Source organism: Scleropages formosus, chromosome 3 (genome assembly GCF_900964775.1).
Source record: "Scleropages formosus chromosome 3, fSclFor1.1, whole genome shotgun sequence".
Taxonomy (NCBI): Eukaryota; Metazoa; Chordata; class Actinopteri; order Osteoglossiformes; family Osteoglossidae; genus Scleropages; species Scleropages formosus.
The window spans coordinates 17,186,132-17,474,489 of record NC_041808.1 but is presented as its reverse complement, the minus strand read 5'-3'; the positions used below and the strand labels follow the sequence as shown (position 1 = coordinate 17,474,489).

At 41.6% G+C, this 288,358-nt stretch overlaps 14 protein-coding genes across 20 annotated transcripts in view; 9 read left to right on the top strand and 5 right to left on the bottom strand.

Moving 5' to 3' along the window:
* rgs5b (regulator of G protein signaling 5b) overlaps nt 1-187 on the top strand; it is a 2,330-nt gene extending 2,143 nt beyond the window's left edge. The window contains exon 5 of the mRNA XM_029250501.1: nt 1-187. This exon is cut by the window's left edge and continues 303 nt beyond it. The gene's annotated coding sequence lies outside the window, so the exon portion shown is untranslated.
* A 12,613-nt stretch (nt 188-12,800) lies between these two features.
* Nucleotides 12,801-20,033, top strand: LOC108935023 (regulator of G-protein signaling 5-like). Its single transcript, XM_018753273.2, has 5 exons — nt 12,801-12,912; nt 15,088-15,201; nt 17,411-17,472; nt 18,832-18,998; nt 19,613-20,033. Exons 1-5 carry the CDS (start codon nt 12,869-12,871, stop codon nt 19,772-19,774), a joined length of 549 nt encoding a protein of 182 aa, XP_018608789.2. The 5' UTR covers nt 12,801-12,868; the 3' UTR covers nt 19,775-20,033.
* A 6,289-nt stretch (nt 20,034-26,322) lies between these two features.
* Nucleotides 26,323-30,705, bottom strand: LOC108935063 (regulator of G-protein signaling 4-like). The gene is made up of 5 exons (XM_018753334.1): nt 30,583-30,705; nt 29,406-29,513; nt 29,086-29,147; nt 27,619-27,785; nt 26,323-27,316 (listed from the first exon to the last, which is right to left on the bottom strand). Exons 1-5 carry the CDS (start codon nt 30,624-30,626, stop codon nt 27,071-27,073), a joined length of 627 nt encoding a protein of 208 aa, XP_018608850.1. The 5' UTR covers nt 30,627-30,705; the 3' UTR covers nt 26,323-27,070.
* An 18,302-nt stretch (nt 30,706-49,007) lies between these two features.
* LOC108935049 (carboxyl-terminal PDZ ligand of neuronal nitric oxide synthase protein-like) lies at nt 49,008-105,113 on the top strand. Of its 3 annotated transcripts, XM_029250038.1 has the most exons (12): nt 49,008-49,419; nt 49,793-49,864; nt 65,407-65,499; nt 71,269-71,327; nt 78,685-78,793; nt 82,880-83,021; nt 83,981-84,138; nt 94,161-94,319; nt 97,108-97,273; nt 97,602-97,751; nt 103,563-103,872; nt 104,492-105,113. In XM_029250038.1, exons 1-12 carry the CDS (start codon nt 49,315-49,317, stop codon nt 105,078-105,080), a joined length of 2,112 nt encoding a protein of 703 aa, XP_029105871.1. In that variant the 5' UTR covers nt 49,008-49,314; the 3' UTR covers nt 105,081-105,113. The 3 variants fall into 3 exon arrangements, with proteins under 3 accessions (XP_029105871.1, XP_029105872.1, XP_029105873.1); XM_029250039.1 differs by lacking the exon at nt 104,492-105,113 and having other exon boundaries at nt 103,563-104,066; XM_029250040.1 differs by lacking the exons at nt 103,563-103,872; nt 104,492-105,113 and having other exon boundaries at nt 97,602-98,409.
* Nucleotides 105,114-114,858: 9,745 nt separating this feature from the next.
* LOC108934952 (UDP-N-acetylhexosamine pyrophosphorylase-like) lies at nt 114,859-125,135 on the top strand. The gene is made up of 10 exons (XM_018753188.2): nt 114,859-114,925; nt 115,804-116,099; nt 117,838-118,042; nt 119,094-119,269; nt 119,383-119,555; nt 122,082-122,275; nt 122,517-122,657; nt 123,717-123,905; nt 124,007-124,073; nt 124,179-125,135. The coding sequence occupies exons 2-10, from the start codon at nt 115,823-115,825 to the stop codon at nt 124,269-124,271; spliced, it is 1,515 nt and encodes a 504-aa protein (XP_018608704.1). The 5' UTR covers nt 114,859-114,925; nt 115,804-115,822; the 3' UTR covers nt 124,272-125,135.
* A 2,165-nt stretch (nt 125,136-127,300) lies between these two features.
* On the top strand, nt 127,301-157,210 carry LOC108934925 (discoidin domain-containing receptor 2-like). 2 transcript variants are annotated; one of them, XM_018753144.2, is made up of 18 exons: nt 127,433-127,445; nt 127,607-127,752; nt 134,297-134,404; nt 142,341-142,443; nt 142,942-143,173; nt 143,681-143,828; nt 144,086-144,188; nt 144,868-145,057; nt 145,382-145,622; nt 146,709-146,774; nt 146,877-147,013; nt 147,374-147,587; nt 148,089-148,312; nt 148,457-148,584; nt 148,984-149,181; nt 150,459-150,693; nt 150,849-150,998; nt 156,598-157,210. In XM_018753144.2, exons 3-18 carry the CDS (start codon nt 134,305-134,307, stop codon nt 156,727-156,729), a joined length of 2,601 nt encoding a protein of 866 aa, XP_018608660.2. In that variant the 5' UTR covers nt 127,433-127,445; nt 127,607-127,752; nt 134,297-134,304; the 3' UTR covers nt 156,730-157,210. The 2 variants fall into 2 exon arrangements, with proteins under 2 accessions (XP_018608661.2, XP_018608660.2); XM_018753145.2 differs by lacking the exon at nt 127,607-127,752 and having other exon boundaries at nt 127,301-127,445.
* Nucleotides 157,211-166,079: 8,869 nt separating this feature from the next.
* Nucleotides 166,080-172,863, top strand: hsd17b7 (hydroxysteroid (17-beta) dehydrogenase 7). Its single transcript, XM_018753560.2, has 9 exons — nt 166,080-166,224; nt 166,858-167,061; nt 167,170-167,262; nt 167,405-167,519; nt 168,166-168,360; nt 169,301-169,405; nt 169,796-169,852; nt 170,102-170,200; nt 171,766-172,863. The coding sequence occupies exons 1-9, from the start codon at nt 166,190-166,192 to the stop codon at nt 171,922-171,924; spliced, it is 1,062 nt and encodes a 353-aa protein (XP_018609076.2). The 5' UTR covers nt 166,080-166,189; the 3' UTR covers nt 171,925-172,863.
* Nucleotides 172,864-173,797: 934 nt separating this feature from the next.
* On the top strand, nt 173,798-181,361 carry LOC108935176 (plasminogen activator inhibitor 1 RNA-binding protein-like). Of its 2 annotated transcripts, none has more exons than XM_018753559.2 (8): nt 173,798-174,161; nt 175,537-175,726; nt 176,295-176,432; nt 176,521-176,589; nt 177,146-177,220; nt 177,622-177,799; nt 179,064-179,243; nt 179,881-181,361. In XM_018753559.2, the coding sequence occupies exons 1-8, from the start codon at nt 173,906-173,908 to the stop codon at nt 179,938-179,940; spliced, it is 1,146 nt and encodes a 381-aa protein (XP_018609075.1). In that variant the 5' UTR covers nt 173,798-173,905; the 3' UTR covers nt 179,941-181,361. The 2 variants fall into 2 exon arrangements, with proteins under 2 accessions (XP_018609075.1, XP_018609074.1); XM_018753558.2 differs by having other exon boundaries at nt 176,518-176,589.
* Nucleotides 181,362-182,077: 716 nt separating this feature from the next.
* Nucleotides 182,078-195,436, bottom strand: LOC108935175 (interleukin-12 receptor subunit beta-2-like). The gene is made up of 15 exons (XM_018753557.2): nt 195,050-195,436; nt 194,617-194,895; nt 193,659-193,773; nt 193,398-193,579; nt 192,633-192,775; nt 191,326-191,464; nt 187,724-187,800; nt 186,593-186,797; nt 185,806-185,994; nt 185,627-185,725; nt 185,395-185,544; nt 184,578-184,715; nt 184,245-184,341; nt 183,849-183,933; nt 182,078-183,657 (listed from the first exon to the last, which is right to left on the bottom strand). The coding sequence occupies exons 1-15, from the start codon at nt 195,126-195,128 to the stop codon at nt 183,154-183,156; spliced, it is 2,481 nt and encodes an 826-aa protein (XP_018609073.2). The 5' UTR covers nt 195,129-195,436; the 3' UTR covers nt 182,078-183,153.
* An 8,433-nt stretch (nt 195,437-203,869) lies between these two features.
* On the top strand, nt 203,870-214,745 carry slc35d1a (solute carrier family 35 member D1a). The gene is made up of 12 exons (XM_018753114.2): nt 203,870-204,067; nt 204,877-204,910; nt 205,018-205,104; nt 205,673-205,740; nt 206,601-206,672; nt 206,792-206,860; nt 208,045-208,147; nt 209,261-209,353; nt 211,483-211,550; nt 212,203-212,281; nt 212,723-212,805; nt 213,617-214,745. Exons 1-12 carry the CDS (start codon nt 203,871-203,873, stop codon nt 213,723-213,725), a joined length of 1,062 nt encoding a protein of 353 aa, XP_018608630.2. The 5' UTR covers nt 203,870; the 3' UTR covers nt 213,726-214,745.
* A 735-nt stretch (nt 214,746-215,480) lies between these two features.
* LOC108934906 (mesoderm induction early response protein 1-like) lies at nt 215,481-223,356 on the bottom strand. Of its 2 annotated transcripts, none has more exons than XM_018753117.1 (13): nt 223,318-223,356; nt 222,559-222,583; nt 221,825-221,970; nt 221,289-221,462; nt 221,010-221,139; nt 220,708-220,772; nt 220,550-220,622; nt 220,272-220,423; nt 219,167-219,248; nt 218,186-218,280; nt 217,698-217,744; nt 217,298-217,425; nt 215,481-216,951 (listed from the first exon to the last, which is right to left on the bottom strand). In XM_018753117.1, exons 1-13 carry the CDS (start codon nt 223,324-223,326, stop codon nt 216,686-216,688), a joined length of 1,392 nt encoding a protein of 463 aa, XP_018608633.1. In that variant the 5' UTR covers nt 223,327-223,356; the 3' UTR covers nt 215,481-216,685. The 2 variants fall into 2 exon arrangements, with proteins under 2 accessions (XP_018608633.1, XP_018608632.1); XM_018753116.2 differs by having other exon boundaries at nt 215,482-216,951; nt 217,698-217,825.
* A 3,255-nt stretch (nt 223,357-226,611) lies between these two features.
* Nucleotides 226,612-227,647, top strand: LOC108934992 (relaxin-3-like). The gene is made up of 3 exons (XM_018753241.2): nt 226,612-226,648; nt 226,921-227,115; nt 227,502-227,647. Exons 1-3 carry the CDS (start codon nt 226,612-226,614, stop codon nt 227,645-227,647), a joined length of 378 nt encoding a protein of 125 aa, XP_018608757.2.
* A 692-nt stretch (nt 227,648-228,339) lies between these two features.
* dynlt5 (dynein light chain Tctex-type family member 5) lies at nt 228,340-231,628 on the bottom strand. Of its 2 annotated transcripts, XM_018753387.2 has the most exons (5): nt 231,590-231,628; nt 230,905-231,025; nt 230,049-230,140; nt 229,779-229,903; nt 228,340-229,238 (listed from the first exon to the last, which is right to left on the bottom strand). In XM_018753387.2, exons 2-5 carry the CDS (start codon nt 231,015-231,017, stop codon nt 229,032-229,034), a joined length of 537 nt encoding a protein of 178 aa, XP_018608903.1. In that variant the 5' UTR covers nt 231,018-231,025; nt 231,590-231,628; the 3' UTR covers nt 228,340-229,031. The 2 variants fall into 2 exon arrangements, with proteins under 2 accessions (XP_018608903.1, XP_018608904.1); XM_018753388.2 differs by lacking the exons at nt 230,905-231,025; nt 231,590-231,628 and adding an exon at nt 230,369-230,486.
* Nucleotides 231,629-235,282: 3,654 nt separating this feature from the next.
* Nucleotides 235,283-278,447, bottom strand: LOC108935292 (SH3-containing GRB2-like protein 3-interacting protein 1). Its single transcript, XM_018753798.2, has 24 exons — nt 278,194-278,447; nt 261,246-261,309; nt 260,409-260,433; nt 260,056-260,118; nt 259,748-259,805; nt 258,787-258,965; nt 255,264-255,275; nt 252,986-252,997; nt 252,089-252,113; nt 251,760-251,832; nt 251,445-251,524; nt 250,419-250,502; nt 248,398-248,472; nt 247,699-248,274; nt 247,473-247,597; nt 244,833-244,986; nt 242,178-242,237; nt 240,174-240,285; nt 239,444-239,599; nt 238,657-238,789; nt 238,120-238,322; nt 237,805-237,869; nt 236,949-237,113; nt 235,283-236,655 (listed from the first exon to the last, which is right to left on the bottom strand). Exons 1-24 carry the CDS (start codon nt 278,201-278,203, stop codon nt 236,633-236,635), a joined length of 2,532 nt encoding a protein of 843 aa, XP_018609314.1. The 5' UTR covers nt 278,204-278,447; the 3' UTR covers nt 235,283-236,632.
* Between the last annotated feature and the right edge of the window lie 9,911 nt (nt 278,448-288,358).

Below are 288,358 nucleotides of genomic sequence, written 5' to 3'. Positions count from 1 at the left end.
CAAGATCAAGTGACTGATCACAGAATGGGCAGCACGGAAGAAGTTATCAATAAAACAGACCGATGGATTCACACTATGCTTGAAGTTGTGCTGAACGGAACTATGCTGGAGAAAATGACTGTTGCACAAATGAAATCAAAACATTGTTTTTGTTTTGAATGTTTTACACTGAATTACAATATTTTCTACTGGCTATTTATTTATTTATGTATTTATTTATTTTTCCTTGTTAAATTATTTAATTGTTATTACAAATGTTTTGAAAAAGAATGTAAGTATGATTAAATATGATTGTTTACGTTTTTGTGAATTTTATATGAAAATGTGACTGAAATTTCAATTAAAAAAAGTAAAATAAGATGTAACTTTGTTGTTGGTTTGTAGGAAGAAATCATGCCGTTATTTTCACTTAAAGGACATGTATGCCCAGGCTATCAAATCAATGAAGGAAATGAACTAACTTGTCTTTGCAAATGCTGTGTCATTAGATATTGGTTGAGCAACAGCTCATTACTTGGCCATAAAAGGAAATATCCGGGTATAGATTACCCATAGTTGAATAAATGATTAGCTATATTATACACAAGAGCACAGGGAGGGTCTGAGTACCTCAGCCCCCTTTATAGCTGGCAGATGTAATTTATTATCTGTCATTGCCTTACGTCATTATACACACAAGATGTGTACATGTGTGCAATTTAATCCACACCTGTTCCTCCTTTTGGCCTTTCCTTAAGTACACAGTACACGTGTTCGAACGGATGCCAAACTCCAGCAAAGCAAATACTGAACATTAAATTCGAAGGATTGATATGATCCATCTGTGTAACCTAAGAATTTCCATTTCTGAAAGCTGGAGCTATTCATGGAGGTGGGGGATGTTACGTGAATGTCGGATGCTCAGCTGATCAGGTGTGTTCCTGGAAAGTGACGGCCTGGTCACTATGGGGACAGTTACGTGCTTTGTCATGTCTGGACTGCACTCTACACACCAAAGCAGTTAGCGACCATAAAGGCTGACTAGACTATCTATGCTTGAGAGATACATGAGGCAAAGCAAGCCATGTTAAGCATTTGACTTTGGCACCATTCTTCACAACCTGCCTAGAACTGCTGTTGTTCCAATAATAAGGCGAACACAACCAAACCATACAGAATGTCATCTAAATTGGGATGCGTAACAACGTGGTAAAAAACAGAGTTTAAAAAAGTACCTCACAGGATGTTTTCTCATCATCCTAGCATTTCTTATGCTGTGCAAAGTGCAATATGCTTCCGGCACTGCTTTAATTATTATTGTAAAGGAGATGGAGTGTATTCACAGCTCACTAGAAGTTGAGGAAAGCCAGTTCAGAAGGTTTCTGTTTACTTTTCTCAGGACCAGCAGTGCAGAGATAAGGCTTTTATTGTATCCTTTTCTCCTTTCTCAAAGTCGGATGTCCACTGGAGCATAAACTCAAAATTAGTATGGGAGCCTATAAATTATTATACAATTATCCCATGTATATGCACAGCAGTCTGCTGTGGTGGTTAAGGTGCTGAGTTAATGCTTTCCAGTCTGTACACATATGAGAGCATTTTATGTTTATGTTGCAAGAACCCAGCGATAAGGGCATGATGGACAGCTGTGTAATGTAAATGGTCTGTCCTTGCACTGCCATCTGGTGTGACTCACACGATAAGACACAGTCCGAGCTTGGGCCGCCAGGGTTATGATTGGAATATGATGCAGAGCAACGGCACGTCTGTGTTACGAGGTTAGAACCCAAAATCCCACATCACAGCAGAGCCAGAATTATCTCAGAAACCCCACAGTTGGCCACCGAAAATATTGAATTCCCTTACCAAAAAGAATATTTAGAGCAACAGGTTAAAGGTCTGATAACACGTTCTATAAGGCTATACTTACAACTGTCGTTACATTTACATAATACCACATGACAGCTCACATTAATTTTTACTGTAGAAGATAATGTAGAAGATAAACTTTTCCAGGGACAATACAAATATGAAAGGTACATTTCTAATGAGGATGAAAAAAACTACTAGGAATTATATATTGCTTTTTTTCTACAAAACAGATTGTGACAGTACCAGAAAAAAACTATAAACACATTTTTTCCTGCTGTACTGCAAGTTTCATCTATCTAGGGTGCATACATAATATCATATTTAATGTCATTCTCTGTGAATGAAACCTGGTCAATGTTATGCTAGCTGGCATAGACATCCATTAGCATTAATAACAGTTTATGTCAGTTGTCATATAGAGGCTTTGCATGTGGAAGTGTCAGCCAGTCAAATCCAAATCTTGACAATCGCTGATGCGGTTTTCTAGGCAAGGGGGGGATCAGAAATATTTTGGCAGTCCTCCTGCCATGTACATCTGCGGGGTGCGACTAGCGGGAGAATCATGCACATCCTATACACCCTGAGATGGACTCAGACCTTCAGCCACACTCATCAAACAGCTCAGCAGCATCTATCCAGGCAACCACTTACCTAGGCTTAAGGTGCATCCTTGCCAAAATGATCTTACCAAGCATTTTCCGTGGAATTGCGTTGCCAGTGTACAGAATAAAAACTATGAAATTATCTATCTACTTACTAGTAGACTAGTAAATTAAACTATCGACAAATGTAGTATCAGATGATGTGATGATAATATAAAATCACTGTCATGGTAGACAATCTTTTATGTTTAACTTTTAGGGTGTTTAGAAAAGGTATTTCATAGTGAAAGGATGGGTTAAATGGGGATTTCTGGAGTGAAAAGTGTAGCTGCACATCCTGGACAGCAGAGAGCAAACTAGATCTCTCTTTTGCCAAAAACGAGAACATTGCTGCCCTTCAAAGTCCAGAGGGCTGAGAACCTACAGGCCTGACTTTCAAATCAAACCTTTGGGTCACTATATTTCTTCACACCCTCATCCTTGACTGGCAGTTGAACCCAGGTGAGACAAACACCAGTGTCCACTTAAGACAGACTGACCCTATATGTCCGTGTTCTCTTTGGCGGGTTTACAGGTTTGAGTGTGTTTTCTCCAGAAGAGGCTTTTCCTTTAATGCTGAATTGGATGTGTTTGGTTTGTTCTTGTTTTCAGTAGACATTTCTTTTTAGTATTTTCCAAAAGGGAGCAATGTGGGGACTGCAGGTGGTGTATCGGTTAGCGGTGCCTCCTTTGTTTTGAATGTCCCAGATTCAAATCCCACCTCCTGCTGTAGTACCCTTAAGCAGGTACTTATTCTGAATTGATACAGTAAAGTTACCCTGCTGTATGATTGGGTAAATTACTGTGAGAAGTTTAACACTGTAAGCGACATTGAAGAAAGGTATCAGCTGAATGAATAAATGAAAATGTAGAGAAAAGGAAAGCAAGTTGGCCATGGCTGCCTAGTCACTCCCAAAGCCACACGTACCACAGTGCGTCATACCCTGCAATTGTCCCACCTGAAGTTATTGTTATCTTTATGTTTGAATTTCATAACAAGTGCCAGGTACAGTTTCATTTACCATCAGTGTGTTTGTCCTTGCATCATGATTTACAGGTGTTGGTCTTACCTCAGATGTTTCCCGACCTCAAATTTCCGAGATAAGAGAGGTGGAGTGACCAGGCATATAATCTCTAATAAATCCTTCTGAATCACCAGGGAAGGCTTTTGAGCGAAGCCTGCTGACACCTTTTATACAGTGGTGCAAGGCCTGACAATGAAGATTGTAAATGCTTTGGAATCATTTTTCTTTGAGCTTTCCCAGACTCAGGAGCATTGTGGGACTAATTTTATTGTGTGATGTGAAAAAATTATTCTTGTTTCGTTCAGTGAAACCAGATTGGCTCAAAAATCAGTGCTCAGCACAAATATCTTTTGACTCTGCTTAAAAAAGACCTGTGGTTTTCGCTCTCTCAGCTTTCCGTCAATCTCAGACAAAAATGAACAAGTCAGAAAGATAATTTTATCCCATGTAATGCACACTGCATTTCTGTGCCATATTGTTAATTTACTGCTAAAAGGGTCAATGTAAGGCAAGTAACTTTGTAAACATTCACAACATGCTTCTTACTGGTATCTTGTGATGGATGGAGCTGTTGCCTTGCATTTGAAGGACCCAGGTCTGAATCCCACCTTGTGTCCTAGTACGCCTGAGCAAGGTACTTACCTTGAGCTGATGAAGTAAAAATTAGCTAGTTGTTAAAATCTGTAAGTCACTGTAAATACCTTAACATTGTAGGTTGCTTTGTATAAACAGCTAAATGAATAAATCTGAAACCTATATTTTTTTTAATACATACAGTAGGATTTTATCAAAATGGATTTCCATTATCATTTAGTTCAATCAAAAAAGAAAAAACCATCCATTTGTACACGTGTCAGTCACAGAACTATATTCCAAGAACATGATGTTTATGGCAAACTAATATTCCCTTGGTGTCCATTATCAGGGACTTTGAGACTTACGCTCCCGGACGTTCTGCGACACAAATTGGATATCATCATTTCCGATGACATATCTCACCATGCAGTTTCGAAGACTCTCCCATTTCCACTTCTTCTCAAATATTTTCCATGAGCATTCACTATAAGACATTGGTGGTATGTTATCACAACAACTCTGGACATCCTAGAGGGGGGGTTGGGGTTCCTTGTGTCCTGACAACGTCTAAGCAGTCATATCGGTTTGGCCTGCTCATCAACAACAGTAGAATGAAAAGGCCATCCAACAGGAAAAGCGTGGGAAACATCTCGGTGTTTGGCCTCTGAGGAAGAGGAAATCTGCAAATGGCCCTTGTCCATTATAAACTCGATTCAATGCTTTGCTTTTGTCAACCACTTCTTTTAAAGCCTTTTCTAGGTTTCAGACTCTCTTCAGATACGTTACCACAGATAATTTTTTGTTTTAACATACATTTGATGTTTTTGAAGTAGTGTCATAGGTATTTATGGTATTCGATGGTAGTGTCATATATATTCATCACTATGTGAATAGTGTAGTTTCAAGGTCTATTCTTGTATTTTTATGCTTGCATTGTAATTTTTGTATACACTCAATACATTATCAAGACATTGAATCATAGTAGCATTACACTACAACTTAAAAAGTGACGTTGTCAAACTTTTATATTGGAAAATCTCTTTTACTAAAAATAAAGCATTTAGAAATACGACTGGTGGAAGCTCTGCTCCCAGCTGCTGAGATATGCAGACATTTTCTATATATTATGGAAGAGTTTATGAGAAGCAAAGGTGAATCTTCGTAAATATTCAAATATTTAAGAAGTGTCAGCTACCAGTATTTGTCATATTTTCAAACTTTTTCTATTTGCAAACATCAACATCAACTGTCAACTCGGCCACCACTTTAATGTGTAGTGTAGGCTCAGCTTCTGAACCAGCTGAACTGAGACAAGGGAAACATCTGGAAACCCACAGCCCATCCCTGTCCCTTTCAACCCCCAGGACCTTGTGTAAAACCCCTCAAATGCTTTTAGACAGGGTCATTACACTCTGTATTCCAAGGAGAACACTTTCTACATCACATAAGCCTCTGGGAAAACAATGCTGCGCTCTTTTTGTTTGGATACTTTATGTTGTGTGTCTAAGTGTATGTGTGTATGTGTGCTATGGAGCATTTATTTTTCCTCTGAACATGTAAACACAGTCCAGTTGCTAACACAAACATTTTCTGACATGAGCCAATAGAATCATGACCCATAGTGTAAATGGCCCTATATGTCTGCGCTGTACTTAATTCCATATGTATGTTCCGAGGCCTGCGAGTGACTCCATTCGTGAAAGCATATGTTCTGGCTAAATAGGTGGAATAGTGGATGACAGCAGACAATAAGGCACAATGGAGCATGGTTAAGCTAGTACAAAAATGAAATACACGAGCTATCAGAGAATTAAGTTAGCAGTAATTTCTGTGGAAATTAACACGTATGACGTATGAAAATTACTCTGAATTGTGTTACATTTTAGCTCTACCGCACCTTTATTTTGTGAATGCTTGATCTTATTCTACTAAAATCCAACTTGGGCACTGTGGGGGGGTCCTGAAAAGGTATGACAGAGCTATGCTGACAAACAAACGACACTAATGTGCGATAAGACAGGTTCCGCCTCATTTGCTTGCCTTCAGATATGTCTCATTTTCCACTAATTCCCTTAATGTAAGGTTGTTACCCCCTAGTTTGCAGCTCTTCAATTGTTAATAATTCCTCTAGAAACAGAAAGTGTTGCATTCACGTCACTGTTCCAAGCTAATTGTTTTCTGGGGTTTTTTTTTCTATTTTCATATGTAAAACATAACATAAATTTTAAATGTTTTTAATTTTCAGCACAATTGTAAGAATGGTAATTAAGATGGTAATTAAGATGATTGAGGTCATTCTAATTCTACCTCATTGATTTCGTGGGCCAGTGGTTCATTGTCTTAAGTGTTGTGATAATGAAGCTCAAACAAGCCATCTAAGATGATTTCACATTCATTTGGCTGACAAGTTATTGCATGTTTCTTTTAAACAAATAGATGCTTAATAAAATAAGAGCTTAAAAACAACCAGAAATATTGAATATTTTTTTAACAATAACATGGTGTAATGAAAATTTTACTGTCAATTTTTTTTTGCATTTTCCATTGTAAGATTAAGCATACTTTTGGGGTTAGTTTGTCCTATTTTCAGTTTAGAATAATATTCAAAATTCTTGAAATTGGCAAATTTTGGCACCAAGTTCCCAACATCAAATACTGCAGTACATTTTAGGATCTGAAGCTGATCTGGAATGTCTTGGTACTTTCTAGAATGTTCTGGTTCTATAAACTTCTAATGGTTATGAAGTACCAAACTAAAACTGACATGCTAGAAGAACAAGTGTCATGTTTGTAATCAGTAAACTTTAACTAATCATAATCAATGCAAAAACAGACATAACTAAGAACTAGGAAAATTTTTCGTTGCATTGTGTACTCGCTTTAAAATAGGATACATTGAATGTGGTTGATGTAACATTTCTCCTTAGTTTCCAACATTTGACCTGAACAAGTTGTGGAAAAACTTTCAAAAATAGTTTTTTAGTAAATTGTTCCATTTCCAGACACAGAAACACAGCAAATTTGCAAATCTGAAAATAGTTATGTGTTCCAATTTTGTAAATTTTATGCAAAATCACTAATTATCTAGATGTTGCTCCTTACCTACTATTTACATAAATATGCGTGACCAAAAGCTAACAGACACTAGTTTTGCTGTTGGCCTTTCATATCTTTATATCAGATAATAATAATGTCCAGGGCCAGGCTACTCAACCTAATTTCTACTTCTAACCTTTCCCTGCAACAGCAAGATGGCTGTTAAGAGTAACGTTAACTATGTGTAATAAAGTGTTCCCCCATCCTACAGGAAAATAATCCTGCAATCAAGCTCTGTGTATATGTCTGTAATCAACATGGCCTGTTTCTTATTTTCCACATTCTTCCTTCCTGATTAGAGAGGTATGTTGTGGCTTTTCTTGGAATTATTGCCTTGTGTGGATCATTATCAAAAAATCATCCTTTCATGTTTTCATTATGTGTACCAGAACATAATGTACATCGATGACTTGTGAATATACTGTTCTACCTCGACGTAGGTAGGTAGCTCACAAGGTGCTGCAGGTGGTTCCAAGATTTTACAAAACACTTTTCTCAATCTAAAATGTGCTGCCACCTGATATGTACTGTGCGTTTAGTTGTTACACGTGCTCAGTGAAGATTGTATAAATGTAGTATTAGCCAGCTTGCACAAAATCTGAGCAAAAAGGGGAACAGTTTGTGCAAATACCAGAAAAAGAACCAACAGAAAGACAAACAGTATAAGAAAAATTAGAGTTAAAGTCACATAATCGTGTGTACTGAGCCATACAAAAATTTGTTCTCAAGTGTTCTCTGCAAGTAATACAAAGTGATCATGAATAACAAATAAGAGGAGAAATTCCTCTATGACCACTTACCATTCTGCACAACTGTCTGCCTGCCCATCTACCTGTCTGTCTATCTGAGAGGTGATGCTTCATCAGCAACCAGAACATGTCCAGTCCCTGTGTTTGGAGCCAGCTGCACTACTTCTGGCTAACCACAGGTGCTGAAGGCCAGCAGCCTGTCAATAATAAGGGCTGTAATTCTTATGTCTCTTCCGTGTACAGAACCTACCCTCTTGAGATCATCAATTTGTGAGCTTTTGCATTCCAGTGTCCAAGGTTTGGTCAACTATCCAGTCAAAAAAAGTACAAACTGATGATGAGTTATGACCTGAAGAAAACATTTTGTGTTACATTGCTGAAGCCTCCTTATGCGAACCTTGCCTTGGACTGAGGATTAGGTTGGGAGAGTACTAAGGTCCTTAAAGGGGACAAATCATTTAGATTTCCCACACTGAACCTCTCATCTTTCTGAGATCTCTAAGAGAACTGTTAAGCTCAGGAAAAAGATTTTCCATAATAGCTGTGTGTGTCAAGCTTAGTTTGGCAAGTTTTTACCAAGCTACTTAAGGGCTTCCGTTATGTGCTTAAGTTTATCACACCCCCCAAGAAAACTAAACAAAAACGATGAATATCTCCTTTAAATTAACCTGCTGAGTTAATGCCAAGTCCATATGCTTTCCTTTTTTGGTTAAAATCTCAAAATATTAAAAAAACATCCTATGGTCCAAAGAAAATATACGATTTTTCTCTGCTTTATAACAATAACATAGGGCTATAAAGAGTTATTTTTTATACATCATGCATTTTAGGTGTGTGTCCTTAAAAAACCTCACACACACACACACACACACACACACACACACACACACACACACAATGTCTACAAACGCTTGTCCCAAGCAGGGTCACAGTGAACCGGAGCCTAACCCAGTAACACAGGGCGCAAGGCTGGAGGTAGAGGGGACACACCCCGGGCAGGACTTGAACCCCAGACCTGCTTAAAACACTTTAGTGATATCTTAATTTCCAGCGTACTTTTTAGAAGAAAACAAAACTATCTAATAAAAGGAAAGTACAAATGAAATTTTTATTCAATATACTGTGTAGTATGTAGTGTTAATTTACAACCCATCTATAAATGAACAATCTATTAGGGCCCCTTTCCTCTTGCTCAAGCCTGCAACAGGACGGTGTCTAGAGAAATTCATTTACAGTTTTCTGTTTGTGAAGCAAGGGGTGCGGTGGCGCAGTGGGTTGGACCGCAGTCCTGCTCTTCGGTGGGTCTGGGGTTCGAGTCCCGCTTGGGGTGCCTTGTGACGGACTGGCGTCCCGTCCTGGGTGTGTCCCCTGCCCCTCCGGCCTTACGCCCTCTGTTACCGGGTAGGCTCCGGTTCCCCCGTGACCCCGTATGGGATGAGTGGTTCTGAAGGTGTGTGTGTGTGTGTGTGTGTGTGTGTGTGTGTGTGTGTGTGTGTGTGTGTGTGTGTGTGTGTGTGTGTGTGTGTGTGTGTGTGTGTGTGTGTGTGTGTGTGTGTGTGTGTGTTTGTGAAGCAATCAGTTCTTTCTAGATTTGGCCTGTGGTAGCTAGTAGGTACAAGGCAGGGATGGGGGAATGTAGGGACACTGTAGATGCAACAGAAGGTCATTGAGAGTAAACACAAACACAATCCTAGGGAAAACACACTGTCTAAGCAGATGTGGGAGGTATGACATGGTGACCTCACATACACAGACACTCAGATGAGAAGCAGGGATCAAACCTTCTCTAGTGCACCAGTTCTCTGTGAAGGATTTCCTGCCTTGAATGTCTTCAGTTTTTTTTTTTAAATTCCCTAGTATTAAACCCACAGGACAGCAGGTTGAGGATGGAGACTTGAAATTCAAAGCAGGGCTCTGCTGTTGTATCCTTGAGAAAGATACTTAATTGAATTGTTCCAGTAAAATATCAACCTCTGTAAAAGGAAGAGAAAAAAAATCAAGTTGTGTTTTGATAAAGATACAAAATGGTTAAACCCCAAAATCTATAAATTGCATTAATGGATTGAGCAAACATTTTCTGGCTGCAAAAATATGTCTTAATGGCAATATTTTGGGCAAAAAAACCCTAATAGTTGCAGGTTTCTCAAATATTTTGTTATATATGAACACGCTAACTTGTTCCAGCAGTGGCTGTTGGTATCCTGATACTCTCATTATTTGTCCTTTTTTGTAAGAAAATCAACAGTTACATAATGAAGTGGAATTTTAATTAAAGCAAACAACTTCCTGCTAGTATTGCATTCTTCCACTGTTAATGAAGATTATCTAGAAGACCCTGATAAATAAACAGATTTATATAAGCAATTTAAGGCACTGTGGGAAAGTAAAAATTAATTTCCTTTTGGCTCCTACATCCCTTCTCTCATTCTCATGTTCACAGCGTTCAGATTATCTCATTACAGTGCATTTTACCTTGGTTTGAGTAGGTGAAGATGAACAACTCTCATTTAATTTTCTGGATCAGGTTATTGAACTAACAGCAATGCTGGTTAGAGAGAGTGAAAACTGTGAAACCCAACTATGCACGTAGTTCATATGACAGTTTATTCCCCAAACCTACAGGATTAAACATTCATCAGAGAGAACCATGTGTCCCTTTGACTTGCTGCGCTTCTGGTTTCTTTCCGTTGGCATGGCCTTGCCTTCATTGACTGATTTTTTTGTCTTTCTGGCAGTCTCCAATATGACCTAGTTTTATAAATCATTCCATTACAATATCTTCTGTTTTTGCAAACAAAAGGATGGAAGTGTAACAGTTGTTGATTATACTGTCATGTGGTGCCAATAATGATTTTTGTGTGGTTTTGCTTCCCCCCAATTAAAATAATTAAGTAATCTGGGATGATTAATTTATCGGTTTTCAAAGTACTTATTTTTTTGTTTAATTAAACATTTATGTTGAATAAATATGTACTCCTTAAGCTCTAGGGTAACATGAGTATGACAACAGAACTGCAGGGCTATTTCCTTGGGTTCAAATACTTTGTTCCAAATATGTATACAGACACCAGGCAATTGATGGTTCTTTGACTTTCATTTAAATGTCATTTTGAAGTGGAACGATCTTCCAGCCAAGGTCCAGCTTTAATTTTCTCTCTGTTTATTGCAGAAACCACAGTTTAAAATAGTTCTTCTTCTGTGCCTTACCAGTTGCTGCAATGATGGAAATTATGTTTGATGGAGATATAAGGTATTCAAGGCAAAAACTTATGAAGTAATGACTCCTCTGTTTTAATGTAATGACAACAAAAAAAAACTTGTCAGCAAAATTTCAGTTGGAATAATCACGTAAATATTAAATCATTTTGAGCGGCAAACTGCAATGGAACTGTGTAAAAAAAAACACTCACGATACAGCCTATTCAACTGCCTCAAAGTGATATGAATTTAGATATCTGAAAAAAATTTGTTGCAACACATTGTCCAACTCATGTGACAGTTCAGATTGATCATTAAAATGTCCTAACAGTCCTAATCAACAACACTCATCTGCATTCGTGTTGCAGTATGATTATGTTTGTTAAAGTGCTTTATGAGGAAAGCAATAGCAGCTGTAAAATCCACATCACTACCCCGACATTGAGTGTTTCTTCCTCTGTTTCTGATGTGGGAGCCAGTCTCTGATGGTAGCCTTAATGCTTTTCCACTGAGTGTATACAGAGTTTCATTCAAGAGGTACTGCACACAAGAAATAATGAGACGCAATTACCACACAAATTTAATACAGCAGGGATGTGCCCAAAGATGTACACAGAAAATCCAAATCCATTTGTGATTTTGCCACAATCAGTTAAATGTAAGGGAAACCAGTTCACCACATAAAAACCTTTACTTCAAATGGTGTAGACAAAAAAACACAACCTTGAACTTTTTGTGTGTGTGTGTGCGTGTGTGCGTGCGTGTGTGTGGAATTTCAAATGAAATGAGCTTTTCATTTTCCATTACCACACCCAAGGATTCTCAGGGATGTCTAGTTCCTTCCTTGAAATGTTTGTATACTGGTGGTGGCGGCCGGCTTTGCCTTATGGGAACTGTTTGTGTAATAAAAGAGCTTTCAGTGAAAAGGAAGCTGAACTGTGTCTCATGACATGAGCATGAGGAACATGGCAAGGGATTGAATTTAAATTGACTTTTCTCCTCATTGAATGCAAAAAAGGTGACTCACATATTTGTCTGAATAGTCATCATAATTTCAGTGAAATTTGGATCCAAAGTATCTGATTTCTTGGAACTTTATATGAGAAAAAAGTAATTTATAACAAGTTCTCTACCTAGAAAGTAATGCATTACTGTATATGTATATATTCTCTTTTAACACTGCCTGTACAAGCTACATGTTCAGATCACTAATTTGACTATTTATTAGTTTATTGGTTCTTTGATTTGTTCTTTACAGATCCCAAAAAGTTTTTTCCGGGTACCCTACACGGTACAATCCTAATGTAGATTAACACATCTCAATTAATATTTCATGAAAGCATTTAAGCGCATGAATAAAGAATGTATAAAACAAAGGCATGTTTTGACACTTAAGAAGATAAACTGCACGTTGTGATGTGTTTTGCAACGGTAAACACTGTGGACTTACAGTAAGTGTCTGTGGGCTGCTGTGAAGTCTAGAGACAAATTTGCAGTGATCTCAGTGTTTGGAGGGCTCACCACGCACCACCTCTCTCTTCAAGCATGTAAACGTTTCACCGCCAGTTATTACTTGCTCCTTCCCCATTGGCCAGGGCTGTGGCACCGCTCCAACAGTTTGTCTCTATATATAAAAGGAAAGTGCCGCAAGACCAACACTAAAACATTCAATCAGAACAGACTTCTCCGGTGGTGGACAGACGAAGAACATTAGAGGAGAAAGTTACGGAAAATGTGTAAAGGATTAGCTGCCTTGCCCCAAACATGTCTGGAGAGGTGAGAAATCATCTTTTGCCTTTATCTAAACTCTGGTCTGACCTAAAACCTTTAAGACAAGTTTCAGATATTGACTTACTCAAGAACTCAACTATCTGCCTTCCATCTTATTTATCTGACACGAAGTATAATCTTATCTGTCACTGCATTATTGAATTTATCTGTTGTGGCATGAGTTTAACTGTCCTTCAGCATGATTATTAGACAGCTACTGGATATATAAATATGATTCTTGCAACTTTAGAACTACGGGCTAAAAAAATTAAACTTTTTTTTATTATTATTATTTTTCTTTTGCCCATTTGAGTTGTAGCAGGGTATCATTATATAACAAATCCAGAAGTAACAGTGTACAAAGAGTGTTATGCTCTGACTCTTTACTTCCTTTATTGTTTTTCCTGAACTAAAGTGAGTGAAAACACAAATTTACTTTGTACATTTACATTTATTCATTTATCAGACGCTTTTCTCCAAAGTGACGTACATCTTATAGAAAAAATGTGTGCATTACCTTACCGGAAAGAGACATAGCTGCGGATGTGTGATTTTTAAGTGCAGTTTGTTTGTAAGTCTTTGTTGGTCACTTTGCTGTTGTGTTTACACGTTTATCATGTGAAAGTCTCATTGTAAAAACGTGCTGTGAGAAGAACAGGACTATGGACGTTCTAGGGTCTCAAAGCTGGAAGGCTGGAGCGCATGTCTGTGGAAGGTGTTAGTGAAGTAGGAAGGCTGATGCTGAGGAAGGCATCAGTGAAATGGTGCTTTTTCAGACAAAGATTAGAGCAGCTCAGCAAACAGCCCTTTCACTTGTCTGTCAAGTGTGTAAACGCACGGCAAGAACCACCTGGACCTCAGTCACTGCACAGTCTCCTCTATCATCCACATCTCTGCAGTTCCTAGAAACCAGGCTGCTGGCTCTGTTTGTGGAATTCCCTACGCCTTCGAGTTTGACATGATTTCGACAAGTAAGACTAGATAACCCCTGGCTTGGACTTACTAACACACTGCAAGTCTTTGCTATTGCCAAGAGTTACATCCTGCCAAATGATATTATTAATGACCTTCAGTTTTGTTGTAATCTTTGGTTCCATCTGTAATATTTTGTTAAAATGTGTCTGACATCATGGACAACATGTCATAATTCAAGAGGGCTTTTTTAAACCGAGGACTAAGGTCTTCGACATTTAATTGACGTGGTCTTACATTGATATTTTAGTTATTTACATTTATTTCTTTAGCAGATACTTTTCTGCAAAACAACATTCAACTCAAATTAAACGAAAGTACATTTCCCACAGCTCATGGATACAGACACATTGTGGAGTAGATGCATAAGATGTATAAGATCAAATCATTAAGACAGATTGTGAAGAACATGTACAGTAGTTTCACTGGCCATTTTTTCATTACATATGCATTCGGTACCAGTGGCAATTGATTACATTACTACGTTGCAGAAAAACTGTTTTCAAAGAGTTTTAAAAGAATCTTTTTTTATAACATTACATAAAGAACAGCTCCTGCTATTCTGCAGATTAGATACAAAAGAGATCTTGCATGATTTGGAGTGTGGATATAATTTTTTTAGAAAAAGAAAACTTTGGCAAAAGTCATATAGAAGCTTTTTTTTTTCATTTTCATTTTCAGTGTCTGATCCAAGAATATTAGAAATGAAGGTTTCCGATAACTTTTGGCTCTACACAATCAGACAATCAGTTTAAATCACTTTTATCTAGGCTGCTATTATTTATCCTTATTCAGACTGTTTCTGTTTGTCATTATCCAAATAGTTTTTCATATATTGTTCTCTAGTCAATCTGTGATACTATTTCTGGTAGCAGACTTAACTGTCTGCAAATTTTGAGTATATAGACATTAATTTGCCTGATTCGACTTCTCTTGAAATTTAGTATGTAATACTGCAGTTTTATGTCTATTTCCTTTTTTCTTTGTGTCATGACCATGCTCTTTGAAGTGATGAGCTGCATAACTGCAAAATCTGAAATCTGCTGTATATATTGGAAATTTTAGAAAACAGAGTCACAGAAAAGAAGCAAATGTCCTATTTCACTTTTCATTCATGGACACTGTGACATTTATGATGCAATGAAATGTAATATCTGCAGCTCAGGCTCAGTAAATTATAACACCTGCGTCCTTATTTTCCTTTTAAAGGGCTAAGGAGATCAAGACTAAATTGGGCACTCTGCTTCAAAAGCCAGAAAATGCTATCGATCTCATCATCCCCTACCCCGAGAAGCCAGAGAAGAAGCCAGAGAAGCTTCAAAAGTAAGTCCTTGGAATGCCACCTTCTGTGGACTTATATCCATCTCTAATATTTTTTAAATTAGTTGTTCTTATTACCAAAGCTTCTCACTGAAAATATATTTATACTCTTGTTATATTTTGTTTTAGAGTCTCTGGGGAGCCCTACTGGGGTTATTTTTAAAAAAATATTAATTCAGGTGAATGACAGTGAGAATGAACCCAGCCAAGTTCAGGTGTATGCATTAAATACTGAAAAATGACAAAAGAGGGATACAGTTGTGTTTATTTGTAATTTTGTTACATTTTTATACTCTAAATGTTACTGAAAATGTATTAAACATGCAGCATCTCTAATGACTGTAGATGTGGGCACTGTGGTTGCAGACACGGAACAGGTATCAGTGAGGACATGAATTAATGTGAATATTGTTTATACGCACAAAAATGACAACTAACTTGGTATCAAACCAAAACTTGCATTTGTGTTTTTTTCCTAAATTTCCTCATGTAAAACACTATTATGGCAGCTTGGATCACAGCTGGTTGCAATAAAACAAGAAAGCAAATATTACACTCACACGGCCTGGGTTGCATTCAGAGACACTTAACTGACTTTAAAACTCCTACATGTATACTGTGGCAGAACAGTACCATGTGGTATCAGAGAGACAGTGCAACAGGACACATTTCATTCCCCTGTAAAATTTGCAGCAAATCAGTCTAATGTGGAAAAGAAAAAATAAAAATCAACTAAAAGTATTTGGTGGACATTTCTAATTAAAGAAGTAAGCTCTTATTTAATTAACAAGATATGTTAATTTAATCTTTATTTAATATTTAAAGGCAGCCCAATTTATATAATGGTATGGTCAATTCGCAGTCCAAACACAGGATATACTGACAATGTAATGAACATTATGAGACTTTGGAAAATTTCTGTGGCAGCCTACCAAGACAATGCACCTTTGGTTTAATAGATAAGTTAAGTTAAGGTGCAGGCCTGTTCTATGAATGCTGTTTGAGCTCTGTTGTAACTTCTATGCAGGTATAGCTCGAAGCTTTCTTGCATGCAAAAAGATGCTTTATTTTCTTCTGAACAATCAACAGAAGCAGCCAGCTGGTCAGCTTTGTCTTTCTTTTTCTTGTAATGGAGCTAATTTACCTTGTAGGGCTCTCCCTATTCAAAGAAAATTTAGAATTTAAGATGATGAGGGAAGAAAACACATTGAGTCTTCAGCTTATGATCACAAGAAGTCTGTTACCAATTCAGTTTGGTAATAACTCCAAAGGTATCTTTACCACTAAGTCATAATTAATAAAAGCTGAATAATGCATCCATCCCTCCATTGATTCACATTAGGGTTAGGCAAAATTACCAATCACCAGCACTCAGGGACACCAAAAATGAGCTGTAGACAGAATGTTGAATTAAGGTGGTGCTCTACTTCTTGAGTGCGCTATACTGCCAACTAATAGCTGCACTTGGAAATGCAGGTCAGTTCGCTTCTCAAAAAAAAAAGTAGCACCAATCTAATGTTCTGTTCTAATTAACATAAGAGCACCAAGATTTCATCTGCACATATTAAACGAAATAATAAAACATGATAGTAGTTTTTTCAGATGGTTTCTTCTCATTAAAATCGAACGACAAGGAGACATGGTAAACATGTAACTCACTTTACAAAATACACACACACACACACACACACACACACACACACACACACACACACACACACACACACACACACACACATCTTCAGAACCGCTTGTCCCATACGGGGTCACGGGGAACCAGAGCCTACCCGGTAACACAGGGCGTAAGGCCAGAGGGGGAGGGAACACACCCAGGACGGGACGCCAGTCCATCACAAGGCACCCCAAGCGGGACTCGAACCCCAGACCCACTGGAGAGCAGGACTGTGGCCCAACCCACTGCGCCACCGCACCCCCACTTTACAAAATATTTTTAAATAATATCTTGTGTATGACTTTTCAAGGGCCTTGTTATGTTGTGTTTAGTTGAACTATCAAATAACATTACTAGAACAAGAGGTCAAAGTCAAGGTTATAATGCTTTTAAAACCTGTTCACATCGTTATCCTTTATGCCCCATTCCTGTTCATGTCCTCTTCCTGTGGTGATGGCAATGCTGTCATACATAATCTTATAAAGCTTAGCCTTGTGGACCTTTCTAACAGGTTATACCTGTGTTTGTTGTGTTTTAAAGACCAACCTCCGAGGAGGCTCTTCAGTGGCGTGAATCCCTGGACAGAGTCCTCATGAACAACTGTGAGTGAGGTTCATCTGTGCTCAAACCATGTAGACTTAATCAAACTGTGGTGATTGCAAGGAGTAATAAGAAAATGACTATGATTATGATGATAACAATTATTACTGTTGCTGTTACTCAGTAAACACCATCATATACTTCTCTCAAAGATACAACAGTAGGGCTCCTTCTAAAACCAGAATCTGCACCTTCTATGTTTAATTCTTAAATACTGTATTTCTATCTTTAGGTGATGCCTGTATGCTTCTCTGCAAATAATTTGTGCCACGTTTCTGGCCCATATATTTCATGATTTTTCATGCAGCTTTCTACTTATACATTGTTTAATGACAATTCAGACACATGTACAGTAGATGAGGCTTGAGTGAAGACATTTCCATCATCCCTTTGCATATTTGAACACTCCTAGAGAAGCAGTTAAAGTTAAGCACATGACTACATATGTTGTTCATGTTTAGAAGTCTTAAGTGCGCAACTAGTCCATTTCTGAGCACTTCTGAAACCGCTGAGCACTGAACACAGTTACACTCATTCAAAGAAACCATTTTCACCTGCTGAGAAGCCAGTGCTTTTGTAATATTTTGGAGAACATGACCAAAAACCTTATATGAAAGCTTTCTGTTATAAAACTAGCCCTTTTTATAATACAATTATGAAGCATTATAAACAAATCAGGACTTGTTAGAATTGAAACATGTTTGAACTTTCTAGCTGATGGCTGAACAAAAGTCTTGAAAAGAATCTTTTAATTATTCACTTGCAAGAATTAATTAATTGTGTGTGAGAGTGAAAGACTTAACTAAACCGTGTTTTCTAACCATTTAAAGTATATTGCCATTCTTTTGTATTTTCTTGGGTGTTATCAGTATTTTCTGATTTGAACAAAATTGTCTGTGGACAAGTTACATACTCAAAGAGAAATATGGTTTTGCATATTATACTGCTTCCATATGTTGGAGCATGTCCATGTATTTCCAACTAGCTTAAAACACCTAGTAATTACACTGCTGATTACTACAGCTGAAAGTACTAATAACTACTGATTATGACTAAAACCAAACTGTTTCTATCAGTGCTTCAGCCAGTCCAGTCTTACTGCTACTCCTGTAGATACCACTGGCACGGTGACTACTACCACCACAGAAGCTGTGCCTCTATTTTTCAAACCAAGCAAAAGTTGAAAGACTTACTCTTTCTTACTCAATAGCAAGCACAAAACTGAAATCCCCCTGTTGGACATTTCAGTATTTCAAGGCGATTAGATCATTGCCTTCTGTGCATGCAAGGACTAATGAGCTCTCACTGATTTCTGCGTGATAGATATCTGGAATGCATTTTCCATATGGTCTCCCTCGCAGATGGCCTGACCACTTTCAGAAGCTTCCTGAGGTCCGAGTTCAGCGACGAGAACATTGAGTTCTGGGTGGCTTGCGAGGACTTTAAGAAGATCAAATCCCCAGTGAAGATGGCTGCCAAAGCTAAGAAGATCTATGAGGAGTTTATTCAGACTGAGGCTCCCAGAGAGGTTGGAATAATGCACAAGAATAATTTTCTCAAATCAAATTATTTTTATGGTGTGCTGCTTGCTTAGTACTATTCAGCTGGTATCTAATATGGAATTTCCGTATCTTACTAAAATATTTTAGGGGTCGTTACTATAACCAACAGTAGAGCACTGTAAATTGGCATCTCTAGAAACATAGATTCAGGTTTAGCTGTGATACAGTTGGCACTCTTGAAATTCTTCTGGAAGAAAAAGGGAAATAAAAGAGAAAAGTGTTATTCTGATTTTAAATGAGCTCTTTATTAGTAAAGTGATCTTTTTGAAAAATAGGTAAGTGCGTTCTCTTCAGCCATACAGTAAGGTTATATAAAAGACATCATATAAAAGTGATTTCAAATACATAGTTTAATTGTTTGTAGTCACCATAGCAGCTTACATATGGATTATTTCCATGTTGTCAAGGTGCCCTAATATGGAAATAATACACTTATGTAATAATTTTGCAGTAGCAGAACAAGCACAGCTTTTCAAAAACAACAATTCCAGAAAGCAACAGAGAAGTCAATGACCCATGTGCTTTGCTATTCCAGTTTGTTTAGTCAACAAGTTGCTCACACACAACACATTTTGCCCAGGTGAACATTGACCACTTCACCAAGGATGTGACCTTGAGGAACCTTGTGGAGCTGTCTCCTTCCACCTTTGACCTGGCTCAGAAGCGCATCTACGCCCTGATGGAGAAGGATTCCTTTGGCCGCTTTCTGAGATCTGATCAGTACCAAGAGCTGATCAAGTAGGGGTGAGGAATACATAAGTGGGAGAAGGTATCACAACTGAGAGCATGATGGCATCCTTCTGCCAAAGATCTCCTGAATCTATTTTGGAAAAAATTGCTAAAATTAAATCGTCTAATTCATTTTTGTAAAAACTCCTCTGTGGTTAAAATTAAATCACCGTTAATTAATAAAATGTCAAAACATAAGAAGGACTCTTCTTGGGTATTGTTGAACCATAGCTAAAATTTTCTACAAAATTTTTTCAGATAAAAAAAGTGAGCACAACAAAAACAGATTTCATGAAATGTATTGGGTGTTTTCATTCACCCATTAAAGCAATTGACTAACAATATTGTCAGCTCCATATTTTTCAATAATTCTAAATGTCATGTTTTATTTTAAATGATAATAGATAATGATAATGAATATAATCATATAATGTAGCAGTTTGACTCACTTTAAATGCAGGCTTTCACAGCATTGTTACTCATGCTTACACTGTCAAGTACATTTTCATTATTTTTTTAAATCTAAAGCAAATTTTAAGAGTTAAAGACATTGTACTGACAATCAGATTTTTTCCAGATTTTTTTTCTCATTTTTGAAAGCAAAACACTTTGTTGCACTTTTTTTTTAAAATGCAAGCATTTCAAATTCAGCTTAAAATTTTTTCTTAATGTTTGCTTAAGGAGAAAATTTGTGAGTTTTTCAATGGAAAATATGGCCTTTGGATTTCACAGGACCAAATGGTAAACAAAAAACTCCAGTCAGCTTTCTTGGATTCAGTAGTTCACAGGAAATGTAAACTGGTTTGTAAATTCATGGGAACAGTAGGGTATTACACTAATGTTTGTTTAGTGGTAACCACTTCAGAGTAAGTTGCTATGCTGGAAATAACAAGGAGGGGAATTTAAAAGAGGTGAAAAAGAGTTTCAGAGAGAAAAGTTTGTACCCTTGCAAGAGGTTTCATTACAATGCTGTTGCAACACTATCTTTACACACATTTATTGTTAGTCTCTTGCACAAAGCAGCAATACAAATGGGCTAACTTTCACAACAGAATGATATTACCACAAATTTTAATTACATTACCCTTATTATGTATTACTGTAGAGTCTGTCACATTTATTGTTTTCATTTCGAATATATTGCACTTTCTTTTTTTCATCATGCTGTATGCATATGGTAGCTATGCGTGAACTGAGAAGATGCTTAAGTACTGTCGCATGATATTCTTTCATTTTATGACATACGTATTATATGCTCTCATATATTTAGCTCTGTTCTAAGTCCTTATTACCTTACCCAATGAAAATTGGCAAGCACTGCTGGTCAGAAAAAGAGTGATGCTGCTATAACTGTTCAAAACTATTGTTTAGAAGAGTTATGAGCGTCACAGTTTGAAAAGAACATTTAAATGATAGTAAGTTTGGTCCCCAAGCAAGATGCACAAGGAATATTTGCAGGGAAAGAAGTGTTTGACAAAATATATATTTAAATAAATGCACAAAAAAATTTCGGGTAACAAATTGGTAGATTTGAAACAATTAAGTTTTAAATTAAAGTTAAAAGGTCAATCCTTATAAGGACTTAGTCAGTGCTAAAAATAAATATATTTTGATTATATCTCCATGTATTTCATGTAGCCAATTATATAAAGATGAATTAATACATGAAAATCTTCAAGATGTATTTATTTTTTACATGTAAATATGTTTGGTTTTCAAGTTTTCGCAATTAACTTATTTTACGGTTCACTACTGAGTTTAGTACTGTTCCCAGAATACAGGGATGAAAATATATATCTATACCTTAATGTCATAAAACATAATCATTTCACCTTTATTTGTCATTTTATTTCATTCTCAGTCATGCCATTGTCCTGTAAGTGATTATTACATTTCCCTAGAAATTTTCTAAAAACAAAAACAATGTCAGGATGAACTCAGAGACATCTGTTGAAAAATGAGAAATTGGACCCATTCTAAAAAAGGGGCACTATACACTTTACAGTTGTGTTGTTATTTGATTTCTAATAGACCCTAATTGTTTATGGTGATTAATAAGTATTTTCTTATGGTCAGACATTGTATTTTTGAATAATTTTCATTTCTTGGATATTTAGGTGATTTTTAAATGGTCTGTTTTGTTGCAGCAGGAAGTTATATTGCAATTGTACATTTTGCTATTTGAAGTTTTACCCATTAATGCAAAACAAAGTAAATATATTCTCACCTTCTTGAGTCCAACATCCTTCTGAACTTTATGAGAAGCCCTTGCAAGAGATACAAAACATAAATCCACTGATTTCTTAATTTTTTGCTCCATAAATTATGTCTCACTGAAATCATGTGTGATGAGGTACATTTCTGAATCTGTTTCTACATCTGAAGACAAAACGGACGGAAAAAAACTTGAGGCCACATTTCAGAGAGAAACATAAGAACAGGATAGTTTGTTTCATTTCTATTGCGTCAAACACAAAGGTCATTTCTTACTTGGCTCTGCACAAAGGTCATTTTTGTTAGGGGTTTTTATCCACAAAACATCTTATATTTTCATGAGTTCATATCAAAAAAATGCCATGCTTTCAAAGCATTCCCAGCATGCACCCTTTACAGAACACCAAGCGATGTCATCAGAACCTCTGTTCAGGAGTGACAGCAAGGCAAGCCATCAGCTGGTGGGGCGGAAAAGGAAGATGAACCTTAATGATTAATGTGCGACTTACCAGCAATATGGAGACAATAAGGGAACTGCCACACACTCCGCAGGCCACTGACAGCGAAACAACAGGCAGCCGCATGCGCATCCTCTCCCGACTCAGAGCAACGGACCGTGTATGATTTACGAGCTTCTGCACAGCCAGCAACATGTAATGTCAGAACCCAGGGCTGTTCACTGTCACGCTTTCAATGAAGATACATCAATTAAGAACCCATAAGAAACAGAGTACTGCTCTTCTTAGAGAGCTTTTTTCCTCTAGGCTCTAACCTTATTTCCTCAAGTTGTAAATCTCAGCAAAAGCATCTGCGGTCATCTTAGAACATTCCCTTAGATGGATCTAATGAGCACTATAATAAGTTAGCTGTCACATATGAATTAATTGGCCACATTGGTGGCCACATTTGAGGTCACACATCTCTTTTTGTCTTGTCATTAATGCTGTTTCAGAGACAAATGTCACCGCCTTCAACACACTATCTCATCATACTGCAAATATATATTGTAAATCATGAGAATAACATGGTAATTGCATTGGCATATGCAAATGTAATTGTCGGTTATGTCGTTGTAGTCACTGTAGCCCCCCAGGACAAAAAAGCTGCAGGTTATTATTAAACAAAAGGCAAGAGGCAGGACTTAAATCTGAGACCAAGTGCAACCATAGTTGTAGATGTTCATCTGGATGTGAAAATATAAAGCATCTAGGAAAGTGCGAGGCATAATGTAATAATCAAAGTGCATATGGCTGATCTGGAAATAAAGGAGATGGTCTTCAGCAAAAGTTTAACAAACAGTTGGTTATGATTTTTTATAAAAGGCCTTAGAAATTCCATCCATAACCAGTTGATGAAACCAACTGCTTGAGAGGCCTTTTAACTTGTTTCTAAATATAGTCAGTTGTTTGTCTCTGCAGCTGTTGCTCATGGTTTTGTATAGAGATGGTATCTTACCCACACAAAACATGCGTTCCCTCCGTATCTCTAGCCTTTGTGTGCACAAAAATACCACCTCTCTCAATAAACGCTGCAATGAATGGAATAAATAAGGTGAGACTGAACAATCCATTCCTCCACGTATTTGTTTCCATCAACTTCTGTCTGGTATACAGTGTACATCATTAATTGCTTGTACCACACAACAAAATAATGATTACATAATAATCATTTTGTGTTATAATTGTTCATTCAGCCCCCCAACTTTTTTACCCACAGTTACTCTTTAAAGTACTTAACCCTGAATCTTTTAACTTTCATACCCATTTGAACCTGGGAACTGGTGGTTTACATGCTTAATCACAATATAGGACAGTAATTACTTTGTATTTATTTACTCTTGTTTATTATTTCTCCTTCCTGCCTCCCCCACATGGCACTCCAGTCCAGAATCCAAAATACTTCCAGCACAGACAGTGAGATCAATTCATGTTCTGCAAATGTTTGTCTCAGTCAAATAAAATGGACATGAGAAAGACCACAAAGCTTGTAAGATTTAAGAAATGTATTGGACCAATAATGTATTGGACATAATACCAATTCAGAAGAGTTGAAGCAAATGTTATTGGTATTATGAATCAAGGGCAACAGTTCAAGCCAAGTATTACAATGAATTCCATATTATAAAAAAACACATAATTTAAAACGATTCAAGCAAACTTTAGATCAAGGGTGGACAATTTATATCTGAAACCAGACTGTGTAAATTACTTTGTCTTAATAATTTCTTCCAAGAGTAAACATATCTGTCTCTTCAAAGTTTACTGGAATTTTTTGCCACTAACAATGAGATAAACAATTATCACTGAAAATGGTGCATAGCTAATTAAAAGCACATGTTTATTTAATGACGAAAAAGGCCTTATTTGAGCCGTTGAATTCACAAAAATTAAAGCATAGCCACATCTTGATCACGTGTAGTATTACATGTAGTAAAGTCAGATGTGACTTAGAATGATTTTGCTTCTTTGAGGTTTTTCATAATGTGTTATTTATTACGTGTAATATAAGTAGCAATACACTGTTTCTTCACAGCTTCTGGGCTGTGGTTTGGAATCTGTCCTCAGCTCAGCTTAAGCACATTTTCCTTGTTATTGCATTTATGTACATATTGTCTACAGACTCTCACAATTTCTAGACTTTTTATTAATCTGGGGTCACTGAAATGGCTCTGGCATAAATTTGTATATGTGTGAATTGCAGATGTACCACCAACTGATGCTTCCTGGAACTGGCTCTGGGTCACTGCGACCCTAATTTTGACAAGCTCTCACTCGGGGTGGATGGATGAATTCATACAAGCAGATGTTTAGCATCTTAGGTCAACTGAGTGTTTTGGCTAAGTCGTGTGAATGTGCAATATCTGATGACAAGTCGTAAGAAGCACAGTCCTTGCTGTTAAGAGCCCAAGTATCTACAGTGAATCAAACCTTAAGGAAAACATCGAGTAGGCACAAGTAGGCCAGCATAACATGATCACGTTTATTTAGCTCTGGATCTTTGTCTTTTATACTTTTTAAATTTCTTTCTCTTTTGCATTTCTGCCTGCTTTCTTTTTCTCTTTTTATAGTCTCACACAATTTCTCTGTCTGTCGTTAGGGACTGGGCTTCTGACTGTTTTGATTTTGACTTTATTATAATAAGGCTATGTTGCTACATTGTACAGTTTAATAAAACTAAATCATAGAACCGACTTGTATTCAGAAATGTTGCAGTGCACAATTTTATCACTGCAGATTGTGAAATAAACACATTGATCAACAGACACAGATGGGTCCATTTCTACTTCGGAAACTTCTATTTCTTGAGATTTCTGGGATGAACTTTTGGAGCATTCTTTGTGGTTTTAGATTAAAATACAGATATTTATATTTACACACACACACACACATTTTCCAAACCGCTTGTCCCATACGGGGTCGCGGGGAACCGGAGCCTACCAGGCAACACAGGGAGTAAGGCCGGAGGGGGGCGGGACACACTCAGGACGGGACGCCAGTCCGTCGCAAGGCACCCCAAGCGGGACTCGAACTCCAGACCCACTGGAGAGCAGGACCCGGTCCAACCCACTGCGCCACTGCGCCACCGCGCCCCCATATTTATATTTACATTTACATTTATTTATTCAGCAGACGCTTCTCTCCAAAGCAACTTCCAATGGATACTGTGTAGTGTTATCAATATTTATAAATATCAATTAATGTTTCCATTAAGAATTCTGAAAGCTTAGGTAAAAAATACAAAAAATATATGAATTACATTACGTACTTTCATTTTAATTTCTTTTACTGTTTCCCAGGGGGTGCAGTGGTGCAGTGGGTTGGACCGGGTCCTGCTTGCCGGGGGGTCTGGGGTTTGTGTCCTGCTTGAGATGCCTTGCAACGGACTGGTGTCCCATTCTGGGTATGTCCCGTCCCCCTCCAGCCTTTTGCCCTGTGTTGCTGGGTTAGGTTCCAGCTCCCCATGACCCCGTATGGGACAAGCAGTTTCAGATGATATGTGTGTGTGTGTGTATGTACTATTTCCCATTTGAAAGAAGATGTGGAGCAGGTATAATGTGCTCTTCTTTTTAAGGCTTCTGATTCTAGATTAATGGCTTCAGAAAGAAATGCAGAGTGAAATGTGAAATGGATTGAAATAATTTCTCAATAGAGCATTGAATTTCATTGGACAAACCTGTTTATTCAAGCATATGGGGACAGTTGGTAGTGTAGTGGTTACAGCTACTGCCTTTGGATTCACAGGTCTGGTCCCCACCTCCAGTTGTAGAACACTTCAGCAGTGTACTTACCCTAAATTACCCAGCTGTATAAATGGGTAGGTAATCGTAACCTTAACATCGTAAGTCACTTTAGAGAATAGTGTCAGGTATGTATAAATTACATCACAAAGCAACAAAATTACTTATATGGCATGCATTTATTTGCTCTGGACCAAACTTCGAAACAAAAGTCATTGGTACAGCTGATGAAGATTGAATTAAAATCTACAGGAACAAAGGACAAGCAATGTTATATAAAGACAAGGTCAGGTTCATTTTTAGTATGTGAATAATAGAAAATAATAGAGCCAATACGCTAAATAACATTAAGTGAAAGTTAAGGTAAGGAAGATTAACAGTACTTTGCCAGAATTGTGGTAGGAGATTGTCTGCCAAAATAAAACGAGGCAAAACAGACTTTTTACATTAAAGGCCCTTTCATCTAAAAGTCTCAAAACACATGGAGAAGTAGAACAGTCCGTCTTGTCAAAGGCCTCTTCCTTATTAGACTTCGGGTCTTTTTATTTACTTGAGTGAAATCCAGATTGCTTATGTTGTGGCAGCATTGTTGACTCTGCTTTGAGATTATTTTATTTGACCAAAGGAAATATCCACTTTCTAGCTGAATATTGTAACAATATAACCATACTGGTCCTAGATGACCATGCTGGGACACAATATTCCGTCTGTATATGTTCCTCTCATCCCTGACATGAACATTCTCTTCTACTGAATATTTCTCAAAACGTTTCTCTTTCCAACTATGATACATACTTATAAGACTAAACTATCCCCATGGCTTTGAAAGCAGAAGAGACATGAAGGGTTCAACAAGTTTTACACTCGCTGAGGCATGTATATAAAGTTGGGCATGTTTTTCCATCCTCTTCTCTTGGCATCACTAGGTTTCCTCTTTTCAGGTTGCTGTAAGAGATCCAAGAACAGGTTGGATTTTATAAAACGTCTATAGGAGTCCTTCTCCATCAGCAAGAAGATCTTCTTCTGTGCTTCATCGAAGCTTGAAGGACCAACATCCTTCAGATTCCTCTTGGTGTCTTCCCTGGTCACTGCATCCAAGTTTACCTGGAAGTTTTACATTGTAAGTCACTTTGGAGAAAACCATAAACGAAATGAAGAAATGTAAATGTAAAAGACTTAACAATTAATCGTAATTTAAATGATTAATGTATAGGTACTGTCACAATAATTAATAATTACAGTATTTATTTATTTAATTGCCTGAGACAAATAAAAATTGTGAGATGCTGAGATCATAATCATACTCTTGTGTGGTGATAGCGCCGCGTTAGATTTTTTTCTGCACTGGGTATGGCCTTGGTGGTCATAAGGATAAAAATATATTGTGAATGTGCTGCGACATGTACCTCTTTTGGCGATTTCACATCCATGTATGTATAATATATCTCCCAGGCTTTAGAGGTCAGCGTTTCCTTGGATGTGATTCTCCTGTACTCTTCACAGGCCATCCAGAACTCAATATTCTCCTGACTGAATTCCGTCTTAAGGAAAGTCTTGAAAATTGACAAACCACCTGAAAATTGCAAAGGAACAAACAAGGTTACTTGTCCTATTGCACAGAATATTAATTATTTCAGCAAGAAGCTCATTTCCGATTGTCTGTTATGCTGCAGACACAAGAGATTCCCAAACAAGACATTAAATTAAAAGTAAGAGGGAAGTGTCTCAGAACCAGGTCACATTATTTGACAAATGAGTAATAACTGGTAACCAGCCAAGAAATTCTGAATCAGTGTAAATATGCTTCTAAAATTAATTATTTTGACACTTTGGGAGAGGAAGACTGAAAATTACAAGGTATTGAAGGTGAAAAGACCCTTCACTGCTATAGGTGTTGTGGCAAACTCTAGATCCATCAGTTCAGTCTGGGACAGGCCGGCACTTTTTTTTTTTTTTTTTTGCAGGGGGGGGTGGGGTGGCTTGTAGCCACGGAATTCGTGAGGGTGGTGGGATTCTCAGGAGGTCATCGAACCCAAGCAGCATCCCCACATGGCCAGCCATTTGAGCAGCTGCCAGAGTAAACCGGGGGGACATGGAGGGTGCTCCACCCAGGGGGGTCGCTTAGGGCCGCGTGCGGACACGTAGCACACGTCTGGGGGCATGAGAATGCGGCGTGCTTGGGGACCCATGATAAAAATAAAACAATTAAAACAACAAAACTCTGAGTCTTACAAACTGAAGACCCATGGCAAGCGACTGGGTAAATGGGAGGAGCCGGGGTCCTGCCGCTGCTGATGTGGGAGCGCTCTTGACATCGATGCCTGTGCTGGGCTCACCAAGGGGCAAGCTTACTGTAAGACCATGGCTTTCCGGTTAACCGGTCCAATGAGTCCCGCATGTCTCATTACTGTATACCAATGCAGAGTAAAACCACTGCTTTTGTGGAAGCAGTATTGCCTTAGTGTTTACTCCATTTCCCGAGCACTGACTGGCTAAATATGTTTATTAGATTTTGGCTAACTGTTCTGTAGTTCTTATACCAAGTGTACAGGAAGAAGGAAGAGGATAGAAATAATGAGCACTTACGTATCTGTGGGGTGGGAAGTAATGTATTCCTTAAAGTCACAGTCATATCACCCCTCCCCCCCTTAAATACCAATGACATGTAGTATGATAAATATCCCCAATAGAACAGGACTAACTGGAACTATATTGTAATTAAAGTACAGTGTTATTGTATTGGGTTTTTTTTTCATTTTTAATTGAATGCAGATACATTATTTGCTGTGTTGACCCTTAAGTGTATATGTCTTTTCCAGTGGAAATTAACTAAAGAATAGTATCTTTACATTTGCAGTATTTTTATTACTCACCTTCATTACTGACAAGGTTGTGCAGGGATTCTGCCCACTTTTTAACTTCTGCTGGATCAGTTCTACTCAAAAAACAATATGTGGATTTTTATTGATTTTTGCAATTTTTATTCATCTTTCAGTATAAATGGACTTGTAAAGAATTAATGTGTTTTTTATAGACCGAATACATACAAATATATAAGTGTCTTAAAAGATTCTACTTAGAATGAGATAAGTGATCAGAATTTCTGGAATTCATTTAGGAATATGAACATAATATGTAATCATTTTAACTAAATTGGTCATTATTATTTGATTGAATTGGCTAACTGATCTACCTCTGTATTTCAGTGGCTTTTTCCTCCTTGCTGTTGTCTGCACTCGGATGTTGCTGAATCTCTGGTTTCTGAAGTAAAAATCCAATTTTATGCTTGATATCTTTTGCACTGAAACAGAAAATGTCAGATTAATGAATGTAACACAATTCACTCTCTTTACTTGTAAATTGTGGAAATTGGTTTTGAGGTAACACGCTAAAAGCAGCAATACACACACACACACACACACACACACACACACACTTTCTGAACCGCTTGTCCCATACAGGGTCGCGGGGAGCCGGAGCCTACCCGGCAACACAGGGCGTAAGGGGATGCCAATCCGTCGCAAGGCACCCCAAGCGGGACTCGAACCCCAGACCCACTGGAGAGCAGGACCCGGTCCAACCCACTGCACCACTGCGCCCCCAAAAGCAGCAATAATGTATTGATATATTTTAGCAAATTTTGTCCAGTTTAAATGTGAACGCAGTTATGTCAAGGCCCGTAGGGGTATTATCCCTGTGGGTCATGAACTGTCATGCATCACTTTTTATAAAATGTAATAATATGCTGGCCTATTTAAAATTCTAGACTCATTAACCGGTAACTGCATTAAACTATGTAAATCGAGAAATGTGTATCAGTAATGTAATAGTGACAGACAGTTCTGAACTGCATTATGCAGGAATACACACACACACACACACACACACACACACACACACACACAGTGGCTGAAGCTGCTTGTCCCAAGCGAGGTCGAGGCGAGCCAGAGCCTAATCCGGCAACAACAGGGCGCAAGGCTAGAGGGGGAGGAGACACACCCAGGAGAGGACGTCAGTCCACTGCAAAGCACCCCAAGCAGAACTCGAACCCCAGACCCGCGAGAGAGCAGGACCTGACCAAACCTGCTGCACCACCTCACCCCCCCTTGTGGGAATATTTAATACTTGAACAAAATGGCTAATAATATTTGACATAGTTGCTTTATTTGATCACACTGAACTGCTTTATGCCATCTTTCACATTTCAAACCACCATCAAAAAATTCAACAAACTGCAGCGTCATGTGAAAAGTCATTGTTAGTTTTTTTAATTCTAAACCATTTCATTATGAAGTTGTCTCTTGTCTATCTCATTTATGTCTCTGTCACTGATAATGATGTAAGCGAAGTGAATGAAACAGACTTCATACCTCTTCAAGCATGTTGCCGGCAACGCCGCGAACCCCTTACACATGTTGCCTGTTTGGATGGCTGCTCCAGGACAGGAAGTGGTTTAGAAGGCAATCCGCTCCGCTCTGCCGACGAGTCGCTGGTGGCCGGGTGCGTCATTGCCGCTCCTTCCCTGCCGGGGGGTTTTATTACACTAGGGTGACCAGGACAAGTCGACTAGCCAATCAGAGATGCTGAACGGCTGCAAGGTCTCTCAGCAACAGGAGCAGGATGCGGTGGACAATCACTCCACATTGCTGTTACTTTCACTTTGCACCATCCATATGATGAGGCTTTTTTGAATTCTACAGTAAGAAATGTACAGAATAATATACTGCAAAATAAAGCTACATAAAAGAACAGAAACTAACATGTGCAAGCACTAAGTAACTGCAAATGTGATTATTCCTTTGGCAAATAAGCAATCAGACAGATTGTTCTTGAGCACGGGGCAGCTGGTGATGGGACGCTGATATGACGAAATGTCGCAAGGGCTATGAAATGTTCATGAAAGGATCTATGCTAAGACCAGCAAATGCAAAAGATATGAGGAACCAGAGGGCTTCTTCCAACTAACCGCTATTCAAGTCTGATTACTCAAGGTGACTCAGTAGAATAATATGCAATACCAGCAAGGCAAGATGACACCCACCTGTTAATAATCTGATTCCAGATGTAATGAAAACAAGGATAGGGGCTATGTTAACTTTTACAGAAGATCTCTAAGATCTGTGGTTGTTTGCTGGTACAGTGTTTATCCCATCTATACTTGGCTTTATTGATGTATGTATATGGATATCTATAAATCAGTGTATTCATGGGTAGCTGTAACACATAAGAGGTTAAATAACACAATGTAATAAAAATTCTACCTTTTAGATATTTTTTGCATTTTTCATTCTGTTTTGTTAGATTAAGTGCATTTTGGTGTTAGTTTGAACAATATACCAGTTTTTAGAGAAATATTCCACATTCTTGAAATTAGCAAATTTTGCCCCCCACCAAATATTCCAGTGCCTTTTAGGATAAGAAGCTTTCTACACTGTTTTTGTACTTTCTAGAATGTTCTGGTGCATTATATAATTTTCCAGCGCTTGTAAAGTATTACACTAAAACATGCTAGAAAAACTAGTGGTATTTTTGTAAACGTTAATTAATCATAATGAATGCAAAAAAAATCGACTTACCTAAAATCTTTGGATTTTGTTGCATTGTGTAATGATAGAAAGGGAAACACCGCACTTTCAGATTTTCTCAAACAAGAGTAGAGGATAGAAAATAAGAGAGGAGAGCAACAAGAGAACCCTCAGCTGTTGCATGTACAGCCAGAACAAGAATATATGTTAATTATGCAAGGTTCTGGATCAGTCCTGGGATCACCTGGAGCTACTGTAGTGCAAAAACCTCTAGGAATTCAAAAACATGTAACTAAACGTGGAAGTACTTGACAAGATTTTTATTTTTATAGACCGCTTGTAGGGGGTGCGGTGGCGCAGTGGGTTGGACCGCAGTCCTACTCTCCGGTGGGTCTGGGGTTCGAGTCCCGCTTGGGGTGCCTTGTGACGGACTGGCGTCCCGTCCTGGGTGCGTCCTCTTCCCCCTCCGGCCTTACGCCCTGTGTTGCCGGGTAGGCTCCGGTTCCCCGTGACCCCGTAAGGGACAAGCGGTTCTGAAAATGTGTGTGTGTGTGTGTGTAGACCGCTTGTCAAGGTGTCCCCCCGGCGCGGATGCATCGGACCCAAGTGCGGAGCACAGGAAGTGAAGTCAAGGGGCAATCCAGTAGACACGGTCAGGAAAACGGGCAAAATGGTCACCGATCTGTGAAGAGAATCCGAGGGTCAAATCCGAGAGTCGTTGTCCGGTAAACAGGCGAGAAGTCATGGGTGAGGAGCAGAACGAGGAGCAGGAACTGGGAAACAGGGAGGCCAGGAGATCTAAGGCGAGAATGAGAAGCGCAGGCAAGTAGTGAGACGGAACAAGGTTCCGCAACTTCCTGCAGTCCGGGCTGTCGTTTCACGTGCCCGGACCCTGATCAGCTGCAGGTATTGCTCATTACTGAGGTGGAGGGCATGACAGTGCTCTTCTCACACAGTGACACAAAGTGTGTTAACATGGGCATAAGGCAAGAAAAACAAATACACCAGATAGAGAAACAAAGAAGACAGCTAACTACAGACTATTGTGATATAATGCTTTTATAGAGCTATAAGTATGCCTACTGGCCATGGAGGAAAGGAACAAAAACTCCCAACTGAAAATCGAAGGAGAGGAAAAAACCTCTGGAGGTCCAAGGGCCAGTGGTTGCCCACCCCTCCTGGGCATTCTAGATTAAATCACAATTCTAAGCCAACTTACAAGTAATAATGATATTGTTGCTATTTGGGATCTTGAATCCCCAGCTCAGCATGGTACGTTTCATCCATCATGGCAGTTGGTCATCATCTTCAGTCAGCATGGGATGCGTCTGTGACCACTGGCTGGCCTCCTCAAGTCTTATGTAGGGAGACAATGCTCAAGAATAAGAAAGGACAGAGTTAGTAATTTGTTAATAATTTGTAACTTAAACAAATCAGTTTCATATGCATTGGTATAAAGGTGGTAAAAACAAACACAGGCGGGTGGAATTGTGGTTCCAGATGACATACCTCCCCAACAAGGGAGAAATGCAGTTTATGTATGTCACTGCATCTGTAACAATGTGGTTATTAGGTGGACCTACAGGCTGTGAGGAAAATACCCCAGACCACAAATGCCATTATGAGCTCACCAGAACCTTCAGTGTTTGGAACCATGCACTTGAGGCTACAGAGGTCCTTAGACAGTCATCATTTTGGATGTACTTGTCATAAATCTTGCAACACAGAACGAGTCAGACTATTTCAGTCACCACCATGGCACAAATATTCATTATCTATGTGCCACATGAACCATTAAGCTTTGTGTAACCAGAATGGAGATTCTTTTTAGGTTATATCACCCAGTGCAGTGAGATTGCATTCAAGATCTTCTGCCAGCCTCCCATGTCATCTTGTCCCCTTTGAGACAGCTCCTAGTGACACGCTCTGTCACCAAAGCACCTGCCAGAGAGCCACTGGCAATTACACCTCTTTCAAGGTCACTTAGATCTCTTCTCACAGCCAGCTGGCTTATAATACCACTGAGAGAATAACCCACTTGAACACGTACTGTATAATGACACGACTGGGTGATGGCGACAGACATGGATTTGTAACCTGAAGACTGATGGATGAAGTCCTACTGACAAGACTGATGTAGCATCTGAGAAACACAGTATTTAGCTGAAATGTTTCCAGAAAAATGTCCAGCTGTATAAATAGATAAAGTGGTAAGTAATTTCAGACAAAAGCAGCAGCTCAGGAAAATATACTAATAGCAGCTAATAATAGTAACTATGAATTGGAAGTAGCCTGTGTGGTGTGTTATACACATTAGATGCATATTTCTTCATCCTGCAGGTACCCCAATTGTAATTACTTGAACCAACAAAGTCGTGTGAGCAGAAAAGGTTTGTGGTGCGCAGCTCAATGGATAGAGATTATGAATCTATTGAAATAGTATGATTGTAAACCAATTGCACATTGCCATCTGCAGCTCCTTTTAAAGAAGACTCAGCTGGATGCACCCATAGCCCAGAGTGTACTACACCTACACAGGTAACTTTTACATGCTCCTTGAGGAAAAAAATCACCATAACACTTAAAGAGAGGCTATATTACCTAAAAGGCCCTTCACTTACTAGGATCCAATACTGAAGGAGGGCTGGAGCCCTATGTTGTAACATGTGATGTAAAAATTTTGCAAACTCACGTAGTGTGATGCAGTATGAAAAGGTCTTTTTCATTACCAAATATTAATAACCATGAGACGAGCTAAACAGTACATGTACTTGTGTCTGCCAAAAAGGCGCTCAAGGAATAATAATTTGTTAATGCCCATGACAATACAGTTGCTGTTGTCAGAGACACTCTGCCCCTTGGACATACATTTCATGAGTTGCTTGGCATTTTTAAAGGTCAGAGGAAAATCTTCTCCCAGTTTCTCAACCCTGCCCAAGTGGAATTACAGAAACTGATGCATGTTGACATAATAGTAGGGCCCCTTGGGGGCATGCCACTGTCACCTGTGCCCAGGGTTGGCACTGGAGATGGCAGCATGGAGGAAGATCAGTGTCATTGTATGTCCTAAGGGTGGATCTAGGCTGTGATAAACAGGTTAGGAGCAATCAGCTGCCACGGTCTGGCCTGTGTGCTGGCGTGAGTGCAGCCAGATGTCATTTTAGGATCATTGGGTTCATCATGTGTACACGTGCTCTGCTACACATCATGCGTTCATCCATGATAGAGCTCTCTGCAAACAAAAAACAAGAAGAAAAAAACAAGAGCAGAGTATAAAGAGCAGCTACTGCCATGATTCTTAACGTCTGTAGTTTTACAGATTATCTGCCTTTACTGATTATGTATAACACACAACTTATTACATTTTATTATTACGTTATACAGTATGTATTGATTAAATAATGTTTATGAAAGTGTAGGGGTAGTACATTTTATCATAAGTATAGCCATTCCTCACACAATGGGGTGAATTTGTCCCATGCAGTAATGATGTTAGGTAAATTCTCAGTGTGAGAAGACTGCGCCGGCATTTTTTCTTAGGGGAAAAATAATTGGTTCCCAGATAAAAAATATGTGACTCAAAACTAAAACACTTAATTAAAAGGTATTTTAAAGTATAACATTGATGAAAACTAGCGTATTTTATAATACTTGTGGAAAAATCTATTCCTAGCTTTTCTTTATTGTTATATTTACATTCATTCAGGGTTGCAATGATCCAGAGCCCATTCAGGAAGCATAGGGTGTATGGCACGGTACACCTTTGACGGAGACTTTTATTTTTCTTCACATTTTTATGCTATTTTAACCATGGTTTACATTTATTTATTCAGCAGACGCTTTTCTCCAAAGCGACTTCCAATGAACTCTATGTAGTGTTACCAGCCTGCACACCTGATTCACCGCGGTGACTTACAATGCTAGATACACTCCTTACACTGGGTCACTCATCCACACGTCAGTGGAACACAATCTCTCTCTGTGTCACTCACACACTATGGGGGAAGCTGATCAACATGTCTTTGAACTGTGGGAGGAAACCAGAGCACCCAAAGGAAACCCACAGAGACATGGGGAGAGCACAACACAAAGTGAGCAGGAATGGAACCCATGTCCTCTCGTACCACCCAGGTTCTCTGAGACTGCACCACTACTCGCTGTCCAACTGCACCAGTTTTAACACTATTTGAAGAAGCAGCTATGACTACTTCTGTCCTTCAATGTTCACACCAGAGGAAAGTGGTGTCTTTTAAGGGACTCTTTTATTATCATTTTATTTTGTTTTTAAGAAAGCTGTTTTTACTTAATCCTGGACTTCTTGTGTTTCAATCTGTGTTTTTCTCTTTGTGGAAAGGTGCTTCCCTGTTTTGCTCTTCCCTCCATTTTGCTGATAAAGAGGCTCCTTTTCTGCAGCAGGTGTGGAGCATAGTATGCGTGTCTGTTATTCAAAACTCCACTTTAATCGCTTTAAAAATTTTCAGGCTTGGGCGACCCCACTGCAGCAGCCATGTGAGGTGAAGGCAGCGTTTGCGAACAGCGCTGCAAACACACTCATCTGGGGAAACACACGGAAGCACTGGAAAGAAAGCGTCTTAGCGGTTTTTCAAGATTGTACTTTTAATGTAAACCTCATCGTTTTTATTGAACTGTCCTCATATCAGTCTACGCAACTGCCTGAAAGCTCTGTATCAGCTGCGCTGCCTGTAGAGTAACTTAGTTCCTCTAAAATAGACTGGCTGAAATAGTACAATACAGGCAACTGCCGTTCTCTCCTTAACCTTTTTTGCCCACTTTTCTATGACTGTCTCCCTCATCAAACTGTTTTGTACCGGTGTAAAGTGTGTACCACAGTAAATGTGCTGTTTTGGTACTGAAGTTCTCCTTTTGACATTCTGCCACAGGTTGAAATAACATGACAGCAAAGGTGATTGATGTTCTTATGTCAACTCTTCTGGCACCCGCTGTGGAAGACCATGCAGCAGGCAAAAACGCCCCTGCAATGAATAATAAGAGAACTGTACGAAAAAAAAATGCACTCATGACAGGTGTGTGAAGGGGGTGCAGTGGTGCAGTGGGTTTGAGTCTGGGGTTCGAGTCCCGCTTGGGGTGCCCTGTGATGGACTGGCGTCCCGTCCCGGGTGCGTCCCCTCCCCCTCCCGGCCTTGCGCCCTGTGTCGCCGGGTTAGGCTCCGGCTCCCCGCGACCCCGTATGGGACAAGCGGTTTCAGATGATGTGTTTGTGACGGGTGAGTGTACAGATAGATATTCTAGCTGCAGTAAATATCTTCGGTGTTGTTTTTGAACCTTTTACCAGCGCAGTGTGTGGAGATGTGCACTGCACACTAAAATGTTATAAAGCAATTACACTTCAGTTTGCTTTTTTAACACAATTAATTTAACTTTTCCATTTGTCCATCAGTCTCTGATTAATGGCGTGTTGCCTTAGCACTGTGCACCTGATTAACGGCTCAAGGTTATACTTGAAGGCAAACAGGGGAGGTGGAGAGGTGTTGCCGAAGGGGCACAAGCTGTGCCCTGCGCTCCGGTGGGGTGGAGGCTGAGCTGGGGGATGAGCTACGTGACCAGACCCTCGTCTGGGGAAGGAGGAAAGGGGTCTGCCTGACTGGTTGAGATGGCAGCAAGTCAAGCGCTCCACCGTTCACCTCCAGCGAAACAGGCTGAGCGTAGAGGCTGGGCCCCCCGAAGTTAGGTGCCTTTCAACGTTCTCTTTGAACCGCGTCCCAAAACAAACACACACACAGGCGAGCAACTCCTTCAGCAACTTCAGCCCAAAAGCGGGGCTACTTCAAAAGCTGGGAGTCAACCACGCGTGCCTTGCATATGCAGGGCACCCAAATTTGCCCGAACGCTTTCCAAATTCTCTCTCACGACGGCGTCTACTGTTGCAGTCGCTCGGAAAGCGCAGGGCCTCCGTGTCCGAAGAGCAGCAGTCAAGAGAAAGCCGGTCCAGCAAAAGTAAGCTGCGGAGGCTTTCCTGCTCAGGAAAGGTTGAGGTGGATTCGTCGAAAATTCGGACACTCAGCACTAATTGTTTTTGCATTATCCACAAAACAAGCCTTTTTATGTTTGTCAGTGGAAGCTTTCAACCCGTTTATTACCAATAAAACACTCATAAACATCCATTCACTGGAAAGTTTTTGCAATGTACATAAATAATCTTGTTAAACAGCCCTCTGAATACACCAGAGACCATCTGCAGCCATCATTATAAAGATGCTCTATATAAATAAAAATATGCTGTCAGCATATAGGTTGCATTTAATCTTAAAGGGTTGCTTTTGAAAATAGTGGAGCAGATGTGTTTACGTGGGTTTTTAGTTCAGCAGCATAGCACAGATTTCAGCTGTCCCATTTTGGTTACAGTTGTCATGTGAAATTTAGACTAAAATTGTAAATCAAAGGGTTTAGAGCCATTTTGCCTCTTACAGAGGATAAAGAAAGGCACCCAGTTCAGGTCTCCATATTACTTACGGGTGTAAGAATAATATACATATTTTGTTAGACTAAACAGAGAAGAAGATCAATAAGAGAACTTGCTTCATCCTGCTGGAAATGAAATATTGATTTGAAGACTGCAATAACTTTTCGAAGGCTGTTTCTTGACCACATTTACATTGAGAAAGCATTAAAGAGAAATTGTCAGCTGAAAGTCAAGCTCCATATGTAACAGAATATTCTGGCCCCTAAAATAACATATTTAAGCAATGCGGTGTGCAAATTAGAAGAGAAAGTGGCTGTAACAGAGAAGGGTTTCTGGTTGAAACATAAGGCCACCCTAAGGCGTTGAGTTATGGTATGTATCATTGACTCTTATCCGTATATTTAAACTTGCCATGTTATGAGCTAAATGTTTACGTCATGAATAAAACAAGGTCAGGGAGCATTTGCTGTCATTCAAAAGTAAACACATCACACATCATCTGAAACCGCTTGTCCCATGCTGGGTCGCAGGGATCCGGAGCCTATGAAAAGTAAAAGCAATTAATTATTTCAATTATACAACTATTTATGTTGAAGAACGCTACCTGTTGTCTCCAAATTTCCATTTCTCTTGTTTTTATGCTGACCATTCAAAAACTGCACGGGCTCTACTTTACAAACGTGGAACATCGCATGGCTCTTCATTCAAAACACAGATGTCCGGCACAGAACATAAACTGCTGGAAGTACTTTTCCCGGTAATGATAATGCTTCAGTTTCAAAGTAAGCAATGCTCCATGTTCGAAACCTGCGCCACAGCAGGGCGCTCCTGGAGCAAACGTGACTGAACTCGGCAGTAACGCAGACGGCATGGCGTTTGTCATTTTCGCATGGCACCAAATTCAAAATGACTCCTTTGTATGGTTTGCGCTCCATCTTGAATTACCTCCTCTAGGCCTGTTGAAGAGGAGTTTATTTACAGTATATTTTTTGCAGCACGGTTATGAAATGAAGAGCTTTAGCCTGTTTCTCATCGCGAGCAGGGTGTTGAACGCGAGCGTGAGCGGGTACAGCAGGTACCAAAGGAAGAGGAGGCTACGTGCCGCTTTGCATGGCGGGGTGCGGCATCTTGCCTCCCATCGCATGCTGAGCGATGCTCGTTCATTAGGGGTATGGCAATGGTCAGTGCTTTCGTACACTGGGAACCCAAACAAAAACATGGAAAAAAATTAAATCTCCCCTTTGATGGCCCCCATACCAATTGCAACCTCCTCTCGCTCCCCTCCAGATTTTCCTCCTTTTTTTCTTCTATACTACTGCTAAAGTTACAAATCAAGAAATGTTTGGCTCTTCCAGACACGGCATCAGTAAGGCTTTCCAAAGCATCAATAAGCAAAATGAAAGCAAGTACAAGCTCAGTTAAATAGATTTTTTTAGCGAATGAACAGTACTACTCATGTTACCGGTTTATAATTTATATGTAACACTAAATAAAAAATCCGTAAAACAGCCGTATCAGCTCTGTATGAAAATATTTGTATTACTTTGCTGGATTCAAATCTAAGTCTAAACCCACAGCCCAAGAGTTGTGAGGCACTAGTGCTACCAGCTGCACCAATGTGCTTCTCCTTCTATCCCAACCTAGTTTTCTTCAGATCGGTCTCAAAAAAGAGTTTTTACGTTCAAAACTCTTTTGAACAAAGTATGTTCTGTTCTACAAACTCCATTGATGAGGAGCACCTTAAGCTCTTGGGAGGTACGCAGGAGGTGCTAACACAACAGAGGAATCCAAAAGGTCCTGAGGGTCTTACTGTAAATCCTCTCCTGGGACAAAGTTGTGCCAATTTGTTTCCTGGCCGGCAGAATCCTCAGCCTCAGACAGCAGTAACGGAGCTCAGAATCCAAATTGCTGTGTAAGGCACACGGATTTCCTCTACCGGCTGAGCCACTGGGGAGCCCCACTTAAGTAAACATTCTTCAAATCTGGGATCAGGCCTGACATGATAAATAATAAACGACAAGAAACAGGGCATCCAAGGCCACCCTCCCTAGTAGAGTCCCTAGGGGAAACAGTGTGCCTTTCCACCATTTTTCACTTGTGAAGCGGGGCTTCGCCCTGAAATCAATGCGTCTGACTGAAATGTTCCCGAATATGAATTTTGAAATGTGAACATCTTTCACAAGGGAAATTAACATTTCTGCTTCAGTGGTTCCTGTTTCCAACTCACACTAGCCACTATGGGAAAAAAAAGTTAGCTGACTTTCTTCTTTGGTTTTCTTCCTCACAGGAGTTAATCTCATAGCAGGCATGCTGCACTTGTTTGTGCAGAGAGAAAAACAAGGGTCATCGTATTGTTCTGACGAAGCATTGATTTTAATCCCTGCCATTTTGTTTTTAAAAAATTCTCAGCCAAATATTCACAACTGAAATATATAGCAATAATTTGTATTGTTTCTAATTATATGCAGTAATCTTGTTGTTATTATTCTTGCAGTAATAGTGTCTTCGGCTGGCCAAAAACAGCCCCTAGAAGATCCAGCTATCCTACCACCTGTCCTGATCAGGGTTGCGGTAATCCAGAGCCTATCCCAGAAGCACTGAGTGCAAAGCTGAGGGGGTGTGCATGCAGTCTGTTGCAGGGCTTCCACACACAGTCACTCACCTCATCACACACTAAGGGCATTGTAGAGTCACCACTTCGCCTGAACTGCATGTCTTTGAACTGTGGGAGGAAACCAGAGCACCTGGAGAAAACCCACACATATATGACTCCGTACAGACTGAGCAGGGATCTAACCCATGTTCTCTCACACCACCTAGGTGCTGTGAGGCTGCAGCGTTATTCGCTGTACCCCTGTGCCTCCCACCCCCAGAAGATATAAAGTGATATTTGTGTTGAGCCTGAATAGAAAAACCAAAGGAGCAAAGTAATATTGTAATTTCACTGACTGCATGTTTTGACAACGGTTAAGTGTTATTTTAAGCTTTTAAGCAACCTGACTTTAATATATATATAAATATACTGTATAAGAGTAAATACTGTGTATAGAAGAGTAAGAGTGTACACACACACACACACACACACACACACACATTTTCAGAACCGCTTGTCCCACACGGGGAACCGGAGCCTACCCGGCAACACAGGGCATAAGGCTGGAGAGAGGGAGGGGACACACCCAGGACGGGACGCCAGTCCGTCGCAAGGCACCCCAAGCGGGACTTGAACCCCAGACCCACCGGAGAACAGGGCTGCGGTCCAACCCACTGCGCCACTGCGCCACCGCACCCCTCTGAGTAAGAGTGTATATATGAGTATATATATAAAAGTAAGAGTAAATACACACACACATTTTCAGAATCGCTTGTCCCATATGGGGTCGCGGGGAACCGGAGCCTTACCCAGCAACTGAGGGCGTAAGGCCGGAGGGGGAGGGGACATACCCAGGACAGGACGCCAGTCTGGCGCTAGGCATCCGAAGCGGGACTCGAACCCCAGACCCACCCAAGAGCAGGACTGTGGTCCAACCCACCGTGCCACCGTGCCACCACACCCCCCTAAGAGTAAATATGTATGAGTAAATATATTATATACATATAAGTAAAGAGTAATAAGTAATTTACTGTAGAAAGCTGGACCTGATTTTGATAAAAATTCACCTAATGTGCACCTGCTATCACATTAATGCCTGTCAAGATGGAAGAAGGGATCTTGCCAACTAGGTCATTCCCAGGTCATCTCATCTGTATCTCATCAGACCCCTCCTCAGACACAAACACACACACACACACACACACACACACACACACACAAATCAGCTGAAGAAAGAAAGAACTCCTCTTGTCTGCTTACCCAAATTGGCCGTAAAACACAGAGAGCAAATCATTAGTTAACTGAGGAATGTAATTACTCAGCATGATATATTGTGACAAGATAAGCTGCCACTGACTCCGTTGGCCTGGTGATCATTCCCTACGCACCATTCTCCTCCTTAGATTAATGCCTTCCATTGCCATCGGTCATGCCATGGAAGATGTATACCCTGTTGGGATAGCAGAGGTTGCAGAAACCTAAACACAAACCATATCAGTGTGGTATCAAATAATAAACAATATATTAAGAAAATAGTGCGGTGGCGCAGTGGGTTGGACCACAGTCCTGCTGTCCGGTGGGTCTGGGGTTCGAGTCCCGCTTGGGGTACCTTGCGACGGACTGGCGTCCCGTCCTGGGTGTGTCCCCTCCCCCTCCGGCCTTACGCCCTGTGTTGCCGGGTAGGCTCCGGTTCCCTGTGACCCCATATGGGACAAGCGGCTCTGGAGATGTGTGTGTGTACTTATTCAATCTCTGCAGGGAAATTCAGTTGTCAGTCAATTAAATTTGAGCTCAAGTATTTATTTATGAGGGGGGTGCAGTGGGTTTGACCGGGTCCTGCTCTCCAGTGGGTCTGGGGTTCGAGTTCCACTTGGGGTGCCCTGTGACAGACTGGCGTCCCATCCTGGGTGTGTCCCCTCCCCCTCCAGCTTAGGCTGCGGTTCACCACGACCCTGCTCGGGACAAGCGGTTTCAGTCAATGTGTGTGTGTGTGTGTGTGTGTGTATTTATGTATTCAGCTTCTCAAATTCCCAGCTGCCTGAGAGATGTGCAAACATCCATGTAGCTCAGCAGATGTCAGTCTTGGGTTCAACAGGTGGAAGAGTTTTGGGTGGTTAGCCCCACTAAGCCCAGTCACTCTCAGAAACCACTTACACGCAGACACCACTTCAGATGGTTCCCTGGAAAGAATGCATGAGTAACATGCTTTTTTTTCTCAAGGAATCCAAATGCTTGTGTAGTGAATCACTTGTTCTTTCTTCATTCTCAATGATTACTTATGCAAAGTGGTTCAAGAGTTTAGCAAGGAAGCACAGTGTCTGGCAGGGTACACCTGGACGGGACGCCAGTCAGAGATCAATCACTCACACATACACACACTACAGGCCGTTTAGATGCATCAGTCCACAAACATGTGTATTTGGACCGTGGGAGGAAACCAGATCACCTGCGGGAAACCCACAGAAATACCAAGAGAAAATGCAAACTACACGAACTGAGCTGGATTCACACCTTCATCCAAAGGCACAACACAGGCCGTGTGAGACATCAGCACTACCTGCTACGCCACTATGCTGCTCTCTACTATGTTTCGCAAATAATTTTTAAGCAAACAGCAGCACATGCAAAGTACAGCAGCAAAATATGGTACAACAGGAGGTTGAGATGCATCTTATCAGTGGAGGAACTCAAAGGATGAACTCAAAGGAAAAGCCACGCAATCCAGCCATCCTCTGTTTGCATGCAATTCAACCTTTTGCACTCAACCCACTCAACTGAGGTTTTTCTGTGGGGTGATTTACGTATGACAAATTAGTACACAGTTAATTACAAAAGTTTATGTTACTCCAAACAGGCAGCAAGCGGTGTATAAAAGCCTTCTTGAGACTGTTTTGATGCTTCTATATCAACAGTTTCTATTCTTGTCAACCAGTGTTATTTAGCACCTAATAGTACAGTATGAACGTCATTGAGGCAGCAGACTAAGTATCCAAAGTGTTATTGTCAGTTCTGAATTCTAAGCCTTAACCATTTTTGGTAAAGTTGTTCAATGCCATTGTATTTTCTGGCCATGTGAGCACCACAATTGAAACAGTCTATACTCTTAAGCCTCTTTATAACACCCTAAGCAAGTGAAATCTGTACCTTAAATTCAGTTTCCCAGCTACTTCCCACAGTTATGAGAAATGTATCATGGGCAAGAAACTATACCTGAAAAGTCATGCAATTTTCTCCAGAATTCTAGCAATATCAGAGGCACACACGTGAAACACTTCTTCATAGAGCGGAGGAATACACCGAGTCCACAATGAACATAAGCGTCATTGTCAAGTGTCACTTTGTGAGTGACCACATAGACGTAAGTAAGCCTTAGCCGAGAGAGGTTTTTCTTGAATGCTTTCCTTTATTTTTTTTCTTAATTTTAACGATACTCTTCAGCATATCAAAGCTATCTTTGTAGGGATTGACATTGTTTTCTCACAAATAATACTTTGACAAAGGCAGATCCTGAGCATTAGAGAAGTACAAAGAGAACTTTCTTATTGAAGTATGTTATAATAACCAGCACAAAGTACTGAAATAAGTTTGAGCTTTATATGATTAGGTATAGCATATTGGGTGAAAAACTTGTGCTTCATTGGACTCAGTGCAGATTATTGTTTTTCCCACTTAAATGATCATTTGAATGGGAAAACACCGCTAGATTTATGAGAAGTACCCTGTATTCGACTGACAAACAATACTCTGCGGGGTATTAGGCTCATAAATCAGAGTGTTTCCTCCTTGTTTTGGGGAAGCAAGACTAGAGTGTGTGACTACAGCAAGTGCGAATAGACCTTGACTGACATCTTGTGGCTCCTATGAAATGTGACGCATTAGCCAGAAAAATGAGAGTGCTGTACTGTACTGTACTGCATGGGCAATAATTCCCTCTTCCTATCACACTGACAGTCTCAGCTAATCGCAAGCAGCAGTTAAAGTTAACCTAGATTACAATGAAATATAAGGTACAATAGTATTATTAATTCATTTAGCAGATTTTTTTCTACAAAGCGTTTGACAATTTTAAGCTACTTTATTAACTGATTATCTACCCATTTATACACCCTGGTAAAAATTAGTGTGTCGATTTAGGGTAAGTATTTTGGTTAAGAGCACTACAGCAGGAGCACAATTTGGACCTTTGTCCTGTGAGTATAAGACGGCAACTCTAACCACTACACCACCCAGTATCCTGGGTATTTCACAAATGTACATAAATGAATTCATTTGCATTTATTCATTTATCTGATGCTTTTTCCAAAGCAACTTACAGTGTCAGGTTACCTACAGCTGTTCACCCAACGAAGATGGGTAATTTTTACGAGAGCAATTTAGAACAAGTACCTTCCACAAGGGTTGCACAGCTGGAAGTGCGATTCAGACCTGCAATATATGGGTCCAACGGCAGCTCCTTTGAGCATTATGCTGCCGACTACATTTAGTGCTCTCGTGTAGGATGAATGAGGGTTAACCTTTTATTTTACACTGTAGCACAGTAATTCTTTTAGAGTAAGGCATGCCTGTAATAGCACCCAGTATCTGCACTGTTGAGATGGTCTGACTCAGAGAATTCACAATAGCTGAATCATTAGTTTTTATACACAGCTGAGCACACTAAGCGGCCCTTGACGGCTGAGTGTGTCATGGGGGCCCGAGGAACTGGAGAACTAGTCACGGGCCCTCATGACTGCGCTCATGGCCAGTGGGCGAGATCCTGGGATTCAGAGGTCTCTCGGAAGTCTTCTCCTCCGAGGGAAGGGGCGGCATGGTGAAAGGGTTGTGCTTACCATCAGTGGGAAACGCAGAATGATGTCACAGGGAGGTGTCGCTGAGCTAAGTCAGTGAAAAGTTCCATTGTATCTCGTTTAGATGAAAAGGCTTGCGGTAACAACGCGGCACAACTCTGGAACTGAGTGTTTACACTTAGCAATACGTAGTGCAAGCATCTCCTAAACACCCTTTAGGAGAAACAACTTTGTAACAAGTAATTCTGAGTTCTTGAGAACAAATACCAGCTGTGTGCGTACTTATTTCACAGAAACGCTTGTAAACTTGTCATAGCTATTTTTACCATCCCAAATAAACTCAGTGTGCTAGAATTAAACAGAACATTCATTATTGTCTCAGCTCTTTTTAGCCTCAGTTTTGCAATCACTTCAAAAACATTTTTAATACCATTCCTGACTGAGTATATTAGTTTAAATATTAAATTATATTAAATATTAGTATATTTAAAAAATACCAGACTAAAATATTAAATATTATTATATTTTAAAAATGCCAGACTAAAATCATAATCTACAGATAGATAGGGTGGAACATCTCTGGTTCCTCACAGCTCCAAAGTTGTTGGTTTGGATGTGGAGTTGAACCCAGCTCAGTCTCTGTGCAGTTTGCATGTTCTCCCTGTGTTCATATGGATTTCTTCTCACAATCCAAAGACAGGTGCTTTAGGCAATTTGTTGACTGTACATTGATCATAGTGTGTGTACGTGTGAGTAATAGAGTGTGTTTGTAGCTGCTCTGTGATGGACTGGTTTCCCAGTCAGGGTTCACCCCACCTTATACCCTATTCTTCCAAGGTAGAATCCGGACAGAAGTGACCCTCCATCCTGACCGCCGTCACGTAATGAATGAATGAATGTATTTAGATGATTATATACAGTACAGCAGGGTGGTTGATAACATAGTGGGTTGAGCTGTTGCCTTTGGAGCGAGAGCTTCAAATCTGACTTCCAGCTGTAGTACCCTTGAGCAATGTACTTACTTTAAATTACTCCAGTAAAATTACTCAGTTGTATAAATGAGCAAATATTATACGTAGTTGAATATTGTAAGATGCATTGGAGAAAAGTGTGCTGATCATTGTTCCATCCTTTAATCGAAGAAATATCTGTATTGGCCTTCCATTCTCTCTGTTATTCTCACCCTTTAAAAATCAATAATCCAGGTTTCTTTGTTGCTAGGAAACATATTTCTCTCTTCTCAGTGTGACATGGTTCAATGAAAAAAATTTCTTAAAGCGTAAAAAATGAAGAATAAAGTAATTTCCAAATAGAGGTTTTAATTTTTTGCTGGAGGGAACATCTATTCTATTAATAATTCCTGAAAAATTAAATAAACATTTAAAAATATATTTTCTGAAATTATGTGAAGTATTAAATTAAAATGTTTATCATAATACTACAAATAAGAAATTTTGAAGATTTTACTTTAAAATTTAGGGAAAGTGTTTCAAAGTAATGCAAATGGATGTATAATCAAAAAAAAAAAACAACTTTTTTATATTTTTTCAAAGTGTAGTTTATAAAGACAGAGAGTGGTATTGCATAAAGACTGTCATCTATTTTTGTCAAAATTTCTGTGATACACATAATTATTTGTACTTGCTTGACAAGTCCTTTTAAGATGAGAATCATTTTTTTAATTTCAGAACGTTTTTTTGAAATTACTTTATATTTTATCCATGGTACTTGAAGTATGCTGCAGATAACAAGTAAATGAGAAGTGTGCATAATAGTACGTGTCTGGCATTTTGGTAAAAATTTTCAGCGTAGTAAAAGGACAATGATGCGTAAGTTAAAGAAACTGATTTGATCCCTTCACACAGTTCAGAATTTTACTGAAGGTATTCAGGGAAACGACCTTGAACAAAGATATTAGAGCAGCAGAAGGGAGTGGGGCTTAAACCGGCAACCTTAGGGTTATGTGGGTATGATCTCAATTACTGCACCACCAGCAGTCTGCACTGAAAAACAACAGAGATATTAACTTTACTACTTGCAGCCTGGTGGGTGTCGGCAAACAATGAAACAGGATACGTTTTTTAAATAAACACAAAAGGAACACAGCTTTATTGAGAAAAAAGGCTTTACTGAGCTCATTACAGGTGGGACACAACTTGATCGAGTGCATGTGGCTTCTTATGCAAATCGCAGCTCAGTTTAATTACCTTTCAGGGAAAAACGTATGACTTATTTCAGTCCCTGTTTAGGAAACGTAGATTCAAATTCAGCAGGAACTGCTCTTCTTTCATTATCTCATCATCTGCCACGCCAATTCCAACACCTGCAGGAGGAGGAGGAGGAGGAAGCGTCAGCGGTCAGTATATTTCCTCTCAGCACACAGTTTAAGCATAATGCCCCAACGCAAGCACAAATACCAAGCATTAGCACTTTACTTAGATTTGCACAATCTGTACGCAGAACCTTACTGTAAAATACTTCGGGTGCACAAGTGTGTTGGTTTGATTTAAAAAAAATAAATTTGACTTTGAAATGACATAGCAGTATAATATGACCTTTGTGAGAACAGATCCGTGTGCCTGTTTGCGCCTTGTTTGACATCTTTGAACTGATCTTGGTAAACATCCAATATGGGAGGAAAAAAGAATAAGTACAAGAAGACTGTGGAGTTATCCATTTTATTGAACAGTATGTAACAGAACAAAATGGGACAGCTTTTGCTATAATGACTCTTTATTTAAATGACTTTGTCCAGAATTACTTAAAATGATTTATTAACAGGTACTCTTTTGAATCAGGGTTAAGTACGTTGATCAAGAGAACTACAGCAGGAACAGGATTCAGACTAACAATCTTCATTTTGCAAAGCAATGACTCTGATCATCCTGCTACCCACTGCACAGCTGTTACCTTAAATTTATATTGCATTTATTCAGTTAGCTGATGCTTTTCTCCAAAGTGACTTACAATGTTACAATTTTTTACACATTTGTACAGCTGGATGACTTTTAATGTATACATTCAGGGTAGGTGGTAGGTACCTTCCCATGGGTATTGCAGCAGAAGGTGGGATTTGATCCTGAGTCCTCTGAGTGCAAAACAACAACTCTTACTACTACACCATGTGCTGCCCCTTGTTACTAAATTCACCAATCAGTAACATCTGGAGGGGAATACAAATGTTTTTTCTTCTTCTTCTTCCTCTTCTTCTTATTATTATAATTATTATTATACCACTAGGTGCCACATGAAGCTTTGTTAATCTCAGATTCACATCTATGGGGAAAGGCCGAGAGAGAGAGATAGAGAGAGAGAGAGAGAGAGAGAGAGAGCGAGAGAATGACCGTCCCGCCCGCAAATCAATGATGTAAGTATAGTCCAATGAAATGAAGCGCGGTTAACCGTATCGACCAATCAGATGCCGCTTCGGCTCATCCCTTTCCTCAGAGAGCGTGTCTCCGAGCCATGGCGCTACCGTGTAATACAAGGTACAAACAAGACGGACAGCCGCCCAGGTGTACAGTATCCTGTACTGTACGGTTTTGTCCTGCTACGATATGGCGAGTCAGCAGAACGGCGCGCTCTGCTTTGTTTCTTCGGACTGGGGGAAGAAGTGAAACGTGACCCGTGTCAGTTCTCAAAACCCTGAATTAAGTTCTCCACCACCACCAGCAGCACCGCGCACCACCACCAGCCAGCCGCGTGAGCTGACTTTCGCGGGGGCGCGCTCCTCGGACTGACCTCTCCCGTCCACCATGCCGGGGAAGACCAAGTATAACCTGGTGGACGACGGGCACGACCTGCGGATCCCCATGCACAACGAGGAAGCCTTCCAGCACGGCGTCAACTTCGAGGCCAAGGTGCGCTGCTCCACCCGCAACTTTTCAGTCCCCGGCCGGCGCCGCGCCGAGCGGGGAAAACGATGATTCAGTCATTGAGTCAGTGCTGGCGTCACTTAGACAAGTTTACATTCGTCACACCGCGCCAGTCACGCTCTTTGCTAACTTTTCTTTAAACCTGACATTCCCTCCACACTTGTTTGCTACCGTTTCTGTTTGTTATGTAAGTATAAGTGTCCCGGTGTGTGCCCGCGAGCAGCTAGCGCGCATGACGTGTGTGTATCCTATCCTCGCAGCGCCGTCTCTGCTCTGGACACGCGCTGCACAAGTAAGTGGCGCGCGGGGGGAAACGGCTGCTGGGCTCGTGCTTAACGGACTGTGTGTGTTCTTTCAGTACATCGGCAGCCTGGATGTGGCGCGACCGAGCAGCCGAGTGGAGATTGTGGCGGCCATGCGGAGAATCCGGGTGGGTCTCTCTCTCTCTCTCTCTCTCTCTCTCTCTCTCTCTCTCTCTCTCACACACACACGAGTGCCATAGTCTTCATTCCCATCTTCACCCGCCCTCTTACTTAACGCGAAGAAATTAAAACGACTAAGTTGTGTACACAGTATTTTCCCCCTGGTTCGCGACGTGTGTCACACGAACGACCTGAAGACCGAAATTCGATGGTGTCCCAGTCCCAGCTCACCTTACATTTTACATTTATAATTAATTTCTCCCAAGACCTCTGAGTGTGGGAAATGTACAAAACACGAAAGTAACGAACATGCATTTGATTTGGTTTGTCCCCCTCTCTATTCCACACCTAAGCCTAAAGCTACCCTGATAAACACTTTTGACTCAAATGATACCAAAATGAGGACATTTCTCAGTATCAAAGTTACCACTTGACTGGTACTGTAAGCTTTGTGAATTGTCGAGCATCTCTGTCTCCTTTTTGGATCTCCTAGAAAGACTGATTCTCTCTCTGTGTTCTGGCCCAGTTTTGTTTTGAAGTAAATAAAAATGATGGTAAGAAAGAAAAAAAAGAAATGTAAACGGGATTTGGCAGGTGAAAGGATTTGCTTTTCTGTGTTTGCCACTTGATGCTGTGGTCATGTAGTCCCAAGAGAAGTTTTTGGATGGTCCCACGTGACCTGTGCGGGAAATTTTATAGCCCATAATCATAATATTATCATTATGTCTGTTAGTTGCAGTCTTGTTTTCTGCTGAAGTCTACTGTTTCCTGTCTTTGTTTTGTGTTGGAAAGAAAACTTTTAACGTGTTGAATTCAACTGCTGAACGGTGATTGTGGTGAAATTTCCAAAGTCCGACTGCTGCTAAATGTGAGATTTTTTTTTATGTAAGTGTAAATCCTTCTTATTGTTGTTGCTGTAAAGGGTCTTTAAACTGACACTTCCTGTTGAGCTTCAACATCTACCTTCGCTTTCGGGTTCTAACCCTGTCCAGCTCGTTCCTTCTCCATAAAAATGATAATCAAATATTTGAACTGCCGTCAATGTACTTAAAGTACACACTGGAATCTAACACCATGAATTAGGCAGTTATCTCATAAAGACACTGGCATTTGAGCATTTGTTTAATTTTGCTTGGAACGAACTTGTTGCGTTATGTTGTAAAATAGCTTATTAAAAGTGTATCTCGAGTCCTGTATGTTAAATTACATTTTTTTGACATACAGTTTGCACAGGCTGTTCTTCTGAAATTATTATTAACCTTTCCTTAGGTAACATCTTTTTCCAGGATGATATAAAATGTTAATCAGCTTTACAGTGGTTTTTTTCCCCATTTATACAGTGAAGACAAGAGCCTCACCACCTCACTACCAGCTCTCATTGCTCCTCTGGAACTATAAATTACAGACCTGTTAGTAATCTTATGTAGTAATTCAGTTCTGTGAAATGGCTAATTAAAGATGGCTTTTAACTTCTCTGTCTGGATAAATGAGTGATAAAACCCTGTACTACTTTTGTTGAAGGCTACTTCATGTCATTCACATAGTAGTTAGTTAATGTACATGTCAATGGCCTTCGTACTATAGATCTCATCTCCTCAACACATCTGCCCCTTAAACTTCAAAATAGCTCAGTGATCTTGTCTTCCGTTGCCTTCTTGATTTTTACTTAAGCTATATATTAGTTTGCTTGTGCCGTCCTTTTAATTTTAGTGTGATTTAAGATCATAACTGTCAAATCCGCTTGCAAAGGCATGGTAATTTCTCCTTTTATTTGGAATGGGGAATATGAAAAGTCAGGAAGATGTCTTTGCCTTAGATAATACATGAGCTTTGTGTCACCACAGAATCATGAAACTGCAACAGTCTGGTAGAACAAAGAAAATATGTGCCATTTTTTTTTAGTTTGAGTGTTATGTTTTGTTTCCCAAGTTTAATAAGCCAGTTAGGTTTGGTCTTTTTCTGTATAATTGCTGAGGTTTTGAAATTGCTGGATGTTTCATTAACAAGGAATTTAATAGTTTTGTTTGTGTTTTGTTTTTATCTTGCAGTTCAGTTATTAGGGAAGAATCACTTCAGTGCAGCTTTAAGGAGTTTTCTGTTCTGGTGCATGTGTGTTCTGGATCAGAACAATAATTTCTCCTGGTTTAGTTTATTTCAGAATTATTGTGGAAGTAAATTTAAGTAATTTTTTCCCATTCTCTGGCAAAGAGTAATTAAGTATATCAAACAAGGGGCTCTTGCGCTTCTACCTGTTTTCCAAATGACTGTGTGATGGAGAACTCAAAATAAAATACTATGCATGTGTTTTATTCCGTTTCAGAGGTGCCAGTGAATGATGTTCTCAGTCTGCAAATAAAGTGCAGGAGTTTTGGTTGTTTTAATGAATATATACTGGGTTTATGTTTCCAGTGAAAGCAAACAGCTGAGTGAGCGACCTTAACGCTACTAAGGAACTTGTCAGAAACTACAGTTTATACATTTGTGCTTTCTACCAACTGAATACACTGTATATAACTTGTTTACATGTTGTAGGCACCATTGTTTAGGTCATACTGTCTTTTGTTCTGCATTATCCGGTGCTGCTTTACCACATCATGTACATGGGGAATTAGTCTTGCCAAGTCCTTCCGTTTGCCCTTTGAGTATGGACTCCTTGACAATGGCCTCTTGCATTTAGCACAGAAACCATCTTTGTGCTCTTGTGACTGCTGATGTGAAAGAGCTGCTAGTTCAGGCCATTCTCAGAAAATCCAGTTTTCATCCCCACTTCTAATAAATGATGCTAATTCACCAATTTTACCTTCCTTTTAATCATGTCGAAACATGAATTATTTCTAACTTCCCATCTTGTGTTATATGCAGCAGAGACAAATTATTAGTTTTTTCATCCAGATTTTTCACTTTTAATTGCAACATTGTCTGATTGTATTTCTGGGATTATCACTGAAGCAGAATATTTGTATGATGATGTTTTTTAAAAAAAAAAAAAAAAAAAAAAAACAAATGCCCAACCCACAAAGCAGAAAATTAAGGGTCATTATGCTGGTTTTAATGATTGGTTTTATCTGATATTTGTTTTGTCTTTGTACAGGGTGTAACATTTTTGATTCAGTATTAGTGTCTTCTGCATCTTTTAAAGAGATTACTGTAACCGGTGTGACCTGTTCAGCTAGTAGTTGTACCATTTTTGCCAGGACCAGATGCGTGATAGGTGTAGTTCTGGCAGCTTTTGCCACCTTTTTAAGGCATGCAGTTTCAGTAAATGGTGACTAATTTTACAGGCTTTTTGTGGAATTGGGAGACTGAATAATTTGATGGCTTCAAAAATACTAGTCCTAATAGGCTTTGTAAATAGGTAGCGTTCCTGAAAAAGTTTATATGTCACAATGTAAATGTGAACTATAATTCTGCTGTATTGCACAGCAGTACAATGACAAAGTCTTCAATTCAGTGGTCATTTAAGGATATTTCAGTGGCAGTGTCTGAAAATGATTAATTCCCTAATAGGAGATGTCAAATATAACTTTGATTCTTTTTCATTAACGTCGTTTTTTTTTCTTTCCCTTATACAGTGGGTTACGGGTTTGTGTTTCTTCTTCAGTAACTACAATCCCATTTAGTATTCCACACGGCATTGCGTAACATGGACATACGTGACCTACAGGAGTGGTCATGAAAAGGTACCACCTTGCTGAGGATAAGAACTAATAAAAATACCAAATACCGTAAAGTCCCTAATTAATGCCCCCACCCATTTTTGAAAATACCCGGTATATGTTTCTTCGAGTAATCAGAAAAGAATGGAAAAAAACTTACCGGTACCAAGTTTTAAATCCCATTCTCTTCTCTAGTCCGTAACATGAAACAATCCACAAACACATTAATAACTATGTGACCACGTCAGACTTCCGTGGAAAAACACTGACATTGACAACTGTTAAACTGTATTAACACATTTACACACTGTAAACAAAAGAATCCACAGGTTTATTAATGTCCGGGACTATCATAATCCGACGCCTCCCGACGTCTGTCATATGCGAGTGGTCAGATTCAGAGTCCGAAATTTCACACCCAGCAAGGCCAGTACTACCCCGACAACATTTTCAAGCACACTTTCACTCAGGATGCTAGGGGGTAATAGCCGATGTACTTGTGGCATTTACATAAACTTTTAGGGAGAGAAATGATCAATTTCACTATCATATGACCTCTAATAAATGCCCCCATTTTGGAAAATGTAACACCCCCGGGGGCGTTAAATGGGGATTTTACGGTAATTACAATCTGGGACAATTTTACATGTACGCTACACCATAAAAAATGCAAGAGGTAGAAGAGGATTTTCACAGAAAACAGTACAGTACCTATCCTGGTAATCCATATGTCAACAAGTATGCTGACAGATTTTCTCTAAATTCATTTTATTGCTGTGAAACTCAGCCATTGATTTAAACTACTCACTGTGCTCTAAACCTGTTGTGTATATTTTTGTACATTTTTGAGATTAACATTAAATAATATTTGAACTGATTTGCATATGGATACAGTTACAGAATTTGAATAATTCTAAACAGTAAACTACGGAGGTGGTATGTGCATAGGCTGTTTTCATAGGTGAAAATAGACATAGGTTCCAGTCTAACTCTGTGTGTTTTCTCTGTGGGTTTGTTCTGGGTACTCAGGTTTCCCCCTACAATTCACAGACTTGTGTTTCAGGTGAATTGGGCAGTCTGAATTTTCCATTTTGTCTCTGTCTGTGTGGGACCACCCTGTGATGGCCTGGGGTCCTGTCCAAAGTGTACGCTCCCTGGCCTCGCACCCAGTGGTTCTAGAATAGGCTCTGGACTGTCGCGACCCTGACAAGGAAAAGAGCAAGCAAGCGAGTGAGTAAACCTATAGAATGGGTTGCCTACATAGAAGAGCCATCGCAAGAGGTAAACTCAGCACCTTATTTTGTCTGTTTGACCTGGTGCGGTTTTGTGCCATGTTATTTCAGTGTTTTTATCCCATTAAAGTGAGCAATCTGGATATCAAAATGCATATACACTAATTGCTGTGTGAATTTAAATGCAGTCATACTTATTAAGATGGCAAACTGCAGTGTGCTACCCTTGCTAAGCAGGTTACTTGGTGTAGTCGTTGACTCTCCTTTCCTGACTTTGACCTCAACTCGCCTTAGATTGCTGTGGAACTGCTGAAATTTCCTTCAGCCAGTGCTCAGTGGCACTGCACTCTTTGCTGAAACTCAAGCTGGAGGGAATCATTATCAAGCTGATGGGGTTCTGCGGCTTCAATCATTTGCCATCAGATAAGCAGGTCGCATGACAGTCGCTGGAGAATAGATTCCAGCTGCACACAGGCAGCGCTTTAATTGATCTTTTGTCAGGGAGTCAAGGTGATATCCCTCATCACTGCTGCTGGGACAGAAGTCATTACTGTTGATTAGTCTATCAGCTAATGGGCCCTGTGGTTTTAATTACATATACAGTAATATGTAATTTTTAAAGGAAATTCTTATTATTTCAAATAATGGATGTTAACTGCTATTTAGTTTAGTGATTGATGGTTCAAAATGCAAACTCTTACCATATGCTTTCTTACCCTTTTCTGAGATATTATATTAATTGTACATTGCTCTTTAGTTTTTGTAACATACTGTTCCAGATCAAAATTCCAACCTAGTTTTCACATTATTAAAGCAATTAAAAATTTTGTGCATTATATGTTAGTGCCTTTTCTTGTTTTTGTGTACATTTAAACACTGGATAATCTTTCTACTGGCTGTGTCTCCTTTACTAGTATATAGAGGATAGTTTGTGATGTTCTAGGATAAAGGTTAAAAACCCTAGTGTGTCAGTGGTATCTGAAAATTATAAGTAAATATCAGTAATTTTGTATGTTGTTTCCATTATTGTAGTTACATATAGTAATTGGCTATAGTAATGGTAATGTCAGCACACGGGCACAGCATTGTTTCTCTTACCATAATTGCCATAATGGGGGGGAACTTGACAACCTTACAGCAATTAGAGCATTTCACATTAGACATTGTTTGTTTTTAATTACTGTAAAAGTTCATCAAAGACAGCATATATATTTCATTACAGTACACGCATGAAAGGAAACCTTTGCTTCAGGCAGTGATTGAGGAATGCCATGCCAAAAGGTTGTTCAAGACTGCCTAGTGTTTTGGTGTGAGAAATAGGATTCATTGGGGTAGAAGTAGAATGCTTTGTTGTTGCTGTTGCTGTTGTTGTTGTTGTTGTTGTTGTTGAACTCACATTTGGGATCCTCTCTTCTTGATGTTTTTATTTACAGATGTGGATTTCTGTAGATATTACTTGAAAATCATACAAATATAATGCACAGTGAAGTATTTTTCAATGCTGAAAGTCAGCAGATCAAGGGTTATATTCTTGTACTGGGTTGCTAGGGCTAAGCAAAAACCTTTACAGTAAACTTGATCCTGGATATTTCAGCAGAACAGCAGTATGCTATCTGAATATAGTGGCCTGTTGCATAGAAAAATAACTTCCCAATATAATGTGCTCTTGGTGATATTAAAATTGGAAGATGACACACTTGCCATTTCTAGCTTTCATATGAAGTTTTCGGACATGTTCACTGCAAGAAGCTGCAGACTTGCAGGATGTGCAATATAAACAGCAGAACAGAACTAAGCCCAGTATCCGCCCATGACAACAGGGAGGCAAAGGGGGGTTTGCCCCAGGAAAGACAAGCAAACTATGGAAATGAGAGGGCAATTTCACAAGCAGGGAACAGCATGGTATATGTCCTACACATTGGATCAAAATGATTTGCACTGAAAAGGCATCACATAGAGCTGAAAATAAAGTTTAGTCAGTATATAAAAGCTTTAAAGATCAATATCTGTATCTTCTGTTTTTCAATGTGATGCCACTTTATCGCATCAGCTTTTACCACTGAAATTTATGACATCATGTGCATGTTGTGAAAAGTCTCTGATAATGGAAAATGTGGTAGCGTTATAAACATTAGCAGTTTAAGCATTACCTCATATGCTGAATTGGTTAATTATTGTAAAGACATTGACATTACTGCAGTGAAAAATGTGTTGTTTGTAAGTGGGCTTTCAAGGAGATGCATTTTGTGCTGAGTATGGACGTGCTTTTGAAGATGTTTCAGAAACAGTGAATATTCATTCATTCGGTATTCTTCAGGTTTAATCCATCTCATGAGCACCAACATAATTAAATGAGAAAAATGTTATTTAAAAAATTACAGATGGAAAAGAATTCTGCTCAAAGTAATGGAATGGGTGCCAAAAATCACGGTCGTACAGACAATATTTTTAAGTTAGCCAGCAGTCCCTCCTGTAAGAATTTCCATAGGGGGAAACAACACTATTCTCCTCCTCCATAACAGGAAAAGGCCGACGAGCTTTATTGAACAACCGCAGGAAAAATCATACTGTGACCCCAGCTAACAGAACTTTTTTAGTAATTTTTTTTTTTTCCTTTTTTCCATACAAAAACATGTGTCCTCTGCTGGAGTTTGAGTGGGCAGTCATTTTGTTCACAGATCTTCTTCTTTAATGTCAAAGCTTTCATAAGGAGCAGCAGGTGGTATAGTGATAAGCAGTGGTTTGGGTCCTACCTCCTGCTGTAGTACCCTTGAGCAAGGTGCTTACCCTGAATAGATGTATTAAAAATTTCCCAGCTTCATGAATGGGTAAATCACTGTAAGTAGCTTAACCCTCTCAGGGCCAAATTTATCCTAGTAGTAGGAAAAAATCTCTACTAGCTAATGCTAATTTGCAAACGTCTGCCTGGAGAGGGTTAACTTGAAAAATCATCAGCTAAATAAAGAAATGTAAATTAGCCTTAAAATGAATCCTTCTGACTGATATGCATTTAATGCAGAAGTGGACGTGCTGAATTTCAACAGTATGCAAGATTGCCTCTCTCTCTCTCTGAGATTGGTGTAGAAATATCAGGTTTCAGCCCTGCATGTCCTGAGATATGAGGTCCTCATCAGACATGCACTGACTGCTCACCAACTGAATGACCCAACACTCATGGACAGCACTGTAATTCTCCCATAATATTTGCTCCTCCCTAAGGAGTAATGCCTTGATCTTCTATTATGATAGTGTGCTTTCTGTTCACATTCATGACTAATCATTCACTACTTCCATACGTGCAGTAAACTAAAAGGCTCTAATGAAGGGAGGACAAAAATATTACTTATGTTTTCACAAAATGACTCCATTTGTAATCATTATAGAATATTACTGATGTGCCTTCCATTACGTGTAAAGGTAACAATTAGGTGGTTCAATAAACAAATGCAAAAGTTTTAAGATGCTTTAATTAGTTTTTCAGAACACACAGTTAAAATCATGCGTTTCCGCCACTGACTCGACAGTTGCCATTAGGGGTGATATGTTCTGGATGCCTTATGAAAATGTGAGACTCATTTTAGGTGGCTTTTAAAAAAATTTAATCCGCACAACTGTCAGTCAGTTCTGGATCAATTTCTGTTATGTCTGCTAAACAAAATAAGCATGTCAGGAAATATAGTTTTGCTTGATAAAACCAATACTTAAACCAAATTATATTCACAAATGCAGTTTTTTTTTTGTTTACACTTTGTTTTTAATATTATTTGATTAAATTTTAACTTTTGCGTAATATGGCTGGTTGACGCCTGCAGCTGACACCTTGTTCTCAGAGTAGTGCGAGTCCACTGAGAACGAAATCTGTTTCACTAGGTGATCAGGTATTTAATGTTAGTTAACGAAACATCAAAAGATCATCACTGGATGTTGCTCCTAGGTGAGTGATTTCAGTCCGTCTAGACAAGACAGTGATCTGGTGTTAGTCAGTCCAGCACAGACGTCTGGTAAGAGATTAGCTTTAAGTGTTATCTACTGTAAGGCTGTCTCATTGTTTCGCCCTTACCTCCGTTCGGAGAATTGTTTACACACTATTGTCAGAACTGATTTATTCAGGGTTTTTTTTTCCTTTTCAATTAATTCATTTTTTTTAAGCCTAAGGCATAAATGTGTCAGACTGGAAATAAGACACACAAATAGCCTGTAGTTTTAAGGCACTTTATCATATCTTTGAAGGCTTTTGAGGTCAGATTAATGAAACACTTTTTAGCTGTGGAGGAACATATGTACCCCCCAGGGCTTCTCCGCTTTTTAGATGAGTTTAACACACTCTGTGCTCTCTAGGTTTGTAACCTTACTTCTATGCGGTCCTCCCATTTCGCTCAAGTGGAGGATATTTATTTGAAAACGCATGACACTTGTCACAGCATTTTGTCAGTGATTTATACAGTTTATGCCAATCTCTGCTGTGTTCAAAATTATTTTCTGGATATATAGATGAGTTCTGACCCCATTTTGTGTTTCTATTAGACATGGAGATGTAAGCGCTGAACCACATGAAAAGCGTCAATGTTCTCTGGAGGAATTCCAGAAAAGATAAAATCCTGGCCCCACCAGATACTCCTTGTGTCTTGAAAACATGGTTTGGTTGCCTCTTCCAGAAACATTCCTCAGCTGATAAGTGGCGTCTCGTTCTGATCCAGGCTGGATTTTCTTGGCAGACAGGAGAGTTTAGTGCGACCTGTCAACAATAAAGCGTAACGCAGGAACTTTTTTCTTTTTTTCCTTTTTTTTTTTTTTTTTTGCTGGATATGCTGCAGTATGAGCTTACTGTGAAATCCACATTGGCCTGTTCCTTTCCATGAAAAGATAACTTTGAAGATTTGTGTTTTGCACTATAGTTTACATTTGGGGTTTGGTTGAGGAATTCCCTTTATCTTTCTGCATTTACAGTACTTTTCTTGAGCTCATATTGGACTCAGGAAACACTTTAATTCCCAGGCAGTATTCTTTATGGGGAAAAAAAAAAAAAAAAAAACAATTGCCCCGTAATAATTGTTCCTCCAGCTTTGTGTAACTGCTGTAACACTCTTTTCTGTCATATTCCTTTTTACCACAAAAATTTCGAACACAAGATAATAAATCTCTGTACAGCCGTACCCCACAAAATGCCTATTTGGTCTACAAGCGATTGCCTTTTGGAGTAATTTAATTCAATACTCCTTCTTCAGCTTGCAAGACTTTAACATTTTTGAGGACCAAATATGGATTTTTCTCAACAGTCTGAGGCCTGAGCCACAATCCAGTTTTCTTAAGTTATAGTTTGGCTAGTGCTGCGATAAGTTCTCAGCCTCTATTAACTCTCATTTGCTAGTTAAAATCATTTCCCTCTTAAAATCTCTGTAATTATGGTCCGCGTTGGGAGTATCCGGATGATGTCAACTTGTTCGCAGAGTAAAAATTCATTTGTATTGTCTTTATTGATTTGTCTTCATGGTTTTTTTTTTTGCACTAGAGATTGAATTAATGCATAAACATTAAGTATCATTTTAATGTTTAGTTTGCGAGCATTTATCTGTACGACCTTGAAAACCCTTTCAGGAGAGGAAATACCTCTTACAATAAGAAAATCTTGACTTGTAGTACAGTAACACTCAAATGGTGGTTAAAATGAACACTTGTCAAAGTTTGTCTGAAAGAGTGGAAGCAAAGACTTTTTGTAAGCAGATAAATTAGACAATCTCTTGACAATTAAGCAAATAGGTCAAAAATAATGAATTGGCTGCTTGCTGGTATAGGAGCTGACTCATACCATGGTTCTTCAGGACCAGGGTATTAAATCTTAGATATTATCTATTTTTCATGATTGTTTTATGAACATGTATAATGGGCCACCCATTTTTGGGAGGGAATATCAAATACAGAAATTAAGTTCAACTTTTTGTATGGCGCACTCTTCTCACCCAGTGACACAGCGCTGAACAAAGAATCAGACATAATACAAACAAAGTTTTGGCTATATGTTAAATGACTGCAATAACTATATTAATTAAAGCTGTAAGTAAGCCAACTGGCTGCAGAGGAAAGGAACAAAAAATGATTTCTCAAATACAACCCAAGGTTTAAAGAATTTCCTACAGACCAAATATTAGTGCTTGATAACCATAAGATCATCATCAGTCAGGTGGGTATACACTGATGATGTTTTCAGTAAAGTGTTCCACAGTTTCCTTGTTTTGCCATGTGTTTCTTCTGTAGTTTACTGCTTGCTGAGGATTTAAAGGCAACCTATGTATTTTTGTGAAGATGTGATGAAATTGTGTTTTGCCAGAAGTTCTAGCTGAAATGTTCTCAGATTTGTTGTGAATCTGACTCGGACACAGAGGCTCTAGAGCCTTTTCAGAAAGAATTCTGGTGCCACATTTTAATCTGATTTTGTGCAGCAGCTTCTAAATCCTTTAAGCAGGAGGTGTTGTATTTCTGAGAGAAAAAGCAGCAGAATTTTTTTCAGTTACATTTGCGCCTCATTATTTTCCAGTTAGAGTGGAAGTGGCTTATATAATCCATTCCCCAGATAGTTCCTATTTCCACCATAGCCGATACTTGTATATCCTTTTTGATCATTTTATATTTTTCATTTATTCTTGTTACCTTCAGTTAAATTTTCTTATTATTCTTTGTCCATTCCTAAAGGGAAGCTGTGTTTTTTTTAAATGTGTAAAAATCAAGATTGGTATGGTACAAAACAATTAAAATTCAAAACAATAATGATGTGTTTTAATCAATGTAGTATTTTGGCAATGTATTTATAATTAGATTTTTGTCCAAGATTGCTATGGAAACCCTTCTGTATTCTTTCTTTTCAGTTGATAGTGGAAGAATTGACTCATGATGTGCAACACCTAGTGTAGGATTATTTCTTTGTAGAACAGCCTTGGATAAAGTGTGTGCATGTTTGTCACGTGTGTCTTTTAAGTATAACTCAAGGCACACGCAGTGATAAAGACACACACACACACGCACACAGAGTCTGAAACCGCTTGTCCCAAGTGGGGTTGTGGCGAACCAGAACCTAACCCTGCAACACAGGGCGCAAGTCTGGAGGGGGAGGGGACACACCCAGGACAGGATGCCAGTCCATCACAAGGCACCCCAAGCAGGACTCGAACCCCAGAGCCACCAGAGAGTAGGACCCGGGCAAGCCTGCTGCACCACCACGCCACCCACTAGTGCTAAATTAATCGTCCTTATTTTGAAAACTTTTTTTATGGCAAATTTGAGTGAAGTATAGTAATAAAGCAGTTATTTATTAATACAAAAAGGAGTTATAAGAATGGGTGGTAAAGAAGAAATGCATGTTTTCCCACACTGCATAACAGACTGTAATAAAATCTGACAGCATCTGTACCTGCACTCTGCTCTCTCACAAGGTATGTTCTCAGCTGCAGTGTTCTGTGAGACTTCTTACTGTGATTTATCTATTTGTACAGCTCAGTAATTTTTACTGTAAGAATTCAGGGTATTTAACTTGCACAAAGGTACTACAGCACAAGGTGGGATTCAAACCTGGGTCCTTTGAGATCAAGGTAGCAACTCTCACCCTATGCTGCCTGCTGCTAGTTGTGATATGTGCGCTTTTGGTGGCAGCACGTGTCCCTTACGTAGGTGGAGCTGTCAGTGATCTCGGTGAGGCTCTAACGTCCATGTCTAATGGGGTTTGTGCTGTGTATGCATATGTTCAGATTCAGTTACTAAATTTAAACTGTCTAGAAGGAGCTAGAAGGACAACAATAACCATTCATTTTGTGATGGGGTTTAAAAACTCTTGCTCCTGAACATCTTGTCTAATAGCAGTGAAAGACTTTACACTTAGAGTGGGCAGACATTACATAGTAGCCACAGCCATAACTTGTTATTACTATGTCCACAGCATGCAATTAGCAGCATAGGAAGGGATGGGTCACCATTATTTTTCATTGCTTTTTTTTTAATGTGTTTGGGTTTCCAGCACTCTTTCCTTGTCATAAACTTACAACATTATAATTTTCAGTGGAATGTGTTCCAAAGTTTCTGACATATATCATGTCAGTTCCCCTCCCCCCCCCCCCCCCGCCAAAGCATTATGAAAATGTTGCCTTTTATTCCAGCTGCTCATGCCTTTAAAGAAGTTAACAACAGAACTAATAAGTAAAGTATAATACCAGAATGGCACAAATGACAGCCTAGCTGTGTTTTACACATAATACAAATCAGGTTAAGGAACTGTAGGAATTATTTTTAGTTTCTGTAAAATTAATTAGGTGCTGTTGCTAATATCCAGTGTCTTGCTCAAAACAACAAATCTTACATTTCCCCTATTTGTTAGAATTCAAGTTGTTTATGTGATACGGGCATACTTTAAGAACAATTGAATAAGCATCTTGTTTACACAGTTGCACTCCTGCGGCGAAAGGGTAGCAGTTTTCCCTCCTCTGGTTGATACCAGAATAGTTCAGAGCTCTTTATGATGGATTACAAAAGAGGTGTCGTCAGACAGCTTGAGTATTTTTAGCGGAACAAGAGGCATATCAAGTATACAAAAAGTGTTACACATTCATAACTGTTAGTCATAACTCCAATTTGAATATGTAACAGATCAAATAACTTTGCTAAAATCAGTCTACCAACTGACTGGCTTTTACAGCATTTTGCCAGTCTTTAGGCTCTCGTCTTGAGTTAAATGTTCAAATGATGTGATTATCCAAAATAACTTGTTTCTTTTTTAAGTTGTTTGGAATTCAATGCAGTTGACTTGTCAGCTTTCACTGCTAGTTTGCACTGAGGGTTGATGCCTTTAGTGAGCATTTAAAAGTTCTTCATGAGAGAAAACAATGAAGAACAACACTAATAAGAGTACAGTTTAAAATGTAAATATGTATGCAGTCAAATGGAGTTCTTCAGTTCCTGCGTGTATCGTACCTTTACCAGAAAATGCATTTTCATTCAAGTCAAATACTTACATTTTGTACTAAGTGCTTTTTGTTTAAAGTTGTGGCAAGAATGTTGGAGAAGATGACTGAAATCTTTCTAAAAGTTTGATTGTGTCCCAAGATTTTGTTGTTGTTTACAATGGCTTTTAATTCCGTTCAAGTTCCTGTGGTCGCAGGGGAACCAAGTGAAGTGATGAAATCTTCTCAGCAGCCTGTAAAAGAGCACACTTTCATTCTTTGAAGAATTCTTCAGAGAGAAAAGAGTTTTAAAATGCAGTATTTTTTTTAGCCTTGCTTATTCTCAGAAAGGCCTCATTTGGGAGGGAATCCCCCATAATGCCTTGAAAATAGCTGCTTTCTCTCTTTAGGACACATGTTTCGGTGAATTGTTAAAGGTTTCTCGTGATAGACTTGCATTTCATTAAGGGTTTACCCTGTCTCGCACCCTGTTCTTGCAGTATAGGCTCTGCATCCCAGCAACCGTACCTTAAGTTAAGCAGTTATCAAGAGCGAGTCAGTATTTATAGTGATAATTATAGCTAGTAGGTCATCACGACTTATAATTCACTCACACACACATTGAGTGAAACTGCTTGTCCCGAGGGGGGTCACGGCGAGCCGGAGCCTAACCCGGCAACACAGGGCACAAGGCTGGAGTGGGAGGGGACACACCCAGGACGGGACGCCAGTTCGTCGCAAGGCACCCCAAGCAGGACTCGAGCCCCAGACCCACCAGAGAGCAGGCACAGGCCAAATCAGCTGCACCACCATGCCCCCTAGACTTATAATTAAGAATTATTATTTTTATAGACTCAAATAGCATCAGAAAAATGTTTATTTTCCTTTTAGAAAATTTTTTTTTTTTTTTTTTTTTTTTTTTTTTTTTGAAAAATTCGTGACAAAGCTTGTGTGTCCCAAAGGCAGGGACACAGAGTGGCAAAGTATGCTTCCAAAGGAGCCCAATTAGGCCCAGCCCAAACAGGAAGTAATTATCATCTGCAGAAGTAGAAGGGAGCAGTAGCTCCGTAATGGCATCGCCTCAAAGGCACGTATTCAAAGCACCACAAACTCAAGCATGCAGCTAAAAGTTGCCTCATGAATTAAACATTTGATCCTTCATGGGGGGGAATGTTTATTTTAGATTGATGTTTGTTTATCTGTGCTGGATATTGGAGCTTTTAGTTTCCCTCTGCTGTACGTACTTAATATAAAAATGATGTCCGTGAGTGCCGGGGACAAAACGCGGAGGGCAGGAGGGTCATAAATGTCAATTTAAAATTGGGATGAAAGGGCAAGAGCAGCAATCATCCTTCACCATTCAGCCAGTGGTTGAGGGTCCTGTGGTTGCTTTGCTGTAAGAGACTTTGCTCATTTCCAGACAGTCCCTCTGGCCCTTGATACTCTTGTATTTCTGTTTATTTTTGCTTTGATTCTCCTTCACAGCTGCCTCTGCCTGGCAGTCATTTCACAGAAGCAGACATTTCTGAAATGCTTTTCATGTGGCTCTCCTTTTAACCCCTGCTGCAAGTGTAATCTCCATGCAGAATAACTGAAGCATTTGAATCAAAACAAATTAGGAAGGAAACACTATTTGTTTCAAAGTTTATATGCGATTACATGGTGATATTTTTTGTTTATAAGGCTTACTGATGCGGATTTATGGCTGTGTGGTGAAATGTTTTTTTTTTTCCCCCTGCAGTATGAATTTAAAGTGAAGAACATCAAGAAGAAAAAAGTCAACCTGATTGTGTCAGTCGATGGAGTCAAGGTGGTTCTACGCAAGAAGAAAAAGGTGGGTTGAAATATAGTCATCACAAGCATTATGCATGGTTTTGTCCATTTAGTACTAATAAGTATTCCATACAATAGGTGTTGAAATAGTTCTCTGCTCAAAGACACAACAGAAAACTTAGACTGAGAATTAAACCTACAGCCAGTTCTCCAAATACAGAGCTGTGAAAAGTTATTGCAAATTTTCCAGTTTGCTCTATCTTTGCAGCCTTTTGACATTAACTTTGATCAGATTCTTGTGTCATTTAGTACTTTGTGAATAGAGCATGAGAGAGAAAAAGTGACAACGGTTTTATTTTTATGTGATTACTTTGGTGTGGAAGGTAATGAAATGTGTAGTCTTAGTGGAAAGAGTAATTGCATCTTCACACTCAGTAACTGGTTGCACCACCTTTAGTGGCTGCAACTAATGCTTCCTGGAACTGTAAGCCAGGGTTTCAAATCACTCTGGAGGAATTTTGGCCCACTCTTTTATGCATAATTGCCCCCTTTCTGAAGCATTCCCAAGTTTATGAGCACAACTGTTTATGTACAACTCCATGCTGTCTGTGACTTTGAGGTCCTTGCCTTTTTGTAAAATTATTTTAAATTACTTTGTTATGGTTTTCTTAAGTGGCACAGCAGTACAGCTGGTAACGCTGGTGCCTAACAGTGCGTGAGCTGAATTTTGTGAAAGTGTTGGTTTCAGTCTTTCTCTGAGTGTGTGAAGTTTGGGATGCGAACACAGGGAAAACAGTGTAACGTGTGGAAATATGGTAATGGTAAACAACTTCTGTGCCCTCCATTACCAAGAAAATAGGATTGGACTCCATGGAACTTACCATGTATGTGACTGTGTTACTAATCCTGTAGCATTCCTGGATCCCACCAGCTCCTGTGTTGGATAAAGGGAGCTATGTATGTGAAGTTAGATGAGTGTATGGCAGAAGGCTCACATTTGGCTGAGCTGAGGTTGCGCTGTTCGCCCCATGGCATGAAGGCGTGCTCCAGTCCTCGATCCTGATGTGTCACCTAATGACCATGTCCTGATTCATCCTCTTCCAGTGTCTGTGGGAGTGGCAGCAGACTCCTCCACCCTGGTAGAGTTGTCGTAAGACAGATGAGTGATGACGACCCACAGTGAGCATATCGCAACCGAAAGCCCACACACAGAGTCTTTCCTCAAAATACCTTTGAAGTTCTTTGTTATTTCATCTTATTTCCTTCCGAGCACAAATACAAAGCAACCTGAAAGTCTCATACTTTCTTTTTGGTTAGGAAATCAATTTGACTTCAGTGTTAGAAAATGTTTGCAGCCCCTTTGTTATGAAAAATGCATCTTGATCGATGCCTCAGATGCTGATTTTGGCTTGTGCGTCATGAAAATAGCTTCCCTGCGGAAATAAATTTATAGATTGGCTTTTGCATAATCCTCTTTATCTAGTGTGGGGCTAGTTAATCTGCTAAATGCATTATCTGATCAAATAGAGAATTGCTGTAAGCATCATGGTATATTAAGATTTGAAATGAGAAAGTACTCAGTCAGGTTCCAGGGATGTTCATTATGACATGCTTAACAGTAAACTAAAATAGATTTGATCTGTTTAGCATTAAACTGTAATAAAATTTCTTTAAAACAGCATAGAAAGAAAACGGCAGATTTCCAGTTTGTAACGGTGCCAGTCAGTACCACTTCCCAGACAGTTATTGTCGCCACATGTAGTACTGTGGTCACATTGCACTCTGTGGACAACCTTTGGGCGATGCAGAGCAGTGCATGAAAACCCACTGCTCTGTCACAGCAGTAAAGCCAGAGAGTACTGGTCAGATACCACAGAACTGGGGTACTTTCAGGTACAGGGTAAAATTTTTGCAAGTGTGCATGGTGATGCATTGAGTGTGATGACTGCAGAATGACTCTGTGAGCGGGAAGAGCTGCGCTGTTTTGCACATTGACCAGTGCTAGTAGTTTGGTATCTTTCCTGCACGGTAAACACTTGGGGGGGGCTTGGCACGTTCTGTTTTTTTATCTTCCAGTATAACTGTGAGTATTATAAAGTAAAGCATTGCAGATGCCTCAGCTTTTTTTTTGTAAATTTGGTTCTGTTTAATACCTTTGTTGTTATGAACAACTTAATAGAGTTAGAGTTAATTCTGTTCCTGTCTTCCAGGATTTTTTTTGCTACTTACACAGAATTATTTGTGCCAGCTGCAAGTTAATCATTTACTTTTAAAAAATTCTTTTTAGTCATTTGTTAATGCACATACACACACACACACTGTCTGAAACCGCTTGTCCCAAGTGGGGTCGTGATGAACCGGAGCCAAACTCGGCAACACAGGGCGCAAGGCTGGAGCGGTAGGGGACACCCAGGACGAGACGCCAGTCTGTCGCAAGGCATCCCAAACAGGACTCGAACCCCAGACCCACTTGTTACGTGCATTGCATATATTTTTCGGTAGCTCTGCAACTGGCCTCATATTTTACATTTACATGTGTTGATTTAACAGATGCTTTTTTTCTCCAAAGCGACGTATATCAGAGAAAAATCCAATGAGTGCATTACATCAACAGAGGAAGAGACTTTTCACTTCAGCTAATTCATTATTGTGAAGTATGGCTATAAAGAAACTAGCTGAAGAGATATTTGTAAACATATCTGCATAAAAATCTAGATTCTCATTAAATGGGGTGCACTTTAATATTGAAACAAAGATAAGCTACACCGAAGAGAGACATCCATTTGGTTCCAGAGTCTCCTGGAAACCAGGAAGAAAAGATCTGAGAAAATAACACATTTTATTTAACACATAACATTTCTTGTCATTATTTGGTGTGAAATATGCTGGATCATCTATAAAAACTGACACAGTACTGTTAACAGCTGTATATGTGCTCTCATGGCCATTAAAAATGGAATTTTTTGTTTCACGTTTGTGTGTATATATCTATATAAAATATACATGGTCCATAGCATTTAACTTTATCCTCCCGCTCAAGGGTACAAGTTTTGTGCTCATCACCTGAGAACTTACATTTTTGTTTATTAGCATTGGGCTTAAGTGGATTCTGTATGGTAGGTCTACTGTGAATATCATTTGTTTGAAGGTCAAAACACACCATTTTATGGCAGTTGTATCACAAAGTTATTGATTCAGTTTTAAGTTAGTTACTCAGACTTTTTTGGTTTACAGCAGCTATTCTCTTTACCTGTTACTGTCAGATTGCTTCAACTTACTTAACGTTTTTATTCTGGCTCACATTTTCCCGGTTTGTCATATGCTACCATGAATTTTTTTAAAAATATCATAGGTTTTTTTTGACTGATGCAGTTGCATTTCTTGAGGTGATCTATTATTACTTTAAGAATGCATGTTAAAGAGCTGTTTTTCAACAGTTTTTTTTTTTTTTTAAACTGTACTTGACACACATCAGTAATCCTTGTTCAGCTTAATGTAACCAGTTGCTATTATTTTGTCTGCTGTATCTACACAGAAGTACCAGAGATACTTGACTCCCGAGAGTATTAGTTCTGCAAGGCTTACTACAGCGCCTTAGTTGGGAAATTCAGTTAAATTTCTCTCGATACTTAGTAATGAATTGCTGTATGATGATGTTTTTGTTTCGTTTTTGTTTTCTGGTAATTTAGTTATAATTATAGCACTAAGAATTTGTCATTATACTAATTGCTATTATAACAGTAAACAAGTGCAGTTGAAACAAAATCTTAGCTATCCAAGCACATTGAATAGCAGAATAGACTGTTCTAGTGATAATCGATATGTTTATTACATTACATCACAGATGACTGCAATGATGAAGAAACTACAGCTCCATCATCATCATTAAAATAAGGACATTATAGTAAAAATGGTAAAATATTAAAAATTCTAACAGTTAAACAGGGTGTTACTGTTTGAAGAAGGCAAATAAAAAGGTGGTGAGATGACAGAAGACCACACACAGCTCCTACTTTGTTTTGCTTATGTTCTCAGTACCATGTGGTGACCCAGCAGCCACTGCTAGCATAAAGTGTTCGTTTTTGCCTAATGGTTGTGACACCAGCATTTTTGTATAACAAGCACAGGTAATTGCATGCCATGGTGGCAAAGATGAGCATTCTTGCACCTGGAAATAATATAAACAGCTCTATAGTTCTGCTTCTATTAGTTGTTGCTCCTGTCACTCTTTTTTAATTGAGAATGCATAGCTAGGGTGGGCAGCCACTGGTATTTGGACCCCCAGAGGTTTATTATCTACACCTTCTCCCTCAGCCCAGTCATAGCCTCCCATGGATTCAAATACCACTGCTATGCTGATGATACCCAGCTCTTCCTCTCCGTTCCACCTGGAGCATCAGACATTTCTGCACGCATCACTGCCTGTCAGACTTCTCTGCATGGATCTCTGAGCACCACTTACAACTCAACCTCTCCAAAACAGAGATTCTTCACCTCCCAGCTGGCCTGTCCTCCTGTCACAATCTATCGATCAAACTGGACAACTCACTCATTTTGCCTACCTCCTCGCCTAAGAGTCTGGGAGTGACGATTGACTCAAGTCTATCTTTCTCTCAGCACATCGAAGCCACAACCCGGTCCTGCAGATACATCCTGCATAATATTCGTAGGATCCGTCCCTCCCTCCCTCACAATTGACTCTGCCCAACTACTTGTCCAGGCCATGGTGACATGTCTTCTGAACTACTGCAACTCTCTCTCGTGTGGCCTTCCCGCTACTGCCATCAGACTTCTACAGATGATACAGAACGCTGCTGCACAAGTTTTGTTTAACTTGCCAAAGTGATCCCATGTATCTCCTCTACTCGTTTCTCTGCACTGGCTTCCTATAGCTGCCTGGATCAAATTTAAGACCCTGGTTATTGCCTACAAATGCATCAATAGAATTGCTCCTAGCTATTTACAAGACTTGATCAACCGCTACACCCCAACCAAACCGCTTCGCTAATCTACTTCTGCCCACTTGGTGTTCCCACGCACGAAAGGTAAAGCATGGAGGTCCTCGGTTCTGGCTCCGCCATGGTGGAATGACCTCCCCCTCTCACTCAGAACTGCTGAAACTTTGTCTACATTCAGGAAGGGTCTGATAACTCACCTTTTCCAGACTCACTTCACCCATGATCTCTCCAGCTCATGTACGCTGTAAATGTTCATGCACCGTAACTTTATGATCATGCCTAAGTAAGCCTTTACACAGCTGCTACTTCTGTATTGTATGCAAATGTTAGCTTGCTTTTAAAATTTTACTAGCTCTCATTGTCCTTAGCATCATCATTAAATGTATAGCCAGCCTTTTATCTGTCGTGCTGCTATGTGTCTTCATCTTTTGTTCTTTGTTCTCTGTTGCTGGGAAGAGTATTCTTTAAATAAAAAATTTATTGAAATGAACTGAATTCTTTTTCTTTTTTCTTTCTACACCAGTTCCCAAATCTTGTTTTACTACATGTGTTGTTTCATTGCAGTGCTGTTAACTTATTTATTCATTTAGTTGGTGATTTTGAGCAGAATCACTTAGTCTTAAACTACTCAGAATGATTTGACGATTTATACAACTGCATCGTGGCACCTCTAATCGCTGTATCTGCAGCCCAGTTTCTTTTTTTATTATTGGTATAAATTTACTAAGCCTCTTCTGATTAAAAAAAAAAAAAAAAATGCCTGTTACATGGGAGATCTGTGTGTATCCGTGTGTCCGCGTGCATGCGTGCTTTTAATAAAAACTAGTTTTTATGCAAACAGATTAATGTTGATGTTCAATTTGTTTTGGCAGAAGAAAGAATGGACTTGGGATGAAAGCAAGATGATGGTGATGCAAGACCCCATTTACAGGTAAGAAATTAAATCCCACAGGGTATAGGTCCATCACTACCTTTTTTTAAAAAAAAAATAATAATAATAATTGTCATATATACGACGACAGCAACTATTTGATTCAAGCTGAAGTTTGTACTGTGCTTATCGGTTGCACTTGGGACAGTTAGTAAAGACAGCGCAGTCAGTCCCTGCTTTATGAAGGTAATTTGTTCCTGAAAACCCCTTGGTAAGGTGAATTCTTGTGAATCAGACATAATTTACAATAATTAAATTAATTATAATAACCAATTAGTTCCAGTGCTAACAATTTTTATGTGTTCCTAAGCCCCAAATTGAAACTTATTTGTGCTTAAACACCACCAAATCCCATTAAGAGACGAGCTTACTTCAGTAGTTAACAGTAGTTATCGTAACACGGCATAAGAAGACAGTTTCCATTTGTTAATTATTCTTTAATACTGTATAGCCGTCTGCCTGCGCTCATCCAGTGGAGGGAGTATGGGAGGACGATGCCAGTGGCAGAACATACAGACTCTTTTTTGCTGGGATGTGTCTTGAGGCCAAAAGGTTGACTTTTGAAAGGGCCCTGGCATCACAAATTCTGTAAGAAGTACCAAAGATACTTTGCTTCCAAGAGCATACTTACAAATCATAAGCAAACCTGTGCCGGCAGTTAGCATTGGAATCTGTGTAGGCTACAAGTACAAAGCAGCAGCTCTAAACATGACGCCACCTGCCGCCCCCTGGGATTCTTAGTAAATTCAAAGTTTGGAAAATGTGTTACTGAAAGTAAAGGATATCATACTAGAAGCCACATTTACCATCTTTAAGGTAGTGTAAAATGTACATCTACTTTTTCTTGAGGGGAAAACACTCACTGTTTAGAAGTGGCACCAAAGTTAATAATGGAGCTGTGTTGTCAAGAAGGGGCAGCATGGAGCATTGAATCCCACCTCCTGCTGTAGTACCCTTAAGCAAGGAACTTACTGTGAATTGATACAGAAAAAAATACACTGCTGTGTAAATGAGGGGAAAAAGTTTTTAGCTTAATATTGTAAGCGCTTTCGGGAAAAGCATCAGGTAAATGAAATTTAAATGTAAATCTATTCAGCTAAAAGGTTTTATACATGACATTTTTCCTGTTTTCCATGTACACAGTTGATTCTAACTCTTTTAAAAATGTCTGATAGTTTGATGTAACTTGTGACAGTCCATCTTATTCCAGCTGCATTGTGATTTTTCTGTAAACTGCTCAGCTGCTTTCAGTCCACAATGGCCTGCCAATAACTATATGAGCTCCATCAACTATATGAGCTCCATCAGTAAGTGAAATTTTTAATCTCAGAGTTGATTCTGGCTGCTTTTTTGTTATTGAAAGTATTGGGTAAACCTCTGATTTTTGGATGAGAAAAGGGGTGGGGGTGTTGCAGTAGGGTATGTTATGTAGATTAAATCCCCAAGCAATGCATCACATGTATTCAGTGCTTATATATCCTGAAGTTATTACTGGAATCGGTAAGAGATGCTGTTTGGATGCTCAGACTTTTTTGCATATTTAAATCCTTCTTTGTGAATTTCACATCTCATTGGTATTCCCATAAGCCACACTGGTCTTAAACAGTCAGCAGGCTGCAATTGCAGAGGTTTAATTGAAGTTTCCTCATGGCACATTAAGGCCCATAACTTGGCAGGTGGAAAGTCACATGCTTTAGTGTTTCAATATTACAGCAGTGCACTGGAAGTACCCCCTTCAAAGTGGTTAAATATATTCTGCCTTTGTGCCTTTTTGAGGACCATATGAATAAACCAGTATGGCAGTGAAAAATTAGAGCTGGTCTAGAATTGACACATACAGCTCGTACATGTTTAATACTCTGCTCTCAAAAAAACATTGCTGTAGGACTGTCTGTGCTTTTGCAAACCTGTTATTAAAGCAGAATTTCTATGTTTTTGTGCTGAAAATCTTGAAATGTCAGAACTTGTCACGTGTGTTGACCCCCCACGCGATGATGCTCAGTGGTCTGTTTGAATTGTGACTCATCTTCTTGCTAAATCCAGAGCATCGAAGCAGTCTCTAATCCCTTTTCAGCTCTGCTGTGTTTACATGAATCTACACAACAATATCAGGGTGCTGCCTTTCTGCTTCTAATATTCCTTGGCTGTATAATGCTCTTTTTATTTAGCTCCTTTCACAAGCAACAGTTAGGTGCCTGAGAAATATGTGCCGAGACAAAATACCGCAATGGTAAAAATTTAAGTAGAATATTCATTTAAAAACTGTCCAAAAAAACACAGTATTGTATGACTACCCCTGATAAATATTGTAATCTTTCTTTTATTTGTGTTATGTGCCTGTATTCATTTGTATTTTCTTAGTATATTGCTTCTGTCTCTATTATGATCCAGTTATGCTTGGTTATTAAGCAAATAAAAAATATGGTAAAAATGCAGTGCTATTGGTTGAGACAGTGGAATTGAAACAGTAGAAAACTATTTTGTCAATTCTGTCACAGAATCAGGCCAGTTCAGCGGGGTTAGAAACGGACCATTGAGCACCTGTGATACACTTAGTGTTTTACTGACAGATCATAACACTTTTCTCTGTGGGTCTAAGCTCAGCATTAGAAAAGACTTGAAGGTGTTTAAGTTGTGATTTGATCATATTATTATAACAGCCTGATGTTAGAGAACGGTACTAATTCTGTATTCTAGATACATCTGTTCCATGTTGTTCTCTCCAGATTTTGCATGTTTGTTTGGGTCTGTTCTTTTTGTCCTCAGAATTTGAAATCATCCTTATGTCCCAGTAAATCAAATTTTCTTTTGCTCATTTCACCATGGTTACCAGCAAGAGGATCTCTCAACCAAGTGCAGTCATTTTGAGGAGTAACTGTTTTGTCCAGGACATGGTGGTGCAGTGATTTTACTGAGTCTGCTGTTACAAAATGCAAAAACTTTAATGGGCAGCACTTTCTGGAGATGTGATGAATTTGAACAGGCAAATTTTATGTGTGCAAATAGCATACTTGGAAGTCATACGCATTTATCTGTGCCAAATCGGTGTAATTAAAGGGACATTTAAGTGGTTTTGGTCTAAGGGGATTATGTCCCACTGGTCACATTTAAATCGAGTAACCAGCTCTAAAAAGCATGTGGCATTCATCAAGGCCAATGGATTGTACAGCTTTGCTCAGAGGAGAGACGTGCCCGCATCTCCTCTCTAATCAGGTTTGGGGTTTCATTGTCGTTTTGTGCTTAGAGATGACGCTGTCTACACTGCATGTGAGAGTTGCCAAATTGCCACATTTGCCTGTGTTGCACACCAGTTTAGCAGCCCAGCAGTGACTTAGTTCAACAGTGTAAATAGAGAATTGTTGTATTTTAATTACCCATAGCTCAGAGGTCAGGAACAACATGATACAGCCGGTGAACAAGCAAGATAAGGTCCGAGAAGGACTTGGCACTACGTGTGTGATCTGTGGTGTGTTTTTGGTGAATCCATAGGGGCCATGAGAAGCCTCGCCAATTAGAGAACTTTGTGCTCACTCTTAATGTAATGCATAAATTGTGCTTTTGCTGAGATGTATGTCGCTTTGGACAAAAGCGTCTGCTAAATGAATAAATGTAAATGTAGAACTAAACACTTCAAGTCTACTATTTCATCATTATTGTATTACTATCATTATTAGTACTGCTAGTACTTCTGCAACTTTATTTAGCAGATGTTTTTCTCAGAAAAAGGGTGCGCGGTAGTGCAGGGGGGTTTGGCCTGTGCCCGCTTTCCATGAATCTGAGTTGATGAGTTTTTTTCTTGGCAGGACCCAAAAGTGTCCATACTGTCCTCATAAAAGCAGCTTTTAAAGGATGTTTTTAACAGAATTACAAGTGCTGCCTTGTAATGATTTGCAATCACCATTCACCATGTTCAGCAATACAAGTAATGTATTATTCATGGGAGGATCTGTAGAGGAAACACAGATCGTTTTGTGGGAGAAATGGCACATTTATACTGCTCTTGTGTTAAAAACATTTTACATGGGTTATTCAGCAAAAATATAGTCAGGAAATAATCTTTCTCTCTGCAACGCTCAATGGACTTCAGGTATCCTGCGATCCTCCCTCATAAGTGGTTGTTGTCAAAGGGTGCCATCTGCAAAAACATTCATGGCTGGCTAGCCATATCTTCCCCCAGAAAAGAATGCTAAGACACCTCAAACCCAAATCTCTTGTTCCTCTCGTGTTTCTGGACCAGAATGTGAAATGGTGCCATTATCCATTGTAGCCCTCAAGACGTATCTCTGAAAACAGGAAGGGAAGGCAAACAGGAGATGGAAGTTTGGTATAAGAGACAACAGAGAGGGTGAAATTAGGCCATTTTTGCTGTCAGCAAACACAAGGAGTGGAGATTAATTAGAGGCTTCTGTCTGCCACTTGGAACCGTGTTGGAAAAGGATTGATTAGTCTTGTCAGTCTCATCGGCCCATATCCACACACTGTGACCGTTCCTTATTAACGAAAGAAAAACAAGGACATTACCACACAGACATGTCTCTTAGCGCTTACTTGATAGGCTATGAAAGCTGACATTGGCGTTAATTTTTATTCCCCCACCCCCCCTTTTTTTTTTTTGTCGTTGTTGCTAATAGGGAAGACCAGAAGACCATGTCACTCAGCAAGTAGATCTGAGGTGTCACACTCTGGTTCTGGGTCAGGCTGACATGACTGCAGGCCAAGTCTGACAGTACATAAACAGCGTTGTTTACAGCATATTGCTAAAATGCGGCATGTTTTCCAACACAACACCAGAGAAACTGTTACTCGTACTCAGTCAATTATACCGTGTTTGGATTTTATATGTTTCTGCACTATTTTGGAAATGCCCTCAAAATTTAAAGTCGGTTTCATATCATTATGCCGCTCTTTCCATCCTTCCATCATTAATATATTTATGATTGGAGAATTAAATTTTCAAATTTTGAAATGGGCAGCAGTAAAGAGATTTGTATATATTAGTGCACATAGTGTTAAGTTTGTGCCTGCTTGGGGCTGTGCGACGCACCTTTTTACATACGTACGTGGAGCTTTTTGTTGCGTTATTAATGGAATGAGTAATACTGCAGCTGTTGGTCAGCTATTTTCTACCTCATTGTACAGTGATAGAGAAGCATTTCCATAACTTCCTACAAGGTGGTCAAAGGTTCGCAGCTTAATACCTCCAGGACCTGATCATTTCCTTACACCCCAGCAAAAGCGTTATGGTCTTCCATTTCCTTCTGCTTCGTGGTTTCACTCACTATTCATCCACATATGAAAGCCTGTAAGGTTGGTTCTGATTTGGTATAACGATTTCTCTGTGTCCCTCAGAACTGCTGAATCCTTTTGATGAATGGTTTCAATATACATCTTAGAAGCCTCTTCTCTGGTGATCTTCTAGTAGCTACATAAATATATGTCAGGACCCCTTTTGTGTTTCCTATTATGTAATTCTATAAGCAGTTACTCATATAAAGTATGCAGGTTAAATGGTGGCATCAGACAAGCTGACTGTACATGGCTATCACTTGTCTGCATCTATAGACTCTTAGCCTGTGGTGTACTTCTGTTTAATCTGAGTTGTAAGTCACTTTGGAGAATGCATCTGCTAAATGAGTAAAAGTAGAGGGAAGTTGGGAGACATACCCAAAGCCCCATAAAAAGGATAAAAGTACCCTGCTGAGTGCCATGGCAACTATGCTGGACAGAAAGGTAGCTAGTGTCAGTATTGTGAAATTTGGTCTCTCCATCCTTTCTCACACTGTAAATACACTCATGCTTTAAAGGGAAAGCAGTTTCAGTCGCCACCTCTTGTTTTGATTCTGTGCTGGCATCCTACTGGTGGGCTGGGCCTGCGTGTTGGTCAGGAATGTGCTAACACACATGCGTTTACCCTCCACATACTTGTCACCCTTCTGGAAATTCCATAACAGCCACTTTGACAGCATGTTTGATTAATTGCTGCAACTTGCATAAAAAGCATTTTGAAATGTCCACAATTTTCAATTTATTTAATTTTTTTTACAAAAGTCGTTTGAAGATGGGTGGCTTAATTGAGATTGTGGTGTATCAGTGGGAAGGGAATTTGCTGAGGGGTTGGCATTTTCAGACCCGCGTTTTTTCACGCAAGGTGTGGTAACAGCTAGAGAGAACATCAGCAGCAATTTTAAAAGTGAATGAGATTCTCTGGGTTTTGTCCTGCAAAAGTCAATTAAAATGTGTAGAAAATGACAGCAGTTTTTAATTATTAGATTTTTTTTTTTTTCCCCCCCCCTCCACATAAGCACCATAGCAATATTAGCACCTTGAATGGTGTAACAGCAGAGCTGCTCTGGGAACTGGGTCCAATAACCTCTCGGCCAAAGCTTGGTTTAATTTTTACCCTCAGTGTGACATGCATACATAAGTGTGGGACACAGTAGGTACAGAGGTTTTCATGACCCGCACTGTTGATACCAGAGTTAAATTGCCTGGCAATATGAATGAACTGCAATTTCCAGCATTATGATTTGCCTTTTTATTGGCAACCCTGTGTTTTTTCATTCCTAAAAATGGGAAGTGAGCTTGTCAGCAAAACACATTACCGTAGCAACATTAAAATGCATGTTTTTCAGGCTTGAGGTGGAAATTTATTAAACTGAAAAAATGTGGGGCACTTTCAGAATCACAGATGCTTTCTTTAAGTAGACTTTACCTGAAAGCAGTTATTAATTTACAGTTATGATGTAGTAACTCATTGAAACAACATTGTATATTCATTTATTTAGCTCCGGTGGGTGCTTTTCAAAGGCATGCCATATGTATCTTGCTTCAATTTATTCAGCTTCCTTACAGAATTTTGTTGTTCGTAGCCGTTACATACTGTACATTTTACAAATGCTCACAAACGATACATGCTTATGACACTCAATGTTTATATATTAATTCAGCCTTTAATGCAAAAAACAGAGCAGTATAAATGAATTCTCACTCATCAAACAAGTGGAGATCATTTCCGAACAGGGGTTATGATTACTGAGATTATAACCAACGAAAGTAACAAACAGGGAGTAGTGGAAATTGGAAACTTAACACAGCACAAGCCAATCTGAAAATTACTGAAAAGGAGGCTGAGTGACAGCTCAGGTCAGGAGCTGTCAAATTTAGACCTCATAGATACAAAGAAATCTTTTAGAAACTAAATGAAACTATTTGTAACCTCAAGTTCTCTCACTCCATGAGAGTGTATCTTGGGGTTAATGACTGTATTAACAGTTCTCTACTAGAACACTGGCTTCCTCCTGTGTCTTAAACAATTCCAATTTGTCATAAACTTTCAGCAACTTTTTGTTATTTTCAGGATATTCTACGTTTCCCACGACTCCCAAGACCTGAAGATCTTCAGTTATATTGCCAGAGATGGCCAGAGCAATGTGTTCCGCTGCAACGTCTTCAAATCTAAAAAGAAGGTAAGACCTTTAAGGAGATATGTCCCATATTGCTGCATTTAGCTAACGGTTTTGGCGAAATTGCCTTCTTCCGGGTCATTTTGGTTCCATGCTCATGTCACATTACCTGCGGGTGGTTTGTGTGTTACCACAGTGAGAGAGAGGGTAGCCTACAGGTCAGCTTGTTCTTCCCTTACTGTGCATCACTACTTGGTGAGAAGAGTCTTTGCTTGTGGACGAACCAACAAATGTGTGCAGAGCTTGCGAAAGAGGGTCATCAGGTTAATAAATGCAGTCTGAGTAAACACACTGAAAACACAAACTTGTACCTTCTGTTTACGAAAAGTCCTGGGATTCTTTTTTGTTTTTTTAATTTAGTTGCTTAGTTGAATGAAATTGTTCTCAACAGAAAGTTTTTGTTAGTCTGTCATTCAGTCAGTGTCTGTGGTGGTAGCAAGCGGAGAAGGCAGTCCCAAACCTTCCGTTCCCCGGCCACGGTCTCCAGCTCCCCTTGGGGGATCCTGAGGTGTCCCCAGAGCAGTCATAACATGTAATGTCTCCATTGTGTACTGGGTTTGCCCCGGGGCCTCCTCCCAGTGGGACGTGCCTGGTATAAGTCCAGCGGGAGTCGACCAGGTGGCAATTTTCTGACATGCACAAACCACCTCAGTTGATTCTTTTCGGTCCAGAGGACCAGCAAGTGTATTCCAAGGCTCTCCTGGATCACTGAATTCCTTAATCTGCCATGGAGAGCGAGCCCAGTGATTCTGCAAGAAATCTAATTCGGACACTTGAATCCCTGTCTTTCGGTTATTACCAAAAGTTCACAGTCATAGGTGTGGGAGGGGACATGAAACTTTCTGTATTAAGCTCAGTGGTCAATGGAACCAAGACATATTGTACATTGTTTCTGTTTACACAAAGAAAGAAGGCTTTATTGTCCATAAAATTTAAGTGAAATGGAAATTTGTCTTCAGGGTCCTGGCTTTGAGATGAACAAATATGCAACATAAAAAAGATATTGCACAACACATTGTAGCCTGACAAATTTGAGGATTAACTCTAGACTTCCTACTGCTTTCTAAAGACAGGTACTGTCATTTATATGAATCCCGTATGGTTTTGTCATGTATTGCATGGAAAAAAATCTTTCAACTTGGAAGAAATGGTAAGTGAGGTAATGTTTCTGCGTTTCAGTGCCCCTTTCCATTTAAACATTTGAGTCGATCATCATGAGAATCCACTAAGCCTCTCATTACAAGCACTACAAAATTGTGAGAAGAGATTCATCTTGGTAATTGTCAGTTTCCAGAGTGTGGATGTTACTTGAAATTGGCATCTGACCTAGATAATTTCCAGACTAAGTCTAGTTTTTAAGCTGAGGTTTGGCATTTATCATCAACACTTGAGAGGATCTGTGCTGCAACTGATAGTATGGCATGAGCATTGATATATTCACAGCATCAGTAAAATTAAAACCAATCCTGCACTCTGCTGTCATCTGAAACTGAGGGAGCTCCTGTGCAGATCGCACCACTGGCTGGAGGGCTGCTGCTCATTTACAGTACTGGGAATGTGCATGTGTGAGTGTATGAGCATGTGCAATTGCCCTGTGATTGACTTGCATCATGTCCAGGGTGCGTCTGGGGTAGGCTTTGGATGTCTGCAGTCCTACACCGTACGAGTGGTTTCCAATCATGGATGAATGGATGAAGTTTGCATCATTCATATATTAAGATACAAGGTGGGGGCAGTAAATATCATCATAGCATCATGATCATTGTGAGCTGGCTTGCCGTGAACAGTTAGTGCAGAGGTTACAGGTATTTGAATGTTTGATCAACCAGTACACGCCAGCCAGGCCCCTTCGCTCATCTACTTCTGCTCGCTTGGTGGTCCCGCGCACGAAAGGCAAGGCTCGGAGGTTCTCGGTTCTGGGTCCGTTGTGGTGGAATGACCTTCCCCTGTCACTCAGAACTGCGGAAACTCTATCTGTTTTCAAGAAGGGTCTGAAAACCCACCTTTTCCAGATCCACTTCGCCCAAGATCTCTTCAGATCATCTATGGTGTAACTGTTTACGCGTCGTAATTCCAGAAGCATCCCCAGATACAACCTTTATTCAGCCATTACTCTGCTATTGTACTGCTCATTTGTGCATCTTAATTTTTTTTTATTATTTTTATTAAATTAAAAGGGAAAAAAAATTGGTGTGGGTATCGAGATTTGTCTGTGTCTTATGCACCTACTTGAACGATGAACCTTGATGCAGCAAGTTGTAGGGAACAAACTATGTTTACGTGAGACTTTCGTGTCTGCAGCTATGTCTCCTTCTCTCAATGCAATGCATAAATTGTACTTTTGCTGAGATGTACGTCGCTTTGGACAAAAGCGTCTGCTAAATGAATAAATGTAAATGTTTTATATGATTGTTCAAGTTGTTTGCTTTTATTTCTGCAAGCAATGGCCCTATATTTCCGTAAGATAATACTGCGTATCCAAGCCAGGTTGGCTACTTTTGTAAATGTTTTACGTTTCCTTTGGGTTGTCCACACATGGCTGAATTTGTTTATACAGCTGGCATTCCTTATATTTTGTATTTATTTTCAGAATTGTTTGATGTAATAATACAGTAATTAGTTCTCCATGCAGTGGAGCTGCAGTTGTACTTCAATAAAGTAAATGAAAGTAACTAATGTGAATTGCTGCTTTGAAATAATGCAGGTGACTGGACTGTCATAGACGGGGAGTTAAATTAAATTTCAACTGATTTGCAGTTAAAGTGTATGTGTGATGCCATAACAGATGACTGGTATACTGTATTGCTCCAAGTTACCTAGCTTTTATTACGACTTGGCAGTTTTTTTTTTTTTTGTTTTTGTTTCTGTACAGCAAAACAGGGTGTATTTGTGTTAGAAGTGGAATTTAATTGATCTTCTCTTTTTTTTTCTCTTTAATTGGCAGTGACCCTCTGGCCTGCCTCCCTCACATCAGTGCCTGTAGCAAGTTGACCTTTTGTCCTCTTATGTTGAGAACAGAGGTCTCCACAAGGGTCCATCACTGAGGGACAGAATGAACTTACTTGCTCGGTGAGACTCGTATGAGTTTACGCGATAGAATAAGGGATAAAAGCAATTACACAATGCGTCATAGATAAATCATTTTGCCTTTGTTGCCCTCAATGCAGTTTCAACATGTATCTCCAGGACAGAGTAATTTCATTGGTTGTGGTCTCTCTTTTATAAGAAGAGCTCAGCGGTGCAAAACTGCACTGTGTGAGTCGGGACCTCCCCTTCGGCTCCTCTGACAGGGAGTCGTCCATCTTCGTTACACTCTAGCGTCTCGGCACCGTGCAGAGTAATTAGAATAGGGACCTTGCTAACAGTCCTTTGATAAATCATGCTTAGCACTACCTCACATCCCTCACCATTTCATCTACCCATTTAAGAACACTCCCTATAGCACTAATCCTTTATTGATTGTTGTTTTTTTCCTGATTTAGGCGAATTGTACTGCAAAGCTCCAAGAAATACTACTGTTATTGAGTTCTGTTTGTAACACTCAACAGCTTAATTATAAAACTATGAATAAATGATGAAATTGTAGAGGTAAGGAGCTATGAAAATTTTGTATGTTAAATCAGGATGCCAACATCATGAATGTGTGGTGGTTTTTTTTTTTTTTTTTTTTCTCGTTTTTGTTTTCCTCTCCCCTCCTTCCTTTGGAACAAGTCACAATGTTGAGGAGAGGTATGCAATGAAAAGCATGGATGCTACCAGGGTTATTGTGCAGTAGTAAATCTCTTGCCCTGTTCTCATTAGCACAAGTCCTCTCACTTTTTGATGCAGTGTTTTTGGAAGTATGTTAAAAACAGGTAAGCAGGTGAAGAAACCTAAGGAAAAAAAAAATGATATATGTGGTGAAAGTATCACTGAACAATGTCTGTTCAGGCACATGACCCTTTATCACTTTTTAAAAAGAGTTCATAAGCAATGGGCTAAATATTTCTCATCTCCATAACATTGCACAGTCGCTCGAGGCGCTCACATCTCTTCCGGTCACAATGGGCTTCTCTTAACGGGTCCCGTTTGACTCCCCTCCTCCCACAGAGCCAAGCCATGCGAATCGTGCGGACGGTAGGCCAGGCCTTCGAGGTGTGCCACAAGCTGAGCCTGCAGCACACGCAGCAGAACGCAGACGGCCAGGAGGACAGCGATGGCACCGCCAAGGCTGCCAGCGTCTCTGTGCCAGGTGAGCAGCCGCACACCTCAACCCACTCTCGGATGTTCTCGCGCATCATGTTTTATCTTCAAGCAGTCCCGTGCTGAACTGGTTTCCGATGCTCAGTTGCTTCACTTCTTCTGCCACAATTACCTTTGTATTTCCTCTCAATTCTGTAGACAGCTACTCCCGTCATGTGCAGCTGCGAAAATGGTAATACTGCACAAACTGACTTTGACTTGTATGCTTCACTAATCGCTTGTTTGCGTCTAAAGCTGTTTTCTGTTGATGCACTTTTCATTCTTTCGCCTGAGAAGTCAGTCAATGTGCTGTAAAGTATCTGCCAAATGAATTATTGTCAGTGCAAGTTTCCTCCCTCTAAAAAACTGTAAAATGAAGCTCTGTAACAAAGAATGCTTAAGGAGGACAGTTTCCATGATGTTCAGCTCTTCTAAATGCAGTGCTGTCTTCAGCATCCCGCTACTCTGGCTGCGTGCCACGGCTCATCATTGTCACATTCGCCAGAATGAAGTCTGTTCCAAAGCAAGCTGGCATTGCAGAGCTCCCTTTCAGAGTCGTATTCCACTGGGCTCTCAAAACCGTGTAAAACAGGAACACAAAAATCACTTGTTAGTTTTCTAAATGTGGCGGTGCGCATTGTGACGACACACCACGCTGCTGTCTTGTTTAAATAGTAGAAATGCCAGGCTGGTGTTAGTTTGATTGCTGATTGTTTAACAGCTTGCTGTTGAGACAGCCCTCTTCCTAAGGGAGTGCCCTTGACAATATTGTAGAGAGCCAGGCAGCAGTCGTTATTTGTTTCCCAGAATCCTCAAGGTGTTTCTCGTGTAAATCTGCCCATATGAAGCGCCTCCCCCGGCTCTTGCCCTTCCTATTCCACTAATGTATGACAGTAATGTTTCTTTCCCATGTTTATGGCTGTGGGTGCATGGCCTTGAACCTATACAAACAAGAAACGTCTCTTTCAGCTCGAGAGCTAACTGGGGCAGAGAAGGCGGTTACCGAAGAGACGGACATCGACGCAGAAGAAGTGCAACTGCCAGACAGCATGGCTGGCAGGTTTATTCGAGGAGTCACTGACCTGGATGCAGCCAAAGAGGAGGAGGAGGGTAGTAAAAAAAAGAAGGTACCATGTTATTAACATGAGCTTTAAAATTGTTAGTACATGTACAGTTATTTATTTAGTTGATGTTTTTTTCAGGATTGTCTTGAAATGTGAAGCTGCTAACACTGATTTACCACTTTACCACAGCAGGAGGTGGGATTTAAACCTGGGTTCTTGGAGTTTAGGGTGGCAGCTCTAACTACATCACCACCATCTGCCTGCTAGCATTTTAAATATATTCAAAATTTGGAAAATTTATTAGAAGTAAATGTTTCGGTAGTCATAGACAGATGTATCAAATCTTTAAACTAGTAACATTTCCACTTGCTTATTCTTGAAGAAAAAAAATAGTTTTAAAGTGGCATCAGAACTACAAATGGAAATGTAATGTCAAGGTTTTAATTTGAATGTTTTTGTTAAAACAGGTGAAAATTTCACAGTGAGAAGCTAGCTATTGTATGAACACTGCAGACATAGACCTCTAGACAGCTGGTCACAGAGTGCTTCTGCCAATGGCTTTGAGGTTCGGCTGCCACATCCAACATAAATGTATGAGCCTTCTTCAGTTGGCTGTGCATTATGACCTTTGCACACAGGCTCTAGGAGATGCCAGGGCAGGGGTCCTGCTTACTCTGAACACACCCTGGCACTGTCATCATTGTTGTAGACACATTAGCTATTTCCATTTCCTCCTCAGAGCAAATTGAGGTGTTCGATGAAGTGCCAGCCTGGTGCTGCTCTACAACAAAAAGGACATTGCAGCCGTGATGAACCTCTTTATAATAAGCTGGGCAGTTCAGCCCATTTTGTATTTACATTTATTCATTTTGATGACACTTCTTTGTCTCCAGAGTGATTTAGAAAGTTAAGTTGGTCATGATTTACCCATTTCTACAGCTGTGTATGTTTTTTTTTTTTAATATATTTTTATGTTTTAAAAACTAGGACAATTTAAAGTACTTTGCTGAAAGGTACTACAGCAGGAGGTGGGATTCCAACCTGTAGCCTCCGAGCCCAAACACCTCTCATGTAAACAAGATATGATATTTCTGATGCGCATATTTTCAGTACGGTAGCACTTGATTGTTGATAATGAGTAGAATCGTGGGGGTGCGGTGGCGCAGTGGGTTGGATCACATCGGCTCTCCGGTGGGTCTGGGGTTCGAGTCCCGCTTGGGGTGCCTTGCGACGGACTGGCGTCCCGTCCTGGGTGTGTCCCCTCCCCCTCCGGCCTTATGCCCTGTGTTGCCGGGTTGGCTCCGGTTCCCCGCGACCCTGTATGGGACAAGCGGTTCTGAAAATGTGTGTGTGTGTGTGTGTGTGTGTGTGTGTGTGTAGAATCGGTGTTTGTGTGCCGTTTAGCACACAGATCTCTGGCTCTGCATGACAGTCCTGACACACCAACTGTCCAGAGAGAACAAATGCCTCCTCTCAGCCTGGTCTGTAAGTGGGAGAGCCTGAAGTCCAGCCAGCTTGAGCTCGATGGATTGCAGTCATTAAAAGCTGCACAGCATGGCAAAGCTGCAAAATGAGTGGCACTGTGGCACAGCAAATAGCGCGCTGTCTCACAGCGCCTGGGTGGTACGAGAGGACATGGGTTCGATCCCCGCTTAGTCTGTGTGGAGTTTGCATGTTCTCCCCGTGTCTTCGTGGGTTTCCTCCGGTTTCCTCCCACAGTCCAAGGACATGCTGTTCAGGTTCACCCATAGTATATCTGAGTAACAGAAAGAGTGTGTTCCACTGATGTATGGATGAGTGACCCATTGTAAGTAGTGTATCGAGCAGTGTAAGTCACCTTGGTGAATAAGATGTGTGGGCTTATAACATTATATAGAGTTCATTGGAAGTCGCTTTGGAGAAAAGTGTCTGCTAAATAAATAAATGTAAATGTAAAAGCTGTTCTGTTCACCACAATACCAGCCAGTATTCATGTTCATATTTACATTTTTACAGTGGGCCTGTGCAGTTCTCAGAAACACAGATGTTCCATGAACAGTCACAGTGACTGTAAGCACTGTGTGTGTGTGTTATTCCTGCCTCTAAATGAAGCAACAGACGGGCATCATCTGTCCTCAGATTTTGTACACTGTAGTTCAAAAGCGTCACAATGATGCCCAGATTGGGTTGTCATCAGTGCACCTGTGCAGAATTTCATCCCAATTTAATCCTATGGTAGTTGTATGTAATGTGGATTTTAGCATAGCATTTTGGATAGTTACTTGCCTTGGGCATCGACAAAGACAAAGCCGGGAGCTGACTGTGGTACAGATCACCAGTTACTACTATACAAGCTCAACGTCAAGTTATGGAAGGGCAAGCCAATCAGGCAAGTGGTAAAGTACAATCTTGAGAATATACCACCAGCGTTTAGAGAATGCCTGCAAAATCGATTCGCTGCATTGGACACAGATGACAGAGCACTAGAATTATGGGAAGACATCAAGAAAGTTGTGCTTGGAGAAAGTGAAAGATCCTTGCAACGACAATGAAAAGAAAGGATTCCAAAATCAGTGACTGTAGAAACCTTGAATATTCCTCTGAGAAGTAGGAAAGCTAAAGTGAAAGGACAAAGAAGTTTTTGAACTGAACCAAAGATTTTTGCACACCACTAGAAAGGACAAAGAAAAGTACTGCACCGACATGTGCAAGGAAATAGAATCCAAAAATGTCAGGGGCAGGACCTGATCGGCCTTCATCACCTACTCGCATTAAACAAGAACTTCAGACCTCTAACTGGAATGTTGAAAGACGCTCAAGGACTCATGCTTAACAACGCGGAGGAGATCAAGCATCGATGGAAGGAATACACCGCGTCACTGTACCACGAAGATCAAGCGGCGCAACATGCATGTCCATATATGCCTTATGAACAAGAACCACAAGTGATGAGAGAAGTAGAAGCAGCATTAAAAGCGATAAAGAAGAAGGCACCTGGCACTGATGGAGTGAATAGAATTTCTGCAGTAGTCAGACGCAGCTGTTTCAATACTAACAAAGCTCTGTCAAGAAATATGGAATACAGTGCAGTGGCCAACAGATTGTAAAACATCTGTGTTCATACTGATACTAAAGAAAGGTGATCCGACCGACTGTGGGAATTATCACACAATTGCCCTGATCCCACATTCCTGCAAAATATTACTCAAGATCGTTCAGTGGAAAATGCAACTGTACCTGTAGTGCAAGCAGGATTCAAGAAAGGGCGAGGGACAAGAGATATCGTCGCAATGTGGGGTGGATTCTTAAAAAGGCCAAAGAATATAAAAAGCATATCTACATGTGATTCATTCACTGCAGCAAGGCGTTTGATTGTGTGAATCATCAGAAACTCTGGACTGCACTACAAAAGCATTGGGTATACCAGAACACCTGGTTGTTCTTATGTACGGCCTCTACAACAACCAAGAAGCAACAGCACAAGGGGAAACAAAATGGTTCAAAATTGGTAGCAGCGTAAGACAAGGCTGCGTACTCTCGCCGTATCTGTTCAGTTTATATGCAGTAAAGAATCAGAGCAGCAGGCCTATATGAAGAGAAACGGTGTGAAAATCGGCAGAATACTCAACAGTCTTTGGTATGCTGATGATACGACCATACTAGTTGAAAGCGAGGACAATTTAAAACACCGACACACCAAGATCAAAGAACGTAGCTTGAAAATGCACTCCCATCTCAGCGTGAAAAAGACGAAGCTGTTCACAACTAGCAAACTGGAAAACTTCACATGTGACTGAGAAGAAATAGAGATAGTAGTAGATAACTTCAGAATATTTGGATCAACAATCATTAAAGAAGTGACAAGCAGCCAAGAAATCCGACGACAAAATGCTCTGGGCAGAACCGCCATGAAGAGCTTGGACAAAATTCTCAAGTGCAGGGATGTGACTGTACACAAGTCTGACTCATTCCAGCCATGGTCTTTTCAGTCACGTTATACAGATGCGAGAGTTGGACATTGGAGAAGATGGACAGGCAGAAAATTGATGCCTTTGTACTGTGGTGCTGGCAAAGAATTTTTTTTATGACAAATTATCGAAAGATGTACCTGTGCAGTTGTCTTCCTTTATTTTTGTTTTGTTTATTATGTTTACAGGGAACTGAACACACATGATTCCAATCCTGCATCAGGATGACTTCTCTTATTTTATTAAGGCTAGCTTAAACAAGGCCACCAGAATTGAACTTTATTTCTTTCAGGAAATGTAATTAGTTAATTCTTTGTACGTCTGTTCACTTATCTGACGCATTTCTCCAAAGTGACTTACAATGTTAAGTGACTTAGAATTATTTACTCAGTTTTACAGCTATGTAATTTTTGCTAGAGCAATTCTAGACTACAGCTGGAGGTGGGATTCAAACCTGTGACCTTTGGATCCAAAGGCAGCAGCTCCACCCACTACACTACCAGCTGTTATCTATGAAAGAATAACTTTTACCAGAGTTTGACACAACATTTTAGACCACAGTGGCATTGTGAAAAGACTTTCTATGCTTTTCTGTATGTAAACCTTTTTGAAACGTCACAACGCACACGCTGTAAGTGTGACCTTCTCTAGATGGGATTCTTTTTGTGTAAAAGGGTGATACTTCTTGTTACCCAATTTCCCGAACAATGTGACCTTTTTAACTGCCCTTTTAAAAGCTGAGTTATATTAATGAGCATGATCAGTGTAAGTATAGAGTTTGTTTTAAAGGATTTTTGCCTCTCTTGCGTACTGTTATTAACCAGGATCAAGTATATAGGGGCACTATTTTTTTTTTTTTTTTTTTTTTTTTTAGTTCCATTTTGTATTTTAATTAATTCCCCTGTCACCATCCCCTTTTCCTGACTGCTTCCTTTTGGCTCCGCTCCCAGTGGTGCAGGCAGCTACACCACTGTTTTTAGTAATACAAGTATTAGCTGGGTGGAATTAAATAAGAAGCTGCTAATGAGTTCTGATTGATTTGTTGGCAGCTTTTATCTGAACACAAGACACCATACCAGTCATTTCCAGTGTACCTGAACAACTGCTTCTGTGCAAAGACATCAAAATTCATCTTGAGCTGCAGGCTCAGGCTTTAAATTATTACATTTCCTGTGTTTCTGGTGTCTGATTGATGTTCCACTTTACGCCTGAAATCAGGTGCAGAAAACTCATTTTCATACAAATTAATTTTCCAAGAAACAAATTTGCTGCTGGGAACTGATATCAGCATGCTGATATCCAGTTGCATTTAGTTTTGTTGTTCATGGGGAGAGGAGTAAATTGCCTCATAAAAATGTTTCATGTTGGAAGAGTTGTTGTTTTGCTTGACTGTTACATGTTTTTTTTCTTTTTTCCTCTCTCCTACTCAGAACTGTTCTCAACTTAATGTCAGTACAGTGCATGTTACAGCTCACCCTTGTATGACCGGACTATTTGGGGGAGTGATATCTAGTTCGGTGATATTGAAATATATTGATTTTTAATTTTTTTTCAGTTGTGTTTTACTTTGTTGATTTTGAAAACTCTGGAAAATGCACTCATAAAATGACATTGTGATGATCGGCACTGTGATGTCATTTCAAAATTCAGTCAGCCAAGGTCCAGTATTCACCGTATAAACTGAACAAGCCCTTTGGTGGAGGAAAGTTTCATTTCACATTAAAGAGTGTACGGATAGTGTAGTTTCTTCAAAGCAAATCCCTATATTCGTCACCATGGTTCAACATCATCAGTTTGAGATCTTCAATTTTGCAAAACTCTGTCTATAAGAATAAGTAGAAGTATCCATAACTGAAATATGGAGGGGGTGTGGAGTTCACCGTCATTGACTCGCACTGCGGGGATCTAACCCGTGTGAACAATCTGTCCTGTGCAGCTCGTGCTCCTGGGGCTGTTGCCATGGAAGTGGTGGCGTTGTTTCTGATTTGTAAAGCTTTGCATGTTGGAGCAACTCTAGTATCGGACATTTGTTCTTTTTTTTTGCACTTGATGAAAATAGGGTTGAATTACGCAGCAAGGCTATGCAGTCTGTTTCTCATTCAAGTTCCATTCTGCATTCTGTTTAGACAGCTTTCAACTGGCCTACTTAGTTCTCTTGAGTAAAAATTAGAAGTTTATTTGATCTGTTGACTGGCTGTGTTACTTTTGTGATTTAGTGTGACCCAAAGTGAACTTTGTTCTTCTCCAGGCAGAAACAAACTCATTTAGAACTGTAGAACTCACAGGCTGCATGTGGGTGGAACTTGTACGCAACTGTGCTATTTATGCAATGACGATTACATAAACATGAGAGGAGGCCACAGTGGATCTACTCTTCTGATTTGTCATTCCCAAAGTCATCGTCAGGGAAGGCTTCTGTACTTTGCATATGAACAATTAATTATTGTGGGACTCACTTGAACTCATTGATCTTGTAATTTGTGTTGTATTGTTACCTTGGGCCTTGGAACTTTTTCTCATTCCTGGGTTTAAGGGTTATTTACATTTATTCACTTAGTGGATGCTTTTCTCCAAAGCAACAAACAATGATTATTAAGTGGTATACAGCTGGCATCTTTATCCAGATTGACTTATGATGCTGTGTAGATGCACTGCACTGCACTGCATTACACTCACTGCAATCATTCACCCATATATACAGCAGAGCAGTGTAACACATGCACACAATGGGCAGTTTAGAGTCACAAGTCCACCTGAAACACTTTTTTGGACTGTGGATGGAAACCCACATGAATACAGGGGAGAGCTCCCAAACTCCATGCTTAACTAGATTGGGGCCCAGAGTCAAGGTGCTTGAAAATCAACAGTTTTAACTTCTGTTGTCATTTCCTAAAAGAACAAACTTGTTCTCCGGAATGTTTTACGGGCTGTATTACCAGATTCCAGCAGGGACTTCAGCACCCAAGCCTTACCTGAGCTTTGACAGCTGAAGGTAAGGTAATCTAAAAGAACATCCCGGGGACAACACCTGGGCTGTCATTTCGGAAAGTGAAGGGTCTGACTCTGCTGCCTCTCCGTGACTAACAGATCCAAAGAGTGGAATAAAAGAGTAGTTTTGCATTATAGCAAAGCAGAATTGCAAACAGGTCACAGAGCTGGGCAGCAGACGGAGGATGACTGGACTGAACAGCCTGTCTGTCACATGCATGGTATCACCTCCTCATTAACCCACAGCTGAGAGCAACACCTCCATCCATCAAGTGCTTAGCCTTGTGCCCCACCCCCCATCAGTGAAATATTACTTTGAGCCAGTGTTAGTGTGAATATTTTTTCTGGCCATTAAATGTGACATTCCATTTTAAAAGTGTCTTATATGTGTGACCTGAAATTGCACCATTTTATTTTGTCTTGCACAGTTGTACTGTATCTGATATGTTGAGAAGTATAACTGTGGTCATGACCAGGCCTGGCTACACAAACTGGTGAAAAGAGCACCGTTGTCTTTGTGCAAAATGTTTGCACTTCTGAGCAATGCTTCTGCAGAGATTTGAGCACTTTGCAGTGTGGCACATGTCGGAAAGTCAGTGTGCTGATGATAAAACTGTTTCAAGAACTGTCTGCAGTAGAGTTGAATTGTTTTAGTGCTTTCTATCTTTTTTTCGTGGAGTGGTGCCACAGGTATTGGAGTCATTTTTTCTATACATATTTCACAATGTTTGACACTTTACATTAAGGTCATGCTAACTTCATAATAACAGAATTATTTAATAGAAATGATATCAGGGACATACAGGGAGGTGGTTGTCATGGTGTTGGGGTGGAGCTCTGTCTTTGTTATAGTTTTGGTTGTATGCCAGCTGTTGGGGGTGGCGTAGGTAATACTGTGGATGTATAGGTGGGGATGTGTACTGGTGGCAGTGTGGCAGTGTTTCTCTGGTCAGCTGTGTGCCAACAAGAGAAGCCAAGCTTCGTTGGAGTGGCTTGTGCAAGAGATTGTGTGTGGGGACATGCATTGATTTCAGAGTTTATTGGGAGGAGCTACAGCATGTGTTCCATTGTTGAAGAATGGATGTGAAGTAAATTCGAGGTGAGGCTTGGAAGAAGAGACGGCGTACAGGAGAAGTACAAACACCTGCTCTCTATCACATGCAGCCAGTGTTCTATTATCTCACGCTCCACCAGTCTCGCTTGTTTATTTCGGTCCAGAAATTGTTAGAAATAAGATGAGCCGCTCCATAGCTGAAGGAGTGCATACCTGTCAATGCAGCCCACTGTGAAGTGCAAGTAGATTAAAGCTGTATTCGCAAACAGCATGAAAGCAGTGCACCATGGTGAATTTGGGTGGGAAGAGCGAGTTTGTCTAGGGATGCTGATAAAAAGGAAGGGGCACACCTGTGACCCCACTGCTCTCAGGGATCGCTGGTGTCCTTCAGTAACACGGTTTCAATGTATTCAATTGAGCAGGGAAGTGAAGCATATCCGTCTGTCCCTTTTATAGTCTGTCACTGGTTCAGGATGTGATTTATAGCGCACGTTTGTTGCAGTGGGGAGTGTTGGGACCAAGTAGAGCCAGAGGGTTTGAGGGTGGGGGGAGAGACTGGAGACAGAATGGCTCTGCTTTCTTCTAGAGGCGCTGCTTTGATGAAGTCTCACTGGGGTGAGTGGTGCGGCCAAGGCTGTCACCGTGTGCCCGGTGTGTGATGACTCACCCTGCACACCACATCTTTTGGAGTCTCTTGCCAGCCAGTAAATCAATAAGCTGAGGGCATTACTGTTGTTCCGGGAGGGTCCGCCTGCACTGCTGCATGGCTGTTGTTTTCCAGGACACTTACATTTATTCATTGAGCAAATGCTTTTCTCCTAAGCAACTTCCAAAATACACTATGTGGTAGTATGTTGCCCACACCTTTTCACCTAGGGTGACTTACAGTTCTAGATACACTACATACAATGAATCACTCATCCATACACCAGTGAAACATACTATCTCACATGCACACTAAGGGCAATTTAAAGTCACCATTTGAAAGCATGTCTTTGGACTTGGGAGGAAACTAGAGCAAACCCACGCAAACGGGGAGAAGTCTGGGGTCGGTTGTCTGGAGTTTTTGTTTTCCTCTAACCCATTGCTAGCTGGCCACTTAAGCTTCGCTTCTTCATCATCATAGACTACATCATTGATGTCTTTCTTGTGTTTAGTGAAAAAAGGACAAGTCTCTGTATTCAAGAAGGGTCTGAAAACTCACCTTTTCCAGACTCATTTCACCCAAGGTCTCTCCAGCTCATGTATGGTGTAAATGTTCATGCATCATGAGCATCCCCAAATAAGCCTTTATACAGCTGCTACTCCAGCATTGTATGTGATTATCTTATTATAAAAAAAATTTGATAGGAGGTTATCAGGATTCATCTGTCCTGAGTTTTATGCACCTACTCGAGCAATGAACATCAGTGCATCAAGTAGAAAGTAACAAAACAGTTTACTTAAGAGTCACCTGTCTGCAGCCATGTCTCTTTCTCCTAATGTAATGCGCAAATTGTATTTTTGCTGAGATGTACGTTGCTTTGGACAAAAGCGTCTGCTAAATGAATAAATGTAAATGTAAATATATGTGATATAATGGTTCATTTTGCCACCTTGGACTTGAAGGACCCAGGTTCAAATCCCACCTCCTGCTTTAATACCCTTGATTAAGGTACTTAAGCTGAATTGATCCGGTAAACTACCAAGCTATATAAATTAGTGTATTCATTTATTTGGCTGTTTGCTCTTGTCCTTTTTTTAATATGGAATCTCTTGCAAATATATGTCATTTGTGATGGGTTTTCTTTTTTTTTCTGTAACCTTATGAAAATGAAAGGTGTCTTTTAGGATTGAGTGCTGTTTAAGATTAAATAGTATTGTAAATTGTACTGTATGACAGTTATGTAAGTTACAGGTTTACCAGCAAGTTAGACTAAATATATCTTTTACTCCTATACAGGATCAAAGGTCGATAACTGTATATTTCTGATATCAGTTGTTAACTCATTGTACGGTTGAAGGAAGTGACATACTTATCTAATAGTTCATGCATTTGCAATGCAAATACTGCTGTGTATGTCATGCCTGTGTTTTTTTTTTTTTTTAACCCCCAGGATCTAGAAGATACCATCTTGGTCGGAACACCAAGAATGTTGTTTCCTTCTGTCAGCCAGCTGCCTACTGGGAGTCCACTTTCCATGCACCACCAGATTCAGCTCTTTCAGCAGCAGCTGGTCCAGCAGCAGCAGCAAACACAAGTGGCTGTGGCACAGGTGAGTCCCCATCCAGTCCGCATCCCTAGACATGCAGCGTTCAGACCTACTCCAGCCCATTTGAATCTGGAATTTCGAGATACAGCCAATTGTTTTTTTGTCGTCTTCCACGTTAGCAGATGATGTTCGTGCTCAGGAGTGGCTTGTCATACTTGCTGGGGCACAGAGCCTTTGTATTACAGTATCAAAGTAATATGCACCACTGATCAGGTTCCCTGTCGAAGGACAGGCACACGTATCATCTGAACTGTTAGGGACTCTGTGTCTCACACAGCAGGTGAATAACGTACAAGCATGGTGCACTTAATAGCATTGCCAAGACTCCTCACATAAGAATGTTTTCTTCAGATAAGGACTTAATTACAATTTTCAGTGTTCCTTCTCCGCATGGAAACCACTACACAAAGATCATGCTTATGCAGATAGCTCCTTAACCTGCTTATCTGCCCACTACATGCTCACACTGAACTGCTGCCTTTTTTTTTTCTTTTTTTTTTTAAAAAAAAAAAAAAAAAAAAAAACTATGATGTCTAGTGTCCCGGGTACACTTGATGCAAGGTAATAGTTCTTCAGGAGAGTAATTTAAGGAAAGTGCATGAAACTGTGGTGTACTGATAAAGAAAAAGGGTGAATGAGTTGTCATGGGAATATCTTAATGCAATGCTTGACATGGGCCTTGAGAGAAGGAAGTCAATAAATGAGTTTCCTTCCCAAAAACAATGACTGGCCCATTGATTTCCAAGGTCCCTGTCATATGGTACAAGAACAAAATGGTTTGGAAATTAAAGCATATTGGAAACACTTACACACTGTTCATTTTTAATATAGAATGATGGACATCAAGTTGCAATATTGCCAGCCTCTTAAATTTGCATCTGTTCATTTATCTTTTCTCCAAAGCAACTTAGTGTTACGACTTTTACAGTTTTTACCCATTTATACAGCTGGGTAAAAATTAATGGGTAAATTTAGGGTCCATTCAGGGTAAGTACCTGGCTCAAAGGTACTACAGCCAGAGGTAAGATTTGAACCTGCAACCTTTGGATCCAAAGACAGCAGCTGTAACCATTACACTACCAGCTATCCATCTTGCATGTAATTTCATTTCTTAGAAGTGTCTTGATTTCAGATGGCAAATTTTTACTAATGTTCCACATCACTTCATCACTATGGGCACACAGTTTCATTTGTACATCACTGGGCATATCATAACAGATACAATTGACATATTTATATCATTAAAAAATAACAGTAATTTACACTGGCTCCTCATGTTATGGGGATACAAACATTTTCCCGTTTGTTTTTAATTGTATTTTGTTTGCCATTCAGTTTTCTGTAAATGTGTCTTTTGCTCAACGGGAGCGTTCTATATTTCTACATCTAACCATTAGCCTGTAATTATCAAATTATTAAATAATTATGGATTGTTAAAATTGAACCAGAAACACTGTGGCTCTTCTGGACAGAAGGTAAACTACTCTGACAAGATTGAGGAAAAGGTAAAGTACTTTTATCAGGACTTAGGGAACAGGTTGTCTCCTACCATTTCAACAATATTCAGATGTTAGTTTTAACCGCAGAACCATGTGACTTTTACTGGCAATTACAGGATAGTTTGTTGTGGAAGAGGAAAAGAGGAAAATACCACAAAGCAAATGTCTGACGTGGGATTTTGGCAGTACTGTTTGTCGATTTTAAAGTACCAATTTCTTGTTAATACTTTGTTTGTTAACATGTTTGTGTACTGTGGAAAACATAACTCCTCAGCTGGCAAAATGCCTTTGAGGTACATGTGTGTTGGCTGAAACTTTCAAACGCACACATACCCTTCAGAAGGTGGAACGCTGTGCTCTTGTCTCTCTTGAGAGATTTATCCGCAGTTCCAAGAAACGTCATTAGAACATGGACTCGCATCGCCCAGGATTCAAGGGAGACGTTTGGGAACACCAAATGGCTTTGAGTACAAAGAGGAGCCTGTCATCTGAAGCTACAAAGATTTCCCAGTGTGCTATGTGGAGAACGCAATAATTAGGGCAGGTTGAACACAGTTTCGTATCCCGCTCATCTCACCACAGTGTCTTCCATGTGTTGAGCACATTATAGGTGAAGCATCATTATTATATTCTGGAACACTCTGACCAATGTTCTTGAAATCAGGGCCCCATTACTTGTACCCTGCACAGAAGTCTAAGTTTGGCATAGTTTAAAGAAAACAAAGGTCTTTGTACTGTATGTATTTATTAATTTTTAGTCAAACAATTTAAAAAAAAAAAAAAAAAAAAAAAAACAATAGTAAGAGATTTTAAAAACAATATAAACGCTGTATGTGGGGGTGTGGTGGCGCAGTGGGTTGGTCCTGGTCCTGCTCTCCAGTGGGTCTGGGGTTCGGGTCCCGCTTGGGGTGCCTTGCGACGGACTGGCGTCCCGTCCTGGGTGTGTCCCCTCCCCCTCCGGCCTTACGCCCTGTGTTGCCGGGAAGGTTCCGGTTCCCCGCGACCCCGTATGGGACAAGCGGTTCCGAAAGTGTGTGTGTGTGTGTGTGTGTGTGTGTGTGTGTGTGTGTAAACGCTGTGTGATGCAGTGAGCTGTTTGATCGTTCCACTATGCACACACCTGAGGCCCGGTAATACAGAGGTGTACTGTACCCTAATTCCTGACCTGTTTGGCTTAAGTATGGGAGAGAATCCTTCAGTTTAACATTGGACTCGCACAAGTCTTCGAAAGTTGATGACGAAGAAGGTATGTGTTCCTCTGTGTTACGTTACATGTGCGGCTTGTCCCACAGGTGCGCCTATTAAAAGACCAGCTCACGGCGGAGGCAGCAGCACGGATCGAGGCTCAGGCCCGTGTGCACCAACTGCTGCTCCAGAACAAGGACATGCTGCAGCACATCTCTCTCCTTGTGAAGCAGATACAGGAGCTGGAGCTGAAGCTCTCTGGAAACCACTCTAGTAGGAACTGCTGCTTCTTTACCCACCCCTTTTTATTTTTAAACTCTTGTTGTCAGTTCCAATCCTTTGTCAGGCATCAGTCATTGCTCTGCATATAACGGAAAAGATACATACAAATCCAGAGTCAAACAAATAGAAATCCTTGTTATGTTTTTTGGCTTTATCATTAATATTCTGTTTTTTTTTTTTTCAGTGCATTTGTTTAGGTGAACCCATTGTCTTAGCTTACATTGTTTGTTCATTAAAGAAGTGCTTGAAGTATCACAAGATAAGATAATCTTAATTTTCTGGTGCCATCCTGTATCCTGCACCCCGCATTTCTCTGCAGTGGGCTCCCAAGACAGTTTACTGGAGATCACCTTCCGTGCCAATGTTCCCCCAGTACTCTGCGACCCCACCACCCCCCAGCTTGAGGATACTGGCCTATTGCAGCTGGACAATGGTTCACCACCGGTTCTTCCTCTGGGCAGCCCGTTAGGTAGGGACGGCTGCTTGGTCAAATTTGAGTGCTTCCGCTTCCTCCCTGGGCCCCCGCAGCAGGAGCAGGGCCAGAGAGAGGAGCATAGCCCTCCTGCACCGTCCCGCGGTGAGATCCTCGGCAGCGTGGAGCTCCTGAAGTTCCGGGAGTCAGGCATCACCTCAGAGTACGAGTCCAATACAGATGAGAGTGATGACCGGGACAGCCTGGGTCACTGTGATACCGCCCTCCGTCTGCTCAACGTGCTCAACAAGCAGGAGCCTCCAAGCTGCCTGAATGATGACATCGCTGTCTAGTTGCTTGCCCTGTTCTGGCAGCGGTCATTGTCCGACTGAACCACCCTAGCCACTTTGTGAACACATCCTGGAAGTAGTTTCCCTGCTAAGCGCCTATCTCTTCAGTTCTCCTCAGCAGAATGCCACATATTATTGTTAGACCCATCTTCTGGACAGTTACTTTTTTGTACTCATAAATGACAGCAGATGAAGCATTCTTAATGCCCTGAAGAAATCTGAATGTGACGCTTTCTTGACATTTCTCTGAGCGATGGCCTTCTGGTGGGGCGCAAGGGTCTGTAAGTGTGTTAGCGGTGTGTGTCCATCCCGCACAGCACAGTAGATGTATTCACTTCTTACTGAGATCGACCAAGTGCAAAGTCTTTTTTTAGCTGGTGTGGACACTTGATGCGTGATTTGCTACCAACTCCACAAGTAAATCAATTTTTTATACATAATGTATGTAACTGTTGAGCCACCATCGCCTGCTATTGAGATGGACAATGTGTTTCTATGAAGCATGCTACGCACTTTGTGAAACATGATAGTTTCGGTGCACTGTTCTTTCTGTGTTGCTGCATGTTTTAGTGCAATGCACTTTCACAGATACCGAGTGTAGGCTGTAGTCTTAGGGTTTAACAGTCACCATCCCACCACACCATGCGACCCTTCTGGGCTCTCTGGGAATAGGGAGAGCTCCTTTCCTCATTGTAGGTACCTGTATGTCCTGTCTACAGTCAGGAATTTTGTTGTTGAAATTTGTGAACTGAACTTAAGTTCAGTTCTCTCTTGTTTGTAAATATGAAATACAGTATCCATTTTTATTACTGTCAAACTGCTGTTGTCTCCATTTTGTGCTAAGGTTTTCATCCAGTGTCTTTTCAGCCAGAAGTTCTGTTTAGTTTTGTTTTGTTTTAACTTAACAGTAATTGTATGACATCTGGTAGCGTAGTGGTTATAGCTACTGCCTTTGCACCCAAAGGTTGCAGGTTCAATCCCTACTTCTGGCTATAGTAGCCTTGAGCAAGGTACTTATCCTAAATTGCTCCAGTAAAAATTACCCAGCTGTGTAAATGAGTGTAAACATGTAATAATTGTGACCTTAACATTGTAAGTTGCTTTGGTATGCTCCAGACTGCTGTGACCCATCCAGTGGGCAAACAGTTGTTGATGAAAATGAAGCAATAAGAAGGGTTGACTTAAGTTGCACTCTGCCAAAACTTGTGCCTGATTCACCAGTTCCTCCTCCTTGTTTGTGCTCTGAAGTGCTCCCTCTGAGGACTTGCACTGATCTCCAACTACAGTAACAGCTGGGGGAGGCCCTGAGATCCAGGCTATAGCCGTATATATACGATACGTATATAAATACGGCTATATTGTATACGAATACGGCTATACTGTATGTGTGACAGTAGAAACCCTTAATATGAACTTGGCTAATGATCCTGTTTCATGTAATAGCTTTCAGTGAATTGCATAGAGCATCACATAAGTTCTTTGTAAACTATATTGCCAAACAACATATCTGTTGTTTGTAATTTTGAAACTGAAAGGCTTTAAAAATATTAATTTCATTTTATGAAACCTTTGGGAGAATTTAGAGAAGGTGTTATTATGTTTTGGAAAGGCATCGTTAAAGGACTCACTTTTTTTTAATGTTTTTATATATTGGCATAAAAAGTTGATATCATTAAGGTTCAACAACGGGCTTTATTGAGGTATAAAGATGGCAATAATATTTCAAGCAATATTGAGCAGAGTAGCTCTCTGTCATGCATAACCCAGCAATACTTGTATTTTGTATTGTGTCCCTGGAATGTGCATTTAATAGTTCAGTCAATCCCATATTGAATTCCAAATGTTTTTTTTTTTTGCCTTCATGGCCCAGCAGAGTAGGCCATTGTCATCTGTTACTAGGATAGGATGAATAGCTGCTGAGTCAGGGTTTATCCAGTTACAGCCCCAGCATTGTCTTTGGGGAGATTGTTTAGCCCCACTTCCTTGACACCAATGGGGTAGCCCCTTTCGAGGTCTTGACCCTGCATGGGCATGTGCTGCAAATATTTTAAAATGTTTTAGTCCAGTGAGTTGTGTGACCTGTTTGCCTTGTTACTATGTCCAGAGGCTTCTTCTCTTAGGCTCACCGCACCTCACAACAGGCGGTGTCGTGGTTAGAGCTGCTGTCTTTCATCTCAGAGGTCACAGGCTCAAATCTTACCTCCTGCTCTAGTATCCTGGAACAAAGCATTTACCCTGAATTGCACCAGGAAAAATTACCCTATCTAAATGGGTAAATAATTATAGGTATCTCAGGGTATAAATGTTTTTTTGTGATACTTTTTAACCTGTACCACACTCCACAAACTTTTTAATCAGGTTGTTCTTTAGCCTCTTGGTGTACCTGTGACTCATGGAGAAAAGGTATAAGGGGCAGCAAATAGCGTAGTGTTTACAGCAGCTGCGTTTGGACTCGAGGCTGCAGCTTTGAATCTCACCTTTAGCAATTTTGCCCTTTAGCAAGGTACATATCCTAAATTGCTCCAGTATAACAATTATCCAGCTGTATAACTGGGTTAATAATTCTAAGTAGCTGAATGTTGTGAGTCACTTTGGAGAAAAGCATCAGCTAAATAAATAAATGTGTGTGTTTTTATACTGTAGACAGCATATGGGAAAACTCATCAGCTACTATTCAGAGGTTGGGGGAAGGGGCATAGAACTAAATTGCATATAATACATCTATCCCCATTTTTGTTTAAAAAATACTGTTTTTACATATAACTGAATTTCATAGGGAGGATTTCCCTTGCATAGTCCTGCACTCCTCATACTGATGTTTATACTTGGTTGCAAATTTATTCAGTTGTTTGTGAAAATTCAGTTCTGTCTCAGGCAGAAAGTTGTTGACAACAATGATTAAAAGGAAGTTTGGGGCTTTAAAACAGAAACTCCAGAAAGCAAAAATGGTACAGTGGATGTTGTCTCCGGTGTGGGGGAGGGCTGGAAGTGAGATCCTGGCTGTTCAGCTTCTTCCAAATCCACATCCCAGGCCGGAACTGTGGGAGGATCCCTGGAGGTGTTGACAGTCTTGTGCCCTGCCCACAATCCCTCACTTCTACTACAAGTGTTTATGTTCTGGGAGTGTGTGCAATGGGGCCTGCTGTCACACACAATAATCTGTTAAATAAGAATAAGTAAACCATGTCCAGGTGGATCCTAGGAGTGTACATGCATTGGTAGTGCCTCACCACTAAATTGAAATTCCATTCCTTCCTACAGGTGCTATTAGTTTGGCAGCCTTTTGAAATATCCCTTTGCAGTTATTCAGTGGGATGGCTAAGCCAAGGGAAGGACAGTGCTGGCTTGCAGAATGAATCGCTCATCTTTGTGTGAGATTGTATTGGACTTGTCCTTTAGGTGATGGGTTTTGCTTGAATACAACACTTTCATTTCAATGTGACCATGCAGTGTTTCATTAAAATCTGAGACATTTTTGCTGATTATTTTTCAGACTGCATATTTGGATGTTAGTCCTGCCGGTATGTTATTGCACAGGGCAGTCGGTGGTTCGAGTGGTAAGCCCTGAATTACCCTGAGCTGCACCGTTTAATGTAAATTTTCCTTTAGGGTTTTTAGTATTGTCATGAGCCAGGTCTATAATTACTATATTAACATAATTTATAGTCAGAAAAGTGGAACAGGCTCTCCAGTATGGTTGTTTCTCATGTGGCACTTCATATCTATCCTGGTGAAGCATGCATTTCTCCAACTTGTTCAATGGGAAACGGATAAAAACGTTAAAATGTCATTTATATATTGTCCTGAATGATATTTCTTGAATTAGAATGGAAAGTTTTTCACGAGTGTAAGAATCCTTCTTATTCTTATCCTTATTCGGAAATTATAAATGTGCTTTCTGATACTCTCTTTTGAACACATCACTTTATGAAGCAATTCTAAATAAGTGAAGGAAGAAGGAGCAATATATGAGGCACAGTTTTTGGTTTTCAAAGCTTATTACATAGAAGATTTCATTGTTTCATGGGGATGCATAACCAAGTACTGGTTGTGAATATATGTACTGTTGGTAACATCATAGGTCACTTCCAACTGTATGTACAGTGCTGTGAAAAAGTATTTCCCCCCTTTTCAATCTTCTCTATTTTTGCGGGTTTTTTTTTTTTTAGGTTAAGTTTGATTGGATCCATTTCTCAGTTCCAGTCTATTTTAATGGAAACAGGAAAAAATGACAGTTGTTTTTATGTGATTTCTTTGAATACTTAATTATTTTTCCATACCATTTATAGGTGTGGATAAAGTAATTTTCCGCTTACAGTCACAGTAAATCAGTAACTGTTACATGACGTCTCAGATTCAGCACAGGACTTTGAACAGGCCATTCTGTCACTTTAATTTTGAAATTGTCATACTTTTCAGACTATGTGATCAGACAGAAGCAACATTCATTGAGAAGAATTAGCTGTGTTATGAATTCCAGATACAATTTTTGGAACTATGCAGTATTTCTCCATATGTTGACTGAATATTAACCTGGAACAGCTGGACAGTACTTTGGATATTGCAATAAGAGCTAGGTGAAAAATTGATTAACTTTTTCAGTCTCAGGAAGATAAAAGTCATCAGTAGTCCCTTCCTTCTTGGAGTAGCCATGCATATTTGTGCAAGTCATCAGGGACACTTCAGTTAATCATCGTATTTCATTTGTAATCCAGGATTCCCATTCCATTTAATGGAAGGTGAGTGTGACCTGTTGTAGCCAGTCTCTCTGTGGTGTTAGCCATGTGTTCTTGGACTTGTTCTGAATGTCACAATTATTATTAATTAAAAATGTGTTTGTCATCATATAAGAAGCATTATTTTATTGTTTTCCTTCAGTCATAGTAAAGTATACTTTTTCATGTCTTGTCAAAATGCTTTCCGAGAAACTTGCTGCCTTCTTGAGGTAAGGTGTATTTTTGTCAACAACGTCGCTGTTTTCTAATGAAATACATTGAGCCTTTTCACTTTCATTGTGAATTGTATTAATGTGCAGCATGTTTGTTGCATTTTTCCTTTGTAGTTCTGTCCACTATTGCTTATTGCCCATTTTTGCCATCCTTTGCCAGCGTTTTATTTGACACTTACCTATATAAATACAAGAATAGGTCTCGGTACCAGTTTAATTCATACAGTGATTTTACGATTAAATATGCAAGCTTCATTAACAGCATTGAAGCTTCACGTGTGTAAAGTATGATTGTCTTCTGTTGTGTTTGATGCTTATCTGACGTATGTAATATGTGGTTTGTACCCGTCTATGTTTCTGTGGAGTAGTTTTGAGTGATATGTTTAAATAGATTCTAAATAATTTATTGCCACATTTGTCCTTGATCTGCAAAATAGAAGGCATTGTTTTCCATGTGATCTGTGTTCATATTCAATGAGAACTTTACTATTTATAAAAATTGTCAGCATTTTTAATCTGCCTGTATTACATGCAAACAGTCAACCTGATGTTTTGTGTCAAACTTTCCAGTTGATCAGAGCATGTTCGAGAACCCCAAGGCTGCCCTCTCAGCTAAGCTCCAGAACGGCAGTCCTGCATCGCCCTGTGGTCGACTCTCAGAAAGCAGCCCCTCAGTCATGTCTGACCCTAAACTGAGCAGCACCCAACCCCTGAAGACTGCCCTGAACCTCCGCAAAGCCATGGGGGCGAAGGTCAGCGACCTACTGCGCCGCAAGGACCCAGGGAGCCTCAGTGACGTTGGAGTGATGGAGGTGAACAAGAATGTGGAGGCAGTGTGGTCCTACATGGAGGGCAGCAGCTGTGTCACTCCATCAAGCAGGTAGCAGTGGTCACACAGAAACCAAATCCAGTGCTCACGTGCATTTTATCCTATGTGCAGTTGTGAAAATAAAATATTAACTTAAGACTGACAGTTGTAACACCCTTGTGTAACATCCTCAGACTGAATTTCTCCTTTATACTTTCCAGTTGCAGAAATGCATAAAACTGATTCTGGTTGAAATATCAGCAAAGCACCCGTATTCACGATAATCATTTTGTTACACCTTTAAGGTATTTTCTTACAAAATCCTGTTCCACTGATTTGTTTTCTCAACACACTGGCCCCTCTGCATTTGTGTTTGTCAAAGATTTCTTTTAAATATGCTGTCGAGCTGCCTCCCGGAACTACAGTAAGGAATTTCATGACTAGCTGTTCTAAGGTTTTTTTTTTTTGCTCATCCTGGCAGAGATGAGATGTAGGAGTGCTCTTGAAGCCTCATACGAGTGCTCCATGTGGAGTACAATTTTCTTTGATACTGTCTGCAGTTCATTCAAGTGTAATTAAAATCAGCTGTCCTGAAGAGATTGACAGTTCTGATGGCTTCCAGTGGGAGGTTCAGGGTTTCACTGTAGAAGTTCTAAAACAGAAATGATTTGAACCTGTTGCTTTCACACAGCCATGTGACACTTGATGCCTTTCCCCGTCTGGAGCCCCCTCCTCCCACTGGGAAGAAACGAGTCCCCCGTGCACTCAAGACCACTCAGGACATGATGATATCCTCCTCCCCTGTGGTGCCAGCAGCCGACATCTCCTCCTGCATGCTATCTCCTGACAAAGCTGCCCTCTCCAACAGTGATGAGGAGCAGCTGGAGAAGAAAGAGGAGGTGTTGGGGGAGGTGGAGACAGATGTGGAATGTAGCCCTGCCGCTCCCCTTGACAGGATGGTCCAGGAAGAAAGCGACAATCTGACCAGCCTCGAGGCTTTGTTCACAGATGGAGATATGAAGGTGGATGGTGAGGACTCTTTGTCAGAAATCCTGCTCTCTGTTCCTGACATTATCCACCAGGACAACCTCGAGACCAGCCTGAATCCTGAATCAGAGGCTTGGATGGTCTCCACTCCTTGCCTGGAAGAGTCGCGCTTCCGTGGCAGTGAGGTGGATGATGACCTCCAGGAGAATGGCTCACTGGATTCCTCACCAAGTCAAAGGTCCTCCGCTGTGGAACAGGAGGAGGCCCATCCAGACCTGCTGACCTTTGAGTAATAGTTATGAAAGGCCATATTGTGCTTTATTTGTTCAGGAACTCCTGTTACTTGTTTTTCTTCATCTCTTAGAGCATAGAATATATTTTATTCACACTGAATGGAATTAATCTCTTACTCAGGTGCCTCTACTGGTTGGTTATGTGTCTTGAGTCAAATCACCAAAGATTTTGAGTGTGTTTCTATATACCTGGAGCTCAAATGCCAGCAACTGTAGTGTGTGTTCATTTTATTGAGAGTCAAAGTTTAATGTGTTAGAAACCTCCCGTAGATCCATTTGAACTTTGATTACGGAAGAAATGTCATTGCCTTCAGCTCAGACAAACTCAGAACACAGACACTGTGAGGTTGTGTCTCCAAATTCTGCCCCATTCCTAATTTATCTGAGCAAATTGTTTTTTTTTTTTTTTTTTTTTTTTTTTGTCCTGTATGAAAGCTGTTGGTTACTAACAAAGGGTTTGATTTAGTTGGCCTAGGGGGTTTCATTTACCAGTTTCTAAAGCATTACTGCCTGGGATGTTCATTTAGAGCAACAGAATACCCTGGGCTCTTAAAAAGTGCTGTTTATTAAGAAATGATTCCATCATTTAATTAAGGCTTATCGTAATTGGTCTGCAGAAAGCCTGCTGGTTTTCAATGAACTGATTATTAGATCTTTGTTATTACCAGCTGTATATAAAGAATAACTTCTGTGTGTGTTGTGAGTTAACAGAGGGAGGGAGATATGGAAGGGTAAATGTGACTGTTACAATAAATCATTTCCTTCACCAGAAAGGAATTTCCAGTTAGAGCTGAAGAGATGGGACTAAAGCTTTTGTCTCTGCTGAAAGCCCATGGGAGTAGTTATTAGCCAGACATAAAAACACAACTCAACTAAGCCTGTTTGGTAAATTATTTTTTCTTACTTCATAGTAATCCAATAACAACTCCTCTGAAGTAAAGTATAAGAGCTAAAGTTTAAGGGAATTTTTTAAATATATTTATATTTTTGACTGTACCTGTTAATCCACACACTGAATTATATAATTGTAGCAGTTAAGACAGTGTAAGTGTAAGCAGTTAGAGCAACCACCTTGCAATCAAAGGACCTGGGTTTGTATTGTCTCTCCTCTTGTAGTACATTTATTCATTTAGCTAATGTTTTTCTCCAAAGCAGCTTACAATGATTTACCCATTTATATAGCTGGTTAATTCTGCTAGATAAATGTAGGGTAAGTATCTTGCTCAAGCAGCAGTAGACAAGAGTTGATCTGGAAACCTTCAGATCCAAAGTAAACAGCTCTAACCAGTACACTACCAGCTAATAGCAGAATTGATCTGCACCCAGCTGTATTAATGGATAAATGTCGCTTTGGAGAAAAGTGTCAGCTGAATGAATAATAATTTCTCACCTTGTACATCTTCACCTTCTCTTCCCCATGAAGGAAAATGTTAACAGCAAGCAGTGTGGCAGCTCTGTTTTGTTCCATGATTTATTTTAGCTTGATGCATTAAGATGGTGGTCCAGGCAATAGAACGGCTGTTTTAATTGTGCTGTCAAACAGCACAGAACAAAGATCCCTTAACAGTGGAGAACCTGCTGAAAGGCTCCACTATTAGTGTTGGGCTAAGATCAGCAAAGATTCATGGTTTTTTTTTTTTTTTTTTTTGGTTATTTCTCAGTTTGTTACATGCAATGGGTGGTGTATCTTTTTAGATGCTAAAAAGTAAAGGAACGTGAAGAATGTAAGCTGGGTAGAGTCTTTGACAGTCAACACTCTTGTGTTCCAGTTTCACTGAGGAAAAGGTTGTACACCAGTGTGTTGCAGGAATGTTCAAGGATGCGGTGATGGATTATAAGTTGGTGCCATTTAAATGCTTAAAAAATCATTAGCCTTCTGAGTAATTGTATGAAGCAGTCAGTTTAGTTGCACAACCCTACTGCTGTGGAGAGGCTATGGAAGTGGGTCTATTTTGCGCTGGTCAGCAGAATCGAGGTGCATGCCAGCTGACAAGGCTGAGGACACTGCTCGCACAAAACTGGACCAAGCAAGAAAGAGCACATCAGTGATTCGGTCACCAGCAATGCTCTCAGGTTGGCGGGAAACACTGCAGCAGGCTCAGCATCGCAGTTGAGCAAAGAAGACACCTGATCCAAAAGTCTCACCGTGTACATGTCCCTCATGCGCAGCCTCACGCCAAGCTGCATTTGATCATTGTTTCATCGTAATGCTGAAATGTGATAAAATGCAGCTGTACATCACACTTGCAAACTGACTAAGATATTCTCTGCTGTAGTTTGTCTTTCTGTAATATATTGTTTTCTCATAACTGTTACTTTTTAACAAGATTGTACAGATTTTTGCATCATATGCAGAAGTATTTATCAGACCACTGTTTTTGTGACTGGTGCATATTTAAATGTAATATTTAGTTGCATTTATTATAACATTGCTGTTATATTCTATCAAGGTGAAATCCATGGAGATTACTGTAAAATAGTAAAAGGCATTATTGCATATCATTTTATAAAGCACATCTAAATTCTATGCAGACACTGGACAAACTGTATTTTTTTTTATATGGAGAAATGTAATCTGGGTGTTCCTATGGTAAATGCAATGTTAGCCATTTTTTTAAACCTTCAGTATACATTTTAATATTTCATATACAAATGGCCTTTTTTGTAAAATAACTTATGATTTAAAAATATAAAGACATTAGTTTTCATGTTTCTTGCTTATTTGTGGTTTTTTGTTACACTTATGTTGTGAAAAACACAGTTGTGATTGCCAGTGTAAATGGAAGTGGTATTTTAAGAACCTGGACAGTGAAATTACCATGAACTCATGACCTTGTCATTATTTGTCTGGACTGTTTGTTTACAGGAACGTGTAAGTCGTAAATATGTAAACAGTTGTGACCTTCACATCTTTTATTTTCCTGTAATGTATACAATTTTAATGAGCAATACCCATCATGTTAGTGATTTACCTTCATGATTGGGTTTCCAATTTATCACAGCTGGATTTTATATGTATAAATATATACACACACAGATATATATATATAAAAAAATAGGTAAGTGATTAAAAGTAGCTTAACAAAGTCACTTTGGAGGAAATTGTCAGTTAAATAAGTCAGTGTGAATATATAATTCTCTATTGACAATGAAGTTTGTGATGTTGCACATGACAGGTGTGGTCCTTACCTGAGTCACAGCGAGAAAATGAATCCATCTGATCCATCTGAATCCTTTGTTAGTGGGATTGGGTAATGGTGTAGTGTGGGAGTGGGGCAGGCCTCTGACACCGTTTCTACACCCTCATGACTGAGTTTACATTGTAATGGGGAAATGGGTAAAACCTAAGCTGAACTAACAGCATTTTCTCATTCCTGCACCCCTGGCACAGCTGAGGGGAATTAATTTGACACAGAGGCATCCTGGGAATGGAATGTCTAGAATCTGTAGCTGACGTGCAGTTTTTGTCAACGTCTCAATAAGCTGAATGATGACTGATGGAAGGGGGGGCGGCAAAGGAGTGCGGCTCTATCTGCGTGGGAGATTGCTTGTGTTCTGCTTGCTGTGTAGGCCAACCCTCCGCGTTGCAGAAGCTCCATGGGAGATTGACGTAGACCAGTCGCACTGAGCGCAGTCATGGTGGTGATGGGGTCTGACTTGGTCAATCCCACTTAAACCAGCAGCTGGCTCATCAGCATGTGCTAGACTGCAGAAAGGATCATATCACATCCGTTTAATTGATAGGAGTGGCATAGCGGGTAGCTCTGGTCCCTCATACCTCCTGAGCTGTGGGCTTAGACACAGGTTTGAATCTTGCTCAGTATGTGTGGAGTTTGTATGTTCTCCCAATCTTCGTGTCTGTTTCCTCCACTTGCTCCAGTTCCCTCCCACAGTCCAAAGACAAGTTTCTTTTGGACTGGTGACTAAATTGCCTGTAGTGTGTGACTGTTGCACCGCACTGCTGTTCACGTTAGTGTGACTGTAGAGAGTTTAGTGTCGTGCAGGGGTGTTGGTCAACATTTAACAGTGTGGCAGGATCAAGGGCCATGGTCATGATTGTGAACTGGTTCAACGGGTGCAAATGTGAAGATCACAGTAAGTGACCTAATGAGTTTTAAATGTCTAAACTGAAAAAGTACTATTTATTTAATTATTCAAGGCAGCAGTATTAACTACAATAATTGTTTTAAAAACCGTAATATCATACTCATTGAAAGTTATTTATGTTAACTATAGATATAGGATGCTTTTCTTGAAGAAATCCAAAGAACAACAACTCCAATTGGGGTGCACATTGAAAATCAATACGCTGCGATGATAATATAATCGACATTTGAACGATTTAATTTTTAAAATGTTCTCAACGCTAGTGGCCGGTTTGTGAATACGGTGAGCCGTATCCTGTCAGTATGAGCTTGTGTTAGCAAATTGCATTTCTTTTATTCCCCCAGGACGTATTTTATCAGCAGCTCTCTGAAAACATTCTTTCTTTAACAAATTCACCATCAGAAAAAGATCTCACCGCTCACTGTGACCAGTGACTGACTGAAAGGGCATAGACTTGGAGAGCCATTAACATACCCCAAGCTTACTTTCTAGTTTGCATGCGTTGCCTGAACGAAATTGGCCTTGAAATCTGTCAGATGTAGATGAATGTTTTGTGTCATAATATATTTTATGTTCTATTCTGTGAGAACTGAAACCGCTTCACTGCATATCAAACAAATGGGCTCATTCTTTATTTCAATAAAACAATACAGGTTTGTCCATCTCACTGAAAATGTCCAGCATTTATCAAAACATTTTCTCTTCTTGCATGATTTGGAAGCAATGTTTAGCATTTTGATTTAAGTACTGTGTAGTATATAAATATTATTAACAAAGAGTAAATAACTCGCACAGAGGATTACTGAGCCGCAGGCTTTAGTGGAAAAAAATAAATTATAAACATTTCCAAGTTTGTTTATTTTTATCTTCAAAATTTTGTAACTCGAATGTCCATAACATGAGGTATAATGTACAGGGTGACAGTGATGTTTACAAATAGTATCATTCTGTCTTTTATGTGCACTGTATTTGCCCTGCTGGGTCTGGTCGGGGCTCCTATGAGCACGGTAGCCCAGGGTGTCGACACAGGGGCCCCTCAGTCTCTACACATCTTCGTGTGTGTGTGGGTGGGTGGGTGGTCTCAGCAGGGCCTCGAGTGTCTCACTCTCCAGGTGCACATGGACCAACTACACTTGCCATCAGGATTTTACGGCTAAAAAAGCGGACTGGCGAGTGGAAAGGACAAGAAGCAGACCGTATGCTTTTGGGGAAGCGTGGTGCACCCAGCACACGGAAGGCCATTGGTGTGTGTGCAGTACTGACCTCCCTGCTGTCACACTCTGGTGTCACTGGTCAATGGGAACAGTACAGACATTGTTTGAAAGGTTTGGTCTGGACTTGGAGTGTAAAAGGTAAGGTATCGGGGTAGCTAACACTGATGTTGCTGGGTCGAGTCCCTGGGAGAAACCAGCTGATGTATAGATGCACTATATTTCTCCAGTAAAAAACCAGCAGTGTAACTTGGCACAACTGTAACTCAGTAATAACACCAACGAAGCAGTTCATAATGATACTCAAAACACGTAGTGTGCATGAAAAATGATAGTTACGCACTAAGAAGGGACACTACTGCCACCATCTGGCCTGTAAGACCAATTCCACTACACCATACACACAAGAGGCACCACCACAATACTCTGTGTATGTATATTTATTGATCAGTTCAGTGTCTTCCATTGTTAAGCTTCCTACACTGATTTACCTATTTCTCCAGCTGCGGGAGCCCCTGTCTTAAGGCAAAGACCACAGCTGGATAACTGAAGTGTGAATTGCAGTGTGCAGCTGTTTGGCTTCATACACACATTATGGTCTGGGTTCTGAGCTCCACACTGGAGTTATTTCATACTAATGTAGAGAAGCGGGTGTTGTAGTGTTCAGAGCTGCCCCCCTTAGACTCCAAAGACCTGGGATCGAATCCCACCTCTGCAGCACCCTTGATCAGGGTACTTACCCTGAATTCCCCAATAAACTTGACCTAGCTGTATTAATGGGTAAATCACTGTCGGTTGGTTTTGTTGGAGAAAAGTGTCAACTAAATGAATAATCCGCTCATGAGTCATCAGATATGATAAATTATTACTCCGCAGATTTGAAGTGACTGAGTTTGAGTAATATGGAGGGGGATTCTCCATGAAGAAGAACTGCTTTGCTTTCTGCCTGTTACCTTCTAAATTCCTAAAATCTCATCCACCATTTGTATCCCCATCTCTGCTCCTTCATACCCAGACAACTAATTTGCTTTTATTTCTCCATTTGCGTGCTGGTCAGCTCCAGACCAGTTCTGTAAAACTTTCCCAGATTTAATCAGCTTCTTAAGACTGCTAGGCAGAAATGTGGCGGGATGGAAGTTAAGGTTTTATGTCCTAATCCTTTGAAGAAAGCTTCTGTCCTATGACAAAAAAGACATGCATATTACAAAATGTATTCCTAAAAGATAATTCAGCAAGTGAAAAATTTTCCTTCATTAATACTATCTGATCATTCCATGCACAAGTAATCCCTCACTCTGCCAGCAGAATTAAAATGAAAATCAGTAATGAAAAATATATGAAGCAATGATATATGGCAATTGAGTCAGGCTTTTAAATGATATTAAAATTGTGCTAAATTGACCTTAAAAAATAATTCTAACAGCAGTGGATTAGTTGTCAATTTTTGTAATTCCTTCATCTGACCAAAGTGGATATGGTATGAAATCCTCATATCTTAACACTCGTACTGTGTGCCCTTCTTCTCCCTTTATTTCATCTGTAACACAAGGCATATCTGTCTACCAGTCTTGAGAAGCCACATTCGGTTTAGAAGACACTATGACCTAGTATTCTGTCATTAGAAGACTGCCTTCCGTTCGGATATGTTTATTCCTTGGACTTCAGCAGCGTGGGTGTTTTTCACAAACAGGCGTTCGGTACAGCTCAGCTTCTTTGTGTTTTTTCCTGCACCGTACAGGGACCAGCACTGCATACCTCCGCTGAGGCCTTTGAATCAATGACCCCGAAGTCAGGTTACATGTATTCACTGTAGACACGACTGGGAACCATTGCTGTCTTGTCTTTGTCCAGCCTTTCAGTAAACCAATTTCTCCCTTCTCCCTACAAATGTTCTTGCGAGGGCCCCTGCATCACCACAGCCTTCGGAGTAACGCAACAGTATTGTCGGTTTACTTTTAACTATGCTGTACTGAGTGACCCAGTGTAAGTAGTGTATCTAGCAGTGTAAGGCACCTTGGTGAAGAAGGTGTGTGGGCTGGTAACACTACATAGAGTTCATTGGAAGTCGCTTTGGATAAAAGCATCTATTAGATAAATGTACACTGCTTGAGGTCTTCCATGTAATATGAAGATATAGAAATGTTATTTAAAAAATAGTTATAGTGCAACAGCATTTCAGCCGTAAGCCATCAACTAGTTAGCGGAAATAAAAACGATTACTGAAAATCGCACTTTGGGACAGTTTTCGGTTTGTAAATGGTCATTTTTTCTTATGGTGTCGGGCTCTTTTCACTTCCCATAAAAACAAAAGGCGTACAAATTTTTAGATCTGTGATTTCTAACAGATTTTATATTTTAAATGTTTGTCAGATAAGTCTCAAGAGACAAACAATTTGATGGAAAAACATAAAATGTGCAGTTGAGCATCATCAAAATAAAAGCTGGACCTTTAATACTTTATTTAAAACATTTTTGATGAATATATCATACATTATTAATATTTAATCAAGTACTAAAATTCCAAGGAAGCAAAATGTATGGAGACTACAAAAGCAGCTGAATATTTTCTAGCGAGATATGAAATTTAATGTTTTCATAAAGTGTCCATTTGATCAGAAACTTGTGTATGACTGTAACCAATGGAGCTGTGGATCTTTGTAGCTGAAATTATGAGTCTTTATCTTGTATATGTAACTGAATGAACATTTGAAATCAACATTTTCACCAAAACTGTGGAAGCAAAATAAATGTGAATGGTAACAAATTATGATAACTCATATTTTTGCTGTTCTAATGTTGGAATAGATTATCTTTTTTTTCCCACAGTGTAATAGTACAACATTCATGAGTCCTGCTTCGGGAAAGAAGCAGTAATCAAACATTGCTTTTCTAATGCAGACAACAAGAGCCCTCTAGGAACAGACTGATTACAGGTAATTATGACAGACAAGATAATTAACCTTGATCCCCTTTGGCCTCTCCCACCTCTTGTCTGTACTAAATAATCTGTGATGCCAGTTTATATGATGAAGATCACTTTCATATAGTCACTTCTGATTTATTTATGAAAACCATTTTTGAGAAGTTGGTTATATCTTTTGCCCTCAGGGAAGCTCACACTAATACATTTTAAACAGTTTCTGGATATGTCCTTTAAGAACATTTCAGAGCTGGAGAAAGGGATCACAGTAAAGTAGGGTAATGGATACAACGCTGTGGGGCTCTCCACCCACTTTGTGGTGAAACAGTAATTAAATGCTTTTTAATGACTGACTTTTTTAGATCTGCATTTTCAGTCCAGAGTATGGAAAAAGCTAGTAAATACAACTAAATATAATCAATATAACTGGATCCAGATCAAAGTGTTTAGCCAAAAACTTGGCAGTTTTTATGTTAACAATCCACTGACCCACTCAGTCGCTGTTTATAACCACTTATCCAACAACAGAGTTACAGTGGAACAGAGCCTAAACATTGTTATTGTTGTTGTTGCTTGTTCAACTGTTTACTAATTTATAGAGCAGAATACCCATTATCAGATATCTCTATCGTTTACTGAATATAATTCAGAGTATAAGGTGAATTAAAAGGGAAGAATTTATTACTGATACCAAAGTGCTTCTTTTGATGAAATAGCTATATGACAGTAATTGAATCACGGCCTGGTTCACGGTCCCAGCATAACTCCTGAAAAACACTGAAGTGTCGTGACTGTCCTGTATGACATGGCTCTAAGTGGCTCACCTAAATGTAAAGTAACAGAAGGCTGGAAGATGATTTTACTGTGGATAAAACTTTGATAAAGTCACAATAATAAAACTAATTCTTAAAAACTTTTTTTTTTTTCCTGTTCTAACTAATACCAGCCTGTGGTGGATCTGTGCGGCAAACAAAATGCCCCGTTTAATAAGAACAAACTAAAAATCTGTCAAACATCCCTTCATATGTTCAGTGTGGGAATCACCGACACTCTTCTGAATATTAATCTTTCTTGGGTTCAAAGTAGAGTTTACACACGTAAGCTGCGCAGTAAAGGGATGGTTATAAACGGTCAAGTTTTCAGGGATCGTTTGTTTACATTTGTAGGAAGGTATCCAATAGTGAAACCATTCTAGAGTCCAGGGTTTTGGTCCAATCGGAGGTAACAAGATCTGAAAAGGTTATCTTCCAAGTAGTCAGAGTGTGTCAGATATCTGTTCACTGTGTGATACACCATGTTTGTTTATATTAATATTTTTCTATTGTTTTATTTATATTATTATTTATAGTTTTTTTATTCGTTATATGCTCTCGCGTTTTTCTTTTTGACACAGTAATTCCTTTGAAAAGGTATTCACAAAGTGCCACGTCAAGTAGGGGGCGTGAACAGTATGTTGGAGGCGTGGTCGAGTCGTTGGGGGCGTGGTTTGGGGGTATCGGGGCGTGGTCATGAGCACTGGGGGTGTGCACACCTGGGCCAAGTGAAGTACACAGTATACGTTCATCGCGCTGTGCAGGAAAGTGAGCGGCGTTTCAGGGAACGGAAAGGTATGTATCAAATTTGTTCCTCAGTGTTAACAGACAGAGACGAAAAAGTCTACGTGTCATGTTTACTGGCACAGATTGAGGGTAAACAGAGTAAATGAATAAATTCCAGAAATTGTTAAAATGTTTTCCTGACGACGTGCGTTCACACTTCTTACACAAAGACACGGTATTTATTATTATTGCGCCTCCTTTTGAGGACGATGTCACTTGTTGACCTCGCCTCGGCTGTGTGTCGTTGGGTCGAGCACCTGGCTGGCTCAGCTGAGGGACACTTACTTTCCGCGCGCACTTCGTCCCCAGTTCCGTACCTGCTGTGTGTGTGTGAGATGATGTCGGTGCGGAACCTGTCGCGCCGCCGCGAGACACCTGCTGACGTCACCCGGGACAGGTGCGACAGGTCTGTGTGGTAGTAGTGGCACACGTGTCACATCGCCGTCGGTCCTGTCGTACCGAGGCAGTGACAGGCGCGCTCCAGGACGTGAACGCGCACCACACTGGCCGCGAAAGCTAAGCCTTAGGGTGAACGGTGGGAGGGACTCAGGGAGGGAGGTCCTTAGTGGGTCTCTCACTGCAACTCACCTTGGACAGGTGAGCAGGCTGGGTAGTGCTGTCTAATTAAATTGGGGAAGCCGGTAGAGCTGCTGCCTTCGGCTCCAAAGGTTGCAGGTTTGATCCCCACTGCTGGCTATAGGACCCTCCTTGAGCAAGGTGCTTACCCTGGAATTGCTCTAGTAAAATTACCCAGCTGGATAAATGATTGTAAGATGCTGGAGAAAAGCATCAGCTAAAGGGATTGATGTATGTAATGTAACCAATACCTAAGCCATGCCCAGCTGATCTCTGCGGGAGTGTTTATTGTGTCCTGTCCCATGCTGCAGGTAAGGTGAGAACACCATCATGAGCACGTGCACACAAGCCAAGAGGCTGGAGGCTGCCGGACAGTCTCACCTCCTGCAGTTCTGGGACGAGCTGAGCGCGGCGGAGCAGGCCGAGATGAGCCGTGACCTGGAGGACATGGACTTGGAGGAGATCGATGGCTTCTTCCGCACGGCCATGTCAACCTCCTGCCAGGCCTCGCAGGAGAAACTGGATAGCCGTATGGAGCCGGTGCCTGTAGAGGTGCTGGGCAGTGTCACCCGGGACCGGGAGAGGCTCCACAGCTGGGAGAAGGAAGGTTAGTGTGTGTACCTGAAGAACAGGAGTCAGAACAAGATCTGCAAGCTGACAAGAGAAAATCACTTGAGTAAATTTCCTTCTAATGGTTACAACCACAAGGAAATGTTTTACATTAAAATAATGGCTGCTGCATCATCATCATCATCATTATTATCCTGGTAGTGTACTGGTCAGAACTGCTGCCTTTGGACCCAAAGGTTGTAGGTTTGATTCTCCCCTCCGGCTGTAGTACCCTTGAGCAAGGTGTTTACCCTGAATTGCTCCAGTAAAAATGACCCAGTTGTATAAATGGGTGAATCACTGCCAATCACTTTTGAGAAAACCATCAGCTAAAGGAATACTTTTTTTTTTTTTTACTGTTCAGATTTGAGGGACTTTTCCTGTTTTTAGTTTACAATTTGTTGTGTGTTTATCAGAAATTTTCTGATTGCATGTGGATGAGATTATTTTTTTTGCGCACTGTTTATGCGAAGAGTGCCGAGGAGGGGCTCCTGGGAGGTGCCATAACATCATCTGTTTATGATAGCTTTGTTTTCATTTGGAGTCAGGGTAACAGGCAATGTTTGTGCTTGTGACTCAGCAGAGGTGTGTGCAGGACAGTATAGTAACATCATCACTTTGTACTGATTCAAGGGGACATTTTTACCGTAAACCTGGACAAGTTTTGTCCCCGAGTCATTTATAGGTGAAGTGAATTGGACTGTTCTACATTACATTACATTTAGTCAAAAGCATCAGCTAAATGACTAAATGTAATGTAAAACAGTCCAATTCACTTCACCTATGAATGACTCAGGGACAAAATTTGTCCAGCAGAATGTAATAAAAAGAACAAAAACCTCGCACTCATCACTGAATAGTCCTGCCTTGAAGTTGTCTGTTAAAAGGCAAAAATTTCACCAGCTGACTATTCAGTGATGTCAGAATTATTCAGGGACTCTGGGAGGTTTTTGCTAATTACATGAATCAAATCATGGCTTTTATTGAGTGTAATTAACCATTAAAAGGCAAACATTTCAATTAATATTTGATCTGCAATATAATTCAGTCAAATTCTAGAATTTTGAGATATTATTTTTTGAGATCCCTTTAGACCAGCGGCATCTAACAGTTTTTGGGCAAGGGCCACAGTCATTATTGTGAACTGGTATGAGGGCCACGCATGCAAAAATCAAAGGGACATACTGAATCTTGAATAAATTGAAGAGTTATAATTTATTTACATTTTATTTAAGTGCAGTGTGTACCCAAGTTTGTAAATATAACTGTATTGTTATGACGTGTGTTTTATGTGATTCAAGCAAATAGTATAGTATTTATGGTATGCATTGTATATATGAATAATTGTACTAATGTTTTTGTGGGCCTCTTTGTGTGAAAGAGCATGCAGCTCTTGGGCCACATACTGGGCACTCCTCTCTTAAGCGATCACACCTTCGAAATATTATAACCTCTTGCTCCTGATTTATGCATGTAATGTATTTGCAGTTTCTCAGTGTCCTGTTTCTGTCTCTAGGCTGCTGTTATGTCCCTGAATTTTAAAAAGTGCAGACATTTTATATGCTTGTAAAAAGAGAGCAGCCGTTCTCTCAAAGCTTGTCTAGCACCCCGCTCTTCGCAAGGCGATATGTGCAAAGTTCAAATGAGCAGCAATTGCTTTCCAGTTACTCTTCAGTTACTTCTTCTTAAACCTTAAAATGACATTAAGGCCTCAGAAGATATTTTTCCCCTTTTAGGGCTCCTTCGCATTTCTCAGAACAAAGTGGCCGTTCTTCTGCTGGCTGGCGGTCAGGGCACTCGGCTGGGAGTGTCCTACCCGAAGGGGATGTACGATATCGGCCTGCTGTCCCACAAAACCCTCTTTCAGATCCAAGCTGAGAGAATACTGAAGCTTCAACAGCTCGCTGAGCGGGAGCACAAGTCCCAGTGCTGCATACCGTGGTAAGACTACCAGGTGCCCCCCACCTCCCTACAACTAAGGTGTTGTCAGTGTGGAGGAAGCATGCAAGCGCACCCAGTGGGTGGAGTCTTGCTGCCGCATCTCTATGTTGTGTAACAGCAGTGTAGTGCACTCACTGCTTGTACGCGGTAGCCACACATACTGTAATTAACGCTTGAAGTACAGTGCTCATTGACAAATGCTTCATCACATCTATTCATTTACATGATGCTTTTCTACAAGGGGACTCACTGTGTTAAGCTAAGTACACACATTTACTCAGTTGGGTAATTTTTACTCTGTCAGTTCAGGATAATAAGCTTGCTTAGGGGTACTATGGCAGGAGCGGGGATTTAACCGGCTGCCTCCATTAACCGTGTGTAAACCCTCATCTGAGTAAATGCTTTTCTTGCGAAGTACTTCAGGGCTATAGGAATCTTCACGGGACAAAGCCAATTAGATTATTGAGCTAATTAAATGGTCTGGAAACAAGCCACACAGTTACCCAAGCCCGTCATTGTTTCAGGAACCTTCAGACCTTTGCCCCTCTGTTATGTTACCTGGAAGTCTGGCAGGGTTTCTGGATGTGTTGCCAGGTCACAAAAAACCCCAAGTTAATAAAACGTCATAGAGAAATTCCCAGCAGCCGTTTCCTTGTAGCTGTTTTGATTGGTGTGGTCCGTGAAATCTCATTGAGAGCCTCATGGGTTGTAAAATATGTGCAAAGACAGAAATGCAGGTTTAGAAAAAGTGAACATAAATGGTTCATAAATGGGGGCGGCTGGTGGCATAGCGGTTAGAGCTGTTGCGTTTGGGGTTGCAGGTTCGACTCTGCTAGACTCACCTCCAGCTGTAGTACCCTGGAGTAAGGTACTTACCCTAAATTGCTCCAGTAAAAATTACCCAGCTCTAGATTAACACTAAATCACTTTGGAGAAAAGTGTCAGGTAAACGTAAATGGTGTTTATAACATTTCCATTAAAATTCTTCTTTGAAAAAATCCTATTCCAGCTGTTGTCACAGATGTCGCAGATATTATGGGAATCTTTTCAGGTATATAATGACCAGCGGCCGAACTATGGAATCCACCAAAGAGTTCTTCTCCCAGCACAATTACTTTGGCCTGAACAGGGAAAATGTGATCCTGTTCCAACAAGGAATGCTTCCAGCCATGGATTACAATGGGAAGATCATTCTCGAAGGAAAAGGCAAAATTTCCATGGCACCAGGTAATTTAAGGTGACCTTGGAGAACTGTGAACAAGACTTAGCTCCGTGAGGCCTATTTCTCCATTTTTGTTTTGCATACCCCAGCAGATTTTCAAGATATTTCTCCTTTCTAGATGGAAACGGAGGCCTTTACAAAGCACTCGGGGCACAGAAGATTTTGGAAGACATGGAGCAAAGAGGGATCGAATATATCCATGTCTACTGTGTGGACAACGTCCTGGTCAAGGTGGCAGATCCCACCTTTATTGGCTTCTGTGTGCAAAATGGTGCGGACTGCGGAGCCAAGGTCAGTGTCATGTGGTAAACACCCCTGAACACATAATGAATCCCATTCGGTCACCCAGATTTCTTTACCACTAGGTAAATGGTCCTAATATTCCACGGAATCGCGCTGCTGCAGCTGAAGTTTTGATGGCACGTACCCAGGCCTTATAAAAACGTGTCCTTCAGTATTGAATGTATGGAAACAGTTTATCCTACTTCTCATTATAAACATTAGTTAAGAACTGAGATTTCATCTTTAACAAACCATCTGAAGCACTCAGTACACGTATTTCCAGCATAGCAGCTAAGGAAATGAACTTGGAGCCTGTATGTTGCCAGTTCAGGTCCCTCTCTGTGCTATTACTGTAGTGCATTCGATCAAGGTTACTTACCTTGAACTGCCATGCCTGGCATTCTCAGTATATGTTATAGTTGGTAAGTTCTAAGATAGACTACTGTGTGTCACTGTTGTAGTAACAAGCCACTGGTATATCTGGCACAGCAATATCACTCGGTAGCCAGTGTTAGAACTTACTGACTATAACACAGTGAGAATATCCTGCTGTATGAATAGGTCAAACTCTGTAAATTGCTTGGGATGTAAAAGTGAACTAAGAAAAAAATTATAAACTAATTTAAAGTGCAGTTCCTTTCGTTAAACACTAGAAAGAGCTGTTGGATTTTTTAAAAAGCTAATATTTACTTGGTACTTTGTTACGTTTGTTATTAAATAATTTACTGGCAGCTGCCAAATAATTCCTTCAGCTGACCTTCAGGTGGTAAAATATATTAATAAGATATATAGCATGATTATTACACAGCTGACAAGATTAAGTTTAGTCCTGCAAGTTTACCCTACTTTCAGTATACTGGTCGCTTGCATTAGAAAAAAACCCTTTCATACAAAGAAGGGATGAAATACTTTGAATAAACACAAGAAATACAGTCTTTAAATTGGATGGGTTGCAGCTGCTGGAGCCGTGCTCTTAATTTCCGTGAGCGGACATGAAATGTAATACCGTCGTATAGTGCCAAGGGGCGAGCTTGTGTGCGTAGAGTGTTGCGGTGGAAGTCACAATGGACTCGTACCACAAGGAGGTGCAGTACTGTATGATCCAGTGACCTCCAGCGTTTCCTGTGCTGCTGCACTACGTGGTATTAGAGCCAGGTATAGGAAGGTGGGTTCCGGAACATTGATATCTGGTAATAAAAAGGTGTTCCTTATTCTCTTGGTCTTCTCCGAAAGCTTGATAACTGATCATGCTGGCTGGTCATGTCTTTGAATAGGTGCTGCTATGATTTCTTTTTTTCTAAAAGAAGTATGTCTTTTTAAGGACAGATTCTCTCTTAAACTTTTTATTTCCCCATCTTGTGCCAGTACTCTAATGACTGCAAGAGTTTTTGGACTCATCGTAGCAGTCAACTATTTTAAATACCTTTTTATACAAGTTATTATTTTGTATAAAAGTGTAAAGATTGTAAATAGTGAGTAAAACTGTTTGGTTTGAAGTCTTGGGAAATTTGTGTAAAAAACTAAGGATTAGGAAGGAGACTGGGCCGCACATTTACCATAAACTATAAACCACGATTTTGACGCAACTTCTTGCGAGCTTCAGAAACCCATAATCAAGATCTAAATTTGTAATGCAGGGCCTGCGGATGGCCTGCAGAGTTTTTCCTTCGGTGGACGCAACGAAGGGAGAAAGACTTAGCTCTGGGTTACTACTGGGATGAGCTCTCAATACATACGTACTGCAAAATGTTTCCTTCCAGTTTCATTGCCAGCACACAGTACATCTGTTCCACAAAACATGAGGACACAGGACTTTGCTCATTTGTGGTGGTTTAAGAACATATTTAATCATAAGAATATAATACAATGGATATAAGAACATTAAGAGCATAACTAACCTCAGACTTGGATATAAGAATATAACTAACCCGAACCCCAACCCTCCAACCCCTAAGCTCACTACTGTTTTTCTTCTCCCCATTGTTTCCTAATCCATACTGAAGAAAATGAGACGTATTCTGTTTCAGTTTCACTGCCTTTGTTATTCCCTCCTTTCGCCCTCCTCTTTCTTGCTAAACTTATTTATAGTTCATCCTCACATGACCGAAATAATGAGAGGGAGCAGGGTCCGCTCATTCAAATGTGTCTTGTACTGGACATGACTTTGTAATAAATTTCTCTTTAATATTTCTAATGATATTTTTTATGGTGTTAAAAGTTTTGCACACCTTTGACTTTTTTTCTTTTAAAAATTTGTAAAGTATGTCAAAAAATAGTATGATAATGCATTGGACTTGACTATCTAGTTACTTGAAATCTGTGGATGAACTGTACGTCACTACAATTACCTCAGGAGATGTGAACTTCTTGAAACATTTCTAAACATTAATGAAGAGGAAAGGGGGTCAAAAAAGAGCAAGACCCCTCCTGAGACTCTTGGCCCAAGTGCTGTGCTACAGGGTTAATAGGCTTAAGCATTCAAAGGTTGACAGGCTGCGTTTTGCAAGAATCCAGAGATTGCTGTGTCGTCGGCAGGTCGTGGAGAAGGTCAACCCCTCGGAGCCCGTCGGTGTCGTCTGTAAAGTTGACGGCCGCTTCCAGGTGGTGGAGTACAGCGAGATCACCCAGGTGACCGCAGAGAAGCGCAGCTCAGATGGTCGGCTGATGTTCAACGCAGGAAATGTGGCGAACCACTTCTTTACCCTCTCCTTCCTCAGAGACGTCGTAAAGTAAGCCGGGTGTAACAGTTTGAAGAAAACACATGCCTAAAAGGAAAATCTTGAAATTCCCAGTTGCTTTATTTGTTATCAGCCATCCAGGCTCTGCTGTTTTACTGCAGGTTTTACGTAGTCAGTTTTAACTGTTAGTTACTCTTTGATTTACAGTGCTGTGCTGTTAAACTTATGAAGAAGAACATTTATATCCAGCTTTAGCATAACTTCCAGCTGTGTCTCGCCGTTCTTTTCGCAGAGTCCACGAACCCCAGCTGCAGCACCATGTGGCGCAGAAGAAGATCCCGTTTGTGGACCTGCGGGGACGGCTCGTCAGCCCAGACAAACCCAACGGGATCAAAATGGAGAAGTTTGTCTTTGACATCTTCCAGTTTGCCAAGTGAGTGTATCTTTTCTGCAGCCAGCAGCATGGTCCTGACCACAGCGGGTATGTAAGCACCTAACAGCAGTGCTCTGGGTCCGGCGGTGTAGAGTATATGTCACTGATACTGAGTGCCTGACAACAGCTCACTATGCAACCGAATTACCGTCAAGTAATCACCTAAACTGAGGGGCTTGCAGTCAAACTCTGGTTTGCTTTTGCGTTTACTTTTGCATAGCAGCCCTTGACAGTGAAGTGCCTCTGAGTGCTTAGCAGCTAATAGCAGAAATTTAAAAAGTAAGGTGAGACATGCAAAGACTAACAGTCATCAAGAGTAATAACAGTTGTGCATCAGAGAAAAAGTGAGAGGGCAACACAGGAGAGGAAATAGAAATTTTAATGCAGTTAGAAGAGTTAAAAACTCAGATCCTACTGGCTACCCAGACCCCTGGACATGCCAACACAGCACATTTATGACACACTGTTGGTGTTTTTATCAAGCTCTTTCTGGAAGGGTCAAGTGGTCATCCAGCCTCCCCCTGAAAGGTCATCTTCAGTGGGTCCAATAGAGGTCGCGAGGCAAATGGTTTTGAAACGGCAAGGCCTTGCAGGTGTCAGCCATTCACCCTGCATGTGTGGAGAAACAGGTCGCTATGGTTATATGATATGACCAATAGCACCACGCGCAAAATTACGGACAGCTGGTCAGACCACAGTGTGGACAGTAGTAGGAGCTCCTTACTAAAGGTATGAGAGAGAAGAGCAGTGAGTCTTAAATATAGTGGCAAGTAGGGCCCCCTACTTTTAGTGGACAAATTTGATATATTAGAAATGAAAATTTTGACTGCTACCAGCTGATTTTCTCCCTCCCCCCATTAGGGATCATAGTGGTACAGTAACCCACTGTTAAAGCATTACGAGGAGAAATTGATATTAGCCTCAGGTTGGGGACAAGCTATAATTATCACAGTGCCAATATGTGTAACATGTTCCTTGCATGAGTGTTCCTAGATGTACGTGCAAAATGTACTTTCAGTTGAAAATGTATTAATGTTGCACGCATTCCTGTCACTTCAGGAAATTTGTTGTGTTTGAGGTCCTGCGGGAGGATGAGTTCTCCCCATTGAAGAACGCAGACAGCAACAGTGGGAAGGACAACCCCACAACGGCGCGCAATGCCCTCATATCGCTGCACCGCCGCTGGGTCCTGAACGCTGGCGGGCGCTTCATCGACGAGGCTGGGGCTCCTGTCCCGGTCAGTCCCAGGTGAGCACCACTCCCTTTCTGGTTTCCTACTGAGACGAGTAGAGCTTCTAGAGCGCGGTATGCGAGTCGGCTCACTGACAGTTTGTCTCCGATCTCTGTAGTCTGAAGGATGTCACTGACCAGACAGTCAAGTGTGAGATTTCTCCACTGCTCTCATATGGAGGAGAGGTACGTTCGGGGGAAGGGGCAGTCGTACCATCAGAATCCAACAGAATCGAGGTGTCCATCTATCTGTTCTCATATTTGCTCAGTGATGACTTCTTGTTCCTGCAGGGCTTGGAAGAACTAGTACAAGGCAGGAATTTCCGTCATCCTCTAGTCATCGACAATAAGGGTGCCCATGAGCTCCTGAAGAACGGGCATTGACGCTGAAGTACAAAGACAGCTGAAGGAACCGTCATAAAACAATCTCATCTTTTTACCCGTCCTATTTGCTGACTTAAGGCCAGAAACCTGGATACTTCCGTGTAATAAAATGCAGGACTTCAGCTTTTAGCTATTAGTCTGAATGAGGGTTATAAAATTAATATATGTTTTGCTATGATGTGTTTTTAACAATGAGGAAAAATGAGAGAGCCTGTTTGCATCTCTTTAGCATTTCGTCAACGGTCTTACAACAGCTGGCACTGTTTTTAAAGAGTCAATATAAATATTGAAGTATTTACTTAGGATACTAGAAGGGTTTAAAGTTTTGTTTTTGTTTTCATCTCCCAAAACTAATGTTACCATTTTTATTTGCAGAATTATATTAACAGAATGTTAGTAATTTCTTAGTTATCTTCATGGTGTGTCTCCATTTTCCCTTTGTAGTGTAAGTTTTGCGATAGACTCTTGAGGTTCAGCCATGTATCCAGTGGGTAACTTCTGTTGGAGAAATATTGGGGTAAAATCAGGTAGCATTTCGTAAAAGCAAAGCCCACATGTGCCTGTCACTTAAGCCAAAGGGAAACGTCAGATACACTTGCATGATTTTTGTCGACACCAGTTTTCAGTGCTGTCTTTTTTACTTATGTGTTTGGGTTGAATGGATTGAACAGATTGGATTTTTTAAATTTGTCAATTTCATTAAATTTCTGTAAAAATGTAATAGATGCAGCTTTAAATAGAGTATGATTGCTTGCGGAAATCAAGAAAAGACTGTCTAAATCATATGGTAAATCTGGAGTTAAAGTGGCTGTATTACTACAATGAATTGTTATAAGGCCAGCACTCAGAAGTAACTTTTTTTATGTAATGTGAACACAAAAGTAATGATCTAACACAAACTCACTTTGGCCATGGACTTTCCTCAGCGTGTGGAAGCATTAGTAGGACAGGCAAATAACAAAGATAGTGTCATGAAACAATAATTGAAATAATGCAGATGACTGGATAAACTACTGGTAAAAATACAGCTACCGCTGTAAGTGCTGGCCTTATAGCATCTTATTTCTGTAATTTTTAGAGGCTTCAGCACCGGGTGTAGTAGTTCCTCCTGCAATTTTCAGTGAGCGCATACTGTATTTAACATTGCATGTCACTATAATTGTACAAACATTTAATGTTACTGTTATGTTGGAGTATATTTATGGAGATCAGGTGCAGTGTATTTTTTCCCTCCATAAATTAAACGGACTGAAACCTTCAAAAAATTCTTCAGTGATTAACAAACCTAAAAAGCTTTTCACAACAAGTGAGCGTGAATTGCCATCTCCCTTTATCCTGTGGAGGAAATTATTCAACTGAAATATTTTTGCACAGTTTATAGAGTTCAGCTTCTGCTTAGTTTGCCATATGTATGGCATGAGAAGAGAAGGATCAGGGGTTCAGCTGGTTCTTTCACGTCATACTGCAGTAACACCCCACCGAGAGAGACCCGCAGTGCCCTGACGCTGGGTGGGTCTGTGCTTCTTCTGAAAATATGGAACCACTGCGAGAGGTAAAATGTACCAGAAGTTACTTTAATGTTTAGAGAATTTCCGAGAAAATTTCAAGATACAATTCAAGTGGAGGAGTAACATTTGCCAATTCTGCATTGTTAATCCGAATAACTTTGAAAAACATAAAAACATTTTAAACACACACATTTTCAGAACCGCTCGTCCCATACAGGGAACGAGAGCCTAACCCGGCAACACAGGGCATAAGGCCAGAGGGGACATACCCAGGACGGGACGCCAGTCCATCGCAAGGCACCCCAAGCGGGACTCGAACCCCAGACCCACCGGAGAGCAGGACTGTGGTCCAACCCACTGCACCACCGCACCCTCGTTTTAAACATTATTGTAATATACTTTTAATTCAAACTTCAGCATGCTTTTTCAGGGCAGCATGTTTTCATGACCATACTGACCAACATATGACCATGTTTTATGAGAATACTACTGTTAAAAGAAATAGTCTGTTCATTTAGAAAGGTAAAAAAGAAAGGTACAGATACTCAAAGAAAAAGGAAGGAAATGAATCACTGCAAGTTTTTTTATGTCATTTTTCATGTGAAATATTTCTGGTGTCTCTAGTGTACGCTAGTTCTGGAAGGTGATCAACTTGTAGTAAGCATAATAAAGAGTAACAAAGTAATGCATTTTTAAGTCAGAACATTTGTTTAAAGTTACCGGTGTATTGTACCTCTGTTATCTGTCATATTATTAGTGGTCCCCACGCCCGACAGTGACGTTCATAAAGTCATTTCAGAAGTCATGGGGAAAAAAAATTACGCTCAGGTTAAATTCTGTCTTGCTGTTGTTACAATGATGTTTCCGTGAGTTTTAAAAGGTATCCAGATGAAAAGAGGATGTTTGTTTTTCTTTGAGTCCCTGTACAGAGTCCTGAGATTGATTCCCTCTGTCTTGGGGATTCAGCAGTTCTTTTTTCCAGTCAGTCATTTCAGATCTAACTTTTATAAATGCCCCTTTTCTGAGTGATTCAAGGTATGATATTGTTGGAGTTATGCGTTAAACTAACAGTAACGTAAACAAGATCAGTAATGCAAAATTAGAGGAAAACCAGCTGCTCATTTTTGTTGGCATAGTCAAAAATAGTAAAATAATGATATTATTATTATTATTATTATTGTTATCATTATTATTATTATTAGATTAGTAGAGTCTTCCTACTGAAGTCTATTCATGTGTGTTTCTTTAGTATTTGTGACAAATTGTCTCCAGTTCTCCAGAGCAAGGGTTAAGGATTTATTTTTTTTACCTCTGCTGTGAAGTATATATAGTCTCTTTTCATAAGGCCTCTGGGTATTTAAATAGAAAAAAGAAAAAGAAAAAAAACATACACAAGCACAAAGCCGCTGTGATTGGTCGCTCCGGCCTGCTTTAATTGAAACCCGATGTGCAGGGTGTGGAATTCTGGGACATTTGGCAGCTCTCCAGGAATCCCCAGAATGTCTTTAATTTTTCCTTTTTTTCCGAGGGACTCGGATCGCTCTTTCACTAGCAGAAAGTAGCCAGGAGTAACAGGCGTGGATTTTATCACCCAGCTCACTGACACACTCTGGATTACAGCACATCCCTGGACACACAGATGGTTTGAAAGCAGCCACATCTGCAAGTAAGTTCTTTTCATCCTTTGAATAGTCTTCCTTTCTTGTTCTTTTTTTAAAAAATTATTTATATTTAGAAATTTATTTATTTTGCTTGTGTGACTTCTACTGTAACGTAAAGGAAAATACTGCATTTTTCTTGTTGTTTCCCCCTTTCTGTGTGGGTCAGCTGACTGCTTTTTAGGCTCCCCAGTCTCAGCTTTCCATCTGTGCTCCACTGCATGCATGGCAGGCTAAAGTAAGGGATAGCCGAGAGGCAGGATATCTGCCCCCACATTTGCACATGGACAGGCGTCAAGTATGGACATAAGGACAGTAAGTTAAAGCATCTGTGTGCTTTAATACTCTATTTGATGAAAACAGGCACTGCTCTTTGCCATGTATCTTACGGAAATACATATGATCATTGATTACTTTAGGAAAACATCTTGTCTTTTGTTTCCAAAACTTTTTGATACAATGAATGAATGTAGCAGTATAAAATAGTATAAATAGAAAACTCGATATTGATACAAAATAACAGCGGTATGTATGCAAAGAATAACATGGTGCGGTGGAGCGTCTCCCCATGCGTGGATTTTTTTTAATATATATTGGTAATTTGCTTAAATGCTCTGAACAAACAACTTTTTTTTTTCAAGTTGGATGCTTGCTGAGAGAAGCAGTGGCGCAGCGGGTTTGGCTGGGTCCTGCTCTCTGGGGGTCTGGGGTTTGAGCCCTGCTTGGGCTGCCTTGTGATGGACTGGCGTCCCATCCTGGGTGTGTGTCCCAGCCCTGTGCCCTGTGTTGCCGGGTTAGGTTCTGGCTCACTGTGACCCTGCTTGGGACAAGCAGTTTCAGACTGTGTGTGTGTGTGTGTGTGTGTGTGTGTGTGTGTGTGTGTGTGTGTGTGTGTGTCTGGCGCCTGCTGTTAGATTGTCCTTAGTTGTGTGCGAATGCAAACATTGTCTTTTTCTGGTCATCCAAATTTCAGAAAATTTAAATTTTTTGGATTTATCACTAGTTCTGTCAAAAGTCTCCAAAGTTAAAGTAATTCTACAAAATCAGATTTTTTTTTTTTTTTTCCTTTGCAACCAGTATGAGTGCAGTTGCTTCAACTCATTATCATTTTTTTAAATATTTAAAACCTGATATTTTATAAATGTACATTTTGTTTCTAGGTTCAGTATTTGATTCGGCACATGTGAAATTTTTATGTAAATAATGCAACATGCGAAAGATTTATGTACAGATTTCAGTTCTGGGTTTCTCCTCTGTCTCCTAGTCATCATGTGGACAGTCCCCTAACTTTGCGTTTCAGATGGTGAACCGTTTCATCTAAATCCTAGACGATCAAAGTTGTTCATTTTGCCTTGTGGTTTTATGATCGTTCTGCTGCCTCTCCAAAGGCAGATATGCTGATGGTTTTCAAAGATGTAAACAGCCCGCGTAAAGCTGTTTATCCTACTATTTCATCGGGGCCATTTCTCTTTGTCCCCTTCATCTGTGATGTTTTAGCGGACATTTTTTGATGACCTTAAACGACCCTAAAATTCCGCGTCCAGAAACATTGGTTTTGTCACTCTTGAAAGAGAAGTGACCCATTAAACACATTAAATAGAGACCAAAGATGCCTCTTAGCACTGTGCTGTGTGGGCCGCGCACTGATTGGAAGCAGATTGTCATGCTGAATCACTTAAACGTTTCACGTCAGATTGCAGAAGCAGTCCTCTGCCATCTATTATGTTATGGGAACAAACAAATTAAAGCTGGACATGGTCTTTATTAACTGGGAATACCTGCTCCAGGCTTTGGAAACTATAAATTATAGCCGTATGTATTATTTGAAAATCTGTTTTGACTATTTATCCATGGGTCACGTAGTGGAAGGAACTACTGCCTTTAGACCCTAAGGTCGCAGGTTCAGATCTCATATCCAGCTGTAGTACCCTAGAGTAAAGTACGTATCTTGAATTGCTCCAGTAAAATTACCCATCCGAATAAATGTGTGAATAATTGTAACTTAACACTGTAAGTTGCTCTGGAGGAAAATGTCAGATAAATACAATGTAAACTATTCAAACTGAGCCCCTACAGTGAAATTTTATTTCCTTCTTGATGTCTTCAGTGTTGATTATTAATTATTAGTTACTAATGTCATGTTATGAAACGGAGTGGTAGAAACAGTTGTCCTGTGGTTAAGAAAAGTTACGTTAACCACTCACCTTTAGTTGGGAGATGCAACATCGTTGTTCAGGTTTATAGTTGTAGTATTCTAATAATTAGTATGATTTTCCATTTTTGTAACCATTCTAAGTGTTATATATGCCGTTCACAGATTTTCCAATTCATGTTGTGAAATGACAGTAAAACTCTACTTTGGTAGGAATGTGTTTGTCGACTTTAGAGTAAACTGACAGTGATTATTGTATCAGGATGTGTTAGCTGTGACTCATGTAGGATTCTTGATTTTTTTGGCTGCTGACAGAGGCCAGCCTGTTCCATGAAACCAGAGTAACTTCAGCAGTGTCGTGATGGCACAATTTAAACATTGCAGGCATGCGTGCCTTCTCTACCGATGGTCGACGGTAAATGGTTCAGTTTAGACCCTCTCACTCCAGGAGAAATGTTCCAGTAAAATACAAATATAAATAGGTAAAGTTGTAAGTTGTTTTGGACGGAGGAGTTGAGCCAAGCAGCAGAACTGCTTCACACGGCAGACTATAATAATGCTCAAAATTGCTATTTCTTTTGCCACACCACAACTCAAAATGTAACTTTGTTGTCAGTCCAGCCACGAAGTAGCAATAAACATTTTTTTTTTTTTTACTGTGTATTGGTAACTAACGTCAAAGGAGAACGTTGAGACATTCCCGAATATCCAACTACAATAAGAATGTGAGAGCACAGGAAAGCTTAGTAATACTAATAGGTTACCGATACTAATAAATACAACTTATTTCTTTGGGACGGAAACATTTCGGCAGGATGCTTTCATCGGTCTCTATACGCTGACTTTCATTGCCAGCTGTGAGAAATGAGCAGAAATGAGCAAATTACAGATACAGTGTTTAACCATATGTGTAAATATGTAGAACAATGAAGTGTTACATTTATTATAATTTATTTATTTGTTATTGAAATATTGAATCGTTGTCATCATCATCATTATTATTTTTATTTTTATTATTAATAATAAAATAATAATAATAAAATAATGAAAAGAAAATTAATAATAAGGATAATAATAAGAATTATTATTAGATAATAATAATAAGAAGAAGAAGAAGAAGAAGAAGAATATAACCGCATTGACAGCTGACAGGATGGGAAGTGTGTAAAGACAACACTGAAAGTTTAAGGCTTGTGCAGCCGTTCAGCACCAATTCAGTGACATACAAGGGCTTATTTGTTCACACCTCAGGGCTTCACGTGGACTCTACAGAAAGGAACGTGGGCCAGCAGCGACCGCACAAGGTCCTGCAAATAACAGAGGCTTTGAGAGTACAAACGTGTGCAGTTCAGTCAATGAATTGGCCACTTTTTTCTTTCCCTGAGTTATGGAAGTGGAGCTCATAAATAATCCGAGCGCCATCCTTCAGGTTAGCGGAAACGGTCGAGCGCTTCGGAGGTGTGTCGAGACGGCCTGTTCCCAGGTGCGTGTCAAAAGAAATTGTCGTTCCGCTCCTGCTGTATCTCAGAGGCCCTCGAAGGATGGCGACATAGATCCCGTGCTGCCTGAAATGTGCTTATAAAGAGTAGAGGCATTAGAAAGGTAGACACACAGAGCATCAGAACATAGCTCTGCTCAGGACGGAATCTCAGCCCAGCGGATTCCAACAAGAGCCGTTCTTTTTACCGGCAAGAAAAAAGCACCTTTCCATAAACTTCTCAAATATCATTCTGTTTCCTAGATGGGAAGTGCTTCCTAAGAGGTATAAATTAAAAGTGTTTCTTGCTCTGTCTCTGAACGTTGTGCCCACCGTGAAGGTCCTGCCTGCTTACTTTCACACTTTTCACTGAAACTTTTTTCTGAAAAAGTCGTATATTTTTTAAAATACATTTTAAATATGTATTAGTTTATTCAACATTTATCACGAGTTTCTCAGTGGCCCCAGGAGTGGTTCTCTAAACCCATTTGAAGTGTGTTCTGGTGTTTCTCTTACTACTGCATATCAGATTTAAAGTTTAGAAGTAAATTTCTAGTATGTTCATAGTGAAATTATTAATAGCTCATTCTGCAGTTTGTCTGTTCCCTCCAAAATATCTGCAGAGGGAGACAAATAGCATTTCATCCCAAATTGCTGTAGTCTGTCTCTTCTGCCTTTTCCGAGAGGCACGGCTGCTTCCTTGCCCATCAAACTTTTTTCCTTGCACTTTGAATCTTTAGCACTGAATTCATTTGTTGATATTTTCTTTTATTGCATTTATTTACTTACTTATTCGCTTAATTTTGAGAGAGCCTTCAGTTTGGAAAGCAGGATTATAAAAAATGTTCGATTTTTCGGACTCAGAAGTTATTTCCAGTCAGGTACCGGGTGATTCATTAAACTCTCTGAGCAGTGCATTCCAATCTCTCCAGCGCAATGAGACATTTGATTTCCGTGCATTTATTATTACACTTGAGGTGCACTGAGTTGAAAGTTACTTTGAATAAGCCTGTTTTCAGTGACTACAGCCCAGCGCAGGTCTTGAGTTCTCATTTTTGCACAGGTCAGTGGGAGTCCACATCTTAAGCAAGTCTTTTTCCTCCCCTTAGTGTGGTCCCAAACCACTGAGTGAGACCCCATACACGGGTTTGCGGTGCCCACCCATGTTAAATAAACAAGGTAACCCCAGAGAAACCGGACCTTGGCTGGGCAAGTGCTGAGCTCGGCACCCGGCTCTGGAGAAACAAGGGGAACCAGGCTTTCCTTCTGACAAACGCCAGATCCGCTGCGCTGGGGTTCCGGTCCTGCCTGAGTGGGACCGCTGTTTGTGGGCAAAGGCGTGTCGGTATTGCAGAAGTCAACGGAGTTCAAGGCCTCGTCCGCTAGTGTACACGCTGCAGTGTCACGTGCAAGCAAGGTCCAACGACAGTGTATACTTTTGTCTTCTGCGCACGATGCAATGCCGAGGCATATACTTATATGCGATTATACAAAATAGCCAGTGCTCCCAACAAAATTCTTCAGTTAACACCGGAAACAAATTTGATGAAGGACCACGCTTCTTTTTCATTGTCACGATCAACTGCAAATCCAGCTTTTTAATGGGACAACTCTGGCTCCAAAGCAAAGGTTGCAATCTCAACGTAGGATTACGTTCAGAGAGCTAAAAAGCACATGCGGGAAAGTATTAATATGCATACGTGGGCAACATGAGCACTTGTACTTAAAAATCGTCACTGATAGTGCAGCGGGATCATATGTGAGAAGTGTTGTAGACTTTTGCCCGTGTTTTATGTACATGGGAGAATTTGCAGTTCTCTGGTGAACCTTACTCTGTCGCACCGGTGCTGTGACCCACTGCTGTTGTGTTTAAAAAAAAGAATACAGATTAAAAATGGCACATGACCTGCAGCTTTCCATTTCATGAAAACTCCTTTTGACACTGGACTCTTTTTGTAATGAGCAGGTAATTTTACACTCCCATTTATATTCAGCTGACGTTTTTCTCCAAAGCAACTTGCAACATTATGACTGTTTACCCATTTATACAGCTGGGTAGTTTTACTGGAGCAATTAGGGGCAGGTGTGTAGGTGCAGGTGTGTGTGTGTACCTTGATCAAGGGTACTACAGCATTAGGTGAGGTTTGAACCAGAAACCTGAACATCTTTAGTGGCTTTTCCTAGCATTAGTGTTAGGAAGGACCTATCTTATTGTAACAACCTGCATTACTGCGAGTTTGAGCAGGAAATGCGTTTATTGTAAATAGTTGCATTATGGGAAAAATGAGTAAAGTGTGCAACCACTGGGGGGACTAACAGGCCAAATAAAGGAGTGTCCGTGTTTGGCGGTAGCTAGAAAGAAAGCCGGGGGAGCTAAGCAGGCTGGGAAGGCTGACTTGAAGTGCAAGTTCTTCAGGAAATGAGGTCCTTGGACAGAGAGCATTTTTTTTTCCTCCATGTACCGATGTTCAAATAAAATGTTTAAAATTAATGCTGCCTGTGCATCCTTCTTGGCCTCATCCAAACCCAGAGCGCCATGTGCCACGTTATCATTTCTATACACAGCGCTCTGTGGCCCTACTGGCACTTTTTTGCACGCACTGCTGATGTATCACTGGCGTGGCGGTTGGTTCATTGGCGAGTTTTCGGCCTGTTCCCTGGAAGCCTCGCTACTCTGCGTGATGGGCAGCTGGCTCGTCTGTAGGAGTGACCCGGGTGATCCAATCACACCCTCAGCCTCCCACTTGCTGAGGTAACGTCTGCCCTGCAGCAACCCATGCTATTCTGCCACCTTTGTGGCTTATTATTTGTAATGCGACATCACGGAGGTGTACCAGGTTTCCCCAGTAATCCTCTCACTTTATCCGCTGCCTGAGGATTCTGCGTTCAGTTTCATTTCACGTAGACAGTGGTCATTATTCGAAATTCCCAGCTCACTGAGACTGGGAAACCTTGTCTGAACCTCCAGTCTTTGTGTTTCCTGAAGAACTTGACAAAAGATTTATATCTGAGGACATCTGTCATACCATTAAGGTAATTTTACCAAGAAAGTGATCTGACTGATGAACTTAAAGGTCACATGCCCACATGTCATTTGTTATTAGGAGCGATAAACAGGTCAAATCGTTCATTACGGTTCATCCTAAAGTGTTTCCGTGTTGTTCTTAAGTTTTTAACTGGTTGTTTTATGTAGTTATACAGAAATGATTGACATTTGTTCACTTCTGCAGCAACAGTGATGAAGATTTTCTGTCATCGTGGAGACTTTCAGAAGATGGGCTTCCTTCTCATGATCCTGGTCTGCTTGTTTGCTGATGTTTGGTCACAGGTAAATCCAGGTAAGGAAGCCCTACCCCACATTTCAAGCTGTACAAGGTGTAACTTTTTAATATAATGCTACAACTACAATTTCTGTTCTGCCACCCAGCTGACCGGGCTAATGGGGGCGAGGAGGTAGTGGTCATCATTCATCTTATGCTGTGTATGATTTCCTTTAACCAATTATCTTAATAAGAAGGAGAAGGCTGCTGCAAAGAGTATGACCATTCCTGCCCATTTTTCATCTCTCTACTTTTTTTTTGTTATACTTAAACATCACCTTGAAAGTTTAGAGCTTGGATATCACTTTAACATTTCAATTAAATCATTTTGTGAAAGAATTTGGGTTTCATTTCCCGTTAACCAACTACTCTAAAAATGACTAATGATCGTGATGCCATTTTTGAAGGTGGATGTCACATCCTTACTCAAAATGTGCATTAACAGTAAAACATTTTAAACAGTAAACATTTAAACATTTTATAACATAACTTTTAAGCATTTTTAAACAGTAAAACATTTTAAAATATTTTTAAAGTTTTTTTAAAGGATTTATGGAAGTTTCTGACTTTTTTTCTGGAAAATATATTTTTAAAATAATATTGTGATGAACTTGACTGCCTGGTCATTGTAGTGTCCAGTCAACCGAGGTCTGGTCACGTGCAGATGAACTGTGACATTAAATCAACAGTGACAAGTACTACAGTGGTTGAAGTACAAGGACATTTACCCAACAAGTTGCTGGCTGCAGCATGCTTGAGCATTAAAATATCCAGCGGCCAATGACTCCTAATAAAAGTGGAAAATAAAAAGTTAGAAGAGCAAAAGAACCAACAGGCTGTTTCCCGTTATTAGCGTACAAGAAAACGTTCTAAAACGGTTGTCCTCTGTTGCCCACGACATTCAGCAAATGTCTTTTTGTCCTGCAGGATCCTGTAGTCTGTCACGGCCTTTCAACAAGTCATTCGTATGTTTGTTCTCCTTAGGAACACAGCAGAACTAAATATAATTATGTGAGTCACACAGGCTCCTCTGCACACAGTCCTGGTCATATTCTTTCCATCTCTGCATTCCGGAGAGAAGACAGTTTATGAGGAGGAAAGTGTGTCATTGTTGTGTAGTTCTGAGGAAGACCAGTGCCAAATAAATACTGTGATCTCACGCCACTGTTCTCTACCAAGCTAACCTGCTAACATTAATATATAGCATATAAAGCATATGAAATAATACTATATTCTTAGTTTAGGCAGAAATACGAGATGATTTCATCCGCTTTATACAACATTTTACAAGCAAGGAACAGTGTTATAACGCCTCCTTAATATTTCCATGAAGCTATTTTCATCAACGGTGACACTGGAATCAGAAGAGCTGCTGTGAGAGGCTGCACAAGTGAATGAATTTCAGTGTTTTTACGAGCCATCGTAGCCTGTTCCCACTTTTGGAGGGAAGATAATTGTACAGTGCGGCTTTCAAATTAAAATAAAGTTTTAATTATTGCCTAACTCTGGCAAGCTATTAAGAAACCCGTACAATTACCCAGAGCTTAACTAACACATTTCAGAGTAAACCAAGATCGTGCTGAATGCACCACAAATCTTTTTTAGTGTTGGCAGTTCTTTTAATCGCTTTCAGTTGCATAAGTAGGGGATTAGTAGACAATAGTGGAAGACTTCAGACTTGCATTATGAGGATAGTGAGACAAATATATCAGACTGCTGTTATTTCTGAAGTCAATGTATTGTGGTACACAGTGCCATGGGACAGGCAGTATTTATCTCAAGCAGTTTATTTAAACACTAGCACACAGGAAAATAATGCTCTCAGTCCAAAGACCCTATTTGCGCAAGGATCTGCCACAAGTAAGCGCAGGCTGTTTAGCATTCATAGACTCTCTTCCAACACAGTCCCAAACACGGTCACCCCATCATTTCCCCCGGAAGTGCCCCCAGTGGTTGCACACTTACATTCCACATTTTTCCCATAATGCAACTATTTACAATAAACCAATCTTCTTGCCTAAACACAGTAACGCAGGTGGTTACAGTATCTCCCTAGAAGGACCTGTCTTAAATGTGAATTTAAGCAGACTGCAGAGTACTGAATGCTTTATTCTGGAACTTGGTAGCTGTTTGATTCCTTAAGGCTCTGAGTCAGCAGTTGTAGAATACATTTCAGCTGGCACCTTATGTACCCATGAAACACCTACTGTAAGTAGTTGACAGAATGTGACAATAATGACCTCATTAATGACATAAGACCTGAACTAAATGAAAAGGAATCTATCAGGGGCAGTTGGAAGCGTAGTAGTTAGGGCTGTTGCATTTGGATCCAAGTGTCAGCGGTTTGAATCCCACCTCGAATTGAAGTACCCTTGAGCAAGGTACTAACCCTAAATTGCTTCGGGAAAATTACCCAGCTGTATAAACGTGTGTATAACTGTAAATAGCTTAATATTGTGAGTTGGTTTGGAGAAAAGCATCGGCTAAATGTGTGAATTTTTCCCATATCCTTGCGATATTGTAAGCACTGACACGGACAGCCCAGGTCCCTTCCTCCATGTTACAAGAACAGTTTGAAACAAATGAAACTAAAGATAATACACGGTGTTTGAGCTATCCCATCTCAACAAAAGTTCTAGTACTTATGTTAGCTGAAGCCCTCGTCTTTTCTTTATTCTATCGTTGTATGTGAGTGCTTCACAGCCCAGTCATAAGTCCCAGGTCTGTGTTAAAGCATAGGATTTTTACTGTCCTTGAAACGGGTCTGTAAGTCAGAGAATGTGCACGTCCACGCTGCTAGAAGTGTTGTTTACTTTTTTCAAGGTCATCCGAGGATACAACCTTGACGAGAGTCCTTAATATGCGCAATACGAATGGATAGAATTTCTTACCATGGGCTCTCAGTGAATTGCTTGGAGTCTGTGGCTAAAGCATACCAGACGTTTGACAACACTGAAGTACATAGAAATTAACTCTGTTTTCTTGGCTTTTCCAAACAGTTGTAACCCATTCATAAGTCACAACACAGAGCATTTACACATTTACCCAGGGATCAAGTTTATGAATGTGGTGTCAAAGGCAGTAACGTGTAACTCCAGGGTCTTAGTTACTAACAAGTGATCAGAATATACTTGCGGGATCCTTTATAAAATCATATTAGAGAACATTCTTTCTTTTTAATATGCACAAAAAATCTTTTTAGCAGATTTTTAGTGTTGCTGCATTGCAAACGGTTTTCCAGCAGCAGGAAAAACGCTATGCGATTTTGCAGAAGGCAGATCGGTTGCCCAGCCAACTTTCCCCCACTCACAGTTTCACTTGACTTGCATCGATGCCATCCAGGCAGCCTGGGTTTTCCAAACAGAGGACACGTTGCACAGCCTGTGCACGGCATCGCAAGTGTGTGGTGCTGTCGGCCAGCGTGCCGTGGTTTGGAGCTTGTGGGGCAGACAGTAAACAGCGAGACACAAACAGCCATTCACTGCTGATGGCTTGGGTAAAAAAAAAAAATTAAAAGTCACTAGATCCACCAAGCAGAATATACTTTTTTATTCCGCTACCACTCCTATTGAGCATATTTTGCACATTGAACCCAATGAAAAACTGATATGACTGCGATGATACTGCACTTGTGAATGAGTTCTGCTCTTTGGTTATATTCTTATAGATGATCCTTTAGTCAGAGAAAGGAAAGAAAATGGTCCAAATGCAAATTTGTGGCGGGGGGGGGTTGGCTTCTCCTAACTGTCCCTCTTAGGCTTTGCAGGATGTGGTGGAAAAGACTGAAATTGGATTTCACTAAATCTTACAGCTCATTTTTGGCTTGAGAAATTCACGGAATTAGGTTCCTTAACAGGAATGGTTATTTTGCTGTTCTCTAAGTAACTGTACTCTTAGATTAGTAGTAGAAATACCATTTAAAAGAGAGTACTAGTACTAGTGTGTGGTGAGCATAGTGCTTAGTATAAGAATATTATAGGGGTCTTTATATGCTATACTGGGGAACTCAGTTCCAGTCGTGTACTGGTGGCATTTAAAAAACTACCAAAAAATCTCTACAGCTCACACTGTAAGTAAGAAAAGAAAGAAAGGCTTTGAGGGCTGGTTCAGCTGCTCTGCTGCCTTGCACTTGAAGGCCCCACGCTCAAATCCCACCCACTGCTATAGGACCCTTGTGCAGGGCACTTACCCTTGGTTGATAGAGTAAAAATTATTTTACTGTATAAATCGGTAAATAATTGTCAGTGGGTTAACAGTGTAAATCGCTTTCACGATAAGTGTCAGATAAGTAAATGTAATTAATACTACAAGAGTGTGAAAAAGGGGGGGTGCAGTGGCGCAGTGGGTTGGACCGCAGTCCTGCTCTCCGGTGGGGCTGGGGTTCAAGTCCCGCTTGGGGTGCCTTGCGACGAACTGGCGTCCCGTCCTGGGTGTGTCCCCTTCCCCCTCTGGCCTTACGCCCTGTGTTGCCGGGTAGGCTCCGGTTCCCTGTGACCCCGTAAGGGATAAGCGGTTCTGAAAATGTGTGTGTGTGTGAGTGTGAAAAAGGACCTTTCACACAGACGTGCTCCTTCACCAACCTGTTTTTTTCCATGCACTACTTTCCCCTGCTGCACAGGAAACCAAGCACTTTCCTGGTTGTTATTTATATAAAGGTTCATCTGGAACAGGATGACCTTTGAATGACAGCGCAAACTGAGAGGTAGTTTCAGTATGACGACTCGTAACCAGAAGGTTGCTAGTTTAAGAGTTAAAAACAAGACCTGCGGTTTCATCTTTGATATAACACGAATTACAGTATCGAGCTACTCCAGTGCAATCCATATGCACCAGCTGAGCTAAAATCTGAAGTGAAATAAATCACGCAGAAAAACCACATATAAATTAGTATCTCCAACAAAACGGTTTTAAAAGTTAAAAGCTCAAAGCAAACTTTCTTAGTCAACCTTCACTAAATAATTCTAGGCAGGACATACTGATAGAGGCTTTGCAGAAAGACCTAAAAAGAGCTGTTCAAGCTCAAAAATGCATTTGTTTCTGAGCTAAAGCAGTTATGCACGGGGGAGTGGGCCAAAGTTCCTCCACAGGGACGTGACCCTGGTTAACAACTACAGGAAGCATTTAGTGGCAGCTAAATCTGGCACAGCCAGTTATTTTTTCACAAATTCTTCATTCATGTGTTATTAACACTGGAAAGGTCTGATCAAATATAAAAATTACTATTTCTGGAAAAATCTGGAAAGGGAGAAAATACTTTTTTTTCAGAGGTGACGATGCTTAAAGATATTGTCCTAATAGCACATAATTAATAAATACAAAGGAGGGTATGGTGGTGCAGTGGGTTTGGCCTGTGCCTGCTCTCTGGTGGGTCTGGGGTCGAGTCCAGCTTCGGGTGCCTTGCGACAGACTGGCGTCTCGTCCTGGGTATGTCCCCTGTGCCCTGTGTTGCTGGGTTAGTCTCCGGTTAGCCGCAACCCTGCTTGGGACAAGCAGCTTCAGACAGTGTGTGTGTGTGTGTGTGTGTGTGTGTGTGTGTGTGTGTGTGTGTGTGTGTGTGTAATAAATACAATCAGACTGAAAGGGAAAGAGACTGTGATATCTGGAGTTTCCAAATCCAAGTGCAGTTTTTTTTTTTTTTTTTTTATAAAACACGGTTGACTCATTATCAAGTTGTGTCTGGCAGCTGAAACTCCCTGAAGAAAATGGCAAAAACTAAAAATACATAACTTTTATTATTTTTCCTAAGCATTGCTACCCTTGCTGTGGCTGGAAGCCTTACCGAGCTTTCCTGTTGCAACACGGGGTGGCCCCGCGCACCAGGAGAGCCTTCCCGCACGCTTCCGATCGAGCTCCTCCAAGCTGCCGGCGAACACACGCACTCCAGCTGAACAGCGTGTCCTCCCTTCAACGTGACGGTGGATATCATGACTAGGGGTGGTGCCATCTTTCCCGCAACAAAACTAGTTTACATTAGATACGTTATCAAGAGTCTCTGCGTATCAAACGCTGCAACCTCTGCAACTTCATATCTACTCTATACCCTCTTCTTGCTACCTCATGAGGATGTGCGAGTACCCATGACTGCTGGCCCCGGGGAATCTGCCCAGATAAGATAGTGAAAACATTCATCCCAGCAGTGCAATACCATCTGGGCTCATCACTCTTGCATTCGACCAAAGTTCGTCATTTGATTTTACACCGGTGAGGTTTCTGTGGTTCCAGCAGCCACCAGCCATGCCATGGTGGGCTGGACTTGCAGGCTTTTCCCTTAAGACAAGCTGAAATAAATCAAAACGCCACCAAAATGGTTTTGCTGTTCCAGTCAAACAAAGAGGTTTTCTTCATTTTCTACAAACTACAAGTGAACTTTACGAGTAAAAAAAAAAAAAAAAAATACTGCCTACAGTAAAAGTAAAAAAAATCTCCGTCATCAAAACCCCGCAGACAGAAAAACACCATTTTTTTCCCCTTGAAAAGCCCCGGCCCGTTGCAGCCGTCAGTTGAGGAGATGACAGCGCGGGTTTGGCTGCTACTTCCCACATCCCTCAGTGCACTACATGAGCAGCCTTGTGAAGTGCTATAACTTTTTGCCCTTGCGCTCTATTTTGTATGTGTATGTGACTGGAATTTCTCAGTTCATGTTTATGTCTGTACAGTGCTGTGACCCAACGGGGGGCGTGGTGGCGCAGCAGGCTTGGTCGATTCCTGCTCTCCTCTGGGTCTGGGGTTCGACTCCCGCTTGGGGTGCCTTGTGACGGACTGGCGTCCCGTCCTGGGTGTGTCCCCTCCGCATCCCGCCTTGCGTCCTGTGTTGCCGGGTTAGGCTCCGGCTCGCCCCAAGCCCGCTCGCTACAAGCATCTTCAGCCATTGTGTGTGGGTGCTGTGACCCAGCACTGTTCTGCTGTGTTGTTAATTCATTTCAAAAAGAAAACTAAGACATAGTGACTGAAAATAAAACTACCTCAACAAAAATCTGCATCAGACCTATGTGGGGCATCAGTCATCATTTAAGTAGTAACTGCTGCCTGACTCCATTCATTTTTTTACAAAATTATAGGTAGAAGATTGATTATATGACCTTTTCCGTCTTGATTTTTACCTATTTATACTTGCGTTCACCTTCCCTGAGCAATTTAATGCAAATATCATGTTTAAGGATAATGCTGGTGAAAACCTGCTAGAACCTCAACGTACAGCCTCTGAGTAACATGTCTGTGTCCTTAACCGCTGTTTTACCCACCACATAATATTCTGTGTAGTGGTGTATCAAAGTTACTTCAGACACTCACATACTGAAAGATTTTTTTTTTCACTAATTTTTTGGCCACAAAATTATTATAGCAATAGTCATTAAAAATAAGAATAATGCCAGGAATGCTTCCATGAAGGGGGCATGGTGGCGCAGTGGGTTGGACTGGGTCCTGCTCTCCGGTGGGTCTGGGGTCCCGCTTGGAGTGCCTTGCGATGGACTGGCGTACCATCCCGGGTGTGTCCCTTCCCCCTCCAGCCTTTCGCCCTGTGTTGCCGGGTTAGGCTCCAGCTCCCTGTGACCCCATATGGGACAAGTGGTTTCAGATGATGATGTGTGTGATACTTCCATGAAGTGCAAGTTCAAGCAATATGTAAATAAATTATTGAACTTGTAATGATGTATCAAATTTGCATAAAGGCACAGCAAATAAGATTCTGTGTAATTTCTGACAAAACAATGAGAAAACCACTGAAATGAGAATAATGCCAGGTACATTTTCCCTTAGCAATTATACCGTACAAAAATGACTGAAAACAGGATGCAAATGAATTTTGAGATTCTGACAAGATTAAAGGTCTCAGTTACTTGGCTTCAACAACAGATGCAGGAGCGAAACAACTGAAGAGGGTGTGTTCGTCTTCCCGTTTCCCAAAAGCTCGAGGTTTTAGTCCACAATCAACAGGGTTGTCCTGACTTTGCAGGTGTGTGTCGCTATCCACTCGGGATGAGCGGCGGTCAGATTGAAGACAAAGACATCTCAGCCTCAAGCCAGTGGTCCGAGTCCACGGCAGCCAGATACGGCAGGTGTGTGTTTGCACAAACGTGCACATGGGCACACGGGCACAATCATACTGCACAGACACACAAGCGCATGCACGACGTGAATACACACATACATGAACACTTGTCTTCTTGCGCACACACACTTCCAAATAGCAATGTGCACACATGCTCACACACTTTCTTAAACTTACAGCACTAGATTCAGTAATTATTTATTTATTCAGCATGCGGAGTTAAAATGAATTAGTGTCAGGAGGTCCTCTGTAAGAACACAAACTCAATATTGTAAAGGTTACTCAGGTAGTCTAGTTTAATGCATTAATGATTGTTTTGATTTTTTTTTTGCTGCTGTTATGGTACCTTTGCATGTGCTGCTCTGTCTTTCGCCGCGACGGGCGATGGATGTCCCTTGACAAACTGCTACGGGCTGTTTGCTGGGAAGCTCTAAGTGTTAAGATGTGCAGAAATTGAACGTGATGCTGGTTTTTCTCTCCCCCACACCCTGCCCGGGTGCTCCAGGCTAGACTTTGAGGATGGGGATGGTGCCTGGTGCCCGGATATGTCAGTGGAGCCTGAGAGCACCAAGGAGTTCCTACAGATCGACCTGCGCTCTCTGCACTTCATCACGCTGGTGGGCACGCAGGGCCGCCACGCCGGTGGATTCGGAAAGGAGTTTGCCCAGATGTACCAGATCAAGTACAGTCGCAATGGCAGGCGCTGGGTCTCCTGGCGTAACCGGCACGGCCGCCAGGCAAGCGACCTTGTGTGCTCTGGGATATTGGGCCCTACGAAGGGAATTTGTTCATTATTAATTCATTTAGCTGATGCTTTTTTTCCAAAGTGGCGTACCATGTTTAAGATACTGAAAATGATTTACACGTTTATACAGCTAGGAAATTTTTACCGTATCAGTTGTGTGTGTTCACGCTAGTGCCTTGGTTGCCCTTGATCAAAGGTACTAGACCAGGAGGAGGAATTGAGATCTGGGTGCTGATGTCAGGTGGCTCTAACCCCTACGCCACCTGCTGCCTCTGTCTTTCAGTTGAAACACGCTGCCAGATTAATGGATTACACTGCTTTCTGGTAGCCTGCTAAAGCCTTGGTGAAGACCCATGGAAAGCTGCCGAGATACTGTAAAACTTGAGGCATCAAAGGCAGTTCTTTTACCTTCTGAGAAGTGTGATGCATCAGATGCTGTTATCATGATTTATAGGCACTGGCTGTAAGGTTTATTTTTTATTCTTATTTCCTGCTGCAGGTTATCGAGGGCAATAAGAACGCCTATGACACTGTGCTGAAGGACCTGGAGCCACCCATCATTGCCCGCTTCGTGCGCTTCATGCCCATCACCGACCACTCCATGAACGTGTGCATGAGGGTGGAGCTTTATGGCTGCGAATGGCTTGGTGAGATAAGAGCGATGATTTTTACAGACGTACATCGAAAATTAATCGTGTGTAATTCACACAATGATTTTTTTGGCAGATCTTTTTTCATAACTGCTGCTTAGTCAGCTAAGTGGCATAACATAAATGTAGTTTTACTTATTTGTACATTTATTTTTTTTTTTTCCTTTTTGCTTTTTCCATGTATAGTGAGGAAAGTTTGCTGTTTCTGTTACTGCTGTCCAGGAATCAGTAACTATTCCCTCACTTTTACTCAGATGGCCTGGTGTCCTACAGCGCCCCCATAGGGCAGCTCATGGTCCACCGTGGCCAACACATCTACCTGAACGACTCCGTGTATGATGGAGAGGTGGGATACAGGTGGGTCAGTGATCCGGGCATCCTTCGGGGCTGAACGAATGAAATTTGCATCATTATGAAATCCCAGCAGCAAAGGGAGTCTGTCATTTTATCAATGTTTCATATTCAGAAGTGAAAAACTTTTAGCTCGTGTCTTGAATACCCAGACCTTCCCAACCATTCTCGATGAAATATGTTATTGCTGGTTTTGATCAAACTTAACATCTGATCTAATCCTTTGAAAAATCTGCTGAAGGTAAATAAAGCTTAAACAGACCCATCTCTATGTATCTATGAGTACTCTTGTATAGAAAGTTTGACTTGAGATTAACCCCACCTGTTGGTTACTGTAGTGGCCTACCCTCAGTACACTGAGTTTAAATGTTATGTCTTTTAAAAGGTTTGACTTGGATGGAAAATACACTGGCTGTGTGTGTGTGTGCTTGTTTGGTAGAATCTGATGGTTTTATTATTCTATCTGGTTCGTTTTGTAAATTATCAAAATAATTTAAACAGCCAAAAGTCTTTTGTCAACAAATTACATCACTTTCATGTAAAATCTTGGCTTAATTTCATTTGGTGATTCTGCCCAATCTCTAGTAAATCAGTGGCGTTTATCTTTTAGCTGTTTTTTGCCAAGGGTTCAGACATTTCCCACATAACCCTGTGCTTAGCTTCCCTGCTTCTTCCGCCTCTTCAGCTCCGGTATGACAGAAGGCCTGGGCCAACTGACAGATGGAGTGTGCGGCCTGGATGACTTCACCCACAGCCACGTCTACAATGTGTGGCCTGGCTACGACTATGTGGGCTGGACCAACGAAAGCTTCCCAGGCAACTATGTAGAGATCCTGTTTGAGTTTGACCGCATTCGGAACTTTACTACAATGAAGGTAAATAAAACAGATGTGAACAGCCCCGCACGGAAAAGAAAAAGGGCATCTAAAAAAATATTAGCGGTGAAAAAAATATGACCACTGTGCAGGCAGCTATTTTAATTGCATTATTTTGTATGGGACATAATTACTTTCTTACATTTGTGCATTCTTTATGTTTACAGTACATTACATTCTACAACTAATACTGTTAAAGAGACGTGTATGTACTAAATCGACCATTTTCTACATATCTTCTGTACAGAGGAGCTATTTTAAAGGTGTGATTTACAGTGCTGTGTTTATAACGTTGTAATGAGATTTGGCTGTTTTTTCGCACAGGTGCACTGCAACAACATGTTCCCGAAAAAGGTGAAGACGTTCCGGCAAGCCACGTGCTTCTTCCGTTCATCATCTGACTGGGAGCCCACACCCGTCACCTTCAGCCCCGTGATGGATGACGTGAACCCCAGCGCACGCTTCGTCACCGTCGCCCTCAACAACCGCATGGCCAGCTCCATCAAGTGCCAGTATTTCTTCGCCGATGCCTGGATGATGTTCAGCGAAATCACCTTCCAGTCCGGTGAGTCGGCTGAGCACTAAGTATACAGACAGAGAATGCCTTATATGAACTTACACCCTTTGAAACACCTGTTTTTATTGCAGTATTTGAGAGTAACTAACCTGCTGAAGAGGACTGTACAAGAGTACAGCCCACGTTCATGACTTAAACCTGAAATCTTTAAGCACAGCAACATGGTCTGAAATGCTCAACACTTAAATCTGAAACCTTCAATGCACAAGTCTAGTTATTAGGTCATGTTCAGACCTACATATATATATATATATATATATATATATATATATATATATACATATATATCCCCGCGACCCCGTATGGGACAAGCAGTTCTGAAAATGTGTGTGTGTATGTGTATATATATATGTATTCAATTGGAAACAAGTTTTTTAATATTCTCAGCCACTAGCCACTTTAACATATTATATATACAATTTTAAGTCATGGAAAAAATATATCAGTTCAGTGGATTGGTGATGTTAGAATTACCCATAGTGTGTAAGTTACTGTGCATGGTGTCCCATCCAGGGTATACCCTGCCCTACCTCATGCCCAGTGCTTTCTGGCTAGGCTCCAGACTACAGTGACCCTGCTGAGGACAATGTGGTGGTTGACATTGAGTTTATTTATTCATTTAGCACACACTTTTCTCCAATGCAGCCTACAATTTGGAGTGAACAAAAGTGCATTTCATAAAAGGTAAAGAGGGGTATATGCAGACGCAATTGTCCAAGCACAGTCAGTTTGTCCAGTAATGCCGCTTTTACCAGCATACATTACGTTAGTAGCTGCCTATAGAATGGAAACAAGACTCAGAAACTATTTCAGTGGTGATCTTTTTATTCCAAGATGATCCAGAAAGAAAAGTATCATCTGGAGGTTCACAATGCTGCAAAAAGCAGATAGATAGGTACATACTACTGACCTCTGCCAGTAAAATGTAGCAAAGTCTACTTAGGCATTACTTATCCAACTAAATAAGTGGATATGCAAGAGTCATGCCTGTAGATATTAGTGCATTAAAGGAAAAAAATTCACGAAGGAAGAAATATGTTGATTTCACCTCATTTATCATCTCTCCTGGCTTAGATACAGCAGTGTACAACACAACTTTAGCTTCCCGAAAATCTGGTGCGCCCCCAAGCACGCAGCCAGGTCAGTACTTCCACTGTGGTCAGAGTTCATTGCCTTCAGTCCCAATATGCTGTTCACGATGCATGAACCACTGAGCAAAATATTTGCTCCGTTTTTCCCCAGGAGATGACCCCACTCACAAAGTGGATGACAGCAATACAAGGATCCTGATTGGCTGCTTGGTTGCCATCATATTCATCCTGGTGGCAATTATTGTGATCATACTGTGGCGACAAGTCTGGCAGAAGATGCTAGAAAAGGTTTAAGAATTAATTTAAGTAACTTTTGAAGACTGATGTATTGTACAGAGAAAAATTAATTTAGTTAAAAAAGTATATAATAAAGGGGGTGCGGTGGCGCAGTGGGTTGGACCGCAGTCCTGCTCTCCGGTGGGTCTGGAGTTCGAGTCCTGCTTGGGGTGCCTTGTGACGGACTGGCGTCCCGTCCTGGGTGTGTCCCCTCCCCCTCTGGCCTTATGCCCTGTGTTACCGGGTTGGCTCCGGTTCCCCGTGACCCCGTATGGGACAAGCGGTTCTGAAAATGTGTGTGTGTGTGAGTATATAATAACTTATCAGAAAAGATGTAATATGAATAATCTCACCGTGCTTTATTTATTCCAGGCATCCCGTCGGATGCTGGACGATGAACTGACGGCCAGCCTGTCGATACAAAGTGAGACCTTCACATACAACAACAATAACCAGTCCTCAGCAGGCAGTGAGCAGGAGTCCAACTCCACTTATGAGAGGATCTTCCCCCTGGGACCCGACTACCAGGAGCCCTCGCGTCTCATCCGCAAGCTGCCTGAGTTCTCGCTCTCCATGGAAGAGGCTGGTGAGATCCCACACTTCAAATCAGCCTAAGGTTTTCAGGGATGTCAAGAGGTCAACAGAATGGGTCGACCTGTCTACCAAAGTCAAGTTTATGCTGGTGAACTTATGTGTTTAATGCAGATGGTCTAGGGCATGTGTGATCATCATCATGTTTGTAACACTGTGTATATTTACATTACCCTGAATATTATTATTATCATCAGTATTATTATTATTATACATTTATTTTGGAGACTGCTTTGTCCAGCGTGACTTAAAATGTTAAATTCATAGAACAACAAGTTACTCACAGTTATGTAGCCATTTATACAGCAGAGTATGTATTCCTGAGACACAAAACTTGAGTGCTTTTTAAGAAAACAATAGAAAGTGACCACCTTTCATGCTATGAGTTGTGTCCATAAATGGGGTTAATCATTAAACTGAGAGTGAACATGGCGGGGAAAGTATTTCATCTTGTTTGTCTGGCACTGTTAATGCGTTTGTGTGTTGGCTTGAGCAGGGACCAGCGGGGTGTCAAAGCCTGTCCAAGCCGGTCCCCAAGAAGGCGTGCCACACTACGCCGAAGCTGATATAGTGAATCTCCAGGGTGTGACAGGCAGTAACACATACTCTGTTCCCGCCATAACCATGGACCTGCTATCAGGGAAAGACCTGGCTGTGGAGGAGTTCCCCCGCAAGCAGCTCACCTTCAAGGAAAAGCTGGGAGAGGGACAGTTTGGAGAGGTCAGTGACCCAGTCACCAGTGGTACCTCTGATTTAATGCTTACAGGAATAAACTGATGTTTCCAGAGCTAAAATAGTAATGTCATTAAAATTCCCATCAGCTCTGTCTTGCTTTAAAACTTTTGATTTTTTCTTCGACTGCAGGTACATCTGTGTGAGGCAGAGGGCATGCAGGAGTTCATGGACAAAGACTTCTCTTTCGATGTCAGCAACAATCAGCCCGTCCTCGTGGCAGTGAAGATGTTGCGCGAAGATGCCAACAAGAATGCAAGGTGGAGGGAATAACATATCTTTGACTTTGTTTTAGAGTGGACGTCAGCTGAAACGACAAACTCTCCATTGCACTTAGAAACCACGCTATCCCAGTCACGCTCTGTTGCTGACAATGTTATAATTTTATATTGCTTTCCAGGCAGTTCTAAAAAAAGGGTGAAATTGTGCCATAGGTGACAGTTTCATACTTTGCATTTCTGGTCATTTATGCTGCACCTTGCCCAGTCTTCTATGTTAAGTGCTTTCCTAGAACTCAAATAACAGTCGTCATGTTACAGATCTGCTCATAATCACTGCTCTGACACGACCAGAGTAAAACAGTCACTTTGTTGAGGTGCTTTGCACTATCTTGTTTAAGCCTCAATGAGTTTCATAGCCTCCCCTTCCTCAATCCCCAGGACCGATTTCCTGAAAGAGATCAAGATCATGTCACGGCTGAAAGACCCCAACATCGTACGCCTGCTGGGCGTGTGTGTCTGCAGTGATCCCCTCTGTATGATCACTGAGTACATGGAGAACGGGGATCTTAACCAGTTCCTGTCCCGCCATGAGCCCGAAGGTCAGATTGCGCTGGCTTGTAATGCCCCCACTGTCAGGTTAGTAGCTCCAGGCTCACGATGCACCCTTGGTGAACAGCTCCATCTAAACCCTAACCCTGTATTCTTTTCAGCTGCTTTGCATCCGGAATGGCTTGTGTGGCATGTAGCTATACATCATATCTAGTTTCAAAGTTGCACCTTCAGTTGTGAAAGATACGTGTACTAGTCAGTATTTAACATCGGACACTTTAATACGTTTTTTCGACCCCTACCCTCTGTTGCACACATCTCAACTTACATTCCTCTGCTTCTTCTTCTCTTTACCCTTCTTTTCATTCTCATACACCTGTTCAAGCACAGGAGTAGCACGGCATCATTATGTACAAAGCAGAACGTGAGAAAAGTCTTTACTGGATAGACCGAGCTTAAGTGCTGCACTTGTGAATATGGCGTGGTGGCACAGCAGGTAGCACTAGCACCTCACAGCTTCTGATCTGTGTGTTTGGATGTGGGTTTGAATCTACCTATATCTTCCTCCCCTCCCACTGTCCGAAGGCATGTACGTCACGTACCTTAGTTTGCGTAAGTGATTATAGTGAATTTAGTGTAGCGCTTATACAGTTGTATGTCACCTTGGACAAAGGAGTCAGCGAAGTAGTGCAAAATAAATGCATGTAAATTAATAGTTGAAATGCAAAAGGAACATTTTAAATGGTTTTTACATTTTTAAAAGATTTTAAAGTTTTTGAATTTTAGCAATGGGGGCGCGGCGGGTTGGACTGGGTCCTGCTCTCTGGTGGGTCGGGGGTTCGAGTCCTGCTTGGGGTGCCTTGCATTGGACTGGCATCCCATCCTGGGTGTGTTTCCTCCCCCTCCAGCCTTACGCTCTGTGTTGCCGGGTTAGGCTCCAGTTCGCTGTGACCCCACTTGGAACAAGCAGTTTCAGACAGTGTGTGTGTGTGTGTGTGTGTGTGTGTGTGTGTGTGTGATTGACTGGTGTCCTGTCCAGGATCTACCCCACCGTGCCTGGTGCTCAATGATTCTGTGATAGGCTCCAGACCCTTATGACCCTGACAAGGATAAGCAGTTAATAAAAGTGAGTGAGTGAGTTTTTGAGATTGGGAAGGTTTCACTAGGCTCACAGCAAACTTTATTTACCTGAGAGTTCTTAAATCTGTTCACACAGATATGCTGTTAGTGGATATCTGTAGATAATACATAGATAGACATTTTTTAGAAGTACCTTTCATATTTTGCTAAATTCATGTTTCTCATCAGGTTTGCTTTGCTGGACTTGACTCAAGCTAAGATCCTTGGTGCTGTGTTGTCCCCAGCTACAGCAACCTGCATCACATGGCCACCCAGATTGCCTCAGGCATGAAATACCTGTCCTCCCTCAACTTTGTGCATCGCGACCTGGCTACGCGCAACTGTCTGGTGGGCAAAGACTACACCATCAAGATCGCTGACTTCGGCATGAGCCGCAACCTGTACAGCGGCGACTACTACCGCATCCAGGGCCGCGCTGTGCTGCCCATCCGCTGGATGGCCTGGGAGAGCATCCTACTGGTAGTTGTCACTACTTTTAACTTACGAAACTTAACTTTTGTATGGAGGTTATTATTTTTTAGATACTCTCTATTGCTGTCGCATAAACAGTTCTTTAATAACATAGACGATGTCCAGCTGAGAACAATTTTCATTGGCTCCTCACATCCTCCCAGGGTAAATTCACCACTGCTAGCGATGTGTGGGCCTTCGGCGTGACCCTGTGGGAGACATTCACGTTGTGCAAGGAGCAGCCGTACTCACAGCTTTCCGATGAGCAGGTCATTGAAAACACCGGCGAATTCTTCAGGGACCAGCAGCGCCAGGTGAGGGTGTCAGGGATGTGAGTGCTGCTGCAGGATGGACACAAGTACAGCTATATTGTTATCTGTGCATGCAAATAGCAGGGAAAGCATCCGTAGAGAACATAAATTTGTAACATGTAGCTTAAAGTTACAAGAGGGTCTCTGCTATTGTACGTCCAAGCTATTGTGAAGATGTGCAGATGTATTCAGGCTGTAGAAATGATTGAGTTGGAAAAGATAGGCAGGTATGCAACGAAAGTGTGAACATCTGTACTGCAGGCATCTTAATTGCTTGGCTCTTTTTCAGTTATATGGATGATTGACATCATCCCAGAAACATAGTGCAGGGTATAGTGGCAGAGTACACCCTAGACAGTTTGCTTATATTATATTACATTATATAAACCCTATTTCTGGAAAGGTTGGGATATTTTCCAAAACGCAATAAAAACAAAAATTTATAATTTGTAAATTCTCTTGAACCTTTATCTAACTGACAAAAATACTAAAAAATTACTTTTAATGTTTTGGCTGACCAACTTGATTGTATTTTGTAAATAAAAACAAATTTAGAATTTGATGCCTGCAACACGTTACAAAAAAGTTGGGACGGAGGCAAAATAAGAGTGAAAAGTTTATAGAATATTCAAGCAACACCATTTTGGAAGATTCCACAATAAGCAGATTAACTGGTAACAGGGGAAGGTATGATGACTGGGAATAAAAGGAGCATCCACCAAAGGATGGGTCGTGACTCACCACTTTGTGCCAAACATGGTGAGAGAATTGTAAATTAGTTCAAAAAGAACATTTCTCAACACAAGATTGCAAAAAATTTAGGTTTTTCATCTACGATACATAATATTGTGAAAAGATTCAGGAATCCGGAGAAATCTCAATGTGTAAATGGTAAGTCCAGAAACTACTAATTTACATTACATTTGCATTTATTCATTTAGCAGATGCTTTTCTACAAAGCAACGTACATCTCATAGAAAATACAATGTGTGAATTCATTTAGGAGAAAGAGACATAGCTGCAGATCTGTGATTCTTAAGTAGTCACTTTGTTTCCTTCACCATATGCATTGACGTTCATCACACAAGTAGCTGCATAAAACTTTACCAGAGTATCGCCGATTCCTAATCATCTTCGTAGTAGTTCTTGTTGAGATACATATAAATATTTACGTTATATTTACATTTATTCATTTAGCAGACACTTTGCTCCAAAGCGATGGACATCTCAGAGAAACACAATTTGTGCATTACCTTAGGAGAAAGAGCAACAGCTGCAATCATGTGATTCTTAAGTAAACTTAGTTTCTTTCCATTTTATACATGGCACAAGTAGGTGCATAAAAGTCAGAATAGACGATTCCTGATCGCCTTCCAAAAACATTTTTTTTTTTAAAAAAAGGTACACAAGCATTTACATACAATACAGGAGTAGTGGCTGTGTAAAGGCTTATCTGGGCATGATCATAAAGTTATGGTGCATGAAAATTTACACCATACATGAGCTTGAGGGATCATGGGCAAAGTGAGTCCGGAAGAGATGAGTTTTAAGACCCTTTTTAAATGTGGACAAAGATTCAGCAGCTCTGAGCAAGAGGGGGAGGTCGTTCCACCACAACGAAGCCAGAACCAAGAACCTCCGAGCTTTACCTTTTGTGCGTGGGACCACCAAGCGGGCAGATGTGGAAGAGCATAGCAGTCTGACTGGCGCGTAGCAAATGATCAAGTCCTGTAGATAGCTGGGAGCAGTTCCATTAATGCATTTGTAGGCCATAACCAGGGTCTTAAATTTGATCTGGGCAGCTATGGGAAGCCAGTGCAGAGAAACGAGTACAAGAGATACATGCAAACACTTCAGTAAGTCAAACACAACTCGGGCATCAGCATTCTGTATCAGCTGTAGAGGTTTAATGGCAGGAGCAGGAAGGCCAGACAAAAGAGAGTTGCAGTAGTCCAGATGGGATGTCACCATGGCCTGGACAGGTAGTTGGGCAGAATCTGTTGTGAGGTAGGGACAGATCATGTGTATATTATGCAGGATGTATCTGCACATCCAGATTGTGGCTTCAATGTGCTGAGAGAAAGATAGACTTGAGTCAATCATCACTCCCAGAGTCTTAGGCGAGGAGGTAGGTAAAATGAGTGAGTTGTCCAGTTTGATCGAGAGGTCGTGACAGGAGGACATGCCAGCTGGGAGGTGTAAGATCTCTGTTTTTGAGAGGTTGAGTAGTAGGTGGTGATCATGCATGCAAAGATGTCCAACAGGCACGCAGAAATGTCTGATGCTCCAGGTTGAAAGGAGAGGAAGAGCTGGGTATCATCAGCGTAGCAGTGGTATCTAAATCCATGGGAGGCTATGACCAGACCAAGGGAGGAGGTGTAGATCGAGAAAAGAAGAGGACCCAGTACCAAGCCCTGCGGGACACCAGTTGAGAGAGACAGAGGAGAAAAACGGGAGCCCCGCCAGACTACTTGATAGGATCTGTCAGATAGGTAGGACTCAAACCATCTTAGTGCCACTCCTTTGATTCCAAGCTGACTAAGAGAGGAGAGTAGAATCTGGTGATTGACTGTGTCAAATGCTGCAGACAGGTCAAGGAGGATGAAGACCAAGAAGAGGGAGGCCTCTCTGGCCAACTAGAGAGCATCAGACACTGCCAGGAGAGCCGTCTCCGTGGAGTGACTAACTATGAATCCAGACTGATAGCCATCGAGGAAATGGTTCTGGGTGAGGAATTCAGAAAGTTGATCACAGGCCGCTCATTCTAGAGTTTTTAGACAGAAAGGAGAGGAAGGAGGCTGGCCTATAGTTTTGGACTGAATTAGGATCCAGAGAGGGTTTCTAAACCAAAGGTGACATTAAAGCAGTTTTGACAGCAGATGGGAAGCAGCCAGAGGAGAGCGAGGAGTTGATGATTTTAGCAATGAAGGTGGAGAGTTGCGGGGAGATAGTCTGTAAGAGTGAGGATGGCATCAGATCCTGTGAGCAGGTGGTGGGTCTGTGTGATATCAGGAGATCAGAGACTTCAGATTCTAACAGTGGCTTGAATTTGGAGATCATGTCTTTGCAGGGAAGTCCAGCGCAAGCAGGGCAGGGTGTTGCCGAGAACTTGTCCATGACTGCATTGACTTTGTCTCTGAAAAACAAAGCAAAGTCATCAGCAGTGAGAAAAGAAGGGGGAGAGGGTGACAGAGGACACAGCAGGGATGAGGTGGCAGAGAGTCTGTGTGGTTTCTTAGTTGCAGATTGTATTTTGTTGTGGAAGAAGGTTGTTTTAGCTGAGGAGACAGCAGAGTGAAAAGCAGCTAAGAGTGAATAGCAGGGGACTAGGACAGCGAGAGGTCAAAGGACTGCAGGAGCGGCAAAAGGCCAGTTGCATAAATGTCCTTGACATGCAGATTGAAGTCACCCAGGAGAATCAGCAGAGTGCTGTCCCCAGGGAGAGAGCTCAACAAGATGTCGAGGTCATCTAGGAAGCAGCCGGGAGGGCTGGGGGACGGTACAGAACAACAACAACAACAAGAGTGATTGGGGCAGTGATAGAGACAACATGCAATTCAAAGGAGGACAGGTCATGCAGGTGGAGAGGGAGAACAGAATATTCCCACCAGGGAGAGATGAGCAGGCCTGTGCCTCTACCTCTGCCAGAGGGACGGGGTGTGGGAGAAAGAGTCGTTAGTAGAGAGAGCTGCAAGTGTGGATGTGTTGTCTGGGGTGATCCAGGTTTCAGTTAGGGCCAGAAGGTCCAGTGAGAGATAGCAGGCAGAGGGAGGTATGAAGTCACCTTTCTCACTGCAGACTGGCAGTTCCAAAGTCCCATAGAGAAACTGAAGCAGGATGGAGGGTTTGACAGATGAGGATAAACCAGGTTACTGTAGCAGCGGGAGCCTCTGAGTATCTGGTGGTGTCGTCACACAGATCGGTTGCCATAGACAACTTTGATGTTTGACATGTTTGACGCATGATCCCTCGCGGAACAGGATGGTGATGGTGGATTTCACGTAGTGGCGGTGGCCTCCCTCAGTGGACTCCCACAGGTAGACTCCCTCGTCTTTGCACCCTAAGCCTTTGCACCAAGAGGCTGCCGCTACGGGTCACCAGCTGCTATTTTAACCAGTCAAATTCACATCAGCTGAGTCCTAATCGAAATTGAAACTACTCCCACAACGGAAACCAAAACAAACAGACGCCATTTTACTTCAGTCGACAGACGGGACATGGTATTTTTACCTTTACAGGCATCCTAACAAACCACAAACTCACTTAAAATAAATAAATAAATAAATGAACCGACAACGACACCAACACACAACCGATTGCTTCTATCTAACCGTACAACTACATGACAAGAATGCACGTCGGGATATAGCGCTAGCAATAAATAAACTTACCGTAATCACAACTAACTGCAGCGACAGTCCTCTAACACGAAATATAATGCACTAATGAATGTGGCGTGACCTTCGAGTCCTCAGACAGCATTGCATGAGAAACAGTCATGCTACTGTGATAAATATAGCCATGTGGGTTCGGGAGTACTTCGGAAAACCGTTGTCACTTAACACGGTCCACCTCTGCATCCAGAAATACAACCAGAAACTCTATTACGCAAGGAGGAAGCCATACATCAATTGTATATAGAAATGCTGCCGAGTTCCCTGGGCCCGAGCTCATCTCAGATGTACCGAAAGGCAGCGGAAACGTGTGCTGTGGTCAGATGAGCCCACGTTTCAGCTTGTTTTGGACAAAAATGGACATCGAGTTCTCCATGCCAAAGATGAAAAAGACCATCCAGACTGTTATCAGTGAAAGGTGCAAAAGTCAGCATCTGTGATGGTATGGGGGTGCATCACTGCCCACGGCATGGGTGACTTGCATATGTGTGAAGGTGCCATTGACACGGGGGCATATATTAGGATTTTAGAGAGACATATGCTGCCATCAAGGTACTTAAGTAATTAAAAGGAAAGGTGATGTAACATGGTGGTAAACATGCCTCTGTCTCACCTTTTTTGAGTGTGTTGCAGGCATCAAATTCTAAATTTGTTTATATACACAAAATATAATTAATTTGGTCAGTGAAAACAGAAAATCTCTTCTTTGTACTTTGATCAAATACAGGTTCAAGAGAATGAACAAATCGAAGATTCTTGTTTTTATTGCACTTTAGAAAATATCCCAACTTTTTCGGAAATGGGGTTTGTACATCCTAATTAAAACTAATACAAAATGAATGAAAACATAAACGTTTTGTCTCCACATAACACTGTCCAGTACTGATTGTTGACTGATCTATCCCATAAAAACAAGGAATATTTGTCATCTAGTTGCTGATCACCAAGACTCAAGAACAATAGATACAAACTATAAACATTGTGGTGGAAGTGGACTGAATTAATCTGGTATTGAATTTCTTCTCTGTTAGGGTTTGTTATTACTGCCAAATAACATCAAGGTACGGAAAAACGGGTCTTTCCAAAATAAAGAAAACGCAACAACAAATGTAAAAAACTGAAAAATGTTTACCTTCCAAAAATTCAAAACTCAGATGTTTGTGGCACAAGGACCAAGCTTAGCTGAATGTATTTCTTGTGGCTCCCAGATCTACCTGCCCCAGCCAGCCTGCTGCCCTGACCCCATCTACAAGCTCATGTTGAGCTGCTGGCAGAGGAACACAAATGAACGGCCGTCTTTCCAAGAGATCCACCAAACACTTCTGGGGTGTCTAGTATAGGGCCAGGCGGGGCCTCGTCCTCATCTCCACCTTCACCGCCTGTTTCCGCTTGGCTCCAAGCTGCCAGCGGCTAACTCAACAGTTTGCTCCATTTCCTTTGAAGGGTGAGATGGTCTTGATTCTGTATGTACAAGAGTGTGATGACTGTGTAAATAATGTTTGTCAGGAATTCCTGACAGTCTTTCTGTACAGTACATGCTAAAGTAGTTTTCTATAGGACATATAGTGATGTTACAGAAGAAAAACTAGCAAAATGTAGCAATCTTCTCGTATCGTTGTTGTAATGAAAAAAATTATAATGAACTAGTTGTAAAACATATTTATATGTCAACATACACTTCGCAGAGAAATTCATTTGGTGTTTTAACCATGCAGGAAACATCCAACCATCTCAGAGCATTTAGTTTTATTTTGAGGGTTTCATTCATGTAAAAATGCATATGAATGGTTGATTTATTGAGGTTTGAAACAAGTAAATGTTACTGGCATAATGAAATAACTTTTTTCAGTGATATTAGTGTTTCCGAATCAGTACAGTGTTATATATGTATGTTGCATAACTATTTATAAGCATTTCTATTATGATTTTAGCTTACTTTTTCAAAAAAAAACTATTACCAAAAATAGTTTATACATTTAGTGCTAAACATATCATTATGGAGGTACTGAAATAAGTGTATGATCTAATGAAAAGCCAAGTACTGAACAAAACCTTTAAATATATACAGTACTATATATATTTATTTTAATATTTGTTGTTAGTGAATTAAGAATGGCAAAACTGGATGATGAAGTTGCACTACAGTAGCTGTGGACCACAGTCCTTTAGATCTGAGTACCAGGTGGGAAGACCTTACAAGAAACAACTTTGAGGCCAATTATTCCATCACTTTAGTCTCTCTGAAATGGGTCAGCTGTATACATGAGAGCCCTGTAATTTCAAAGCTGTTCATCCAGTATCACTGGCATTCCGCATATGACATTCTGCACTTTAATGACATTCTGCACTTTAACTCCAAGGCTATTATTTTGTATCACATTCAAAGTGCTGGAATATAGTCAAAAACATTTATAAGCCTGTCACAGTCCGAATCTTTTCCAGATTCATTCTGTAGAAATGTCAGAAAACCTGAATCTACAGCCACATGTGTTTGATCTCTAGCTGTACAATCTTTGCTACTCAAACATGAGAGAAGGTTACAGGGTGGTAAATAGTTTGGGCAAAGGTAAATCCTGAGGAAGAAAAACTAATTTGAAAAATTAACATGTATTATTTAATAAATATGATATATATTGCATCATCTTTGGCAATGTGGCAAATTTGTGCAGCAAATTTAAAGGTACTACTTATTTTTTAATTTTGGCTTTTGTTGCTTATATAAAATGAGTGAAAAGACAGGTTTTAGAGCTGACAATTAAAACAACCAAAAACAGAATGTTACAGATACAGCTAAATGGCTCTAATACATTAAGGGCAATTTAAAAGGTGCATGGAGCAGAATAGGTCAAGGACTTTAACAAATAGTTCTACGTAAATTATTTAGGGAATTTTATGGTACAAGCTGAAATCTGACCTGTATTATTCAATAGATTTTTGACACACAGTGCTTTCAGGTGCTAATATGAACTTACCACAGAGATTTGTGTTGGTTGCAGTTAAATAACACAACACTAAAAAAATGTATGAAATGATTGGAAAAATATTTGCCAACCAAAACATTAGTCACATGTTTATCTGTTTTGTTCTCAGACCAAAGTAAATTGTTTAGATTGTATTTTTAATACATGTGCTTCCATTTGCTAATACATGTTTGTCTTTTGTTGTATGGCTTGTAAAATAAATACTCTTCATTCAAGAGCTTCCTTGTTCCATTCTTACTTATGCATTTTTAAAAATATTTTGCCATTTAGAATGCTCGGATGTGACTATTATAGTTTGATCTACACTGATCAGCCAAAACATTAAAACCTCCAGCCTAATATTGCGTGGGTCCCTCTCGTGCCGCCAAAACAGCTCTGACCTATCGAGGCATGGACTCCACAAGACCTCTGAAGGTGTCCTGTGGTATCTGGCACCAAGACGTTATCAGTAGATCCTTTATGTCCTCTAAGTTGGGAGGTGGGGCCTCCATGGATCGGACTTGTTTTTCCAACACATCCCACAGATGCTCAATCGGATTGCGATCTGGGGATTTTGGAGGCCAAGTCGACACCTTGAACTCTTTCTCATGTTCCTCAAATCATTCTTGAACAATTTTTGCCGTGTGGCAGGGCGCATTATCCTGCTGAAAGAGGCCAATGCTATCAGGGAATACCGTTGCCATGAAGGGATGTACGTGGTCTGCAAAAATCTTTAGGAAGGTGGTACGTGTCAAAGTATCATACATATGAACACCAGGACTCAATGGTTCCCAGCATAACATTGGCCAGAGTATCACACCGCCTCCACCAGCTTGCCTTCTGCCCATAGTGCATCCCGCTGCCATCTCTTCCCCAGGTAAACAACGCATACACACCCAGCCATCCACATGATCTAAAAGAAAATGTGATTCATCAGACCAGGCCCCCTTCTTCCATTGCTCCATGGTTCAGTTCTGATGCCCACGTGCCCATTGCAGGCATTTTCAGCAGTGGACAGGGGTCAGTATGGGCACTCTGACATGTCTGCAGCTACACAGTAATCTGCAATCTACTGTGTGTACTGACATCTTTCTATCATGGTCAGCATTAAGGTTTTCAGCAATTTGTGCTATAGTAGCTCTTCTGTGGGATCAGACCAGACGGTCTAGCCTTTGCTCCCCACATGCATCAATGATCCTTGGGCGCCCATGACCTGTCGCCGGTTTTCTTTGCTTGGACCACTTTGGGTAGGTACTAACCACTGCATACCGGGAACACCCCATAAGACCTGCTGTTTTGGAGATATGCTAACCCAGTTGACAATTTGGCCCTTGTCAAAATTGCTCAGATCCTTACACTTGCCCATTTTTCCTGCTTCCAACAATTCACATTTAACAACTAACTGTTCACTTGCTGCCTAATATATTCCCACCCCTTCACAGATGCTGTTGTAACGAGATAATCAATGTTATTCACTTTACCTGTCAGTTGTTTTAATGTTGTGGTTGATCGGTATAAAAATATACTCCCCATTAGTACTACTAGTATGTTTTAGTCTCCTCAATATTGACAACTTCTTATGAGCTTTTTTCTTTTCCTCTCCTCAACTGTTTACTCATTCAGTTCTTATTGTAACAGCGCTGAGGGGGGTAAATGTGTAAATAGTTGGCATTAGTGTTTATGTGTGTGTACATAGTTGTGTGTGGTTTCCGATTGGTTGTCGTCCTATTTATGTTCAGTGTTTGAGAGTGGGATTCTGGGGAGTCCCGGGGAGAACCCCTTAACCATAGGGTGCAGCTGGGGGGCTGGGAGTGACCCAGGGGGATTCTGAGGTGTTCTGTGTCTTGTACTGTCTGAAGTGTCTTTGTTAAGACTGCTGTTGGAGATATGTATGCTTTCAATAAAGAGCACGTTCCTTCTACCCCGTCTGTCGAGCCAGTTTCCAGTAGCTCTATGGGGGGACACTACATTGGTGTCAGGAGTGGGATAGAGCACGCTCTGAGCGAGCAAACCCCAAGAACCAACCGGGGAAGAGAATGTTCTCGGGAGATCGAAGACATTCTGCAGAAGACTTTGGAACTGCTGGCCGCTTTGGACCAGCTGTGGGGACTGTCACCACTATGCCGGCGAGAGGCTTCCCTCACGACGGTGTGCAGAGAAAGAGGTATTCCCCAACCACCTCCCAGGACGGCAGCCTCGGGGGAAACACCGCAGCGAACAGCGCTCTGCCTGCCGCGGTATTCGGGGACGGAGCCGTGGGAAACCTACGAGGCACAGCTTCACCTAGCAGCGCGGCACAACGGCTGGGACGCGGCAACTACAGCAGCACAGCTGGGGCTAGCCTTGGAGGGGAAAGCGCTGACCGTGCTGCCAGACGTGAGAGCGGACCAACACCACGAGCTGCCCGCGCTCACGGCTGCCCTGAGACGCCGTTTCGGCCAACACGAAACAGCGGACTATTATCGCGGACAGCTCACAGCGAGACGACGCGGCAAAGGCGAAGCCCTGGGAGCGCTGGCCGCGGATATCCAGCTCCTGGCGCGGCGGGCGTACCCGCAATACCCCGCAGCTATCCAAGAAGACTTGGCGCTGCAGGCATTCCTCCGAGCGCTCGCCCCAGAACGCCTGCAGCAGCACGTTAGGCTTGCTGCCCCAGCTAACCTGGAGGCGGCGCAGCGAGAGGCGGAACGCGCGGAAGCCGTCCTACGGGAGGCGAAGGAGCCCGCGCATTCTTGCCGCTCCCTGGAGGACGTCACTGATGACGAGGTGGAGGGAGAAGCTGCGCGCCAAGTCGAGGCACCGCCTGCGCACCAACGGCCGCCTATTACCTGCTGGCGTTGTCGGAAGCGAGGTCACCAGGCGCGCCACTGCAGAGAGCCCGCCCCCGCGTCACCTCAGGGAAACGGCAGAGGGGCGACGCCGTGAGGGGGGTTTCGCCCTGTGAGTCCGCCCCTTCTTGGGGCGTACCCTTGTTCCCGGTGGGACGCCTGGGGAAACTCCGCTGCCTGCGGCTACCCTGCCTAATAGAGGGCGTGCCCTGCGAAGCCCTCGTGGACACGGGGTCTACAATCTCGATCGTCCGCAACGGGGTGCTGCCTGGAACGGCGCACCATCCCCCCAAGGGATGGACCGAGGCGTCAGCAAGCCTGCGCATGGTCACAGGAGAGACCGTGGCGATGTGGGGGAAAAGACGTTTGCGTGTGGCTGTGGGCAACCAGCTGCTGGAGCACGAGTTCTGGCTCGCGGAGATCCAGGATCCGTGCATCGTAGGAATGGATCTCCTGGCCGAGGCGGGGGCGGTGCTGGACCTGGGCAGACGGTCGCTACAGCTGGCAGGTGAGAACATTGCCCTCACTCACATGCGGCGGCGGCGAAAGAACCTCAGAACACGCGCCCTCTCCGCCAGTTCACGAGTGGAGGGGACCGGGGCTGCGCACCAAATGGCAGTTGAGGGAGAGCCCAAGGCACACAGCAGGGGCTCCTCTGATGCAGGGTGCGTCACGCAGCCCTCGGTGACGACTCGTGAAGCGGTGCAGATGCTGTGGCAGCGCAGCGGGGCGGAGTTAGAAGAGGGTCAGCGAGAGCAGTTGAGGGAGCTCCTGAACACCTTCATGGACATCTTCGCAGCCCGGGATGAAGACTGCACCAAAACAGACCTGGTGCGGCACCACATTGAGACAGGTGGCGCGGCCCCCATCCGCCTGCGGCCGCATCGCCTAGCGCTGGCGAAGAGGCAGATTGCGGAGGAAAAGGTGAGAGAGATGGCGGCAGCGGGCATCATTGAGCCCTCCAGCAGCCCCTGGTCAGCGCCGGCGGTCCTGGTGCAAAAGAAGGACGGCAGCTGGCGGTTCTGCGTGGATTATCGTTGCCTGAATGCGGTAACCAAACAGGACTCCTATCCCCTCTCACGCATTGACGATGCGTTGGACTGCATCGCGGGGGCACAGTGGTTCAGCTCTCTGGACCTGAGGAGTGGCTACTGGCAAGTCGCTTTGGCGCCAGAGGCCCGGGAGAAGACAGCATTCACCCTGGCGCGGGGCCTCTGGCACTTCACGGTCATGCCTTTTGGCCTGTGTAACGCGGCCGCCACCTTTGAACGGCTGATGGAGCGGGTCCTGTCAGATGTGCCCAGGAGCCGGTGCATCGTCTACCTGGACGACCTGCTGGTACACGCCTCCTCCTTTGAGTCTGCGCTGGCAAATCTGAAGGAGGTGTTTGCTGCCATCCGTGCGGCCGGGCTGAAACTGCACCCCGCGAAGTGCAACCTCCTCCAGCGGCAGGTGAAATTCCTGGGCCACGTTGTGGACGCGAATGGAGTGTCCACGAACCCTGAGAAGGTGCGGCAGGTGCGAGACTGGCCAGCCCCAGAGAACGTGTCAGAGTTGCAGAGTTTCCTGGGGCTGGCGTCGTATTATCGCCGCTTTGTGCGTGGTTTTGCAGACATCACAGCACCACTGCACCGCCTCACTGCTAAGGGCACCCCGTTCGAGTGGACCCCTGAGTGCGCAGCCACCTTTCACCGCCTGAGGGAGGCTCTGGCGTCTGCCCCTGTCCTGGCTCTCCCGATCCCTGGGAGGACTTTCATCGTGGACACGGACGCCAGCGATCAAGGCATTGGAGCTGTGTTATCGCAGGCGGGAGATGGAGGTGAGAGGGTGGTCGCATTCTACAGCCGCCGGCTGAGTCGCCCAGAGAAGAACTACTGTGTCACGCGGCGAGAGCTCCTGGCCGTGGTGGCAGGGATTAAACATTTTCGTCCCTACCTCTATGGGACCAGGTTCCTGTTGCGGACCGACCACGCCTCGCTCACATGGCTCCTAAACTTCAAGGAGCCAGAGGGGCAGATAGCACGGTGGCTGGAGCTGCTGCAGGGGTATGACTTTGAGGTCCAACACCGGCCAGGATGCCTGCACGCCAACGCCGACTCACTTTCTCGGCGCCCTTGCAGTGCAGGCTCGTGCAGGCACTGCGTTCGGCTGGAGGAGCGGCGAGCGACTGCAGAAGAGACCTGCGTTGTGCTGGCGGCAGATGCGGCGAGCGATGGGGGATCCGCTGACGACACAGAGCTGTTCCGCCGGGCCCAGGAAGCCGATCCAGAGCTGGCGGTGGTGCGGGGCTTCCTGCAGTCGGGGCAGCGCCCACCCTGGACTGCTGTGGTCCCACACGGACCCACCGTCAAGTCGTACTGCTCACAGTGGGACAGCCGTGAGGTGAGGGGGGGGCTGCTGTATCGGCGTTGGGAGGGGCCAGTGCCCGGCCAAGTCCTGTGGCAGCTTCTCGTCCCCCGTAGCCTCAAGGAAGACGTGTTGCAGCGAGTGCATGGTCCTGCTGGCATTGGGCACTTCGGTGTGGCGAAGACGCTGCACTGGCTGCGCCAGCGGTTTCACTGGGCGGGGTGTCGCCAAGACGTGGAGCTGTTCGTGCACTGCTGCGATGCCTGCACGGCGCGTAAGGGCCCCAGTGACCGGTCGCATGCCCCCCTGCAACGACTTCAGTCGGGCGCCCCAATGGAGCGCGTGGGCGTGGATGTGCTTGGACCCTTTCCCCACACTGATCGGGGAAACCGCTACGTGCTCGTGGCCATGGACTACTTCACCAAGTGGCCCGAGGCGTACACGGTACCGGACCAGAGTGCCGCGACCACAGCGGAGCAGTTGGTGGAGGAGATGTTCTGCCGTTTTGGGGCGCCAGAGAACCTGCACAGTGACCAGGGCAGGAACTTTGAGTCACAAGTTATGAAAGAGGTGTGCGATGGGCTGGGGGTGCGGAAGACGCGCACCACGCCCCTTCATCCACAGAGCGACGGGCTGGTGGAGCGTTTCAACCGAACACTCACCACACAGCTCTCTGTGCTTACCTCCCGACATCAGCGCGACTGGAACAGACACCTGCCCCTGGTCCTGTGGGCGTGCCGCTCTGCTGTCCAGGAGTCCACCGGCTGCACCCCTGCCCTGCTCATGTTCAGACGCGAGCTGAGGACTCCGGTGGACTTGGCTTTCGGCAGTCCGCCGGAGCCCGAGGTGGGGGGTGAAGTGGGTCCGGAGTACCTTCGGCAACTGCGGCGACGTTTGGAGTCCACGCACGCTTTTGCCAGGCGCCATCTGACGGAGGCCGGCGGGCGGCAGAAGCGCGCATACGACACGCAGTGTCGCGGGTGCCCACTGGCCCCAGGAGACCGGGTGTGGGTATACAATCCCCGGAGGAAACGCGGGCTCTGCCCTAAGCTCACAGACAGCTGGGTGGGTCCCTGCGTGATTTTGGGTCGGCTGTCGGATGTCGTCTACAGGGTGTGGATGGGGCCAGGGCGTCGGCCGGTGGTTCTACACCGTGACAGGCTCGCCCCCTACCATCCCAAGGAACCTGCACCGGGGCCTCCCGGAGAGAGTCCACCAGGTCCAGCGGGCTCACCGTCCCCGCACAGACCCAGGAGGGTGTGCCGGTTGCCTCTGCACCTCAGGGACTTTGTACTTTCGGGGTCGACAGTCGCCGGGACGGCCGACTGCTAAAGGAGGGGCAATGTAACAGCGCTGAGGGGAGTAAATGTGTAAATAGTTGGCATTAGTGCTTATGTGTGTGTACATAGTTGTGTGTGGTTTCTGATTGGTTGTCGTCCTATTTATGTTCAGTGTTTGAGAGTGGGATTCTGGGGAGTCCCGGGGGGAACCCCTTAACCATAGGGTGCAGCTGGGGGGCTGGGAGTGACCCAGGGGGATTCTGAGGCGTTCTGTGTCTTGTACTGTCTGAAGTGTTTTTGTTAAGACTGCTGTTGGAGATATGTATGCTTTCAATAAAGAGCACGTTCCTTCTATCCCGTCTGTCGAGCCAGTTTCCAGTAGCTCTATGGGGGGATGCTACATTATTTCTAAAACCCAGTAAAACAGAGAGACTTTTCCTTCTAATAGTTTTTGATATGACTGAGGAAGCCGGCTCTGTAAACTCAAGTACCGCTGAAGCAGCACTGGGTACAATGTGTGTCAGAGGGACTACTACATTTACACTGTATTGTACTGTATAGTGTATACAGTATTGTAATGACTCCACGTTACTGTTTTAGGAGGGAAACTCCTAAATGTAAATAGTTGCATTATGGGGAATAATGTGAAATGTGGGTGTGCAACCACTGGGGGCACTTCTGGGGAAAATGATGGGGTGACTGTGTCTGCCAGTATGGTAAAAGAGAGCCTCAGAGTGTTAAGCAGGCTGGGAAGGCTGGCTCTGGGTGCAGGTTCTGGAGAAAATGGGTTTCTCACTCCAAGAGCATTATTTCCTTGGTGCTGGTGTTCAAATAAATCGTTCGTAATAAACGCTACCTCTGCGTCCTTCTTCGCCTCATCCAAGCCCACGGCGACACGCGCCACAGCATCATTAAAGTCTAGTTATGAATACTGATGCAAATTTCGGAACTTGTCTAAATGCTCCGTTTTCGTAATTGTGTAATTTCTTCAGACAGCTGTAACGTTTATGTAAGACGCTTCATAGAAAATACCGTCGGAACTCCACTACTACAAGAAATCATCGCAATAGTAGTAATGGGTAGCCCTATTCGCCAGGTTTAATATTACGAATATTCTGGTTTTTCCGTACACGTGTTTTGACTCAAGCAGCTGACCGTAGCTGAAACATCTGATTGGCTGTAGAGTCTGTGACATCCAATCACACCACAGCGGTGTTTTGCGTAGGGCGTTTCAATAGGCTGCAGCGATGACTGGTGATGGGAAAGGTGACGCCCGTCGCCGCGTGGAGCGGAGCGTAGAGTTGTGCTGCGCTGCCCTTCCGTAGTTACCTTCGCTGTCGTGGAGTCAGTCGGCGGTGAGGCGAGAGGGCGGTTGCGGTGTCCATCATGCGGAAAGTTGTTCTAGTGACAGGTGCCAGTGGGTGAGTGAGTGAGTGTCCTCAACACTACATGTCCAACCGGCAGACACACGGTGACGGTAACGAAGGCAAACTACAAAAAAAAAGGAAACGAGTTCTGAATGAATGGACTTCCAAAGTTAAAGTTTTGAAAAACAAGTTTGTGTAAAAAGAAAAAACAAAAAAAAAAAAAAAAAAAACTTATTTGGCTCTTTACTGTCTTTTACTTATATAATGTTATTTTTTATGTTGTCTAGCACTTAACCTGAATGTAATCTTCATAATTCATCATTGTATTGCTAGTTAGTTAATCCTAATGAGGGTATCATGACGTCACAAGTACAGTGAAGCACAAATCTGTGTGATTGTACAACTGAGAACTATTTCAAACTGCACCTTCACGATTTAGACATTTTTGAAAATGGAATTTCATGCCTTGAGTCATTTCATAATGAATGGACTGTTAAGATGAACACTGAAGTGAATAGTGATGCACAGGCCCCAGCCTGGTGTGAGGTGCTGGAAAGAGATTAAGTGCTTTGGCATGAATTAATGCGAGCCGTGTTATGCAAGGCGCTCACGTGAGCCAAGACGCGGCGCACGGCGTTCCTCCCTCTCACCTCTGCCGCGTGTACGCGTGCCTTTTTTCTTTCGCAGCGGCCTCGGCCTCGTTCTGTGCGAGCGCCTCCTGTCCCTGGACAGCCAGGTGCACCTGTGCATGGCCTGCAGGAACGTGCGGAAAGGAGAGGCTGCCCGCAACGGCCTGCTGGCCTCCCACGCCGATGCCGACATCGCGCTCCTTCAACTTGATGTCAGCAGCGTTCGCTCGGTCCTCAAAGCAGCACAGGAGTTCAAGATGAGGTGCGGCAGCCCCGTCCCCCATCTAACTGCGAAACAGACTTCCTTCTCTGCCGCTCTGCAACAATGCCTTTCAACGGTAGCGAAATAAATTCTCTGCACATTACACAGGTATAACAGACTGGACTACCTGTACCTCAATGCTGGGATTATGCCAAACCCGAAATTGAACTTCAAAGCCCTTTTCAAGGGTATTTTCTCCAGGTATACCACTATAATTTTCAATCCTGATTTTTAGCTTTGTTTGCGCACTGTTGCCATCTATACAAGCGTTTTACGACTCGGGTGTTGTAATCCTAATTTTCATTGCAGGTTTTTTGATATTGTGCTTTGTGTTATGTTGCAGAAATGTTGTTAGGATGTTTGCCACCGCAGATGGCCTCCTTACACAGGAAGACCGACTGACTTCAGATGGACTGCAGGAAGTTTTTGCCACTAATATCTTTGGTCACTTCTTGCTGGTGAGTCCTCAGTCTACAGTCCTCACCTACCTCACATATCATCTCTACTGTACTTACTTGAATATGGGTTAGCCTACAGGAATAAAGGTCGTACTCCCCAAAAATAAAGCAATCGGAAATGCATAAAAAGTACTGTGCAACACGTTTGAGTAAACATGGTGCTTTTCTACCTGGAGATATTAAACTGTGCGTAACTGCCGAGCTGTCAAGACAGAGTCAAAATTTCAGGGGGAAAAAGTTTTTCAAAAAAATGTTCAGAAGTTAAGTGTCATCTAATCCACTATGTGGAAAGTACTGATCTCCGGAGTCCGAAACCTGAGGAGCCCAATAAAGCATTTATGATGTGTACCGAGAATCTGTCAGCAGGGGCCACTGTGGAACCAGAATTAAGTAACACTTATGCAAAACCCTTGGTACTTTGTCAGGGCTTTAAACTGTTTCTGAAGTACTGCTAAACAATAATAGGTTAAACTTTGTTCCTACCACATTCTTTCCCCAAGTGAGTCACGATGCATTATTAATGCTCCTCATTCCATCAAGCAGAAAATTATTTTGTGACTGTGGATCTGTGTCAACAACGTGGTGCTGAGCACAAGCCACTCACATGGGGCTTCTGAAAACTGCTGCCTTTTCTCATGTGGTCAAGACAAGGGAACTTGAGCCAGTCTTGTGCCAGCCTGGCCTGACTTCCCAGCTGATCTGGACCTCGTCCAACAACGCCAGGAGGTCAGCCTTCAGCCTGGATGACATCCAGCACAAAAAGGGGTCTGAGCCTTACAGTTCTTCCAAGTATGCCTCTGACCTTCTCAGTGTGGCCCTGAACAGGCACTACAACAACAAGGTGAGGTTATCACGCTGTCGGTTTTCTCATGTTTACAGCCGACCTATTGGATTCAGCTGGAGTGGTATCATTGCTCATATATGCCGCATTCCAAGAGGACTTTCGATAAAAAATAATGGCCAGAGGGAATAAAATGTAATCCTTAAGATATTTTTCACCTCAAGGTTTAGTGGTATTTGAAAACAGATCAGCTTTTCCTACATCACAGGAACTTAAGAAACTCTCATGGATTTGCAAAGAATACAACTAAGACACACTCCTTTACTCTCAACTGTAGTGTTTATACTGTAAAGTGTTTAGTAGTTTCACTAACAATACTTACATGTCTGAGTTTGAAAAATCAGTTCTATGTTATTTATTAAATTTAACTTTAAATTGTTATTTTAAAAAATGGTGAGGGGGCGCGGTGGTGCAGTGGATTGGACTGGGTCCTGCTCTCCAGTGGGTCTGGGGTTCGAGTCCCGCTTGGGGTGCCTTGCGACGGACTGGCGTCCCGTCCTGGGTGCGTCCCCTCCCCCTCTGGCCTTATGCCCTGTGTTGCCGGGTTAGGCTTCGCTTCCCCGCGACCCCGTATGGGACAAGCGGTTTAGAAAATGTGTGTGTGTGTGGTACGAGGGTATCAGGATTTGTCTATCCTGTGTTTTATGCACCTACTTGAACGATGAACATCGGCGCAGCAAGTGGTAGGTAACAAACTAGGTTTACTTGAGACTTCTATGTCTGCAGCTGTGTCTCTTTCTCTTAATGTAATGCATAAATTATACTTTTGCTGAGATGTACGTCGCTTCGGACAAAAGCATCTGCTAAATGAATAAATGTAAATATCCGTAGTTGAAAACGAAAGCTTAGGAAGTACAAAGGGCATGGTGTTAGTGATTTCTCTCAAGACATGTTTTGGAACTGTAATAGCTCATCTGTGAATGCTGTTTTGCTTTGCCAGGGGCTCTACTCATCAGTGATATGTCCAGGAGTGGTGATGACCAATCTCACCTATGGTATCTTGCCCTCCTCAGTTTGGACACTCCTCATGCCCATCATGTGGCTGGTGAATAGCCTGCTCTTTCTCTACTTCTTCAGAGCCCGCAAGAATGTCTTAGAAATCACTGTGATCCGAAATTAAATGAAATACTATTTTTTCATATTGTGTGTTTATAAGCAGATGCTCAAAAGTACTTCGCAATAAAGGAGAAAGACATAAGGGTTACAACTCTAGAGCAATTTACAATAAATATCCATAATGAAAAATTACAATAATAAAAGATCAAGAGAATAAAACATAAAAATTACAACATTAAAAAACTGTCTATCCCAAAATCATATGGCAAGAGGGAATTGCTCTCATTATGTAAGGGAAGCTGATCAGTAGCACGCTGTTGCATTAGCAAAGTGAAGAAACATAGCTAAGTAATGCCTTTTGTTAACTTCATGTTTGTAGATCCGAATCCTCACCAACACATTTACACTGGCACCATACAACGGAGCGGAGGCATTGGTATGTGTCCATGTCCTCAGAAACTTTTTATCAGTATTATGATGTCTGTCTTTGTAAGATCAGAAGACAGACTAAACTGTTATTCATCCCTGCTTTGTTGTCTGTATACTAATTTAAAATTATTATTATCATTTACACTTTTTGTTGTGACAGATTAACCCAAAACCAAACAGAAAGTAGTATGTTCTGCCAACACATGCCACTTTATGTGTCCCATGTTTCTGAAGTATCACGTTTGTTTTCTTACAGTGCTGGCTGTTCCAGCAGAAACCAGAGTCACTGGATCCAGTAGCAAAATACCACAGTTTAACATCAGGCATGGGGAAAAACTACATAGAGGCTCGCAAGGTAGAGCCAGTCATACCTTTCATTCCTCTCATTCTACAGAGGTGATTCAGTACAAGCTCCCCCTCTCATAATTTTCTTAAATTATTATTGTATATCATTATTTTTATTCATTTTTAAATCTGGGTATTTTACTGGTGAATTCTGGGTTTAGTAGAGTTATGTAATGAAAGAGAGTAAATAACATTCTAAAACCTTTACATTTATTCCATTTAGCTGGTGCTTTTCTCCAGAGTGACTTACAGTGTTAAGCTACTTACCATTATTTACCCATTTATATAGCTGGGTAATTTCACTGGGGCAGTTTAGAGTAAGTACTTTGCTTAGGGGTATTACTGCAACCTTTGTATCCAGAGGCAGCAGTTATAACCAATACACTATCAGCTGCCCCAGACATGAACCACCAGTTTTTTGGAATTGCTTCACAGACCCTTAACAAAGACGCAACAGGCATTACAGCCACACAAATGCACTCAGCTGCACACAGGTCATTCCCAACAACACAGCTCCTGTCCCTGGTTATCAGTTTAGAGCAGTCATTATTTTACATTTATTTATTTAGCAGACGCATTACTCCAAAGCGACTTCCAGTGAACTCTATATAGTGTTAGTCGGTGACTTACAATGCTAGATACACTTCTTACAATGGGTCACTCATCACACTTCATTCAAGACAATAAAAACAAAGTAAACGTGGAATAAACATTCATAGGAACATTTAAGAAGGTTGCAGAATCCAATAAATTCTTTTAACTCTGTATAGAAACTTACTTATGCTTAACACATGCAATATAGGAGAACGTCTCCTATTGTATCGATAGTCTCAGCCAGACACAACTATTGATTGTTACGTACATAATATCACAACTGAAACAGCTTTATTATCATTGTTGCTGTTAATTCACTTAGCTCATACTTTTCTCCAGTGCGTCTTATGGAGTTAAGCTACTTAGTTATTTAACCAGTTACACAATTGAGTAATTTGTACAGGAGGAACAATTCAGCAGAACTACTTTTATCAAAAGTATTACAACAAAAGGGAAGGTTTTTGGGAGTCTTAAGTCCTTAGAGAAATAAACTATTAACATGTAACTATTAACTCTGTTACTTAAATCATTGTAAAATACAAGCTTCTTTCAGGAAGCAGGACTTGAGGACCTTAGTGTGTATCATAGTTGTGCTTTTATTTGTGTTGTTTACAGGAACAATGAGTAAGGAATAACCGTAAAAGACTGGAACTTTTTCAGTCATATAAGCAGCTTATCTGTATTTGATACGAAGCAAAATATGTTATTTTAACAGGGGAATAGCTAAGCCCATCTGGTAGCTGTTATCTATGGAGTTTTGCTGAGCGAAGCTGCCGAGCAATTGATGTATGGAGCTGCTGTACCTATCGGCCATTTGGTGTCTCGCCGTATTGATTTTAAAGTCTGACAAAAAATATTTTAACCTAATTCTTTTTTCATGAAAGAATTTGTTCAAACTTCATTTAACTTGAATGGCAACTAAAAAATGTTTGCTCAGTTAATTAAACTAATTCAAATTGATGTTCTTTCTATGGTTTTCAGTTGGATGTGGATGAAGATATGGCAGAGGCCCTCTATGAAAAATTACTGCAACTTGAAAAAAAAATGTGTAAGAAGGTCAGGAATGAAGAGGAGGACATTTCTGACCCTGGACAATATCTTAACCACAATGATACTTTTAAAAGAGCTTTACATTTATGAGCTGTAGCTGAATATTCCTTATTGAATTTACACCAGTTATTCATTGGGACCATTTTCCACATTTCAGTAGCTTTTATAGGGCAACTCTGAACACATAGTCAGTTTTTAAACACACCCCCTATTTTCGACTGTGTGAAGGGGTAACGATGTCCAAGTGAGTCCAATCCATAGCAGATGAAGGTCAGTCATTATTAACCTGGTCATAGTGATTACAGTACTCAAATTAAGGCATTTCAAGGCATTTTGCTGTTGCTATTGCATTCAGTATCACATCCTCCAGATAAATTATGCACAGAGATTAAAATAGTAACTGTGGTGATTCATATGCCATGAATTGATTAGATGAAAAATAAAACTATGTCCTAAGAGCATAAATATCCCAAACCTCTTGAGAATTACAAATTTCCCTATTCTGTTTTTACCTGGGGATTATTTTAATTAATATTTTACCTTAAAAATTTAGAAATATTGGTAAAAATTATTGAAACAAGGTGACTAGGATAGTTACATAACATGAAGTGTGAAATTTCTGTGTTTCTGGCTGCATGCATAATATATTCGCACAGATTTGTGAGGTCATAGTTGTCCCAGGTAAATACCAGTTTTGTTTTACAAGTTAACAACTGTACAAGCATTTATCGTCAAAGACGGATTCCTAAGAAGGGCTACACCATGGAAAATTAATAGTTGTTACTATAATATAAATGTTGGTAAGAACTGACCAATGCTGTATAAACTGTACACGCGTAAAGTGTTGGCCAATTTTTGGAATTTTGAGTAGTGTATATTTCATAAGGTGCTAAATGCATTCACAAAGAAGACAGGACAGAATGAGGATGAAGTCAGGTAAAACACTGCACGACACCACACTAATAGGTGCTAGTCTCTACATTTTGTGACTTGACTTTTTGCCTTGGTCACTTGTAGCAATGTAGCAGCTCAGGCGAAGCCGGGGTGTGCGTGAAGCCTCTTGGAAAAGTGTTGTTTTTAGTGTAATTATAAATCCATTCATTTTCAAATGCATTTCTCACCGATGGCAAATTGTTCTTGCAAAATTCTCTGCACTGCTGCAGTGACATTGGTTGTGAGTGTAATTAGCATCTCCACTGCCAGGTATATGGAAAACATTATTAAAAGTGCTTTTCAGGCAGTGATTTTGACAATGGGCAAGAGATAATGCTGAATATGCTTTTTCCTTTCAACCTAAGGTTAATGGACTCGTTTCACTGATTTTAATCAAATGGTTGATTTTGTTTAGTGTTCTTTTTTTTGTGCTTGTAAGCTATGCAGACATTTGCAAATGCAAGAAAATAAAATTATTTCATGCTGCTCGACAGCCTATGCCATGTGGTGTATTTCATTTGGGAAGAATAATAACTCGAATTGTTCATTCAAACGTGAGATCAATGTACCACAGAATACAATAATGGGTATTTCTGACTCAGTGTCAAAAATGGGCTGACAGAATCTCACAGTTTAAATAACTGACGAAACCGTCTAGGTGCACTTTTCAAAGCAATACTAGTTGCGTTTGGGTTACAACACCATTCACAGAAATTTAAATGTAGTTTTGGTTTAGTCATTTACGGGAGGCACCGTTGATCTGAGGGTATGAAGCGTTACACTACACCGTTACAACACATGTCTTTCTTTCCTAGCATTCTTAGTTTACCAACAGTGAACATGCTGATAGGGGGTGGCATATTTAGAAAAACGTAGAGAAATACCCAAGCCGTCGATGTTATATGGGTACTGTGGAACTTGTAGTTTTTGAGCTGACATAGGATGCACTTCTCATTAGTATGTGGCTTTGTGAAAAAAACTACATACCCCATGAAGGGTCAGTACAACAGTCCCGGATGTCAATCGCGCCGGAAGAGAAGAAGGTCTCTTTCCCGGCCATCTTGAGGTATTAACCCAGCGAGTTGTTCGCGTCAAGCCCCGTAGAATCGGAGGAGAATCCCGCTGAAGGGGCGCCATCATGCCCGGACATCTGCAAGAAGGCTTCGGCTGCGTCGTAACCAATCGGTTCGACCAGCTATTTGACGACGAGTCCGACCCGTTCGAAGTGTTAAAGGCTGCAGAAAACAAGAAGAAGGACGCGGCCGCGGCCAGTACCGCCAAGACTGCAGCTCAAGCCGCCAAGCAGCCGAAAAAAGAATCCCAGAAAGACAGGAAGAATCCCCTTCTCGACAAGAAGGAAGAATCCCAGGCTCCAGTGTCTCTCAAAAAAGAGGGTAAGGGTTGCTTGGAATGGAAGGAACGTACTGTTACGCGGCTCACGAATAATATGGCTGGATCATGGCAGTGTTGCTGCAGCGTACTCCCATGAGGTCAACATGAACATGGTTCCTGTTGTGAGCAGGTTCGAGGAGGATGGCCCACGCCGTGCGTTGACGGCCAGTAGTACTTGAATACTTGACTTGTCTTGTGTAACGCTGCGTAGAGCTGTCAAGTTTGACTCAGCTGCATGATTTTACATGATTATGTCGTCGTGCTTAGTTACTCGCACTGCTTTCCTTTCCCAGCAAAAAGCCAGGCGCGAATCTCTGTGTTTTCCGCTAGCTTCTTCGTTTCGTACCTTAGGCCGGGAGATTTCAATAGTAACTGCGCATTTTTTGGGCACAGGGTGATAAGCGAGCCCGCTCGCGAGCTCCTGGCTGAACACACAGCCCCAGAGATCGATTCCACGGATTTGTTACGTGAAATGCTTAACGTTTACATTAAGTTACCGTGCAGTGTACGGTTTTAAGTGTGCCGTGCCCCGGGTGTGTATGTGTGTGTGAGACTGTACAACCCCGTCTCCTGATCGCGCTAGTACATCCGATAATTGACCGTCGGTCGGCGATCTGGCGGTCGCCCGGTTCCGATGGGTCGGGCGGCGGCGGCCTTGCTTCGGCGCGTGAGCCCTTAGTTAAGTTTGGTTCCGATTGGCTTAAACTTGTGAGCGTGTGGATCACGACGTCACGCTGTGGGGCCGCTCGTGACGCGGTGGCTCATTGAAAAAGCCGCGTTTTCCCCGCTTTAAATGTGACCCTCACTCTCTTTATCTCTGCAACACACTGCTTTGGCATGGTGTTCCTACTCCAGGTTTGCTTAGAGACGCAGCCTAGGCTGGGAAGCGATAAATGCAAGAGCATGCATAATTATAAGGGCAATACCGGACTTCCTTGGCTTTCACGCAGCCAGTTGTGCACTGAAAAGTGCCTCTCCTCTTTGTATTAGCTGTTTGTCTGCTCAGACCCATGTGGTCTCAGATTAGCTTTTCAGTTCTCACAAAGAAGTTTTGTTTTGTAGTGGGTGGGGACCGGGTGGTGTGTCATACCAGCCTGCTCCTCTTTGGACACGTTTGGAGTGTGACAGCCTGCTTTCACACTTCATAGAAAGGCAAGTTAGGCTTCGTAGGTAAATATTTAAAAGCCGCTATTTATATAATCCTGTCACACAGTCTTTAGTTATGACTTTCCTTTTTGTTGTCAATGCAGAGTAGCATTTAGGCTTTCTGTGCCTAATATGAATTCCTCCCAAGAAAGTCTAAGGTTTTTTTTTTTTTTTTTTTTTTTGGTCATTTAAGTTATCATTGTTTGTAGGAGCTGCTGTGATTTATTTCAGGTATCAGGAGGGTTGGTCGACGACCGGATCAGCAGTCCCCCCATCCAGGGCAGCAGGCCTCCCAGTCACAGGGGGCTCCGGGGGAAGGGCGCCCTGTGGATCGGCGACCAGACAGGAGGCCGCCGCGTGAGCGCCGCTTTGACAAGCCTTCTGAGGACAAGCCAGAGGGAGCAGAGTTCTCGGCAGAGAAGTAAGCGGTTATACTATTGTGTACTGTCGATTCCTTCACTGCAGGGTTAAATTTGCTTTTCCTGGAGGAGCTTAATTGGTCACAATGAAACTGTCCATCTTTTGGGTTGTGATACTATGAAAACGTTTGCGGTAAGAATGCAGCTGTTATACATGGCTGTAAGTAACATTTTTAAAAAATCATAGCTGTTAGTGGTGCCAGGGATTTTATTTTTTTTTTTAAACTGCAAGCTCTTAGAATAATTTTCCATGTGGCTTGTTGTGCTAATGCTGATATGCAAAAGATTACTTTTCCCCCTGACAAAGCCTTGTTTCTTTTCTTCAGGCCTGACTTGCATAATATGCAGGTAAATGTAACATACCTTTAGCACAACGGGCCATCGCCATATCTGGTAGAGCACTGTGGGTTTGGAAATGGGTACATTGAGTAGTGTGTTTACGGTTAACGTAAGTAAATGTGACAGGTGGTTACAGGTCACTGGTAATTAAATAATACAGAATAGTATTAAAGCAGGGTCATTTTGTAAGGTTTGTGTTTGTGGCTCAACAGTAGTGACTGTGTCCTGCAGGTCTGTTGGGGACAGGCCTCCTCGTGGGCGTGGTGGAGGCCGCGGTGGTCGAGGCCGTGGACGTGGCATGGGCAGAGGAGATGGCTTTGACTCTCGTGGGAAACGTGAATTTGACCGGCACAGCGGAAGCGACAAATCGTAAGTCATTTGTGGACATCTTGTTTTAAAAATGTTTGCTCATTTTATCACCAAAGCTCTAAGGCCAGTTTTGTTTTTGGTTCAGCAGCCTGAAATCTGAGGAGAAGCGTGGCGGCAGTGGATCTCACAATTGGGGCACAGTTAAGGATGAGCTGACGTGAGTCTTCCGGATACCTTTATTCACACAACATATCTTGTCCTGTTCTTCTGGGCTGCAGTAAGTTCCCCATCTGTTGAAATTGTCAGCAATTTGAGGTATATTGTCAGTTATATTATCAGTTGAATACTAGTTTTTCAACCTTTCATGTCATGTCCAATTGTTTACGAGACAAAATTGCAGAAAATGTTAATTGGTACAGTTTACTTTTTAGTTTCTTTAACTTGCTTTTCTTAGGTAATATTTACATGATTGTGTTTGAAATTTTGTACAGTGTGCAGTCTGTTTTACTGTTGGGGGTTTTTTTGTTATTCTTGGTATTGATGTTAGAATACTTAGCTTTTATTAAACATTTCATGTTTGCCTAGTGCAGTAATTTAATATTTTGTCATTGGTTTTCACACTGCTATTGTGCATGCCAAAACGGTAAGCGGGTAAGTTAACTGTTTCAGGAGCAATAACTTAAACTTGATATCCACTCTAATGGTGATGTATTTAGCCACTTTGACAGGGTTAACACCTGAGGAATTTACATGTCCTGTTTGCTGTTTTTCAGCGAACTGGACCAGTCCAATGCTACTGAGGAAACCCATGAGGGAGAGGAGCCTGCACCTGCTGACTCTGAGAATAAGTACGTGTCGTGATAGATACCTTGCAGAGGATCTTTCAGAGTTGCCTAGATGGGTTATGTTTCCATTTTTAAATAATTAAGGTGTATCTGGAATGACTAATTGCAGAGTTTGAGAGCATTCTACCCTGCCAGAACTGTGATTGAGGATTCTTGTTCTACTGACTTGCATGTTAAGATGAACTGCCAGGTCTACACCCACTACAGTACTTGCTCTTGAAATTGTTGCTATGGATAAGATATTTGATAACTTCTGCTGTATGTCATTTATTTGTTCAAAATAAGTGTTATGTGCCGTGCGTCATGGTGTGACTTAAAGTTGTTCCTTTTTGTCACATGGCACTTATCTGCCCAGTGGAGAGCGTGACACTACTTCGACGTAACATTTTCGGCATGTGCTCCAGGGAGAACGAGGTGGAGGAAGTGAAGGATGAGGGCCCAAAAGAGATGACCCTTGATGAGTGGAAGGCTATGCAGGATAAAGAGCGGGCCAAGGCTGAGTTCAACATTCGGAAGCCCAACGAAGGCAATGACGGCCAGTGGAAGAAGGGCTACATTCTGCACAAGTCAAAGAGTGAAGATGTGAGTACCTCACCTTGGGTAGCTTAGGTCTGTGTTCAGTGGTGTTGGCACTTGTATGATTGGAACTTTACACAACGCAGCTGCCACTGTCATGCAGGAACTGAAGCTTTATAGAGGTTGCAGTTTAAAACACATCCAATCTATATTTAAGATTTTTTTCCTGAGTTTTCACAAACCCTTTAGAATCTTATCTGCTGTGTTTTTATCTCAGGATGAATCAGAAGCTTTTATGTTGGTCCTAATTGGTGTTGGTTTGCCAGTCATGTAAAGGGAGCCCATGTGTCCTCTCTCCTCCCCTGCTTTGAACACATGCAAAGACTACCTTTACTACAAGATGCTCATTCTCTTACATTGTTTTGTTACAGGATTAAGAAATGCAAATTGAAAGAGTTACGATTGTCTGTTTTTCCCTTTTCTTACGGCAGTCCCAAACAAATATAAATTATTGAATGCTTTGACTTTTTATGAAGAACTTCAGTGTCCTAAATATCATTGGTTTAAATGAAAACTTTATTTGATATGTGTATGCTCAGCAATTCATCATCAAAATATTTTCCAGCAATGAAGGGAGATGATAGTTTATATAATGTATGAGTTACCGAGAGTGTGTTTCACTGATGTATGGATGAGTGACCCATTGTAGGTAGTGTATGTAACAGTGTAAGTCACCTTGGTGAATAAGGTGTGTGGGCTGATAACACTACATAGAGTTCATTGGAAGTTGCTTTGGAGAAGAGTCTGCTAAATAAATAAATGTAAGTTTAAACTACTTACACTGGAGTCATAATGAGCCCACAGGTAGTTTACATTTATTCATCTAGCAGACTCTTTTCTCCAAAGTGATGTTCATACTTGCTAAAAATGGTATTTGACTCATAACTGATTTTAAAATATTATTTTGGCAAATTTCTGCCAAAATGCCCTATAGTTCTATTTTTAGCAGTATTTCTTAATTTATATAATTTCAGCACGTTGCCTATAATGACGAGCTATTTCAAAATTGCAAACCTCAGCTTTTTAGTCAAGCACCAGCATGTCTGAATAAAAACTGCATAGTGTTTGTTATACATGGCATGCTGCTTAGAAAATACTGAATAACCATGACTTGGGGGATATTATATGCTTTTGTTATTTGCATGCGTTGGGTCCCATAATATACAACTTTGATATTGTTACTCCATCTCTGAGTCAAAAATGAAAAGGCAATGCTGGCTGAAACAATACTGTGCTACACAGCCTTGCTCATTGCGTTGTGCATCTGCAGGGTAATGCCGAAGAGGTCTCTGGTGAGCACCACTTCCGAAAGCCGGCCAATGACATCACATCCCAGCTGGAGATAAACTTTGGAGACTTGGGTCGTCCGGGCCGTGGCCGTGGGGGACCCCGCGGTGGAAGGGGAGGCCGTGGTGGAGGCAGGCCAGTGCGTGGGGCCAGGCCTGACAAGGTGGGCTGGATGTGAAACCATGTACATAGACAAGTCTTGTTTTTATCCTCCATAGGATGTATTGTCATTTATGCACTTTCTGAGTATACTTCTCCTGTGTGTAACGGGTTGCAGGAAAAACTGCATCAGCAGCTTATGATGATAAATGCCCTTTTTTATTCAGCTGGCTGCTTATTCCATACAAGAATATTTTGCCCATAATGCAGTAATTTTAATTCCACTGCAGGTCATTTATTCTGTGCGTTAGCGCTGCTGCGTTTATGAGATGTTCCAGGTCAGAGATACACACTCCTTGTCAAACTCAGAAGGCTTTTGTATGTTAGTGGAGTCAGTCTGGCTGTTTTTTGATATGTCTGGTTTATTAACCTCTGTTACCTTGGAAACAATAATGCTATGGGAAGTAAAGCCTAACGGTTTGGGGAAATATGCATAAGACAGTGAGGAAGGATCTGAAGACAAACTTAAAAATATAACATTTAAAAGGCAGAAAATGTTTTGTCTGGGAGTATTTCCCACTTCTCTGTAAGAAATAATTTGATCCACTCTGAAATTTTGTAGGGAAAAAACCCATTTTGAGTTTTACACAAGGGTCTCCTGATGGCACTCAGCTCAACACCTCTGTCTGTTCCATTCACAGCCCAGCGGTGCTTCTGTTCCCAATGTGGATGATCCAGAGGCGTTCCCCGCCCTGTCCTGAAGAGGCCGTCGTCAGCCGAAGCCCGCGCCCCTCCGGGCCCTCCTTCTACGAGGCTTGCATGCAGTGGAACCTTCAACTCTATAATTTAAAAAGGAAAAAAAAAAAAAAACAAAAAACAAAAACAAGACTGTCATCCATACCATTCACACTTGGGACTGAATTTTAATGGTTTTAAAAGACGATAAAATGGAAAAAGACTTCTCTTGCTACACTGAAGCAGATTATTGGTAGAGGTTTTGTATTTAGAAAACACGGTAGCAGGGATGTTTTCATACAGTATTTTTTTCAGAGATTATGCATTCATTAACTTTTTGTATTGCTGCTTGAAAATATGCATTTCCAAATATAGGTGTGAAGAGTATCAGTTCATGCTGTTCCATGGTTGCTTTTTTCCCTATTCAATTACAAGTTCCCCTTTATCCCACTACGGATTACACTATCAAAGTGGTAGGGATTATATGTCAGTAGGTCCACTAGATCTACCAAAAATATGCTTAAAAAGTTGATGCATCAAAGAAAGATGTACAGAAGTGCTTTGGTTTTCATATATATATATTTTTAGAGTAAGTGAAAGACCTAAAGTGTACTCCTGCTATGAAGATATTTTTCTTAACTATGTTTTCTTCTATTTGTGCAGTGTAAGTATATCCCTCTGGGTTTTTATTCGATATTTTATTCTGGTGGACCATTAGCCTGTGTGTATGAGAACTCCACCAAGTGTTGTTCTTGGGTGTAAGGCCTGACTTCTATACTGTTCTGGTTTCTTCAAATAAAAACAATCACTTAGCCTTAGAACCAGTACTAGAATGTGTATAAAATGACCACTTGACATTTTAAATATTTTGTCAGTTGCTTCTCTAAAACTGGTTCTTTTTAGACTTGAGGTTCTTTTCATCAATAGATTTCTGCTGAGCTCCATATCTTGCACTTCCCTTAGTGGAATCAATATGAACTGGCACCAATTCTGCTCCTGAGTTAATCCCACCATACCGTGAGGTGTTTTTTTTTTTTTTTTTTTTTTTTTTCTTTTCTCTCCCCCTCCTCCCTCTGTGATTCCCTTTTTCCCCTTGTTGCACAGCAGCACTACTACTGCATAATTTACTGAAAAAAGACATTGTTCAAAGTGGAACAATCAAGTGCTACAGAATGTATGAATGCTAACCCTGCTAATTAACCTCTATATTTAAAAATTATTACAATTGGACTGTGATGGGGCAATTTTTACCCTGGGGGTTTAGTCTGAACACTACCATGAGCAAAACCAAGCTTTGTACTTCGTGTTGGTAAAACTCGCAGGCGATGTACAGACGGATGGCTGAAATGTTGCTGTAGAACTGTCAGGTCCAGCTGCATTGGGCTTCCTGACTTGAGCCTCCCTTCTGCAAACACCCTTGTTCTAATAAATTGCTTAGAAGTGTTCAGTGTGTGCTGCCCAAAGCAGTGAGTAGTGTGAAATGATTGCTGTTTCCTGCTTTTATGAAAGTATGCACTCATAACTGATAGCAGACTGTACATGCTCATATATGGTGTGAACCTGTTTAGCATTGAGATTTTGTATTACATTGTAAAAGCTACTTGTAAAATTAGCTACACCTGCATTCTTAAGCCTCTTTCGAGGGGGTTTGTGGTCCTGGTCCCGTTTTCATTCTGAATTGATTTAATAATTGGTCTGATGAAGCCTTGTTGCTCAACACTAACATTAGCTGCAAAACCTGGAAGCACACTGTGTTGTCAGCTGTAAAGACCAGGGTCAGGAACCCCTGCTTTAGCTGATTGCATAAAGCTGATCACTTCACCTTCTCAGTCTATTGTGAGCCTTGCCATCAATATATACTTTTTCTTTTTTACTCTTGGAATTTTAGGGATTGCTTTACACCGTTAGCTTTAAATTGTGGAGTCGTTAACGTTTTTAAACACTTCTGCAGGTTTATATTTTGTGGTCGTCCCCCCCCATCAGACATTTCTAGAGTATGTTCTTAAAGCACTAATGGGCAACAACCACTACCGCTTTTAAAATACCCATTTCCATGTGCCCTTATTGTTTTCTCAGAACCTATTGCTCTTTTCTCTGTAAGGGTTACTCAGACTTGCAATAGTCAGTTCAAGTGTTTTGGTAATATATATATAGTTTTTTTTTTTTTTTTTTTTTTTTTTCCTGTAAATACTATGTGGTAAATGGAAGGTTTTTTTGTTATTGGCAGCTTTGGCAACGAATAAATCCCATCACAAACGGACAGTAGACCTCTATATTAGCCAACCTAAGAGCGGATTTGGGAATCAATGTGTTATGTTTAGCGTTGACAGTGAATGAATTTTTTTAGGGCGGAGGGCCTTGGGGTTACACACACACAGCTGCGGATGACAAGAGCCAATGGCCGTCTTCCACGGACACTGAAATCTAAGCACTGTCCTTCCAGGACAGTCACTACACTGGCCATCTGTCAGTATCTCATACACTATATGAAGCTGAGTATTATATAATGAAGGGGCTTGTATACATTGTTAAAGATTAATTCCAGACTGTATTTGCAGGTGTATTTTTCATTACATGAGTAACAACCACACTTTGTCCTAGTTTTTCAGACTGTTAGAATTAAATGTGATAGTGGTGGCATAAAATAGCATTTGTCAGGTCCATGTGTACTACAATCAGATGTCAGTCTTACCCTGCATTGTGCACCATGGTTTTTAAGCCTTTGCACTGCCTCCCCTCCACCCCACAATATGTTGCATGTTGTCCATATGAGTGAAAATGTATTGCTAACAGGATGATGTAGACACTCCTGTCAACAGAGCATTGTTGAGGGTTCTAGTGTTGTGGTGGTTTTAGTGTAATATACCAAGCTCTTCCAGGTAATGGTTACATTTGGACAGCAAAAGCATCAGACTACAGCTTTCATTTGATATTTGCTTGAATGCCTTGCAGCATCTGGTCTAGGGCAGCCTGCGTTTTGCTGTGTTCTGTTCACTCATGCTTATGAAGGTGTCCTGTGGAGTACTTTTGTTACCACCCATAACTCAATGCCACACTTATCAAATAATGCGGCAAAGTAGAGACTGCTCTGATCTCAAATGTCCCTTTGAGTGTCCCATAATGAACAGATTCCTGATAGGTATTCAGTTGGTATCATAACAATAGAGACTAACAACAGATGGCAAGAAAACTAGTGCAGTTCCCCATTTCTTTGAAGAAATACAGATGTTTTCACTGATTTAATGACCATTCATTAGTTCGAACATGTTTAAGTCAGGACTGTCTGTGAAAGCTTTGCAGTTTATCTTCACGTCGTTCAAAGTCAGCTGTCCGCCACCCAGGAAGAGAGGCTGTATGAAGGGTCCCTGAGGACAGGGAAAGAAATCACCCAGGCAGTCGTCCTCATCCTCGCCTTCCTCACTGTCCATGTCCTGCAGGCCATTGGAGGTGATGTAATCAATAGACTTGAGTATTCCACAATTCTCCATCTGCTTGGAACCGTTTTCTGAACAGGGTCCATCCATGTCAGAACATGGCAACAGGTACAAGCTCAGTGCTCGTCCTTTTGTGGGACTGGGGGCAGGGGAACTGGAGGAGCCAGGACCCCATGTGATACCTCCAACAGGCAAAACGGGTTCCGACATCTCCCTGGTCTCTGGGTCCTCCTGTATCACCACCGTTGGTGGCTCTTCGGTGGTTGGCGTGGAGCAGAGATTTAACTTGTAGTCAAGGAGCAACTGCCCCTGCAGAGAGAACATATGAAAAAGGGGTTAGAAACAAACACATTTGAGCAATCATGTTTCCATGGTAAGATGGGAAAACCTGGCATCAAACTTAGTCAAAAAATATGGCTCCAATTGTACTCAACATGGTGTGAGGAACAAATATGGACTATATACTCTTTTAATAAAGAGTATTTTTGGGCGCCGTGTACCTTTGCTGCTGCACTTTCCTTTGCCCATTTGCTGTTGGCTGGATCTGGAATGGCAGCTGGTATCATCCAAAAACACGCAAGGAGTCTACGAGTAATTGAAAGCCATACATAACTTTAAATATCACAGTAACAGTGTGATACAGTATACATGAATGTTGTGCACCACTCTCTCTCTAGAGGGCAGTATGTTGCCAGTTTGTTTCCATTAATTCAGGATTCTACGCTTGAAGTGCTACGTCAGTAATCCCTTGTCAGTCTGTTATGTCAAATGCAGTTCATTGAACAGATTATTATTGAACTCAGGCAGTTGTTCCTATTGTTCTCTAATCTGTGTATTTGGTCGAGTGCATATGATGGCATGGAGAAGGACAGTGAATTAATTCTGTGGCTAGCTACCTTTGCCGTACTGCGGAGATGCAATACAGACAACATGCCAACGTGACGAAGCTTAAAATCCCCATTATGATGGCTAAGACATGCTGATTCTCCTCTTCTGAAAAAGAGCCAGGAACATTATTTTGTTTGAGCTATGACACACAGATACAGAACAGTGGTTGAATATATTCTTGTTAACTTTAATTGCTCTATATCTAGCTGTATATAAGCGTAAATAAAAAATGAGACACAGTAAACAAGCAGATAGATCTTTGCAACACAAAACTATTCAAATTTCAGTCTTCCACAAATTTGTGTTCTGGAATAGCTTCACGGCACCTTGCACAAACTCACCTTGAGGGATGATGACGAAGTGGCAAGAGTTTCCCTTGGCTCCCCTCATTGCATTCATCCAGCCTGTAATCCAAGCCTCATATTCACCAGGAGGCAGTGCCTCGGTTGTGTACTTCCTAATGGAAGGGGGAATTGGACCTAAAGCAGAAAACGTTCATATGGTTTTCATGAGCTCAGTACCTCTCACAATTATTCAATTTCAAATCAATTTTTACATAGCACTTTTCTCAGTAGAGCACTGAACGGAGTCCAAATTATAACAAAAACAAATTAAAAAAGCAGCAAAAATGCTGGAGAACTACAGCCAAGTTGGCAACTGAGGAGAGGTAAACAAAAAACTCCTGGCCAAAAAATTGGGGAAAAAAAAAATCAGCCTGTGGGGTTCAAGTACTAGTGACCACCGCCATGCCTAATGGGTATTATAGAGTCACTGCAACGGGCCGCTATAGATGGTGTTTGAAAAGAAACAGAGTGGTACATCACACAAGACGGCTAGACTCTTCAAAGACAGAAATCACAGCCCACGCTCAAGGTGGTTGATTCAGCGTAGTAAAGCAGTCTTCAGGGTCTACAAGGTGGCTTCTAAGAATTTCATATGATTTAAGTGACACATAAATTACAACAGCCATCAGAATTTTTATAGTCTACTACAGAATTACACATTAATAGGCCTTTTTATTTTTTGTGATAGCCTTACCCCCCAGGGCAACTTTAGACAACCTTTTCAACAGAACCATTTCAGAAAAAGGACCTTTACAGGAAAAAATAGCTGAATCCTCTATCCCTGGACTTGAAACACAACTGAGACTATACTTACCATACTCCTTCTGACTTGTTCTGCTCTTGAGGAAGATTTTATATCTTGACAAGCAGCCACCCCTCTGCTCTTCAGGAGCTTCCTCCCAGTACACAGTTACACTCAAGTTGCTCCACGTTTTTACCCTGGCATTGGGCCCTTGGGCAGGAGCTGAGTAAGAATACACAATCAGCAGTTAAACCTTGTTTTTTTTTTCCTTACAAAATGCGATGCTGAGAATTTGGGCCCTTACCACACAACACAGAGCAAACATCCAGAAAATCCCCCTTCCCTACTCCTTCTGCATAGAGGGCATAGATGGAAACTTTATACCACGCACGAGGATCAACATCTGGAGGAGAGAAGTCACGGTTGGTCTTTGTCAAAATCCAAGTTTGAAACAAACATGAAAAATTCCTCTTCTTTTCTCACTTGTGACGGTCGTCCGAAATTCCTCGGGAATAACCCTTTTCCAGCCGAGCTCCCTTTTTCGGTTCGCTGCAAACCATTCCACAACGTAGCCGCGGACAGGCCCTGCAGTGGCAGGCTTCTGCCAGGAGATGGCGAGACCACTCGTGTTGCTGTGCGGACGGCAGGCTACACTTTGAGGTGAAGGTTTACCTGTGGGTCATAGATGTGAAACGAGGTGAATCAACGCGACACCCAGGATGTCTCTGTAGCGAAGCAGTGTCAAAGAGATCCAGAATTCATATCAATGGTAAACTGAGGGCGGAGTCACTAAACGGGACATCACACAGGATGAGTCTGTGCCACTTCAAAGAACATGCTCTGAGGTACAATGCCAAAGTGAAGAAGCGCAGCCTTTATAGCCCTTTACAGTCATGTGAAAACTGGGCCTGTTTAACAAGCAGAGCACTAAATAATATTAGTAATCACACAAAGGAGCTAAAAAGTCATCACCACTGAAGTTTAAAGGTAGTCAGGACTAAGAGCTACTACCTTACACTTGAAGGTCAACTCTAAATTGCTCTTAGTATGTGACTCTGTGTGTGGCTGCTCTGTGATGGACTGGTGTCCCATCCATTGTGTACCAGACTGCTGCGACCCTGACTTGCACAAGCGGATAAGGACAGACAGTGAGTGATTTTTTTTTTTTTTTTTTTTTTTTCTTCTCACAAACTCTGATTTTCAGAAAGGCTTTGGACTTCTTTAAAAGACGTCTCTTCTCAGACGCAGGGCCAGGAGCCGGGCTCTTCACCTGTCTGTGGTGGAAGGACCACGTGGGCTGCAGGGGAATGGCCTTTGGAATTGAAGGCAGACAGGGTGACTCTGCACTGAGAGCAGCTGATCTGTCGACTCAACTGGCTGCGGCTGATGTTCTCCGTCCTCCTCTTCTTCTGGAAGTCCTCAACTGTGAGTCTGTATCCTAGGATCATACCTCTGGCTTCGGAATTCCGAAGCTCCTGCGTGCAAGGACAATGTTAATCTGAGTTTGTCTGTTAATTTCTGCATCAATGCTTTGTTTGTTTACTATTATTATTATTATTATTTCATAGATATTACCACTGTGGAAGGAACTGGGGGGTCATGTGGGGCTGAGGTAATTATGAAGGCTTCTACTGCTGCACTCAAAGGACTCAGGTTCAAATCCCTTCTCCTGCTGTAGTACCCCTGATCAAGGTATTTACCCTCAATTTGGCAAAAATTACCCATCTGTGCAAATGCGTAAGTCACTGCAAGACGCTGAAGATTATAAATTGCTCCAGAGAAAAGCATCAGCTTTATAAATGTATGAGGGCAAGTGAAAAAGTATCCACAATATTAAAACGTAGTCAAATGCAAATTATTGCAGACTTACCCTTATAAAGATAAACGTCACAGGAACGTCTATAAACCACTCGCACTGCCACCACACCAATACTGTGACAAATGCTGTGTTCCTGGTTTATTAACCAGGAGCGTAACGTAACGTTACCCGACACGTGCTCCCCGAAAAGGGCAGCTTCCCTTTGCCGACTGTTCCCATGCAAATGACTGGTGGGCAGATCTGTCATGCGCTCACCGTCATTTTGGGGGAGGGGGAACATGTGTCATTTCTTCGAAGGGCATGTTCACTTTATTGTAAACTGAAACTGTCTGTCAACACATGGTTTCAGTCAAACACCGCAGCTGCGGCAGGCCCCGTCACACCTGTCAGCAAAGAGACTGCGGACTCGCACCGCCATGTGCTTCTCACACTTGAAAAGCTTACTACGGAAGAAAAAAAAACTCTAGAAACACAGGACAGGAAGAGGGCAGCCGAAGTGAAGTTTCATACTGCGTGGTCACTGGGAACCTGGTTTTCACAGTGGTCTCACACAGAGGTGACACTCAACATAGATATACTTGCCTTCCAAAGCAGCTGGTAAGACTTCGGAGGATGAGGAGTTTCCTGAACATACCAAACGTCGGGTTCCTTCTGGGGCGCTGCAAAGGAATGGAACGCTGGGATGATGGGAGCACTCAACCAGGGCCATTCCACACCCTCCACCCGAGTTTTATATTGCTGTACTCATATGCATCTCAAGACTCATTTATTTACCTGGTGATTTTCTACAAAACTGCTAAAAGGTGAACAATTATAGCACATGCATAAAAAAACAGATGACATCAGCACAAAAATGTGTAAGTACAGTTAGCTCTAAGGCCTCATTTCAGAGCCAATCCAGGATATTCAGCTAAAAAAAAATACATAAAATCATCCCTTTTCATTAACCACTTATCCTGCACAGGCTGGGGGGGATTCAAACTTGTGCCCTAACAACTTGGGTGTCCTGATGTAGCAGCTGTACTCACTGTACAACCATGCGACCCATAAAAAAAAAAAAATATATATATATATATATATATGTGTGTGTGTGTGTGTGTATATATATATATAATATATATATATGTATATGGACACACACACACACACAATAAAGTCTAAATATAAGTTCTCGGACATGTATACAGCTAGCCCTTTGGTTAACACATAACTTACATGTTTATTAACATTTAAATGATTGTTTATTTATATTCACATTTACCAGGCACTTTTATCCAAAGTGAGGTGCAACTCAGGATAAACAGAAGTAATCTACATTTCACACTGGAAGAAGAGTTTATAGATGCAGACACACGATTGTGGACGCACAGTCACTTTGTCCAATACCCCGTTTTTGTCGACCTAGGTGACACGAACAGCTCCATATAGAGTTGATAGGAAATACGAAGGTGATCCTAGCAGATAGTGTGACGTGAATTTACCCAGCTCACTCCTTTTATTCACGCAGAAATATTTCATAACGAAGTCAGCAAACTTGAGCATTTCAATAAATTAATATGAATTATTTTCCGTGCTACCAACCACGACATATCTAAACTATATCTTCTTAAAGGACGTCAGCGATGAGTAATAGCTGAGCAAAAAACTCTCAGTCAAGCAACTGCCACCAGTGGGATAAAGTGACTCAGAGGACTTCGCCAGGACGGTCATTTCTATAGCATCGTACCATGTAGCCAAAGTTAGAAATTAAATACACAAAGGTGTTCACATATTTTTAGAGAAAATATTGAAAAGAATACAAAGCCATCAGCTTTTCAGTGCGCAATTCCAAACTTGCAGTTTTTGAAAAGTGACATTTATTATGGTGGCATGTGATGACAGCCTGGGTCCCAGCATGCACCTTTCAGGAGCTCATGCTGACCATGTGCTTTACTACAGCTTACTACACTATTACTTACTACCCTTGGACCTCTTTGTGTAATCCTTCTGTGCTCTTCTGGGGAAAAAATGAACAAAATTCCGGATTAAGGAGATTTGAGGACATTGCATACTGGAGGTCAAATGAAAAACGCATTTTGAGTTGCACAATGGATAGCTAGACTCCTCCCAGGCTGAGGGATGCCTCAAAAGCAGCACATAACTTGCTCACATAACATCACACAATTTGTGAGAGGAAACTGTAAATCTCACACAATCTCTAAGCATCTGTACTTTCCAATAGCCGCCTCTTCCTACTTCATTTTCACTTCTTCCCTTTCCTCCGCTGACGCTAAATGATGCCCCTGCCAGTAGTTACGCGCTGTAACTTGTTTATTTTGAAAATAATGATGCAGTGGTGACTGGTGAAAAGGAAAACTATTCATTTATTTCCTCCAAGCTTTCATATTCTCAGTTTCTATATTCTCAATTTAATCTATTTAGTCAAAAAATCCCAGGAGCAGCAGTGTGGTCATTATGGTCACAGGCATGTAACATCATAGTAATCTTAAGAAATGGATTTTGTCTGAATTATGTAAAAATATTTACGGTAAAACAGAATAAATTGCTGTGAAAAAGTATTTGCCCCATCCTGATTTCCATTGTTTTTGTGTATATCTCAAACTAAATTGTTTCAGAAATTAAAACAAAATCTAACATAACTCAAAGGAAACCTGAGTAAACACGAAATACAGTTTTTAAATGATAATGTTATTTATTTGAGTACAAAAGTTATCCAATACCAATTGGGCTGTGTGAAAATGTACTTGCAAATCGATGAAACTACATTCATAATGGGGTGCGGCTGGACTAGATGCAACCAGGCCTGATTACTGCCAGCCCTGTTTAATCAAATCATAACTTAAATAGAACTTTTTCAACAGCATGAAGATGGTTGAAAAGTCTTACCCAATAACACACTATGCCAAAGTTGAAAGAAATTCGAGAAATAATGTGGAAGAAGATGATTTAAATACATCAGTGTGGGAAGGGTTACACTGGTATTTCAAAGAGGCAAGGATAACATCGAAGGAACTACAGGCCTCTCTTGCATCAATAAAGGTCACTGTTCATGACTCCACTATCAGAAAGACACTGGGCAAAAATGGTATCTATGAAAGAGCGGCAAGCCGAAAACCACTGCTAACTCAGAAGAACATTAAGGCTCATCTGAATTTTGCCAAAAACACACACTGATGATTCTCAAACCTTTTGGGAGAATGTTCTATGGGCTGATGAGTCAAAAGTGGAACTGTCTGGAAGACAGGGGTCCTGTTACATCTGGCACAAACCAAACACCAAATTCCACAAAAAGAACATCATACCTATGGTCAAGTATGGTGGTGGCAGTGTGATGGTGTGGGGATGCTCTGCTGCTTCAGGGCCTGGGCAACTTGCAATAACTGAGGGAAATATAAATTCTGCTCTCTACCAGAAAATCCTAAAGGAGAATGTCCAGTCTTCAGTCCGTAAGTTGAAACTCAATCACAACTGGATTATGCAGCAAGACAATGATCCAAAGCATAGGAGTAAGTCCACCTCTAAATGGCTCAAAAAAGCAAAATTAAAGTTTTGGAGTGGCCTAGTCAAAGTCCTGACTTGAACCCAATTGAGATGCTGTGGCAGGACCTTAAATGGGCAGTTCATGCTCAAAAACCCTCCACTGTAGCTGAACTAAAGCACACACATTTCAGAACCGCTTGTCCCATACGGGGTCGCAGGGAACCAGAGCCTACCCAGTTCTGAAAAATAGTGGGGCAAAATTCCACCGCAGCGCTGTGAAAGACTGATCTCCAGTTATCGGAAGCACTTGGTTGCAGTTATTGCTGCCAAAGGTGGCACAACCAGATTTTAAGTTTAAGGGGGCAATCAGTTTTTTACATGGGTGATACGTGTTGGATAACTTTTTTTGCATCAATAAAAAAATAAAAATTCAAAACTGTATTCTGTGTTTACTCAGGATGCCTTTCTTTAATGTTGTATTTTGTTTGAAGATCTAAAACTGTTTACTATGAGATATACACAAAAACAGAAGAATTTAGAATGGGGGCAAATACTTTTTCCACAACACTGTATTATATATAATAATATCTGTGTGTATGTATATATATATATATATAAGACATTTGTATATATATATATATATTATATGACACACTATGCCATAAAAATAACTCATATTAATCCACTTTAGGCTCAAAAGTCACCTTCTTCCTCTGTCCTTCTCTTAACAACTTGGCTCCAGTCACTCCAGACTTCTCTCTCAGTGCTCAACGTGCACCTGCTCTGAAACTCATACTCTGTAAAGGGCTCCAGGTTAGTCACATTCAGATGCTTTTCATTTCCCTGCAAGAAAAAAAACAGGGATTCACCAATACATCATGCAGTCCTTTAGTGTCAGTGTGAGCGTTGCCATTAGAAATCTAATAAGTGTGGCATCTGAAAATTCAGTACCACTGTTACCATTTGAATTTTAAATGCAGCTCAAAAATGACTGAAAGCCAACCTTTATTTTGAGGTTATGTTTGTAGCCATAACGCAGGTGTACGACAGTCAACTTGAAACTTTTGTTTTATGGAAACAAATACAAATGACTAATATGACTAAATATCACTGGTTATAGATGGCAAAATATATGCCATATGATTCAGTTCCTATAGCAGCCAAGAGCTTTTAGCTTTGTGTTCATTTCTTCCAATCCACCATTAAGATGCTTCAAATGTACCAATAACAGTTTATAAGAAAACGACGGTCGAATTGGTTAGTCAAAAATGTTGAAAACCGAAGAGTTAAAGCAGCTTTTCTTAACCACCAAGGAGTAATTCCAGTGTTTTTTCCATTATGCATTAAATTCATGCCTGTAACCTGTAAGCATAAGTTGTGATTTGAAATGATGATGACAGCTCTGATTTCCAAGTATTTTTGACAACCGCAAGATATCATCTTAAACAGGGTATGGCCAGTTTCAGAACTTGACATAGGATTTTAAGTCATATGCAAATATACATTTTCTCTGAAGCCTGAAACACAGCGGCCCTGAAGAGTTGAACCGCCAAACCTTGAGACAAACATTTCAACACGTTACTAAACAGCAGGCACCTTCCCAAAACCACAGATGCACATGTAGTACATTTTTCTTTTTCAGAAATATTTAATAGACATAACCAGCACACTTACATGTAATCTTCATTCCATAATATCTTTGGGAAATGCCCACCATTTGTCATACACATGTTGTACGGAGGTTACGTATTTGGCTTCATAACTAGAGGGCAATGGGGGTTAGGATGGTTATGAAAACTCCTAATATTGCTTTCAATGACCAGCTGGCAGCACAATGGTTAGAGCCGCTGCCTTCAGATCTGATGGTCAAAGCCGTTGCATCATTATCACTTGAGCTACATTAACTGGTAATCATATGTCCTCACACTTTTTCATTTCGATTGACACCGTTTGGAATGCAAAATACGGGGATTTTAGCGAAAGAACTTAATTCAAGATGAGTACGGCTTACGCTAATGGAGGAACTGATCCAGTTTCCGTGAACGGCTCTGTGCTGAATCTGGAGCAGCTGCGAGGCCTGCTTTTCTTCCCAGTGGAGGACACAGAACGAAGAATCGCAGTTCACCCGTGTGATAACTGGGGCCGAGGGCTTCGCTACACACACGCGGACACACACAGAGAGACCAAATAAGAATGTGGAGTCATATGTGACTAACTGAAACATCTGAAAATTTCATAGCACTTTAAGCATATGTAGGTATTCCATTATCTTTTTAACAGTACATTCATTTGCTGTTAGCTATTTCACAACTTAGAGCTGCATATTAGACCCATTTGTGTGATGTACACCTTTTCTGAAATATTGTTCTCTTGGTTACCAGAGAACAGTTGTGTCCCAGTTGTGTAACTGGGTGCTGCGCTACTTATTTCCTCATCTACAGTCCAGTACAATCTCTGAATAGTCTACAGAGCTCAGCGTTAAAAGGTGCCCTCCAGAATTTCATTTTGCACAATGCACCGCTTTGATTTTTTGCACAAAATATATTTTATACCCAAAGCAACTCATGGTGTGCTCGATTTAACAATTTCCTTCAACAATGAGCTCTATACAAGGACAAATGTGTCAAGTGTAAGCTAACTACTTTAATTTGCTAAGCAAATGATGGATAATGGAAATGAAAAACTAATAAAAATTAAGGTAACATGAAGAGGTGTACCCAAGTACCTTACATAAGTCACTTTCTCAAAAATCTCTGATTTATATTAAAGTTCGTACCGATGTCAGCAAGTGCGAAGTGCAGCTGAGCAGAGGACACATTCCCCAGGCTGTTGGACACAGTCACCCAAACTGTGTATAGGGACTGCGAGTGCAACAGCCTTAGAGTCACCGAGGCAGTGCCACCAAAAGTGAGGTCAGGCTGAAGTCTTTTGGTCTCGTTATGTGCGCTACTCTTCATCCTGAAACAAAGCAGAATGTTGGATAAATCTGCCAAAGCCAATAATGTCTGAAGGCAATAAAGACATTTTCTTCACTTACATCAAATATGACGTGGTTTCAATGCGGGGATCCCTTCCGGTCTTCCACGCGCATGTTGTATTTCCACGAACGCCCTCCTGCACGCAGGTCAGATTTCGAGGGACGTCAGGCGGATCTGTGTCGAGAGGCAATCTCACTGGACAGGCAGCAATGGTCGACAACCAAGAAGTCTGACCGATGGCCTCCAACGGAGCGCAAGCCGCCGCACCTTTCTCGAACATTTTTTTGCAGCGTTTCACAATAAGACACTTTATTCTGCAGGTCAGGTGTCCCAAGACCCACGGAAGGACACAAACCGTGCTGCAGTAAGATGCACTTTGACTAAAAAAATAAATAAAAAATAAATGTGAAATGTTAAAGTGAAAATGCTTCTCTTTTATGACCTTTTTTTTGAAGAAAATACTGCAGAGGCACAAATCTGTGTAACTGCACTACTGCGCGTTTCCTACAGCAGTGAGAAGACGGACGGACGGACGGACGGCTTGTTGCTCCTTCGCTCCTTCCCTTCCATTACTGCGCTGCCACACTACTACATACACATACACACACACACACACACACACACACGCTTTCACTGGAGAAATCGTCGACAGTGTTTGCAAAACAACTTTATTTCATCTTTCTGGTTTTACAATTCTGGTTCAGGGTCATACTAGGAAATTTGCGGAGGTCGGTCTACATGATGATGATGATGATCACGTCATGATGAACTTGAAGCGCGTTTCCCCTCCTCGTGGAAAAAACATCCCCGCTTTACGCCCTTCCAAGTAACACTCGGGTATATTATTATACATATACCATACCGTACCGCAGAACTGTGAACCGCACGAACATAACTGAGGTCTCTCTCATAACCACCGCATCATTACCAGACTCACTCTGGCCCAGAGTGTTTCAGCCTACGGAACATTTTAATAAAAAAAAAAAAAAAAAGTTTTTTTTTTAAATGTTTACTTACAGCCAGCGATGAGATCCAGCCCGCACGGCTCCAGGCAACACACTCCGTCACACTTACAAGCAAAGCTTCGGTTCGCGTCGATGTTTTTGATCTGGAAAAACAAAGTTGTCGCGTTGTGCTTCCTGGTTTCCGAGATCTTCCTCTTGTCCAGGAACATGTGCATTTTGGTTTTCGCGCAGTCGCCTTCGTTGCTCTGCCGAAACACGCAGTACACTCCAAATGTGGACCCCAGCCGGACCACGGTGCCCACGGTGGAGAAGGCGCTGCACATTCTTCCGGCTGCAAATTATGAAATAAGACAAGATAAAGACACACACACACACGACAATATTAAATATATCATCATGTCACTCACACTTCTGGCCCACTTGCTGTGCCGCTCAGTGAAGTGAAGCTGCTGGTAAATTAAGTGAAGTTTGTCGCTGACACACACCTGTTGTTGAAGTTCGAGCTCCGGAGACACTGATCAAAGCGAGCAACGCGAACACCGAGCCGAACCGCATTGGACCCATAATCCATCCCTCCCTGCCTCCGCGTCGCACCCGGCACCACCGCTCCGCTGGCTGCCCTTCTTCTTCTCACACGCCGTTCGCACACCGGCAGCATCCGCGTACACTCCGATTCATGTTAAACTAAGTCCGCTCTCTCGCGCAGCGCGTGCTCGCGCGCTGGCCCAAAAGCAAAAAAAAACGCGTCGAGGAGCCGTGGGAGCGCTCGCGCGCCGCTAATGACGCGCGATTAATCGTGCGCTGTTAATCACGCAGGATCATTAATAACCCGCCATAATAGCCGTTAAAATAACGGCCACGTCCGACTGCGCTCGCATTTGCCTTCCGAGCTTTTGAATGACGAGGACCCGAGGGAGTGGGAGTTTCCCTTTGTTGGGGCCCGCGTGCGGTTCGCCGCGCTCTGTCACCTCTCGGCGTTCCCGCTCACTGCTCGTGCGCTTTTTCTGCGCGCGTGGGGGGTGAGGTGTCGGGGGGGAGCGCCGGTTCTGGGATACGATGCGAAACGGCAGCTGGAGGGCAAAACGCCTGTTCTGGCACAAGTGCTTTTCAGAGATGATACCGCTTCTCCGGTCCCTTCTCCATAACTCAAGTTATACACAAAAGAAAACACAAAAATGGGAACATATGCGAAAGGAGGAACTTCTACAGTCAGGCACTGCTTAAAATATCACAAACAAAGCTCAGTTTGTCTTGCAAACCTCCACGAGCATGGATGGATGGATGGTTGGATGGATGATGGATGCATGGATGGATGGATGGATGGATGCATGGATGGACCTGTAATGAGTATTGCCCATAATTAATGCCCATAGAAGTGCTAAACAGGTGCCCTCCTTTTGTGAACTAAAGCAGAAAAAGACCTATAAGGCCTATTTTTGTCATTTGACCTATAAACTGGTTGTGGTTTTGGTGTTTGAGCATAGGATTGCCACAGCTTGCAAAAGTGAGGTCAACTGTGTGTGTGTGTGTGCGCCTGCTGCCTCCCTCCCTGTCCATCTATTAGCACAGAATAATAAGTACTCTTCAGCATATTTTTTCACAGCTTCTCTGTACAGCTTCTCCTCTGTGTTTAAAGGATAATATAAAGGTTAAAAACCCAATATTTTATTACATTTTTGTCTCAGGTGTTATCGTGTATAATATCGGGCACATTGATGATGAATCAGGCAGGGAGCTATTAAAAATGTTATGGAAATTAAAGAAACATTTCAATGTGAATATGAAGCAGAATTTGAGTTCGTGCTGTTGTTTCATGTGTCCGCCGTAGGGAACAGACAATCTTAAACTGCACAACTGGTAAAACGGTGTAATGGTTAAAGACACACTTGCCACCTGAAGGTAGATCAGCACCTAGGAGCTGGCCTTTTCTTGGTACCACTGAGAAAGGTCATTCACCTGAACTGTTCCACTAACGTAGCCTGCTAAATAAACTGATACATTTTAAGGTGAGCAATGCATTAAGAAAATAGTTCCTTATCTTTGAGTGTTACCTGTCCAAATTATTATTATATTGTAATTTCTATGGTTGACTCAAGGCTGAGCTTACTTTTCCAAATTGAGGGGATTTGTTACATGCCGCATTCCATTTCCAATGAAGGACTGTGAGAGGACTTCCAATGTAAGAGAACTTGTGCCACAGTAAGCCCCCCCACCCCACCCCACCCCACTCCACCCCACCCCACCCCACCCCACCCACACCACATCTTCATCCAGTCTCTGTGGGGAGTGTCAGCTATTTGTAAAGGTCAGATCTCACTGAATGACTGTAAAACTGTCTCTCAGGTCAGGAGCAAAACACAGAGGAAGGAACTGAGAGAGAGCTCAGAGATTCTGTCTTGCTTAATACAACTTGTAGAAAAAATCTTTTCAAGACCACATTGCGATTTCAAATAGAACAGAAAGGCTGGATTATTCTGACCTCACTTTGAATTAATCTCTTTGGAGGAGTTTGCACCTTATTCTATTACAAAAAATGTCCCTGCTATGGATTTGTCTATTTTGAGAGGGCTTACATTAAAAAAAGAATAAATCACAGAGGTAGTTGTCATGATTTTATTATCATATTGTATATGTCATATTGTGTGGTGTATATGAAAAGTTTATTGTTCAAAAGTCCAAATTGACTCAACAAGAGTAAATTGCAGCAAAAACTTCTGTAACTGTGAACTTCTATCTATCTATCTATCTATCTATCTATCTATCTATCTATCTATCTATCTGTTTGTTTAAAAACTGAACATACATTTTCTTTTGTAAACATTTGGCTGGAGATTAATGGCCATAAATCATTCCTAATTCATATCTTTGTATTTCTGCAGTCGGTGATAGCTTATAAATCATAAGAATACTGTAGCTGTCTGGAGTGATGGATAAAAACAATCTTTATCAGATATTAAGCTAATTAAAATGTTTAAGAGATGCAGATGTGTACAGTACCACTAAAATACAGACATTTCACTTGTCACTACATGTGTTCCATTATTTCTGACAAGGAACACTGGTTTCTCATAATTTTTAAAGATGTAAACATTTTTCTGCTTTTAATTTCATTTTCTTTACTGTTCTATTTTCTAAAATGTATGTCTTTTGCAGAGTGAAAATGAGCTATGTTTATACATACAGCTGTATAAGCAGACAGACAGAGACAGAAAAGGGGTGTTCGACCACCATCATTCTGTTCATTTCCACAGTGTTTAAAGCTAATTTCTGGTATTATTCAGTGTCGGTGATTAATAATAAGATGTGGATCATTGCATACATTTGTGGAATGAATTAGTCAGTAGGTGCCATTCAGAAGAAATTTGTGGAGAGTATTATTTCTATTTTGAGTGATTTCAATCATTTTAATGTAGCCCAAAGTTAATAAAAATGTTTAAATAAAATATCTTGTAAAGTGTTTTCTTTATTACAGCTATAAGCAACACATTTCCATAACCTTCTAAATGAATTGAGGAACATATGTTTTATGAAGCCTTAATTGAGTGTACAGGGAAAAAAGTGGCCTGAAGTTGAAAAATATTGGACACCCATAAGAACTGGTCAATGGCATTGAAGGTGAGCTTGGTAAAATGACACGTTTTTATTTTCAGTAATTTTAAATGACACTTTTGACGTTAATACAAAATAATACAGTCGCTACGCTGCAATGTGCTGGCATCGTGTCCAGGGGTGTGCCCTTTCTCATGCCCTGTTTCCAGGATACAGAAGACCAATTGTGTTTGTAAATATGTAATATTCCACTTTTGAATTCACAAAGATTTAAAATGTACAGTACATTTATTTGTAAAATCAGTCAAGCCAAACTAATATCAAATCAAATCACTCCTTTATCTATATGTCAAAGTATGCAATGTGAGTAAAAACTTAAAACCAGTGAAATAATCAGTTGTACTCATTATAATCATTGATGATTATATTCTGTGGATTGATGCTGTACTGTAGGTCACTGTGCGAGAGTGCGGTGAATGTTAAGGCTCTCCGAACAGCGTCGGCTCACCTCTTGCTTAACTTTCAGACAAGTAAGCATTTGAAACGTGCCTTCCTGCTGCTTTTCCTTCCTGTCAAATTCTAAGTATTGCTGTGTACTCTCCTGACACGTCTCTGTGACACAGACCACCCCCAATACCACTAGATCCACTTCATACCAACGCCACAAGCTCTCGCTTCAGCTTCCCACTCATGTGGCTCTAACAACTGCACGCTCTTCATTATTGTCTTGATACAAATGGAAAGTAATGCACCACCAAGTTCATGTTCAAGGCCTGCGGTACTGATTGGGAAATACAATACTCGGATAGTATATGTACAGTAGTGTCTTCCCAGCCCACTGTCATATTTTTTTTAGTGGAAAGAGGGAGTATTGAAACACAGCCTCCGCTGCTGCGCCCACTTACTGGAACTTACATTGCATCAATTTCAGAGCTTCTCAAAAGCCAGCTGTGCTGCAGGGGTTCATTTACATGTATTTATTTAGCAGACACTTTTCACCAAAGCAACTTCCAGTTAACTCTATCTATGTAGTCAGCCAACACACCTTATTGACCAAGGTGACTTACACTGCTAGATACACTATTTACAGTGGGTCACTCATCCATACATCAGTGGAACACAATCTCTCTGTGTCACTCACACAAACTAGGGGTGAACCTGAACAGCATGTCTTTGGACTGTGGGAGGAAACCCACGCAGACACGTCAAGATCATGATACAATCTCCACACAAACTGAGCGGGAATCAAAGCCACATCGTCTCGCACCACCAGGGCGCTATGAGACAGCAGCGCTACTCGCTGTTCCACTGCCGCCTCGCAACAAGCAAATCTATAAACAATACATAATAAAAGTGATAAAAGAACACACTATCGTCTGTGCGACATGAGCTTCCATTGGGATGTACGCGCTCTTCTCTAAAAAACGCCTTACATTTCTGCGTTTCTACACGCAAGTACGTCCGCTTCGAAGCGCAGATATGCAGCCACAGGGCTGCGTGACGCGCACCACGCAAGTGCAACCAGCGCTGTGGTTCGGCCGACACCGGCGCTCGCTTTAGCGCCCTCTGGGCCTTCGCTTCAGCTCATTTTTGAGCGCCGACAGCATAAATTCTGCCGGAAACGGCCTGCAGACTTTGAAGCCCGACAGTAAAAGACGAGTGGGGGAAGTAGTGTGTAAACAACGCACGAGTGTTTGTGCTTGTTGCGTTCTATAACCGTAGGACTGTGCGCTTTAGGTTTTCCTCAGAAGAGCGCGACTCCCGCCTGCGCTGCAGCTGCAGCACTGCACGAGGAGAGACGCCGCCCTCCTCAGGTCGCTACGTTAAGATTAACGCGATGAAACTCGTGCGCTTCGCCGGTGGCTCCTCTGCTTCCGAGCGCATTTGCTGCCAGACGTCTGTTCGTAGTTTCGTTGGGCTGCAACTCCAGATTTTCATTGTTAAGGCGCACAGTCAATGAAAGGTAAATAATACAGACCACCTGCTGTTTATTCACGAGTAAGCATGTGTAAAAACCTGAAACAGAGGTACTGTGTCAGAAAAATGTAAAAAAAAAAAAAAAAAAGAAAAACTCTGCGCGATACTTGTCTTGTATCGCCAGTCCATGATAAAAACTGCTTTCCCAGTGGGTGGGTTTGGGGCTGGATACACGGATGTTAACCCATTAAAGTGTAATACTTTTTTAATGAAAACACTGCATCGACTCATTTAAATGAGTGAAAAAATAAAATAAAAACAGATAATCTACGAAACCTCGTATTTAGTTCCGATTGTTTACTGATTTATCACATAAACATGTCTAGTGTTTGTCAATAGAAACGTTCAACTTCCTTCCTTCCATATACAATCTATATGTAAGGTTAATAATAAAGGAATATTTGCAGGAGCTTTAAACACTGTAGCTCCTGTCTCTCATTCGTGTTCCTTTCGGTGCATTAACTGCAAATGGCCATGGCATGGAAACGGAAATTTTACAAAATAAAACCGTAAAGACATTTCAATTAGAAATGAAAATAAAATAAGTTCGATTAAATTATTAAAATATGAAATACTAGGTTTGTATCTTAGAAAATTTTTAACTTGTTTAACAATGTGTTATTCAAAAAAGAGAGGATGGCTGCACATACTGTTTCTATTTTTATTAGTATTATTTTACAAGGAAATATCACACCTTTTAAATTACTTTATTCAATACCATAAGAACAAATAACAAAAATAAAACTTCCAGCATTCCACATCAAACACAAAACATTTTCACATCTCGCTACAAAACCATCTCCAAACATGAACATGACAGAGCCCACTCACTTCTGCAAACATCTTAAATCACTAATACAAAAAGTAATAAACATCAGAATTTAAAAGCAAATATAAATATCCATTATGACAAAAAGAACCTGGGACTTTAAAACCCTTCACCAAAAGGTGGTTTAAATACAAAGTTTAAAACATGTGTACCACCCCAAGTACCTAGGCACCCATGTCAAAACCCGCACATTCTGATTGCTCTGTCTATAAAAACATAAAAATATTAAACATTCATACGACACACCTCTAAAAATGAAACATTCTAAAATCTAGAATACCATAAAATCTACCAATTAAAATCAATTACTCAAACAATTTTTCTAAACAAAAATCTCCATCCTCCACAACTGTCGGGTGGGACTCTTCCCCCGGCCCTGACGAACTGAATCCAGGGGGAGACCCCACCCGAGACAGGTCAATAACTAATAAGCCCGAATAATCGGGTACTCCTATGGAGAAGGGAGCATCTTTCAGCCTTTTTGAGGAGTTGCCGTCAAGACCGGCACCCCCAGTGTAGCACCGGAGATCATCCCAGCCTCCCTCCTGCGCCTTTTCTTTTTCCTGGTCACTCCCATAAAGTCCCGTAATATACCCGAGTGACCAGGTGTGTCCTTCTTCTCCTTAACCCGGGACCCCTCAAAAGTGCCCAGCAAAGAAGGAGACCATGCCACACTGGCCCCGGATGACCGCTGTCTTACCTCAGCACCCGCCACTGATCCCAGCTGCTCCACAGTGCCACCAGACGAAGGCTGGGCTTCCTCACCGTCCCCCGTTGACACCGCCCCTGCCCGCACCACTCCGGCATAGGTTGACTTGTGCTGCGGGCAGCTGCAGGAGAGATGATCTTCCCCCCCATTGGGTACAGCGGCGGGGGCCTACACAGTCCCTGGCCAGGTGGCCAATCTTCAAACATCGCTGGCACTTCCTTGACTTACATGATTTCCCAGTGTGTCCCTGGCCAAGACACAAATGGCAAGAGGGAGGCTGACCAGGATAAAATAGGTAGCCTATCACCTTGCCCAAGGTAAAATACGCAGGCGGGTGCCTATAACCGTCCATCCCCGCAGGGTCAGGATGCAGACGAACTAAAAAGCGTCTCCGTCCAGTTCAGATGCCCAGAAGGTCCCGGTCTTCCTCATGTCCGGGAAAAACGTCAGCAAAATCGCCCAGGAAAACCGCCACGACGTCCGCTGACACGAAGGGGTCAAAGACGTGGACAGTCACAACTCTTCTATCTGTCCTCCAGAATGGCTCAATGGAGTAGGGGAGCAGCTTGGAATGCATTGCATTCACCCTACACGTCTCCAACACCCTCCGATAATGTTCGTCAGTTGCCAGCGTGACGTTGAAGAAGGACAACGGCCCACTCCTCTGGATGCAGAGAATGTCCTCTGCCGGAAGTCCCAGGAGTCCGACGACAATCTCACGAACAAATGGAATGCGCTCGTGAAATCTGACGTGTCGTCCCAGTTCCTCCAGCGGAAGCGGATGGTATTCTTCGATGCCTGCATCCCTCCAGCCGTTGTCCTCACAGCCAACGATGATGTCTTGTCTTCCCCAGGGGCAGCCGACGTCTTCAAGGAAAACCTACTGTGGGCAATCTGGTCAAAAAACAAAATCTCTGCGTCACCCTGCGGGGGCGGCTGACAAACCACCTGAAACCCTACACCTTAGGCTTAGCAGGCTACCCAAAAATAAAATAAAACTCCTACAAGGGAGCAGAGCTTCTCCTCAGGAAAGCTGCGGACATGCCACACACAGTCCTGAATACGGCTCCACTCTGCCCCCGCTAAAACCTCCTGTAATACACTTTGATCTTAGCCAAAAGACCGAGAAGCGATCGCAGCTGTGTTAATATTACTGTTTTGTGAAGGTAACGGGGGGTGCAGTGGCGCAGCGGGCTTGGCCGGGTCTTGGACCTAGGGGGTCTGGGGCTTGAGTTCTGCTTGTGGTGCCTTGCAATGGACTGGCGTCCCAGCCGGGGTGTGTCCCCTGCGCTGCTGGGTTAGGTTCCGACTCACTGCGACCTCGCTCGGGAGAAGCAGCCTCAGACAGTGTGTGTGTGTGTGTGTGTGTGTGTGTGTGTTAGAGTAACTTCAACTTCATCTCAATTTGACTAAAAGATTAACACATAAGAAAACATGGTAAACGTTTTTTAGAAAGCCACCTTTTTCACTTTAAAAATTTAGTAAGCATTCAGTAAGTTAAGTGAAATGAAAAATTTTTTACTATCACATCAAAAATGTTGAGAACACAATCCTACATGTGTAGATGTTGAATAAAGTAAAACTATTTCTGAAATATCGAAGGTAACATTTCGAAGGTATTGTAACGGCGCTGAGGGGGGCTGATGTAGATTAACGTCAAAAGTTGGTGTTACGTGTCTATTCCTGTACGTAGTCTTGTGTTCCGTTCTGATTGGCTGTTATGTTGCTTATGCTTAATTTACCACGAGGGAATTCTGGGGGCTTCAAGGGTGACCTCTTAACCATTGTGTGGAGTGGGAGACTTAAGAGTGACCTGCAGAAACCTTCCAGTGGTCAGGGACTGTTTTATACTGTCTGCAGTGTCTTTGTAAAGATTGCTAATGAAAAGAGACATTCGTGGTAACTAATTAAGAAGAGCGTTCTCTTACAGCTCGTATCACCCAAGCTTGTCTCTAGTAGTTCCATGGGGGGACGCTAATGACGTATGTTTATCGAAGGTATAACATTTCTAGCTAGAGCAATGCGAAAATGATTACTCTACATTAATATCGGTATTCAGATAATCGTGAGGTCGAGTCTTCAAAGACTAAAGTGTACACATCGGCATCCTTGATGGGGCTAAACTTCTCTCTCTTACAGATAATCTCAGCATGAAATGCTCTTGTCTTTTTCACAATTGCTTTTGCGACGCCGTCGTAGCGTCATGACGTAATTGACGGCACACACGCATTACGTCTCAATCATGGCGGAAGTGAGGAGACGTCAGCGTGCTCGAGTTAAAGGAGAAGTTCGTGGCAGCGGTATCTCTCACAAGCATGAGGGCTCCGCGATGGCGGCGGAGACGCTCACGGTGTTTCTAAAGCTCTTCGCTGCGGGATTTTACGGGCTGAGTTCGTTTTTAATCGTGGTGGTGAACAAAAGCGTCCTGACGAAGTACAGGTAGGGTACATGGATGGGCTGTACGTCCGGGCTTGTGGGACTTTGGACCCCGCTTATCCGATCGAATGAAGGAAGGAGGCGGAGGACCCGCGCGGAGATACTGCTCAGGCGAACATGCACATTAAAATTAACGGTGACACCAGTCAAAACTTGTTTGTACTCCGTTCTTAGTAAACCGGCCATCACTGCAGGTTTATGTCATGTGTCACTCCTAGAAAAAAGTGAGAAAAAAAGCAGGTAACTGCCAAACTGGATGATGTTATGTTGTCCGTCAGCGACCAGAAGAGATACGTACGAGTAACGATTCAAAAACAAATTTATTTTAAACATGATTTGTCTCTATCATCATCATCATCATTATTGTATTATTTTAAATAGCCGTATAACTTTTAACTGGTGATGCAAACTCGTTTGTTTCCCGTTCACTGTCTGCCCGCTGTGGCACTCAATTCAATACACACAGCTGCGCTCGTCTTTCACTAATCATCGGACCCTTCTTATAATTATAATTCTTCATACTTCACTCTTTTGCCTCCTTTTCACTATTTTGTTTTTATTTTTATTTTACTTTTCTGTAAGTAGTCAGTTATTCAGGAATGGCTTAATTATTTACCACTCTGACTGAGCTTTTCAATAACAAAATTTATTTTGCAAATAATGCAAAAAAGGCCTTACTTGATTATATTTTCCCAGTGTCCTCGTGATATTTTAAATTAAAGTTAATGTGTTTTTGTACATTTTTTGCTTATACCTTCTCTTGAGAAACCCCCCTTTTTTAAATTTTTTTTTTTTTTTATCTGCTCTTCTAGCTTTCCTTCATCAATATGTGTGGGAATCGGTCAGGTGAGTCGCCCCCCCCCCCCCCCCCCCCCCACTCCCAGCCCCAATATTATATGAAATGTGTGAATATTATAGCTGCACACGATGATCTGTGCTGTGCTTTTCCGCAGATGCTGGCCACGGTGCTCGTGCTGTGGATGGCGAAGGCAGTGCGAATAATCACCTTTCCAGATTTTGACAAAAACATACCTCGCAAGGTAAGTTTTTCAAGTATTCTAGGTATGTAAAATTTGGCCGCTTTTGAGTCCACGGTTTTTGTATGCTGCTCTCTCGTAAATAAGTTTAGGAAGAAATTAAGAAGTGAACCTTGACACTTTTGGGGGGGAGAAAAAAATGTTTAGGTCATGTGGATTTACATTTAACATCAAGTCAGTTGTTACACGCAGCAGATGAAGGATGCAGAAGGAGGTTCGCAGGGCGTAAGGTCCACGTACGCACTTTGAATGAAAAGGCTCTTTGTACTGTGCTGTACTGTACTGTACTGTGCTGTCGCGCGCCACTAGTCGAGCTCTGCAAAGCAAAGCAGCCCTTGGCTGAATCCTGCTCTTCAATTCTCTCATTTTTTCCACCCACACTGAAAAACTTGGTATTTTGTGCTTTAATGTTTAAAAAAAAAAACGTATTTTAACATTGTTGAATTGTGGCTCTAGGCACGGAAGTTTTATAATGACAATCGGTGGAATTTTCCGACTGTGGATATGATTTTTAGCTTATAAAGAAGTATTTTGTTCATTCGGTACTTTTTCTCCCTCTCCCTTTTTGCAGACATTTCCTCTACCTCTTCTTTATGTAGGGAATCAAATAACAGGGCTGTTTGGGACAAAAAGGCTGAAGTATGAACCTTTTATAATATGTATGTTTTTATGTTATGTGTGAAATACATACAGACACACCTCAACTTACGCCAAATAAATTGTTCTTCAACCCCTTACGTAAGTCAGAAGTTGAGCATGTCAGATTCTCCCTCCTCCCCCACCATTCAACATAACATTAATTTTTCCATCTCAGTTATTGCACCATGACGTTTCTTCGTTATTATTGTTGTTTTCATACTAGCTGTTCCTTTTACGTGCTCCTTTACACGTGCAGCATCCTTCGCTATCGTATTCAGTCGGAAAGGCTAAACCTGGTTCACATGCTATAGACGATAATCCTTGTCCACCTTCATACTTCCTTATTATTTTTAATCTCCAAATCGATTGCTGTACACTTGTGAGATGGTTCTCATTTTCTTTCAAGTGCACGTTTACCACGAGGCATTGTGAACAATGAAGGGTAAAAAAAATGTGAAAAAAGCACTACGGTAACGAGAGGAGATGCGCTCACAGCTCAAAATATGCGGGAAGTGGGAAGATGCAGCTTCACGTATTTCAGATGTTTTGTGTAAGCGTTATCCGTAAATAATGTCTATGCCGAGACTTTTTACATGAATCCGGATTTATGTAAGTAGAGGGGTGTCTGTATTACTGTTTAAAATCAGTTGCGTAGCTGTTGTGACGTCATATGTTCATAAATTTTTTCCTATATATCACATTTTCACTGATGCATGGAAAGTTCTTGCTTTTAATAATGTGATTATAATCATAGTTGTTTATACAGTATTCAACCATTGCCTTGGTTGCTGCTAGTTGTCTACAGAGCAGTGCAGTACTGTACTTGCATGCACATTGATAGCTTTTTCTCCCATTAACAGTTTGCCCATGTTTACTGTCCTGAGGAGGTTCTCCATTCTCTTTACTATGTTGGCTGAGGGGTTCCTTTTGAAGTAAGTTCCCCCATGCAATGGCTGGAGAAAGCAGTGGCTGGGCAGTGTTGCTCACGTGAGGTCTAGTATGGTCGTAGATGGTGATTAGTATCTAAATAATGTTTTCAACTGTTTTGCAGAAAGAAATTCTCTCGACCAGTCCAGCTTACAGTGTTTGCTATGATTTTAGGAGCTTTCGTTGCGGCCAGGTAAACTCAGAGTATGACTGGGGTGCAAATAAACATTTTTCTTGTCAAAATGTAAACTATATTTGCCATTTGTGGTGAGTTTGAAACATGCTTGATTTTGTTAGTACTTTTGCCATTTCATCTGCTTGAAAAGTGTATATGCAGTGTACTCCCCTTAAGTGCACAGCTTCGGGACCAGAAAAACAATTGCTGTTTATCACAGTGTGCACTTTACTTATTACCCTTTTCCAGTCTGTACTGTGCGCCATATGCTCTAAAGTAAAGCACAGATGCAACAAAGTGTGCCATACTGATATTTTTTTTTTAGTTGTGACTGTATGATAAAAGTACACTATATGTGCAGTATTAATGCAATTACACTGCACTAGTTTGGTGCGAATAAAAAAAATTGTATGTCGTATATAAAATCATGAAAGCATATGGATTGAATCACTTGAATTAAAGCATTATGTAATACAACACAAGTAATCAGTAATAGTCTTCTGTACATAAAGTAGTCTTCATGTACATTCTGTATGTTTTCAGCTTTTCCAGCTCTTTGGCTGGTGATGTTTTGCTTCAAGAACCCCCCCACTCGGTGGTGGATAAGAAGTGGCTTGGCAACAGCAGTCTGACTTTCTTTATTGTCCAGTCTCTTAACACCTATGTTTTATGTGAGAATTAGTGTTACACGTGCCTGATGATGCTGCCGTTTCTGCTGTTTGACAGACGGGCTATGCCAAACATGCTTGTACATGGTGTGTGTTGGCAGGTCCAAACCAACGTGTGGCTATATAGGCGAAGCATGCCCTTAACAGCAGTATGCTAAACGGAAGCCGTTGTCCGTTAAAATAGCTTAGTAAAAACCGGGACCGGTGCTCAGCTTTGCAGTTAAACTGTGAACTTAAGTGGAGTGCACTGTAGTGAGAACATGACATCTGCAGTTGGCCTTTAAAAAAAAAAAAAGAAAAAGAAAAAAAGTCTATTTCCAGTTACCTCACTCAGCCAATCACTTTAACTTCTAACCATGGATATATTACAGGGGTTAAATTCAGTACATGTGTTGTCAATGTACCCCAAAACCAGTGCAACACTTCACTCTCACTTTTTACAACCTTGAAAAAGGCCTTTAGCTTGTTTGTGAGTCTAGAGTCTGATCAGATGGTTAAACTGTTATGAATTAATCAGCATTCTCTTTTCCACAGCACTGATTTAGCCTTTGACCTTCAAGGCTATGTGTTCATTCTCTTAAATGATGTCCTCACTGCCATCAACGGGGCATATGTGAAACAGAAGCTTGACTCCAAGGCAAGTAGAAGTTTATTTGTGAATAACTCTTGACAGTATGCTCATAAGTTCCACAGTCCATAGTCTGCTGCATCTTTTAGGGTTTTTTTTTACCTGTTAATTGTGGTCAGCAATCAGTCCAGGCTGATTTGCCAAACTGGAGATTTCTATGTAAAAATGGGATCAGCCATGTTTAGTTACACTATTCTCGGTGAAGCAGGAAAAAAATATAAATTCCTAATAAACACGTCTTCCGTGTAAACGTGACGCACACAGGGTGTGTGTACAGTGAGAACTGAGGTGAAAATACATAGTATTTTTAGTGACGCTCAACATGTTTGGTGCCACCTGATGAGGCTCAGTTCACCTCAGCACCCCAGATAGTTAAATTGCCTGTATTTATTTTCTGGACACACTTTCCGATTAACTTTGACATTCAGTGATGCAAGTAAAATAAAAAAGAGAAGAGTTGTGTGCTGCTGGAGTGGACACCGAGCGAATCCGCTCACACCGCTGACTTGTAACCCTACAGGCAGACCAAGAGGCCTGGCAAAGACACACGTTTGCCTATATTTAGAAAGATATTTGTACTAAAAGTAGCTACCTAAATTTCCTGGAGACCACGAGTGTTTCCCCCAGTTTAGCGCAGCAGTATGAAGTCATGTCACTGTCAGGTTTTCTCGTGCTCTCTCTCACACACACACACACACACACACACACACACACACACACACACACACAAACAAAAAGAAAGCACACCTTTGTCCCAGAATTGTTTGCACTTGTGAATCCAGAAACTGAAATGTGATTTTCACCGGGTGGTTTGCTGTTTTGCTTCTTTCGGGTTGGGAGTAACTGCTCTAATGGGTCTCATTCAGGGATTTTGAGGCAAAAATAAATGGATAGATGGATATGTTTTTACGGTGTGGGGTTGAGTGCATTTTGTGGTCTATAAAATGTTTTTAAAAGCAAAGCAGTTTACCACCCAAAGAAATGTTGCTGTGCTGAAATAGATATAATTTTTAAAAATTTCTTTTTAAACAGTATTAATATGAACACCTGCATACCTGTGTTCCATTTTAGTCTGTCAGTAATATTTCTCAAGCTTTTGTTTTCCTCCTTTTATGCTTTCAGGAGCTGGGAAAGTATGGTCTGCTATATTATAACGCTTTATTTATGCTAGCCCCAACAGTGGTTTTTGCTCACTTCACTGGAGAGCTACAGAAGGTAAAGATAATGATCCTTTTACTTGTCTTTCCTTCTCACCTGCTATGCACACTTCACACCTAAAGCGATTTGCACTGCCTGCAGTCCTGTATGTGTTTAGATGGTTGGACTTGTCTGGTTAAGTGTGTACTTGGTGTGACCACTTGCATTTGGAGCATCAATGTGAGCAGTAACCCTGTAAATGTGCACATCCCATACGGAAAGCACATTGGTTGTGACTGTAAAGGGGCTTCTGTTAGCTCTGGTATTCTGAAGGTGTGGCACACCTGTACCTTTGCCCCAGAGATCACCCGCAAAGGGTGGAGGGCAACTAAGAAAAAGGAATTGCTGGAAGCCAAAAGTGGTGGTGTGCCTGGGAATTTCATCATTCTTGAACATAACTTGTGTTTTCCTTTGTTTACTTTGCAGTCACTATCTTTCTGGCACAGGCATAAAAGAGCTGGTAGTGTGATGCTTAATCACTTATTAATCTCTTGTAATCAAGTCCCACAAAGGATTATACTATTTATAAACATTAAGTTGCTTAAGCAGAACTGCATCAGCAGCGAAATATTCATCTCTGTAAGTGGCTAAAATGTTTAGTATGGTTACAATAGTGGTAAAGAAGCATTATGGTAAACTGAAGTTGCAGATTTATGAGAGTGCTCTTTGAAACTGCATCTCCAAACTGTTGGGAATGTGGGCGGCTGTAAACAGTGCGCCTTTGCAAGGGGGAGAGGTTGTAGGTTATTTTGCTTGGACTTGTTAAGGAAGAATTCCAGGCCAGTGCTGGGGAGCTTGACACAAAGCCCCCATTATACACAGAATTCTGGTTAATAGTTTTTTTTTCCTCCTGCTTCTGTCTTCAGGGATTTTTATTTTATGTGAATCCATTATTTTAAATGTAGTACCATGCATAATCAGATTTTTTTTTTTTTTCCGTTTGTTTCCAAAATCATTTGCACAGCTTGGGGTTTTGGTGCTTTTACCTATTTTCTATAGTGAAGTAATTCCAGCAAAGTGCCTTTCTCAGGAGGTTCAGAGCTGCCTCCTTCCTTGGACTTAAACTGTCTACATTTTGTTCAGTTATTCCCTCACTTCTCTTTAATCGCTGTGCCGCCAGCTTGCTCTGAATTTCGGGAAGTCATTGCTCTCCCAGGTTTCACTGAGGGCTTTCGCCTTTTTCTTTGGCTGTTTGACTTTCTAAAGAGTTGTTGGGCTTGGCATCACACTGAGTCAAACCTTTCCAAGCCTCTTTCCAGTGAACTGGCAGAGATTTGAAAGGTATCCTTAGCGATACATGTACTGGTTGTAATCTTAGCATGACTTAATGCCAGACTTAAATTAGCACAGCACTAGTGTTGGTTTCATCGCCTGCTTCAATACAGCGTGAACATGAGAACTGGCATCCAGCTAGAGCTCAGGGCTCCTCATGAGGAGGATGATTGCTAATGGTCAAAATGTGAAGGCCACTTGGGTTTCCAAACTTCTTCCTGCTGTCAGAAAGCTCTGGATAAGGTGCATTTTTGGAGTTTATAGTCCCATGGGAAGAAGACACAGAGGAGACAATGGGAGGAAGTAGGTGAAGAATGAGGAACTCGGTGCTCCAGTGACTAGGGCATAAGGTACATGGCCATGAACGTGGGCTGCACAGGTTTAGTAGAAAATCTATGTAGAAAACACTGTTTGGTATCACTGGCAGCCAGAAGCGGAAGACCTCCAACCCGGTTACACAGGCTACAGAGAGAGGGCATCTATATGGCTGTGGATCACTGAAGATGCCTCCAGGTGCATCAGAAGATGGGTGTGATAAATGTAAATTACTTGTTCTGAGAGTTTTTCACCTTAGAGCTGCATCCAGCAGAAGTATTCCTCGGCAGTGATGGTTTACATCACCGTTGTGCAGAAATGATCCATTTCCCATATATTTCATGAATCGCTACTCTCTCAGTAACCAAGAAGTCAGTTGGTGTTCTTTTATCGGCTGTTGAAATGATATTGTCATTAAGTGAACAGTGTCACACAAGGCACCCAAAGCTTGATTCTTGAGTGGTTCTCACAATTCACTTTATGCTCAGCTCTGGCTCATGTGTGTTTTTTTTTTTTTTTTTTTTGCCAAACATGACAGCTTTTTTCATTCTTCTTTCTAGGCTGTGGAGTTTGATGGCTGGTCAGATATTTTATTTGTCAGCCAGTTTATTCTTTCTTGTGTCATGGGGTAAGTTTACAATTTTGCCTTAAATGGATCCATTGTTCATTGTCTTTTCCTGTATGTGTGCGCAGATTATTTCATTCATGTCGCAAAGGAGAGTGGTTTATCTTACGAGTACGTTGAGAAAAGTGCTGATAATGTTGCGGCTCTCCAGAATGGTTTTTGTGGCTCCTGTACGTAAGTGGGTTATGCTGAAATAAGACACATGTATGAATATTGGAGGGGATGACCTACTTTCTTGATGGTTGAGATTATTGATGGTTTTGTCTGCGGTTAAGGGCAGACTTGCAGTTCATTTGTTTTAGAGAAATCATGTATTTATGTCATCTGCTAGGAGAAGTAAACATTTTTGTTGGTACATTGGGGGTTCCTGCAGAGGTCACTGGTTTGCAACAATGGCATCAGCAGCCTTGTTATACAACAGATTTGGAGGCTGAAGGAGCTTTATCTTATCAGCAGTGGACTGGCAGCTGTCCAGTGTATGCACTGCCTCACACCCTGTGCTCCCAGGATAGACTGAGGATCACCATGACCCTGTACTGTCTGAAGGTCCAAGCAGTTATTGATAACGGATCGCTGTTTTAGTTTGTCCTTGTTCTGGAGTCACTAAGTCCGTTTCCCCCCCCCTCCCTTGCTCTCTCTTTCTCCCCCCCCCCAGGTTCATTTTAATGTATTCCATAGTTCTTTGTACCCAGTACAACTCTGCTCTCACAACTACTATTGTGGGCTGTGTAAAAGTAAGTTGGCACTAATTCACTGCCTGTTATGTATTATGTGTAACTGTTTACCCATACGGGGTGCGGTGGCGCAGTGGGTTGGACCGGGTCCTGCTCTCGGGTGGGTCTAGGGTTCGAGTCCCGCTTGGGGTGCCTTGCGGCGGACTGGCGTCCCGTCCTGGGTGTGTCCCCTCCCCCTCCGGCCTTGCGCCCTGTGTTGCCGGGTAGGCTCCGGCTCCTCGCGACCCCGTATGGGACAAGCGGTTCTGAAAATGCGCGTGTGTGTGTGTGTGTGTGTGTGTGTGTGTGTGTGTGTTTGTTTGTTTACCCATACCATACTTTTTATCCTGTTAGTCATCATTGGTGTCAAAGTGCATTATATTCTCCATTGCATGTATACTTTCTTCCCAAATGATACTGGTGCTGTTTTTGGATCCTAACCCTAAACATTTTCTTCTCTAGAACATTTTAGTAACGTACATTGGGATGGTCTTCGGTGGAGATTACGTTTTCACATGGACCAACTTCCTGGGCTTGAACATCAGGTAGTAGCTCTTAATACACAAGCACACGTCTTGCCAGAGGCACATTGCGTGGCTTCTAAGCAGGCAACTGCCTGTGTGTTTCCTTCACTGCAGTCCACTTATACTGTTGGAGCTTTCTGTTCCATAAGGTAGTGTCCAGTCCACAGCAGTCTATTTTGTCATTTTTGGACATTGGTGCTTGAATTAAACTGAAACTCGGAGTTTATTCTGGAAAAATTTAGAGTATCTGTCTGGCATATGTGTTCACAGCTTTCCTCCTTGAACTTTTTACAAGACTTAAAATGAATAAAAAAAACTTATTGTGGGTTGTAATCTAATACATTTCGTTACTGGGTTTTGTTAATGAAATGGGCCTTTTTTAAAAGACGCATGCAAATTAAATCTCCATGCAGGTTAACATCAGTCATGCTTTGGTTGTGCTTTTCGATCAGCAGAAATGGGATGAATAGAATATAATTTCACAAGCCTCATTCTAAAGTATCTTAAAACCTAGTTTGCCAGAAAGTGTCTTCGGGAAGAACTCAATGTATGATTATCCTGCTTTCCTGTTTTTGTTTTGTTGTTCAAATATTGCATGCGTGAAATGTTTAATCCACAAAGTAGACAACAGTTGTCTAGCTGGCTGTAGCCAGTAAGCTTACATCTGTATGTCCTTGTTGTGACTGAAGTCCACAGCCAACTAACGCATGTTATTGGCCAGTGGCTGGTCTATCAGTGACTCAGCAGCTACGTCGTAACAGACAGGATGTGAAATGAATGAGGTGTAGTATCGTTGTGCTAATTCAACTTGTTCTGTCCTGTTGTCACACAGCATCGCAGGCAGCCTGGTGTACTCGTACATCACCTTCACAGAGGAGCAATCAAGTAAGCAGAGTGAAGGTGCTGGCAAGCTGGAGCTGAAAGGGAAGATAGCTGTATGACAGGGCTGCGGCCAAACCGTTTGTGCTTTCGAGCACATGGAAAGATGCCAAACCAAAAGAGAGGACTCCTTAGAACATGAGGATGCAGCTTGGCCTGCAGCAGTTGCGCTTCTTGTCAATGTAAAGGAATGCGTTTTGGGTCATTCCTGAGTTTTATTTACTTTTTTTTTTTTTTTTTTTTTTATATATAGGGCATTTTGGGGACCAGGTCATGTTTGCAACATGGAAGAAATGTTTTTTTTAATTCTTATTTTTTAAATTTGTACAGTTAGTATTTAAGTGGAAGAGTTATAGAAATGTGTTATTTCATATACAGGTCAATTAATTGTATGGCTGTGCTGGATCAAGGGTTTTCAACGTGTCTGATTTTCTCAGCAGCAGAAAATAGTAACCCGCCCCAACATATCAGAAAGAGCGTTTCCTGAAAACCTGAATGGTCTGAAGGAATATGTGAGACATTGAAGTGTGTTTGTGAGAGATTGAGGGACAGAATGCATGCACGATAATTGCAGTATTTTGACATTTATATTAAGTACAGCACAACTTTATCCACCACACTTTTTTTTGTTTGTTTATAGCTTGTGGTCATGTATGTGTCTAACAGAGTACTAACAGCTAGTAAATGCACTTTTGCCATCCACACTGAGTAGGGTTTAAACTGCAGTATGTTCAAAATGTTTACATTTTTTTCCCAACAGAAATGCCTTAATGGAGAGCGCCACCTGGCGGTGGAAATTGCTATAAGACTTCCTCCTGTTCATGAAGGGTCTTTGTAAACGATGGGATAATGTACATCCAGAACTGGCTGCTTTATGAATGTAGGTAATGTAAAATGAACAAATAGACTTGTGATGACACTGTTGTATGATTTTGTGAAATTATTCTGTAGCAAGACTTAAATGTTTTGCAGTACATGGCGTACCTTCTGAAAAATATCTAAACTCCATTGAGTCAGATCGAATTCAGTAAAAAAATTTTTTGTTGCTGCTGCTGAAAGCATATGTACTGAAATTTTAATCAGAACCAGTTTTTTTAATATCTTTGGTCACCCTCCTTCAGTTGAGATGTATGTCGCTTTGGAGAAAAGCGACTGCTAGATGAATAAATGTAACTGTAAATATACAGATTTTCTGGACAACTAGATTCAATTATTCCTAATTGTAGAAGGGGAACATCTTAACTTACTGGAAAAATAAAAGTGCCTTTAACTGTTGCTAAGTTATTGTATTGAGTATGATTAATGGAAATTTATAGAGCATATTTAAGGGTAAAATTAGGTATGACAGTGAGGAATAAGTAGAAAGCTACAGAATTACCAGAACACTGAATGTTACTATTTTGAGCATGTTAATTTTATATTTGTTTCTCCGTAGTTGTATAAATGGGTAAATTAAGTAGCTTATCACTGTAAGTCACTTTGTAGAAAAGCATCAGCTCAATGAATGAAAGTAGCTTAACCTTGTCACTTTACAAGTATTCACCCATTTCAAGAGCTGTGTAATTTCACTGGAGTAATTCAGGGCAAGTATCTTGCTCAAGGGTACTGCAGCTGGGATTCAAAGTTGCAGAAGTTCTAAGCACTATACTACCAGCTGCAGCAAGACATAAAGTTTAACAAGGTGATCTATTAATGCTTTTCAGAGCTAAAGCATTTATTTTTAGGGCTGTGGATGAAGAGGACAGTGTAGTATCTTAAAATGATGCATGACTATATCTGCACTTCAAGGTTTCTACTACTGCATGAACTAGACAAGCATGATGTATAGGTATACACGGTATTGTTTAATGAGAACAAAACTACTTTGAAAAATTACTAAAGATTAAAATGCCTAAATTACTTGAGGCCAAAGCTTTAAGACAAACTTCATGTTAAACATTTGGGAATGCAATTTAAAGCAGAAAATACAAAGTAGCAAAACTATTTCAGAACATCCAGACAGCAGCAACTGACTTGAAACAGTGTCTTAAGCATACAAACAGAACATCAAGGATCTTAGTGCATTGAGGTGTGAGGTCTTCCTGACCCCGGAACGAACAGCCACCATAAACATGTCGAGGAGTGACTAGCATGCAGCAGCTTTCAAATTTTCTACAGTTATTAGCGCCCACCTCTAATCAGTACTATATGACAATCTGTCCACAGTAAACACAGGGTTGTGGTTTAGTCATTATGCTTTGTTTTACAAGAAAAACTGATCACAAACAGTGAGCATTGCTTTTAGCATGAACAACTGTCAAACTCCATAATACCATTTCTACCCAAACACAGTCCAAAACAAGCAGGAAAAAAGGAAAAATGCTGAAGTATGTTTGTTTGGTTATCAAAACAGTAAGAACTGTACAAAACAAGCCTATACAAATTGTACAGAAATTTGCTTTACTTAGGAGCAAAGAGCACTACTGCACTGGAAAAATACAACTTTAACTGCCCATTTAAAAGTTAATATACAGGACATCACTGATGCCGATCTTTACATAAACAAACCGTGGGAATGCCCTGGCGGCTCATTTGCTGAACAAGGTATATTTAAGGCTTTCTGGAGTCCAAGTATTTATTTGCCTGGGTGCAATGTAGCGGTGATGCTAACCCCTCTTGTTGACACCAAAAAAAAAAACCACCAAAAAATAGAAAGTGCAACGCTGTGTGCCAGTGAAGACCCAACATCTCCTTCTGAGACAGATGGCTGGCTTACCAAACACCTGTTGTGTTGTGTCAAATGGCTTCATAGCAGTTACTACTACTGTGTATCATAAAAATATAAATATCTTGCAAATACAAAAATATTACCAGCAATTTCTAATACAAATAGAATTATTTTCAACTTCCATATGTCTCTTAAAAGGGAATAAGAATGCATTCTTCTGAGCTCTAGTAGCTGCTCGACTTTGGGATGTAAAACGGACCACTGAGTAGCTATGCTTATCCTGGTGCTGTCCAGCTGTTTGGTTCACCGCTATGGTCAGTCCTCCTCAGGCTTGGACATACTAGCAGAAGGGTCCATGTCACCTTGCAGGTCACCCTCTGTCCGCCTCCTCTTGGGGGGCCTTTCATAGCTGCCATCCATGCGCTCCTGACCACTGCCAAATGGGTCCATGTCACAGCCATTGGAGTCTTTGTCTGTAGCTAGGTGGTCTGGGCAGAGGACTGGCCCATTTGTTAGGACCCCTTCACATTTTGCCTCATTGGAACTGGACTGAGTGTCACTCACACTATGACTTAATACTCCTGAAAGAAGATAGAGACCAGTACTGAGACCACATATCAACATTAAGAGGAACAAACTGAAGGAAAGAGACAGCAAAACAATGTTATGGTCTGTCCAAGAACAGTACAGGTGTAAGTATTTATTACACATTACACATAGTGTGACACCAGTAATTTTAAGTAGTAAGTCAAGTCTCTCAAAGCTACAAAATGAGTTCTTTGAATACTCGTCTCACCAGCTGTAAGAATCCACCAGGGCAACACACATTATGGAAGAAAGCTGCATTACTGCTCATGTGAGTGCCTTTGGGAGATCCACTGAACTGAGGTGGGCTGTGGTCAGTGGGGAGCTCTAGATGTTGCTCACCGTTTTGGTTGCTGCTGTCATCTCTCTCGGATTGGCTAGTGCTGCTGTTGGGTGTGGTGGACGGTGGAGAGGCTGCACGGCTGGATGCAGCACTCTCCGTTTCGTCCAACAGCCGGTCCATGTAATCCCTGCAGAAGAGCCACCGGGGAACCCATTTACCTCAGCTGCTCACGTCTGTCTCTCTCACAAGCCACGCATGAACCATGTTGCTGCCTGCCGTATACTAAACAATTCTTTACTGCTTTTGTCAACATATATGCAATCATAATAATGTGAGAGCCTAGCTATACCTTTTCTCCTAAGCTAAAATAGGAGTAATGTAATAAGTAGTATATATATATATATATCTATATAATGTTTTTCCTAAGTATTTAGGGTGAAAAAACAAAAACCCACTTACGTTACACCTGGATGTAGGTTGTATTTTCTTTTCCCAAGCCTGGTTTGCTGTGCAAAGAAATCATAACGCTCAGATTTCTTCCACATGTAATAAAAGGCCACACATTCTCCTACAGATCTAGTTCTCACCTGAAAAATTTAATTTATCAGACATGAAATAACCAGTACACCTATGAAAAGAAATCAGTGTTAGAAAAACAGCAACTGCATAATTCCCAAAACAAATTCTTAACATGCTTCACAATGTCATAAAAAGTTTAAGATTATGCATTAGTTACTGATATTTTCCCAAAGGCACATTTTAAACAAATGTTCACTTTGTTTTGCTTTGCATTAAAAGGTTAAATAACCTATGAAATTGGCATTGTGCTATCTTAGAAATTTTACTATCCTATTTCATATTCTCAAAACTTCACCAATTTATATTTACAAATCATTACAATGTACTAAAAATATACTAAGTTCAAAGAACATATAAAGGCAATTTACCTTGTTTGCTTGTATTAAATGAAAATCCTTTCCATAGGCTTTTAGGCCTTGTTCAAAATTTCTACATTCTTCCTCTGTCCACACTGACAGCTCTTCTGTGGTAAAGCAGTTCAAAGAGTGATTCTTACATTAGTCACAATTTATGAAGAATAATAAAATTTAAAAGAATAAAATAAATATTTTACTATTTAGCTAATTATATTCCATTCACAAGGGTCGATATTTTTTAATTAACAGCACTGAGAAATAGCAAAACAAACTACACCGAGTAAGGCATAATGCATATACATCTATATGCATTAAACCAGAGTAAAAAGTTACAATATTTCACAGGCGTGGCCATGTAGCAGTATCTAAGAAGTTCCACAAGGGTGTCCAGACACTTCAGAATTCATCCAAATTATGTAGATCAAATGTTATTCTAGCAGAGGAAATTTGAACACTTTGGTCATTCAAATACAATAATAATATTTCTAACCAAGCATGCAAAAGAAATCAGCATATGTTCCATAATATGTGAAAAAAGAGGGGGTTATGTGAGAAAAGGGTTGTGATTTAACAAAAAAAATATAAGGGAGGGATAAACTTTTTCCCGAAGAATTTGAGTGATAGAGTAAACGCCATTCCAGTAAGCTTATATCCTATCAGATTCCCCAAATAGGTGCATCAAAAGGCAAGAAAAGGCTTGCATTTAAAGCTAATATTTAAACTATCAGTACAATAACTAGCTATACTCCAGCATTTACTCTAAAGAAATGTTAGAAGTTTAAATATTTAATTAGGATTACTCCTGACACTTGATTGTGTAAGTACGTGTCCTACACCATCACCATACACCAGTACCTGCTGACCTAGTTAACTATTTATATGAATCATAGCCACACAATTTATAACACAAAGTATAAAGTACATTGTTTTAAAAGTTACCAACACATTCCAAATGTCTTAAGTCAGTTGTATTGATCAAATGTGAGCTCTTACCTCTGGCTGCTTTTACATTAAATCTTAATCTTCTTAAAGCCTCTTCAGTATCAAAGTTACATTTAACTAATTCATACAATGCCTGAAGAGAGACAAGAGGCAACAGAAAGTTACAAGTGCACATTACAGTAATATGTGCAATAATCAGTTCTGATATCGTTAGGGTGATTTTCCTCTCGGTGAACAGGTGACTCCATATTACCCACTCTGTGTGTCTGTGTGTGTTGCTCTCTTGCACACGTGACTGGATGACTGTTGGTAGCGTACTGTAGTGTATCTAGCATTATAAGCCTCCTTGGACGAAAAGGTGTCAGCTAAATACAAGACAGTATTCATTGTAAGTCGCTTTGGAGAAGTGTCTTCTAAATGAATGAATTAAAATGTAATTATGTAATTTTAATATAACACCGTAGACACATACAATTTACCTAATGCAAACTTTGGGGAGTGCAAGTTGAGAACAATATGATTCTAGCACAGAAATACAAACACGTGTTACACAGTGTTTTGCATTTCATGTTTAGTCTTCATCTGCTGTAACAGAGTTAAACATGGTTGGGTAAAGTGGTAAGAGTGTAAAGTATTATTCTGTTGGTGAAGGGGCTGGTGGTGACTATAAAAAGGCATTAGAACAGATGTTGAATGTTCAAAATGCTTTGAAAAAAGGAAAGAGTCAAACTACATTTTCATTCATTAAACATTTACATTACACGAATCAGCATAACAGGACTTCTCGAAGGAACACAATTATGGCATTATAGCAGAACTGACTCTACCTACCTAGTTATTGAACACTTAAACTTCATACTGTATACACCGGTACCTTTATTACATTCATAGCAGAAGACATCAAATCACGAGGCTACCCGTTATTAAGGGCACAATACAAAAATGAATAGACAGTTGTCTGAACCAATTTAACTTCTTTTCATAGCTCTAAGTGATGTAAGGAGAACTGGAAAACCTGTCACACCTGAACCTGACTGGAAAACACAATCTTGGCAAACACTAAGGAAGTCATTTTAGAGGTGGAACATTTTGTTAAAAAATCAACAGAGAAGTTCAGGGAGCACTGTGCCAGAGAAGTGGCATAGAAGGGTGTTACCTGCTCATTGTCTTTGATGTGAGAGCCCTCAGGAATGGCATCCACGCCCTTTTCCTCGCCTGTACGCTTGGAAGCCTCCGTTAAAAACTGTACAACTTCATCTTCAGGAAGCAAATCTGGGTTCCATAGTAACTGATCATCGTTTTCATACACTATATAAGAGATAAGAAGGAAGATAACATTTTGCTACATGACAACAGTTAATAGTGTAAGAAGTAAGCAAGAAAAAACAGAAACCAGATTCTGATATTACTGTGACATGTACTAAGAACAAATACCTCTCTCATTGTCCTTATATTTGGAAAGTCCCAAAGGTGTTTCTGCCTGATACATTGACCCTACCATGATCTCCTGAAAGAACAAAAACCACACTGCTATAATTTAATAATACCTTTTCAGTTATAAATACATCTCCCCTTCAATCACATGGTTCTACCTTTTTCCAATCTTCAGACGGAATATAGTCTTCATCCTCCTCAGACTCTTCTTCAGCATCATTACCTTAAACAACACACTTGGTTCAACAGAAATCTAACACAATGATTTAGTCAGAATTCAACTAAAACAGAACTTTTGAAAAGAGTATATTACTTAGAGTCACTAAGAAACAACTTTTAGAGGCTAGGCAAGTTCTCGACAATCCATTTGCTTGATTAGTTACATTCGCACTTTGCCATAATAATACTATTCAGGCATCTTCATCTGGTGGACCTAATGTATGTACTTGAAATTACATACTTTCAAAATACTTGCATCTCCGTGGACGAATAGACTCTGCATTATCCTGACAAATGACAGACTGAGAGCGGTCATCATTTGAGGACTGAGTTTCATCCTCTGGCCCAAAAGAATCCTTCATTCTCTGATCCTGAAAATGAAAAACAAAAGACTTTAAATAGGTAAACTGTAGAATTTTTTTTGAAATATTAAAAAATTAACATTCACATACAAAGAAAAGGAAACTGTATAATACAATTGTTTGATTTTTGATAATATATGTTGCGCCATCTTGCAAACCTGACTCCTTTTGAGTTCCCCAGTACTTCTGCTGTTTTCATCATTATCTGCATCTTCAATATCCTCCTCCTCGCCGCAATCTTCCTCTTCGTCTTCATCTTCCTCCTCTTCAGGGGAGCCACCACTCGTGTACCCATACAGACTCAAGAGCTCCTCAATGGGCATTTCTCCTTCCTGTCATGTTTTTAAAATAGAAAGAAAAAAAAAAATCACATCACCCAGTTCATGATTTAGGAGAGTATGCTCCAACCCTCATCAACTTAACACACAAACTCCTAAAAGGCTTTGCAGACAGTCCAGATTTAATTATCTCAACATGGATCATGGCAAAAGAACTGTAAATTTTTTAAAAAGTACAGTACTGGCTATTTTATCCACTTTCTCACTGGGCAGAACAATCAACGTTGTACCATTTCATAAGCACACCAGCTACTCTCAAGTCAAACAACTAACTGTCATGTTAATTTTTGGCAAAAAATAAAGTTACTTACTAGTAATGCTAAAAAAACACAGCAAAACAACCAAATGCCCCTTACCCGAGCAAGGTCCTCAATCTCATTGGAAAAGTTTGTCTCCCCCTCAAGCATCTCCTCTTCATCTAGGGTTCTTTCATCATCGTAGTCATGAACAAGCATCTCAGCTGAAGGGTCGAATTCATGGTCATCTGAGCCAGCTGAACCTCCTGTCAACATTGCATATCCCAAAGAAAAATTAAATTAAATCAAGTCCTGCTGCCCAGGACTTGTCTAGTAGGAAAAAGCACAACAAAATTAAACAGAAAACTGGACACAGTTAGTTGTGCCTGTTTAGTACAGCAAGAGAACTTAATATATTTTACTTTTCAAAGACATTTCTCAACTCCACAACAAATTAAACTCACTACACTGAAAACAGGCAATAACACATGACTAACATACAGTACTGAAATATGGAAACATGCAACTGATAAATTTCACTTAATTCATGATGTTTAATGACAAGTTCATCTTACCATTCTTTACAATTAAAAATTTTAAAAATAATATTTCTTTAGCTATACTAAAAATATAACTTTCAGTACCCTTTGTGGACAAAATTTATTTTGGGAATATACAGCTCTGAAGTTTTAATGGATTTCACATATCACTTTTTGTTCTTATGAAAACAAAATTAATACTAGTTAATGACAATTGACATCACCCCCATTCTGTGTTTCCATATTTTATTTAATACTGTCTCTGAGCTCGGAATTTCTCTCAAAACAGAGAAGCATTTTTTTAAATTTATTTACCTGGGCTCGAACTCCCAACGGAGGGCTAAAATGAATAAAAACAAATATTAATTTTATGTATTTATACGATACTGTGTATTAAGAACAAACCTTGTCGTCAACAGAGTTATTCAGTAAAATGCGAGCTGACAGCTTTAAATAAAACAAAGCAAAAATGATTTTAAGAAACCACAAGGAATGACACAATTTCCAGACTCTTTAGTGCAGTGTGTATTATATTAATACGTGGGTATCTTCTTGTGCTGCGCGAGAGCGAGGGAAGAGAAGGCGGCCTCGCGCATCACGCTGGAAGCGGGAGATAGAAGAGCGCGCGCCTCTAACGGTTAGCAAAACACACAGTGAGTGACCACAACTATACGAGATAATAATAATACCAGCACATTATGGACTTATTCCGAAAAAATCTAACAAATCATAAAGCTACGTAAAAACGACTGAAAAATAAACTGTTCGAAAAATAAATTCCTGTCAGTCCATTCGGTAGCTAGGGGCAATCCTGTGTTCATAAGTGAAGTAGCTAATATAATGGCTAACAACAGTTAGCTAATAGCTAAAGCCTGAGCTACAAATAGAAGTTTGACAATTAGCAGTTACGAAAACGCAACAAGTGTTCCTAGCTTCAAAATAAATCCGGAAACATTACGTACACAAATTCTATTCAATTTTGTATTATTTTTTTCCATCCACACCAGATAAAGTGAACTGTAGAACACAACGAGAACATATTTTGGAGAGTATTTATGTGACTTTCCCTCTTACCTCCGCCATGTTTGCTATAATGAAGGGTCGTGTAAGGGGTCATTGTGAAGGTCCCGGATGAACCCCCCTCCCCCCCGAAACTATATGACGTCACGTTTATTCTATTTTGTGTACCTATACCTTCAACCATCGAGTATTTTCCTGTTCATGTCAAGATTTATATATCTCGTTGAATGGGACTTCCTGTGTTCCACAAAGACTGATTTAAAATGTTATCATGACTATTATATAGCAAAGATTGCCGGGTTTCGGCTGCTGCCCGTTCCCTGCGGAGATAATAGCAAAACTTTATTATAATTAATTCTCAATTTTAATGCTAATATTAGGAAGGTTATATAATTCTGTCTTACATGCTTTTGTCATGCCTTAAGAAAGCCAAGACGCTATTTGACGCTCTCTTATTACAAATTCTCTAAACGCGTATACGAAAATACGAAAATTAGGTAGGTAGTGTCGTGAGAGATATGGACCAATCATCGCCAAGATGGGCGTGATTTATACACATTGCATATCTGATTGGCGGTATAGAAAAAGATTGACAGCACCTTCCTCAAAGAGCTTGATAATATGGAAAATGATTGACGACTACTTTCTGTAACGCGAAGGAAACATAGAAACGATTATCCCATTTTACATCACCAGAATCCGTGTCAGTCAAAACCCGAGCTCTGAAATGTAGTACATCATATTTAAATGTATTAATTTAGCTGTAAAGCAACTAAAAATATGAAGCTACTTACAATGTACCTACATACAACAGGAGCATTTTACTACAGTAATTAAGGGTAAGAACCTTGCTGAAGGGTACTACAGCAGGAGACAGGACTCAGACCGGGTCCTTCAAGAGCAAGAAGGCAACTTCCACCACTACATCACCTATACTATACCTATACCTAACCGTATACCTCCTGTATCATGACTGGGTAAAGTGGTAAGAACCTATACCATATACACCCTATGTATTTAGCCCATACAAGGGACTGACTGATGCAAAGCATATATAAGAAAGAAGGATATAATTAAAACGTAGTACAAAATGGAAGGGTTTCTCATCTCTGACACTGAGGAACATCAGATTCTAGCTGTAAACACTGGAATGGCCCCTGTAAAATCATGCGGGTAAAAGCCAAGGGTCAGCGGTAACACACCAATCATCCTGAGAGGTGAATGAACAATATTACGGGTATAACTCTGAGCTGTTTCTTGCTCTGCTACTTGCCAACATTAGACACAATTCTTTTTATTTTGGAATAATTGCTTCATTTGAGGGGGCGCAGTGGCGCAGTGGGTTGGACTGCAGTCCTGCTCTCCGGTGGGTCTGGGGTTCGAGTCCCCGTTGGGGTGCCTTGCGACGGACTGGCGTCCCGTCCTGGGTGTGTCCCCTCCCCCTCTGGCCTTACGCCCTGTGTTACCAGGTAGGCTCCGGTTCCCTGCAACCCCGTATGAGACAAGCGGTTCTGAAAATGTGTGTGTGTGTGTGTGTGTGTGTGTGTGTGCTTCATTTGATAGAATTTATTTGTTACATTACAAGCTTAATAAAAACAGTAACATTTTGTAAGAAATTATCCCGAGACTTCAGGTTCATATTTAACTGTTTGTTTTTTTTTCTTTTAATACACCATTAGGCTCTGGTGCCACAAAGCAGGACGACTCTGTTACGCACTCATAAAAGGGTGTCTTATTCAAACAAGAATGTGTGGAAAAAATGTAATCATGGTGGCAGAATTCAGAATGTTCGAATAAACTGCACAGTTCTTTTGCCACCATGGTGCACGAATCGAAGAATGCCAATTATTCCTGTTCTTTACAATTAAAAAGCCCTTCTGTAAATAAGCACTTTTGCCCAGAGGGGCTCATCCCAGAACCTTGGACAATTCTGAGTACTTAATTTACGTACTACAGCCCCACAGTCCTGTCCTGAATTTTAGATATATTATTGGGACAAATACCTTAAATACTGTTGTACTTAATTTTCCAAACATTGAAGGAAATACAAAGCCTACCACCGAGCCACATATTTTCAACAGGAAGCTATCATGTTTGCTTCAATTGAGAATGATTACAGCTCCTCTTGTACTTTTAGGACAAAAGTAATCTTAAAAACGGATTTAAAAAGCCAGATTATCCGACTGAATTTGGAACGTACAGGTTAAACAACTGAACATCAATCCATCTGCTTCACTGTCACATGGAAGGCATGGGTGTGCTAAATTTTCCAGACACAAGTACTGGGAAAATCGTAACCATAGCGCCAGTTTTAAGAGATTCAGGATTATTTTGCCGGAAGACCTTTCCTTTGAAATCCCAATCATACTAAGGTCTAACCTTCCTGGAATGAACAAGGAAGAGAAAACAATCATTAAGTTGTTTAATTTTATAAAACATATTATTTGGAAAACTACAGCCTGTACTAGAGTGTGAACACTGCCTCATGTAATGTGTTCATTTTTCTCATCTTGAATGAACTGACTGATTATATCATTTCAGATGTTAAAATATTCCATTCTGGTCTATATGACAACTTATTATGCTTTCTTCAGAAATCATCCACGTAAAGATGTGGATATTAAAATAATTTTAAAAAAAAATCACTGAACATCATATATTTACCATGCAAATCTTGATATATTTACAGGGAAAAATACAGTAATGCACTTGGTGTTCCTACTCTGCCTTGTCCTTAAGCTGCTCGTCATGAAGGGTAATTAAGTGTCTAAATTACCATCATTACAGAACACTTTGCAAGACTGTCGCAATAAACATCAACTGCAGCAGAATAAATGCACACAATAGAAAATGTCATCCATTAAATCAACATTTTTCATTGCCATTTTAGAGACTAGTTATCTTTTTTCTAAATAAGAAGCAATTATTTAAATTGCAGAAAAAGAAAACAGGGAAAACCTTTATACATTTAAAGAGTCAGTACCATGTGCTGTAAATTTTATTTAACTGTTATATTTAATTCCCACTTGAAAACTAAGTAATATTTGGTACTGCCAAACTGTATACATTTGCAGTTTTGGTACAATGATGACAAAGGCATGACTTGGGGGTGCATACAGCAAATACATAATAATAGATGAATACTTTTTATAAAAGTAATAAATAACAGATAGTTAATACATTTTAAAATGTCATTATCTCACTGTCTTATTTTATGAAATGAGAAATAATGACTTTACAGGGACCTGCACAGTTCCTGGAAGGCCACACCACTGTCTTTTACTGTCAACTTTTTTCCAAACGACTTTACAAGTCTTGCATTAAGGTCACAACAATCAAGCCATTAAGATGGCCATCGAGAGACGACACTCTGTCCAAAAAGGATGTAATTTAATTGCATGTTAGTCATTATGGCTGTAAAGTGCTGATTACAGAATGTGCAGCCACTTTCATGTGCCACAAATGGCATCGTTAAATACATTTGGCGGAAAAAAAAAGCAATTCGGTTGGACATGCAGTGGAGGCAACAGGGCATTATGGGAAGGGTGGCACACGCAAATAACCTGACGCAGTGAAACCCACTATATATATCTGGAGTGATCCTTTTCAAGAGAGACCAAAGGAAGCAGGACATATTCCTATGAAAGTGTCCACCAGCGAGAAGACACACCGAAGTCACAATGAAAGCAGTGCTGCTGTCCCTGCTGCTGCTGTGCACACTCTGGATGCCAGGCACGGTGTGCGGCGAGGTCAAAGCTGTCAAACTGTGCGGCCGAGAGTTCATTCGTGCTGTTGTCTACACCTGCGGAGGCTCCAGGTGGAGGAGGATTCTTGACGAAGCGCAGTCTGATGGTTAGTCCGCCTCTCCTCAATACTCGTCCCAAGGAAGCTTTCGTTGAGCTTAACTGTAGCTTAACTTTAATGATGCATACATACTTAAAGTGTTTAGTCTATGTCCAACCATGGATTGTGTACATCTGCTCTGGGACTCATGGTTGGAACACAATGCGAATACTCAAAGCATCTAAAGCAATTCCCATTCCTTCCGAAATCACACACACACACATTTTCAGAACCGCTTGTCCCATACGGGGTCACGGGGAACCGGAGCCTACCCGGCAACACAGGGCGTAAGGCTCGAGGGGGAGGGGACACACCCAGGACGGGCCTTCCGAAATCACGATGCTTTATACGACAGTATTTGAGCTTTGTGATCTTTTCGCTTCTGTTCTGCACAGATATCAGTAGCAATGAGCAGAGCAGTTTGAAGACCCTGAGCTTCCCTCCAGACATGACGCGATCTCGGCGAGACCTTAACCAGGTGCTGACCACGGTGTGCTGTCAAGTGGGATGTCGGAAGAGCGATTTGACATTCCTGTGCTAAGGGGTAGAGGTACTAGATTCCCTGCCCGAGGGGTGCCTCCTTCTGCTGGTAATGAAGGCAAATCTCTAAAGAACACCATACCTCCTTGGCATCACATCTCTGATTCTAATAATAAATCAATTCGAATATAGTATCCAAATATGTGGGAATTTTTGATTTTTATATATAGTGTTGATGTTTAAATGATCTGACACTCTACAAAGGAAAAAATGCAATACTTTTATTAATCCTCTAATTAATCTTATGCATTAAAAGATGGTGCTTATCATTTGCTTTGTCCTAAATGATAAACCTTGTAAAAAATTTTAAACCTTTTTATGAGATTATAGCCACATGTTTATTGTTTCCAAAAAATCCTTCTGAATAATTAAGCAATGAAGTGGAGATAAAAAAGTAAAGCTTAGTATCCAAGCTGGATTTAGGGAAGTAAAAAAACATTTGTTATACATGTACATTGCTATTCTTGTCTAATAAATATTATTACATACACCTGAGATATTGTTTCATTTGCAAATAATGGACTCACGCTTAGCACTTCCCCAACTAATAAAAACATATTATACATATTTATACTAATGAATGATTTCTCATAACGTGTCACCCGAAAAATACAAATTTAAAATAAGGTAAGACCAGTTATGAGTAGTATCACACCAAGTTAAAGACAACTACTAAGTATTATGACAGCCCACCTACCTTTTATTTATTTATTTTTTTTACCATCAACATACTGAAAATCAGTAACTTACATTCTAGTCACAGTTTTAGTGACTTGTCATGTGTCTCTTAAAATAGTACATTCAAGTGTTATCCTATCAAGGCAAGTTGGTTTAACAATGCAAACTTTCTTACTGATCATTTTGACCAGTCACAAATAGATGAACCCAAATATTTTATTCATATTTCGGCATACATAATAAAATTCACGGCAACATTTTCACTGCCCTGCCCGTTACCTAAGAACACAATTATGTTTAATCTCCTGAAACTTCCAAAATTAATAAAATGTGATATTGACAGTAGTTATAGTCGCAGCATCTAAATTCATTTCCATCTCCTTCAGAGGTTCCAGTTCTGGTGTTTGTCCTGCACCAACAGTGTCTATGACTGCATTTTTCATTACCTAAACATTGCCCACATATGTATATGACATACAAAACATTAACTACATGATTGTGTATTATCGTTCATTACTTATTCTTTTATCCAAAGTGAACTGCAATTTTATCCATTCATGCAGATGGATCTCTTACTGCGGTAATTCAGGATACGAGGAGTAGTACGGCACAACCTGACGCTGTACTTGAACAAGCAACCTTACAGTAGTGGCAGTGCTCTTAACCGCTTTGCTACCCGCTGCCCCAGATACGCTACTGGGATGGAGTCACTCAAAATACACAGCGTAGACGTTGGCGACGGCAAAAAGGGAGCTGTTCTTGAATGCGTACGACGCGAAGGTGTCGCTGGAGGGGTCCCACAGACATCTGCTGGCAATGCGCAAGTTGTTCTGCTCACTCAGCTGCCCGATGCCGATTAGCACTATAAGCTTGTATCGGGGGATCATGAGCTCCTTCACCCTTGCCTTTATAACCTTCAATGGTTCAACAAAGATATAGGGTTAATGAAGCCACTTCAGCACCAACGCCACTGCCAACAGTCAGAAGTTATGTTTGCTTGCTGAAAACTAATTTTCTTTTATCCTCGCAAGGCATTTAGTTAGCAAGTTTGATTAGGAAATGAGCCAACTGATGTGGGGAGCTAAAGCACATGGGATCAGTGCTTCAAAATAACTCAGTATGGGGAAAACAAACTCACTTCAAATGAATGTTCCTTCATTCCCCTAATGCATGTCTAATAGCAAGGCCATTGCAAATAACAAAATGCATTAAATAACGCACAGCGCCAGTGAAAAGTGTCGGTACGCTTGCTGGAAATGAGGTTGTTTTTCCAAGGTATTCAGTTAACAGGTTTGAGCAGCTCTTTTGCAGCAGTTCCCAGGGATGTAGAACACATGTGGGTTGCTTTGCTTTGCTTTCACTCTTCTGTCCAGTACATCCCATAAAAGTATTGCCCAGACTGTCCATGCCTCAAACCTCCAGCTTCCCACTGGGATGTGCTGTGCCTTCCTTACCTCAGATATTGTTTTTGTCATCTGCCGGCAGAGCTCCGCTTCGTACTTCTCTTCCTGCAGGTAACTCGTAAGAACATCCTTCAGGATGTTGTTCACAGTCAGCACCGGGAACCGTTTCACTGGACCTGGTCGATGGAAGGTAGAAAGGAAAGGTGACCCCACGCGAGGGGTCAACTGCACGGCCAAAAAGCACAGGTAAAATCAGAACACCTAGCGTGCCACTCATTGAAAGAATAGAAGGACACCCAGTCAGTCAGTGGAGGTGAGTACCGAGCTGGTAGGTGTTCTCCATCTGCACAGCAGGTCGTGGGTTTTCGTCGTGCTGTCCTGGCTCGTCAATGTAGGACACCGTGCTTATGGAACTGCGGACCCAGGGACAGGAAGCACAACACCTTAAAGTGGCTCTTGGAGCCTCATAGCAGGTGGATTAGCAGTAGTAGTACCAATATGAACCGCAGTAGTGTTTGCTTAGCTGACACTTCCCCTAAATTTACAATTTTAACAATATATTCAGTCTAAAGTTTTACTGAACCAACTCAGGCCATGTTCCTTTCTCAAGATTATTAGGGCCTGTCTGTGCAGTTAATCACCTGCCTCTTTGCAGTTCCAGGGCTGGATCAAAACCAGGCATAGGTTTAGGTCCACATCAGTCTGTGTAGAATTTAAGTTCTCCCCGTGTCTGCAGGGTTTTTCTCTGGGTGCTCTGGTTTCCTCCCAAATTCCAAAGACATGCAGTTCAGGTGAACTGAATGCTCTAAATTGCCAGTTGTGCGACTGTGTGCATGTGTGGCTACCCCGACATGAACTGGAATCCTGTCCAAGGTATAACCCCGCAGCCTTGCACTCAGCGATTCTGTGATAGGCTCCGGATCACCATGACCCTGACCAGAACAAACGGTTAAGCAAAATGAGACGTTCGTTGCCAGGAACAAGGGGATATTTTTGGGACTATTAAACAGAAAAGAATTTGTGAAAACTGGGGACCATTATAAATCTGCCTCATTAGCATACCTGCGCACAGATTACGTCCCTCAGCACTGCTCTACCTGCTGTTCTGATGTTGCCTGGTGTCTGCTGTGACTGGAACATTCTGTTTGGCAATATTCAGTGCACATGAAACACGTACTCTTTGGTCTTGCCCACCGTTTCCTTGGCTCTGACGTCGTGGCTGCTGAGCGAGGACAGGCTGCCTATCTTCTTGAACAGACGAGCCGCTCTCTCCTTCGCTACATCAGACATCTCTCCACCTGCCCACACGACACACTGGAGGACTTACAAAACCAGTTAGACAGCATCATTGTCTCCTCATTATTTTCGCTCTTATTGTTATTTTTAATTCGCTGAGCTCACACTCCTCTGAAAAGTGAGTAGTACCGTCAGGTTTGTGCAATAAGCTGCTTTCAGTGATTTTCCTGTACCTTTGTAACAGCTCAGGAATTTTGACTGTGTCTAGTATTCAGGGAAAGAACCTTGAGGCTTGATCAAACTTACTACAGCAGCCTGGGGGAGGGATTCAGTCCCAGAATAATAATAATGTTTTTTCTGTAATAGTTAACATGCTCGTACTGACATCATATTCAAGTATTTAATCATGAAACTCTGGGAGAAAGAAAAGAAAATTATAAATAAAATTAACTGCTATTTGCTTTTTTTGTCATTTAATGACATTAATAAAAATCTCACCTTTTCCAAGTGTACGTGATGAAAATGTAAGAATGTGTCAGTTTAAAGTGAGCGCTAATAAAACGGAAAATGCAAAGTGACTGCGGGTAGAAAAGTCACTGCGTTTATGGAAAGTGCAAATTACTCACCGGTGCGAAGACAAAGCGGAAGTGAGCATCGCTCGCAGCGGCTCGTGCGGAGTGTCCTGTAGTCCTGGCAACGGCACCGGCGGGGCGGGGTTTGAGCCGGAAGTTGGGGGCGGATGTTGCCGCGGGTTTTCTTCCACAGTCCAGTTGAGAAGAGCTCGTTTGGGGCTTTAATCCAGAAGTTTTCGTCAGAGCGTTTCAGTCGTCGTGTGTTAAACCACGACAGTGTGGTAAACTCAGTTTTCTTTAAAAAAAAAAAAAAAAAATAGACTTAAGCCATGTATTGTTATTAACCTTTTAGCTAAACACCTGTACAAATGCAATGGCTAAATCAATGAACACTTTTACAATAATTTACCATTATACTAGGGTAAATAATAAGGTATTTTTAAGTGTACCTGAGAGCAGGTACTTTGATCAAGGGAGTCTAGAGCAGGAGTGGGATTCAAATCAAGAACCTTCAGATTTCAAGGCAGAGTAGACAGCAGGAGGTGTAACCTCTGCCCCACCCGATGCTCTCCGCTTGTGTTTACATAGTTTTCTTGTTTTTTAAACACAGTTACATATTAATTAATGAACTATTAATTTAATATTTATGCTTCTAGAGATGTGCAGAATTTTGTTCTCACACCTGAAGCTTCATTGAAGATAAACTGCTTATGTGAAACACAGAGAAGTAATTTTGTGGTAATTTTGTGACAGACCTGTCATCTGACTGCCATAACCAGAATAACATGGGTGAGCTGCCAGTCATGGGCAAAAAGAGTTGGCTCTTTAATTTCCTTAAAAGTTTTCACAAAGAAAAATAAAATATATATCATTGCTAATAGTTTCCAATGTTATACATTTAACAGCTATCACAAAACTGTTCAGTCTGTATTAAAAATGCTACACTGAGTAGGGTGAAGATCAAATATTTACATTTATTTATTTAGCAGACACTTTTCTCCAAAGCAGCTTCAATGAACTCTACGTAGTGTTATCAGCCCACACACCTTATTCACCAAGGTGACTTACACTGCTAGATACACTACTTATATAGACAAGAAAGAGCGGGTAAAATAGATCTCAGACAGATATGTAACATAGTTTAACATAATTTTTCATTTCTTTACTTAGCCACCACTTGTTCCATCTCTAAATGGAAAGAATTAGTTGGAAGACATAAACAAACAAGCCATATACCCATAGTTTTCTTCACTTTATTTCCAAGAAAACTTACAATGATGGACATTTTAACAGGTATTACATTATAGTCATCTGTTTATATACTTTTAAAACCTTTAGAAGGAAAAAATCATTTTTTAAAAGTACATTTACATAAAACAGTTGCATATTCTGTATCATGTGCAATGGATTGGATGAAGACAAAACAGAATAACATTTGTTAAAAAAGGGTTTATATACAGAAAGAATATTAATAGAGTTTACAATAACCTATAAGGCAAATAAAATTCAAAGGGTAAATCTTCATCATTTCATCACACATTCCTTACCAACTGCAAATCCACAAAATTAGGTAAAAATTGAATTTCTACAATTTATAAAAGACACACTTCAGTAAGGCTTTCAAACTACACAAAAATAAAACTCACAAGAACTTAAAATCTACTGTAGGTGTCAACAAAAACAAGATGTTGAAGCCATGATGTATGAAAATGGCAAGGATGTAATTTTAATAACAGCAAGGTTTAAATGAAGAGGAAAGCACAGTATTTAGAACACACACATCACCATGTTAAGGTGTTCTTTTGGTACAAAAAGACAGTACCTCTATGCCCAGTCTCATAATGGGGATATTTTCAGTACATAGTAATGAAAGTAAAGATAAATTAGTGAATCAACATTTCATAATTACTCTTGGATGAAAAGAACGGAAATGTTTAATGATTATTCTGTTATCAAAGAAGTACAGTGAAACAACTGGTCTTTCAGAACCTCATCATAAGTGATCATTTGGAGCAGAATGAAAATTAGGAAACATACTAAATATAACATTTCAAACTGAATATGGTTAAATAAAATTGTTGTCCCAGCTGAAATGAAAATATGTTAAATAAATAAATACATTTTGGGTGGCTGTATTATTTAACAAAGTGTTACATAAACTCATGCATTTTTAAGATACTGATACAAGAAGTACTTGACATTAGATGCACCTTTGGCTGCAACCAAAAAAGTATAACTAACAAACATCTGGCATCAAAAGAAAGGACCATATTTATTACAAGACAAAGCACAGTAAAACCTGTATCATTAATATAACATGTTATTTTGGCATCTTTGTGTGTGTGTGTGCCCTTTTTTAGATTACAAAACCAAAATTTTTTCAAGTTTATGGGTGTAACAAAAAGTCTTAGAGGTAAACAAGAGCACTGGAAGTAATCTTTTTTTTTTTTTTGATTTAAAGTAAGGTAACTACAGTTTTAAAAAGTCCAGTTGGGTGCAGTGTACACATTGTAATTACAGTATTGATTGATAAAAACACATTGGGAGTTTTACACTGGCTACACTCACTTCATGACAACATTAAGTTTAGTAGTTTACACGGAAAGAAGACAATGTCCGTAGTAATTTCCCACACAACCTGCTAATACCTGAAGATATGTGAACTACAATTACAATTGTTTGCACATTGAACACAGACACACCCACACACTGTTTTTTTGAAAGGGTTGAGAGGACTTGTCTAACCTCACTTTGTTTATTCAAAATTATATGTACACTCATTTGCATATTTGAAGATACGCAAAACTCTCCACCTGTAACATGGGAACAAATTGTATAGATTTCAGGTATTGGAGGAGGGTTAGGTGGACTGCCCCCCACCTTTTCAAATTGCATTCCAAGAAAGTCACCTACTCTGCCCACGTTTGGAATATTTTCTTTCGACTCCTGTTGCACATACATATACAATTTGTTTCGGTGTTACATATATGAACATTCCATTCAAAAGTTTCCTCACTTCTCAGGTTATAGTAAGCATAATTAAGACTTTTACAGTTTTCCCTTGTGTCGGTAATGTCATTATTTATTTCTCTGCATTTGTTTGCAGTGGTACATGCTAAGGTCTTTAAGAAATAAAATATCAAATTTATTATAAATAATCATTTAGACGGGAATAACACAAAACATTTTCCTCAGACAAATTTGTCTGGAATAAACATACCTACTATGGTATTTCAGTGATTATTAATCTTCAGTGCAATTCCTTGTTTTTCCATCTCACAGAGACCGTTAATATATTTGAAAGAAAACACATGGATTTGTAAGCATTCCCTCTTGGCTAATGCAGCAAAATTAGATTGTTAGGCAGTCAATGAGAATGGTTTAAACCCCACAGAAAATAATGTGTAGGTTACAATGTTGAAAAGTTGATAACACAAAGTTATTTCAATAAATACAGGTGTGATACACATTGCTTGTATTAAGCATGATGCATTCAACAAAAAATATTTTTATTTTTGCTCCCCACTCTATTTACTGCAACATGTTTACCTTTTGAATTACAAAAGTACATGTGAATTAAATTTAAAAAATTATATTTTAGCATTACACTGTACAGAGGTAAACAGCTTACACATATAACAAAAAATAAAATAAAATATATATAACCTTAAGGATTCCAAATAATGATACACTGTACCATTCCAATCATTTAGTCACATTTTTTACATCAAATTTGTATTTTAAACAAAAATATAGTACTGTAATGCGTTCAGTGTGCTGTAATGTATAACACTGCTGCCTGTGGAACAGCAGAAACACTATATGAAAGAATGTCGAAACACTATACAACCTTTAGAAAACATAGCAACCATTTTATATTATCAGTTTTACATTGCAAGGAAAACATTTTACATACTGCAAACAGAAAAATACAACACTCAAATACTCTATCATTTACTTTTTTGGGATGAGCGGATGCATGTTTTGATGCAGAATACGTACAGTTTCTGACACACAAGTGTTTTATTTATTTACCTTTTTTTTTGCTAGGCAGTTGTGGGCACTTGCCTATAAAAGGAAAGGCCAGTGGTGCCAACCCCTGAATAACTGGATAACTGAAATGTCCTTTTTTGGGGTGGAACTAGGCTGCTGACATTAACACCAAAACTATAAAGTTACTTGATTGCTTAGCCAACATTTTTATCAAAAGAGACAATTATACTCATTTATACAGATGGATATTTTACAGGAGCAATTCGAGTTCAGCACCTTGTAAAAGGTACAACAGCAGAGTTCCTTTCAGGTTGCAGACCAGCATTGTTAAGCACTATATAACCAGACGCCCCAAAACACCTTTCACTTAGATTTAGTGTATTTGTTTGTATAAAAGGCAAGAGAAATATGTTTTATATACATTTTATGTGCCCACTGTACGTAAAGTTATGGTTTAAAAAAACATATTTGATCTGCAATATTTCCAATACTGAACGAAAGAAAACATATTTGCCTTATGTAGCTGGCCATCATCCAACCATATTAACACTAATAATTGCAAAATACATGGGAGTGGAAAACGCTGTCAGAAGTTGACATATTTCAGACCCCACGTTACATTATGTTGTTTTTTTAAATGTGACGAGAATATGTCTGTGCCTGATATAAGAGCTGAACATTTACAGAAAGCTTAATTAATTTCCCCTTGGCTATGAAGACAGTCCTCCACTGTACTTTCTGAAACAATAACTAAAACCCAAGAAAAAATCCAACTGCATAAAAACAAGAAATCTAACCTGGATAAAAACATCTGCTAAGCAAATAAATAATAACCATAATGTAATGATAAATGTGTTATTCACATTAAGTAATTACATCAGAACACAGTAATTACATCATAAAACTAACAACAATTCTATTAGCAAGTTATACAACACTGCTAGATGGGTCACCTTGCAGCCTTCTGGAAATTAAAAAGGGTTAAAAACATTTGTTTTAGCCATTGCTGGACTTATTGTTTTGTCTTTAAATAAGTGTCCTCTTTCTTAATTTCACACCTAGTCCATCCATATTAATTAATGGGTATTTTTCTGGTACATGGGGTTAATTTTCAGCCAAGTATTTTCCTGAAAGATATAAAATACAAAAATATACTCAGAATCTGTACCATTTGATTACAGCACTTGAAAAGTAAAAATTGGGAAACAAATGAAACACATCAGCTAACGATATGTATAACTTGTTAAAAATACACTCTAAAAACGATGGAAGAAAAGTAACCCATGCTGGGTCAATATGGAACCGAAGGTAAATTCTTATTTGCAGTACATAATGTCAGTAGAACAACCTTCAAGTATAAGTACTCACTGTGAATCTAACCTTCACTTTGTGTCATGCTTGCAGCCTGCAGTGCACTAACCTGCTGTGAATCTCCTCTTGACCAAGGAGAACCTGTATCCAGCCCCGACCAGCTCGATGTCACAGCCAGAGAGAGTGCTGCCCTCGCTGGTGAACTGCACAGCCAGGGGTGAGGGCTTGCTGGGCCCCTCCGTCAGTTGGAACCTACCGAGCAAGGAGCCCACTCCTGGGAGCAGGAGACGGAGAAGAAGAGCGGTTCTGAGCACAGTCATGTGCCTACCCTATCATTCAAGTTCACAGCGGATGCCTTTACCATAAGTTGCTAACGTACAGTCGGTACGTTTTTGCGCAGTGGCATCCATTTATGTAGCCGTATATTTTTGCTGATTGTAGTAAAGCACATCATTCAAAGATAAAATGGTAGGCCCCTACCCAGGGGTTTAAACTGACAACCTTTTGATCACAAGTACTAGGTTGGGTTGGGGTTGGGAAGCCTGACCGGATCTCAGCCCTGTGAGTTTGGAGATGTGAATATGACTATAGTTTGTGGTTCCATGTTCATGGTGACTTGGAAAACTAGTACTCCTTTCACTAGTACTCCTGTAGCAACTCTTAAGGCCATGTTACAAAGCCAATGTACCTTCCCCACGGAGATATTGCACTTGACAAGAGCCCCGGACCCTCCTGAGCATTTGAGGCCTCCGTGTTCGAAGTGCCGAACTTCATTAGGGTTGCAATAATTCACGAGGGCCAAATCAAGTAAACTCAGAATGCGTCTTACATTACAGCAGTCACCGCCTTCATCTCGACACCACAGGCTTCATATTGACAGGTTGGAGTAAACAGGACACCTTTAATAGGTGGGAAAACAATTTTACACCTTTTACACCAAAAGCAGAATTCTAAGGGCAATTTACCTCCATTATCGGACTTCTGAGATATATCTGGGATCTTCCACAGGATCCTCTGCTGTTCAGCATTCCTTTAAAACGAAATTACAATATCAGAAGGTCAAACTGTACTGTAGTTTAACAAATCAGCACAATTGTTACATAGAACAAATAGTAAATTGAAACTTTAAAGTTGCTAACCCTAGCAGTATGTCGTACAGTCACATTAACAATGTCATTTCCGTTATTATCATCGGAGCAATAGTCTGCCTGATCATTTAAAATCTCCTCGACACTAATATTAGTATCATAAAAAACTCAAAGTTCAAGTTATCATCTCACCATGCTGCAGGGGGGAGCATTGCCTGGACCTTAGTCACTCCCCCATCGACTGGCACCAGGAACTGGACATTGTTGAGGGCCACCGGTGTGGTCATGGCCTCACTGTTGTACTTGTAGTCTATCCGGAGGTCTGTGCTGGCACTGTCACACCTCCAACTGACAGCCAGGTTTAGTGGAGTGGACTGGATGCCATTAGTAGAAACCTAAAGAAGCACATGAAAGTTGAACAAGTCTGGCCTCCAAGAAACCTAACAGGGACACTCCCCTACAGAGTCTTACAGTGCGATCTTCAAGTCCTGAGTTTTGTCACTCGGTAGTTCTGTGTGAAACAGCACAGAGTGCTGTTGTACAGATTGGTAACCATCCTGCCGATTTTCTAAAAACTATGAAACTTTGAGTACCAAAAGTGCGTGGAAATCTGTATTAAGTTAGAATTGTAACCAGTTTGATTTAGACGCATATGGTCATTCACACTTAAGGATGATCCATTGGAATCACACTGAAAGATAATGTAAGCTCAATGCAGACTGATCTCACCTGATATTTCAACATGTCGACATTATAGTATGTTGCCTGGGGCTTCTGCTCAGCCACCTTCTTTAAATGGGTCATCAAGTTAGGCATATTCACCCAGAATTCCTTGGAGCTGGCATTAGGTTGTGTGGTGTCACTGTAACATATGAGTGATTTTCAGGGTTATCTTGAGAAATAGGATAACCCCTGTAACCAGTTAGTTTTAGTAAACCAAAATCTTTCAACAGAAATGACTGAATATGATCTATTCCAGTGCAATGTAATAAAGGCCAGTTTTTCATTGACTGAAAAAGTGGCCTTTATTACATTGCACTGAACTGGATCGTATCAGTCTAGCCAATCTACTCAATCTTGTTAATGTTTTATAGTAAGAATTTTATTACGACCATGTCACTCCCAAGGGCAACAGTAATTTGGGTTTTCTGAATACGTCAAGAGTTGCAAATTATGGAAAAGCACAATCACAATCAAGGGAATTCAATGTGCATTTGGTAAATGAAATGTAAGTAAATTAGTTCAGCTGGCCAGGGGTACAACACATCCATCAGATTAATCTGTTGATAAAGTCAGAAAGTTAGAGACAGCTTGCTAAGAAAACTAAACATAGTTATTCAGCTATATAGACAAAGCACGTTCTTTCTTTGTCAAGATGAACGCTGCAGTACTCAAAATGTAATGGCTTTGAACGTCTTAACACAGTACATTCAAGAAACTTCTACAAAGACATGCATCTAGTTGGACAGACTGGAAACTGTGAGGATTAGAACCAGTAAATTAGTGTGTTGTTTACCAGCACAGGAGCTGCGGATTAGGCAAGACGTGCTCCAGCCGGTTGTAGTTTGTTATGCTGAATGTTAGAATAGCAGGCGAGGGGTTGTTGGCAAAGTGCCGAGTGATCCCAGCAGGAAAGGACAGCACCATCTCCCCAGTGATCTTCACCACACACCTTTCCGGGTGAGGAGGGAAAGACAGCGTTTAGAGTCACCTTCTCTTATGATCACGTGACCATCAGATGATTCACTGGTTTTACGTGCACTTCTCGGACAGATGCAGTCACTCTGTCTTTGACTGGCCAAGAAAGACAGAAGGGCACATTCCAATATGAGCAACACCTGAACAGCAACCTCAATCCTAGAACAATGTAACACACAAATGCTTGGGTATGTTCAACACCTTCAGGAAACATCCTTCACAATGTTATTTTGCCAGTTTCACCTGGTTTTACACATCATGTCAGAAGATGTAATCCTCTGAACAGTGCACATTTTAGAACACATTTTAAAACACAACACATACAGTAATTAGTATTAAAACTTATGTACTCAATTTTAAAATTTCATGTTCTTATGTTATTAAATTTATTTGTGATGCAGTTGGATGAATTTTATTTGGAAAATTAATTTAGGACTAAAACTGGAATCGGGACACTATCCAGCCACTGAAACTGATGATCGGCTACTGAATGCGTGGACTGCGTTGGTTCTTTCAGTATCAGGTTCACGGAGCCTCGGGAAGCCTACTTGCTGGGGTCCGCTCCTTTGAAGTAGGCGTTCACAGTCTCCGTGAAGGCAGCTGCTACAGGGAGTGTGTCCTGGGCACCCATGGTCAGTGGGCTAGGCCCTCGGGAGCAACCTGAAACGCAGCAGCGGTGGGTGATCAGTGAGGCTGTATTACTTAGTGAACAAATGAAATCAGAACACACAACAATTCTGAGTTCCAGTTCCATCTTTTTTGGCACCACTCATTACCAAGACCATCTGTCTGGAACAGTCTACCTAGACTATGCTTAGGGAAGATAATGTCCACCAGGGCAAGTGTTCACTAATGTCTCTCTAAACCAGAGAATCTTAACCTTTGCTAGGTCACAGACCCCTTTAAGAATCCCATGAGAGCTAAGGACTTCTAGAAAAATTTCCAAAAATAAATTTGGGGAAAATAAACCGCTGAGTTTAAAGATATATATACACACACACTGTCTGAAGCGCTTGTCCCATACAGGGTCGCGGGGAGCGTGAGCCTAACTCAGGGCATAAGGCTAGAGGGGGAGGGGACACACCCAGGACGGAACGCCTGTCCACCGCAAGGCACCCCAAGCGGGACTCAAACCCCAGACCCACCGGAGAGCAGGACCCGGTTCAACCCACTGCGCCACCGATATATATATATATATATTTCTTTTAAATTTTATTTTTACATTTACATGATTTGGTCTAATATATTTTCAAACCAAGTCCAAAATTCATGAGTCCTCTAAAGCCTATTAGACCCCCTAGGGCTCCACGGACCCCATGTTAAGAACACCTGCTCTGGACACAGGTCCTACAGCTCCTTAACTGAAGCAGTGACACATCCGTGCCTTGCCAGCAGCTCACACATGTATCACAGACAAGATACACTGGACAACTTGGTCTCTGGTCCACATCCTTTCTTCTTTGAGGCCGAATGATACTAGTTATGCTCTGTTAGCGAGCAAATCCCAGCTCAGATCAGCAAAGGAAAGCTGCCCACAGTCCACCTGCTTTTAGGACAGAGAGTGTGTGACGGTGAAGCCACTTGGGAGACCCTCCAACTTGAACATTTCAACAGAAACAGATCCACTTTGTGAAGAAAATTGTTGCTGTTCAGTTCTCAAATACATACATTTACTCTGGTGCGCTACATAATTCTCTGCTCAGCTGCTATTATCACTACAGCTCAACCGATCGTATGATTCATTTCGGAACATGCGGATAGCATGCAGATAAATCACGGCAAGGGCCATAAAAAACAGACAGCAACTGTGGATTCCTTCAGTATCAGAACGAGTTTGAAAGTGTGAAAACCTTTGAAGTGCAACTATCTGAAGAATTATAAATTGGATTATGAATGATTCAAAATGCAACACGTTCAGTCTGTGCTTCCGTATGAGCTTGCAGTTCATAAGAAAACCACTGTGAAACATTTGAAACTTGTATTTCGACAAATCACTTTCTATCAAAAATGTATTACCAGCATTTTTCTCAAACCACCACACTTTTGGTTGCGTGAAAATGTAAGCATTTCATTCCATTTTGTTCTTGTGGGTTTAAAACTTCAGGACTGTCAAGATTAAGACTTTGAGTAGTGTGCTTATGCAGGAATAAAAAGTACGAAACAGGAAGATGATGAATAAGAGCAAAAAAGAGAACTGCATATGCACAACATGCAGTTAATGACAGAAAAAAATCCAAGAGAATCAAAAGTCAAAGAAAAGTTGAAGACAAGAACAACCAACATGAAAATTGTACTTCAGCTGCCCCCAGAAATATATGAAAAAAGTACACCGAGATGACGATGAATGTCAGCCCATCACCAAGTTTGAAATGGGAAATATGGAAGCTTGATGGTGAGCAGCATGGGGAAAGAGCCAAAGGCAAAGCCAGGGAAGTGGGGCCTCGGAAGTGACAGGGACATGTGATATGTTAGGAGCTGAAGACAAGGGGCTGGGAGGAGGGCAGGACTTGAAGTGGTCAGGCTCGAGCATCGCTAAATCGAGCACCACTTACCTTCGAAGGTTAAATAAAACTTCCCTCTGTCAAACCATACCAGGGAAGGCTGGTCATTCTCTGCATGGTGGGGGATTGAAGTTGGGCGGGAGGGGGCGGGTGGGAAGGCGGGAGAGAGAAGGACAATAGTGTGAGTCACGTGGCAGCTCCATCACACGACACAGTGGGCGGGAACACAGAAGGCACTGCAAGCCAATCACAACGAGGAACGGGTGGGTAGGGGAAGGGCGGGGGGGAGGGTCATCTTTGTTTTTTTCGAGAATGCGTGTGGGAGCGTGCCATGTGTTTATGAAAAGAAAGCTATTAGGACTTATAACAATAAATCTGAACGTAATCAAGCGTAACAAGTCCATAATCTGTGTATGAAAGCACCAATTAGTCTGACATCGTGTTTTTGGTCCAAATGCATTTCCAAGGAAAATGACAAAGACAAAAGGCTAATAAATTAATTTTGAAGTACAGGCAGCCTTGATGTGTTTGAAATTGCTGGGAGAATTTCTGATTAATTCCTTTCAGACTTGACAGCCAATTAATATTTTAAGGATCGCTGCGGTTCAACTTGTTTGATGTTACGATGTATCTGAAGACTGAGTCCACGGAGCATCAGTGCTCTCCAGGAGGCAGGCGGCAGCTAAAGTGTGGACCTGCGCACTGTGTTGGTTGTTAGGGACACTGTGCAGGGGGTAATCAAGAGGAGGGCACTATGAGTGAATCACACAGAGGTGAGAGGTCTTTCTTGTAAACTGGCCAGAGGGAAAGGGGTTGTTGTAAGGGTGCATGACTCAAGAGTCCAGGTGGAAGTGTTGACGGGGTTGGTGGACAAGTTGGCTCGGTAGAGCCGATTGGCCCAGTAGGTGTGGAGGCTGTCGTGAATATGCAATAGTGTTTCATAACTCCTATCTAACTTCCCCAGGCAAATTCCAAAGGACAATATAAGACGTTTTGGTGTAAGCAATACACTATAGTTAGATGAGGGGGGAACAGATTACATCTGAGAACTGACACAGATTCAAATAGATTTACACGTCACACTATCGAAACAAATGTCGCCGCTGAGCAGTGCATGATACTGAGCAGCGATATTCCACAACGGACCAGGAGGCTAAGTCTAGGTGATAATTCTTCTATTTAGGTGTTGGATTGCCTGATGCAACATACTGCCTTTACTGAACACCCTTAACCCTGTAACTCAACTGGTGAGCTCTTCCTGATGTACAGAGAGCTGGATTGTGGTTGAGTATGCCTGCTATCAATGTAAGTCTTAACAACACATAAAATCCATGTTTTGCAAATGCAAGGAGTACTTCTGACAGTCATGCAGGTGTAGGTGATGGAAGCATGTCTTTTTTTCTGTCTGTGTGACTTGGCCATGGAAATTTTCCCATTTTGCTCATGTTTCCAGAAGTGTGGCATGTGTAAAATGCTGACCACACTTCTTTGTCTGGTGTAATGTGTGCAAGACAAGGACATGAAAGGAAAAGGTGAGGGTAGAGCAGGAAAGGGACATCAAGCATGCTGGACAAGGGTCCCCTTTGACCCTAATGGCTGGGAGAATGTTGGAAACACCGTGCCTTCATCAAGCGTGCCTTCGTCATCCCACAACCTCCTCATGCCATGTGATGGCTGCCATCCTGCGCACTGACTCTGGGATGGGACAATATGGCGTTACAGATGGGAAATGCGCTCAGGGCAGAATGCATGGTGGGTAATAATGATTCCGGCAGGCGTTGCGGTTCGTGGGCCCTGTACCATACCTCCCGGCATCTCACAGCGCCTCTCAAAGGTGGGCAGTTTGTCTACAAAAGCGTCATCTTCTGACGTCATTGACAAAAAGATCACCCCAAAGGAACCAGAAACAAGAACACAAAAAGACAAAAATCAAACATAAGAGAAAAACTGAACATAAGTCACGGATGACCATAGTGATGGACAGTCTAGAGTTTGGAAAACATATTGAATGAATACATGAAAATTATGGAAAAAATTAAGACAGTGTGCAACATAAGAATGAAAAGAAATGTAAAATACATGTATAAGCACTTCACAGCCATCATCCTTGTCATAAACTTCTCAACATCTTTTTACTTGTCGGTTCCTCTCTGGTGTTTTTTTGAAACTCATTTGCAAATTTCACATGACATGCCAAGAAAGACATTCTTTTTTCACAGGTGACAGTCCATGAAAATAAAACTGTATGTAGAGTGCTGTCTACACAGTTTAAAAAGTACTTTTCAATATTTGCATAGGAAAAGCAATTAGTTAAACTCCCTGGAATTCACAATGATCAAAACATATAAATGGCCATTACTGTAGCTAATGTGTTTGTCATCAGTTGTGCTGTCTCTTGCATTTTAAACAAGAACCAATTACACTTTAAGCAAAGGTTAAAAACTAAGAAAGCCATTTATTATATTTGGCAAAAGCACCAGTGTAATAAAATTACACATGAAAATTTGTGATGCTATATGAAATTTGGTTTCAGAGACACTGAATAGAAAAATTTCATTAAAATATGATCAGGTTTCATGCACTTGTGTTCAACTACACAGAACAACCACTTTGTCAAGAAGACTTTATCCAGTCTAGAAAATGGGGCTTATGCCCGGCGGTAGCACAAAACAAGAGACACCGAGGATGATGGGAAACGGTGCAGACCTGACACAGAAAGGGAGAACTCTTTACCGACGGTGGGTGTAGTGGCAGCACTCAGAGAGTTGGTGGAGGAGATGGATGAAGTGCTCTCTGCCCGGGCCAGCGGGGCAAATGGGGGCGGGCTTGAGGAGTTCACTGGGGGGCTGAATGGCCGGGCCTACAAGGAAACATTCAACATTATCAATGGCAATACTGTAGAGGTCAGTATCAGGGTATCATTCACTGGCAAAGGAGATCAGAGTGGCTAAGAGAAACTACTTTGAAAAGCTGAAGAAACAGTTTTCAGCCAACGACCCTGCATTAGTGTGGAAAGGCCTGAAAGACATCACCAATTACAAGACCCCAGCACCGTGTCAACTCAACAACTGGTCGACGATTTGAATGAGTTTTATTGCAGGTTTGAAAAACCCTGTCTCACACCCCACACCCATTCTGACCCTCTCTCCACACATCGATTAACACCTCCAGTAACCCACACCTTCCCCCCTCCTGCACCTTTGATCTGTGAAAAGGAGGTGTGTCGGGTCTTCCGCAAACAGAAGACAAGGAAAGCACCAGGCCCAGACGGTGTCTCACCGGCCTGCCTAAAAACCTGTGCTGACCAGCTGGCCCCTATCTTCACAAAGATCTTCAACAGATCACTGGAGCTGTGCGACGTTCCTTCCTGCTTCAAACGCTCCACCATCACCTCCATCCCGAAGAAACCCAAAATTGCAGGATTGAACGACTACAGACCTGTTGCCCTAACGTCTGTGGTCATGAAGGCATTTGAAAGACTGGTGTTGGCCTACCTGGAGGACATCACTGACCCCTTGCTGGACCCCCTGCAGTTTGCTTATCGAGCAAAGGGGTCTGTGGATGATGCAGTCAACATGGGATCACACTACATCCTGCAACATCTGGACAAACCAGGGACTTATGTGAGGATCCTGTTCGTGGACTTCAGTTCGGCCTTCAACATCATTATCCCACACCTCCTCCTGTCCAAATTAACCCAACTCTCTGTGCCCGCCTCCATCTGTCGGTGGATCACCAACTTCCTGACAGACAGGCAGCAGCTAGTGAGGCTGGGAAAATTTTCATCCAATACTCGCACGATCAGTACTGGCGCCCCCCAGGGATGTGTGCTCTCCCCACTGCTCTTCTCCCTGTACACCAACGACTGCACCGCTAAAGACCCCTCTGTCAAGCTCCTGAAGTTCGCAGATGACACCACACTCATTGGCCTCATTCAGGATGGCGACGAGTCTGCTTACAGACAGGAAGTCCAAGAGCTGGCTGTCTGGTGCAGTCATAACAACCTGGAGCTGAACACGCTCAAAACAGTGGAGATGATCGTAGACTTTAGGAGAAACACCTCAGCACTATCCCCACTCATCATCATGAACAGCACTGTGGCAACAGTGGAGTCATTCAGGTTCCTGGGCACCACCATCTCACAGGACCTGAAGTGGGAGCCCCACATAGACTCCATTGTGAAGAAGGCCCAGCAGAGGTTGTACTTCCTTTGCCAGGTGAGGAAGTTCAACCTGCCACAGGAGCTACTGATGCAATTCTACTCCGCAGTCATCCAGTCTGTCCTCTGCACCTCTATAACTGTCTGGTTCGGCTCAGCTACGAAATCAGACATCAGAAGATTACAGCGGATAGTTCGGACTGCTGGAAGAATCATCGGCACACCCCCCCCAGCTCTCCAAAGACTGCACTCGTCCAGAGTCAGTAAAGGGGCTAGCAAAATCATTCTAGACCCCTCATACCCAGGCAATTTCCTCTTCAAACCTTTGCCATCTGGCCGGCGCTACAGAGCACTAAGCACCAGGACAGCCAGGCACAAGAAAGGTTTCTTTCCTCAGGCCATCTACCTCATGAACAGCTAAATCCCCCCTAGAGAATAAACCAGTGCAATACCCAATGATGCTATTTATATTTATAATTATATCTATTTATCACATCATATGTCTTACTCACATTCCCTTGCATTTGTATGGAACATACCTGTACATACATATAATGTCTAGTGACTATTTTTTGTATATTGTGTACTTTATATTTTTATATATTTTTTATCCTTTATTCACATATTCTATCTTCATATCTGTGTCTTGTCACTGTCATTCTGTCTGTGCTGTGGAAGTTTCTGTCACCAAGACAAATTCCTTGTATGTGTGAACATACTTGGCAATAAAGCTCGTTCTGATTCTGATCATTCACGTTGTTTCTGGGCACCACAGCGTAAGTGTAAAAATCTTGTCAGAAAGGATCTATGTAAAAAGCTTTTTAAAAAAAGAAAAAAATTCAACAACTTTAAAATTCATCACATATAATCTAACAGCCTCTACAGTAAAACCATCCATCCATCCATCCATCCATCCATCCATCCATCCATCCCGTTTGTCCTAACAGGGTCGTGGTGGCATCCTATAGAGGTTATTTTACTTTTAAAAGATATACCAGAAGAATCCAGCATCAAATCGCACCTCTTGCTGTAGTACCCTTCAGCAAGGTGCTCGGAACAAAAATTGCTTTATTGAAAAAACACCCAGATGTATAAATGGATAAATAAATGTTAGTAGCTCAACACTGTGAGTCACTTTGAAGAAAATTGTCTGCTAAATGACTAAATGCAAATAGAAATGTACATACCACATCCCCTATGCTAGGTTTCCCAGGAGGCAGTTTAGGTCTTGAGGATGGGCGGGGTGGTGGAGGGGGTGGGGTTGGGCTGCTGGCAGCCAAAGGTGTTGCAGGACGGGCTGGAGAGGAGGATCCTGTGAATCAATGCATTTAAATCAGCCAAACTGGAGAAGTGACTAGACTGGGTGATGTGAACAGTTGTTATCCTAAAATAGATGGTCAGAGGTGAACTCACCGCTGCCAGAGCCAGTGCCAGAGCACGGTCCAGGTGAGGACACCACCGCCCTGTATGTTGGAGGTGGAGGGGGTGGAGGCGTGGCCCGGGGGCTGGGTCCAAACTCTTTCGGTGAAGCTGTGGACTCAGGGAGGTCGTCTTTCAGCGGGAGTGTCTCACAGCCCCTCTTGTCATCCTCATTTAGGACAAGAGGAGGGGGGACATTGCCCGGGGGCTTCTCTGCCAGAGGAGGAGGATTATCACGGGAGTCCGACACCAAAGCCGGTGGGGTCTCGGCAGCGGAGCCGGAGACAGGGCCTGGAGTAACGGTGGGTGGTGATTCTGGGGGAGGAACCGTGGGCGGCGGAGGGGCAGGTTCTTTTGGAGGGGGTGGTGTTTCGGGGGATTCGTCGCTGAAGCTGACCCACTTGCTGTCTGCAGAGTCCTCAGCAGACTTTGGAGGCTTCACTGGGCCAAAGATGTTGTCCAGGTCAGTCAAAGAGACCTTTTTGGAGACTTCCTGAGGGCCGGCATCCAGAGGTCCCAAGGCTGACCCTTGGTCTTCATCACCTTCAGACACCTTTGTATCCGGAATGACTACCCAGGGAGATAGACAAAGGAAAAACACTTGTAACACACACACACACACACACACACACACACACACACACACACACGCAGCTAACACCTAGTAACAATGGGAGCTCACAAAGCTTTTACCAGTTAAATCTGGGTTGGGGGAGGCACAGGCTGGGGGCACGGAAGGAACATTCTTGGGTGGAAGTGGAGGCGGGGCTGCAAAGATAATACTCAGGTTATAATAGCATGCATGTTATCTTGTATATTATGACTTTGTTACATTTTCATACATTATTAATGTTAAAATAATACTAATATGAATAATAATATAAATACAAGACAGTATTGTGATTGTATTTTCATGCTGCTCTGTTATTTTCACTTTCACTTCTAAATCTGTTTCCTTTTACTTTTTCATTTGTGCACCACCAGAATACCCATGTTTTCGCTTGATAGCCATCATAAAAATAAGTAACTTGAACAGACTCACAAACAAAATGTTTTTGTAAATAAAATGCAATTGCTGAAAGAGACACTGAGAGGTTCAATAAGAAATACGGCGTCTTAGCACGACCAGTTGATGTTGCCGTACAGCAGATGGAGAGGTTGTGCTCAGACGTTATGGACAAATATAGTGGCGCGAATATAACGTAATAAGGTTGATGAAATGGCCGGCATAAATCCAGGTCATCGTAAGTTGCGTATGTTGAAAGCTGCGGTCTACCTGTATAAGAAGATTGATTCAAAACAAGTTGTTTCTGTGTGCCACAAATGAGAGACATTTGTCTACAGCAAATGTGGCATCTGTGTTCGGTTTTTGCAGCAGGACTACAGAGGGACCATTGATTTTAAATACTGTCAGCAGACAAAAACTGTGACAATAATAGCAGGCTCTCTGAGAGCTCGGACAAGGCCCAGGCCATTTCACATTGTGAGGCTGCCTCATTCTTTGGGAAGAGGGGTGAAAAATATTTCAATGTGAAGAATGGCATGTAAAAAATTTTATTCATTGAACTCATAACAGTATAATTTTATTTAGCTTTAGGGACTCTGGCTTGACTAGTTTGTATATTATACTATATACTATGATGCTGCCCCTGCTGTGAGCTGAGGCCAATGCCAAATGGACCTGCTGGCATCCCCACTTGCAGTGGATGCACAACAGCGCCTTGAGCATAACTGTAAAGAACTCTTCTAGTAATATTTGCTCTCGCCTGGCTACACCAGTTTATAGGGGATGGGACTTGTAAAACTGACAGCCAAATAGTCGAACACATGATGAACAAACAAGCTACAGCAGTCTGATAACCTACAGAGTTGCACTATTAGTGCTGAAGACATAATGTAATTCATGTGCTGTTTGCACTGGCAGCCACTGTTTTTTTTGCGGTTTGGCTCGCCTGAGCCTCAGGCTGGCACCATTTACATTGAAAATATGCATTATGTATCTCAAACTGGCTTTTAGGTAAACTCTTGATATAAAGTGCTTTCATTTTTTTAAACTCCCATTTTCTAACCTAAAGGAAGCCACACAACCAAATAACATGGCACCAAAATAATGCAATATATGTAACTTTTTTAAAACATATTTGAAAACATAACTACTAGTTAAACACATGTAATGAAATACATTACTAGTTTTGAATATTTTTCAGTTTGGGTGGAGTTCACCTTGATTATTAGTTGTTTCGATTATGCTCATTACTCTTTAATCTAAACGTGTTTGGACAGCCCTGTCTATGAGTTTTACCACTGAGACAAAATATTAACTAAATAAAAATTAAACAAAAATTAATAAATAATAACAAAGAATTCAGGCCCAATCTTAATATCCTAGTGTTGACACATTACTAGTAGTGCATGACACAATAGTATCTTTGCTTGCCAGAGCAGAATATATTATGATTACCCAGAATGCCCTGGGGCAGACCTGGTGGGTGATGATTACGGTGAAATGGGGAGTGGAGAAAGCACACTCAGAAAAGAAAGAAGCCTCAAAAGGCAGGCTGGGGATTTTCCTGCCTACTGGTTCGTAAAACAAGTCGGCTATTAAAGACTGCTGCGCAAAATTATCAGCAGGCACACACGACATCTGTGGGAAATTCATTGTCACACCATCTGATAAATTCAGGGAAAAGCATTTTAAGTTCATATGCACTTACTTCCAGTGGGAAAGGGTCTTGTCACGGAGGAGTCTGCCTGTGGCTCAGACGTGGCGCCACCCCATACCTCAGACTCGTCTATAACTACTCCAGAAGAGAGCAGAGCAAAAGCAGGATGACCAATTACTCCGCAGACAAGAGGCCACATGACAGCCTACCTTTTAGTGTTCGGAAAAAACAGTAACTGGGAACTCATCCCAGACACCCACACACACTTTCTGAACCGCTTGTCCCATATGGGGTCGCAGGGAGCCAGAGCCTAACCCAGCAACTCACGGCGTAAGGCCGGAGGGGGAGGGGACACACCCAGGACGGGATGCCAGTCCGTCGCAAGGCACCCCAAGCGGGACTTGAACCCCAGACCCACCGGAGAGCAGGACCCGGTCCAACCCACTGCCCCACCGTGCCCCCCAGAACTCATCCCAGATGTTTTAAATTAAAAAGAATTAAAAAGCTAAGTTTCCATACTTGTACAGTATGCTATGTGTACAACATTATAAAGAGTCTAAAATATCTCTAATAGCTGATATATATGTATATATGCACATACACACACACACGTACAGTATATGTTGGTGTGATGAGAGTCTGGGCACTCCTTTGGGACATGACGTTGGAATACCAGGTGCTGGAAGCTTTCCTCCAGCACAAGTCGCATTTAGATTCATTGTCTTCCGAGTTCATCTTGAGCGAACCGGGACCAATGTTCCCCGGCCACGTTGCGCTTTGGGTAAAATTAACTGGCAAAAGGGCTGCATCGAGATCTGGCTGGGACTCTTACTGTAGTACCCTTGATGAAGGTATTTACCTGAATTGCTCCAGTAAAAATTACATAGCTGTGTAAATGGTTGAATATCTGCAAGTAGCTTAATGTTGTAAGTCGCCCTGGAGAAAAACGTCAGCTAAATGAATAAATATAAAGGTAACGTAGTAAATGTAACAAATGTAGATGTGCTGGGTATACGTAGTGAATTTGCTGCCAAGTGTCACGTACTTCATTTGTGTGCAGCGACTGGCAAGCTTTACCTGCTGATTTCTGTTCATCGAAGGCTGTCTCAAGTGGAGGCCCAAACAGAGCTGTTGGATCCTCTGGGATTTTTGGGCTCCTGCAAATGAAAGATATGCTACTGTAAGTGTGAAGGTCCCACCACATCCATCAGGGTTGATTAGCTGTGCTAAAATTGTTCCGTTAGCCTAAGTAGCTCTCTTCGTGGAGATGCTCACAGTTCGAGATGCTTGAGGCGTCTGTTTGACCCTTTCGGCTCTCCAAAGGGCACAATGTTTCCATGTAAATGTGCATTGACAGTGTGTTGCCTTTCGGCCACAGGCTCTGATACTCACGTGGGAGGTAGGGGTGCGGACCCCACTGGAGCTGGTGTGGGCGCCGAGCGTCTGGGCCTCGCAATCTCCTCGCCTGCAGAGGAGAGTCACCGAACCCGAGCGTGTAAGGCGCAACCACAGACAGGCAACTGATATGTCATTTGTCACACCGTCACCTTGGCAGTCAGCAAATGTTGCAAGTGTAAGGATGGCAACATCAGTGGCAGCACGCACTGAATAAGAAACATCAACAGCATCCCGCTCCAGAAAAGTGTAAAGCCGCTCATAATACACACCAGTATTAACTAAGCAACGAGATTAGCACAAATGACCAGTTATAATGTACTTACTAGATAGGTTTCTTTTGATTTGACCCTGTAATGTGAAAAATAAGGAATGAAATAAAGGAAATATAAACAACATTTTAATGCGTCAAATGTGTTTTCTAATAATTAATACAAAATCATTTATGTACTACCTGGCCCAACAAGCACAAATGGAATTCTCTGGACAAGAACAAAAGTCCGTATAATGTTTTGGTCATTTGAAATTAAAAGCTAGATGTTTCAACTTTATGTTTACCCATTTACATGTATTAATTTAGCATAATATTCTCCAAAGCAACAACCAGCTCAGCGCAAACGAACGATACACGTGTAAACCGGGAACTTGTCACAATTCCTTTCCTTATTTATAGAACCTTCTTGTTGAAAAACTTCATGCTGTTAAATTCAGCTCATATGGAATGCATTGCTAATGGTGGAATAGTGTAAAAATATGACTAAGCAATAGCAATGAAAAACGGTAAGGAACAGAAGCATCACAGAGGGCCTGGAAAATCATTTCACCAAATGGAAAATCAACAGTTCCGTCGCTAATGGCTATTTGGTATTGTGTCACAGCATAAACACCTAATTAAGGCTTATATGTTAATCAGCATTTCTTTTTTTAGCTTGGCTGTCCTACCCAGAGATCAGAGCGCCAGGCAGCTGTAGCATGCTGTTCTCAGTGTTTTATGGTGGAAAAGAAAGCGCCATGAGTTCTAGCAATTTGACAATGGAAAGTAAACAATAAATATCGCTCTAGATGCTAAAAATGAGAGCAGGGGTGCAACTCATTTGGCTGTTTATATTCATGATGCTATAGTGAGTTAAGTGCTGTAATTTTGCAAAGATGCTAACCAGGTGAGAAACACCAGCCTTGTGTTAACTGGTAAAAGTGGCCAGTCACAGCGGGACAGGACTTACCGGGCTACGTCTCTGCGACCAGCAAAAAGGGAGAAAGAAGAGACGCCTGGTCAGAAAGTGACAAATCAGTGAAAAGACTTCACACCTTCAGCAACACAGTCTTCCCTGTTTAAAAGAGGACACGCACTCTGTGCACGTTGCCATCCTTACACCTCTGTGTGTTGCCTCCAGCGAGCAAGAACGTATAAATAAATAAAGTGCCGCTTTGTCCACATGCATCACGTCGAAACACATGATCTCGGGTGGACGGGCAGACTTTCCCGGAAAGAACGTAAATGTACACTGGTAAGTCAAAAAGTATCCGCAACAATGTTTTATTAAAAAGTTCCACGATGAATATAAAAACACTGCCGCAGATACTTTTTCACTTGAACTTGTACTTTGGAGATTCATACGGTTTTACATGGAATTTCAGGAGACTAGTATTAGACCACTGCTTTCAGTAGTAACCTGCCCGTCCCAGATAAAGTATTTAAACTTTACGTGAAGTACGTGAAATCTCCCACAAATTTCACGATGCCCTAGGAACACGCCATGACATCCTGTGTTTTATCAGTGATACCCCAGTGTAGTACCCAATGGCAGACTCCAAGACAAAACTAAAGTACACAAGTAATTCTGCTTCTGTGGTGGTCTCCTACACATAACTTCTGAAAAATACATCACTCATGATAAGGCTTATGCACTTAAAAATGGTAAATGCTTCAAGCAGTCCAGTTTTATTTGGTAGTAGCAGTTCAGCTCATTTTTGAGACCAGTTAAAGGGTTAAGTCCACTGCTGTGTTCACCTTCTACATTAAATGAGTCACAAGGGAGACATATGAAGCGACCACCCGAAATTCTCAAAATGTATGGAACGCAATCTACCGTATGAAGCCTATGTGAAGCCAATCAACATGCTGGCACCTTCACACCTCCTTTCCTTGAGCAACATTATACAGGAATGAGAAGAATCGCCATCAAAAAGCACCCAATTTAAGCTACAAGCCGTTATACACCACTGCTTCCCTAAAAAAAAAAACCCATTATTAGTGTACTTCAGCAATGTGGTCTTTATATCAGCTGGACTGTAAACTGGTTGTAGTTTGCAAATGCAATTACATGTTAACAGCATTCTTTGAATGCTTTTAAAGAAAGAAAGCTCGCAATAAAGACAATTCCTGCCGTCAAAATATGAACCATAGAGCAGCACGCTTTTTCCTGTTAGAAACTGGAAACAGGAGCAACTGAAAAGCAATGCAGACCTGTTGAGCTTTTTACTGGGGTTCCTTTGATTCTGAGTGGTCAATTTTTAAAGATAAATTGAGGAGATTTAAAAAAGTTGGGTTGTGCTGTTTAAATGCACATTTTATTTAAAAAACACACAAAGCAAGACACTGGTAGCACACGCACTGGACACACACCATAAACAAGTGATGAGAGTGAACTGATGAGAACTGATGCAGTTTTATTTTTTCTACTGGATTAATAAGTTACAGTTACTGCATTTGGGAATTTTTGTAAGGATGCTGTTGATACATTTTGGTGGGGCAGTGAATGGAATGAGGGAGGGTGCAGTGGTGCAGCAGGTTTGGCCAGGGTTCACTGTGTGGTAGGTCTGGGGTTTGAGTCCTGCTTGGGGTGCCTTGCAATGGACTGGCATCCCATCCTGGGTGTGTCCCCTCCTCCTCCAGCCTTGTTGCCGGGTTAGTCTCCGGTTTGCTGCAACCCCACTCGGAACAAGCAGTTGCACACATTGTGTGTGTGTGAATGGAACGCAGTGGTAGCAGGAGTCAACAACAAAAATCTTTTTTTTGTACTTAACTGATGCTTTTCAACAAAGCAACTTGCAATGATTTACCCATTGGTACAGCAGGTTCATTTTTACTGAAGCAGTTGAGGGTGAGTACTTTTGTTAGGCTTTAATATTTCTTAAACATAAAAGTGTATGCATCTGCAAAATCCTTTCCATAACATACAGTCTGAACCCGGGGTTGCTGCGAACCGGAGCCTAACCCGGCAACACGGGTCATAAGGCTGGAGGGGGAGGGGACGCACCCAGGATGGGATGCCAGTCCGTTACAAGGCATCCCAAGCAGGACTCGAACCCCAGACCAGACAGAGAGCAGGAACCAGCCAAACCTGCTGTGCCACCACACCCTCTTTCCCTACCACTTTTCAGAAAAAAATATTTTTTCCCCCTTAAAACAGATGCAGCACCACACTGCCACTCAAAGACATTATTCAGACTGAAAGCTGCATTGAAGCAAGCTCTAAAATCAGTAAAGAAAATGCTTACCGGGCTTCTCCTCTACCAGGTCCAGAAGCAGAAAAGGAGGGAAACACACCGAGAATGGATACTGCGTTAGCGTGAATACAAGGAATATCAGCAATGAGGAAATGAGACGATGAAATACCTGAACCGACAGGAAATTAATTTACCTCACATTAACCTAACGTGCACGTGAGTTGGATTGCCATACAGATCAGTGTGGAGGGCTGGTTGGAACTGGAATCAGACCACGGGATGATTGCAGATTATAACACCAAGCAACAAAGCAACACCGCAGCATCTCAGATGCCAATGCTTTAGCTCCAGCAGTTCCTCACTGCAAAACCCTAATTTTAAAATAGTGCGTCTTGGCTGTAACAGAAAATGTGGCTCAAGGGCAATAACACGAGCCCTGTGACTCACTCGGTGACCAGTCCGCTTCCCTCCGAGCACACAGCACCAAGGAATAACATTAACACGTGCACTCCACACTGCACAACACATTTAGTTTCTGGTCACGTTAAGAGGAATAGAAAACAGGACTGAAAAAGGCAGATGCTGAAATGAGTCATCTTCCTTGTCATGTTCACTTTAACACAAGTGTAAAAGTCAATATGAACATAACCTGTTGAATTATTAGTGGCAGACAAGATATTTACATTTAGCAGACACTTTTCTCCAAAGCAACTTACAATAATTTACCCATTTTTTTTAGCTGGAGCACTTTAGGGGAAGTACTTTAGCTGGGATTTGAACCTATAATGTTTGAGGTCAAAGGCAGTTGCTGTAACTCCTACACTACCAGCTCCCCAGAGCCTGTAGACAGGAAAGATATTTTCAATGAAGAAACACTCAATAATTATTAACTAATGCAGCACAAGAAAACGGAGCCCACTTTTACAGTAAATTTAAGGCTAACACACATATGGGCTGAACATCCACAGCTGTGTTTCACTAAGCGGATCTGATAAATGAGAGAGGCCCTCACACTGCAGCTGGGGTTGATAAAGATAGCACTTGCAGAACTGTAGACTGCGCACTGGGTGAAAGAGGCCCACCGGCTACCTATTTTTTTTTATTAACAGCAGAACAACACTGGGTCACAGCAACATAGAGAGAGAAACTGCAAATACCTCCGCATGTGTAAAACAAGGACGAAAGTTTACCACATTTCACAGGTGCGATCACACAGCACTATGAAAAGAGTTCCACGAGGGTCTCCGGACATTGAAGAATTCATTTGAACTGTCATGCAGATCAAACCTTAATTTCTCTAGCAGAACAAACCACTTTGGTCATCCACATATTTACAGTGGGCACGTCAGGCATGGGTCATAACAATAAATGACATTTCTTTGCCAGATTCTTCCTTTACCATTATGTCTCCGGTTTTTTTGATCCAGAGCAAACCACCTGGTGCTCTGTGACGTGCTGCAGTCCACTCCAGTGTTCTGCTCTGAGTTCTCTGCACTACGACCCCGGCATTTTCACAGCAGCCTGGAGGACGTAAACTGTTTTTACCCAAATAACACCCAGAGGGATTGTACACATGATAGCACACTGAGTGAAGAAACTGGACATGTGAATAGTAGACCGCTGGCTCAAGCTGCAGGACAAGGAGCTCTTGATGCTTGTACCCTTGAGGAAGGTACTTTACCTGAGCAGCTCCAGCTATACTAAGAACATTTTAATTATCTTTGGCCAGTAACTGCTAAGAAAATAGATTTTAAAATGAAGTTGTAGACACTGCAGTTGAGTGAATAGAGTAGACTCCTGTCGAGGGCAGCCTTAGACAGACAAACATGTATCTCCCGCCTTTTTGTCCTTGCCAGAGATATCCAGCAAGCCATTCAGGTATGTACAGATCAGGGGAAAAAATGTCCAGATTCATGGGTAGTGATTTACTGTACAGGCCTATCAGCTTTGCCTCCCACTTCTGTCTTTCTAGGAAAAGCACAGTTAATCGGTCTCCATGGATACCATTGTAAAAAAATGTTTTACCAAGACACTTAGGGATAGCTTGTTCGTGTGAAATTCAAACAAAATTTGTGAAGCTACAACCATTGACGGTGGTGAGGTTTTTACAGAGTAACTGTAGTAAATGACAGGGAAAAATTAGGCAGCATCTCACTGTCATGAGGGGTTTGGGTCATACTTCTATCTTTCCCTTAAATCCCAAATACAATTTTGATAGCCTTTTCCAAAATAACGGTATAAATTGGACATATTCAGTCAAAAGCGCATGCCTGTTATAACCACTGCTCGAGAAAAGCAGCCAAATGTACAAGAAAGAAAACTTAATAACTCCTAAACTATTTTTCCCCTGGCAACGGCAGAACTGATTCTCGCCAAAAATCACCATCTGTGCTGCATGCCATCCTTGTACACTTTAAATATTTAATCTTTCTGTAATGTCTTTGCACTTTGAAACAGACAGTTTTATGATTAAGGGTAGATGTGGAGCCATGCTAAAAGCGAGGCACAGCTGGAGTTTCTGCCATTTGCTTTAATTAAAACATTATAGGTATAAATGGTATGGATCATATAAATGAACCTCTATGAGCGTCTGTTGGTGTGTGCATGTACATGTATTTGTGTGTATTTTTTGGAAGCCACCGTTTGTACGATCGTTTCTCAAATGTTAAGTGTCTAATGTTGTTTGGTGGTAACCATGTTACTGTTGAAATCATTGGTTTAAATAAAATAAAGTTGCCCTATAGCAAATGTCAGCAGTCACTGGGGGTCATATTCCAAAGGGGAGAGCAGGTGGCATCTGGTCACATGGGCTCTTTCACACTTGGGGAGGGAGGTAGAAACATGATCTACAAGTCAGGGGTATGAAGGCCAGGATATGGACTGTGGCTGCATTAATAGTCATGCAGGACCACAGATGACACAGTGTATGCAAGTGAGCGGTGGCCATCACTCCAGCTCAGGTCATAGCTGCGCCATCGATTTATTTAGTAAGTCTGCCTGTACACAGTTTGCCTCCAGACACATGGAACCAGAGTGGGAAGAATAATGTAGAATATGAAAGCCAAAATTAAGAGTAATTACGAAAATAAAGAGGACTTTTCAGATTTCACGGCCTTCTTTTCAATCGGATGTCTCTAAACCACAGAAAGACCATATGCACGCAGAGCCGGATGAACAGAGCCTGCGAAACTCAAGGCCAACGTTCATTCTCAGCTGCAGCATCCCAAAACAAAAGGCACATTGCTGTCACATAAAGGCACACCTCCGTAACTGGGACACTGAAGCCTCCCAAAAAAGGCATTTTGTGATATAGTCTGTCTCTCCCAGAGAGTGTCTGCAGGATCAAAAAGAGTCTGAAAGTTTAACAGCTACCCTTTTCAAAGTGGTCCCCAGGGGGGCACTATGTACTAAATCACAACTACTGAGTCGTACAGAAGGTTAAATTAAGGCAATCAATGACAGAACAAGACAAAAATAAGTGATGCAATGATCAGTCAAGAGGTGTTGGGCACCATGTAGAAGCCGATGAAGCAGTGAGCATCATGGGAACCACACAGCAAGAGCAGCAGCTCACCAGTGGAGAGGGGGACAGGGCTATGTTCCCTATGGAAGCTTTCAGCTCGTCCACCGAGGGCACAGTGCAGTGAGCGCTGTCCTCCGCCAGAGGTTTGATCTTGATCTTGAACTTCCTCCTGTGGTCTTCCTCCTCCTCTGACTCACTGGACGAGTAAAAATGTTTAACTCTGGGGGTGGGTGGGTCTTAGTTAACAAAAACACACTGGTGTGGAATCACAAAAGTCAACTGGGGCCTGTAACTCTCTCATACTCCTATATTCCCTTACTGGAAGGTTCAAATGTGAAAGAAAAACTTTACATTTTATTTGAAAAATGTTCTAAAGCTAAAGAGAATACATTTTTAGAGAAAAGACAGATCTACCCATCCATGAATAATATAAACTGCAATGATTATCACATTCTGTTAATAATGTAGCATTGTCAGGCTGACTGAGTTTTTCCTTCTCAAAGCACATCTCTCCAACAAAATACCATATTTTGCAGCCTGAGGAGATAAACACCTGAACCTTCAGGCTTATTTTAAACAGAACTCGTGGAGAAGATTTGAAAAAAAAGAGAGAGAAAAATCCTGAAAACTCTTCCAAATGTCATAACAACCAGAGACCCAGTAACAGGAAGTATAGAACCACAGCACTGCTTTGCTTGGATTCTAGTTTAATATCAATACAGTTGAGTCCTTCCTTTGTGATAGAAGCTACTGTGTCCGCCTGAATTATACTGAACACTCTAAGGCTCTCTCCTAACACACTCATAGACACAGTCACCCCATCATTTTCCCCAGAAGTGCCCCCAGTGGTTGCACACCCACATTTCACATTATCCCCCATAATGCAACTTTTTACATTTAGGAGTTTCCCTTGTAAAACAGTAACGCATGGTTGTTACAGTATACTTGTGGGGGAGAGTGTGAGAGATCTTGTCCACATGCCTGAATACGGGCTAAATATTGTAAAGGATATTTCCATCTTCATCTTCTGGTCTAATACTGTATCCTTCATCATCCACCTCTGGAGAGTTCTGGACAGGTGAAATGACACGCCTGTTAACTAATGCACTCATCGTCCTACTTCATCAGCTACAGAACCAGTCCAAACTGACTGTGTGGGACTGGGCAAAGGTCAGAATATCACTTAAATCAATTGTCATCCTCACACAATAGAGCTTTGAAATTGTATAAATTGTCACAATCGCCTTCAAGTTTAGGTGGCAATGGTACTGAAATCGTAGTGACTAAGTTGTGAGAGTTTACAGCATAACAAGTACTTACATATCGTTCCCAGTCAATCTCCCCATGGAAGCCATTTGGAGCCCCATTGGTCCTTTTCTGGGGCTGTGCAAAGAGGGTCAGAACATGTAACCCTTAAGTAATTATGCTCACATCACTGAGAGTTACAGTAACATCTCAAGACCACTACCCAATGATGACCCTCAAGTCTGTGACTGAGAGCCACATATGTAGCTCTGCACCATAGCTGCACTGTCTAAACAGCGAATGTGCTGTAGTCAGAAATACAAGCTGTAATGCATTTTATGCACATGTTTTACATTTGAAATATTTTAATATTGTTGCTGCTATTGACATTTGCTAATACTCCTTGAATTTGGCAGTGTGACACTTACGCCTCCATCTTTATCAGGTGATCCCCTGTAAGAAAAAGAGACATAGGAATAAAGGGTCACTCAAGGATATCAGTGAAAAGCTTTTGTATGCAAAAATTAATTGCAGCTAAGTGACCAGAAAAGCTCAGAAGGACAACTGTATGTGGAAATCTTTGTAAAATAAACAGACACTAACACAACCCGTTACCACAGCAACCAGCCATTGCCCACCTTCCATGAGCAAACAGGCCTTTTTTACCTGCAGTGTAGAAGAGGATAGATTTACACTTTTCCATCCTCTACAAGTTAAATATGTAAGGTTCATTTTATTGGAATTTCTTGTGAAAGTAGCAGCAGTGAGATGAACCAGCTGACAAGCTGTTCTTCTAATCTATGGGTTTCCTCAGCTGCTCCAACCCTGTGCAGGGAATTTAACCCAAAGAGTTTCAGTAAATTATTCATTCATTCGTTGCTTAGCTGATGCGTTTACCCAAAGAAACTGACAGTGTTTGCCCTATTTATACTGCAGGATCTTACTAGAGCAACTCAGGAGAAGTATGTTCTTCGAAGTAACTGCAACAGCAATACTTGGGTACTTCCCTGGAGTGAGTTTCGAACCAGCAACTAAGGTCATTAATCACTATACTACCTGGTACCCATAATTCTGAATGATAAACTTCATAATAACAATAATAATAATAATAATAATGATAAGAAGAATAATAAGAAGAAAATTATTATTGCAAATGCAAATTATTGTTGCTCATAAAATAACCTGGTGTACCAGTTTACCAGTATCCTACAACTGCCACTGCAGTACGATGTAGAATCCATGTTTCATTGGCCTACTGAACCTACGTGGAGTCAGTGTCCCTTTCTTTCTTCCGTATCCCAAAGGCCTTCCTAGTTCGCTTTTTCAATCCTGTGGCATAGAGGGAAGAAGGCAATTAAATTACATTAATTATTTACCTTACATTTTTCTCCAAAGCAACTTAGAACGTTAAGATACTTACAGTTATTTACCCATTTTTACAGCTCCGTAATGTTTACTGTAGTCAAGGTAACTACCTCGTTCAAGGGTACAACAGCATGTGGGTTTGATCCTGGGCACTTTGAGTGCAAGGCAGCAGCACTAACTACTACAGCACCTTATTATTATTTATTTTTAAATCTTACAGATCATGTTCAGAGAAATATAAAGAAATGGAAACACCAAATTGCATTGGTGTAAATGTCAGCAAAGATAGGGAGGGTGGAAATAAAAAGAGGTCAAGATCTATGACCACAAAATCAAAGGCAAACATTTAATGTATTATTCAGCTGGGGAAAGAGAGTTAAATATCAAACTCTTACTTCAAGCAGTCAAGTCAGTTTATATGATCATACGTCAACCTTCAGGAAAAACTGGTAAACAGTGTTCATTCCAGTGTAAATATTCTGGATCCGGAACATCTGATCTGCATCAACTGTTTAATTTCATACTGCAGTTAACTGGCTATTGAAGCATCCGTACCAAAGGCAGCAGATTCTCGAGGGGAAATACATTTCAGCTCAGAGAGCAATACACTTCCATTTATACAACCCAGATGAGCACTTTTTAAAGAAAATATGAGAAACCCAAACAAAGTAATTTTCTGTTTCCCCTTTGTCTTTCAGTGTAATATTACAATGAATGATTTACAGAATTTCAATAAGTTCAGTATTCAATATAACTGATAACATTCAGAGCAGCTGCCATTTAAAAATTCTAGAAAGGCTTTGGATTACTGCATCATCCAAAAGCAAAGCCTTCACAAAGAAAATCTCTGAAATAAAGTCTATTGTTATCATAATTAATACATATCAGGCCTTGTTCCTGACTCTGTAAAGATGAGTCAGACCCAAACGAAGAAGGCAAACTAAGATTCTACTGTACTTAATAGCTGCAGAAAACTGTCTCATAGCTCAATTTTCTATTAAAAGTTTTTGAATAAGTAGTAACCTTACAACTATAAACATATTTAGATTTGGATAATGTACTAGAAAAAATGACTGCCAGGTTTTTAGCTCTGGCCACTGCACTGGAACCGCATTAATCATCAATAATATGACTTATCATCTTCGGAGCCCGATAGTTCTATTATCGACTCAGATTTCTAGAACTTGCTGTTGGTTTTAATGCAATTGATATACCCTTCTCTTTCATAGGTTGAGCCAGACATTGTCTGGACCCAGCCTTAAGGACATTTTCACATATCAAAGTGACACTTTTTGAGTTTGAACATATTTCTGAAAAATGTCTGATAATAATATCATTGTATAAATATGGGGTACTACAAGGTTTGGTATTGGAACCCATACCAGTCCTCCCATTGTACTATTACAAGCTTATACAGTAACAAGTTCATTTTTATTGCCATGTTTATGACACCAGAATCCATTTATCAATATGACTGAATGACCTCATTTGTAAGATGCCACAGCATCTTGAGATTAAAAACAGTATGAATGAAAACCATCTGTCTCTGAACTCAGAAAAGCAGAAGCTGTATTGCACGGAGGAAATAAAAATAGCATTAAATTCTACGATAATCATCTATTAACTTGAAGGGTTGCACATATGGCAAAGCCAGGCATCATTTTCAACAGGATTTATCTTTATTAATGTGACATTTCTGCCTCGGAAACATTTCCTGCAGTTTGGGAATATTACAAAATTATGTGGATTCTTTTTTTGTTCAGGACTCAGAAATATTCATGCAGTTGTATATGGCAGTCTTGTCTGTTGTGATGCCTTACTATGGAGCAGTCCAAACACTATTGTTGTCATTGTACAACCAATTCAGAATGCAGAGACAACTACTGTAACCGCAATTATGATCGTATTGCATGTCATAGGTCTTGGCACTGGCTCTCAAGACTGTCAAGAGTTTAGCCAGTACTTATTTATCAGGGCTCATTAGTAATTATAGGGCAGAATGCTCTTTTTTTGTCACAGAATACAGACTTTCTTGTAATTCCAAGAATTTCTAAATCAAGTGATGGCAGTGAAGGAGTGTGAGAGCATCAGACTGATTTCGGAAGCCTTTTTCTTGGTCTCCGTTCAGAAGCCATGTTGACTGTGTGCAAGCCTCCCCAAAGTGAGTCACTTATCTCGTTTTTTTTTATGCAGTTCATATTTCTGAAAGATTTTACACAATATTGTACATCCGTTCTTTGTTAACGTTGGTAATTATACCATTGTTTGCCTAACAATGACAGACAATGATGACCTCAACCTTAAAGAACTGACTTATGTTGTAATACAATAATGCAAAATAAGGACTAATGTGAATTTTTCATTTATATAATTAAGTTTTTTTGACTCAGGAAAATGTGTATATTACAGTTTTTTCATTATAATTCTTCCATTCAGATTAAAGACATTAGAGGGCACAATTTACAAAACAATTTTCGTTTTTTTTTTTCATTTCCAGGAATGTATTATAAAAATAAATACGGGTGTATGCATTACATACTCACACACAAATGCATACATGAACATACTCAGATGCGATTTTGCATTTGTGCTCAGTGAACATTTGATTGAAGTCAGAATAAAAAAAAATCAACCCAGGCAAGACCAGGAGTGACAGGGTCAATTATCTAAACTGGGTTTTCGGTCCATAGTGCAAGACTAACCCTCTTCTACTCACATTCCATTACCCTCCTCTATTATGCTGGTGTTCCCATAACCCTCAGGCATATTAGAGTAATTCCATGACTTCTCCTCTCCAGTAAACCCCACAAGATGTGTTTAGTTCCCTGCAAGAGTCTTTGGAGACCAGTCTGATAATTTAATGAAAACTCAACCAAGAGTAAGGGCAGGTGGTGTGTGTACTACAAAAATGGTTCTGCTCATGCAGCATCTTCCAGTGATAAAAATGAAGTGATTTGAGCAGCAAGAAAAATCAAACAGTGCATGTTTTTGGAATGCAGAGCTATTTCAACAAGCAGGCAAATTCTATAAATAGCACTGGATGGGCCATGGTGTACATAACAGTCAATATTCTGTTCTGTGTGTCCTGTATTCTGCATACCACTAGAACCCTTCAAAATATTCTTTGTGGACATGACAGTTTTTCCTGTTTCCACTGGGATTAGATTGTTTTATTGTTTCCATAAAACTTGTAATAATCATACTTAGCCTGCTGTTTTTCATGGGCAATAGTACATTCATTCCACACACTATTACCTGTATGGAATACCTAGAGTCACTCCTCACCCATGTCCAGCATGCTAACCGTTCTTAAAAATGTATACCTCAGATGTCCCACTGCATGTTTTCTCACAATAATCCGTTTTTAAAAGCTATACCATTCACTTTGGTTTAAAATGCAAGATATTTGCAATTTCAATTGCAAATCGTGAACCTTGCAATTACTCTTCCTCAAAATTTCCAGTTTAGTATCTGCATTAAATATTTCTTTCTTGCTGCACCAGCCCCTTATCAAAATCAGCCTATGATTTTTCCTATTTATACAGCTAGAAGAAATATGAGAGAGTATCCTGGTCAAAGCGACTACAGAAGGGCACCCTTCGGGTTTCCGTAATGTTCCCTGCTGCTGCAATGTGGGTTTGTTTTCCTTCTGCTTAACGTTGTCAGTGTTTTTAATAACAGCAGGTAGCTTGTCAATTTACTTCATTTTCACAGGGATCCACCAGCAGTTAAGAAGTCAGTTTGCAGCCTGAAGTCAGAACAGCAAATCAATAACACGGCATCTGCTGTGAAAGTGCATCTGAACATAAGGGAATGTTTAAATGGGATAAGCAACAACAATATAGTTCTACACCTGGCATATGATGTGCAGTCTAGTCAAGCAAGAGCACAAGAATCTGTAGCATTTTATAATCCATGTGGATCCTTCATACTTCAGGTAACAGTCGACTCAGATGTTTCCAGCGGTCTGCAGTTGTTCATCGGTGGCCATGATGCAGTTTGACGAAGTCAAGTCCAGCACTTTAAGGCCATTGCTTGTGCTGCTTTCACTCAATTTCTGTTTCAACTGCTTAATTAAACTAGTCACCTGCGTTGTTGGTTGTTTCACCTAGGATTTCAGCTTTGTTTGTTTCAGAAACTTTTCTGTTTCAGCCAGATGCCAATTAAAATTAAGAGCACATTCTCTCCTGACTGTGTTGTACAACATAGAAGTGACAGCATTACATCATTTACTTGCTCAATACACCATGTCCTCGACCTAAGAACAAAGCTGGGATCATAAGTCTGTTTGTAACCTGATGTCTTTGCCACTCCCAAGTGACACTCATTTACATTTATTCACTTAGCAGATGCTTTTCTCCAAAGCAACTTACAATGGATACTATGTAGTATTACTATCAGCCCACACACCTTATTCACCAAGGTGACTTACACTGCTAGATACACTACTTACAATGGGTCACTCTCTTTATGACACTCACACACTATGGTGGACCTGAACAGATGTCTTTGGACTGTGGGAGGAAACCAGAGCACCCGGAGGAAACCCACGCAGACACGGGGAGAACATGCAAACTCCACACAGACTAAGCGGGGATTGAATCCACGTCCTCTCACACCACCCAGGCACTGTGAGACAGCAGCGCTACTCACTGTGCCACCATGCTGCCTAAGCACTAAGCTGCAGTCAGCAAAAGTAGAATGCTACAGGTTTCCCAAAAACTTTTTACACAATGGACAAAATGTCACAAACTGCCAAATGCTTGCAACAAGAGATCAGTGTACAGTGGATTTAATTTTTTTTAAAAAATGTGGCAGACTACCAAGTCATTCCCTTCGATTGTTGACTTATTCTCAGTAAACTTATGATAGTATCTAGCACGCATCAGTTTACAACATTGGGCAACATTTGCTCATCATTAACGTGCTTCATCAACAGCATCATTGCATCAATAACAGATGACCTGTTTGAAAGGTCCAAAGTTGTACTGCATGAAACTTATATGTAGCACATCAGCAACTGGTGGTTTCACTGAAGAAAGGGCACATCAAAGAGCGTGAATCTGACTTGTTTATCTGAGAACTGAATTCAGCCTGCAGCCACTGATATACAGAGGATCTGTGTACTGTGTGCAGATAGATGGTTGAAAAGAGGCGTGAGGTCCGAGAGCAGCGCTGGGACACCGTCATCTTGTACTGCCTCCCTTGTCAAATAGTGCAATGTGACGTTTGTAATCCACCAGAATCAATATTTAAAGGTTGCTGATGCAATTATTTCTCATTACTGTGGCAGCTCTTCCCCCCACAGGTCACAAATTATGCATACATATATCCACCCAGCCTGTAACATATAGCACATAATAAACAACTTCCAATGATCTGGGGCTTCATCCACTCCATCACTTTTGCACCTCTATTAAAAGTTTATTACTGACAGCTAAAAAACCTTGTATTGATCGGCATTCAGTATAAAATTTTTTTGGTGATGTTGTTGTCATTATCAGAAAAAATCAATGCCGACCAAGATTCAAATAAAATAAAGTTATACATATCCCAACATGCCACTCAGATTTTATATCGAAACAAAAATTGTGCTATAAAATATGTATGAATATAAATATTAAACTCAGTTGTAAAATACAAAAAGCTCAGCATGTCTATTCAACACATTTCACAGCATCACAGTCCCCTGCAGATGCAGCGTACCTAAGCGTTGCACTGCATTCATATAATCTCCACTCATATTCATTTGGATTTCAATTCATGTTTTGCATGCCTTCTGCCTTCTGATCGTGCTTTGCATTGTTATCTAAATTCTGTCAAAATAAAACCTTTCTTTTAAGCAAAACACCTTTTTTTTTCCAGATTGGTCACTCAACTTGAGATTGTCCCCATTTAACAATCCTCTCTCAACAACTGAATGCAACAGAGAGAAATAAACACACTGAATTGCTGAATAGCTTTGTACATGTGCCAGCACTGTTCCTTCTGCAAGTTATGAGCCGTTTGCAAATTTGTATTACGTATATGAGAAACGTCCATGGAAGGATCAAGTAAATCACTAATGACTGGGGTAAAACCCCTCACGCAGCCTGCTCACTCTGTGCATCGTAGCCTCTGTACTGCAAAGGGTAAAGCTAATCAATAACTCATTTTATTGCTATTGAATTAAGCTTAAAAATGATAACTTCATAAAAGTCTTATGAAAAGAGCAGAATGCAATTTCAGAATTTTTTTTTTTTCTTACAAAGCTTTACCACAAAATGAGTCCATTATTCCACACACACACACACACACACACACACACACACACACACACACATTTTCTGAACCGCTCGTCCCAGACGGGGTCGCGGGGAGCCGGAGCCTAACCCATTCCACAGCAAAAAAATTCTAACCAGAGAACAAAACAAAATGAAGCTCATTGTTCTCTATTAGGTGCTTAAACATACAGTAGTATGCACAAGTCTTAGGTACTTAGATGTTTCACAAAACAATTTGTTTTAGATGATTATTTTATGTCTTCTGCATTAGTGTCAATAGGAAAGAGCATATTTTAGATTTCCAAGCATTCCTTTTGCAAAAAGTTACAGTATTACAGTAAGGGTTTTCTATGTCGTAAAAGAAAGCAAGAACATGTACACACACAGTCAGAGACCGCTTGTTCTGAGCGGGGTCACGGCAAACCGGAACCTAACTCGGCAACACAGGGTGCAAGGCTGGAGGGGGAGTAACGTACCCAGGACGGGACGCAAGTCCATCGCAAGGCACCTCAAGTAGGACTCGACCCCCAGACCTGGCAGAGACTGGGACCCGACCAAGCCCGCCGCGACCCCGCTCGGGACAAGCGGTTGTTGACGATGGATGGTTATTAAGCTTTGTAGGGAGTTTATTAATTAAGAGCATTATTTTTGGAAGCATTCTCACTTGACAGCTTTTTTCCCCCCAACCAAGTGCCTAAAATTTTGCACAGTACTGTACATAATGCAGTCCTGGTTTTAAATGCACTGATCGGTGAAAGAATCAAATACACAGAGCGGTGTTCTATCTGGCATAGGGCTTAGAGCAGCGCATTTTAATTCTGCTTTTTACTTCAGTTACACAATTCGAATTGAATGTATCCAGAGCAGTAAAACGATGTTTGTGTACTATATGTTGTTACATACAGTTCAAACCGGGATGGTGACAGTGAACTGCGGCAGTAGTTTAGCCTTTAAATTGTCAACAGTTAAGAAGCAGCCCAAGATAGTGAGAATTTTCACAGTGTGAGAGATTAATAGAGAATAATCAGTTATCGACCAGCTCAAAATGATCAGTTCAAAAGGCTAATTCCAAGCACAGCAGCAAAGGGGAATTCTGCTGTTTGTTGTTACACATTCCCTGTTCTTCTCCGAAGAGTTTACCACAGTTAACTGAGCCTCCGTCTCTATTTCTAAGTGGTAAGACCATCATATTGCAGCCGGAAATCCCAGGTGTCATTAGACAAGTGGATGTGCCCATCACAGTGATCTAGCTGCTCAGCAGGCATTTCAACTGACGTTTATGGGTCTACATGCAAACTGATGCAGAACGAAGAGTGACCATTAATTTTGTAAACAGGCGGTGATGTGATTTAGAGAAGGTTGCGCTGAAGGCGTAAATAGGTCAATGCACAAGGCTGTTTAAGTGAATCACGTTCTCAGTTACATCAGTTTCCAGTGCAGGGAAATTTGTAAGGCTGTATCTAGAGGAGTTGCACATGGCTGGTTTGTAACGCAAATCACGTTTATTTTCTTTGAATGCAGATAGCTGCTCTGGATACGAAAAACTGCCCATGACAGGTGCCCACCGTGGTAACCTTGAGCTTTAAGCATTTCCTTTGCAGCTTGGGCCTAAAGAACAATAGAGCATTTATTTCCCTTATTTATTTCTCTGTGTGGCAACATATTTATCTATCATAGTTGATTAAGTTGATTTATCTATGATATGATATTTATCTGTGATGTATGGATGAGTGACCCAGTATAAGGAGTGTATCTAGCAACGTAAGTCACCTTGGTGAATAAGGTATGTGGGCTGGTAACACTACATAGAGTTCATGGGAAGTCGCTTTGGAGAAAATCATCTGCTAAATAAATAAATGTAAATGTACTGTAAATGATAGACACAGAGGCTTAAATGGCCCCTCGTGAGACAGCTAAAATCAAAGGTGACTCGTTGCATTTCTAATTAATGAACAAAAGAACTGTCTCAATTCCACCTAGGAGTGTTTCTGTACAAAGCAGTCCCTTACTACAGGGCTTCAAGAGATAAACATGAAGTCGAACGAAATTTCAACTCTAAAAACATTGCATAATGGAAACAGAATAATACTACCATTCTCATCTGCAAGAAACAAGGACACTTCCTGTGGATTCAAGGGACGTCTCCCAAATATTTTTACGAGACATGTTCATTGAGGTCTACATTTAGGCTCAAATAAAAGGTTACACCGCACCACAATGAAACCCACGCTATGCCATCATCGTACAATACAAGCAGTGTGCTGTAAGACCACAGAGTACCCAGCTGTACACTGTAGTGACCTAGCAGTCATTCAGTTCAGTTCAGCACTCTTCCTTTTACTGCAGCAAATATGTAAATGGGGACTAAAGAATGCTTTTTCAGTGACAAACAAAAAAAAACAATCTAATGTTATTTTATTGACCATTTGTACTGTGAACAGAGAAGGGAACTTGGTGATCTTCACCATGCTGCACATCTACTGTAAATGATATTACACTGCACACTAATTACTCAGAGCTGTGATTATGCAAATATTGTTATAAAGCTGGTAATATTCTTAATTTCTTGAACAGGTTGGAAATCATGGGTCTTCCTGAGCACGATGAAGTGTTGTGTTGACGTATGCAGCTCGGATAGAGGTGTCAGAGGATCTTCAAATTGCTTTTTTCTTGTTATGGTCTACATAAATTTTCTTGAGAAATAATAGATAGAGCACACTGAATCTGCACTCGTGTTCCCTGCTTAGCTCATTCATCAGAGAAGTTTTTCAGGCAAAGCCAGTGAGGCCAGACTACTTTGTGGTACAATACTGCACATTTTAGTGAGCATTTTGTACTCGGTTTCGTCTTCAAAGTGCAAACCAATCACCTACAATTGTCTTAAATACCCCTTAGGGTAATATTCAAAGATAAAACTACAACAAGTAGAAGTGCCTGAAAGTAGCTGTGGATAAAAAAAAGTATAAAAGATATGGTGGAGCCAATGGCTTTCCACCATCAATGCCATGTCAGGTTTTTGTCAAGCAAAGTGTTCTTAGACACTCTCACACACATTAAAGACAGCAGCCACAGTGTGTGAAGTATGCAGTCTGTGTTTGCCTGTAGTAACTATTTAGTATAGGCTTATCATATGTTCTCTGTAGTACAATATGTACTCAAATACATATACTGTATAAAATAGCTGAACTGCATATAGTATATACTGTGGCATGCAGTACCATGGGTTTGGATAGAGCAAGGAAGGACACAGAGATAGTGTTTATCATGAACAACTTATTTGAACAGCAGCACCAGGGAAAAATGCTCTCAAGCCAAGGATCCCACTTCCTTCAGGAACTGTGCCTCAAGCCGGCTTTCTCCCCACACACTTGCAGACACAGTCACCCCATCATTTCCCCAGAAGTGCTCCCAGTGGTTACGCATGCTATTTACAAGTTACCCACAATGCAACTATTTACACAAAACATCTTCCCACCTAAACACAGTAACAAGGGTCGTTACAATATGTATATATTTTAGGGACAGAGGTTCTCACCATTCACTCCGAGGCAATAGCCTCCCTCTGTCCCTCAGAACTGTGAAATCTCTCTCACAATGCAAGAAGAGTCTCAAAACCTCAATCTCTTTCAGATGCACCTCTCTCCCGATCTCCAAAAATACTCCACAAACTTTGTATTACATTATCTATCAGGATCACCCTCATATGTCCTTTCTTTCACTTCTACATGCAGCTACTTGTGTAAAGCGTGCAAACAAATATGATGGTACCAGACAAACTGACTGTGGTTCCAGAATTGCATGTCTTCATCTATAACTATCTGTTGCGTAATGATCTCTTGTTCACTCAGATGTACGTCGTATTGGAGAGAAGAGTGTGCTAAATGAATAAAAGCAAGCGTAAATTTTTGCAAGCAGCACTTCTGTGAACGAAAAGCAGCCTGACAATTTTAAAAGCCTCATAGTTTATTCAATGTCAAAAATTTGGTGCCAGAACCAGAACATGTGAATTTATCAATGCTGTTTGGAAAAGTTTTTTGGAGCTGAATGCAAATTTCAGAATCATTTATAAATGACAGTTGCACAGGTTTAGTCACAGCAGAGGTTAATCCTCACACTAATTCTTTTGGTTAAATATACTGTATACAATGGATAAATTAATCTTTTTTCTTCTCTCAGTTCATCTGTTTAGCTGTGCATGGCACGCCATCTGCACTGGGCGTATGGTCACTCAAGTCAGCTTTCACTCGTGTGTTTGAATGGCACAGCACCTACTGAAACCATACACCCGTCACCCACCTTACAGCCTGTGAGGGTCGCCAGTAGAGCACTGACTCACTTCATCGGATGCCATTTGAAATATAACTTGTCTACCAGGACACTACCCACCACATTTAGATAGGGTGAGAGAATAAGCCTGTTACATCCATCTATCATCAAGAACCACTTGTCCCAAGCGGGGTCGCGGCAAGCCAGAGCCTAACCTGGCAACACAGGGTGCAAGGCTGGGGGGGGGAGGGGACACACCCAGGACACAAAACCAGTCCGTCGCAAGGCATCCCAAGCAGGGCTTGAACCCCTGACCCACCACACAGCAGGCACTGGCTGAACATGCCATGTCACCAACCCCCCAAGCCTGTGATAGCTATAAAAAAATAAATAAATAACAGTTGGTGAGAATCCTCAGAGACCCAATGCCAGAAACATTCTGGTAAAGCAAAGCGAGCTACAGAAGGAACTGGGAAACAAATGAAAGGCTGAAAGGCACACAGCACGGGAATGTCCTGGTATGACAAGTGTTTAACAGAGGATTACCTCCTCATTATTCCAAAATAGGCCACGAGTTATTTCCGCTACAAATCCATGTGATCCAGTCTGGAATCCATGTCGGCCGTTTTCTCTCATGTCAGCTCCACATGGGCACCAAGGCCCACACATGACACATGACCATCACAAGTCTGCAGGAACTGCAGAGACAAGATTAACTGGCACTGAGGTTTTCCCGCTCACCCCTTGCACAGCACATGTGACTCACACATAGACACAGTTGTGGGCAAAAATTTGTGACTTGTTTGGAATTATTTGCTCTTCTCCATGAGTGACTTCTAAAATGTGACCTGATCTTCAGCCATCTATAGGCAACAACCGCTCGCCCCAAGCGGGGTCGCGGCAAGCTGGAGCCTTACCCGGCAGCACAGGACACAAGAGAGAGGGGACACATCCAGGATGGGACACCAGTCCATTACAAGTTATCCCAAGCAGGGCTCAAACCCCAGACCCACCACACAGGAGGAACTGGCTGAACCCATCACGCCACCATGGCCCCCGCCTAACCTTCATCTAAGTCATAATAATAAATAAGGGCTGTTTTCTTTCTCAAACTGTGTGTTGTTTACAGAATCTCTCGATGGTAATTCCACAGCACAAGACATAAGAAACGTGTTTTTCCAAAAGCAGCGTCCTGCACTTTGAAGCACTGACTGCATCGGAAAACATTTGAATGTAGTAAGTAAAATGCAGAGATTGAGTACACCAGATGCTTATTAAACAGTCTATTGACAAACACCAGCAATGGCTTTATTTGTAGTTAAGGGCTCTCTTGCGGCTTCTTTGTCTGTGGGAGGAGAATGCTTTTAGAATGAGCACTACAGGAGAGAGCCTGGATGTCCAATAAACTGGACCCTCACATCAATAACTCACTACAGCATTTTCCATTGATAAATACCTTACCAATATTGATGGTGTCATGAATGTTGAAGACCTTGCCGGTGTCGCCGGAAGACACTGTAGCTGCTTCTTGCAGTTTTGTGCACAAAGACTGGATGTTAAGGGAAACTGCAGTCACTTTTTAATGGCAGTGCTGACTGCAGAACCATTACTGGTGTTTAAATAAAAGGCAGCACTGACCAGAAATTGGCACAGGAACCAACAGTGGCAGCAGTGAAAACGGCCGAAAGCCTGGAAATCAAACAACTACAGCAAGATTTTCAGCACCATAAAAATGTAAGGGCATTCACATTAACAAGAATAAAACAGCAACAGTGATGATGGTAGCTTAAATTTGGAACTTTTCATCCTCATCATCTTTATAACACCTTAAAATTCATTTTAAGTATGTATAATGCAACATAGTTTGGGCTGGAAAATGCATTAATTGTAAACAGTTGAATTATGGGTAAAATGGAATTGCATTTAACAGTAGCGGAGACTTCTGGGGAATATAAGGGGGTGACTGTTTGCCAATGGGAAAGGGGGAAAGCCTGAAGGAAAAGGAGTCCTTGGACTAAGAGTACTATTTCCTTGTGTGCTGGTGTTCTAATATATATACATACATACATACATACATACACACACACACATATACACATATATATATATATATATATATATATATACACACATTATGAAAAAAAAAAAATTCCCCACTCGCCCCCCCCTTTTTGCGGGTGGTCTTACTCCTTCAAGCTCGGGTCTTCTACCAGAGGCCTGGGAGCTTGAGGGTTCTGTGCAGTATCTTAACTGTTCCTAGGACCGCGCTCTTCTGGACAGAGATCTCGGATGTTGTTCCCGGGATCTGCTGGAGCCACTCTCCCAGCTTAGGGGTCACAGCCCCAAGTGTTCCGATTACCACGAGGACCACTGTTGCCTTCACCTTCCACATCTTTCCTAGCTCCTCTCTCAGTCCTTGGTATTTCATATATATATGTTTATCCTGAATGTTGCCTCTGTGTTTTTTGTAGCCCCATTCAAACCCAGAGTGCAGCACCCTAACTATCTTCTTTAAGGGCACAGCATTAGGTGTATAAGTGATTTATGAAACTTGTTACAAAAGATTGCGAGCTCAAAATCAGCTGGACCTGGGAGACTGTAAACCTGGGTTTAAGATCTAGACTTTTCTCTCCTGTGGTGTCCAAGTGTCCAGCCTTCTTCATGGACTTTAGCAGTGCAATCTCACATTCATGGCCCTACAATCCTTTTCCTGGAAAGTTTTTCTGTCTCAGAATCCCAAGAAAGTGTAAACCTTTCCCATTAAAATAAATCGCTGAACTCCCTCTACCTTTTCATCCTGGGTCAAATTCTATGTTTAACGTGCGTTTTTGACAAGCTGTAGAGGTCTTCCCTCACACTTCCACCCCATAGTCTGGTGGAAAGAAATTATCTTCAGTCACTTCTCTGATAAAAAGTAGGTGAGCTGATATACTGTTGACATGAAGGAATAAGAGAACAAGAGTGTGATGTCTGAAAACCAGCTAGACAATGCATGGACACACCCAGTGGTGCTCTCCGCTGCCATTCAGGCCCAGTATTGCCACCATGGAGGACTCTCTGACCACAAAGGAACTAAACAACCCCTGAAAGAAAGCAATTTGCACTGAATGACAGGAAGGACGGTAGGTCTCACTACATGGGCCAACACGACCTTATGCATGATAGGCAATTGACAGAGGTCAGGATTCCTTTCTGGAACTTCCTGGCCAACCTGTGCCGATGTCTGTTTGGGTCTATGTTAGCTGGTGAATGAACTGTGAACTGATCATGTGTAAAGTGGGTTAGCTGTACATCATACAAAGTAGGAATTTTGAGCTGGAATTTCTTGGGAATAAAAAGGTCTACATCTTCCTGCTACAGTTTTACAACATCTCCTGAGATGAATAGTAAAGCTAGTTGGCCTTCTTGCTAATAGACATAGCGGGAGGATATTGGGATGAAGGGTGCAGCCAGCCCTTAGTAAACCAGCATCTATGGAGTAGTATTATGGTAACATGAAAAACCAATAGCCTGAGATGGGGTGTTGTAGTGCCATGGTGCTCGAGGCTCCAGACACCCAGCAGGAGGTTAGACGCACCCGGAGCAGAGTGTTGTTGGACCGAGAGCTCTGTTGAATGAGCCACAGAGGACCAGTTGGCATCTGCACCATGCCAGAACATGGACTACACTGCCATGCTGTAGTATAAGTGGAGTCATTAACAAGGGGCCATAGAAAATCATCTTAAAAAGTAACAATTAAAAACTTTAAAAATGTATAGTTTGACATTTGAACTGCATGACAACAGGGATATGAATGTAAAAAAAAAATTTAAACCAAGATTTACAAGTGAAACTTGTACAGACCATCATGTAGGAAATTAGAAAATCCTACAGTACATTAGATCAGTTTAGTTCAGAAACAAAGAGTTTGCACTTTCTACCTTCAGTGCCAGCTGTTTAGAGCATTTGCCCTCCGTTCCAACTCCCATCTGTATTCCCTGTTCCAGTAAGAGGACAGTGGGGTGTAAAACTCCCTTGGCTGCAAGGCCAGGTGTGACTTGTACTGCAAGACTCAAGTCTTGGGACAGCTGGTAGTGTAGTGGTTAGGGTTACTGCTGTTGGATCCAAAGGTTGCACGTTCAATCTTCACCTTTGGCTGTAGTACCCTTGAGCAAGGTACTCACCCTCAATTGCCCCTGTCTAAATAGGTAAATACCTTGACATTGTAAGTTGCTTTGGAGAAAAGCATCAGCAAAATGAATAAATGTAAGTCATACAGAAGAACCAGTACTGACACAAAGCACCTCTACAGTACCGTCAGTGTAAAAAAACACACCAGCATCATTTCAAAAACTCCTAATTTTCGTACTAATTTTATTTGGTTTTTATCCTGACAGCCCACTGTGCAGTGCCAATATGGCAGACACAAAGTTTATTGTTAAAGAAAATCACAAAGCGCCCCATCTGCCTTCTGCTTCAACCTTGCGCCTCCTCGGTGTGCTCATATCGGTATGTTTTCTCAGGGATCCCATCTTATCGAGAGCATCTTACATAAAAAATGACTAATCACAGCATGCATGAGCAGAACATTCCTCATTATCACACATCCATAATCAACAGTTTATTATATCAAAAGGTGAATTTTCTTATGTACAAAGAAGCTTTTACCATTTCATTTCAAGAAGTTATCCACTAGGATACAGTCCTGACATGGCAACCAAATTTCAAGCATTGCGGTCTGCTGCTGTGAATGTGTTTCCTACGCTTAGAATAATACATTTCGCTTCTTTTTTGAAGCTGTTACTAATTAAACATCGTTCTTGTAATATATGTTTCTGTTTTTTTCTTTGACCCTGCATGCCAGTGTTATTTTTTTATCCTACCTATACTGTGATGGTCAAACGATGACCTGTCCCTGGCATGGCAACATCTCATGGTCAGACTGCTGCTTCGATACACCCCAAAACATTGTGAAGCTGCCACTGCATCGCAGGTGGAATGGCCACCATTCTGCCCATGGTCCACAAGCTCTGGTTCAACACATTCCCCTCTTACCGAACACACAGAATATTATCACACACCAGGGAAGAGTGTGGTTACTTCTGAGTGTTTGCATCTAGTGTCGGCATTTTTATGATCTTCCAAGTGGACTTACAGCGATAGTCTTATACAAGGCTAGTCCTTTTTTTCACAGGGGATGCATTTAATACTTTCAGCCCATAGAAGACAAGCCTCCCTATGCCATCACCTTCCAGGGACTGGACCGACACCTATGGTTTTAGGCACCTGGAACAAGCACTCATTCCCAAGATGCTGAAGTCCGTTTGCGTGCAGGACCGGTCCAGTTCACGTCTACTTTGACCACTGCTCTAGCATTCACGGCTCTCAGTGTGATGATGCACGGTGTCTATATAATTTCAAGCAGTGCACAGAATTCCAGGCAGTTTCCCCTTCCTCCCTGAGACAAACCAGTGTGCCAGATCTATCCGCTGAACAATGACAGCTAGCAACACATTTGTTTGTTTTTATGATGCTTTCACACATACAGTATCAGTGAACAGCAGGTCAAAGGCTGAAAAAGCTGCCATATTGTCCTGTTAAAATTCTACAGAGTTTGTATGAAACCCATGTTTCACGAAACTGGCTCCAAGGTAAGGACAAAACTAATAGCTCAAAGCAGAAACAGCCATCAGCAAAAACATTGTATAACATGAGATTCTCCAAAAGGGCTGGTAACTGCTCACTTTGAGAGCGCGAAAGCAGACAAGAGGAATGAGATGACAAAAAGCGCCGGGAAAAAGCTCTAACAACGAGAGGTAGCCAAGAAGAAGAAGCGTTTAAACTCGATTAAAAATGATAAGTGGACGGAGCCAGAAACCCTTTCGTCTGCAGCCTTTGTGAAGTCAGGGAGGGTCAGCGCTGGGAAGGACGTCGCATTCAGCGCTACTCGAGTGGCTCGTGGACGCCGGGGCGATCTGGAGCAACCTCTGGTAAGATGGCTTCAGCCACGGTGCGGCCATGTCCGGCACAAAGTGAGCCCATTCCGGCGCACCAGCTGGGGCGTCCTGCTAGCGACACCATAAATCCCAATAATCCCCCCACACAAGAGAGCTGGGAGATGGGGCGGGGGGTTGGGGGTGGGAAAAGGAACAAATTAGCTCCGCCATTGTGGCAGCTCTTTAATGACATCTCAGAGCTGCGGGCCGGTTCCGCACAATGACAGGCGAGTCGCGGGGAGCCCTCTCGCTCCGGACAGTCCCGCGGGGGGCGGGCGCAGGGGTCGATGGCACAGCCCGGTGGGCGGGAGGAAGGGGCGAGAGACAGCGGGAAATGTGCTTACCTTCCATCATGGTTGCGGATTTTCATTCCTCTGTCTCCGAGGAGGTGGCAGACGATGGCGGCTGGCGGACAGCCCTGGATAAACGGCGCTAAAGGCAGCGCAGCTTCACACCCCCCTCCCCCCCTGCTCCCACCACTCCACTCCCACCTTCCGGATACTGGGAGACAGTGCCGCAAATGGGATGGTACTGGTCTAGGCCATGGATGCTGCTGCAGCTGCTAACTACTCCATCACTGAAGGATGCTGACAGAAAGAAAGGGAGAGAGAGAGAGAGAGAGAGAGGGAGAGAGAGGGAGAGAGAGAGAGAGAGAGAGAGAGAAGGACGATTGCTTATGTCACGTCTCTGCTAAGCCAATCCTCGGTGCTCGACTCCATGTCACATGGCTCCCAGCCTGTATCTCCTAACAACACACCCCTGGAGAACACCACACGAGTTGCCCCCCCCCATCCACAGAGCCCAACACATGCGCAGGCACACACACTTACTCACTCGCCCTCCACGCTCACCCCCTTTGGCTTCGCCGGATCACGCGACTCCTACGCTAGCAGCGTTGTCTTGCCAGGGATGCGATGAGTGTCGGTGGCCGCCAGACGGGTAAGAGGCGTGTAATGAAATGGCCGAGGCCAAACAGGCCCGGGAAGATGTGCTTTTTGGCCTGCTGGGGTTTGGGGAAGGGGAGTATCACCACTGCCGTCCCTGAAGCTCCGCTGTCTGATCCAATTTCTTTAACACCCCTCCCCACCTCCTCCTGTGTGTGTGTTTTGCTCCAGTAACTAGAAAGAAGAAAGGAGAGAGGGTGTGGGGTCAATGGGCAAAGAAGAAATGTACTCAGCAACCCCCCCCACAACCACAAATAGGCCTCCAGCTCAGCATCACTGCAACAAAAGGGGCTTTTAGCACAATTTAATGGCAATATTTTAGATGAAAAGACACTTATCAAAAATAAAAAATGTTTACAAATGAGAAATACGGTCCCAGAGAGGGTAACATGGGTACAGTGACAAATGTGCCAATAGATTTTACTCAGCACTCAGAAGAGTTCCTGCCCAGCGGTAGTTTGGTTAAAGCAGTGATTCCAGGTGCAGAAGTACTTTCCAGGAAGCATCTTGCTGTAGTCCTTGCGAACACAACAATGCGTTCTCAGTAGTGAAGCCCTATTGTCTCAAACCATCTCAGCAGTGATGTTGTCTGGGTCAATCTGAGGGAAGTTTTTCATTACGAGACAGAATCCCGTCTGATGCGAAATGCCGCGCTGCTGAGAGAACGGTTTCAAATACTGATGACATCTCTTTTAAAACCTCCAGCATCGTCTGGGACCTGAAGGTTCTTACCTCCAGCGAGCTGGGATGTCTTGGTTTAGGGCTTTCCTTACACTTTCTCCAAGAACTTAGGCAAACATGATCAGTCCTGAGAAAATAGCTGAAGTAACAGCACACAACCACAAAGTAGCCTACATGCACATCTCAAGCGAAGCCACTAATTTCCAGGCGCCGCAAAATGGTTGTCGCTCAAACCAATTAAAATCAGTTTCAGCCATCTTTTCAACAGCTGGAATGTTGCCAAGAGTAAACGTGTGCATAGTATTTTCAGGTAGGTCTCATCAAGGTGGGACACCAAGAACAAGACTAGCTTTCACTTTCAGTATTGTCAGTGTCCCTGACAATAACCTTAAGCCTATTTTCCAGAAGTCCTTCTTTCGATCTGTTAAAGTGCAGTGTCGGCACTTGCACTGTATACCGCGCTCCAGGGTGTATACAATGTGTGTAAGGAGAGCAGCTCACTGCACATCATCTCCAAGTCATGTTTCTGCCTTTCAGGAGAGGAAACACCCCCTGCGTGAAGCTCCATTTTCCTAAATGCTGTGCAAGGTCCTCTGGTGGCTCAACGGGAGTAAAACACCAGAGAACAAACATTCAGTTTTCATACTTATTTAACCATGATAGCGCAAAGACAGCCATTAGGTCTGATAATGTTGTTGCTTAAAAAAGTAACAGCCAAAAGTTCCAATAAGAAATAATAAGAGAACATTTTTATTGCATGTGCTCTATAGTGTTTCAGAGTTACAAATCCACACCATTTTCCAGAAACAAGTCTCTTAAAGACAGCAGTATTTCATGATAACACACACACACACACACACACAAATGTTTGCTGAAGCTGCTTGTCCCACATGGGGTTGGGGTGAGCTGGAACCTGGCCTGGCAGCACGGGGCATAGGGGGCACACACCCAGGATGGGATGCCAGTCTGTCACAGAGCACCCCAAGCAGGACTTGAACCCCAGACCCACCAGGGAGCAGGACCTGGCCAAACCCGCTGTGCCACCGACCCCCCCATTTTATGATAAGTGAACATATATTTAACATTGCTAGCGACGTCTGCAAATATACAGACATAAGCTAAATAAATGTATTTATACACACATACTGAAGTCAGAACCCACAGATTCAAACAGCACGTTCCTCAACTCATGCAGGACGACTCAGAAGTTTGAATACAGTAGGGCAACTTATTCAGTCCTTTTGATGCACTTACACAAACTTAATTTTCACATGAGTACTGAGGCTTCTTCAGCTACAATGTGTTTTACATTCACCGGTAAATAGTAAAATACAAGTTGTAACTCCAACTCACACACGCAATGTCTACAACCCCTTGTCCTGAGCGGGGTCATGGCAAACAGGAGCCTAACCCAGCAACAAAGGGTAAAAGGGACACACCCAGGATGGGATGCCAGTCCATTGCAAGGCACTCCAAGCAGGACTCAAACCCCAGACCCACCACAGAGCAGGCCCCGCCCAAACTTGCTGCACCACCACACACCCCCTTCAGTGAAGCATGAAATTCAAAAAACACATATAGATACACACCAACACAGCTGCATCTGAACAGTCTCTAATAAGTACAGACAAACTGAAGTACAGTGGCTGGTGGTGGGGCAGAAGTAGGGGTGACTGGTAGTGTAGGTTAGATCTGTTGCCTTTAGACCCCAAGGTCATAGGTTTAAATCTCACCTTGAGCAAGGTACTTATCTTGAAACTGCTCCAGTGAAATTACCCAACTTTATAAATGGGTAAATGATTGTAAGTAGCTCAACACCATAAGCTGCTTTGGAGAAAAGCATCAGCCAACTGAAGTAATGTAAATGTAAGTAGTCACCTGAGCAAGACCATGGTACAGGATTACATTTACTTTTATTCATTTAGCAGACGCTTTTCTCCAAAGCGACGTACATCTCAGCAAAAATACAATTTGTACATTACATTGGCGGGGGTTGCACGGGTAAGCAGCTATCCCAACATCTCCCCAAAAACCACCCATCCTCAAGTGCTCAGGCCAGCTGCCTTTATTATATTCCTTATACTGGGCCCAAAATGTCAGCAGCTGGCTGCTATTATTCAGTTAAAGCAGGGGCAGGTCTGTGAAAACTGTCCATCGTGCAGCTCCCATCATATAATGATTACTTGGAATGAAAATAAGGAGACATCCCCTGAATCTCAATGTGACGCTGAGGAAGATGAATAAATGAAGTATTCGTGGTGTAGACCTCCATGTGAGAAATGAGTGCACACACACAGCACACTAATTCATATCCTGGGTTGCACTTCAAGTAAAATATATACATTTAAAAGCTTCAGATTAAGAACCTTGCCCACCGTCCCAGCCGCTACGCACTAATGCCATAATAAATATAATAACCGACTTCTCTTGGTCCAGGAGAGACTCCCAACAGTGAACAAGAGCAACGGTGGACAGGAGGACAGAGAGGCTACAGTTTGTGAGTGTATGAAGCAGCATAGTAAAGGTCAGAGGTCAGTCACACTTCACAGTACAGTGGAACCTCGGAACTCGAACTTAATTCGCTCCAGAAGGGCGTTCGAGTTCTGAATCAAAAATTTTTCCAATAAAAAGTAATGGAAACTGGATTAAACCGTTCCAGACCCCCAAAATGATTGCCTATTTAAACCTACCGTAAAATCCCTATTTAACGCCCCCAGAAATTTTTGAAAATACCCGGTATATTTTCGAGTAATTAGAAAAGAATGGAAAAAAAAAACTTTAGCGGTACGAAATTTTAAAAATCCCATTCTCTTCCGTAGTCCGTAACATGAAGCAATCCACAAACACATTAATAACTATGTGAACACGTCAAACTTCCGTGAAAAACACTGACATTGACAACTGTTAAACTATATTAAGACATAAAATGACATTTTACACATTGTAAACAACAAAGACAATCCACTCGTTTATTAATGTCCGGGACTATAATAAATATTCCGACGCCTCCCCGACGTCTGTCACATGCGAGTGGTCAGATTCAGAGTCCGATATTTTACACCCAGCAAGGCCAGTACTACCCCCGGAAACATTCTCAAGCACATTTTCACTCAGGATGCTAGAGGGTAATACGGTACCCGATGTACTTGTGGTATTTGCATAAACTTTTTAGGGAGAGAAATGATGAGCGATTTCACTACCATATTACCTGTAATAAACGCTCCCCTTTTGGAAAATGTAACGCCCCCGGAAGCGTGAAATAGGGATTTTACGGTATATACATACATACATACCTGATGCTAGAACCATAAATAAAAGTGTAAAACCCATCAATACATGAAATAAACTCCGCGAGTTTTCAGGCAAGACTGACTCATACCGAGTCATACGCACACTTTGTTTTACGGGAGAAGAAGACGCGTCACGTGTCCGACAGGTTTTAGCCTGAAAGGTTCATCGGTTCGAGTTCCGAGACATTTTTTTCGCGATCAACTCGTTCGAGTTTGGAGGCAGGGCCAACAAGGGTTGTATAGGGTTTCCAACCGTCCTGTATAATACGGAATCGTTCCGTATTTAAGGGATAAGAGTTACATTCCCCCCTCCGTGAACCGCCACCTTACCGTGGTGGAGGGGTTTGAGTGCCTGAATGAGTCCAGGAGCTATGTTGTCTGGGGCTATATGCCCCTGGTAGGGTCTCCCATGGCAGACAGGTCCTGGATGACAGACGAGACAAAGCGCGGTTCAAAAACCCCTTATGAAGAAAAAAATCAAGGCTTTCGTTTACCCCGCCCGGTATGGGGTCACCGGGGCCCCACCCTGGAGCCAGGCCTGAGGGGGGGGGGGCTCGCATGCGAGCGCCTGGTGGCCAGGTCTATGCCCACGGGGCCTGGCCGGGCTCAGCCCGAAGCCATGACGTGGAGCCGCTCTTCGGTGGGCTCACCACCTGCCGGAGAAACCGTAAGGGGCCGGTGCATTGTGATTTGGGCAGTGGTCGGGGCCGAGTGCCCGGCCGACCCAAACCTCGGGCGCCAACTCTTGTTTTTGGGACTTGGAATGTCACCTCACTGGCGGGGAAGGAGCCTGAGCTGGTGCGGGAAGTTGAGAGATACCGTCTAGATATAGTTGGGCTCACTTCCACTCACAGCTTGGGTTCTGGAACCACTCTTCTCGATCAAGGGTGGACTCTCCACTATTCTGGCGTTGCCCAAGGTGAGAGGCGGCGGGCGGGTGTGGGCTTATTAATAGCCCCCCAGTTCAGCCGCCATGTGTTGGAGTCTACCCCGGTGAATGAGAGGGTCGTCTCCCTACACCTTCGGGTCAGGGAACGGTCTCTCACTGTCGTTTATGCTTATGCGCCTTGCGGCAGTGTAGAGTACCCGGCCTTTTTAGAGTCCCTGGGGGGCGCGCTGGAAAGCGCTCCCACTGGGGACTCTGTCGTTCTACTGGGGGACTTTAACGCCCACATGGGCAGCGACAGTGATACCTGGAGGGGCGTGATTGGGAGGAACGGCCTCCCTGATCTGAACCCGAGCGGTGAGTTGTTATTGGATTTCTGTGCTAGTCGCGGTTTATCCATAACAAAGACCATGTTCATGCATAAGGGTGTCCATCAGTGCACTTGGCACCAGGACACCCTAGGTCGGAGGTCGATGATCGACTTTGTAGTCGTTTCTTCTGACCTTCGGCCATATGTCTTGGACACTCGGGTGAAGAGAGGGGCTGAGCTGTCAACTGATCACCACCTGGTGGTGAGTTGGATTCGATGGCGGGGGAAAAAGCTGGACAGACCTGGCAGGCCCAAACGCATAGTGAGGGTCTGTTGGGAACGTTTGGCGGAGGCCCCTGTCAGAGAGGTCTTCAACTCCCACCTCCGACAGAGCTTCAACCAGGTCCCGAGGGAGGTGGGGGACATTGAGTCTGAATGGACTATGTTCCACGCCTCCATTGTCGGGGCGGCGGTTCGGAGCTGCGGCCATAAGGTCTCCGGTGCCTGTCGCGGCGGCAATCCCCGAACACGGTGGTGGACCCCGGAAGTAAGGGATGCCGTCAAGCTGAAGAAGGAGTTCTATCGGGCCTGGCTGGCTCATGGGACTCCTGAAGCAGCTGACAGGTACCGACGGGCCAAACAGAGTGCGGCTCTGGCAGTCGCCGCGGCAAAAACTCGGGCTTGGGAGGAGTTCGGTGAGGCCATGGAGGAAGACTTTCGGTCGGCCTCAGAGAGATTCTGGCAAACCGTCCGGCGACTCAGAGGGGGGAAGCGGTGTTCCACGAACACTGTTTACAGTGGAAGTGGTGCGCTGCTGACTTCAGCTGAGGATGTCCTCGGGCGGTGGAAGGAGTACTTTGAGGATCTCCTCAATCCCTCCGACACGCCTTCTGTAGAGGAAGCTGAGGCTGGGGACTTGGAGGGGGACTCGTCCATTACCCTGGCTGAAGTTGCTGAGGTAGTCAAAAAACTCCTCGGTGGCAAGGCTCCGGGGGTGGATGAGATCCGCCCTGAGTTTCTCAAGTCTCTGGATGTTGTGGGGCTGTCTTGGCTGACATGCCTCTGCAGCATCGCGTGGAGTTTGGGAACGGTGCCTCTGGACTGGCAGACCGGGGTGGTGGTCCCTCTTTTTAAGAAGGGGAACCGGAGATTGTGTTCCAACTACAGGAGGATCACACTCCTTAGCCTCCCTGGGAAAGTCTATGCCGGGGTACTGGAAAGGAGAATCTGACCGATAGTCGAACCTCGGATTCAGGAGGAGCAATGCGGTTTTCGCCCTGGCCGTGGAACACTGGACCAGCTCTATACCCTCACTAGGGTGCTGGAGGGTTCGTGGGAGTTTGCCCAACCAGTCCATATGTGTTTTGTGGACCTGGAGAAGGCATTCGACCGTGTCCCTCGTGGCATCCTATGGGGGGTACTTCGGGATTATGGGGTTCGGGGCTCGTTGCTACGGGCTGTTCGTTCCCTGTATGACCGGAGCAGGAGCTTGGTTCGCATTACCGGCAGTAAGTCAGACCTGTTCCCGATGCATGTTGGACTCCGCCAGGGCTGCCCTTTATCACTGATTCTGTTCATTATCTTCATGGACAGAATTTCTAGGCACAGCCAGGGAACGGAGGGTGTCTGTTTTGGTGGCCGCGAGATCTCGTCTCTGCTTTTTGCGGACGATGTGGTCCTGTTGGCTTCATCAAGTCAAGACTTGCAGCGTGCACTGGGAAGGTTTGCAGCCGAGTGCGAAGCGGCGGGGATGAGAATCAGCACCTCCAAATCCAAGGCCATGGTTCTCAGTCGGAAAAAGGTGGATTGCCCCCTCCGGGTTAGGGGGGAGTTGCTCCCTCAAGTGGAGGAGTTTAAGTATCTCAGGGTCTTGTTCACGAGTGAGGGAAAAATGGAGCGGCAGGTTGACAGATGGATTGGTGCAGCGTCCGCAGTAATGCGGCCATTGTACCGGTCTGTTGTGGTGAAGAGGGAGCTGAGTCGTAAGGCGAAGCTCTCAATTTACCGGTCGATCTACGTTCCTACCCTCACCTATGGTCATGAACTCTGGATCATGACCGAAAGAATGAGATCGCGGATACAAGCGGCAGAAATGAGTTTCCTCCGCAGAGTGGCTGGGCGCACTCTTAGGGACAGGGTGAGGAGCTCAGTCACCTGGGAGGAGCTCGGAGTAGAGCCGCTGCTCCTCCACATCGAGAGGAGCCAGTTGAGGTGGCTCGGGCATTTGTTCCGGATGCCTCCTGGACGCCTCCCTGGGGAGGTGTTCCGGGCTTGTCCCACTGGGAGGAGGCCTCGGGGCAGACCCAGGACACGTTGGAGAGACTATGTCTCCCGGCTGGCCTGGGAACGCCTTGGGGTTCCCCCAGAGGAACTGGAGGAGGTGTGCGGGGAGAGGGAAGTCTGGAGGACTCTGCTCGGACTGCTGCCTCCGCGACCCGGCCCCGGATAAAAGCGGAGGAAGGTGGATGGATGGATGGATGGAGTTACATTCCCTATTAATTCCATACGGAACGCGGCTTGTCCCGTATTTTAACCTTTCACACCCAGAGATATTTAAATAAAAAGTATTTATTCCATATATTTATTGCATACATAAACTTTGCAGTTCGCATAAAAGTGTTAAAAGGTTAGGAAAGCAAAACTCAAAATGGATCTGAAACGGAGCTGTGTTGCGTGTGTGAGTCTGACTATCACTGGGTGTTGCTACGTTACCTAGATGCTACATTTGACGACGAAGGAGGGGATAGGGAGGGGACACACCCAGGACGGGACACCAGTCCATCGCAGGGCACCCCAAGCAGGACTCAAACCCCAGACCCAACGGAGAGCAGGACCCAGTCAAACGCACCACGCCACCGCACCCCCTTTTATTTAACAATTAGAAAAGTATAAAAAAGAATGGGAGATGGAGAACGGATGGCTTAGCAAAGTCAGGGAGAACGAGTTTATGGCAAACTGTAAACTTTGTAAGAGAGATTTTTCCCTCAGCCACAGTGGACGGTGGAGTATGCGACGTAAAACAACACGTAGCCACGGAAAATCATCGACGGAACGACCAAATGCACAAGAAGACCTAAGGAGCGGTTTCAAGTGTTATAAATGGCCTGGACAGACGCTATAGTCACGTGTGTAATGGTGTGTGAGACTTTAGCATGACATTGAAATTTATTTTTTACAACTGACCTGTATGTCAGTGAGCTAAAAGAAAATTAAATGTATCTCAGATTCATTTTAGCATTTAATTCAGTCAGTCTGAGACTTCTTTTTTACACATTAGCTACAAAGAAATTCCAAGTGTCCCTTATAAAGAACCCAAAAGTGTCCCTTATTTATTTTCTTCCGCAGGGGCTGGCAACCCTAGTGGCGTTAGGCTCAAGGTAAGGCGGCTGTTCCCACGAAACTGCCTTTTTCAGACCTTCTCTCTTACATTTGAGCTTCTGAGCCATTGGTCCCCATTGCAGGTCTGTTCTCCGCAAAGACAGCTGTCTGCTGGAGACACGGGCCCAGGTGCCTGGATCCCCGGCAGGTTCATCTGTGCTCTTCCTTCTTTTCTTCCACGACAGTCTACGTAACACTATGAGCCCCGGTGACGACAGCCCTGCATCTTTCAGGACTTTTATAAAGAACCCAGAGGAGAGCTACGCCACGCACTTCTGAATCAGGAAGTGCACAAATCAGGTAGTGAAATGCAATATACGGTGGGGTCCTACCTACGTGCCTTGTATGACTTTGTCACACTGCAGCAGTGCCTCAGCGCACCAACAGTACCAGGGTGGAATTAACATGTTTTTACTTGTTCCCAGTCTGGGAGATGTGCGCACTCCAATGTTCGTTCTGATGGAGCGCATGCGCCAGCTGGTCAGACATCTTGTGGCTACCGAGTGGCTGCAGAAACACCCATCATCAGTCACGTAGCCCCCTCTGACTTCGACCCCACACCCCTGAGGAGCAGTATACTGCAGTGGAGGGGTCGCTCCGCTCCTTTGGAGGTAAATCATAACACCTGTGCCTCACCCTGGAGGACCTGCTCCAGAATATCTGATTCGAGCACAATGATGTCCAGAGCTCCTGTATGTCACCGGTATGGAGGTGTCATTGCACCTAAAAGTATACTGGAGCAACCAAGGCTGAGTACACTACCCAGAGAGGACAGTGGCAGTCCTGCTTGTGAAACCGTCCTCTTTCTGAGTCACGTGAACGTGCCATCAGAAACAGCATACATTTTTTTGGTCAAATGTTTTTGGTCCTTCACTTGGATTAGCAAATTGCCATGCTCACGGAAGAGGCTTAAAATATGAAAACGGGCGCCTAATGAAGGGCTGTTTTTGGAGGCTTGAACGGCAGAAACGCGCACATGGAGTGGTGCTATTTCAGGAGCCCCGCTCTGCTATCTTGAGA

Bases quoted from the DNA above. Each gene is read 5' to 3' on its own strand.
- LOC108935023 (XM_018753273.2), top strand. From the start codon at position 12,869: ATGTGTAAAGGATTAGCTGCCTTGCCCCAAACATGTCTGGAGAG. The intron at 17,473-18,831 runs GTGAGTGAGGTT...TCTCCCTCGCAG, and splicing joins CAGAGTCCTCATGAACAACT to ATGGCCTGACCACTTTCAGA. The intron at 18,999-19,612 runs GTTGGAATAATG...CATTTTGCCCAG, and splicing joins AGACTGAGGCTCCCAGAGAG to GTGAACATTGACCACTTCAC.
- LOC108935063 (XM_018753334.1), bottom strand. From the start codon at position 30,626: ATGTGTAAGGGGTTCGCGGCGTTGCCGGCAACATGCTTGAAGAG. The intron at 29,514-30,582 runs GTATGAAGTCTG...TTTCTGTTTCAG, and splicing joins CCGGCAACATGCTTGAAGAG to TGCAAAAGATATCAAGCATA. The intron at 27,786-29,085 runs GTGAGTAATAAA...TGCAATTTTCAG, and splicing joins CAACCTTGTCAGTAATGAAG to GTGGTTTGTCAATTTTCAAG.
- LOC108935049 (XM_029250038.1), top strand. From the start codon at position 49,315: ATGCCGGGGAAGACCAAGTATAACCTGGTGGACGACGGGCACGACCTG. The intron at 49,865-65,406 runs GTGGGTCTCTCT...TTCCCCCTGCAG, and splicing joins CGGCCATGCGGAGAATCCGG to TATGAATTTAAAGTGAAGAA. The intron at 97,752-103,562 runs GTAGGGACGGCT...CAAACTTTCCAG, and splicing joins TCCTCTGGGCAGCCCGTTAG to TTGATCAGAGCATGTTCGAG.
- LOC108934952 (XM_018753188.2), top strand. From the start codon at position 115,823: ATGAGCACGTGCACACAAGCCAAGAGGCTGGAGGCTGCCGGACAGTCT. The intron at 116,100-117,837 runs GTTAGTGTGTGT...TTCCCCTTTTAG, and splicing joins CCACAGCTGGGAGAAGGAAG to GGCTCCTTCGCATTTCTCAG. The intron at 124,074-124,178 runs GTACGTTCGGGG...TTGTTCCTGCAG, and splicing joins TGCTCTCATATGGAGGAGAG to GGCTTGGAAGAACTAGTACA.
- LOC108934925 (XM_018753145.2), top strand. From the start codon at position 134,305: ATGAAGATTTTCTGTCATCGTGGAGACTTTCAGAAGATGGGCTTCCTT. The intron at 146,775-146,876 runs GTCAGTACTTCC...GTTTTTCCCCAG, and splicing joins GCCCCCAAGCACGCAGCCAG to GAGATGACCCCACTCACAAA. The intron at 147,014-147,373 runs GTTTAAGAATTA...TATTTATTCCAG, and splicing joins GGCAGAAGATGCTAGAAAAG to GCATCCCGTCGGATGCTGGA.
- hsd17b7 (XM_018753560.2), top strand. From the start codon at position 166,190: ATGCGGAAAGTTGTTCTAGTGACAGGTGCCAGTGG. The intron at 166,225-166,857 runs GTGAGTGAGTGA...TTTCTTTCGCAG, and splicing joins CTAGTGACAGGTGCCAGTGG to CGGCCTCGGCCTCGTTCTGT. The intron at 167,263-167,404 runs GTATACCACTAT...GTTATGTTGCAG, and splicing joins TTCAAGGGTATTTTCTCCAG to AAATGTTGTTAGGATGTTTG.
- LOC108935176 (XM_018753558.2), top strand. From the start codon at position 173,906: ATGCCCGGACATCTGCAAGAAGGCTTCGGCTGCGTCGTAACCAATCGG. The intron at 174,162-175,536 runs GTAAGGGTTGCT...GATTTATTTCAG, and splicing joins AGTGTCTCTCAAAAAAGAGG to GTATCAGGAGGGTTGGTCGA. The intron at 176,590-177,145 runs GTGAGTCTTCCG...GCTGTTTTTCAG, and splicing joins ACAGTTAAGGATGAGCTGAC to CGAACTGGACCAGTCCAATG.
- LOC108935175 (XM_018753557.2), bottom strand. From the start codon at position 195,128: ATGGGTCCAATGCGGTTCGGCTCGGTGTTCGCGTTGCTCGCTTTGATC. The intron at 193,580-193,658 runs GTAAGTGAAGAA...GCTTTGTTTCAG, and splicing joins GAAACCACGTCATATTTGAT to GATGAAGAGTAGCGCACATA. The intron at 186,798-187,723 runs GCAAGTATATCT...CCTTGCACGCAG, and splicing joins CTTACCAGCTGCTTTGGAAG to GAGCTTCGGAATTCCGAAGC.
- slc35d1a (XM_018753114.2), top strand. From the start codon at position 203,871: ATGGCGGAAGTGAGGAGACGTCAGCGTGCTCGAGTTAAAGGAGAAGTT. The intron at 204,068-204,876 runs GTAGGGTACATG...CTGCTCTTCTAG, and splicing joins AGCGTCCTGACGAAGTACAG to CTTTCCTTCATCAATATGTG. The intron at 208,148-209,260 runs GCAAGTAGAAGT...TTATGCTTTCAG, and splicing joins AACAGAAGCTTGACTCCAAG to GAGCTGGGAAAGTATGGTCT.
- LOC108934906 (XM_018753116.2), bottom strand. The intron at 221,463-221,824 runs GTAAGGGGCATT...AAAACATGACAG, and splicing joins AGATTGAGGACCTTGCTCGG to GAAGGAGAAATGCCCATTGA. The intron at 220,623-220,707 runs GTAGAACCATGT...TTGTTCTTTCAG, and splicing joins CGTCTGAAGATTGGAAAAAG to GAGATCATGGTAGGGTCAAT.
- LOC108934992 (XM_018753241.2), top strand. From the start codon at position 226,612: ATGGCCATCGAGAGACGACACTCTGTCCAAAAAGGAT. The intron at 226,649-226,920 runs GTAATTTAATTG...AGTGTCCACCAG, and splicing joins ACACTCTGTCCAAAAAGGAT to CGAGAAGACACACCGAAGTC. The intron at 227,116-227,501 runs GTTAGTCCGCCT...TGTTCTGCACAG, and splicing joins TGACGAAGCGCAGTCTGATG to ATATCAGTAGCAATGAGCAG.
- dynlt5 (XM_018753387.2), bottom strand. From the start codon at position 231,017: ATGTCTGATGTAGCGAAGGAGAGAGCGGCTCGTCTGTTCAAGAAGATA. The intron at 230,141-230,904 runs GTACGTGTTTCA...CTGGGTCCGCAG, and splicing joins ACGGTGGGCAAGACCAAAGA to TTCCATAAGCACGGTGTCCT. The intron at 229,904-230,048 runs GTACTCACCTCC...TCCATCGACCAG, and splicing joins GGAGAACACCTACCAGCTCG to GTCCAGTGAAACGGTTCCCG.
- LOC108935292 (XM_018753798.2), bottom strand. The intron at 260,434-261,245 runs GTAGGTTCAGTA...TTTTTCTTACAG, and splicing joins GAAAGGGACACTGACTCCAC to GGGATCACCTGATAAAGATG. The intron at 242,238-244,832 runs GTCTGCACCGTT...CCCACCATGCAG, and splicing joins GTTCTCCCTTTCTGTGTCAG to AGAATGACCAGCCTTCCCTG.